General features: G+C 40.0%; 4 protein-coding genes, 1 long non-coding RNA gene and 2 other non-coding genes across 13 annotated transcripts; 3 read left to right on the forward strand and 4 right to left on the reverse strand.

The window, feature by feature from the left end:
* Window positions 1-4,357: 4,357 nt before the first annotated feature.
* Window positions 4,358-24,571, reverse strand: Cgrrf1 (cell growth regulator with ring finger domain 1). Its single transcript, XM_090345012.1, has 6 exons — window positions 24,325-24,571; window positions 15,876-16,015; window positions 10,090-10,267; window positions 9,796-9,943; window positions 6,595-6,702; window positions 4,358-5,752 (listed from the first exon to the last, which is right to left on the reverse strand). Exons 1-6 carry the CDS (start codon window positions 24,426-24,428, stop codon window positions 5,450-5,452), a joined length of 981 nt encoding a protein of 326 aa, XP_090201138.1. The 5' UTR covers window positions 24,429-24,571; the 3' UTR covers window positions 4,358-5,449.
* A 4,097-nt stretch (window positions 24,572-28,668) lies between these two features.
* On the forward strand, window positions 28,669-37,406 carry Pnn (pinin, desmosome associated protein). Its single transcript, XM_090345013.1, has 9 exons — window positions 28,669-28,821; window positions 29,258-29,329; window positions 30,003-30,071; window positions 31,229-31,301; window positions 31,384-31,478; window positions 31,650-31,725; window positions 33,834-33,989; window positions 34,066-34,204; window positions 35,007-37,406. Exons 1-9 carry the CDS (start codon window positions 28,709-28,711, stop codon window positions 36,359-36,361), a joined length of 2,148 nt encoding a protein of 715 aa, XP_090201139.1. The 5' UTR covers window positions 28,669-28,708; the 3' UTR covers window positions 36,362-37,406.
* A 14,025-nt stretch (window positions 37,407-51,431) lies between these two features.
* Window positions 51,432-136,149, forward strand: Mia2 (MIA SH3 domain ER export factor 2). Of its 5 annotated transcripts, XM_090345017.1 has the most exons (29): window positions 51,432-51,546; window positions 53,486-53,619; window positions 56,138-56,224; window positions 61,934-63,188; window positions 68,723-68,926; window positions 69,037-69,137; window positions 78,542-78,673; window positions 80,195-80,216; window positions 80,315-80,403; window positions 84,680-84,751; window positions 87,389-87,499; window positions 89,450-89,521; window positions 90,545-90,649; window positions 95,173-95,295; window positions 98,592-98,712; window positions 100,865-100,911; window positions 103,713-103,803; window positions 106,141-106,279; window positions 108,798-108,899; window positions 110,778-110,838; window positions 111,809-111,844; window positions 115,359-115,426; window positions 117,185-117,267; window positions 118,826-118,954; window positions 123,355-123,513; window positions 126,795-126,917; window positions 132,326-132,384; window positions 133,303-133,537; window positions 135,608-136,149. In XM_090345017.1, the coding sequence occupies exons 1-29, from the start codon at window positions 51,432-51,434 to the stop codon at window positions 135,769-135,771; spliced, it is 4,239 nt and encodes a 1,412-aa protein (XP_090201143.1). In that variant the 3' UTR covers window positions 135,772-136,149. The 5 variants fall into 5 exon arrangements, with proteins under 5 accessions (XP_090201143.1, XP_090201146.1, XP_090201145.1 ...); XM_090345018.1 differs by lacking the exons at window positions 51,432-51,546; window positions 53,486-53,619; window positions 56,138-56,224; ... (1 more) ...; window positions 68,723-68,926; window positions 69,037-69,137 and adding an exon at window positions 74,410-74,520; XM_090345020.1 differs by lacking the exons at window positions 51,432-51,546; window positions 53,486-53,619; window positions 56,138-56,224; ... (2 more) ...; window positions 69,037-69,137; window positions 118,826-118,954 and adding an exon at window positions 74,409-74,520.
* On the reverse strand, window positions 94,030-94,133 carry LOC150055058 (U6 spliceosomal RNA). Its single transcript, XR_016537745.1, has one exon. It is a non-coding gene; the product is annotated as a U6 spliceosomal RNA (small nuclear RNA).
* A 3,720-nt stretch (window positions 136,150-139,869) lies between the features above and the next one.
* Window positions 139,870-162,952, reverse strand: Fbxo33 (F-box protein 33). Of its 2 annotated transcripts, XM_090345015.1 has the most exons (5): window positions 162,160-162,622; window positions 145,461-145,571; window positions 143,019-143,704; window positions 141,747-141,898; window positions 139,870-140,120 (listed from the first exon to the last, which is right to left on the reverse strand). In XM_090345015.1, exons 1-5 carry the CDS (start codon window positions 162,585-162,587, stop codon window positions 139,995-139,997), a joined length of 1,503 nt encoding a protein of 500 aa, XP_090201141.1. In that variant the 5' UTR covers window positions 162,588-162,622; the 3' UTR covers window positions 139,870-139,994. The 2 variants fall into 2 exon arrangements, with proteins under 2 accessions (XP_090201141.1, XP_090201140.1); XM_090345014.1 differs by having other exon boundaries at window positions 140,027-141,898; window positions 162,160-162,952.
* Window positions 162,146-174,010, forward strand: LOC150055060 (uncharacterized). 2 transcript variants are annotated; one of them, XR_016537618.1, is made up of 4 exons: window positions 162,146-162,203; window positions 173,073-173,184; window positions 173,637-173,703; window positions 173,908-174,010. It is a non-coding gene; the product is annotated as an uncharacterized LOC150055060 (long non-coding RNA). The 2 variants fall into 2 exon arrangements; XR_016537617.1 differs by lacking the exon at window positions 162,146-162,203 and adding an exon at window positions 167,712-167,820.
* An 85,492-nt stretch (window positions 174,011-259,502) lies between these two features.
* LOC150055061 (U6 spliceosomal RNA) lies at window positions 259,503-259,609 on the reverse strand. The gene has a single exon (XR_016537765.1). It is a non-coding gene; the product is annotated as a U6 spliceosomal RNA (small nuclear RNA).
* Window positions 259,610-288,358: the final 28,749 nt, after the last annotated feature.

Here is a 288,358-nt window from a genome sequence, read left to right on the forward strand (position 1 = left end):
GTGTCTCAAGTGACAGAGTGCTAGCCTTGAGCAAAAATTGTCCAAGGACAGTGCCCTGGCCCTGAGTTCAAGCCCCAGGACTGGCAAGAGAGAGAGAGAGAGAGAGAGAGAGAGAGAGAGAGAGAGAGAGAGAGAGAGAGAGAGAGAGAGAGAGAGAGAGAGAGAACACAATGTTTCTCAGAGCTTAACTATGCTATTGTTTGTTGCAGCTCCTATAAATGTGTGGCTATTCTTAACTTAGGTGAATACTGGTTTCACTGGAGATGCCTGGGAAATATTTTGGAAACTGATGAGTATGACAGTTCTCATACAAAGCAACAAAACTGATGAAAGACTTTGGAAAGTATACTTAGAGTCCCATACTATAAAACCATGCGTTTTTATTTATTTGCCAGTCCTGGGGCTTGAACTCAGGGCCTGAGCACTGTCCTTGGGCTTTCTCAAGGCTAGAACTCTACCACTTGAGCCAAAGCACCATTTTCTGATTTTTTTCTATGTATGTGGTACCAAGGAATTGAATCCTGGTCTGCATGCATGCTAAACACTCTACCTCTAGGCCAAACTCCCAGTTTTTTAAACAAGGTGGCTAGTGATTAGAGCACAAGCTTCAGACAAAAAAAAAGCCAGGTGCTAGAGGCTCACATCTGGACTCCTACCTTCTTATGAGACTGAGATTTGAGGATTGATGTTTAAAGCCAGCTCTCAGGAAAGCCCAATTAATCACTAAATTATTAGTTAACCACCAATTGATCACCCAAAAAGCTGGAAGTAGAGCTGTGGCCCAAGTGGCAGAAAAAATGTTCAGAGACAGTGCCTAGGTCCTCAGTTTGAGTCCCCACCCTGGCACAAAAACTAGGTTGACACCCCAATTCTTACCACCAGTAGCTATGTATTATAGGCTAATTATTTACCCCCTCTTATTATTCTCCATTTTTTATTTGCCTTAATAAATTGTGTCAAGATTATATATGATAATATCTAATTGTATTGACTAAAATGCAGCTAGGAGATAGAAAACACATTGATAATTTTATCAAATTATTAATATAAAGAGTTTGCAACTGAAAAGTCAGAAGGTATACCAGAGGCAAAACAGGTAGCAACACAGAAAGCAGCCACCATCCTTAGGGCAAAGAAACAAAGTAATATTCACCTTATAAACATTTAGATGTTTGGAGGCTGGGCCTTCCCAGAGCCAAACCACTCAGACCTCAGGCTGGGAGCAGGGAAGGTTGCTGGGCTGGAACTGGTGTGGGTAGGGGCTGAGGAAGCGGGTTTGTCAAATGTTAGAAGAATGGCAATCTGGATCACCTACTGGTTCTGGAAACAACCATGACTGCCACAATAAGCAGAGAAGCTGAGAGGATATTCACAGGAACAGGAAGTGACAAATGCACACCGAAAGCACACAGGAAACAAGCAGAAAGGGGAAATACCTTCTTCCTGTCTTCCTATCTCATTCCATTGCTCTGAATTCCAGTGCGTCAAAGGGAGGCAGCTGGCAACACATAAATGTGGATTTTGCAGAATCCTAGTGCTAGCAGCACAAAGCAGAGGATTGAACGGAGGATTTGGAGCTGAGAGACAAAAGGCTCCATTGCTGGCATAAACAACGCATTTAGAGCCAAGAAAGCATATAGAAGAGCTATTCCTCCTCCCTACTAACTGACTCAGTCTTGAGCTTCATACATATTTGCAAAATTTCTAGGATCTAGCAATGACAAAGATTTTAAGTGTCTGGAGATTCAATAAATTAAACAAGTTAGACCCAACATGTCATCTTAGAATGTCTTAAGACTGCTCTCTTTTGTTGTTGTGGGGCTTGAACTTGGGGCCTGAGTGCTGTCCCTGAGCTCTTTTTTTCTCAAGGCCAGCACTCTACCATTTTGATCCACAGCTACACTTTTGGTGTATGAGACTAAGGGAAATAGGTTGAAGATGCAAGAGAAAGTTTGTGCACAAGTATTGTTTGGCTATCTCAAAGACATCATTCCAGCAATTGTCTTATTACCACTAGCAACATCAACATTTTTCTCTTTACTGGATCATTCTTTAGAACTCATTTTTTTGGGGGAGGGGGGTGTCATGGGGCTTGAACTTGGCCTGGGTTCTGTCCCTGAACTCAAGGCTACTACCCTACCCCTGGGCCTGAGCATTGTCCCTGAGCCCTTCAGCTCAAGGCTACCACCCTACCTTTGAGCCAAGCCCCACTTCTTGTTTTCTAGAGATTAATTGGAGATAAGAGTCTCAGGTCCTTTTGTGCCCAGGCTGGCTTTGAACCTTGATCCTCAGATCTCAGCCTTCTGAGTAGCTAGGATGATAGGCGTGAGCCACCACCCAGCTCTTATGAGCTCATTCTTATGAGCTGCTAGCTCTTGTCTTAAACTGGTAAACCCATAACCCTACAAATTATTACACCATCTTCTTACTTCCCTTTACAAGTAAATCCTCAAAGGATGATTTCTATTTGCTGCCTCCAAGTCTCTTCCTCCCAAACTCACTTGCTTCATTCCAGACAGATTTTTACCACACATGTATCTGCTACCCAAAATTGTGACTAATCCGATCATACATGATCTCTGCATTATTAAACACAATGATTAGGTCTCAGATCTTGGCATAGGTCACTTTCTCCACCCCCAAATGAATGTTTCACTTGATGTCTTGGAACGTAGGTGATGGGGACTTGACAAGAAAACCAAAAGTTCATTAATATTCCTTCCCTCAAGAGATAGACACTATGTCTGCTTCCCTTGAACCTGGATAGGCTTGTGACCACTTTGACAGACAGGGTGCAATGAAAAGGCTATGTAAAATCTAAAGGAGCTTCACAATATGGAAACCAGAGGTTTTTCGTATGGTGCACGGTGGTGTGGCTCACAGCTGAGCAGAGCTGCATCTTTTGCAAACTGACATTGGGACAGAGAATCACTAGCACAAGAAAACGCAAAAATCTCCAATTCGAAGTAGGGCTTGTACTGAGTGCGTGTAATTTTCCCAACACTGTGAATTTGAAAATTCTTTTAAATAGAGCTATTGTAAGCAGGGGCCATCTATACTTGTATTTATTTGGCTGCCTAATGAAATTCTTCATATATAATACCATAAGGCCAACTCGTTTAGATGCAGCAAAAGGAACAGAAGGCACATCATCCAATGAATAAATGGATGTCAAACGTGGAATATTAAGTAGCTTTCTGAGGAATAAAATTCTGACGTAGGCTAACAACATGGACAAACCATGAAAAGGCATGCTGTATAAATGTCATTTATGAGTCATCTATAAAAGAAATGTCATATATGATTCTACTTACATGATAAACCTATAATAAATTCATAGGAAGTAGAAAGAGGTGGTTGGCAGATATTAAGGCTAAGGGCGCTGGTGTTTAGTGGGTACAGTTTCAGTTTAGCCTGGTAACGTTCTGGAAATGAACACTGGTAGTGATCGCCCAATACTGTGAATGTCCTTAATACACCTGAATTTTACCCTGACAAACTGTTCAAATGGAGCGGGGAGCTGCGGCTCAGCTACTCAGGAGGCTGAGATCTGAGGATCGAGGTTCAAGGCCAGCCTAGGCATGAAAGTCCAAGAGACTCTTTATCTCCAATTAAAGAAGTGGCCATGTCGCTCAAGTGGTAGAGCACTAGCATTGAGCTAAAGAGCTCAGGGACAATGCCAGGCCCAGAGTTCAAACCCCATGACAGACATTAACGAAAAAAAGGGATTGGTAAAACAAAAAAAAGGACCTTCCAAGTGAAAGCCACTGCACATCCTAGAGGTTTAGGTACAGGCAGTTCTGGAAGGGAGGAGGAATGGCCAAAAGGAGAGCAATGATCTGAATAGTCCAGCAATGCACAGGACAAAGGAGTTCTCAAGCTCCAGTGATACACTTCAGAGACTGAAGCTCTGATTACACTACTACTCTGCTTCCAACCGCAGGCCTTGAGAGAGCCTAGGAACTCCCAGGTGGGGATGTGGGGGTTTTTGTTGTTTTTTGTCAGGGGCTTGAATGTGGCCTACGCACTGTCCCTGAACTTTTCAGCTCAAGGCTTGCACCTGTATTCGTAGCTACTCAGGAGACTGAGATCTGAGGTTCATGGTTTGAAGCCAGCTGGGACAGAAAAGTCTTAGAAGACTCTTATCTCCAATTAGCCACTCAAAACCCAGAAATGGCACTGGGTTCAAGTGGTAGAGTGCTAGCCTTGAACACAAAGAGGTTCAGGGACAGCACCCAGGCCCTGAGTTCATGCCCCACAACGAACAACAAAGAACAGATGTGTTCTTGAAAGTGCACTGACTGGAATGAAATATTTAAAAACACAGATACCGAAGTAACATAATAATATACACAAGACATAAAAGGACTGAAAGTCTCCCTGAATGTCACCGTTTATTTGCCATGATCTACTTTCTTGGAGTGTTTCCAGTAATTTTCACTGAACACATGGTAAGCCCTGGTTTCCCTTTTTATTCTTAGTAACCTTGGGAAGCATAGGGAATGAGTTTTTTTGCCCTACTGAATTTAACTCTTACAAAGTTAACAAGGGGAACAAGAAAAGCAATTTTCTACCCAGTATACTGGGTTTATAGTAAAAATTCATGAGAAAAAAGTTACTTCTTTCTGCTAGTCATTCTTCTAGCTTCCAAACTTCTCTAGCGTGGGACAGATTTCCTGTGCAAGAGGAAATGTAAAGTAAGGCAGTAAGAGTCTCAGATTTTCCCTGGTAGAACAGTGCAGTCTGCTGATCTAATCACATTGGACAATCAAGTTATAAATGTAATTATCCACAAAATTTTATTATTCAGTTTCATATAGCTGCTTCTATAAATGAATATCATTGTAATGTAAGATACCGTGAGAACAGTCAAGAATTTTACCTTGCATTTATGATTTAAGAACCCAAATTTAAAAATTAAGACTTGTGCTTAGGTAACAATGATGATAAGGAAATTAGAAATTAAGCAGAGGAATATTAATAAAAACATGTTTCAGGAAAGGATTTAGGGTAAGAAACTTTTTCCACTTTTTTGTAAACTGGAAAACATACTTTTAAGAAGAATTCAAATTTTTCCTAATTTCACTCCAGTTTATGTAAAAGGGAAAAGAGCCATTTTGAGATTCAGACCTCCTCAGATTTCTGATGAGTTGCTTTTCAGAATGAATTTTCTCACTAATAGTGGGTGAACTCTTCAAGTTGATAAAAAAAAAAAAACCAATGAATGTTTCTGTATGAACAAAGATGGGACTCCAATGTTCATTATACTAAGCCGGAAGAACTAATGTCCATCACCCATGTACAGTAGGAAGTGAAAGGAGAAAGTTCTTTGATGGTCAATACTGTGGATTCCATGTTATGATCAATCTGAGGATGTACAATTCTGCATATTAGGTAGCAAGTGTTTGTAGTTGCAAGCCACACGTCCTCAATGGGTTTTCAGCTCTCTTTATCTTGCTCCTTCCTTCTGACTGCAGAGAGCAAAGGATTCCTGCACAAACTGCCTGCACATCGGGCACTGCTGGAAGTATCTGATGCAGCCGTCACACAGGCATGTGTGCCGGCAGGGCAGGAGCACCCAGTTCACGCTCCCGTTCTGACAAACCACGCAGTCCTTGCTGTTCTCTTCCGATGGCTCCACATCACCCTCACATAGTCCAGCCTTTTCCAAGAGAGTTCGATCTGTGTTTTTTCCTTCTGGAGAGGGACTGCCAGAGGGAGTAGAATTATTGTTTGCAGACATGAAAAGTTGCTGAAAATCAGAGAAACAAATACAAAAGCAATTATATATATGGCAATTACTCTTCACATCTAAGCGGTTCTCAAAATTCATGAGCTCACCAGGTGCTGGTGGCTCAACCTATAATCCTAGCTACTTAGGAAGCCGAGATCTGAGAATCAGTTTGAAGCTAGTCCCAGCAGGAAAGTCTGTGAGACTCTTATCTCCAATTAACCAGCAAAAAGCCCCGTGGAGAGTGTGGCTCCCATGGTAGAACACTAGCTTTGAGTGAAAAAGCTAAAGGACAACACCTAGAACGCCTGGAGTTCAAAGTACAGGTACTAAACACGCATAAGCATGTACACACACATGTACACACACAACCATTATGAGCTAATAAATCCAACAGCAAAAAATAATTAACTTCTATAATAATTAACTAAAAATACAGCTATAAATAGTCATTCTTAGAAACATGGAAACTAATCCCAGCTATGCTTAGGTGTGAGGCTGCCCAGGCAAAAAGCCAGACCTTATCTGAAAAATGAAGCCAAAAGGGGACAGAAGAGCCTAGCTGTACAGGGCTAGTATAGGGCTCTAAGTTTCTACCTCATTTTCATAGACACAAAGCTCCAGCTATAAGGGTAAAACTTACCTTTTGGATGGGAATGTGGCTTAGCAGAAAAGTGCCTGCCTAGCATGCATGAAGCCCTGGGTTTGATTTCCTAATACCACATAAACCGAAAAGACTGGAAGTGGTACTGTGGCTTAAGTGGTAGAGTGCCAGCCTTGAGCAAAAGAAGTGCAGGGACAGTGCCCAGGCCCTGAGTTCAAGCCCCAGGACTGGTAAAAAACAAAAAAAACCAAAAACTTACCTTAAGATCATGAAATTGACCTTGAGCCAGCAGTAAATATTGACACAATATTCTGCAGGATAGTTTATATGTCCTATCTGGAATATGAATTACTGACACCATGGAAATCTAAAATAAAAATTGAACATTAGCAGTGCTTAGCCTTACTTATTTATACCTATGTACAAAATGCTTCTCAAATGAGACTGGTACACTAGAAAATTTACATTCTTTGTATTGATTAGTCACAAAGAAGAATGCTACTGACATTTTTTGACAGATATTTAAATTATAGTCATCCCTTGCTATATCGAGGCTCACTTATTATGGCTTCACGGCTTTGTTTTTGGGTTTTTGCAGTTGTTTTTTAGTGTGTAACTAGTGACCCCAGTTAACTACCCATCACAGGAGTTACATCCCAGGAAACCCAAGATAGGGAAAATCCACAAAGTAATAGTAAGTGAACTACAACCTATGGAGGGATGACTATGTAATGCTGCTATTTTGCGACTGAGTTATAAATATACGTTACTCCTATGAAGTACTAACAAGCGTTTTCACAGAGCTTTACACACTGAACCTAAAATACTCACATGGATAAATAAACACATAGAATAGCTAGGAATCCAGGTGCAGTATCTCAGACTTAGAATCCCAGCTCTTCTAGAGTTGGAGACTCGGAAGATCACAGTTCCAGGCCAGCCTAAGAAAAAAGTTAGCAAGACCCTCCATCCTAACCTTAACCAAAAAAAGCTTGAGGCCAAGCCCCAGGGCACAAAAGAGCAAAATATGTAGAGAGGCAAGAAGACACTGTGAAGCCAGCCCTAAGCAAAAGTTTAAGACTCAAGTGGAAAAAAAACTAATGCAAACAGGGCTGAGCCTGTGGCTCAAGCTGTAAAGTAAGCAAGAGGCTCTGAATTCAAATGCTAACACTGACCAAAAGGAAAAAAAAAAGATACTTTATCAATGAGCAGACCTACATTGGGAGCACTTCAGAAAAGCGTTGTGTATTATTCCCATGTTTATTTCATTACTGCTAAAAGTTTATTTCATACATAGGTTTGGCATTCTTTGGCTGAAATGTTTAAGTGCTTCTAATTTTAAATTTCATATTTGTGCATGTTTGCATCATCTACATAATGAGATATTCAAGAGATCGAGTCCAGGTATAATGATGAAACTCATTTATGGGTATGGGTGTGCGTGTGTGCGTGTGTGTACATGTATATATATACACAGATGTTGTCCCCGGGCTTTGATTGTTCAGAGCTTACACACTGCTTCTTGAGCCCCTGCTCCACTTCTGTTTGTTTTGGTGAACTGAACTTTCCTGCCTGGGCTGGCTTCAAACTTTGAACTTTGATCACAAGATCTCAACCTTGCAAGTAGCTAGGATTATGAGTAGGAACCACTAGTGCCTAGTTTTATCTACGTTTCAATTACACCTCATACACATAGCCTGAAGATAATTTTCCACCAAGTTTTATATATGTCACATCTGACTATCACTGGCCAATGAGGTTCAGGTTGGAATTTTTTTTTTTTTTTTGTGGGTCATGGGGCTTAACTCTGGGCCTGGGCACTGTTCCTGAGCAATTCAGCTCAAAGCTACTGCCCTACCCCTAGGCCTGGGCATTGTCCCTGAGCTCTTCAGCTCAAGGCTACTGCCCTACCCTGGAGCCAAGCCCCACTTCCTTTTCTAGTTTACTTGGAGATAAGAGTCTCAGGTCCTTTTGTACCTGGGCTGGCTTTGAACCTTGATGCTCAGATTTCAACCTCCTGAGTAGCTAGGATTATAGGCTTGAGCCACCAGGCCCAGCAGAAGTTTTTACTCATGGAGACAAATCAGGGCTTAAAACATTTCAGACTTTCAGACTAGAAAGACTTAACCTGTACAACCTCTTTCTACTAAGCTCAGAGTACTATCAAGGTTCAAGTCCTCTAAAATCTCTAAAATGCTTTTATAAACTACTGGACTAAAAAAAGTACTTAACACATATGAAGAAACCTAAGTTGATGTCATTACTTAAGACATACTTAAAGGTGTGCATATAAAATACAGATAAAAGCAAGGAATGGCAACTACACAAACGAAAAAAGGGCATCCATAGTCTGCAACTGAACACTCCAGCTTGTAGTGACACCAGCTTATTCAGAACTAAAGTTAAGAATAAGAATAAGAACAATGTTTTCTTGGACTCTCCTAGCAGAGGATTACAACAGCTCAAAACCTAGATACAAAAGGCTACATAGGATAAGGCTAAATGAGCTCTTGTTTCCAGGACATGGAAACAAGAGCTTTATAATGTGTGACTGATGGTTGTTCTTAATGTACTATTTTTCATCCCTTTTGTTGTCCCTTGGTTATCTCATATTGTTACAGTATCTTTCCTTGTTATCTGGTATATTGTATATATGTTTATTTGTTTATTTGAAATAGGAAAGGGAAGGGGGGAAAACAATGAGGGGCAGTGGTGGGGGGAGGGAAATGGGGACAAAAACGTGAGAAGGGGTATCAATGTATGTGAAGTAATGCACCTTCTATCTGGCGAATATAACTGTAACCCTTCTATTAATTACAATAAAAAAGAAAAAGAAAAAAAAAAAGAATAAGCATATTTTGGGCCAGGAGCATAGCCTAGTGGTAGAGTTCTTGCCTAGCATGCACAAAACCCTGGGTTTGAGTCGTCGGTGCCACATACACAGAAGTGTATGCTGTTGCTCAAATGGTAGAGTGCTAGACTTGAGCAAAAGCTCAGAGACAGTGCCCAGACCCTGAGTTCAAGCCCCAGGCCCATAAAAAAAAAGTCATGTTTCCTAATCAACTTTTGCTAACTTTAGCAAACATTAAAGAATAGAGTGATAAAATTAACTCAACAATATCTTTTTTCCTAAATAAAGTCAAATTTTGTGACTCCTAAAAAGGAATCACAGTCTAAGCTCTATCACATATACAATTGCACACTCTGTTTTTAAGTAGTTTTCAAGGCATATGTGCCAGCCCAAATGCACATCCTAAGAAATTAAAGTATTTCTTATTTTGCCAAATAATTAAGAACTATCACCTAACTCATTTAAAATTATGATTTTAGGAGTTTCAGATTACTTAACACTATAATACTGTATGTTTATAAATTATTAATTATAATAAATTATCTATTTATAAATTATTATAGATCATCTCTTAAAGGTTGTGATTTCAGAATTTTAAAAATTACTTACAATATCATAAATTTCTCTGTCCTCCTCATCAGCCAAGGTTAAAAGTGCTACCAGTGGATAGCGAGATCTGGGCACTGGACCGAAGTCTTCAATTTTAGTATCTCTTGGTAACTGGCAATATATTTCTTCTTTGCTGTCCTTTTTAATACTTTTTGAAAATGTAAAGGCAAATTGTCACTATTGCTCAAAGACCAACAATATATCTAAAAAAAATTAGTAACTTAGCCAGATTTTGCTGTAGCCATAGAAGGTCTAATTGTCTGATGTCATTGGTTATAGCAGATAAAAGGATACAAATACTGCTCTTGGTAGAGATATTCGCTGTACAAGGCATCGTCTAGTGCATGGGGAGTGCTTATTCTGAAGTAGTGAACATGCTTCTGCAGAGCTTCATATAATTTTTGGGCACTGCACCCCCAGTAGCATGTAAGGTGGCTATCTTCAAGGCAATCTGTTGTCAGGGTTATGCCAGCTGCAGAAAATAAACCAGAGAGAGAATGGAAAACAATTACCTGATGTCCCTTCTGATACAGTTATACAGATGAGAAACGCAAGCTTCCTCTGGCTGCTGACCAGGCTCACGGCAGTTAAAGGAACTTGTCAGGGGTATGTAACTACAACTAACGGTCAAGCTTCAAACAAGAGGTAAAGGAATCTCAGTAGCTGTACAGTGCTTAAGCATTACTGGCAAATTCCTTTTTTTGTTTTTGGGTTATGGGGCTTGAACTTGGCCTGGGTGCAGTCCTGAGCTCTTCAGCTCAAGTCTACCACCCTACCCTTGAGCCAAACCCCACTTCCCATTTTTTAGAAGTTAACTGGAGACCTGGAGTCTCAGGTCCTTTTGTGCCCAGGCTGGCTTTGAACCTTGATCCTCAGATCTCAGCCTCCTGAGCAGCTAGGATCACAGGTGTGAGCCACCGCACCTGGCATGTTGGTAGCTCTAAGACTCCTCCCTGTCTATTAATGTATGTAATCCCAATGACAATAAACAGTACAGCAGAGCAGAGTGGTCTTCAAAAGTGGACAAAAATAATCCATGGAGCCCAGAACATGATCACTGGAGTAAGATAAATATTATAAAAGGAAATGGAGCTTTACTAATACTAACACACATATTGACCACATTACTAGTCTTCACATAGATAATGTCCCATGTAATACACAGAATTTTCTGCAGAGAGAGTACTTTCCAAGGCATGGAAAGTACATTACCAATATCCTTGCTCTTTTGTTTGCATTTGATGGAAGAAAAGACACTACAGTTTATAAGTCGATATATATCAACATACAAATTAGTTTGGCTTATTCCTTTTATTACATGGCACCAATGTAATTTCTCTGCACCAGCCGCAGTTAAAGCATTATCAAGCTCAAGGATGGAGATACTCAGCATCTCTGGTAATTGGCAGTGCAGCTTACCACATGCTGTACTGACAGGACCAAAGGGCACTTTTGGTCATTTCCTGGCCTAGCAATTTTGTTTCTGATTCTGTGCCACTAAACCTAGTCAAATTCTGCAGGCTACTCAACTTTTTGTTTGTTTGTCTTGATCCTGGGGCTTGAACTCAAGACTTGGGCGCTATCTCTAAGCCTCTTTGTGCACAAAGACAGCACTCTATGATTTGAGCCACAGTGCCACTTCCAGCTTTTTCTGAGTAATTGGAGATCTCATGGGCTTTTCTGCCCAGGCTGGCTTCACACTGCAATCCTCATATCTTAGCCTCCAGAAAAGGTAGGATTATAGGCATGAGCCACTAGTGTCTGGCCAAATGTTGCCTATTTTTAAAAGTACAATCAATGGGGGCCGGGAGTTTAGCCTAGTGGTAGAGTGCTTGCCTAGCATGCACAGAGACCCAGGTTTGATTCCTCAGTACCACATACCTAGAAAAAAGCCGGACGTGGTACTGAGGAAGTGGTAGAGCTCTAGCCTTGAGAAAGTCCAAGGACAGTGCTCAGGCCCTGAGCCCAAGCCCAGGACTGGCAAAAAAAAAAAAAAAAAAAAAGTATAATCAATGATATTGGGAGAAAGTTCACAAATACGAGCAACATAGCAAAAACTGATTGCATTTTTCACTTATTAGTAGTAGTACATATAAAATCTAGATTGATAATGTATTTAAACACTGCCATTTCTAATCAGGAACTTTGCACAGGTAATCAGAGCAGAATTTGATTCTTTTTTTATTCTTTTTTTTATTTTTTTTATTTTTTTGATTCTTTTTTTATTATTCCAATTATCAGATATCAATTCAACAACAAAAACCCATTAGCTATTAAATAGCTTAAGAAAAATTTTCCAGGTATATAATTTTATACACACACAGAAAAAAATGCATACTTTCTCTGTCACTTTAGAGCCATACAACACAGAAGAAAAAATGGTGCCTGAAAATAGAAAAATAAAACAATAGAAAAAGTATATTTTAAAGTGTGATTAGAGCTGGCTACTGGCAGCTCAAGCCTATAATCCTTGCTACTCAAGAGGCTGAGATCTCAGGATTCCAGTCTGGGCAGGAAAGTATATAAGAGTCTCATCTCCGATTATTCACCAAAAAGCCAGACGTAGAGATGTGACTCAGTTGGTAGAGTATTACTACCCTAAACGCAAAATGCTCAGAGACAGGCCGGAAGTTTGGCCTAGTGGTAGAGTGCTTGCCTAACATACATGTAGACTTGGATTCAATTCCTCAGTACCACATTTCATAGAAAAAAGCCAGAAGTGGTGCTGTGGCTTAAGTGTTAGAACTCTAGCCTTGAGAAAACCCAAGGACAGTGCCCAGACCCTGAGCCCAAACCCAGGGCTGGCAAAAAAAAAAAAAAAAAAAAAAAAACATACTCAGGGACAACCTCCTGGCCCTGAGTTCAAGACCCAGTACCACCAGCACAAAAAAAAAAAAAAAGAAAAAGAACTGAAGGTGAATGTAGTGGCTCATATCTCTATTGCTAGCTATTCAGGAGGCTGGGATCAAGAGGGTTATGGCTTAAAGACAGCCTGGGCAAACATTTCAAAAGACCTCCTCCTCCTCAATCAATAGCTGCACAGTAGCATATGCTGTCATCAGGGACTGATATTTCAGTTCAGCCTGAGCAAAAGAGTTTGCAAGATTCCATCTTAACGGAAGAAACTGAATGTGGTGGTAGATATTTATCAGACCAGCTATGACAGAAAGTATAATATAGTATTGTGGTTCAATTGTCCAGGCAAAATGTGAGACCTTATATCAAAACAACCGGCTCCAAAAAAAAAAAAAAAAAAAAGGGGCTACAAATGTGGGTAGTAAGTGTTAAGACCCCTTGTTAAAAAAAAAAAAAGTGTGGGGGGGGAGAAGAAAGGGGGAAGGGTAGATAAGAGTTCAAAGAAGAGGGCCGGGAGTTTGGCCTAGTGGTTAAAGTGCTTGCCTAGCATGCATGAAGACCCGGGTTTGATTCCTCGGTACCACATACATAGAAAAAAGCCGGAAGTGGTGCTGAGGCTCAACTGGTAGAGCTCTAGCCTTGAGAAAGTCCAAGGACAGTGCTCAGACCCTGAGCTCAAGCCCAGGACTGGCAAAAAAAAAAAAAAAAAGAAAAAAAAAGAGTTCAAAGAAGAATGCTTGCCAAACAGCCAAACATACATTTAATCCTCACCACTAAAAAAGTAAATAAATCAAAAAGGAATTGAGGTATATTAAAATGCCCATATGTGTTATTGGACATGATCTTCAGAATACACTGGTAAATGAAGAGAGCAAGGCAGAGAAAAGTATATCTCGCTGGCTAGCTCATAAGAGAGGTTGTATATGTATGTTTATACTAAAAAAGAACAAGAGAAGTAAACATTCAGCTTACATAATAAAGAGCCTTCCAGCAAGGAAAAGTCTAAGTCCTAAAGGATTCACAACTACATTCTACAAGACCTTTTTTTTTTTTTGCTAGTTGTGGGGCTTGAACTCAGAGCTTGGGTGCTTTCCTTAAGCTTTTTTGCTCAAAGTTAGTGCTCTACCACTTTAAGTCACAACACCACTTCCAGTTTTCCGGTGGTTAATTGGAGATAAGAGTCTTAAAGATTTTTCTGCCTGGGCAGGCTTCAAACCACATTCCTCAGAACTCAGCCTCCTGAGTAGCTACAATTTCAGGTGTGAGCCACCGGCACCTGGCTTTCCAAGACCTTTAAATCCAAATTAATACCAGTAGGCCTCATGAAATAGAAGGATCACTGCCAAACAAATTTTAGGAAGCCAGAATTACACTCATCCAAAACCAGGTAAGGACCCAACGAACAAAGGAACCATAGACCAATATTTCTAAAGAACACAGGCACAAAACTCCTTAATAAAATACTCATCAACAGACTTCAACATCTAATCAAAAAAGTTATACACAAGGGGGGCCGGGAGTTTGGCCTAGTGGTAGAGTGCTTGCCTAGCATGCACGAAGACCCGGGTTCAATTCCTTGGTACCACATACGTAGCAAAAGTGGGAGAGTGCTAGCCTTGAGAAAATCCAGGGACAGTGCTCAAGCCCTGAGTCCAAGCCCAGGTCTGGAAAACAACAACAACAACAAAAAAAAAAGTTATACACTATGATCAAGTGGATTCTAGCCCAGAGATGAAAGCCTGGTTTAATATACATTAATCAATAAATGTAGGGCCGGGAGTTTGGCCTAGTGGTTAAAGTGCTTGCCTAGCATGCATGAAGAGCCGGGTTCGATTCCTCAGTACCACATATAGAAAAAAAAAAAAAAAGCTGGAAGTAGTGCTGAGGCTCAAGTGGTAGAGCTCTAGCCTTGAGAAAAGTTCAAGGACAGTGCTCAGGCCCTGAGCTCAAGCCCAGGACTGGCAAAAAAAATAAAATAAATAAATAAATGTAATATGCCACATCAACAGAGCCAAAGACAAGAATTACATGATTATCTCAATAGATCCAGAAAAGACTTTTAACAAAATCCAGTATGTGTTCATGTTAAAGGCTCTGGAGAAACTAAGAATAGAAGGAATATACTTCAACATAATCAGGCTATATATAACAGACCAACAGCCAACATTATGCTAAATGGTGCAAAAGTGAAACCCTTTCCTCTAAAATCATAAACAAGATAAAGATATCTATTTTCTTCACTCCTAATCAATATAAGTCTAGAACTCCTAGCCAGTGAAATAAAGCAAGAGAAAGATATAAAAGGGACATAGGGAAAGAAGTCAAACTCCCTATTTGTAGATGACATGATCATATAGCCAAAGGCCTTGAAGGATTCAACTCCACACCCAAGCTCCTAGAGCTGATCAATAACTTTGGCAAAGTATCATGATACAAAATCAATCTGTAAGAATCAGTAGCCTTCCTATTTACCAACAATGTGTAAGCAGAGAGGGAAATCAGTAAAACAATTCAATCTGTAATAGCCTAAAAGAAAAAATTTAGGAATAAACCTAACCAAGAAAAGGTCTGGGAGTTTGTCCTAGTGGTAGAGTGCCTGCCTAGCATGCATAAAGACCCAGGTTCAATTCCTTGGTACCATATATATAGAAAAGCCAGAGTGGTGCTGTGGCTCAAGTGGCAGAGCACTAGCCTTGAGGCAAAAAGCCCAAGGACAGTGTTCAGGCCCTGAGTTCAAGCCCCAGGACTTGACAAAAAACAAACCTAACCAAGAAAATAAAAGACTTCAATAGTGAAAACTGTAAGAATCTGAAGAAAGAAAACTAAGACAACATCAAGAAATGAAAAAACTGGCTGGGAGTTTGGCCTAGTGGTTAAAGTGCTTGCCTAGCATGCATGAAGACCCGGGTTCGATTCCTTGGTACCACATACATAGAAAAAAGCCAGAAATGGTGCTGAGGCTCAAGGGCTAGAGCTCTAGCCTTGAGAAAGTCCAAGGACAGTGCTCAGGCCCTGAGCTCAAGCCCACGACTGGCAAAAAAAAAAAAAAAAAGAAATGAAAAAAACCTCATGTTCATGGAATAAGTAGAATATTGCGAAAAATGGCCATACTGCCAAATGTGATCTACAAATTTAACACATGTTTGGTTAAAAACTGAATTAAGAGAAAGCAAGTCAAAAAGACAAGAGAAGGGCTAAGATGCCGTTGTGCAATGGTCACCAACTTGTAATGGAAGCTGTGGGTGGATTAGTGATCTCTAAGCCAAAAGGGTTCTTCACTTGTCTCATTTGCTTTCTGAAAACTCTTGTGCTGAACTGGGTCTCTTCTGAATTCCTCAGAATTACTGGAACATCCCAACCAAACCTGAAGGGAAAAAAAAAAAGAGAGAAAGAATAACAGATAAAATAGAATTTCAACCAATTTTGAAATTTTGTTATATAAAAGTATGTTACACTTCATTAGCTATTTCTTTAAATGTCAGGGCAGAAAAACAGACTAAGGAACTCACATCAGTTTTTCAAATTAATGTAGAATTAAGGGAGTGTTCCCAGAAAACGGCAGTATGTTGTTCAATTGGTGACTCAACTTACTCTTGAAAATTCAAAGTTGAGTTGGGCGCAGAGGCTCATGCTTGTAATCCTAGCTACTCAGGAGGCTGAGATCTGAGGATCAAGGTTCAAAGCCAGTCTGGGCACAAAAGGACCTGAGACTCTTTTTTTTTTTTTTTTTTTTTTGCCAGTCCTGGGCTTGAGGTCAGGGCCTGACCACTGTCCTTGGACTTTCTCAAGGCTAGACCTCTACCACTTGAGCTTCAGCACCACTTCCGGCTTTTTTCTATATATGTGGTACCGAGGAATCGAACCCGGGTCTTCATGCATGCTAGGCAAGCACTTTAACCACTAGGCCAAACTCCCAGCCCGGGGACCTGAGACTCTTATCTCCAGTTAGCCTCTAGAAAGTAGAAATGAAGCTTGGCTCAAAGGTAGGGTGGTAACCTTGAGCTGAAGAGCTTAGGGACAGTGCCCAGACCGAGTTCAAGCCCCATGACCTCCCCCCCACACACACACAAAAAAAATTCACAAAGTTTTATTCTTAATGTTTTAACAACAATAAAGGAGCACAATGATAAATATAAAAGCAGAAACATCATACAATTACTAACATATTAAAAAAGATGCAAGCATACATATGTATATGTATGTATGTGCAATATTCAAACCATTTGGCACAATTTATGAGACGGAATTTTTTTTCTAATATTATGGAGGGTTTTGGGGGGTTTTTTGTTTTTTGGGGTTTTTTTTTTGCCAGTCCTGGGCTTGGGCTCAGGGCTTGAGCACTGTCCTTGGACTTTCTCAAGGCTAGCACTGTATCACTTGAGCCTCAGCACCACTTCCGGCTTTTTGCTATGTATGTGGTACCGAGGAATTGAACCCGGGTTTTCATGCATGTTAGGCAAACACCCTACCACTAGGCCAAACTCCCGGCCCCAAATATTATGTTTTTTATGTACTAGTACTGGGGTTTGAACCGGTCCTGGGTGCTGTCTGAGCTATATTTTATTTATTTTTTTAAAAAATTTTTCATATATTTTTTATTGTAATTTAATAGAAGAGTTACATTATATTCACCAGATAGAATGTGCATTGTTCCTACTCTCGAGCAACGAGTATGGGGAGGGACACCCATGGCCAGCCTGAAGTCCCCCGGAGCTGAGCGAGATGGCAAATATCGATGAGCCAGCCCTCACCCAATTGCCAGAGAAGAAACCACACTGAGCACATACATAGAAAAAAGCCAGAAGTCATGCTGAGGCTCAAGTGGTAGAGCTCTAACCTTGAGAAAGTTTAAGGACAGTGCTCAGGCCTGGAGCTTAAAGCCCAGGATTGGCCAATAAACAAACAAACAAACAAACAAACAAATAAATAGACTCAGAGAAGAAAATATATAAATTTTAAAAAGAAAAACAACCTAAAAAGAATCCACATCAGTAATAGATAAAAGTCAAAGAAAGAACCTGTAGATATGAGTAAACAATCCAGTGTACTTAAAGGAATTAGTACTCAGAACTGATAAGAAATAACTCATAGCTATAACATGAATACATTTCAAATATATCATGCTGTGCCAAAGAATCCCTAGAGAAGAGTCCACAGTGCATGGTTCCCTCACATGAAATTCTAAAGGAGGCACACTGGTCTATGGTGGAAACGCCAGAGAACAGTGGAGCTCGGGAGTCGGGGACGACTGGGAAGAGAGCAAGGCAACCTCTTATGTGTGATGATAGATGGACAGGGAGTGCTTCCGGTCTAGAAATTTTATTTCCAAATAACTTCAGGTGCTGATACCAATACACTGGAACTTTTAGGTAGAGTACAACTTCTTTTTATTGTTGGTGGTGGTCCTGGGGCTTGAGCTCTGGGCCTGGGCGCTGCCCCTTGGCTCTTCAGCTTAAGGCTAGCACTCTACCACTTGAGACACAGTGCCACTTCTAGTTTTCTGGCAGTTAGCTGGATAAGTCTAATGGACTTTTGTGACCGGGACTGGCTTTGAACCTAGGCCTTCAGATCTCAACGTCCTGAGTGGTGAGGATGACAGGCGCGAGTGTAACTTCTTTTGAAAATTAGACTGACGTTGAACAGAAGCTGGGTAAACAAGCAGGTAAGTATGTAATATGGAAACCACAGGAAAACACTGATGGTGGAATCTACGCATCTGCAAATGTGTGTTCCCTGCTCCATCCTTTCTAGTGTTCTGAATGTTGAAAAATGTTATAATAAATGCTAGGAAAAAATGACATCTGTCTACTCAGGAGGCTGAGATCTGAGGATCAAGGTTCAAAGCCAGCCCAGGCACGAAAGGACCTGAGACTCATCTCCAATTAACCTCTAGAAAACAGGAAGTGGGGCTTGGCTCACGGGTAGGGCAGCAACCTTGACCTGAAGAGCTCAGGGACAACGCCCAGGCCCAGGGGTAGGGTGGTAGCCGTGAGCTGAAGAGCTCAGGGACAGCGCCCAGGCTGAGTTCAAGCCCCATGACCCACAAAGGGAGAGGGAAAGGGAGAGGGAGAAAGGGGGAGAGGGAGAGAGGGAGGGAGGGAGGAAGGGAGGGAGAGAGGGAGGGAGGGAGAAAGGGAGGGAGAGAGGGAGGGAGGGAGGGAGGGAGGGAGAGAGGGAGGGAGGGAGGGAGAGAGAGAGAGAGAGAGAGAGAGAGAGAGAGAGAGAGAGAGAGCGCGCGCGAGCGCACTCAGTTTAAAGACAAGTATCTTTATGGATCTGAACGTGGAATTATCATGATAAGGAAGGTTTGTCCCCACAGGTTGGTGGGTTTTAAGTCTAGCAGGCAGTGGTAGCTAGGCATTCACACCCTAAGGAGGCCATTAGAAACTGACCTCTCAAGATAACCATCATAGCCACCACACCTGAAACTGAGTTAACCTAATACCAATCTGGGACAAAACTATCATAACACTTGGTCCTGAAACTGGAAATTCTAAGCATCTGGGCTTTGATAATTATAGATGGCTAAACAATGAGGGTAAGAATAAAGACAGAAAAAGAACAAAACAAAAATACTTTCCACTAAAATAAAGGTTGTAAATCAAAATTTCAAATACATCAATAAATCTAATGCTGACAAACATACAGTAATATTAACAAATGGGATAGAAATTCATTCAAGATAATCAACTTGATTTTACTGCAGTTAGATATGACTGTTCCAGTTCTGCTAACAAAGCTGAAATCAAGCCTCTAAGTCAAGAGATCAAACTGTTTCCAGGTAACTGTGACCCAAAACAAAGCTCAAGAATATTTATAGAAGACAAAAATATCCAAGACCCTTTAGGGTAAAATCCACAGTGTTTTGCAATGTTTACAATGTTTCTGTAAAAAATTAACTGGCGGGCTGGGAGTTTGGCCTAGTGGTAAAAGTGCTTGCCTAGCATGCACAAAGACCCTGGCTTGATTCCTCGGTACCACATACATAGAAAAAAAGCCAGAAGTGGTGAAGCTCAAGTAGTGAAGCTCTAGCCTTAGAAAGTCCAAGGACAGGGCTCAGGCCCTGAGCTCAAGCCAGGACTGGCAAAAAAGAAAAAAAAAATTAACGGGCATGTAAAGATGCAGAAAAGTATTACAAAGGAGAAATAGAAAATGTATATAGAAATGTATAGGAAATACATATGCGTATTTCTTTTCTCTTTTTTCCCCTATGGCTTATCTCATGTTGTTATTGAATCTGACTTTGGTACCTGGAATATTGTATATATGTTTATTTGTTTATTTGAAATAAGGGAAGGGGAAAAAAAGCTGATTGGGAGGGAGTTGAGGAGAAGGATAGTGAGAGAAAAACATAGAAAGGGGTATCAATGTTTAAGAAGCAATGTACACACTACCTGACAAATATAACTGTAACCCCTCTAAAAAAGAAAAGTAAAAAAGACAATGACAGAAAAAGAAATAGGAATGTCTATCAGAAATGACAAAGACAGTAGAATTGGTAGACAAAGATATCTAAATAGTTATTAAAAACTCTATATGTTCAAGAGATAAAGATTAGCAATATGGAAGATATTTTAAAGGCCCAAATCAATTGCTAGAGACAAAAAATAAAATGTCTGAGATGAAAAATACACTGGATGGGACTAACAGCAGAGTGGACATTGCAGATTCCCCTCCTCTTCTCCCCCCCACACCCCAGTCCTGGGGCTTTTCTCTCAGGGCCTGAGCACTGTTCTTGCGTTTTCTCAAGGCTAGAGCTCTACCACTTGAGCCACAGAATCAGTTTTGGCTTTTTCTGTGTAAGTGGTACTGAGGAATCGAACCTGAGTCTTCATGCATGCTAGGCAAGCACTCTACCTCTAGGCTAAGCTCCCAGCCCATATTTCTAAAAATTTTTGGCAGTACTTCTAAGAATTGGTTTTGGTAGTACTGGTGTTTGAACTCGGGTACATTTGTTAGTTATAAGGCAAATTTCAAGCCCTGACACACACCTACAGAAAATAAGAATAAATCAGGTACCTGATGGCTCATGCCTATAATCCTAGCTAATTAGAAAGCTGGGCAGGAAAGTCTGTGAGAATCTTCTCCAGCTAAAAGCAGGAAGTAGAGAAGCAGCGCTTGTAGCTCAAGTGTTTTAAAACACTAGCCTTGAGCACAAAGAGGCTCAGAGACAGTGGCCAGGCCCTGAGTTCAAGCCCCACAACTGACAAAAAAATAATTAAACATTTGGCCGGGAGTTTGGCCTAGTGGTTAAAGTGCTTGTCTAGCATGCATGAAGACCTGGGTTCAATCCCTCGGTACCACATACATAGAAAAAAGCCGGAAGTGGTGCTGAGGCTCAAGTGGTAGAGCTCTAGCCTTGAGAAAGTCCAAGGACAGTGCTCAGGCCCTGAGCTCAAGCCCAGACTGACAAAAAAAAAAAAAAAAAAAAAAGCAGGAAGTAGAGCTGTGGTAAGAGCCTTTAGCAAAAATAGCTCAGTGACAGCACTCAGACCCTGAGTTCAAACCCAGGATATTCTCTCTCTCCTCTTTCTCTCCTTCTCTCCTTCTCTCTCTCTCCCCCTCTCTCTCTCTCTCTCTCTCTCTCTCTCTCTCTCTCTCTCTCTCTCTCTCTCTCTCCCTCCCTCCCTCCCTCTCTTTCTCTCTCTCCCCTCCCTCCCTCCCTCCCTCTCCTCTCTCCCTATCACACACACAGCAGAAGCAAAGCATTTCTTTACAATCCATGTCCTGCCATGCTGGAAATTCTATTTCCAGTACAATTACCACTGAGTTCTGTTTTTAGCAAGACTGACTCTGTGATTACACAAAATAAAGTGCTTTACAACTACAGAAACTGCCAGGCACTAGTGGCTTATGTCTATAATCCTAGCTACTTGGCGGGTCACAATTCTAAACCAGACCAGACAGGAAAGCCCTTGAGACTCATATCTTCAACTAATCACTGAAAGCCAAAAGTGAAGCTATAACTTAATCGGTAGAGTACAATCCCTTGAGCAAAAAAGCTCAGAGACAGTGTCCAGGCTCTGAGTTCAAGCTCCATCAGCACTAATAATAATAATGATAACTACAGAAAATTGATCCCATGACATCTGATTGGAGAGTTTAGAGTTGCATTCATTGTTTTATTGTCTTCTTTCTCTGAATGCTCTAGTGAACTTAAAAGTGTCCTTCTTGCCTCTCCCTTGGTATCTGTAATCACCATTATTGCCTAACAGTCAAGTGCTTTAACTACTTGGTCCCCTATGGGAACTGTATCAGCAATCATTATATCAAAGTCAACCAAATACAATAATTTAACTAATTATAATGCGCTAAATGACATAAATCACTAGCATCTTATTCTTCGTTAGCAAGGAGTTGAAAAAATAACCAATCCAACCCCCAAGACCTTTTTTTTTTTTTGGCGGGGGGCAGTCCTGGGGCTTGAACTCAGGGCCTGGGCACTGTCCTTGGGCATTCTCATGGATAGTGCTCTACCACTTGAGCCACAGCACCACTTCCAGCTTTTTCTGTGTACATGATACTAAGGAATTGAACCTGGGTCTTCGTGCATGCTAGGCAAGCACTCCACCACTAGGCCAAACTCCTGGCCCCTAAATTTCTTCATTCTGTGTTTTTTTTGTAACAAGGTACTGGCTGGAGTCCTCACCTTCATTTGTACTCCAGAGTTTATATTCTAATAACATAGAACCACAACAGAGAAAACTGAAAGAGGAATAATACTGGTAAAAGATGAAAAAATGACAACAGCAAAAAGTATAGTAGGTTAACTAGTTTAAACTCTTGGCTTGGAGGTTATAAAGATGTTAGATTATTAGAATGATTTTTTGTAGAATCCCAATAATGTCGTTGTGTCATTATGGTCAATAAATGTGACCTCAGTTAAGTGCTGGTGCTTCATACCAGCATTCTGAGATCTAAGGATCATTCAGAACCAGACAGATAAAATCAAAAGACTCTTATCTCCAATTAATCAGTAAAAATTTAGAAAGGGCTCCAGTGGTAGGGTGCCAGCCATCAGTGCAAGGCCAAGCAAGAGCTCAAGACCTTGAGCTGAAGTGCTGCTACAGTCACACATATATAAATCTGAGGCCCTAGATTTGCAAATAACATAGTTTATCTACATGGGCAAAGCTAACCTGGGTGAAAGAATGCTTGGGTTGGGCTCACAATGACTGGCTGTATCCAAACCAAGAGGGAAATGACTGACATTTCACTGTAGCCTCAGTGGTGCTTAGCCCAGACTTCCAGAAGTTGTACAATTTCCTGGACCTCCACCTCTGCAAGTTACACTCACAGGAGGTGATTTAAGCATGTGATGTATTTCTCATGCAGGTATTTATTTTCCTTATGGAAGAAAATTACATTTAAGAGAATGATATCAGCATTATAAGGCTGATTTGTCACTTGGCCAACACCTTCCTAATTCCACTTACAACTGTTGTTGAACTGAATAATAATAATTAAAATGTGACAGGTCAAGAAGAATAAATTATGAGCATAATACTGAACAAGTATAATCTCAGCACTGAGGGTGCTGACACAGGAGGATCACGGATCCAAGGCCAGACTGGGCTGCAAGCCAAAACCTCATCTCCAAAAAAAGGGGGGAGGAGGGGGGGGAGGAGGAGGGGGGGAGGAGGAGGAGGAGGAGGAAGAGGAGGAGGAGGAGGAGGAGGACGAGGTGGAGGAGGAGGAGGTGGAGGTGGAGGAGGAGGAGGTGGAAGAGAAGGAGGAGGTGATGGAGGAGGTGGAGGAGGAAGAGGAGGAGGTGGTGGAGGAGGAGGAGGAGGTGGTGAAGGAGGTGGTGGAGGAGGTGGAGGAGGAGGAGGTGGTGGAGGAGAAGGAGGAGGAGGAGCAGCAGCAGCAGCAGCAGCAGCAGCAGCAGCAGCGCCTGGGCTTCCTCCTTGCCCATCCACAGAATGTATGTTTGCCACTGGTGGGGTGAGAACCAGTGTTGAAACGTGAACATCCGGTAGTGCCTAGAGGTGACCCTGCCGCCTGGGTCAAGGGCTCCGCGCCCGTGATCGCGGGACGCGGGTGGCTTCCTGCAGGCGGCTCAGGCCCCACACGTCCTTCCCGGTGCTCCCCGTCTCGCGGCGGGCTCGGGACGCCTCTCTTCCCACACAGCAGGTGAACACTGAACGCCCGTCGTCAAAGCTCGGCTCCGGTGTCCTCCGGCGGCGTCTCCTCGCGCTCCTCCAGCGACTCCACCCCGCCGCGCCCGCGAGGCTCCCGGACGGCCCGGGAGAGGCGGAGGAGCGCGGCTGGAAGGACTGCGCGGAGCCGCGGGCCCCGGCGGTGTCCGTCCCGGCGCCGCGCCGGCGCTGCCTGCCCGGGAGCCCTCGGCGCTGGACTCCCGCGGGGCGCCCCGACCGCGGCCCGGCCCACCGCGCTCCGGCCCCGGGACCCCGGCCCCGGGAACCCCGGCCCACCGCGCTCCGGCCCCGGGACCCCGGCCCCGGGACCCCCGACCCCGGGACCCCCGACCCCGGGACCCCGCCCCCGGGCCCCCCGCCCCCGGGACCCCGGCCCCGGGACCCCCGCCCCGGGCCCCCCGCCTCCGGGACCCCCGCCCCGGGACCCCGGCCCCGGGAACCCCGGCCCACCGCGCTCCGGCCCCGGGACCCCCGCCCCGGGCCCCCCGCCCCCGGCGGCCTCCGCGACACTTACCATCCTAGCACCAGGCCGGTGGTCACGACGAAGCAGGTGAACACCACCGCGATATAGAAAAGCGGCGAGTACTCATACAGCGTGACCAGAAACACCGCAGCCATCAATCAGACTCCCCCGGGCCGAGCCCCGGCGTCCAGCCCGCTCCGCCCAGCCCAGTCCAACCGCGCCCGGGCGGCCCGGCCCGCCCGGCCCCGGTAAAACCCGCTACGGCGCCCGGGAGCAGACAAACTTCACAGGTCTTCCCTGGCCGAGGCCAGGGCGCACTGGAAAGCCGGGACAGGCTCACGGGCTGTGGGAGCGGGCGAGCCAATCACGACGTCGCCGGCAGGGCTGGCCACGCCCCGGACCCGAGCCATTGGCTGCCTCAGGGGGGCGGGCCAATCCTCGAACCACCCCCGGGCATTCCGGATTGGTGGTTGACTAGACTCCCCTCCGCCAGCCTGGTCCAAAGGTCACGGATGCTCGGCAGGCAAATGCTTAAATAGAAATTGGGGAGTTACTCCTGATCGTTTAGGCAAATGGCTCCCCAGAGATCCACGCGCAGCAGTTCAAATTCCTGCAACCTAGTATTATTGCACCCCACGCAAATTTTGGAAAGGGAAGGAGAACGGGCGTCCAGGGCTCTAACGGAGAATTCCACACATGAGAACCAGCTAAAAGATTTGGGTTTAAATTAATAATGTCTTTAAAAATGAGCCATAGAGGAGCTGGGGGAGTGGCTCAAGTGGTGGAGCACCAGTTACGCGCAAGCAAGCCAAGCACCAGCGGAGGGGAAAAATTAAAACAGGAGCAGAGGCTTTTAAGGACAGGAAGTTATGGCGTCTGTGACACAAAGCAGCCTCCCAGAAGCGTCACATACGTCTTTTCCTTGGTCCTAAACCCTGGCCTTCTTACCGAGTAACGGAGTCTGACTCGATCAGGAACAAGCCCCATGACAAACCAGAATTTTCTTCCTGAGGGAGAAGGCAGAACTGACATGAAGTTGGATGACACGGCTCCATATTCCACACTCTCAAGTCCCACAATAAAATTTATGCTTAGGAAAATAAGTTTTTCCTATGGTCTCTTGTATTTTCTGACAATCACATATTCTCTGGAGGAGTGTTGAGGAACTTGCTTCTATTGTAATTGTTATATCTCTGATTTGTGAAACGGTTTATTCAGCCAGCTCTCAATTGTTGGGAACTTTTTTTTTTTTTGATTATGGACTTCAGCCCTGGGCCTGGGCCCTCTGTCCCTGAGCTCTTCAGCTCAAGGCTATTGCCCTACCTCTTGAGCCAGTGCCACTTCTGGTTTTCTGATGGTTAATTGAAGAGCCTCACTGACTTTAGTGCCCAGGCTGGCTTTGAACCATGATCCTCTGATCTCAGCCTCTTACGTAGGTAAGACTACTGGCATGAGCCACTGCACCCAGCTCCAGGGAATTTTTATTTTTATTTTATTTTATTTTTGCTATAAAGAACATTGCAATGAATACCCTTAAAGCTAAATTATTTAGGATAAATCACTCAAAGGGAGACTTGGGCTTTTGTTAGTTTATTTGGTATAGCTATGGGGGCTTAAAGTCAAGACCAGGACGTTGTCCCTTAGCTTTTCCTGCTCAAGGCTACTCCATTTCTGATTTTTCTGCTGGTTCATAGGAGATAAGAGTCCCATGGACTTTCTTGCCTGGGCTGGCTAGAATCTCAGTCCATATGATCCAGACAGGGTACTGGGCGTTGGTAGAGTTTTCTTAGGATCATAACATACCAAATTGGGCTTCCTCAGTTGCTCAATGCCAGCTCATGACCCAGGTAGTAGGGGGTCAAATTCAGGGACTGTCTTTCATTTTCACTATTACCAATGTCTAGATTTTGAAATATTAACAGAACTTCAAAATGATGTGTTTGTTAGAATTCAAAATCTTATTTTAGAAACCAAAGCACTATGCCCCATTGTTCTTTTAATTAATTAATTTAGCTTTTTTTGTTTCCTCTGAAGCTGACAGAGTGTCTGCCTGAGCAAGGCCAGGGTTTCACAAGAGAAATACAAAAATATCAACTTTTTTTCTTTTTTTTGTGGGTCATGGGGCTTGAACTCTGGGCCTGGACACTATCCCCAAGCTCTTCAGCTCAAGGTTACAGCCCTACCTTTCAGCCATAAGAGTCTCAGGTTCTTTTGTGCCCCATCTGGCATTGAATCTTGATCCTCAGATCTCAGCCTCCTAAGTAGCTAGGGTAACAGGTATGAGTCACTGCACTCAGCTTCAACATGATTTTTAAAAGTTAGGTTTTCATTATTTATTTCTTCTTAACGCTGCTAACTCTTTCTTCACATGACCTTTCTATAGCCCACATTATTTCTGAGCAGAGGAAGATGGATCTCAAGTTTGGAAATAGTAATTCGTATGAATTTAGTAAGTGTTAAAACTTTGAATTCCAAACTTTGAGGCAATCAATGCACAGTATCACTGAATACAATGTGGATATGGTGCTGTAGAGGAGAAAAATTGTGAAAAAAAATCTTGCTTTGACAGACCCTAGCAGTTTGACCAACTGAATTCCCAAGTGTCTGGAGTAAAAGTCTCTCATGGTTTTAGATATTAGGTTTCTGTTGTCTATAAATAGGAAACAGAATAACACTGACCATTAATTAGTGTGGCATTTTGTGGTACAAAGCCTAAAACATTCATCTAGAACAGTACTACAAGTGACTTCACTTTCACCATGTAACTATGTCTGGAGACACTTTTTCCTTATTGAAACTGGAGAAGTACTCCTGGCTTCCTGTGGGTAGAGACTGTCAATGCTGTTAAATAATGCACTGTATACCTACCCACCACAAAGAATTACCCCACCACAGATGTCAATAATTGTTGTAGTTGAGAAACAGGTCAAATAAAATTCTATTAGCCCTGGGCACTTCTCACCAAAACCGTTTCCACCTTGATCCAAGACTTAAGATACTGTTTATTTATTTGCATCTGTCCCTGACTTCCACAGTCCTTTCTTTTTTTTTTTTTTGCCAGTCCTGGGCATGAGCTCAGGGCCTGAGCACTGTCCTTGGACTTTCTCAAGGCCAGAGCTCTACCACTTGAGCCTCAGCATCACTTCTGGCTTCTATCTATGTATGTGGTACCGAGGAATTAAACCTGGGTCTTCGTGCATGCTAGGCAAGCACTTTAAAACTCCCGGCCCCAGTCCTTTTTTTTGCTTTGTTTTGCGCCTTTTCAAACTTTTGTTTTTAATTCACAGAGAACAGGGTCCATCATGTTGGGTGAGGTGTTCTGTGAGTTCTAACAGTTGGACTGAAGTCATCTTGTCATGTGGAATAATGTATCGTTGCTGTGACGTGAAAAGTACATTGTTGTGATGGGGTTGTGGAAATCGAGGGATTCCGGCTCAGCGCCTTCCCTCCTCCGGGCTGCCCTGCCCCCTCGTCCAGACTGGCACCCCTAGTGCACCCTGACAAAGGCTGTATCTAGACACCCTGGCGCCCACAGCCGCACGCATCCGGATCACCGGGGACGAGGTGGAGACCGCCGGCACGCGTGCGGCCTTCCGATTTTACAGGCCCGGGCTGCTCTCGGAGGTCCCGACCTTGGCGCCGTCCTGGCCCGTGCGCTCCTTCTCCGCTCGGTGACCGGCGCGGCGCGGCGGGGTCGGGGCTTGGGCCGGGCCTCTGAGCTCCTCGGCTCGAGGGGGCCACCCTGCCCCAAGGCCTGGGCGTGGTCCCGAGCTCCTAAGCTGCGGGCCACCACCCTACCCTGGAGCTAAGCTCCGCTGCCCGGTTAACGGGAAACCAGAGTGCCCGGGCTGGCTGCGAACCCGGGTCCTCGGAGCCCAGCCTCCCGAGCAGCCAGGCTCGCAGGGTGAGTCGCCTGAGCCCGCCGCTCGTCCCCTCCCCGCTGCGTCCTTAGAGTCCGCGGGCTCCTTTTAATCCGGGGAGGCGCGCACCCGCCCTCTTCCTGAGCATGCGCAGCACCGTAAGAGCCGCACCCTCCCTCCTCATTCAATCACCCACAGAGAAGGCAACAGTTCCGCCCTTGTCCTGATTCGTGCCATCCGACCCACCAAACAGCACGAGGGTCACACATAAAAGAGCCGGCCTCGAAAAGCCAGACCGCCGGCTGCCGCACGGGAAGCGGCGGCGCCTCCCCGCCGCCGCCCGCGCCCTGCGCCCGCCGCGGAGCCCGGCCCCCGGCGCTGCTTCGAGGCGGGAGCTACCCCGCCTCTTCGACTTCTCATTGGCGCAGAATCCCGAAGGCTGGCGCTATCTCCGGCTTCCGCTCGTTGAGCGGCGGAGTCACTGGTCCAGCCGGCTGTCAGTCTCTCTGCGTCTTGCGTCGCGGCGCCGGCGGCGCGGCCTGTGGAACGGCGTCGGAGGCTGCTGCAGGGAGAAGATGGCGGTCGCCGTGAGAACTTTGCAGGAGCAGCTGGAAAAGGCCAAAGAGAGCCTAAAGAACGTGGACGAAAACATCCGCAAGCTCACGGGGCGAGATCCGAACGACGTGAGGTAGGGTAGGCCGGGACTGCGAGCCGGGAGAGGGAGCCCCGGGCAGGCGGGAGCGGGGAGGACGGGGACGGTAGGCCAGAGCCCCGGCGAGGGCGCCTCGGGCCTGGCGGGCTGGGCGGCCACGGAGGCCCGCCGCCGGCCTTGCTGGGCTTCGCGGGAGGCCGACCCAGCTTCCGGGCCCCGGCCGGGGCCGAGGCTGCTGCGTGGCCCGCGGGGAAGCGGAGCGGGCTCCTCGGCCCCGCCCCGGCGGCAGGCCGGGCCCCGCGCGGACCCGGGAGCGCTCCGGGCAGTGGCGCCGTCGTGGTAAACGGTGGCTTTCCCGGCGCCGTCGGTCAAACCGCCGTGTAGGAGGCCGCTCCGGGTAACACCGCCCCGCTCCGAGCGCGTAGACCCCGAAGGGGCCCACGGGTGTCGACACGATGTGACTCTCTTCTAGACCCATCCAAGCCCGGTTGCTGGCCCTTTCTGGTCCTGGAGGAGGCAGAGGACGTGGCAGTGTGTTGCTGAGGTGAGAGCCCCTACCTACCTGATGGGTACTAAATCCGTGCTCCTGTTAGAGTAGCACGGGGTCTGCTAATTTCAGAAATAAAGTGGAGAGCTAGAGGAAGAATATTGACTGCACCACTGTGTAGCAACCTTGGTTGTCTTTTTTTAAATGCTGCACATTGGGATGTCCAAACAGAAGCGTGATCTTTACCAGACTTGTATAACTGTAACCCCTCTGTACATCACCTTTCTTTTATTGTTTTGTTGCCAGTCCAGGGCCTGAGCACTGTCCTTGGGCTCTCTCGAGGCTAGAGCTCTACCACTTGAGCCACAGCACCATTTCTGGCTTTTTTCTGTGTATATGGTACCAAGGAATTGAACCCAGGGGCTTTATGCATGCTAGGCAAGCACTCCACCGTTAGGCCACCCTCTCAGCCCATTATAACACTTTAAAAAATACTACACATGCTTTCTGGGGGATGAGGATATAATTCAGCAGTAGTACTTGCCTAGCATGCACAAGGCCTGGGATTGAATCTTTAAGCACCAGACAAAAGCTCCCCCCCCCCCAAAAAAAAAATCTCCAATTGTCCATTTAAGGTTACTCCAGTTGTAAGATATTTTTAAGCAATTTATTACAAAATGGAAATGTTATTGTAGCTTATATTTACAGTGTATTATCTTTTTAATTGCAGGCGTGGATTCTCAGATAGTGGAGGAGGACCCCCAGCCAAACAGAGAGACCTTGAAGGGGCAGTCAGTAGGTATGTTTAAAGAAGAATACTAAGTCAAGGCCCAGTGGCTCATGTTTGCAATCCTGGCTACATAGGAGACTGAGAGCTGGGCATTATGGTTCATATCCATCTCAGGCAAGAAAGTCCATGAAATTCTTACCTCTAAGTAACCACCAAAAAGTGGAACTTTGGCTCATGGTATCCTTGAATGAAAAAAAAAAACTGCATGACAGCACTGGAGTTCAAGCCCAAGTACCAACACACATATAAGGAAAGTCATCTTGCTGGATATGGGTGGCTTGTGCCTATAATCCTAGCTACTCAGGAGACTGAGATCTGGGGATCAGAGTTCAAAGCCAGCTGGGGCGGTAGTCCTTGAGACTCTTATTTGCAACTAACCACCAGTAAACTGGAAGTGGTGCTGTGGCTCAAAGTGGTAGAGCTCTTATTACAATAGCTGAGAAATAGTGCCCAGGCCCTGCCAAAAAGAAAAATAAGGAGAGAGACTAGTACAAAAATAAAACGTTTAACACATTTTGTTGAATTGGGGTCTAATGAAATTTAGTAGTATGCGATTAATCCTGACGTCTCTTGACGTAAGGTTAAGACAGCCATATCCCGCAAAACATAGTGCTTTAGTCTAGGCAGGCATGGTGGTTCACACTTCTAATCCTAGCTGAGGAGGCTGAGATCTGAGGTACAAGGTTCAAAGCCAGCCCAGGCACAAAAGGACCCGAGACTCTTGCCTCCAGTTAACCTCTAGAAAAACAGGAAGTTGGGCTTAGCTCAAGGCTAGGGCAGGAGCCTTGAGCTGAAGAGCTCAGGGACAGTGCCCAGGCCCAGAGTGTAAGCCCCATGACCCACAAAAACAATAAAACCAACTTAGTGCTTTATTCATTGAAAGTAAAGGTCACAAAAAGATTAAGATGGGAAAAAATAACATTTTTTTGGAACCATTTACCCTATTTTGTACTTAGAAAACAAATATTTAGATGCTCAGAAGAACCAAATTTGTGTTGAGCATTTGTTGCTGTATTTTATCCTTTCATTGCCAGTGAAAAAGAAAAATGGGGAGGAGGTTAAAAAAATGAGGCTTCTGGAGATGAGTACAGGGGTACATTGGCCTTTGCCCTTGATGTGCACTTAGCTCACATTTTCTGTGGTATAAATTATTTTTCTTTTGACAGGCTGGGCGGGGAGCGTCGGACAAGAAGGGAATCACGCCAAGAGAGTGACCCAGAGGATGATGATGTCAAGAAGGTAAGAATGAGGTACCTACTACATTTCAAGCATGCTATCCATAAGCTGCTTCCGTTGTTGAGATTCACTTTTTGTCTTGTAGCCGGCACTGCAGTCTTCAGTTGTGGCTACCTCCAAAGAACGCACGCGCAGAGACCTCATCCAGGATCAAAACATGGACGAAAAGGGAAAGCAGAGGTATATGAGGAACCCATCCAACGGGAGAACAAAACGAAAATTACCCAGTAATACAGTGTCTAAACAGTTTCAGGATTGCTCAGATACCTGAAGTATATCTTAGGAAATGGCAGTTTTAGTTAAGTGGATCCTATTGAAACTAATTTTTCTTTTGTTGTGTCTTTTTTTTAGGAATCGACGAATATTTGGCTTGTTGATGGGTACTCTTCAGAAATTTAAACAAGAATCTACTGTTGCTACTGAAAGGGTACTAAGGCATTTTTTTGTTTTGTTTGCTTTAAATTATCAAGAGTAGGGTCTCACTATGTAGTCCAGCTTGGCCTTGAACTCTGACCCTTTTCTCCATGACATTTGATTATAAGTAGGCAGCACCATACCATGTTATTAAAAGATAGTGAGACCCCATCTCAAAAACCAAAAGGTAGTTTTGTTTTGGCCTGAGCACTGTTCTTGGGCTTTTCTCAAGGCTAGCATTCTACCACTTGAGCTACAGCACCAGGTTTTTCTGTGTATGTGGTACCAAGAAAGGAACCCAGGTCTTTGTGCATGCTAGGCAAGCACTCTACCACTACGCCAAACTCCCAGCTCCAAGATAATTCTTTATTTGGGGGGGCAGGGTTCATGGGACTTGAACTCGGCCTGGTCCCTATCCCTGAGCTCTTCGGCTCAAGGCCACTGCCCCACACTTGAGCCAAGCCCCAGTTTCTAGAGGTTAATTGGAAATAAGAGTCTCAGGTCCTTTTGTGCCTGATCTGGCTTTGAACCTTGATCCTCAGATCTTAGTCTCCTAAGTAGCTAGGATTACAGGCATGAGCCATCAAAAGGTAGAAATTGTTATTTTTCCGGCTGGCCCTTTTTATGCATGTGGTTTTGTGTGTGGGGGGGGGGGGGTTGTTGTTGTTGTTTTGGTCTTTTTTTTTTTTTTTTTTTTTTTGGCCAGTACTAAGTCTTAAACTCAGGGCCTGAGGACTGTCCTTTGGCTTTCTCAAGGCTAGAGCTCTATCACTTAAGCCACAACACCACTTCCAGCTTTTTCTGTGTATGTGGTACCAAGGAATCCAATTTGGGTCTTAGTGCATGCTTGGCTAGCACTTTATCACTAGGCCAAACCTGGTCCCTGGGCCCTTTTGTTTTTTAATTCAGTGATCTCTGTCTGTAGAATGTAGATTCTGGTGTAAGGTCTTTAACATCATTATCTGGCCTTAGACAAATCCAATTTTTAGGTCTTATGTCTGCAGAGTTAAACTCCTAATATTTCTGGAGAACTAGGAAAAAGGGAAAGAACAGCTCAGTAATGGAAAAGTAACTGCTTATTTCAGCTTAAAATTTTTTTTTAGGGCCACGAGTTTGTCCTAGTGGTAGAGTTGCTTGCCTTTTAGGGCCAGAAGCATGCACAGGACTGCCAAAAAAACTTTTTTTTATATTGTTATTACAAAAGTGATCTGCAGAGGCTTATAATTCTGTAAGTTGGGTTAAGAGTACATTCCTTGGGACAGGAGTTTCGCCTAGTGGTAGAATGTTTGCCTAGCATGCACAATGACCTGTGTTCCATTTCTTGGTACCACATACATAGAAAAGCCAGAAGTGGTGCTATGGCTCAAGTGGTGGAGCCCTAGCCTTGAGAAAGCCCCAGGACTGGCAAAGGAAAAGAAAAAAAGTACATTTCTTGCAATAATGTCACCTCTTCCCTCCCTCCTGTCCCCACACACGAGTTACATAGTTCATTTTCAACATTATCCAGTGAGTTCTACTGCACTTGTTCACCCTTATTTCACCTTTTATATGTTAACTTTGAGACTAAATAATATCCTAAAACCAGTCAGGAGGGTACATGTCTGTAATCTCATCACTCAGGGAAATTGAGGCTACCGGATTGGGAGTTGAGTGCTATAGTGAGAGATCCTGCCTCAAATAACTATAAACAAAAAGCTTAAAAGCCTCGTGCTTGTAATCCTATCTGTTCCGATGCTGAGACCTAAGGATTTCTGGTTTGAAGCTAGTTCCGGTAGAAGAGACCATCTCATCTCTAGTTAACTACCCAAAAAAGCTGGAAAGTGGGGCTGTGGTAAAACACTGGTCTTGAGCAGAATTCACAGACAGTGCCAAGGCCCTGGGTTCAAGCCCCCAGCACTGGTGCCCCAACAACCCAAACAGTGTTTCTTTTTTTTTTGAGGGGGGGGAATATAGTAAAATCAACTAGTAACCAATCTCAAATGCTAAGTTGAAATTGTTAGATATTCTGAGTTGAAAATATTAAACATAGTAAAATTATGTTTTCATTTAATCTGGATATGTTTCAAATTATAACTGAAACTAGATATAGTACAGACATTGAAGCTGATCATTTATTTTTAGCAAAAGAGACGTCAGGAAATTGAACAAAAACTTGAAGTTCAGGCAGAAGAAGAGAGAAAGCAAGTTGAAAATGAGAGGAGAGAACTATTTGAAGAGAGACGTGCAAAACAGACAGAACTGCGGCTTTTGGAACAGAAGGTTGAGCTTGCGCAGCTGGTAGGTATTGTTTAGTAATGCTAAGATCGGTAATTGGTGGTGTTATAAAAGCACTGAGCTTTTACCTTTTTTTTAGCAAGAAGAATGGAATGAACATAATGCCAAGATAATTAAGTATATAAGAACTAAGACAAAGCCCCATTTGTTCTATATTCCTGGAAGAATGTGTCCAGCTACCCAAAAACTAATAGAAGAATCACAGAGAAAAATGAATGGTAAGTACATGGAGTCCATTGAAATTTTCTTAATGGGTAAGATAATACATTTACAGGTACTTTTTTTTTTCTTTTTTAAGATATTTTTGAGGTAGCAGGTTGAGGTATAGAAATGGTTTCATGATGCAGTAAATTGAATCTCACTTTGTTGGTGATTTTTATGCATATGTATTTATGTAAAGTACTTAATTCTAGTAGGCACATGAACTATTCTCAATGAAGCAAGATCACATTGGTATAGGTCACATGGGGTAAGCATTTGGAAGGATATGCTCTGCTAAGATGTTGGCTAGACGATGTGTACTTAGAATGCTGTAAAATTGGTCTGGTTTTAAAAACTTGTTTCTTGTTATAAGGCTTGGACTCGGCCTGGGCACTTTCTCTGTGATCTTTTGCACAAGACTAGTGCTCTACCACATTAAGCCATAGCACTGCTTCAAGTTTTCTGATGATTAATTGGGATAAAGTCTCAGATTTCCTGCCTGGGATGGCTTTGAGCAGTGTTCTTCAGTTCTCAGCCTCCTAAGTAGCTAGGTCTACAGGTATTATGAGCCATCAATGCCCAGCCTAGAGGTTTTTAAGAAGCAAAGTTTGGTTCTAGTTGTATGTGGTCTGGGTTCATTGCCTGCTTCTTTCCCATGGATTTTTGCTGTCTTTCAGTTTGTAATTATTTATTTGCTATATCATTATTTTAGTTCCTGAAAAAGATACTTAATATGAAGCTTAATGGCCATTTGTGACTGGTATAAAACTGATTTTGAATGTTCTTAACTGAGTTTTACACATAATTTCTATTGTTTAGCTTTATTTGAAGGTAGACGCCTCGAATTTGCAGAACAAATAAATAAGATGGAGGCTAGGCCTAGAAGACAGACAATGAAGGAAAAAGAGCATCAGGTGGTGCGTAATGAAGAACAGAAGGCGGAACAAGAAGAGGGTAAGGTGGCTCAGCGAGAGGAAGAGTTGGAGGAGACAGGTAATCAGCACAATGATGTAGAAATAGAGGAGGCAGGAGAAGAAGAGGAAAAGGAAGTAGGTATAGTGCATAGCGATGCGGAGAAAGAACAGGAGGAGGAGGAGCAAAAGCAGGAAATGGAGGTTAAGATGGAGGAGGAAACAGAGGCAAGGGAAAGTGAGAAACAACAGGATAGTCAGCCTGAAGAAGTTATGGATGTGCTAGAGATGGTTGAGAATGTCCAGAATGCAATTGCTGAGCAGGAAGTGATGGAAAGTAATCAAGTTGAAAGCATAGAGCCTTCAGAAAATGAAACTAGCAAAGAACTGGAGCCAGAGATGGAATTTGAAGTTGAGCCAGATAAAGAATGTAAGTCTCTTTCTCCTGCAAAAGAGCATGTTAGTGTTATAGAAGTGGAGAAGGAACCTGAGGAAAAAGAAGAAAAAGAATCTGAACCCCAGCCTGAGCCTGTGGCTCAGCCTCAGGCCCTCCCTCCACCCCAGCCCCAGTCTCAGCCCCAGCAAGTTCAACCCCAGCCTCTCTCTCAGCCTGAAACTTTGCCATTAGCAGTTTCACAGGTACCACCTCAGGTTATTCAGGAACAAGAGAATCAACTACCTGAGAGGAAGGAGTTTGCTGTTGAGCCTGTAAAGCTCACTGAAGTGCCAGTAGTGGAACCAGTTTTAACAGTGCACTCAGAAAGCAAAAGTAAAACCAAAACCAGGAGCAGAAGTAGAGGTCGAGTTAGAAATAAAACAAGCAAGAGTAGAAGTCGAAGCAGCAGCAGTAGTAGTTCTAGTAGCAGTTCAACCAGTAGCAGCAGTGGAAGCAGTTCTAGCAGTGGCAGCAGCAGTAGTCGAAGCAGTTCTAGTAGTAGCTCCAGTACAAGTGGTAGTAGTAGCCGAGATAGTAGCAGCAGCACTACTAGTAGTAGTGAGAGTAGAAGTCGAAGTAGGGGCCGGGGACACAATAGAGACAGAAAGCACAGAAGGAGCATGGATCGGAAGCGAAGGGATACGTCAGGATTAGAGAGAAGTCACAAATCTTCAAAAGGTGGTAGTAGTAGAGATACAAAAGGATCGAAGGATAAGAATTCCCGGTCTGACAGAAAGAGATCTATATCAGAGAGTAGTCGATCGGGCAAAAGATCTTCAAGAAGTGAGAGAGACCGGAAATCAGACAGGAAAGACAAAAGGCGTTAACGGAAGAAGCCAGGCTTTCTTAGCCTATTCTTTGCAGCAGAAGATTTCTTGAGTTAAAGGATTACCTTTCCTTGTAAGGAGGATGCTGCCTTAAGAATTGCATGTTGTAAAAAATCTTTTTGGAAAATACAGACTGTTTGTTTACCAGACATTCTTGTACTTTTTGCATAATTTTGTAAGAGTTATTTATCAAAATTATGTGAGGTTCCGGAATATGTAAAAATAATAATAATAAAAAGATTAACATCCCTTGTCATCTTTTTTAAATATCCTATATGCTTCAGTAAGAATCTGTATATTTTAATAGGTAAATCTTTTCCCTTCTAATTCTGTATCACACATTGCTTTTGTAGAAATAAATGTTCATTTCATTATTTTTGAGATGTCCTTGTTGACGCTTGTATAATAAATAACTTCTTGATATCATTTTCAGTTTTTACCACTAGATATTGAATAGGCTTAGGATGTTTCTGGAGATTTCCTCACTTACTTGGCTTTAGCTGTCAGGTCTTTGCAGCTTTGAAGGGGGAATAGTTCTCTTTATAATCATTTACTATTTTCTGATCTCCCTTGTTAATCTAAGCATTTTCCTATTTTTCATTTAAACCGATAGTTAGTAGATAACGTAAACTAGTACATTTTGGTTGTCATTTTCCTGATTATGGGAGCATCGTTCTTCTGTCTTTGTGGTTACCTCTGTGCTAACAGTATATGGGATCTGTTAAACTAATGGTCACTTCTTTCTAAGGGAGGGAGGTAAAAGAATCTTCTAAACTTGGATTTTGAATTTGTGGTCTTGTCTTAACATTTGTGTTGGCTCTAACTGAAACATGCCAATATGTGTTTTAGAGAAGTTTTGTTCAAGGAACCATTGTATGGAAGTTTACAAAATGAAGTAAGTTCATCTAGGCTTGACTATGTAAGCAAAAAACACGCAAGTGTACCAAGTGATAACTTTGTTGATTTATAAATTTGTATGGAGTATTTGTTGCCCATTACTATACATGTGCAAATAAATGTGGCTTAGACTTGTGTGACTGCTTAAGATTAGTACTTGTATTTTGATATGTGAGAGTGCATACATTGCAAAATGGCCTGTTTTTAGTTCATAATAACACTATAGTTTTCAATATTCAAGTAAATGGTTTCAGACTTAGTTTTTTGTTCTCTGTACAACTCGTGAGTGTAAGTATGCTAAAACAACTCTTAAAACAACATACTTTCATGGAGTAATAAAACAGTGACCAAATCAAACTGCTGACCATGAAATCCCTGAGCCACATGTTTCCATCAAGAGTTAACTTCATCTGCACCTTGTAGTATTCAGCAAGATATACAACAATTTGTATGCATTAAGAGTCTCTGCATAGGAGTGAGGGATGGATGAGGCTTGCTGATAACACATGTGAGGCCCTGGGTTCAGTCCCTAGCACTGTACACACCTCTATAAGTGAAAGTTTCTTACATTTCTCCTTGATGGTGTTGAATTAAAACTTCAAGCTCATGCTTAGTACAATCTGCCACTGACTGAGCTGTGCTGCTTGACCTGCGAAAAAGTATAAATATTTTTTGTTTTGCTAATTGAAAAGATTATTAGTTTTTATAAAGCTTAATTGTAGGTAGTACTGAGAGTATGTTAGAGGGAAAGGAATTCTTTCAAATTTCGGATAAGTCCATTTTTTAGCTTTCATTTTACTGATATTTAAGTACTAGTCATTTAAAGCTTTCAGATATTTTGATGTTCCCAATTAAAGCCTTACTTTTTTTCCTTTGCCAGTCCTTACGCTTGGACTCATGATTAAGCATGTCCTTGGGCTTTTCCTCAAAGCTAGCACTCTACCATTTGAGCCACAGCACCACTTCCGGCTTTTTCTGTATATATGGTACCAAGGAATCAAACCCAAGGCTTCATGCATGCAAGGCAAGCACTCTACCACCAGGCCACACTCTAGGCCAAAGCGTTATATTTAGAAATGAGAACCTTGAAGCCTTTTCACTTAAAAGAACAAGTTAGAAGAGTGGCAGTTTCCCAGGAGCAAAAGATAAGCCAGGCTTAGACATTGCATGTCAATATGCAAGCCCTAGAAGCCATTGCAGGGATGAGACCAGGAACTGAAGTTTAGAGCTCCCGTCACAGACATGCATACTCTGAGTAGACCCCAGGGTTTGGAGAGCCACTGAAATGAGTATGCTTCAGTGGACTTGCCACCCATTCTTACATGTGGAACTCCAGTAATTATTGATGTCATTGTTTGGATAATTGGGGCCAAGTCAACTGAAGCAGTGTCTTAATATAACTTTAAATTTTATCTGGGCCAGTTCTGTTAGAACATATTAAGACATTTGAGGGTAAATTACTTAAATTTGAGTGCTTTATAGAAATTTTCTTTTGAGAACTCCATTAAACTTTTTCCAGCCTGGCATGGTGGTTCATACCTGCAACCCTAGCTACTCAGGATGCTGAGATCAGAGTATTGTGCTTCAGAGCCAGCCCAGGCACAAGGTCTGAGACTCATCGCCAGCTAACCACTAGAAAATGGGAAGTGGCTCTGTGGCTCAAGGGCAGGGTGGTAACCTTGAGCTGAAGAGCTCCGAGACAATGCCCAGGCCGAGTAGTTCAAGTCCCACAACCGACAAAAGAAAAACCTTTCCCAGGAAATGATAGCAATTGACACAGTTGGACATTCCACTAACCACAATAGTACCCTGTGCACGTCTCACAGTTTCATGTGCATATGTGGGTTTTCTAGCTTGGTGGCCTATCTTTTGCGCTGTGCCTCCAGCCTGCCTGCATTCTAGGATGTCTTGACAGTTTTCTAGAAGGAAATGTGACAGGAGATATAATTGATACTGAATTACAGCCACATTAGTAACAGTTGCCACTCTGCTTTCACTTCTGTTTTCCTGTTCAGTTTTTTTGGCATACAGTCTTTCTGTATAGCCTAAGCTGACCCTGAACTCATGGTCATTATGCATCATCTACTGATGGCTGAAATTACAGGCTTGTACCAACACTTGTAGCTACTTATTTATAATGTCATACTTCTTGTTTATTGCTTGCTTCCCAGTACATGGCAAGCCCCACCACAGATTCTTCTCCCCCGTTGAGATCCTTCAATATACCTAGACTAGAACTCTGATTTAACAAATGCTCAGTATTAACATTAGGTATTAAAGGGTCATGCTTGTGATTTGCTTCTATTTACTAGATTTTTTTTTTTTTGGTCTTTTGCTTTTTGTCAGTTGTGGGGGCTTGACCTTGGGGCCTAGGCACTGTCTCTGAGCTCTTTTGCTCAAGACTACCACTTTGAGTACTTTCTGGTTTTCTGGTGGTTAATTGAGATAAGATTCTCATGGATTTTTCCTGTCCAGGTGGGCTTCAAACGGAGATCCTCAGATCTCAGCCTCTTGTGTAGCTAGAATTATAGGTGTGAGCCACCAGTGCCTGGCTAGATTTTTATCAGAAAGGTGATGTGCAGATCACTTACAGTTAAATAAGTTGGTTGGTGAATACATTCCTTTTTGGACAATGCCAACCCATCCCTTCCAGTTTTTCCTCCCATCCCTATCCATATTTGAATACATTCAAATGAGTTTGAAACAACCAAGAGCTCTTTTTGTCGTTTTGTTCTATATCATGGAAACAGTCTGACTTGCTTATTGTGAAGAAGGGAAGTACTGTCTTAGGCACATGGAAAAAATATCTAAAGCCTGTGCTGGTAGCTTATGCCTGTAATCCTAGCCGCTGAGATCTTCTGAGGACCAAAGTTTGAAGTAGATCCAGCAGGAAGGTCTGAGAATTTTATCTCCAGTTAACCACAGAAAATCCAGAAGTGGAGCTCTGGCTCAAGTAATAGAGTGCTAGTCTGTAATAAAAAAGCTAAGGGACAGACAGTGCCTAGACCCTGAGTTCAGGCCCCAGTACTAGCACACACTTCTAAAAAGTAATGAAGAAAATCCAGTTTCTGAAATTGTTAGGCCTTTTTGGAGATCCAGAACCTACCTCTAGATATGCCACAAACTGCTACTGTGATGGGTGTGAAGAAAACTAATAGACAAGATTATAATTGCAAGATAAAAAAAGAACTTACGTGTCTCTAATGACTGCATGAATTGATTTTTTTTGTGTGATACCAGCAGACCTCCTTTTTATCCTGATACTCTTCACCTTTAATTTTGTATCTGCCAGTTGCAGCTAGCCATTTCTAGCCTAGAAGCATGGTTCAAACGGCAGAGTACTGCTGAGTACTGATGGCTCACATAATCCTAGCTACTCAGATCTGAGATCTGAGCATCGCAGTTCAAAGCCAGCTTGGGCAGGAAAGTTCATGAGACTCTTAATCTCCAGTTAAGCACCAGAAAACCAGAAGTGGCACTGTGGCTCAAGGTGGTAGAGTGCTAACCTTGAACAAAATTGCTCAGGAACAGTGCCCCGGACCAGAGGCCAAACCCTCCACACACCATGGTAGGATACCCGCAGAGCAAGCAAAGGCCTTGAGTTTAAGCCCTGGGAAGGTTTGCAGTTTTAAATAGATTGCTCTAGAAGAGCCTGACTGAGGTGAGGGAGATCAGAGGTAGGAAGAGAAGTATGGTCATTAGTGTTTCTAGTAGGAGAATCCCAAGACATGGGATAAGGGCAATGGTCCTGAGGCTGGACTAATCAAGAACCAGCAAAGAACCTTTGTGGCTGGAGTAAAAGAGAAGTAGAAGAGCAACTGAGAGAATTTAGAGACTAACAGCCATGGCTAAGGATTTTCCACAACTGAAAAAACATACATAGCAAGCCTATAGGTAATAGGAAAAACATTAGGATACAACAATCTTTGGCTTCTAGTACAGTAAAACTTGGAAAGCAAAGGCATCTCTTAAATGAACTTTTTTTCTTTTGTGTGTATATGTTCTAGGTTTTTTGTTATTGTTAGTTTTTGTGCCAGTTCTGGGTCTTGCACTCAGGTCCCAGGTGCTGTTCTTGGCCATTTTTTGCTCAAGACCATTTTTTGCTCTACCATTTGAGCCACAGCTCTACTTCTGGCTTTTCTGGTAGCTTATTGGAGATGTGTCTTATGGGGAAGTGGCATTGTGGCTCAAGGGATGAAACAGTAGCCTTAAGCTGAAGAGCTCAGGAACCAGGCCCATAGTTCAAGTCCCATGACTGACCAAAAAAAACCCAAAAGAGTCTCATGGACTTTTCTGCTCAGGCGGGCTTCTAACCTCAGTCCTCAGATCTCAGTCTCCTGAGTAACTAGCTAAGATTACAGGCATGAACTCCTAGTCCCTGGCTTGGTGCTAGGCCTTGTGCATTTAAGCACACAGTGTAATACTGAGAGATGCCCCCATCCCAGAAAATGTATTTTGTCTTTGACTTTGGAAACTTTGTGGTATTTTTCATAAAAATTCTTTATTCTAGAAATCTAGGAAACGGGGATATGGCTCAAGTGGTAGAGAGTCAGCTAACCTTGAACAAAAAAGTAACAGTGCAGGCTCCAAGACAATGAAGGAGGGGTGTCATTATTCAAAAGGAAATGTACTCATTTCCTGACTTCTGTAACTGTAACCGCTCTCTCTGTAGATAGATCACTTTTACTTTGTGTGTGTGTGTGTGTGTGTGTATTGCCAGTCCTGGGACTTGAACTCAAGGCCTGAGCTTTTCCTTAAGCCTTCTCAAGGCTATCACTCTACCACTTGAGCTTTCTCTGTGTATATGGTACCAAGGAATCCAGGGGCTTTGTATATGCCAGGCAAGTACTCCTGGCCCCTACCATAAAATTTTAAAAGTAAAACATGTTCATTTAAGGAGTTCTAAGCTGGGCATTGTGTCTCACGCCTGTAATCCTAGCCACGCAGGAGGCTGAGATCTGAAGATCGAGATTCATAGCCAGCTTAGACACTAAAGCCCATGAGATTCTTATCTCAATTAACTATCTGAAAACCGGAAGTGGCTATGGCTCAAGGGGCAGGGCAGTAGCCTTGAGCTGAAGAGCTCAGGGATAGCCCCCAGAGTTCAAGTTCTACAACCAACCAGGAAAATAAAGTTCTGGTTATTGCTGAAATACAGAGGCAAACAAACCCTCCCTATCTTTCAGTAAAGCTAGCTTAGAACTGGTGATTACTATTTGCACAAACGCGTACTACAGGGTCTGTGGTAGAAGCCAGCTGGATCAACACGAAGCTTTTCTTCCTGGGCATACATTGCGAGCAGTTAAGGTGAGCAGTTAAGGTGTGGCATACATTGCGAGCAGTTAAGGTGTAGCTCTGTGATTGGCTGCAGTCACTCCACTGTGAGTGGGCAGAACAGATATGCTTATAGGCTGATAATGGAGGTTTTGCATGACTGCACATTCTCCTTCACTTTCCTGGTGACCTCTGGGGCCAGATGTTCAAGATGGTGAAGTGACAAAATGGAAGGATCCTGGATCTCTGAGAGACGCAGAATATTCCAGTTCCTGGAAGAAAAACAGCCAAGAAAATTTTACAATAAATTGTGAGTGTGAAATAAACCAATGTTGTTTAAGGTTGCAAAGTCTTTGGTTTATTTATTACCATATCATAATTTAACTCTACTTGCTAATAATATTTAGGAGTTATTCAACAAGGCACATTTTAGTAAGTTTATCTCCAATCCCATATAATTGTTATGACTTGAAAAGTACAAATCATCCAACAAATAAGCTTTGTTTTTTCCAGTCCTGGGACTTGAACTCAGGGACTGGGCTCTCTGTCCCTAAACTCTCTGTGCTCAAGATTATAGTACTCTACCAACTGTGCTATATTCACTATTTCCAACTTTTTCTGTGGTACTGAGGAATTGAACCCAGGGTTTCATGCGTTCTAGCCAAGCATTCTACCACTTAGCCACATTCTCAGACCCATCAGATACATTAAAAAAAATAATTCCCAGTGCAACAATATGAAACAATCCATATGTTGTTGAGGGCTGATAGGATAACCCATAGAGTATATAGTTTTACTACTGCTCTGTGAAGTTGTAGTTTAGTGATTCACCATAACTAGATGTTTACATGTAAGTGGGCCCTTTTCTTGTGTCCAAATGCCCTTCACACTGGAGCTTGGACCCAAGGCTTCCCAGCTGCAGGACAGTCGCTATACTACTTGTGTCATGCCTCCAGCCCCTTTCTAGGCTGGCTATTTTCAAGATAGGATCTCACTTTATTCCCAGGTTAGCCTAGGCATTGATCCTTCTAATTGTCTTTCTAATTATTTCTCCCCACTTTTCTGGAATAACAAATATCCTACCCTCCCCCCCCCCAGCTCAGATGACCGGCTTGTGCCACTGTGCCAAAACATAGGTCAACATGGTTTTATGGACTTCTTCCCTCCCTCCCTTCTTTCCTTGTCTTTCCTTTCCTGTGTCCAGGCTGTCCTCTAAACACAATTATCCTGATCTTCACCTCCCAAATAACTAGGACTACAGGCTTAAGCAACTGTTCTTGGCACACCATTTCTGCATTTTTTTTTTTTTTTTGCCAGTCCTGGACTTGAGCTCAGGGCCTGAGCACTGTCCTTGGACTTTCCCAAGGCTAGAGCTCTACCACTTGAGCCTCAGCACCACTTCTAGCTGTTTTCTATGTTTGTGGTACCGAGGAATCGAACCCGGGTCTTCATGCATGCTAGGCAAGCTCTTTAACCACTAGGCCAAACTCCTGGCCCCTTCCTTCCTTCCTTCCTTCCTTCCTTCCTTCCTTCCTTCCTTCCTTCCTTCCTTCCTTCCTTCCTTCCTTCCTTCCTTTCCTTCTTTCGTTTCTTTATACTGGTCCTTAGGCTTGAACTCAGGGCATGGGTTCTGTCCCTGAGTCTTTTGGCTCCAGGCTAGTAATCTATCACTTGAGCCACGTCTCCGCTTTTTATGTGTTTGTGTTTTGGATCTAACTTCTGCATGAGAAAAAAAAAACAAGACGAAAAAACATGTGCCATTTGTCTCTTCGAGCCTGAATTACTTCACTTACATAATGTTTTCTAACTCCATGTATTTTTCTGCAAATGACATACATTTCATTTCTGGTAGATGAGTAATATTCCGCTGTACCATTTTCTCGATCTACACATCCACTATAGGGAATCTGGGCTGTTTTCATATTTTGGCTATTGTGAATAGTGTGGGAAACAATATGGATGTACAAGATTCTATACCATAGCCTAACTAGTAATATTCTGAGTAGATGCCCAAGAGTGGTATGTCTAGTTTTTTCTTTTTTTGAGCGATCTCCAAAGTGCTTTTCAGAGTGATTTCCCTGTGCACTATGAATTTTGATGTCTGCTTTTATATATAGAAAAATAAAGATTTTCCCTACCTTCAAAAATACATTCAAACTAGATTTTGTTTTTCAGTACTAGAGTTTCAACTCCAGGCTTTGCTCTTGGCTAGACAAATACTCTACCACTTGAACCACTCCTCTTTGCTTTATTTATTATTCAGAGTCTTTCTTTTCTTTCCTCCCTCTCTCCTCCCTTCCTTCCTTTCTTCCTTTCTTCCTCCCTCTGTCCTTCCTTCCTTTAATTTTATGAGTGTGCTGGTATCAGAGGTTGAACTCAGGGCCTTGAACTTGCTTGGCTTTCATGCTCATTTGGAACTTTACCACCAAAGCCACATCTCCAGTTTTGCTTTTTGATGGTTATTTAAGACATGGAATATTCTGGCCTTGAACCATGATTCTTGAGGTCTTAGCCTATTGAATAGCTAAAATTACAGCCTTGAACCACTGTGCCTAGTCTTTTTTTTTTCCAGTCCTGGGGCTTGAACTCATGGCTTGGGCACTGTCCTTGGTCTTGCTCAAAGATAGCGCTCTACCACTTGAGCCACAGCACCACTTCTGGCTTTTTCTGTGTATGTGGTACTGAGGTATCGGACCTAGGGCTTCATGCATGCTAGGCAAGCATTGTACCTCTAGGCCGAACTCCACATGTCTATTCAATATTAATCATATTCACCTTCTTTCACCATCTTTAGGCTTATGTAATAGGTGTGATTTCCTTCTGTTTGGTGTGTATAAAACCATAAGCTATATTCTGAGCTCCTAGAATGAGTTATTTAAGATATTTTTGTGAGAAATAACATCTCATTTGTAAGCAATAATATTTTAAAAGCAGCTATTATGATTCCAAATGTCTTTTAATGAAATACTATGAGGGTGATCAGTGATTTTAATTTTGAATTTTTTTTTGGATGCTCTCCACTTTGAACTGCTGATGCTAAGGTTTAAAGGTAAACTTTACTGGAGTTTTATCTTGTGATGATTAAGAAATAAGGATAGGTTCATTTTGTTTTCAATGATGTTCAGTATGTTTTTGTTCTAATGAGCCTCATGGAAAGAATTAGCAAGGTTAAGGATTCTTTTCATAATTAGGGTAAAATACAATTTCAACTTAACAGTTATTTTTTAGATGGTTTGAAGTCTGCTTCCAGTGGCTCACACCCATAATTCTAGCTACTCAGAAGATTTGAGAATTGTGGTTTGAAGTCAGCTCAGGGAGAAAAGTCTGTGGACTCTTATTTCCCATTAGTCAGCAAAAAGCCAGAAGTGGAGGTATGGCTCAAGTGGTAGCACTAGGCATGAGTGGAAAAATGAAAGAAAAAACAAGCAAGAAGGAACACACAGCTCTGAGTTCTAGCACCAGAAGAAAAGAGAGAAAAAGAAAGAAGAAATGGAAGGAAGGAAAGAAGGAAGGAATGGAGGGAAGGAGGAAGAGAGACAGGGAGAGATTTGGAACTGTATGGTACAGTGGCTGTGGATCTATAATTGTGCTGCTTTAAAATCATAGAACTGCCTATAGTCAATTTACTATAGCTACATAATAAAACAACTAGGATAGGACAGCAGACTATAAACTGTGACAAGAAAATGCAAATGTCGGGCCGGGAGTTTGGCCTAGTGGTTAAAGTGCTTTCCTAGCATGCATGAAGACCCGGGTTCAATTCCTCCGTACCACATACATAGAAAAAAAGCCGGAAGTGGTGCTGAGGCTCAAGTGGTAGAGCTCTAGCCTTGAGAAAGTCCAAGGACAGTGCTCAGGCCCTGAGCTCAAGCCCAGGACTGGCAAAAAAAAAAAAAAAAGAAAATGCAAATGTATTACACATCAGTGACTAACTGGGCAGAAAGGACAGAGAGAGGACTGACCTCAGTAACCGTATAAATGTTTCAATTAAACTCTGCAAGGCTGGAGACAAAAAGAACTGCACACACACCTAACCCTGTGAAAGTCCCTTCACAGTGGTGTGGTTTATCAATTCTGAAACTATACTGTATTCATAATTGTGGGGAACAAATAATGTAACTCAGGAGCTATGTTTCTATCAGAATTCTTTGGATAAGTTCTTTGGTATTGTTCTAGGAGCTAGAGCTCAATTCCCCCCTTGAAAAGAGACCAGACTTAATAACTCTAAATAATAGTATAGGATTTTTTTTTTAAAAGATACTTTACTTTGGAAATACCTGGATGTTAAGGACCTTCTGACAAGTAAGTACGTAGTCAAGGTTACTACCACGAGTGGTTTGACACATTAACATATTTATATCATTTATATCATGTGTAGCCATTGCGGCACTCCGGTGAGAAAGACATACTCCTCTATGACTTTTTCAACCCAAACTCTACAAAATCAATCGATTCATAAAGTGTCAAGCAAACCCATGCAAGGGACATTCAAAAGCATCAAGGTCAGAAAATAAACTATTACAGACTATAGAAAACTGAAGAGACAATAGATGGGTGCCAGTTGGCATATGCCTGAATTCTAGCTACTCAAGAGGCTAAACTGGATCAAAAAAAAAAATATATATATATATATATATTTTTTTTGGATCATGGGGCTTGAACTCTGGGCCTGGGCGTTGTTCCTGAGTTCTTTATCTCAAGGTAACCACCCTACCCTTGAGCCACAGCCTTGCTTCCCATTTTCTAGAGGTTAATTGGAGATAAGAGTCTCTCTGCTTTGTAGTGCCAGGGCTGGCTTTGAACCTTGATCCTCAGATCTCAGCCTTCTGAGTAGCTGGGATTACAGGCTTGAGCCACTGTGCCCGGCTTTCGATCAAAACAAGTTTTGTGTGTGTGTGTGTGTGTGTGTGTGTGTGTGTGTGTGTGTGTGTGTGTGTGTGCCTATCTTGGAGCTTGAATGCTGGTCCTGGATGCTGTCTTTGATTTTTTTCTTTTTTGAAGTCCTGGGGCTTGAACTCAGGGCACCATCCCTGAGTTTCTTTTTCTTAAGACTAGTGCTCTACCACTTTCAGCCTTTTCTATTTCTGTGGTACTGACAAGTTGAACCCAGGGCTTCGTGTGTGCTAGGCAGTCACTATCACTAAGCCACATTCCCAACTCTCTTTGAGCTTTTTTGTTCAAGGCTTGAACTATACCACTCTCCTGGGTCATGGGGCTTGAACTCTGGGCCTGGGTATTGTCTCAGCTCTTCAGCTCACGTCTACCACCTGGGCTTAAAACCGAGGACCTTGTATGCTCAGTAGGCCTTTTTGCTCATGTTGGTGCTCTACTCTACTACTGGAGCCACCCTTCCGCCCTGCTTTTTGCTGATGATTGTGGAAATGTAATCTCCAGGACTTTCCTGCCCAGCTGCCTGGGATTCATGATCCCTTGGATGTCAGCCTACTGACTGGATAGGACTGCAGAAGTGAGTCACTGGCACCCTCTTTACTGAATAGTTTCCATTCAGAGAAGGAAGACCAACTATCTATGCAGACTTAGCTTTTACCTTAAGGAATGTTTATGATCTTCGGGATTGCATTTGTGTGTTTTATTTTTTTCTATAAATCTGTAGTAATGAAAAGCTTCAGGCAATGACAAGCGACACTTCATATTAATTCTTCTCTGCACGGAATATTCTGTTGTGTGTGTGTGGTGGGGTCATGTGGCTTGAACTCTGGGCCTGGGCACTGTCCCTGAGCTTTTCAGCTCAAGACTACTGCACTACCCGTGAGCCACAGCCTCACTTCCCATTTTCTAGTGATTAATTGGAGATGATTCTCGTTGACTTTAGTGCCTGGGCTGGCTTTGAACCGAGATCCTCAGATCTCAGTCTCCTCAGTAGCTAGGATTACAGATATGAGCCACCGCGCCTGTCGAATGCACGGAATATTCTCTCTCCCCACTTCCCATCTTAAGTCAAATGTCTCTATCCAGAGATGTCTTCCTTGTCAGCCTTATCGCCATAATAACAAATTACCAGGAGAACTTACTTTGCTCAGTTGTTTCCCCATTCTTGCCTGTCTACCTTCATTAGCACATGCAAGGTCCAGGAGAAGAGCTGTGTGCTGTTCTCTGCTGTATCTCCAGTTACTGGAGGAGTGCCTGACACAGCTCAGGCACTCAGCGTGCCCCGTCCTCTTTCAGGGAGAGAGTGAACTTACGGGTTCAAAGCTGGTGCTCAGCAAACATTCCTTTCTTTTCTTACCTTTTGAGGAAAGTAATCAATTCAGTTCCCTGCTCAGTAAATATCATACACATACTACTTTGTTGCATACTATTATTCTAAAACAAATAATAAAAGAATAATGCCCAGGAGAGAGCTATTTTTTTGGGGGGGGCTCAGGACCTGAGCACTGTCCCTGGATTTTCTCAAGGCTAGGGCTATACCACTTGAGCCACAGCACCACTTCCGGCTTTTTTCTATGTATGTGGTACCGAGGAATCGAACCCTGGTCTTCCTGCATGCTAGGCAAGCACTCTACCACTAGGCCAAACTCCTGGCCAGCATGTGGTACTCTTGACTAATGTCCCTACTGAAGACTTCAAGTTCCTGTTCTGCAGCCTGTCTGTAGTTGATGCCAAGCAGAAGTCCCCCTGCCTTAACCCTGGTGAATTTGGTCAGTTTGGCTATTCTAAAGTATACTGTAATAAAATTTCTCCAGCTTATAAATCACTAGAATAATAGGCAGAGGACTGAGGAAAGTATGTTTTGGGCTGGGAGTGTGGCCTAGCATACATAAAGCCCTGGGTTTGATTCCTTGGCATCAAATACATAGAAAAAGCCAGAAATTAGTGCTGTAGCTTAAGTGGTAGAGCGCTAGCTTTGAGAAAGCTCAAGGACAGTGCCCAGGCCCTGAGTTCAAACTCTAGGACTATCAAAAAGGAAAAAAGAAAGAAGAAAAAAGTTCTCTTTTTAGGACATTGAGCTACTAAGAAAAAGGATAGTAATGTGTCTTTCTTGTTTATTTATTCATTCATTTATTTTTGCCAGTCCTGGGGTTGAACTCAGGGTCTGAGCACTTCCTTGGGCTTTCTCAAGGCTAGAATTCTACCACTTGAGCCACAGCACCACTTCTGGCTTTTTCTGTGTGTGTGGTTCCGAGGAATCAAACCTGGGTCTTCGTGCATGCTAGGAAAGCACTCTACCCCAAACTCCAGGTCTATTTATTTATTTATAGTGACATTAGCCTTCAAACCCAGGGGTTTGGCCCTGTTCAGAAAAGTGAGCTACATCATAAGCTGCTCAGAAGAGCACATACTCTTTCAGAGGATGCAAAATATTTTATATTGGTCAATGTCTTTAAAAAATAAATCAATGGGGGGCCAGGAGTTTGGCCTAGTGGTAGAGTGCTTGCCTAGCATGCACGAAGACCCAGGTTCAATTCCTCGGTACCACATATATAGAAAAAAGCCAGGAATGGTGCTGAGGCTCAAGTGGTAGAGCTCTAGCCTTGAGAAAGTCCAAGGACAGTGCTTAGGCCCTGAGCTCAAGCCCAGGACTGGCAAAAAAAAACCCTCAGGGGCAGTATCTAGTCTGTCAGTTCAAGTCCCATGAGAGCACAATATAATAAAATAAACATTTTCTTTATGACTTCAAAAGCAAAGGTCCTTCCTTCCCTTCCGTGTGTTCAGGCTCTAGTATTTGTCACTTTGCCACTAGAGGGAGCATGGTGCTCATGTCTACAGATGCAGCGTTCTCAGGAGAACCTGAAGAACTGGTATCTTCTACAAAAACTCCCATTAAACTGAGCGCTCATGGTTCACGCCTGTAATCACAGCCATCTAGGGGCTGAGATCTGAGGATCATGGTCCACCCCTAGCCTGGGCAGGAAAGTCCATGAGCCTCTTATCTCCAATTAGCCAGTAGAAAGCCAGAGGTGAAGCTGTGGCTCAAGTGGTAAGGCGCTAGCCTGGAGCTGAAGAGCTTAGGGACAGTGCCCAGGCACTAAGTTAAAGTCCCAGGGCACCCCTTTTCCATCCCCCCTCCAAATTCCCATTGGATTATAAGCATTCCTATTGGGCTTAGATCCTTTTAAAGTGACAGCAAAAACCAAATGATTTGATTTTCATAGTCATATTATTTTAATACCATACATGCTCTGGTTTTTATAAAAAGAAAGGCATGCAACACAGAAACTATCAAGAATGCCATGAGAAATCACACGCATGCACCCTCATCATGTGAGAACGGATTTTTTTCCACCTCTCCTTAGAATCTCAGCTTCCCTAGGTGCTGGAGCCATCAGAGCCTGGTGTGGTGTGGTAGAGGCTAGGCCAGGACCTGGCATGAGGGACAGTAAGCAATTTACCTCTGAGCTACACCCTCAGCTAAGAGTTTTTTAAAACATGAAAGGGGATTAGTTTTCTCAGATTATTTGAATCCTAATTTAGAGCCATCCTTTTGACATGAATTCTTATTGTTTCCATGTACACCCACATGTCTTCTCTGTTGAAGCTGGCATCTGCATGTAGCAAATATGTAGTTTGTACTTGTCCAGAAGAGATGAACTGTTTTTTTTTTCAGGGAGGCTTGTCCGGTGCCTTTAAATGAGTCAGTTTCACAGGGCCACCTTTATATAAGACTTTAGACCAACTAAAATTCCCTGTTAATTATTAACCCTTAGTGAATTACCTGGATCCTTGACACAGCAGCTTGAGATCAGAGTGTTTTCTTCCTCACACTAAGCCTACTCACGAATAGGGAAATGAGCTATAAAGGGAATTGGAGGAAAAGAAAAAACCGACAGACCTTTTTCTCTGGTGTTTGATGAAGAGCATCTGGTGTTTTGACTGGCATGTTCACAATTTAAACCACGGTGTAAACGTCATTGGGGATTCCTGGTTTCTTACATTTAGCATGGCGGAGCTCACTGTGCACAGAATCCTTCTTCTGGTTATTTCCCTGGCAAAATGTCTGGAAGGCACAAAACTTCTGTCACACTTTAAAAAATGTGGTGACCTGGAATGTGAAAGTAAGTCCATTTTTCTTCTTCTTCTTCTTTTAAATTAAGGCTCTCAAATCTCTTAAAAATGATATTTGCAGATAGGTGTGTTAAAAACAATGCTAAGAAATATTTGAATCCTAAAGTAGAGCTTGATACAAAAATAAAATCTTAGAGGCAAAGTATTTTGAGATAGTGTTTGATATAAATATAAAAGAAACAAAGATAAGGTTGATATAGAAATATATCAGGGGTTATGTTATTAGTTTATAACTCTAAACCACAAGAATCAATCTTCTCTCACCAGCTTTTAAAGAGAAATTGAGTTGAGTTGTTTAAAACGATGTGTCAAAAATTCATCAAAATAAGGAGTTTAAAAACAAAAAAATTATCAAAATAGAAATTTTAAAATGACAACAAAAAAGTTTCTTTTCCCCTAGATCTTTCTGAGTCTTCTGAGTTTAAAAAAAGTCTTTATTTCAAAATATCAGCCATTTCTGTGTTTTTAATTATGTAAAAATTCTAAAATAAGTGTAGGATATAATTTTGTGCCATGAAATACTAAATTTGATTTACCATGAAGAAAATGAAGTTTGAGAATTTTGCCCTTTGGCATTAGAATTATTATCTAAAATAGTCGCATCTCAATATATTAAAGTTATCGTAAACATGCTACATTCTAGTATGTAAATTATTTCTAATTTTGCAAAATTCAAATAAGAAGGCAAAATATGCTTGATATATAAGTTATGAATAACATGCTTATGAGTAAATAGTTTTCTTAATTTTTTGTGTACATATTTTAATATGTAGAGATGGTACTTTATAGTAGTAAGTCCTTTATGTCATATTTTCAGTAATCTTAGTGCCTGACAGAATAGGAAAAGAGAACATTCAAATGTCTAGTAATTTCATAATGCTGTTTTATTGTGGAACAATGGAAGTGCTTTACTTTTATACAGGTAGTGTCGTTTGAAAAGCTATAGTATTAGTATGTGACTGTGAGTTGGAGGGTCGGCTGGATCATTTGGCACATGATTCATCCATAGTTACAGAAGACCTACGAGGTGCTTGATCTGGGGGAACGGGTAGATTCTGTGCATCTTAAAGATCTGAGGGCAAGGAGTATAAAGAATTAAGTGAAAGGTAAGGTAAAACGTAAGCTAAGGCTCTCCAGGAATATCCAATCTGCATAGCAGTTGTAACCCAGATCATAATGAAGCAGAAAAGAGTAGTGCACAGTACATTAAGAACAGCAGGTCACGTGGACATCGGAGAAAGCTGGGATGACAAAAGCCTAAGGAAGAAGCAGGATATGAGGTTAGCATGAAGAGAGACAGAGGTCTATGCAGGCTGAGGAAAGCAGGGTAGAGTTTAGAAGAAGGGACTTTGCCCAGAAAATCATTAGTACAAATCAGGCTTCGGCTGCTAACCTAAGCTAAAAGGCTCATTGGTCGCTGGAGATGGAGTCTTTTCCACTGATTTAATCAAATGAATGTGTAACAGTACCAGAAAGTAATGTTTTCCCTTAGCTAGAGATTGAAAACTGAGAGTGACATATTCTGGGGACTAGAGATTCACAAGTTCAACAGGAATAGGAGAAGGTCCTTTTAAATAGTTTTTGAATGTCCTTCAGTATGTGTCGCTGGGCTTAATTCTGTGCCCAGTGTGAAGCTTATGTAGCTTTTTGAGAATGTAAAGAATTTCAAGAAACTGGCATTTCAAAATATGTAGGATGCTTTAGAGGAAGGAAAATGGGAGAAGAATCAGGGAGGATAATACATGCTTCCCATTCCAGAATTTAGGAGCCAGAGGCAGGAAAATCTCTAGCTTGGGGCCAGCCTGGGCTACTTTCTTCAAATAAAATAGAGACCCTGTCTCTTAAAGAAAATTAAATAAAGCAAAGTACAGGAGGAGCAATAAAATTTTAATTTGAAATATGTATGTTTTTCTTTACATATTTACCTAGCTTTAATCAGCCGAGTCTTAGCCATAAAAGATTATACAGGACCTGACTGCCGATACCTGAACTTCACTGAAGGAGAAGAAGTATCCGTTTATATTAAACTTTCAGGAGAGAGAGAAGATTTGTGGGCAGGAAGTGTAAGTATCTAGTCATAGGAATTGGAGTAAGAGAAAACTAACCACTTGCCCAAGGATATCTGCTTCTCGTCTGTAAGAGAACTCTGAGAGCTTCCATGCATTATACAAGAATGAAGGGCTCTTCATTCACACAGTCAAATGGTGATTGGTAATTTCCTGTGAAAAAAAGCTTTGAGAAAACAATCAGATTGAGACACAGGAATAAAGGAAATAGCTTAAACTTATTTTTTTTTTACATATCATGCATTGTGTGTGCGTGTGTGTGTGTGTGTGTGTGTGTGTGTGTGTGTGTGTGTTTGCACGCGGGCTCCAGTCCTGGGACTTGGGTTAAAGGCATGAGCCACCAGCATCCAGGGCATCTATGTTTGTTTGGGTTTTTTTTCTGATCCTGAAATTTGAATTCTGGGCCTGGGTGCTGTCCTTGAGCTTCTTTTGCTTGAAGCACAGTGCCACTTCCAGCTTTTTTGAGTAGTTTAGTGGAGATAAGAGCCTCATGGAATTCTCTGCCCAGGGTGGTTTCCAACTTTGATCCTCAGACCTCAGCCTCCCGAGTAGCTGGGATTCCAGGTATGAGCCACCAGTATTCAGCATATTTATGATTTTTTGAACTTAAGTTTCTGATTGATTTGGAGAGACTTTAGGGGTACTTAGGTAGATTATGGGATGGGAGCCAACTACATCTTGGGAAGTTTTAACTAATCAGATTTAAAAGCATTTTTTTTTTAAACTAAGAAAGGGCTGAGGTGATTTTGAAGAGATTATCAGAAAAGTTGTAGCCGAGGGAAGTGAAGTATGTAAATTGTGTATAGAAAACAAAGTAACAACTGGGAGACTTTTATTTGAGCCAGATTCCAAGTCTACTAAGATACCTGAAAGAGAGAATTCTCTCTTGTGATTGATGTTTTCTGTTGAAAAGGGCTTCTATCATGACTTGTGTCATTATGCTTCTTAATAATAATCTACACGAAGTGATTTACTCTCACACTGAACAGGCAGGACCAACAGCATCTCCACATTACAAACACACCAAAGCTTCTCCCTTCTGGGATTTTTGATTATTGTTTAGAGAAGCAAATTCTACCTGAAACTGGAAGGCTGACTTTTGCTGGGCCAGGACTGCCTTGCTTTGTAGCATCCAATAATCCTTACTCCTATGGGGACTCAAAAATACCTACATGTGGAATGCATTGGAGGAATCTAATGCATGAGAAATGACATAGTTGCAGTCATAAGAGGCAAAGAAAGCGCTCTTCCTTGTTTATTGAGTGTGAAACGAGTAGCATGGCTGAGCACTTGCAGCTCATGGCTGTAACCCTAGCTGCTTACGAGGACCAGATCTGAGGGCTGAAGGTCCAAGTCAGCCTGGGCTGTGAGACTCCATTCTCCTAATTGGACTTAACTATGACTAAAAAGCCAGAAGCGGAGCTATGTCTTAAGTGGTAGATTGCTAGCTTAAGGAACAGCATCTAGACCCTGAGTTCAAGCCCTAGGAGTGGTGCATTCTTTTATTTATTTTTATTTTTTGCCAGTCCTGGGGCTTGAACTCAGGGCCTGGACACTGTCCTTGAACTTTCTCAAGGCTAGGGCTCTACCTCTTGAGCCACAGCACCATTTCCAGATTTTCCCGTGTATGTGGTATCAAGGAATTGAACTCAAGGCTTCATGCGTGCTACCAACTAGACCACGCTCCTGGCCCGATTAGCACATTCTTGAACTGGGTTAATAGAATCTCAGTTACCAACTTAACTCAGGGAAGCGGAATAGAACTAAACCTTACCTTGAGGATGTGTGGACCTTTACCATCTTGATGAATTGATCTGTGAGTCTTTGGTGTTGAAAGCTCTTATCTGAGTGTGCCATGTTGAAAATGTCAAATAGATTACAGCTTTATCTAGGCTATTATTCCAGTTCTTAGTTTTGATATCTCAGGTCTAGTAGTATAAATTTTTAGAACACCTGGGGAAAGAATGTCATTAAGGAAGAGGGGTGTGTGTGTGTGAGTGTGTGTGTGTGTGTGTGTGTGTGTGTGTGTGACATTTTACATTCTGAAGTTCAAGTTTAAAATAATGTCATTTTGTAGTTTAGCTCATTGTGCCCTTACATTAATATTGTATCTTCAATAATAAAAAGAGGTGTTTCTGCTTTCTTTTTCTTTTTTGATCTAGAACTCAAGGCCTGGGCACTGTCCCTGAGTCTCTTTGTGCTCAGGGCTCTACCACTTGAACTACGGTGCCACTTCTGGCCTTTTCTGAGTAGTTTCATTGGAGATAAGAGTCTTAGGGATTTTTCTGCCCAGTCTGGCTTCAAACCAGGATCCTCAGAGCTCAGCCTCCTAAGTAGCTAGGATTACAGGCGTGAGCCGTAATTACAGGCACAGGCCTCACTTTCTTCTGGATGGCAGTTGATGGATGTTTTGTGACTTGATGTAGGTGGAAGTTATTATCATGGGGCTAAACGGAGCTAAGTAGTCACGGTTTCAGCACTCTTCTTTGATAATCTTATTTCTTTGTTTTGATAGAAAGGAAAAGACTTTGGATTTTTCCCCAAAGACGCAGTCCAGGTGGAAGAGGTGTTCATACCTGAAGAAGTTGAAGTGTCAGCTAAAGTGAGTCGTCTTTCTCAGCTGTGCCTTAACTTGAACGTTCTTGACTAAATGTCCACTGATTTTTGTGTCATGTGTACCAATGTATAAAATAGCTGGCTTGAGGACTTTCTTTTCTTTCTTTCTCTTTTTATTTTTTAATTTTATTTTTGGTGGGTCATGGGGCTTGAACTTGGCCTAGGCGCTGTCCCTGAGCTCCTCAGCTGGAGGCTACCACTCTACCCTTGAGCCAAGCCCCATTTCCTGTTTTTTAGGGGTTAACTGGAGCTCAGAGTCTTAGATCCTTTTGTGTCCAGGCAGGCTTTGAACTTTGATCCTCAGATCTCAGCTTCCTGAGCAGCTAGGATTACAGGTGTGAGCCACTGTGCCCGGGTCTTTTTTTATTTTTGCCAGTCTGGGGCTTGAACTCAGGGCCTAGGCACTTGGACACGTTTTGCTCAAGGCTTGTGCTCTGTCACATGAGCCACAGTGCAACTTTTGGCTTTTTCTGTGTATGTGGTACTGAGGAATCAAACTCAGGGCTTCATGCATGCTAGGTGAGCACTCTACCACGAGGCTAAGCTCCCAGCCCTCATTTTTTCTTTTAATTTTTTGCCAGTCCTGGGCTTGGGCTCAGGGCCTGAGCACTGTCCTTAGACTTTCTCAAGGCTTAGCACTCTACCACTTGAGCCTCAGCACCACTTCCAGCTTTTTTCTATGTATGTGGTACCGAGGAATCGAACCTGGGTCTTCGTGCATGCTAGGCAAGCACTCTACCACTAGGCCAAACTCCCGGCCCCATTTTTAAAAATGGAACTTAAAACATTTAAGTGTTATGAAATTTAAATACAAAGGGGTTACAGTTATATAAGTCAGGTGAATATCCTCTTTTTTGGATAATGGAGGACTAACCCTTGGAATAATCTATGTGATTAAAATTAGGTAAAATGGGATTGATTACAATGAAAGATTTTACTTTTGAACAATTAACAGATACACAATTGCATGTACACTAGGATCGACTGAGTTCCAAGTCTGACTCAGCCATCTAACTATACAAGTGGCACTATGAGCCTTACTTTTGTCATCTGTAAAATGGAAATGATGACTGTAGTATAGTGTCACTTCAAATTTATTGAGGAAAAAATGAGTGCATGCAAAGTACATGGAGTTCTATTTAATAAGCACTAGGTGAATGTCAGATATAATTACTAACATTATTTTCCTACTAGGATTGAAGTTTATTCTATCATATTCCCTGGATCTCAAGTATATAACTTGAGATCTTTATGGGCTTGAATTCAGGGCATTGTTCTTTTACTTGGCTCTTACTGCTCAAGGTTGGTGCTCTACCACTTGAGCCATACCTCCATTTCTGGCTTTTTTTCTGTCTAATTGAAAATAAAAGTCTCATAGATTAGTCTGCCTCAATTGACTTTGAACTATGGTTCTCAGATCTCAGCATCCTGAGAAACTAGGACCAGTGTCTGTCTGATGTATCTATCTATCTATCTATCTATCTATCTATCTATCTATCTATCTATCTATCTATCTATCTATCTGTCCAGGAGAACTCAGGGCCTGGGCACTGTGAGCTTTCTCAAGGCTACTGAACCACTACTTGCGCAACAATGCCACTTCTAGCTTTACCTGTGTATGTGGTATCGAGGAATTGAATCCCCGGCTTTGTGCTTGCTAGGCAAGCACTCTATCACTAGACCATGCTCCCGGCCCCTTACCTGGAGTGTTTATAATCTAAATAATGTTAAACTTGATAAAAAGCAAAGGAATGTTTTCAAAAAGTGACTTTTAGACTAGGAGACTCATCTCCAATTGACCATTAAGAAGGGGGAAGTGCCACTGTGGCTCAAGAGGTGGGGTGGTCGCCTTGAGCTGAAGAGCTCAGGGATGGCCTCCAGGTTCAGAGTTCAAGCCTCATGGTTTTTTTTTTTTTTTTTTTTTTTTTTTTTGTGGTCATTCCTGTGGTTGAACTCAGGGCCTGAGCACTGTTCTTGGGCTTTCTCAAGGCTAGAACCCTACCACCTGAACCACAGCATCACTTCTGGCTTTTTCTTTGTATGTGATACTGAGGAATCGAACCTGGGTTTTTGTGCATGCTAGGCATGCACTCTACCACTGGGCCAAACTCCTGGCCCTGAAAAGTGACTTTTTTATGAGCTGGAGGAATAGCTCTCCTAGAAAGTCCCGAGTTAAACCTCTAGTCCCATAAAAAAAAAGGTAACTTTTTTTATGAAAGAATTTATTAACATTGATTTTTACATCATATTTCAAATAAAAAGGTAACTTTTTGATATATAAACTTGATTAGAGCCAAACTCATAAATACAAATAGATGTTTTCTCTCATATGCAGAAGCTAGATTTAAAATGCCCGGGGATCTGATATTGTTTACCGGACTGTCGGCACTCACACACAGTGAGACCGAAGCAGGACTCGTGGGAGAGGAGCACAAAAGCATAACACTTATGTGCATGCGGTCATACAAATAATTTATCAAAGTCAACTGCAGGAAAGGGAAACAGGAGTTTACTTTTCTTTGTTTATGTTTTCTTTTTGTCTTGTTCATTTATCTGTCTTTGGAAGCATAAGGGAGGGGGCACAGAAAGGGAGGGACAAAGGCTGAACAAGGCAACTGTGGTACTCACTAGACCCTATGTTGAAAATGAACTATAGAACTTTTGGGTGGGATGGGAGAAAAAAATTGTGAGCGAGCAAGTGAAGGAGTGACATTGTCCAGAAAAGAAATGTCCTTGTTGCCTGACTTAGCTAACTCTAACCCATCTGTACATCAATTATGTAACAATAAAAATGTATTGCCGGGAGTTTGGCCTAGTGGTAGAGTGCTTGCCTCGCATGCGTGAAGACCTAGGTTCGATTCCTCAGTACCACATATATAGAAAAAAGCCGGAAGTGGTGCTGAGGCTCAAGTGGTAGAGCAATAAGGTTAGAGTCAAGGTTTCTAACCTTGAGAAATCCCAAGGACAGTGCTCAGGCCCTGAGTTCAAACCTAGGACTGGCAAAAAAAAGTACTAAAAAACCTTGATTAGCCTATTAAATTCCAAATCCATGTTAAGCCAGTTGACCACAAATAAGGTCAGCATGAAGTGAGCTTATTTATTGGAAGTCAATTATCTATTGCCTAGCTCTTTCCAACATAAACTTTGGGATTAACTGTCAGCTGTGTCTTTCTGTATAATAACGAGTCCTCTCAGTTCTGTCTCTATAATGTACCTGTAATACACTGTCTTGTTTCAAGGTAGCCTGAGTCCCATTGATTAGAATACTACATTATCTCTTTAACTGTTCTTCTTGTCTAAAATATGCCATGTTTCAAGCCATCCTCTGAATAGCAATGGATCTTGGAAAAACCAAAACCAAAAAAAATCAGGCCATTAAATCCCTTCTTGGCTTTCCCCTGGACCTGGTGCAATGCCAAGCATCCTTCTCCTGACCTCACAGGTCTCTATTATTGTCCCTTACTCATGCTTCTCCTTTGGCTCCCTGCCCCTGCCTCAGACCAATCTCCTCTTTCTTGTCATGTCACCAGACAAACTGGCATTTGCACTCACTTTTTCTTCTGATTAGAATGCTTTCTCTGCATTCTGCACTTGACTAGGTTTTATTCCCACCTATCCTGATCCCGGTTGTGGGACTTGAACTCAGGGCCTGGGTGCTGTCCCTGAGCATTTTTGCACAGGGCTAGTGCTTTACCGCTTTGAGCCACAGCACCACTTATGGTTTTTGAGTGGTTAATTGGAGATAAGAATCTCATGGGGACTATTCTGTCTAGGCTGGCTTTCAGATATCAGCCTCGTTTTCCCCCCTCACTTTTCTTCTTTTCTTTTGTTTGGGGACACTTTGTGTAGGCTACACTGACCCCTAAGTCATTGGTCTCCATCTCCTAAATGCTGGAATTATAGGTGTACACTACTACTCTTGGCTTAACTAGTTTTTTTCTTATGCTTTAGGCCACAGCATCAACATTATTCTTTCCCAGGAAACTTTAGGTATTACAGATATATTTATTCGCTTTGATTGTAATGATGCTTCATATCAGTATTAAGATGCACTAAATTTGTCCCAAACTCACTAAATAAGATACAATAAATACATGCAGCTTTTACTATGCTAATTATTCCTTTACAGAGCAGAGAAAAAAGTATGCTGAGTTTGCAAGCTAAATATAAAGACATTAGGATGGATTATCTCTATCTCTGTCTCTGTATCCTCTATATCTATATATGACTCAAATTCTCAGATGGTGGAACAGTTGAGTTGCCTAGTAAGCATGAAGACCCATGTTCAAGACTCCATACTGCTAAAAAAAAAAAGTTAAAAACTAGTCATAGTAGGGTGCTAAGCCTTGAGCTGAAGAGCTCAGGGACAGCGCCCAGGCCGAGTTCAAGCCCCATCACACACACGCCATTGAAGCCAGGCACAGTGGCTCACAGCTGTGATCCTAGCTACTCGGGAGGCTGAGATCTGATGATTGAAGTTCAAAGCTAGCCCGGGCACAAAAGAACCTGAGACTCTTATCTCCAATTAACCTCTAGAAAACTGGAAATGGGGCTTGGCTCAAGGGTTGGATGGTAGACTTGAGCTGAAGAGCTCAGGGACAACACCCAGGCCGAGTTCAAGCCCCATGACTCACAAAAACAAAAAAGAAGAAGAAGAAAGTCTTTCTATGATGATTCCAAAGGAATTACTGATGATTATGAGCCAGCTCACAGAACAACAGTGTATCCGTTCTCTCTGCCCTGAGGCCTGGTTATTTCTTCTTCAGTCCCACTTCTTAACATGGTTACATGGGAGGGTGAACTCCCAATTCAGCCTTTGGAGGACCACATTCAGATCATAACCCCTCCCCCAAATCACTACAGAGAGGCATGTGTCCACTCCACTCAGAATACCTGCAGGAGGAGCAGGTTACATAAGCACGTACGCTTTGCCATCAGAGTTTATGGACAAGATCAAAACATTGAGACTTTCTGATTCTGAACCATTTAATCATAAACAAGTCATATGCAAACAGGATGGTTAGCATTGCATTCCTACATTGACTCCTACCAGTCAGTGCGAATACATGTATTTACGTTGAGAAGATCAGGTTTTAGATTTTGTTCTGTGGCTGAGTTGGTTGTGTCATCTTAGGAAAATCACTATCATGGGATGGAGTGGGGGGAGGAAAAGTGGAAGAAAAACATGGGAAGGGGGGCCGGGAGTTTGGCCTAGTGGTTAAAGTGCTTGCCTAGCATGCACGAAGACCCGGGTTCAATTCCTCGGTACCACATATATAGAAAAAAGCCAGAAGTGGTGCTGAGGCTCAAGTGGTAGAGCTCTAGTCTTGAGAAAGCCCAAGGACAGTGCTCAGGCCCTGAGCTCAAGCCCAGAACTGGAAAAAAAAAAAAAAAGAAAAACATGGGAAGGAGTATCAGTGTTCAAGAAGTAATGTACCCACTACCTGACGAATGTAACTGTAACCCCTCTATACATCACCCTGATAATAAAATACAATTAAACAAAGAGGAAGTGGCACTGTGACTCGAGTGGTAGAGCAATAGCCTTGAGCTGAAGAGCTCAGGGACAGTGTCCAGGACCAAAGTTCAAGCCCGACAACTGACTAAAAAAAAAATCGTTGTAATCTTCTTTGGGTGGTTTGGGGAGCAACTGTGGTTGAGTAAATTTATGTCAATTACATTTTAAAAATTTTAGGAATCTGACTTCCTTTGTCTTCATGGAGAGAGCTATATATTTGGAAGTGAAGATAGTGAGTTCAGTAGAGGCAGTGGTGAGAATATGTACTCATATGAAGACGATGAAGACCAAAAATATAGTAGATTCGCAAATGACTTCCTGACACAATCTGGATTTTATGAAGCTTCTGAAAATACTGTACTTCCAGACCAGTTATTAACATCAGAGGCTCCTGAAATCATCACAAGTACCAATGAGCCAAAAGACTGGGAAGATGTAGAAGCCGAAAGTGTGGGACAGGACCAGATTCTGGAAGTGGATGGTGTCTTGCCATCCTTGACCAGGCCCAGAGGACAAGGATGGTTTGGGCTGGGAGAAGAGCAAACTGAAGATGAGACCTTCAAGTCGGTTATTGAATCTGTACAAGAATACTCATTTCAAAGTAGAAAAGTAACAGTGGAAGATGAACAAGACCTGGAGGAATTACACATGGATGAGTCCCAAGTGGAGCATAAGTCAGAACCTGCATCAGAAGTTGATCTAGAGCCACTGAAACCTGTTTCAATGATGGAGGAAGATTCTGAGCAAGCTTCAGAGGTAGAGCACACACTCAGATCTACAGCTACTAGCTGGTTTGGTGGTGGATTTACAAGTTATTTAGGTTTTGGAGAGGAGAATACAGATCTTGAGTTATTGTCCAAAGAAAGCCATTCACCATTACAAGATATTTCTGATGCCAAATCATCGGACGAAGGTGCCACAGTTGCAGGTACAGAAATAACAACAGGAAAAGAGGACTCAGTCATTAACGATAGCTCCATTCTCAAGCCAAGTTGGTTTGATTTTGGTTTTGGCATGCTAGACTTTGCTTATGCTGATGAAAAGAAAATGATAACAGAGGAGGAAAAAAACAGTGATAGTGAACTAGATAAACACAAACATCTTCCAGCCAGTGAATCTGAGCCTGAGAAGGAACAGGAAACAAACATAATAAAAATGATGAAAGCAGAAGATCAAGTCGACGAGGAAAGAGTCTTAGGGGAAACAGATGATTCTGATACCACACTATCTCTGAAAAACATCTTCTACACTTTTGATAACCCATGGAGCTTTCAGAACAAACCAGAGGAAACAGAATTGCCATTTTCTAATGAGCCACTGGACCAGAATAATATAGGTGGAAATGATGGGCTGGAAGACTCTTCCATTGAAAGTCATCCCACCGATAACACGGAAGATCTTTTGATGCTGAGCAGCAGTCACAGTCAGTCAGGTAGGTATGAAAAGATTCAGAATCTCTCCTCCCCTCCCCGCCCCTTTCCTTTTCTCCCCTCTCTTCTCCTCTCCCCTTGCCTCCTCGACTCTTCTCCCCTCCCCTCTCCCCTCCCCTCCCCTCCCCTCTACTTTCTTCCCTTCCCCTCCTTCCCCCACTCCCCTCCACTTTCTCTTTCTTTGCCAGTCCTGGGACTTGAGCTCAGGATCTAGGCACTGTCCTTGGGTTTTCTCAAGGCTAACACGCTACCACTTCAGCCACAGCACTGCTTCTGGCTTTTTCTGTGTATAGGTACTAAGGAATCAAACCCAGTGCTTGTACATGCTAGACAAGCACTCTTCCACTAGGCCATACTCCTGGCCCTTAGAATTTATTTCTTGACATAATTAAAATTTTTTAATTATAAAAGTTATATACAGAGGAGTTATAGTTATATGCCAGGTAAAGAGTACATTTCCTTTTGGACCAGGTCATCCCTTCCTTCGTTCTCTCCCAGTTTTTCCTTCCCATCTCATCCACACATTGTATAGTTCATTTTCAACAGAATTAAATGTTAACATTTAAATTAAATTAATTTCTGTGTGTGTGTGTGTGTGTGAACTTGTTTTGTTGTGTATGTGTGTGATTATGTGACAGTCTTGCCAAGTAGTCCAAGCTGGCCTCAAACTTGAGATAGGATTCTTGTTTCATTATTCCAGTGCTGGATTGTAGGTATGCGTTGCCATACCTGGCCTCTCTAATTTTTAATTTTAGGTCTGCATTTATGTTTTGCATGGAATACTATAATAACAAGGTTTTCAAGTATACATGGTAATAAGGGATTGCAAGATTAAGGTAGAAAATTTTTGGCTTTCTTTAAGTCTCTTAATTCTGAGATTTCACCAGAGGGCAGTGGAAGAAAGTGAGCATCAAAGGACATTTCTACTTCTAAATGTCCAGGAAATTTGGCAACTTTTGATTCAAAACACGTGGATCAGCCATGCACAGGGGTGCACACCTGGGAAGCTAAGGTAGGAGGATCCATGAGTTCTAGAATAGTTTGGATTAGAAAGCAAGACTCTTAACTAAAATCCAAACAATTGGGCATTTGGAGGCTCCCCCCCAAATCCTAGCTAGCCACTCGGGAGGCTGAGCAGGGCTAGCCCAAGCAGGAAAGTCAGGGAGACAGACTCTTATCTCCAATTAGCCATCACAAAGTCACAAGTGGAGCTGTGGCTCAAGTAGTAGAGGGTCAAGCAAACAAGCTTAGGATAGTGCTCATGTCCTGAGTTGAAGCCCCAGGACCAGAACCAAAAATAAATAAGTAGAAACAAAAACAAAACAAAAGCAGCAACTACCACTCCTACTCCCACCCAAACAAAAAGAGAACACCACGAGGATTGTAAATTGTGAAGAACTTTTACTTGGTTTCTGCACACTCCATATTGATATGTCTATGATGGATAGATGAGAAACAGCAAATATTGACCAGTAACGCAGGAACAATTGAGCCTTAGAGTGACAGCAAATATTTCAGAAGGAGAGCATTGCAAGCCAAGAACATTGCACACAGACGGAAACTCCTTTCAATTGGAATTGGTTGTCAGAACTGCATGTCACACCTTACCATTCCCCCAAATGTGAACGTGAACACTGCCCTTGGCCAACATTCCCTCCCCAAGCATGTGGACATTTAAGATTCCAACCTGTCTGCAAAGGAGAAAAGTGGATGACTATAAACAATAGAGACCTAGTTATTAAAGGCTACTGGAAAAGGAAATCCTCATGTTCTAAAGTTATGACATTCTAGGGAATGTTTGGTTTTTAGAATCAGTTGTTTGAAAAACATATCCCGTTTGATTACTCAATTCAGTCACGTAGTCTATTCAAAGCCAAGGTGACTCTAGGATCTGAAGATGGCAATTGGAAGCCTGTCAAGTCAGCCCTCGCAAACAAACCTGAGGGACTCTTATCTCCAGATAACCAGTGAAAAGCTGGAAGTAGAGTGCCAGGTGTAAGTAACATATTTCAGACTTACTTTCTGTCTTTATTTTATACAACTCAATCTAATTAATTAGTATCTAACATGATATACTCTAAAATGTATGACATCTGTAAATGGTAACTAATCAGAATTCTTTCAAATCAGCTCTTTCTCCATTTTTGGGGGGTGGGTTTGGTCATGGTATATGAGTTCAGGGCCTGGACACTGTCCCTGAGCTTTTTCACTCAAGCTAGCACTTTCAGCCACAGCTCCATTTTTGGCTTTTTGGTAAGTTAATTGGAGATAAAAGTCTCGAGGACTTTCCTGTCTGCATTGGCTTTTTTTTTTTTTGGCCAGTCCTGGGCTTGAGCTCAGGGCATGAGTACTGTCCTTGGGCTTTCTCAAAGCTGGAGCTCTATTCCTTGAGCCTCAGCACCACTTCCGGCTTTTTTCTGTGTATGTGGTACTGAGGACTTGAACCCGGGTCTTCGGGCATACTAGGCAAGCACTTTAACCACTAGGCCAAACTCCCGGCCCCTGCATTGGCCTTTTGAACCCTAATTCTCAGATCTCAGTTTCCTGAGTATCTAGAGTTATAGGCATAAACTACTGGTGCCTGGTGGGTTCTTTCTCTCTTCTTCCCTTTCCTCCTTCTCTCCCTCCCTCCCTCCCTTTCTTCCTTCTCTCTTTCCTTCTCTCCTTCCTTCCTTTCTTCCTTCTTTCCTTCCTTCCTTCCTTCCTTTCTCTCTTTCTTCCTTCCTTCCCTCCCTCCCTCTCTTCCTCCCTTCCTTCTCCCCCCTCCTTCTTCCCTCCTTTTGCCCCTTCCTTCCTCTCTTTCTTTCTTCCTTCCTTCCTTCCTTCCTTCCTTCCTTCCTTCCTTCCTTCCTTCCTTCCTTCCTTCCTTTCTTTCTTCTGATAATGGATCTCAAAATGGGTATTTGATACTTGCTTCCACTAATTGGCTGGCCATTATGACATGAAGCATGCCCCCTAGCCCCATTGTCTCTTTTCATATACTCTTTCAATGGTGTGGTTTGATATAGTAGAAAAGGATATAATAAATAGACATGGGATGCATGAGGAATCCAAGGCTAGAATGTGAAATTAAGGAATCTCTAAGAGACTAGAAAAAGTGAAATGCATGACATTTGATTGGCACCTTTTCTTTCTTTCTTTCTTTCTTTTGATTGGCACCTTTTCATTGCCAAAGTTGTTTCAAACATCCTAAGGAGATGGGTGGTACCTTCCTGTATAAATGGCATTTCATAGTGACTCTTCTTTAGGAGTGATTTTTCTATCCTTGGAGCAATTCCATTAGATTTTTTAAAAATTGTTGGGGTAATGTATGGAGGGGTTACATTTACATTCGTCAGGTAGTGGGTGCATTACTTTTCTAACACTGATACCCTAGATCTTTTGGGGGGCTGGTCATGGAGCTTGAACTCAAAGCCTGTGTACTGTCCCTGAGCTTCTTTTGCTCAAAGCTAGCACTCTAGCCCTTGTACCACAGTACCAATTGCAGCTTTTTCTGTTTATGTGGTACTGAGGAGTCAAACCCAGGGCTTCATGAATGCTGGGCAAGCACTCTACCACTAAGTCACATTCCCAAGCCTCCATTAGATTTTGGAGTGATAATTTTAAAAAATATTTTATAGTGTAATAGGCAGATATGCATGATCCAGAGGATTAATTTTTGAAACTTGGAAATTAATTGCTATAAGTTCTGAAATTGTTTTTCTTTGTGAAGTTCAAACTTCCTTGCCTGAGCTGTCTAGGAATGGTAATCCTCAGACTTTAGCCTCCTATGTAGGATTACAGGCATGAACCACTGGCACCTAGTTTTTGTTTGTTTGTTTTTTTGCCAGTCCTGGGCTTGAGCTCAGGCCTGAGCACTGTCCTTGGACTTTCTCAAGGCTAGAGCTCTACCACTTGAGCCTCAGCACCACTTCCAGTTTTTTCTGTGTATGTGGTACTGAGGAATCGAACCTGGGTCTTTGCCCATGCTAGGCAAGCACTCTACCACTAGGCCAAACTCCTGACCCCAAGGCACCTAGTTTTTGAGACAGGGTAGTGTAGGCTGTTTTTTTTTTTTTGTTGTTGTTGTTTTGTTTTTTTTTTTTGTATGTGTGTGTGGGACATGAGCTTGAACTCAGCTTGGGTTGGGTTTTGTCCCTGGGCTCTTCAGCTCAAGGCTATGACCCTACCTTTTGAGCCATAGCACCCCTTCCTGCTTTCTAGTAGTTAATTGGAGATAAAGAGTCTCAGGTACTTTTGTGCCTGGGCTGGCTTTGAACCTTGATCCTCAGATCTCAGCCTCCTGAGTAGCTAAGATTACAGGCATGAGCCACCAGCCTGGCTATTAGGCTAGTTTTGAACACACAACCTCCTTGCCTTATCCTCAGGATTACAGGTGTGCATCACCATCCCTAGCTTAATATTTTTTTTTCTTTTGCCAGTCCTAGGGCTTAAACTCAGGACCTGAGGACTGTCCTTGGGCTTTCTCAAGGCTAGAGCTCTACTACTTGAGCTACAGCACCACTTCCAGCTTTTTCTATGTATGTGGTACCAAGGAATCAAACCCGGGTCTTCGTGCATGCTAAGCAAATACTGTTATCAATAGGCCAAACTCCTAGTCCTCAGCTTACTATTTTTTTTTAATTGTCGGAATTTTATTTCTGTAATTGCCAGTTGGAGCAGAGGGAATCTCCCCTCTTACTTTCAAACGTGGTGTCAGATTTTTTTTTTAATTAAAAGATTTTTTTTATTAACAATGACTTTTTTACATCATATTTCAAATGTCATGTTTAACAAACAAGTATTCAAGAAGGGAATTTCTATATGTAATCACTGGCACATAGATTTTAGAACCTAACCAGTTTCCTATTTTTAAAGCATGATTTTTAAGATTTAAAAAATGAAAAACTGAGTAGAATACTCTATGGTTTTTGTTAATGTTTCTTGGCCAAGGATTAAAGGATTCTTGGCTAAGTTGTAGGTTGAATAAAGGTCCCCCAAAGGTGGCAGGGAACATGTTCTTTTACATGGTAAAAAGGACTTTGCATCATGCACTGTGTGCACTATGTGGAAAATGACCTTTGTAACTAGTGGGCGTAAACAGGAGGGGTGACTGGGGGAAAGCACAGGAAGGATCGATATTGTCCAAAGTAAGTCAATAAAATGGTATATGTTAGACAAAGGACTGTACATGTATGCTTAAGGGTCCTGAGATGGGGAGATAGAGGCTACAAATGCAGAAGGCTTCTAGAAGGTAGAAAAGGCAAGGATAGATGAGAATTCTCTCTTAGGGCTCCAGTAGGAATATGGTCCTACAGATATCTTGGTGCATTTAGGAATTTTTTACCTCCACACTTGTAAATAAAAAGAAAATACATTTCTACATAGCATGGCAGCAACCTTGTGGTAATTATTGCACCACAACCGAACTAATGCCGTTGTGCATTCTTCCCTACCGGGGAAGACAAAGGTTCAAGAACGACCTCCTAGAAAACCAAAGGGATACCTGCATAAGGCAAGTTATTTGAAAATGACACTTCTCTTTATGTATTTGCAGATATGATCTCTGAAGTAGACTTACCTGTGAGAATACATGACCAAACCTCATCTTCTCAGAACACCGCACAAGCAACATTATTGGTAGACCCTGAAGAGCCTGAGCATGGGGATACAGACACATCTGTGGGAAATAGTCTCCAAAGCAGTCAGGTGGCTTCCCTTGAGAACGCATTGTCTTTGCAAAACCACGTTCTCCAGAAAGGTAAGTAATGGAGTATGCCTTCTCCCATTCACAGTGAAGGAAGAAATGCACCCAAAAGTTACTATATAGCGAACTTTAATCTGTTTTTTTTTTTATTTGTAAATCAACAGATGATGCTACAGGCATTTGGATTGTGAAATATTTATTTCAAGTTGACATTTACAATTTCATAAATTCTGCATTTTCACCAATTATCTTGCTGATAGAAAGGGTAAGCTGGCTTTACAATTTGGGGGGCAGTGTAATAATTTTACCTATTTTATTAAATGGAAGAGTGACTTCAAAGTATGCTTCAAGATATCCCAAGAAACTTCCTAGAATGTTTGTTTTCTCTTTTTTTTTTTTGCCAGTCCTGGGCTTAAGCTCAGGGCCTGAGCACTGTCCTTGGATTTTCTCAAGGCTAGAGCTCTACCACTTGAGCCTCAGCACCACTTCTGGCGTTTTTCTATGTATGTGGTACCGAGGAATCGAACGCTGGTCTTCGTGTATGCTAGGCAAGCACTCTACCACTAGGCCAAACTCCTGGCCCCTGTTTGTTTTCTCTTATGAAATCTTATGGGCTTTCTCAAGGCTCGTGCTCTACCACGTATACATACCACAGCACATCTGGCCTTTTCTGTGTGATACCAAGGAATCAAACCTAGGCTTCGTGTGTGCTAGGCAAGCACTCGACAAGTAGGCCACTCTCTTGGCCAACATTTTAATTAATTAATTTATTTATTTTGCCAGTCCTGGGGCTTTTTCAAGGCCATTAGTCTGCCATTTGAGCCACAGCACCACTTCCAGCTTTTTTTTTCTATGTATGTGGTACTGAGGAATTGAACCCAGGTCTTTGTGCATGCTTGGCAAGCACTCTACCACTAGGCCAAACTCCTAGCCCTTGGCTGACATTTTTATATTTTAATTAAATGGCTAATCAATGTGACATGTTAGCCACATTTTAAAATGTCCTACTTAAAATCTGATAGGAAGGAACATCTAAATGGACTTGTGTGTGTGTGTGTGTGTGTGTGTGTGTGTGTGTGTGTGACAGTACTAGGGTTCTTTTTGCTTTATTTTTCAAATAGGGGCCATTCTCAGAATATATTCCTTCTAACTGAGATTACAAATGTTGGCTGCTGTCCCAGCTTGTTCATTGAGTCGGAGGTCTCATTTCTTTCTCAGGCTGGTTTCAATCAACAATCTTCCTCATTTCTGTCTCTGGAGTAGTTGGGATTACAATACATCCATTTATGATGGCTGGAGATCATTTGATTTAATGACTGATTGAAGGTCAAAAGACCTGAAGAAGAAAGTGACAATAATCATCACAGGTTTCTAGCAAGGGTGGCTGTAATGAGTCTCTGTGGAAACTGGACTCAATAACACAAATCGCTTTGCGTTCAGAGGTCTCGGTTTTTTCGGCTACGTTCTAGAGAGAGGGTATAATATGAAATATGAGTCCAGAGAAATCATTTTTTTCTTTAGGATTTGGTCTTGAAGATGGTTTAAGATGCTAATTAGAAATTTGCTCCAGGTTAGAAGAAAAGAAAAACCAGCAATAATAATAATTGTGAAAATAACTACAATAGAATTCCATTTCATTAGAATTAATTGTAATTAATTGTACTTACTGGTGTGTACTGTTGATATAGTCCTGTCTCTTTAACCCCTCCACCACAAATTATCCAGTGAAGTTAAACGACTTAAAAAAAAATTTCACTAATTGTTGTATGTCATTTGAGTCTAAATTAAGTGCTTGTCTAAGTCTAAAATAATATGCTTATTTGTGTTACACAGTAAATATTGCCAGATAGCATTTTACATGAAGCACTTTGAAACGATTGAATTTAAGCTTAATTATTTTGACCTTGAAAAATCACTTGCTCTCTTGGAAAAGGGGTCTCAATATTAAGTATAAAATCAGAAAGAGAAACTAGATCACAAGATGCTATAAAATTGGGCCTATACATTAAATTATGGATCAGTTGTCAATATGTAAAAGTGCATTTATTTAAAAATCTAGATTCTTAGATTCGTTTGAAAACTAAAATATTGCAATAGAAAGTCTCTTCTTTATTATTATTTTTTGTCTGGTCCTGGAGCTTGAACTCAGGGCCTGGGTGCTGTCTGAGCCTCTTTGTGCTCAAGGCTAGTGAGCACAAAGTGCTCACTTGAGCCAAAGTGTCACATGTGGCTTTTTCTGAGTAGTTTATTGCAGATAAGAGTCTCACATACTTTTTTTTTTTTGCTCTAGCTGGCTTCAAATGGCAATCCTTAGATCTCAGCCTCCTGAATAGTTGGGATTACAAGTGTGAGCCCCAAAGCCTGACTTAAGTCTTTCCTGTTTTTACTTTTTTTTGTTGTTGGTTGTGGGGGCTTGAACTTTGGACCTAGATGCCTGAGATCTTCAGCTCAAGGGTACCACCCTACCCCTTGAGCCACAGTGCCATTTCTGGTTTTCTAGTGATTCATTGGAAATAAGAATCTCAGGGCATTGAAACTTGATCCTCAGATCTCAGCCTCCTGAGTAGCTAGGATTACAGGCCTGAGCAAAGTCCCTCATTCTTACCTGGCAATAAGACGTTCAGATGGAATTGTATATATTTATGTAGACACAAACTCTACAATTACCCACACTCATGGCCACTGCTTGGCCCTTATGGAGTTAGCTTTAAGTCCTTAGACTCATTGTTCCAAATTGCTCCCAACAGATCTACAATTCTGATAATCCAGTACATCTATTAAGTGCATCTAGTGGTGCCTGTCAATAGTACTTTAAGAAAACAACCTGGTTTCTAAGTGAGGAATGTCTTTGAGTTGTAACATATATACTCCCAACTTGAATGACTCATTTTTTTTTTTTCTCGCCAGTCTTGGGCTTGGGCTCAGGGCCTGAGCACTGTCCTTGGACTTTCTCAAGGCTAGAGCTCTACCACTTGAGCCTCAGCACCACTTCCGGCTTTTTTCTATATATGTGGTGCCGAGGAATCCAACCCGGTTTTCATGCATGCTAGGCAAGCACTCTACCACTAGGCCAAACTCCTGGCCCCTGAATGACTCATTTTTAAGGGGAATAATCAATGAAATGCTAACCACTCTTGCTCAATAGGTAGCTTTAGATGCAATGTATTCTGAGATGATTCAATATATTCTAAGGACTCTCATATCAGTAATACAAAAGATGACAATGTAGTTCAGTAATTTTGATTTTCTTCCAAAGGACCAGACCTCTGTAACACTGTCTGTTTAATTAGCTGGGAGTAACTAGTCCTTCCAGCTTGGCCATAGGGCCCTTCCCAAGGGAACTCGGTTTTCAGGTTGTGAATGCAGTTTACTGGTTAGCACTTTTCAAGAGTCTTGCAAGTTTTCTAGTAGCTGTTATACTAATGGTATTTATTCTCCACTTCCTTTAGAGCAGATCCTATTAAAAAAACAGTAAAACCTAATGTCTACTTATAAAAACAATCTTTGAGTATCTTTTTAAGTGGCAAAAAGCTCATTTATACACTACATAAATTGACTATAGGATAAAACATTCAATTTAGTGGTTAATTTGTCTTTCCAACTGTAGATTTTAAGAGGGTAGTGATATGTAGGACAGTTAAAATATATGTACAGGCACAAGTGGTTTGTATGTGTGTATTTGTATATGTATTTAAAGAGGTTGTAGGTCCATGAAACTGGATCATGGGTTGGTAGTCACGGCTCCACCTGTGGCACCCCTTCACCGCCCAAGTGTCAAAACAGGATCACAGACAGAGTGGAAAGAACTGTGCAGGAGGCATTAGAATCTGGAATCGAAGGCTCTGAGGTACTTAGAACTTTACATGGAATTGGAAGACATGGAGCTGAAAGGTCTTGAAGAGGTCATTCGTGTGTGACTGTGAAGTACATAAAGAAGTTAGGTTTGGGATTTTTGGGTGGTGTTTGCTAAGCTTTGGGGCCTTTCGCATTTTGTTTGGTCCAGGGTTTGCTTTCTGTGTCTTCTTTCCTTCCTTTCCTTCTCCTCCTCCTCCTCCTTCTCTTTTAAACGACAAGTTGTAACGGCTGAACATGATTCTGGAGTGGCCTGGCGCTGTGAGGACACTGGATTCTGTTGCTTTAATGGAGGTGTCCATGGCTTTAAGGGCCTTGGGCGTCGTGAAGGGGAGCTTTGGACTTTCGCCTTCTGGTAATCACAGCGCACTCAGGAGTGTTGTGCAGGGTCCTTAAAATGGCGAATTGTGGAGCAATGTTTGCCACGCTCGGCACTGGCAGTTCCCCCGTCTTGTTAGGTCTGAAGTCACCTGCGGGTCACCCGGCACTCTTGACCTGCTGTTCTCGGCCTGGGGGCTTGAACTCGGGGCCCGGGCCCCGTCCCTGCGGCCTCCGTGCTCGGGAGCCGCCGCCCCACTCCAGGCCGGGGTCTCGGGGGACGCGATGGCTGGGTAAGGCGAGGGCTTCTCGCCCTGCGGCTGCGGCTGCTTCCGTTCGTGCGGCGTCCCCGCGTCTCCGGAGCGGCTCCCGGGGAGGGAGGTTCCGCCGGCGCCTCGGTGCGGCTCGCCCGGGACCCGGTGCGCCGTCCAGTGAAGGCCGACCAGGAAGGAGAACCTGGTGACAGGGCTTTGGCTGCGGAGCGGGGGCGTCCGAGGGGCGGGCCGGGCCCACGCCCGCGCCATCTGCCGCCCATCCCGGGCCGGAGCCCTGAACACGCGGTCCTTCATGCAGAGGGGGCCCTGGGGCCGCCGGGGCTCGGTGGAGCTCGGGGCAGCCCCGCCCCGGCCGGTGCCCGGGCGAGTCGGGAGCCGCCCCGACCCCTCCCCCGGCTCGGCGGCCGCCCCGACCCCTCCCCCGGCTCGGACCCCAGCGCAGACCCCGTCCGGGCGCGGCCGGGAGGGCGCGCGGGCGCGCAGGCCGTTTGCAGGCCGGCGGCGTGTGCGGCGGGGTCCCCTCCCCACGGGGTACGGGCCGGGCCGGGCGCGCGCTGGGCGGGGGTCGTCGGTGGGCAGGGCGGGGGTCGCCGCCACCCGAGGCTGGGGCCCTGAGCCACGACCGTGGCTTGCGAGACCGTGCGGGTGGCGGGGGCCGAGGCCGGAACCCGCGTCCCCCAGCCGGCCCCGGCGCCGAGCTCCGCGGCTGGCGCTCGGGCGGAGCGGCGGCTCCTTTAAGGAGACCGCGCGGGACACGTCGGCCGACCCGGCACGAGGCCGGTGGGGGGCGCCGCGGTGCGCGCCCGCCTCCCTCGCAGCGGCCCGGACCGAACCAACCCGGGGGGGGCGCGGGGGGCGTGGAGCCCGGGGTGGGCGCCGGGGCGCGCGGGGAGCTCGCTCGCGTCGGCGCGGCCGCAGCGGGGAACGCAGGGCCCGGGCGGCCGGGGCCCCGCGGGCGGGCGGGCGGGCGGGCGTCGGGCGCGGGCTGGGCCGCGGTGCCCGCGCCGCCTCGCTGCACCCCCACCCCCGGCTCCGCGGTGGTTTGTCCCGCGAGCGCTCGGGTTCCGGGCGGCCGGCTGGAGGTTCCGCGTCGCCGGCGGTGGCCGGGCCGTGGCTGCCGTGGCGACCGCGGGGGGCGCCATGGAGGGGCTGAAGGCCGCCCCTCAGCCGTACCTGGGGCTGGTGGTGGAGGAACTCCGCCGGGTGAGTCCGGCTGTGGTCGGGGCTGCGGGAGCCGCGGGGGCTCGGGGGGTTCAGTGGGCGGCGCCCCGACCTCCACAGGCACCCAGCCCGGCCCCGCGCACCGCCGGGGCGCCCGGGCCCTGGAGGCCGGGGCGGGGAGCCGAAGGAAGCGTTGGGCCCGGTGGACACGGCCAGACTGCGCGACCCCCGCCGGCTGGCCCCGGGTCTGGAGCCAGGCCCGGCGCACGCGTGGCTCCCCGGTCGGCGGGAGCTCGGGGACCCCCCAGGTGCCTGGACGCGTGGCTCCCCGGTCGGTGGGAGCTCGGGGACCCCCCAGGTGCCTGGACGCGTGGCTCCCCGGTCGGCGGGAGCTCGGGGACCCCCCAGGTGCCTGGACGCGTGGCTCCCCGGTCGGTGGGAACTCGGGGACCCCCCAGGTGACTGGACGCGTGGCTCCCCGGTCGGCGGGAGCTCGGGGACCCCCCAGGTGACTGGACGCGTGGCTCTCCGGTCGGTGGGAGCTCGGGGACCCCCCCAGGTGACTGGACGCGTGGCTCCCCGGTCGGTGGGAACTCGGGGACCCCCCCAGGTGACTGGACGCGTGGCTCTCCGGTCGGTGGGAGCTCGGGGACCCCCCAGGTGCCTGGACGCGTGGCTGCCCGGTCGGTGGGAACTCGGGGACCCCCCCCCAGGTGCCTGCCACGCGTCCGGAGCCCGGGGGGAGCCGGGTTTTAATTCTGAGTGTTCTTCCCGTGGGCCCCCCCCCTGCTGCTTTTCCTCCCTTGCTCCGGCTTGTGCCTTCTTAAAGTGCCAGCCTGGGGAGTCCCGGCGTGCGGCAGTTGATGGATGGCCGGGTTGACTTGGTGCATTTATAACGAGGTCGCAGGTGTTTGCAGGTGTGTGTGTTGACATGCTGAGGGGACAGATGACACCACACGAAAGGGCATGTCCTTACTATCCGAGGCTTGTAGATCACCTCTAGAATAACCAAGTAACATTTAAAACGCTGCATTACAGTTTTTCAGAAGGCTGGAGACCCCCACCCCAGCCCACCCCAGTCCTGGACTTGAACTCAGGGCCTGGGCGCTGTCATTTGAGCTTGTTCTGCTCAAGGCTAGCATGCTACCACTTGAGCCACAGAGCCCCTCTGGCTTTCTTTGTGCATGCGACTCTGAGGAATCAAACCCAGGGCTTCATGCATGCTAAGCAAGCACTCCACCACTAAGCCACATTCCCAGCCCCATGGGTGTATTTAACTTACCTCCCCCCGCCCCCCTTGCTTGTGGGGCCTGAACCCTAAGCCTGGGCACTGTGCCTGAGCTCTTCAGCTCAAGGCTAGTGCTCTACCTCTTTGAGCCACAGCACTGATTACCTTCTCCTAACGACTTAAAAGGTGCTGTTTTGTTCACCTTTGTGCGTGTTCGTATATGTATGAATACGTACAATGAATGGGGGATTTTAAATGACTAAGATAGTGTCTTGTTCGTTAGCCTCACCTTGTTGAGAGACAAGAAAGTTGTCTCTACTGAAGCATACATATTAAAGGGAGAGGAGGGAGATACTTCTTGAGCGGTAGGAAAGCCTTTCCAGGCTGAGCAAATAGCCTGAGTGGAAGAGGCTGGTAAACGCATGGTGTCTGCAGTGGTTGTGCTACTTTTGAGGGTAAGATGGTGCTCACTGGAGACAAGTGCTTCTGCAGGGCGCTGGAGAACTGTTAAATTAGGCTTTCCATGGGTAGATGTGTGGTTTAGATAGAGCTTCTTGAAGATCCAGTGTGAGGAAACAAAACTCCTCCCAGGGGAAGGAGAAATGAGTGGTAGGACTAGAGAATGGTGACTTGGATTGATCCATCGATCAATCTATCCATCCATCCATCCATCCATCCATCCATCCATCAAGAGAGAGACAGACAGACACAGAGAGACAGAGACACACACAGAGAGAAAATGAGTGAGGGAGAAGGAGGGGAAAGGAAGGAGGGAGAGAGAGGGAAGGCTTGGTAATTCTTTCACTTATGGAGTTTTTAGAAAGAGAAGCATATTGTGGCTCAGAGATAATTTCAGATTGTATATATTTCCCTTTGTTAAAAACAATAATCTGTAATTTTTTAAAAAAAGTTTTAGGAAGTACAGTGGAATATTTGTTTTATTTATTTTTTGTTTATGTGGTACCAAGGAATGGAACTTAGAACCCCACATACGCAAGGCAAGGACTCTACCACTAAGTCAGATTCCTAGCTGCTGTATTTGGTTTTTATAAAGACTGGAGAGAGTTGTAGAGAGGGAAGTCAAATTTTGCAGAATTTTGTCTTGTCTAATAATGTTTTACCTAAATGATTTTTCCTCTTTAAATGCCACTGCCCTTCCCACTTTGGCCTGGGTACTACAAGGATGGCATAACATTGCTCTGATGTTAATTTTAAAACGTTTTATTTTTGAGACAGTCATGTAACTTTTTTTTTTTTTGGTCATGGGGTTTGAACTGGCCAGGGTGCTGTACATGAGCTCTTTAGCTCAAGGCTGCCACCCTACCCTTGAGCTAAGCCCCACTTCCCATTTTCTAGAGGTTAATTGGAGATGAGTCTCAGGTCCTTTTGTGCCTGGTCTGGCTTTGAACCTTGATCCTCAGATCTCAGCCTCCTGAGTAGCTGGGATTACAGGCGTGAGCCATGGCACCCAGCCTTGTAACATAAATTTTACCCTGTGATGTAATATTCAATTCAGCGGAATTCACTATGTTGTGCCACATTTTCGTCACCCGACAGAGAAACTTAGTACTTATTTAGTAGCTCTACTTCTCCCCTCCTCCCATCTCTGCATTACCACTTGACCTTCTGTTTCTATGATAGTTTATCCTGGACATTTCATTGTGAATCAGTTCTAGCTTTTTTTTTTTTTAGGGTCCATTGTAACTGTTTCATTGCTTTTATGATAAAACAATATTCTGTAGTGGTAATATGCTACTTTCATGTCATAGCTGATGGTCATTTGTTAGTGCTATATACTACTTTATTTCACCTGATATGATTGCTAGTTCCATGGGTTTCTCTGTAGATGACACATTTCTTTCTCCTTTATTCTGAATAATACCCTATTATGTATATGCATCGCACTTAATTTATTCATTGTTTAGTGGGCATCTTGGCTTATTCTGTAGCTTGGCTATTATGAATAGTACTGCTATAAAGATGTATGGGCAGGGCCAGGAGTTTGGCCTAGTGGTTAAAGTGCTTGCCTAGCATGCATGAAGACCTGGGTTCGATTCCTCGGTACCACATACATAGAAAAAAGCCGGAAGTGGTGCTGAAGCTCAAGTGGTAGAGCTCTAACCTTGAGAAAGTCCAAGGACAGTGCTCAGGCCCTGAGCTCAAGCCCAGGACTGGCAAAAAAAAAAAAAAAAAATTAGAGATGAGAAGGGAGGCATCACAATAAACAACAGTGGTACCCAGAAGACCATCAGGGAACATGTCAAACACTTATACTTTAGGCCAGGTGCCCCGGAGCTCACACCTGTAATTCTAGCTACTCAGGAAGCTGAGATAGGAAAGTTGGTATTCAAAGCCAACCTGTCCTGGAAAAATCTGTGAGATTCTTATTTCCAGTTAACTACCAGAAAGCCAGATGTAGTGCTGTGGCTTAAAGTGGTAGAGGGCTAGCCTTGAGGGGACAGGGGTGGGTATGGTGTAAGGATGGGGCTCAAAAAAATCCCTTTACCTCCCCAAACCCCAAACAAAAACATATTCTAATAAAGTACGCTTCAAGGCTTCATTGTTCTTCAAGGCTTTACAGTTTTCATTGTAGAGGCCTTTCACCTCATTAGTTACATTTATTGCTAAGTATTTAATTTTCTTGAGAGTAATGTTTTCCTGATTTTTTTTTAAACCTATTTGTTATTTGAGATTCATCTGCTTTGTCATATGAGTATGGCTATTCCTGCTTGTTTTCAGGCTCCATCTTCTTGGAAAATCTTTCTTGTTCTTTGACTGTAAATCTGTCTCAGTGAGATACATTTCTTGTAGTTAACAAGTGTCTTTGTCTCTTAGGTTGTGGCAGCATTGCCTGAAGATATGAGACCAGGCCCAAACCCCTATGGCTTCCCATGGGAGTTGGTCATCTGTGTGGCTTTCGGTGGACTTTTTGCTGTTGCCTTGTTTTTATGGCAAAGTTTTCGATCGGTAAGTTACCAGTATATACTGAGATAGTGTTCTTTCAATCTTTGGATTACCAGTAATATGAGAGACATACTTATTATTTTTAGGAAAGAAGTTCACAGTTAAATATGGAGTCAGAGGAATTTTTCTGGGCAAAAATGAAGAGAATTTCTCTTATAGAACTGTCATACACTAATACTAAAATTCTCCATTTATTTCTTGTTTTCATATCTATATATAGTTGCACAAGAGAGTAGACATTTGACTCTTATTTTTCTTTCTTTCTTTTTTTTTTTTGTCAGTCCTGGGCTTGAGCTCAGGGCCTGAGCACTGTCCTTGGACTTTCTCAAGGCTAGAGCTCTACCACTTGAGCCTCAGCACCACTTCCGGCTTTTTTCTATATATGTGGTACCGAGGAATCGAGCCCGGGTCTTCGTGCATGCTAGGCAAGCACTTTAACCACTAGGCCAAACTCCCAGCCCCTTATTTTTCTTTCTTGAGTTTATTTTTCCTTTTTTGGTTCATGTTTGCTTTCAACAGTATATCAGATAGCTGTAAATGTTACACCCAACTTGAAATTGACAAAAAAAGGACTGTCATTACATATAATTAGTCTTCCCTCCAATTCATCCCTGCCTGTCTGTGTCAGAGGTCATCCTCTTCTGCACCCTCTACTCTTTTCCCATGCCTTTAAAGATTTGGGGGAGGGGGAGTCATATCCTTTCAAAGTATATTATATAACTGTATTTGGTATGCTTTTAAAGATGCCAGTCCTGGGGCTTGAAATCAGGGCCTGGGCACTGTCCTTGGACACTTTGTGCTCAAGGACAGCACTGTGCCACAGCACCACTTCAACTTTATCTGTGTATGTAGTACTGAGGAATCAAGCCCAGGGCTTCCTGCATACTAGACGAGTACTTTACCAAAAGGCTACACTCTCAGCCCTAATTTGTGTAATTTTTTTTGGCCTTTGACATGTGTGTTGTTTCCAGGCCTTTTCTGTGATACGCTGTGTTGCTGTGTCCATTCTTGCATACATCTCTTGTGTATTTATGACAATTTATCTTAGACATCTAGCTATGGTATATTCTGTATGAGATTTAAATTTGTTGTTGTTGTCTTTTCCATTTGATTTGTTACCTCATCCTAATCTCTTACAAGTGAATTTGCCACCTTGCCCCCTTCATTATTTGAAAGTTTAAAGAACAAACAGGTTTAGTTTGTGGTTTTGTAAGAGTTCTTTTAGAGTTCATGGTGATATGATTAAAAAGACTTTTTAAAATACTTTTGCTTAAATATATTTAGGTAAACATGGATTAAATGAAACTCAACAGGAATCTTTTCAGTGAAGTTCTATCAGTGCCTTGAATATGATAATATTAATAGAAATCTTCAAGAGGTGTTTTTCTCATTGGCTGACTTATTCACAATAAGATAATCAATCAGAAACCTATTTTAAAGTTGGGAGTAAAAATTTAATAAATTAGATTTACTTGAATATCTGTTCTAATGTAGTTTTTTTGTTAAATTTTGAATTTCTTTTAGGTTAGAAGCCGGCTTTATATAGGTAAGCTGATGTTTTCCTACTTTAGACTTCATGTCCATGATGTATAATTTGAATGTGTAGTATTTTATTCATGATAATATTGACTTTTCTTTTTTAAGGAAGAGAAAAAAAGCTTGCCCTAGAGCTTTCTGGATTAATTGAAGAAAAGTGTAAACTCCTAGAAAAATTTAGGATTGTTCAGAAAGAGGTAAGAGATTTTTGAAAATACTCTTATTTGAGACAGGGAACTTTAGACTTCTTAATACACCTACTCCTGGGTAAGCCTGCAGATGCTAATGCTTCCTTTTCAGGGTATGGGAGATTGCTTGCTTGTCAAATTCTCTGCCTGAACTATAATCTCAGAATCAGCTCTTGTGGTAGGGTGTGCTCTTGGTTTACTCACTGTTGTTTCAATTTTGTTTCCCTGGCTATAATGCTGAACACTTTCAAATATGTTTATTGGCTGCTTTGACACTTTCTTTGTAAAGCTACCTTTTCTAATCTTTTTCATAATTTTTAAAGGGATGGGTACCCCTTTTCTTCTTTTTAAAAAAAATTATATAGGAGTTTTCCTAATTATTTTTTTATTTTTGTCGGTCATGGGACTTGAACTCTGGGCCTGGGCATTGTATCTGAGCTCTTCAGCTCAAGGCTAATGCCCTACCACTTGAGTCACAACACCACTTCCGGTTTTCTGGTCATTAATTGGACATGAGAGTCTCATGGACTTTTTAGTGCCTAGGCTGGCTTTGAACTGCAATCCTCAGATCTTAGCCTCCCAAGTAGCTAGGATTATAGGCGTGAGCCACCACGTCCGGCCTCCCTTTTATTTTTGAGTCAGAGTCTTACTGTCTAGTCAAGCTGGTCTTGAAGCTGAGGTCCTCTTTCCTCGACCCCCTCAGTGCTGGGATTATAGACATATTACACTATGCCTAGATTCACTAGTAAAATGAATGCTTTCTGTTTCTTTCTTTTTTTTTTTTTTTTTGCCTATCCAAGGATTTAAAGACACTTGTCTGTTACCTTTCAAACACTGTATTGTTACCTTTTAGAAATGTAATTTTGCATTAGTTTGCTAAGCCTTCCAGGACACAATGCTACCAACTGGGTGGCTTCAGCAGTAGTATTAATTTTCTCAGTAGGGAAGAAAGGTAGCCCAGTTCAAGGTATCTGAGGATTTGACTTCTTTGGGGGCCTCTTTGGCTGTGCATGGTGGCCTTCTTGCTGTGACTTTCATGGTTCTCCTCTGTGTAAGTACATTTCTGGTGTCTCTGTGTCCAAATTTTCTCTTTTTAAGAAGACACTGGACATAAAGTTAGAGCTACCTTACCAGCCTCATTTCAACTTTCTCATCTTTTAAAATGCTATCTCTAAATGCAGTCACTTTCTGAGGTGCTGGAGGTTAACCCTTCAGCCCAGATCTTTGTGAGGGCTGTGATTAATCTACAGCGGTCTCTAGTCCACCTGGAATCAAATCTATGTTGGCAAAATTATATCAGATACCACATTTTTTCCCATATGGCTATAAAGTTGACTGATGTTGCTTATTGAAAAGACTTGTCCACTGCTTACAGTTCTGTCCTATCATCATTAAATGATGTGACTGGATATATGTGAGTTTGTTTCTCTAATATCTTTGTATCTAGTTGTCTTCTTTTGTTTTCTTTCTTTTGAGACAGGCTCAGAATGGGCTCAAACTCTATTCTGCCTCTGCCTCTAAAATGCTTGGATTATAAGTATTCAACATCACGTTCAATTTTATTCTTTATTTTTCCTTCTTTGTTTCCTGAACTCAGGGCCTGGGCATTGTCCTTGGTCTTTCTCAAGGCTAGCATTCTACCACTTGAGCCACAGCACACTTAGGGATTTTTCTGTGTATGTGGTATCAAGGAATCAAACCTGGATCTTTGTGCATGTTTGCATGCTAGACAAGTACTTTACCAAACTCGTGCCTCCCAGTTTTGTTTTTTTTTCCCCTTAAGACTATTGCTCTACCACTTGAGCTAACAGAGTTCCACTTTTGGCTTTTTGATGGTTATTTGCAGATAAGAGTCTCCTCAACTTTCCTATGTAGGCTGGCTTTAAACCTCGATCTTTAGATCTTAGCCTGCTGAGTAGCTAAGATTATAGGTATGGGCCACCAGTGGCCAACCCACGCCTGATTTTTTCTGTTGGTCTTTGAGAAAAGCTTTTGTACTAGTACTGGGTGATTTTGTGTGTGTGTGTGTGTGGGGTGGGGTTGGTTGTGAACCCAGGGCCTGGGCACTGTCCCTGAGCCTTTTTGCTCAAGGCTAATAGTATTATACCACTTGGAACCACAGCACCACTTTTGGTTTTTGAGATAAGAATCTCTTAGGGACTTTTCTGCCTGCCTGGGCTGGCTTTGAACCTCAGTCCTCAGATCTCAGCCTGTTAAGTAGGTAGGATTGCAGGTGTGAGTCACCCTGGCCTGGCTAAGTGTTTTTATTTATTGTTTTGGTATCCAATAGTATCAGTGTCCAGGTTGTTCTTTGTCATTGTTTTGAGTATCATCTTTGTTTTGCTTTGTTTATTTTTGCTTTATTATGTAGTTTAGATATGACAGGTTCCAAACCAACGTTTGGTTTTTCTCTTGTGACTCTTTTATTCCTTCAGGCGCGCGCGCGCTCTCTCTCTCTCTCTCTCTCTCTCTCTCTCTCTCTCTCTCTCTCTCTCTCTCTCTCTCTCTTTCTTTTTTTTCTTGCTAGTCCTGGGGCTTGAACTCAGGGCCTGGCTATTGTCCTTGGGCTTTCTCAAGGCTTTTTCTGTGTATGTGATACCAAGGAATTGAACCCAGGGCTTCATGCAAGCACTCTACCACTAGGCTATGCTCCTGGCCCCTCTATGAGATTTTTTTCTTCTTCTATGTATATGGTACTGAAGAATTGAACCCAAATCTTTGTGCATGCTAGGCAAGGACTCTACCACTAGGCCAAACTCCTGGCCTCCCCCCATGAGATTTTTACTTAGAAAAAGCCAGAAGTGGCATTGTGGCTCAAGTGGTAGAGCACTGGCCTTTAGCAAAAAGCTTAGGACAGTGCCCAGGCCAAGTTCAAGTCCTGGACCAGCAAAAAATAAAATAAAAAAATATTTTAAAGAATTAGAGCTGAGCCCTGGATACTATATTGAAAATGAACTGTATAACTTGTGGGTGGGGAAGGGAGGAAAAAAGAGCAGGGGAAGGGGTGACATTGTCTAGAATGAAAGGTAGTCTTCATCTCACTTATGTAACTGTAACCCCTCTGGTATATCATGTTTATAATAACAACAACAACAACAACAACATTGGAGCTGAGGATTGAACCCATGTGTTTGTATGCGCCAAACATAAGTTCTGCCATTGAGCTTTGTGCATACACCTCTGGTCTTACTGCCTCTTTTTGTAAGGGTTCTGCATTTCTCTTTGGTCCCTCATGGTAATTCTGGATGCTTTCTCATTTCAAGATCCCTACTTTAGCTGTGTCTGGGATAATTAGGAGTAAGATATAGACATCACGTAGGAGGGTGTTGTTCTTTTATTTTTTTTGTTGGTTGTGGGACTTGAACTCAGGGACTGGATGTTGTGCCTGAGCCCTTTTGCTCAAGGCTGGTGCTCTACCACTTGAACTACAGCGCCACTGCCAGTTTTCTAGTGGCTAATTGAGTGCCATGAATATTTGTGCTTGGGCTGGTTTCAAACAGATCCTCAGATCTCAGTCTTCTGAGTAGTTAAGGTTATGGGCATGAGCCAGCAGGCACCTGGTGTTGGGGTGTGGTTCTTAAAGACTGAACTTGATGGCTCATCCCACCTAGCAGATCCTTAGTTTCTGAGCATCTGAAATCTTTGCTTTGTTTTCTGAAGCCCAGATCAGCTTCTGATATGGGAAAAGTAAGTAATGCCAAATGCTTGACTTATTTTCCTGGGTATTACTTCTTTTCCAAATTTTCTTCTAATAATAAATGTATCTTTCCAAATTTTATATCTGCATATTTTGTCATCTTGTCATTTGTGGATGCGTCTTCTCTGCCTTTTAAACATTTTGTATTTCTTGCTTGCTTTATTTGTCATATGGTACAAATTAAAAGGGAAGAATTTTTGATGGCTATTTACTATAAAATTCTTATCGAATAGGATCACAGAAGAATCTTGTTAATAGCCAGCTTCACAAAGATATACTTTGTGAGGAAGTCTTTGGATAACTTCTAGTAGGACTTCCACATGATCCAGGCTTGCATTCTGTGCGAGGCAGGCGGCAGGCGTTAGAAGTTCCTGTTGTCATAGAGCAAAGTTCTCTCTGTTGCTCAGGCTTGTGGCTTGTGACCTGTTGGCAGCTCTGGCTTTGCTTGGTAGATTGGTTAGATTAGGAACTTGAAGCTAAGTAGCTCCAAGTAAACTTAATACTTGTGGAGATGACTTCTTAGGCACCTATTTGTATAAAATTGGGGATGAAATTTGTAGTTTTTACTTATGTGTTGCCTTGTTTCAGTATGAAGGCTTAGAGTCATCTTTAAAGGATCCCAGCTTTGAGAAGGAGTCAACAGAAGCACAAAGTTTGGAGGTAAAAAATAATAGTATAATGTAAACAGCTAGGGAAAAGATTCTTACTAAGTAAACATAAACTTTGAAAGTAATCTATCTTCTCAAAAGTAATCATGTCAAAGTGATGTGAAAGAACCTCTCTGGATATTCAAACTGAAGCAAGTTAGAGGGAACAGGACATTAACTAGCATGAGAACGTCAAAACCTGGTGAGCTTGGAACTGGAGGTGGAGCTCAAGTGATAACAGCGTGGGCCTTGAACCGAAAAAGCCAGGCAAGAGCTGGAGCCCCGAGAGCAAGCTCCAGTACTGGCACAAACAAAACAAAAACCAACAACAGCCAAAAAAATTCCCTTGAGTTCTTGTTGCTAATGTGTTCTGAAAGAGGCATCTTTAGCTTATTGGGCTCCAGAGATATGTAGAAAGAAGTTTTTCATTCTTTAATCCTGATTAATGCATTAATGTGACCATTCCTTTTTTTGACATAATTTGTTCCAGAAAAGAAAGAGGATTCATTTTTCAGAAACTTAGTAATAATTAAATAAAAATGGCCAAGTGGTAGAGTGTTTTTGCCTAGCATGCTCGAAGACCAGAATTTGATTCCTTGGTCACTACATACATAAAAGTAGTGCTGTGGCTCAAGTAGTAGACCTCTAGCCATGAGAGAGCCCAAGGACTGTGCTCAGGCCCTGAGTTCAAGCCAGGATTACTAGGAAATTTTGGAATTTTAGAAATGAGTTATGTAAGTTGTAATAACATTTCATTTCCTCCTATAGTAAGATCTAATTAATATTAGACTGTTAATTTACATTGTATGTGGTAGAGTGCTGATCAGTGTTTGACTGCTCTCTAAAAAGCACTTGTTGAGTTTTGTGGTGTAAATACTCCCACCATGGCCAGTTAAGTACTGAATGAAAAGTTTAAAACAGACGTAGTTAACTTTCCTGAGCTGAGACTTATTCAACTAGTGGAAAGGAAAGCATGGTACATTGTAGTTTAGCTAGACTAAGGTAGAGGGGAGTGTCTCAGGACTATTGCAGATGGAGGTGATGAGTAGTCTGCTTCTGCTCATGGTAAGTAGAAAATAGACCTTGTACCTTTGTTGTACGTGTTTGGTCTACCTTGACTGATCACAACTGCCAATTGACCAATTGGGTAATCATCAGAATATCTCAGTCATGATTCAGAATGCCCTTGGAGAGTCCAAAGAAAGTAAGAAATTGATTGGACTCCACATAAAACATAAAAATGTATAAAATGGGGGATGAAATTTGTAGTTTTCTATGTTCATTTGCTACCTGTTAATATATTCAAGCACTTGTTGGAATTATTACATTTTATTTGTTGAACTAGTAGAAATTATGACTAGATTGGTAAATAAAACAAGCTTGAATTTTGATTCAAGTTAAGAATTCCTATAATGAAGTAGTCAAAGTTGGGGGACTATATATAAACAAGTTTTAAAATTATTGTATTATCTTTTGGTTATTTTTTTAAAATAAGTTTGACCAATGATCACAATGATCAGAGGTATGTTTAATATACTATTTAAAATCCAGTGGGAATAATCCTATAACAAATCACTTTAAATTTAAAAAGTAATAGAGAATGTTATCATTCAATGAGGACTCTTACTGGAACCAGTCTTGCTTATCTTTTGATTATATTTTTATGTGATTAATTATGTTTTTATGTTAAGTTGGATTTAGTTTTCTTTCTTTCTTTCTTTTTTTTTTTTTTTGCCAGTTTGGGGCTTGAACTTAGGGCCCGAGCCCTGTCCCTTAGGCTTTCTCAAGGCTAGTGCTCTACCACTTGAGCCACAGCACCATTTCTGGCTTTTTCTGTGTATATGGTACTGAGGAATTGAAGCTGGGTCTTCATGTTAGGCAAGCACACTACCACTAGGCCAAACTCCCCACCGCTTTTTTTTTTTTTTTTTTTTTTACCAGTCCTGGGCTTGAGCTCAGGGCCTGAGCACTGTCCTTGGACTTTCTCAAGGCTAGAGCTCTACCACTTGAGCCTCAGCACCACTTCCGGCTTTTTTCTATGTATGTGGTACCGAGGAATGGAACCCGGGTCTTCATGCATGCTAGGCAAGCACTTTAACCACTAGGCCAAACTCCCGGCCCCCCCCTTTTTTTTTTTTTGCCAGTCCTTGGGCTTGAACTCAGGGTCTGGGCACTGTCCTTAGGCTTTGTCAAGGCTAACACTCTACCACTTGAGCCACAGCACCACTTCTGGCATTTTCTGTGTATGTGGTAATGAGGATTCGAACCCAGGGCTTGGTTCATGCTAGGTAAGCATTCTACCACCATGCTCTTACTTTTTTAAAAAACATGCTTCAGAACACCATTTCGTGAAATTACTACTTTTTTTTTTGTAAATAAAATTTTATTGGGATTCAAACATACTACCTCACTTAGGTATTGTTTCTGTTTCTCAGTGACTTACTTTCACGATAGAGACTTCATGGCCTGACTACTACTATTTCTCTCTTTAGAAGTTTTCTGACCACTACTTGAATTGTTGTTTTAATGCTATGAAAAAGAATAATATCTTCTGTCTTCTATACTATGTATTTGATATATAATGTTGTTTATAATCAGTTTAATCAGAACATTCTATGTCTGTCTTGTTAAAGCTGACTTTCTATTTTAGGAAACCTATGAAAAATTGGATAGTTTCAAATCTAAACTTGAAGATGAAATACTATTCCTTGAAAAAGAGCTAGAAGAAGAGAAATCTAAGCATTCTGAACAAGAGCAATTAGTAAGTACTTTGAGAATATACAAAAAGAAAGTTCTTAGTTTATAACATTAGTACAGTATCAGTTAAAATGTAAGCCCAGTTAAAATACTGGGCCCTGGTGGCTTACGTCTCTAATCCTAGCTACTCAGGAGACTGAGGATTGCAGTTCAAAACCAGCCCAGACAGGTAAGGCCATGGAACTCCTCAATTAACTACATCAAAACCAGAAGTGTAGCTTATGGTTTCATGTTGTGTTTCTAAGTGGTAGAGCACTAGCCTTGAGCAAAAAGCTCAGGGACTGTATCTAGGTCCTCAGTTCACCCCATGACTGAAAACAAAGACAAAGACTTGCATTGCAGGTATGTCCTTTAATTGCAGCACTTTAGAGATAGATGCAGTAAGGTGTCATGCTCCAGGTTATAATGGCTACCTCTGTCCCCCCATCCCCCACCCCCCCATCAGGAGTCTGTCTCAGAAAATAAAACAAGATTAAATTTACCTGCAAAGAATGCATAAGGCTGTAAGACAGAGAATAAAATTTTCAGATCCACTTTTCACTTCCTAAATACTACCATGAGTATCTTGCACATTCTTTTGTTTTGCTCGAGGCTTGCACTCTACCACTTTTAGCCACACTACCACTTCTGGTTCTCTGTTGGTTCATTGGGGATAAGAGTCTTAGGATTTTCCTGTCTTGTCTAGCTTTGAACTGATATCCTCAGATCCTCCTGAGTAGCTAGGATTTCAGGTGTGAGCCACCAGGGCCTGCTGTCTTTACATTTTTTTTTTTTTTTTTGGTAGGTCATGGGGCTTGAACTCTCTGGGCCTGGGCGCTGTCCCTGAGCTCTTCAGCTCAAGGTTACCACCCTAACCCTGGAGCCACAGCCCCACTTCCCATTTTCTAGTGATTAATTGGAGATAAGAGTCTCTTAGTCTTTTGTGCCTGGGCTTGCTTTGAACCTCAATCCTCAGATCTCAGCTTCCTGAGTAGCTAGGATTACAGGCATGAGCCACTACACTCGGCTTGTCTTACACATTCTTTTCTTTTCTTTTCTTTTTTTTTTTTTTTTTTTTTTTTTTGCCAGTTGTGGCCCTTGAACTCAGGGCCTGGGCACCGTCCTTGGGCTTTCTCACTCGAACATAGCACCATTTCTTGCTTTTTGGTGTGTATTTGGTACTGAGGAATTGAACCCAGGTCTTCGTGCATGCTAGGCAAGCGCTCTACCACTAGGCTACTACCTGGCTTATCTTACACATTTTTTTTTAAAACGCATCACTCTTATTATATGAACAAGCTCATACTCATGATCAATGCTGTCTTACATATTCTTTTTTTTTTTTTGCCAGTCCTGTGCTTGAGCTCAGGGCCTGAGCACTGTCCTTGGACTTTCTCAAGGCTAGAGCTCTACCACTTGAGCCTCAGTACCACTTCCGGCTTTTTTCTATGTATGTGGTACCGAGGAATCGAACGCTGGTCTTCGTGTATGCTAGGCAAGCACTTTAACCACTAGGCCAAACTCCCGTCCCTGTCTTACATATTCTTATAGAAATTTTCTACATGTGCTATGAAAGTAATCCATATAAAGAATTAAGTTTCAGGCTGGTGGCTCAAGTGGCATCTGCCTAGCAAACATAAGTCTCTGAGTTCTTCAGCACTTATAAAGGATGACCATTCTAATTTTCCATTGTAAAATATGGTATAAGGAGAATTTTGATGTCTTTGAAATTGTTCCATGAGATGTGGTGCTGGTCTGTATGTGTGCAATTGTACAGGTTGAGAGGAGATACTCCTGTTGAGTAGCTTCATATAAAATTCTAGCAGTGTAATGGTGAGTCAACTGAGAAGGTGTGTTCATTGAGTCCTGCACTTGCTTGTGGACCACACGTGTCAGGTTAATAGTATACCTACTGTATATGACATCTTGTAGGGTGAGGCATTTAAATACTTTTTGACTGACACTGTCTTTCCAGACGGCGGATATTTCAAAAAGGATACAGTCCCTAGAAGATGAATCAAATTCTCTCAAATCACAAGTAGCTGAAGTAAGTTGAATTAATCTAATAGGGCTATTGCTTTTGAAAATCATTTCCATTTTATTGTTAATAGTTGAAGAAATAACATTATATAGGGATTTGAGAAATAGTAGTTCTTGGATTTATTATTTTTTTCTTGAGTTACTTCAGGAAGGTTCCATTTTTCACTGGGCATGTGAATATTAAGCTATTGCTATATACTGCAGATGTGTGGTATTTAACACTAATGCACTAAAAAACTTATGGAGTTAAAGTTTTAGGAGAGGAGATACAGAATAATTAGTTAACAAAAATATGCTACCTAGGATATAACAGGTTCCAAGAAGTTAAATCATATTAGTGAGCAGTGGCTCATATCTGTATTCTTAGCTTTTCAGGAGGCTGAGATCATGAAGGTTACTGTTTTGAGTCAGCCCAGATGAAATGTTTCTGAGAAGTACTTACCATGCCAGCTATGTTGGAAGCACAAACAGGACCAGGGACCTGCCAGGGTAGAAAGGGAGATTGAAAAGCAATGAATGCATGAAGGGCTGAGGGCACAGTTCAAGTAGTAGAGCATATGCCTGATAGATTCAAGGCCCTGAGTTCAAACCATAGTACCACCACCAAAACAAAAAAGGTTAAAACATGTGCTTACGTTTATACAGCAAATCAGTGCAGAACCAAGACAATAGACTGGTGTTCTCTCTCTCTCTCTCTCTCTCTCTCTCTCTCTCTCTCTCTCTCTCTCTCTCTCTCTCTCTCTCTCTCTCTCTCTCTCTCTCTCTCGTCGGTTGTGGGGCTTGAATTCTAGGTCTGGGCACTGTCCCTAAGCTCTTCAGCTCAAGGCCTCTGCTCTACTCCTTGAGCCCACCGTACTACTTCCAATAGACTATGATTCTTGGTCACCCTTCTTACTGCTATACCATGCTGCCTGTACTAATACTGGCATGTTTTTTGTTATTTGCTTAAATTTCATGTTGTAGGGGAGAGTTTATAGAGATGGGCACTTATCTTAATTGCTTTAAACTCATTATATTTTATTTCACTTAGGCCAAAACAACCTTCAGAGTATTTCAGATCAATGAAGAACGACTTAAAGGAACAATAAAAGATGCTCTGAGTGAGAATTCCCAACTTCAGCAAAGCCAGGAACAGGTTTGTACTCCAGAGACTGTTCAGCATGTGAATATATAAATTATAAATGTTTTAGTAAAACTCATGACTGACATAGGTAAGTTTCCTCTGAAAGTGAAAGAGCAGGATAATCTTGTACACATAACCTCGTGTTTCTGTTGTACAGATATGAAGCTTCTGGTACCCTCTTCTTCCAGAACTGAAGTGAGTCAGGGCATTCATCATAGTAGGTCGATGTTAGCACCAACTTCTCAAAACCAGACTGAAGAAGGTGTTCAGTAAATACCTTTGGGGATAATGGAAGTTATCCAAGTTGTGGTACTGGACATGTTAACTTGTAATCCTCTTGTATAATTATTTTGTTTTGTTCCCCCCCCATTACTTATCTGTAGACACTTCCGTATAAATTCTTTCTCCTGTTTTCCTAGTGAAGTTACAGGTTTTCACTTTGGAAGATTTCTTCTGATTACAGTATCATGGTTGCCTAAATGATTTTCAGAGTAAACCCTTGAGCTCATAAGCCTGGGACTGGCAAAGAAAAAATGTAATAAATTGGGTCTTGAACTGTGGGCCTGGGCTCTGTCCCTGAGCTCTGAAGCTCAAGGCTACTGCCCTACCCCTGGGCCTAGGCATTGTCCCTGAGCTCTTCAGAAAAATTACTGTTATTATAAAGGCTGTATAGAGGGCTTATACTTACATAAGTCAGGGAAAGAGTACATTGCTTTTGGAACCAGTATCACCCTTCCCTCCTGTCTCCCACTCTTCCCTCCCATCCCCACCCATGGTTACATTTGTTCACCCTTTGTCCTTATTTCATTTATTTATTTTTTTAGGAAAGCTTATTCAGAAGGAAATGTGGTGAAGAAAGATGATGATGATTACTATTATTATTATTTGCCAGTCATGGGGCTTGAAATCAGGGTCTGAGCACTGTCCTTGGGCTTTCTCCTTGGTAGAGGCAAGCACTCTGTCTCCAGGCCAAATTCCAGGCCCTGTCCTTACATTTCTGAGTCCCCAACTCTTTAATCATCAAAGTTCTTGAAGCAAAATTGTGTATTTTCTATTTTCTGATTTATTTTAAGACTTCATGCTCAGTTACTCAACTTTTTCTTTTTTTTTTTTTTGCCAGTCCTGGGCCTTGAACTCAGGGCCTGAACACTGTCTTTGGGCTTTCTCAGGACTAGAGCTCTACCACTTGAGCCACAGCACCATTTCCGGCTTATTTTTTTCTGTGTATATGGTACTGAGGAATTGAACCTGGGTCTTTGTGCATGCTAGGCAAGCACTCTACCACTAGGCCAAACTCCTGGCCCATCAACTTCTTTAGTAACTCATTAGACCACTGGATCAGTCAATCCAGTTTTTTTTTTTTTTTTGCCAGTCCTGGGCTTGAGCTCAGGGCCTGAGCACTGTCCTTGGACTTTCTCAAGGCTAGAGCTCTACCACTTGAGCCTCAGCACCACTTCTGGCTTTTTTCTATGTATGTGGTACCAAGGAATCGAACCCGGGTCTTCGTGCATGCTAGGCAAGCACTCTACCACTAGGCCAAACTCCCGGCCCGTCAATCCAGTTTTTATCTTTAGTCTTCATTTGGTTTTATGTGTCAGTGACATCTGATTCTTTTACATATGCATAAAAAAGTTTTCACTGGGCGCAGTGGCTCATGCCTGTAATCCTAGCTGCTCAGGAGGCTGAGATCTGAGGATCAAGGTTCAAAGCCAGCCCAGGCACAAAAGGAGCTGAGACTCTTATCTCCAGTTAACCTCTAGAAAATGGTAAGTAGGTCTTGGCTCAAGGGTAGAGTGGTAGCCTTGAGCTGAAGAGCTCAGGGGCAATGCCCAGGTCCAGGGGTAGGATGGTAGCCTTGAGATGAAGAACTCAGGGACAGCGCCCAGGCCGAGTACAAGCCCCACGTCCCACAAAAAAACCAAAACCAACAAAACAACAAAAAAACCCAACAGTTTTCTCATAACAAGGGGTATCAATGTGTGAAAAGTAATGCACTTACTATCTGGTGAATGTAACTGTAACCCCTCTATACATTACCTTGATAATAAAAATAAAATGGAAAAAAAAAGCAAAGAAAGTTTTCTATGTAGTTGTATATGCTAATTAAGCTATGGTTCTGTGAATAATTACTATTTGATAGACTAGAGTTTTACTGACAATAAATACATTTTAATTTACTTTTCATGCCTATGAACCATTTCTTTTGTGAACTTTCTGTTAAATCCTCCCCTTAATATTTTTTTTACATGCTAAGGTGTTGTTACGAGGCTTTATTTTTAGTTGTTTTAAATTTCCGTTTGTAAACTTTTAGATAAAAATTAAATGTATACCCATATATATATGTATATTCATGTAAATACATACGTACGTATACATGTGTATATACATACATACACATATAGTGTGCGTGTGTGTGTGAGAGAGTGTGTGTTCATGCACGTGCCAGTTCCGGGACTTGAACTAACTCAGGGTCTGGACACTGTCATTGAGCTTGTGCTCAAGGCTTGCATTCTACCTCATGAGCCATAGCTCCACTTTTGGCTTTTTGGTGTTTGATTGGAAGTAGAAGTCTCATAGACTCTCCTATCTAGGCTGGTTTCAAACTATGATCCTCAGATTACAGTGTCCTGAGTAACTAGGATTACAGGCATGAGCCAATGGTACCTGGAAAGTCTGTTCCCCCCACCCCCAAATTATTATCAGTTTATATTATTTACTTTATTTTTATTTTTCTTTGAGTTTTGCAGTTTATTTATTGAAACTTTATACATACATTGTTTGGCTGTAGAATTCTAAATTCATATAGTCCAAAATTTATCCCAAAGCACAGAATAATGATTATGGTAAAGGAATACACAAGTCATTTAGTTTGCTTCTGAATGTTTTATACAGAGAATTCTTTGCTCATTTGGTAAACATTACCTCATCTGCTTCTTTACCTCCTTCCTCCTCCTCCTCCTCATCATCATCTTCAGTGGTTTCACCAGTATAACAGGGATCTTGAGGGTACGAGCTCATGTAAAAAGTGACCAATTTCAAAGTCAGCAGCAAGAGTAGCTTCAGCGTCATCATCCAAATCTCCACTCTCAGGAACTTCAGGAGGGACAAAAAAATTACAGAAGAATCATTGGAAACTGATTTAGTCACAGTTCGAACTGTCCCATGTCCCTTGTGTTTCTGCTTCTTCTGAATGGTTTTCAAAATGACCTTCTTTCCTTTTTTCCAATCTATCTGACACCCTGTACAACCCATAATTTCTGGTCCATCAAAAGAAAAGGGATCAGAATCATCTAGTTCTGATCTCATCTATAGGTCTTTGTCAACACTTCATTTGTGAAATATTCATTGGGTTCGAAGTGAAATTCTAACATAAAACTCATAGGCTGGCCAGAAAAAATACGAAATGCTTCACAATTTTGCGTGTCATCCTTGCACAGGGGCCATGCTAATCTCTGAATTGTTCCAATTTTAGTATATGTGCTGCTGAAGTGAGCACTATTTTTATTTTTTTGTGGGTCGTGGGGCTTGAACTCCGTCTGGATGATGTTCCTGAGCTCTTCAGCTCAAGGCTATGGCCCTACCCTTGAGCCCCCCACTTCCTGTTTTCTAGAGGTTAATTGGAGATAAAAGGCTTAGCCCCTTTTGTGCCGGGGCTGGCTTTGAACCTGGATCCTCAGATCTCAGCCTTCTGAGTAGCTAGGATTAGAAGTGTGAGCTACTGTGCCCGGCCTTCATTTTCATTTTTTTTGTCTATTGAACTCTGGGCCTGGGTACTGTCCCTGAGTTCTTCAGCTCAAGGCTACAGTCTATCACTTAAGCCACATTGCCATTTCTAGTTTTCTAGTGGTTAATTAGAGATAAGAATCTTATGGACTTTTGTGCCTGGGCTGACTTTGAATTGAGGTCATGAGACCTCAGCCTTCTGAGTAGCTTTATAGGCTTACAGTAGGATTATAGGCATGGGCCACTGGCACCTGGCTCTATATTATTTATTTTTTTAAGAAATTATATAGAGAGGTTACAGTTCCATTTATCAGGTTATTAGTACAATGCGCCTTGATCAATGCCACCCTTTTTATTATTTTCCAAGTCTTTTTAGTGAAAAATTTCATTCTATGTTAATAGATTCGATTCTTTTTCTTTTATAACATGTATAATAATTTATATAAACTCTGATTTTTCCTAGATTGATGGGATTTCTAAGGATCAGTTATTTTCAGTACAAAACAGCATGATAATTAAAATTCATTTTAATACAAATAAGATATGTACATTATATTGGATATAAGAGTAATAGAAATTAGCATATCTAATAGATAAGCATGTTCATTTGATATAAACTTATTGTGTAAATCAGTTGAAGAATATTTTAAGTGTGTATTACTTTATAGAACTATCTTGAAAGTTCTCTGCAAATGAGCCATTTTTGTGTAAGTGATAGCACTGTGTCTTGTTTCTCAGACACATAAATACATACAAGAGTGGTCTGGGCGTATCACAGGAGTTGAATGTCTTTGCTATTGTTTCCATTTCAGCTTTTACAGGAAATTGAAGTATGGAAAGAACAAGTGAGTGAACTTAATAAACACAAGGTAACATTTGAGGACTCCACACTGCAGGCAGAACAAGTTCTGAGTGATAAAGAAAATCATATCCAGGTAAATGGCCCTCCTGGCTTTATGTCTGAGTTCACAGGAATCTCATAGTAGCTTAAACATTTGAAATTTTACTTTCAACAGCTTTTATTTCATTTATTTTTGTCCAGATTGTCAAATGCTTCTTGAAGATGTGTAGTTTTGTAGCATACATATATTAACATATCAAGATGGGCATGGTGGCACACACCTGTATTCCTAGCTACTCAGGATGCTGAGATCCGAAGGATCAAGGTTTAAAGCCAGCCCGGGCACAAAAGACCTGAGACTCTTATCTCCAGTTAACCTCTAGAAAATGGGAAGTGGGGCTTGGCTCAAGGGTAGGGCAGTAGCCTTGAGCTGAAGATCTCAGGGACAGTGCCCAGGCCAAGTTCAAGCCTCAGGACCCACAAAAAACAACAACAACAAAAACATATCATATGTCCTTTTCTATTTCTTCAGTATTTTAGCCTGGGTATTTAGTAAAAAGAAGAAAAAGAATGATTTTTATCTTTCTCATTACTCTGTAGTCTACTTCTGTTAATAAGAGGAAGTTGGAAAGAATTTGTGAAACCAGGTGAACAGTTAAGGTCACACACACGCACACACATACACACAGACATATGTGTATATATATACACATGTACATATGAATATAAATACTTCTGCATGTATATGTGTATATATATATACAAATATGTATTCATAAATATCGTACAAGAAAGACAAAAATGACTTATTTTCAGAGAACTTTCAAGATAGTACTATAAAGTATTATATAGAGAGACATATATATGTGTATACATACACCCACATAGACACATAATACCTGTACACACTAGCTTTAATAATCTAGATTTAGGGATGTTATGTGCTTTAATAGCGATGAAGAAATTTCTTTTTTGTTTTGGTAGTTGAACTCAGGGCACTCTGCCACTTTGATCTTCAGCTCTTCTTCCATTTTTCTGGTGGTTAATTGGAGATAAGAGTCTTATGGACTTTTCTGCCCAGGCTGGCTTTGAACTGTAATACTCAGATCTCAAATTCCTGAGTAGCTAGAATTATTGGCATGAGTCACCAGTACCTAGCCAAATGATGTAGACTTTTTGCAAAATAAATTGAATTGAAACTTGACTCTAATCACAGGAATAAAACTCCCGGCCCCTCCCCCATTATTTATATATAGTTGGCTTTCTGTATCCATAGGCTCCTCTTCTATGGATTTAACAACCACAGAGTGTCAATATTAAAAACAATATACCTGGGGCCAGGAGTTTGGCCTGATGGTAGAGTGCTTGCCTAGCATGCATGAAGACCCAGGTTTGATTCCTTGGTACCACATACATAGAAAAAAGCTAGAAGTGGTGCTGAGGCTCAAGTGGTAGAGTTCTAGCCTTGAGAAACTCCCAAGGACAGTGCTCAGGCCCTGACTGAGTACCCAGTACCCAGGACTGGCAAAAAAAAAATACACTTGTACTGAACATGTGAGGACTTCTTTCCTTATTGTCCTTCTCTAAATAATACAGTGTAACACTTTTCTTGTCTATCGTATATGTATTACAGTAGGTGTTATAAATAATCAGTTGGTTTAAAGGATACAGGAGAATGTGCATAGGTTATGTGTTTTAAATAAGGGATTTTGGTGATGGTATTGTGGCCGGGGTGGGTCATGTCCTGGAGCCAATCTCCTGTGGATACTGAGGGGTGATGGTGCCTGTCTTTTCCATGCTTAATCTAAAAAGCTTAAGACTTTTTCCTAATCAGAAGACATAGGCCCTGTTAATTGTGCCTGGAAGCCTGAAGGCAGGGGGGACTGCATAGTGAAAATTTTAGAGCAGAGTGATCTTCCCAGAGAAATTTGTGACATAGTCATTTTATTATCTATAGTGCCAGAAAAGCTTTAACTCTAGAAAACGAAAAAACAAAAAACAAAAACGGTCGGAAAACTTTTAACATTCCCAGTTTGATATGTTCTCTCTTTGTCTCTCTGTTTCTGTTTCTGTCTCTGTCTCTCTTTTGTGGATCATGGGCTTGAACTCTAGGCCTGGGCACTGCCCCTCAGCTCTTCAGCTCAAGACTACCGTCCTATCCCTTGAGCCACAGTGCTACTTCTGGCATTCTGGTGGTTAATTGGAGATAGCGTCTCATGGACTTTAGTGGCTGAGCTGGCTTTAAACCATGATCCTCAGATCTCAGCCTCCTGAGTAGCTGGGATTATAGGTATAAGCCACTGCTGTCTTTCCTTTTTTTTTTTTTTTTTCTTTTTGCTAATCCTGGGGCTTGAGTTCAGGGCCTGTGCACTGTCCCTGAGCTTCTTTTGCTCAAGGCTAGCACTTTACCACTTGAGCCACAGTGCCACTTCCAGCTTTTTCTATTTATGTGGTTCTGAGGAATGGAACCCAGGCCTTCATATGTGCTAAGCTACTTCTTACCCTTGATTCTCTTTTATAATGTTTCTTTTTTCTTCTGTATCTCAGTTGAGTCCTCAACCTCTTATTCACTTGAATAAGTACAAACAAAACCTGATTTTTTTGTTTAGATGCCTCACTTGCAGATTTGGTTGCACACAGAATGTAATGGCACTCCTATTTGGATAATGTGAACAATGTCATAGGAGTCAACATTTTTTCTACTGTATAGTCATCTGTTAGTAAGAATGAGCCCATATCAGATTTTGTACTTTATATAGAAATAACTGGAGTGCTTTTTAAAATTTAATTATTGTAAAGGTGATATACTCAGGAGTTAGGGTTACATGAGTTAAAGAGTACATTTATTTATTTTTATTTTTTGCTAGTCCTGGGATTTGAACTCAGAGCCTGGACACTGTTCTTAGACATTTTTTGTTCAAGGCCAGTGCTCTGCCACTTGAGCCACGGTGCCAGTTCTGGCTTTTTCTTTGTATGTGGCACCAAAGAAATCAGACTCAGGGCTTTGTGCATGCTAGGTGAGCACTTTACCACTAGGCCACACTCATGTCCTAAGAGGACATTTATTTTTGAGCAATGTCATCCCTGTCATCCCTTCCCTTGCTTTCTCCCAGTTCTTCCTTCCCACAAATTGTGTAGTTCATGTTTTTTTGTGGGTCATAGGCTTGAACTCTGGGCCCGGGCGCTGTCCCTGAGCTCTTCAGCTCAAGGCTACCACTCTACCCCTTGAGCCGCAGTCCCACTTCCTGCTTTCTAGTGATTAATTGGAGATGAGAGTCTTTAGTGCCCAGGCTGATTATTTGGGAACTTGTGTTGTATATTTCTGAATTGTTAAGCTGTTGGTATAAATCATTATCCTTTTGTTTTTGTTTTCCTCTTCTCAATGTCAAGTCTTTGACCGAGCGCTTGCTAAAGATGAAAGATTGGGCTGCTGTGCTTGGAGAAGACATAATCGATGATGGTAACTGGGATTTGGAACTGAAGAGTGAATCGGAAAGTGTTGCTCACTTAGGTATTAAGTCATGACTCATCCTCTTTTGATAAATGGTGACTAGCTCTTCTGTTTCCTTTGTGTCTCCAAGTGTACTACATATTTTGTTCACATCTCTTTTAAACACTCTGTCCTCTCACCATCCCATAGTTTAGCTTTGGCTGGAATCAGGTCTGTTCAATAGACCTTTCTGGGCAGATTCACTGCCTCTTCCTCCTCTGTTCTCTTCATGTTTAACATATCTTTGTGGTAATACTTGAAAAAGTTACATTGTAATCATTTTAGTAGTTGTTTTCCCTTGTACTGTAAGTTAATACTGTGAATGGGTGAATAGTTTAGAAATGTGTCAAGGAAGTCAGTAATTCATGTCATAATGCAGCTTTTGCTGTAGTAAGATAGTACTTTATCATAATCTTTTTTTTTTTTTTTTTTTTTTTTTTGTGGGTCATGGGGCTTGAAGTCTGTCTGAGCTTGGTCCCTGAGCTCTTCAGCCCAAGGCTATCACCCTACCCTTGAGCCAAGTCCTACTTCCCCATTTTCTAGAGGTTAATTGGAGATAGGAGTCTCAGGTCCTTTGTGCCCGGGCTGGCTTTGAACCTTGATTCTCAGATCTCAGCCTCCTGAGTAGCTAGGATTACAGGTGTGAGCCTGTAATCCTACGGCCAGGCTTAGCATAATTATTATTACTATTTCTGGTTACATTCTGGACTCAGCAGAATTTATCTACACTGTAGCAACTTCCTGTATCCCAAACTACTTCCTCTGGCTTATTAACCAGCCAGCCAACCAACCAACCAACCAAACAACCAATTAACCAACTTAGTTTGGAAAGAAATATTGAAAGAAATTTAACAGTAGTGTAGAGAAGGCCCTTATACTCTTCACCTAATTTTCTCTTTGATGTTGTATCCTGTTTCCCCAGACCCATTAAGAATGAAATGATTTGAATTAATTCTTTCATGTTATTAACATAAGAAAGTTACATTCACAATCGATTCCTTTCACTTTTGATGGTACTGTAGTTTGAACTTAGGATGTTGAACTTGCTAGGTAAGTATTCTACCAGTTGAACTATGCCTCCAGCCCAGAAAATCACATTCCCAAAGTAAACATATACAGAACTCTCTTCCCTTATCCACAGAGGGTGCTTTCCAAGCTCTGTAGTAGATAGCAGAAGCTGCACTTAGTACTAAATGACCTCTCTAGATACTGTGTGTTCTCCTGTGCCTACATACCTGTGATAAAAGTGGTAAATTAGGCACAGTAAGAGACTCATGACAGTAATAAAACAGCATACATATTGCCATCCAAGTTATGTGAATGTGTTATCTTTCAGTTGTGGTCATGGGATAACAGCAGTGGCTGCTAGTGATATGCCGTGCGGCTCCCTTGACACAGGGATCTTGTATGTTTAGGTAGGAGGAGTCATCAAGCTGTTCAGATTAGGAATCCTTTATAGAATTTTCCACCTAATTTTTTCTGACCCCTTGTGTAACTGCAGAACTCACAGATAGATGAGGGGGCTACTGTAAAGTTGAATATGTGGGAATGTGGCTTAGTGGTAGAGTGCTTGTTTTGCATGCGTAAAGCCCTGGGTTTAATTCCTCAGTACCACATAAAAAAGAAATAAAATAAATTTTGAAAAGTACCATATTATAAAATAAAAAGAAAGTCAAATATATACTTGTTTTTACTTGTATTTCTTGTAAGAAATCATCCCTTTTTAAAAATGAGTTTATGCTTTCTTAAGTTATTTGAGTCTGGCTTATAATCCACTCACATTTGGGCAGAACTAGGGTTTGAACTGGGAGTCTTACACTTGCTAGGCAGGCGTCCCCACCATTGAACCACTATGCCAGTCCCTAATTCTGCTGTATTTTGAATGTTGTAGGACTGTTAAGATTATTTAAGACTGGTTTGTAGTTAGGTGAATGCTCAATTCTCGTTATACTCTATTCTTTAAGTCATTGTTGAAGAATGCTTTAAAATACAATGTTACTTCCTGTACTTTTACTGTTGAGCTTCCTGGGAGTAGATCCAAGGCCATTCTGCTTTCTACCTAATTCCTTCCTGTTGTAATAAGAAGAGGGATCATAAGGCTGTAATCACTTGGATGTCTGTTTAGTATTGTACTGTCTTCTCAAATAATGACTTGTTTGTTTTTTTACTACAGATAATCCACCAAAAGGAGCCTTGAAGAACCTGATTTATGCTGCTAAGGTTTGCATTAAGTCTATTTTATTGTTCCTATATAAGTATATTTAAAAATAATCAAAATTTTTATCAATTGCTTTTCATATTTATTTATTTTTAGGTGGTATTTGATTTTGAACTCAGGGTCTCATGCTTGCTAGGCAGATGTCCTACCATTTGAGTCACACCTCCAGCCGCCTTTGCTTTTGTTCTTTTTTTGAGTTGGATCTTGCTTTTTGCCTTGATATCACTCTCCTTAGTTAGACTTTCTACGTAACTGGGTGGAGAAAGCTCAAACCATGTTCTTTACCTCCAGAGTAGCTAGGATTATAGAAGTGAGCTACTGCGCTTGGCTGCTTAGTATTTTTTACTTTGTGTGTGTGTGTGTGTGTGTGTGTGTGTGTGTGTGTGTGTGTGTGTGTGTGTGTGTGTGTTCTGGAGCTTGAACTTTCTCAAGGTTAGCGTTCTACCACTTGAACCACAGATCTACTTAGGCTTTTAGTAGCTTATTAGAGATAAGATCTCGTGAACTGTCTGGGCTGGCTTTGAACCTTGATCCTCAAACAGATACAAAGTGCTGGCACCTGGCTACTTGTTCCTCCTTCCCTCTCTCTTTCTTTCCCCTCCCCTCCCTCTCTCCTTCTTTCCCCTTCCCTCCCTCCCTTCCTTCTTTCCTTCCTGGGTTTGAACTCAGGACCTCATGCTTCCTAAGCAGGTGCTCTCCTCCTGAATCATAACTCCAGCTTCTCCATGTACTACTTATTTTAATTATTTGAGATAGGGGTTCTTGCTTCATATATATATATATATAGTGTACTTTTTGTATCCATTCATCTGTAGTAGGGCATCTGGGTTGTTTCCATCTCTTAGCTATTGTGAATAGTGCAGAGATGAACATGGCTGAGCAAGTGTGCTTATCATATCCTGGGTTATGATGCTCAGGGTAGATGTCTAGGAGTGACATGGCTGGATTGTAGGGAAAAGATCTATTTTTAGTTTTTTGAGAAACCTCCAAACTGCCTTCCAGAGTGGCTGTACTAGTTTACATTCCCACCAAGCAGTGCAGTAGTAGGGTTCTTCTTTCTCCACAACCCTGCCAGCATCTGTCATTGTCTGAGTTCAGAATAATTGGGTAAGGTGGTATCTTAGGGTTGTTTTTATTTGCATTTCCTTTATGACCATGGATGATGAGCATTTTCTCTGTTTCTTTTTTTGCCATTTAAGCTCTTCTTTTGATAAGTCTCTCTTAATTCCCTTGCCCATTTAATGATTGGTTTGTTGGGTTTGGGGGGGGGGGATTAGTTTCTTGAGTTCCCTGTGGATACTGGATATTAAGCATTTGTCTGATGTATTATTGGTAAATATCTTTTCCCAGTTGCTTGGCTGTCTTTCTACTTTAATAGCTATGCTTTTATCTGTGCAGAAACTTTATTTTTAGGTAGTCCCATTTATCAAGTCTCTCTCCAATCCGTTGTGACCCTGGGATTCTGTTCAGGAAGTTTTTGCCTGTGCCTATGAGTTCCAGTGTCTCTCCTACTCTGTTGTGTAACAGTTTCAAGGTTTCAGGTCTGATATTGAGGTCTTTGATCCATTTTGAGTTAATGCTTGTTCATGGCGAAAGGCTAGGGTCAATTTTTAGTTTTCTGCATGTGACTGCCCCATTTTCCCAGCACCAATAATTCAATAGGCTGTGTTTGTTCCACTGTATATATCTGACTCCTTTGTTGAATATAAGTTGATTATAGGTATGTGGTTTTATTTCTCGTTCTTTTGTTCTGTTCCATTGATCTTCTGGTCTATTTTTTTTTTTTTTTTTTTTTTTTTTTGGCCAGTCCCGGGTTTCAGCTCAGGGTCTGAGCACTGTCCTTGGACTTTCTCAAAGTCAGAGCTCTACCACTTGAGCCACAGCACCACTTCTGGCTTTTTTTCTATGTATGTGAGACTGAGAAATCGAACCTGGGTCTTTGTGCATGCTAGGCAAGCACTCTACGGCTAGGCCAAACTCCCAGCCCCCTTCTGGTCTATTTTTGTGCCAATATCATGCTGTTTTTGTTATTATGGCTCTATAGTAGAGTTTGAAGTCTGGTATGGTAATACCACCTGCATTGTTCTTTTTGCCTAGAATTGTTTTTACAATTTTTTAATATTAACTTTAGTAATTCACATACTTAAAAATTCATTAAAATAAAATAATTCAAATTTTGGGTGGATATGACTCAACTGGTAGAGTGTCAGCCAAGGAGGAAAAGTATCAGATACCAAATTCAAGTCCCAGTCGTGGGCCCCCAAAAAGAAAATTTTCAAGTTTTATTTACATTCATTTCTTCAGATAAGGACTATATTTAAGATGTTTACTATTTTTTATCATATACTTCCTGTAGCACATTTTTTTTTCTGTTAGTTCCATATCCTATTTGAGAAATGAATACTAGTTTTATTTTCTTTTGCACTGTAGAGGTGTTATGATCTTTACTATAATCTAATTGAAGTCTTGGTAATGTTTCAAGGCTGCTTCAAGCAAAACTTTTGTTGAAAGTAGAAAACAGCCTGCAGTACAAAGTGTTCACTGCCTTTCTCGCTCCCTGCACTAAAACTTAATGATTGTTAAGATAGCGATTCTAAGTTGATAGATGCATTTTTGGGTTTCCACACATTTGATGAAAATTTCACTGAAGTGATAAATAGCTTCAGAATTGGGACTAACATGTTGAGTGTGTGTTTGCGCGTGTGTGTGCGTGTGCGCGCGCGTGTGTGTGTATGTGTGTGTGCCTGCACATGTGTTTTACTTTTGTGTAACTGATAATTGTTTCTTTTTTCATTCTTTAAAGTTAAATGCCTCTTTAAAAACCTTAGAAGGAGAAAGAAATCAAATTTACATTCAGTTATCTGAAGCAGATAAAACAAAGGAAGATCTTACAGGTAATGTTTTTCCAAATAAATACATCTTCTATATTATAGAGAACGAATTTATTGAATCAGTCATGGAAAATACAATTTCAGTTTTCTTTTTTTCACTCTTGCTTTTGTTGACTATTTGTAAAAATAAAAAATAGTCCTAAGTTTGGTTGTTCTTGTAGGTAAAGCCATCTCCCTTGATCCTATTTCATATAAAGTTAATGAAATAATTAAAAAATATAAGAAATTGTGAGTTACAATGTTACTGTTTAACATTTTGCTAATTGCAAAATTGATCCTTATTAGTAGCATTAATTTCAGTATGGTTTGCTTGTTTCATTACTATAAATACATATAGTTCATGATCACATTTAAGAATGATATTTGGCCTGTAGAAAAAAGGATTTCTTACTTTGATTGGAAGCATTTCCATTGTTTTACTGATTGTGTTTGTATTTTTTTTAAAAATAAATAAGGCAAGGTCCGGTGACTCACATATGTAACTCCAGGTACTCAAAAGGTAGAGATTAGGAAAACCATGTTTTAAGGCCAACTGTGGCAAAAAGTTAGTGATAAAGTAACTTTTAAACTTAATAAACTCTTCATAGTGGTGTAATCCCTTGATCCTACCTGCATTGGAGGCGTAGGTCATAAGTGGGGTTGTAGTCTAGCTTAGCCCGTAGGTCGTAAGTGGGGTTGTAGTCTAGCTTAGCCCGTAAGTCATAAGTGGGGTTGTAGTCTAGCTTAGCCCGTAGGTCATAAGTGGGGTTGTAGTCTAGCTTAGCCCGTAGGTCATAAGTGGGGTTGTAGTCTAGCTTAGCCTGTAGGTCATAAGTGGGGTTGTAGTCTAGCTTAGCCCGTAGATCATAAGTGGGGTTGTAGTCTAGCTTAGCCCGTAGGTCATAAGTGGGGTTGTAGTCTAGCTTAGCCCGTAGGTCATAAGTGGGGTTGTAGTCTAGCTTAGCCCGTAGGTCATAAGTGGGGTTGTAGTCTAGCTTAGCCCTGGGCAGGAACCCCTTCCTGAAAACCAGCGAGCGCTGAAAAGGGCTGGGCACATGGCTCATGTGGCAGAGTTCCATGTGAAACCAAGTTCAAGTGCGAGTAACATGACCACCACTACCAAAAGAGTAAGTCTTTTAGTTTTGTTTGGATTTTTAAAAGTTGGTAGACATTTCATTTGCAACGATTAAAAAAAAATTCTCATATGTTTATGGCAAAAATGCTGAAGGACATAACTGAGCTGTCGGGAATGGTTAGACTTGAATATGGGATTTGGGGCAGATTTTTTTTTTTGCCAGTCCTGGTGCTTGAGCTCAGGCCTGAGCACTGTCCTTGGACTTTCTCAAGGCTAGGGCTCTACTACTTGAGCCACAGCACCATTTCTGGCTTTTTGCTATGTTTGTGGTACCTGAGGAATCAAACCCGGGTCTTCATGCATGCGAGGCAAGCACTCTACCACTAGGCCAAACTCCCGGCCTTGGGGCAGATTTTTAAAAAACCTAACAATATTTAAAAATAATCAAACTTCCATAATAGATGAACTATGTATTTCAAAAGTGTTTGAAGCTGGATACTAGTGGCTGATGCCTGTATCCTAGCTACTGCGATCCAGAATCTCAGGAGGCTAAGATCTGAGGATCACAGTTTAAAGCCATTCCAGGCCTGAAAGTTCGTGAGACTCTTATCTCCAGTGAACCACCAGAAAACTGGAAGCGGCCTGTGGCTGAGGTGGTAGAGTGCTAGCCTTGAGCGAAAAAGCTTAGGGACAGCACCCGGGCCCTGAGTTCATGCCTCAAGACCTACTTTCCCCCAAAATCTTTATTTTCTTAGCCAAACTGAAAACTTTTGTTCTTTTTAACTCCTCAGGTGGTAATTAGATGCCAAATAGAAAATACTCATACTAAATATTTCGGGACGTTTGTAACTGATAATATTATCTAATGATATTAGTATTTTACTCTTAAAGATTTTATTTATTTTGGGGGGATGGGGGGGGAGGGAAATGAGTACCAAGACATGTGAAAGGGTATCAATGTATGTGAATTAATGCACCTTCTATCTGGCAAATATCATGTAACCCTTTTACTAATTACAATAAAAAATGCTTAATAAAAAAAAAGATTTTATTTATTTTTTAATATTTTTTATTGTAATTATCTTAAAGATTTCATTAAACAAAACAGTATGTATCAAGTTCCTCAGGTAAAATATTGAAAAACAGCAGAGTAGGAAAAATACATTTTGATTTTCCCTTGATGTTTGAGAAAATCAATTATTTTGAGTAATTTTTATTTTTCTGAAATGATCAGATATGGCTCAAAATATTCACTCAATTAAGTGGCTTTTCAAAAATTTCTTTAGGGCATATTAAAAGTCTTCAGGATGAACAAGTTTCTTTGCAATCAGAAAATACAGAATTTGAAAGTGAAAACCAGAAGCTTCAGCAGAAACTTAAAGTTATGACTGAACTGTATCAAGAAAATGAAATGAAACTTCACAGGTAATAAAAAGTATTGATAGCCCATTGAATGGCGAGGATGGGAACTATAAAAAAATGTATGTTATGGAAGCTGTTGCTAGTTGCTTATGCCTATTTCCTACCTACTCAGGCAGTACATCAAGATCTGAGGATTAAAGTTTGAAGTCAGCTTGGGCAGGAAAGTCTGTGAGACGCTTTAACCACAATAAATAAATAAAAAATAAATTAAAAAAAAGTGGAAATAGAGCTGTGGCTCAAGTGAAAGAGCACTAGTTTTGAATACAAAAGCTTAGGAACAGCACCCAGGCCCTGAGTTCAAACCCCAGGACCAGTACAGACACATATACACACACAAAGCAGTTATGTACTAAGCAACTATGATTATTAGATATCCTCCGTTTACAGGTAGATTATATTTTGTCAGTTCATTTTTAAGAAACTTACTTGATCTTGAAATGCTTTCTTCCAGGAAGTAAATGTGAAAGATGTTAGAAGATAATTCACAAAATGTTTTACTTCAAGTAAATAGTAACATTATTGCCTTAAATTTACTATTATCAGCTAGGTCAAGAATTCCAAGCGATGACTTGTGGATGGATCCTTCTCTTATTAATTCCTTCTCCATGCTTCCCCTGTGCAAATGCTCCTGCCTCAGTGTTCCTTGTCTCAGTAAATGGCAGTTTCATTTGCCTAGTTGCTCAGAGAATCTGCTCATACCATTCCATGCCTCACTCAGAGGTTGTGTACTTATTTGCTGATGCTTTGCCATTTGGGCCACACCTCCAGGCCTACTTTTTGCTGGTTATTTTGGAGATGGAGTCTCACAACCCTTTTGCAGAGCTGACTTCAAACTTCAGTTCCCTGGATCGTAGCTTTCTGAGTAGCTAAGATTACAAATGTGAGTCACTGCTGCCAGTGGCATTCTCACAGTGATACTAAAATGTTTTCTACTTATATCCAGTGAAAATTATGTCCATAATTGTCCTTCAGAGTAGAATACAGAGAAGTTGGTAGTAAAAGGATTAGATATAAATTCTTTCCTACACGTGAGGGTGCATTCATTTTTTTTCCCCCTAGATGTTGGCAGATGTTTTTCTTTTGTTTTTGTTCTGTCATGGGGCTTGAACTCTGGGCCTTGGCGTTGTCCTTGACCTCTTCAGCTCAAGGCCTACCCCTTGAATCACAGCGCCACTTCTGGTTTTCTGGCAGTTAATTGGAGATAAGATTCTCACAAACCTTTTTAGTGCCGGGCTGGCTTTGAGGATCTCAGTCTCCTGAGTAGCTAGGATTACAGCCATGAGCCACCATGCCTGGCTTAGCAGATGTTTTTCTGTGACTGATACATTGCTTCTAGGTTCAGTCCTTGTACCTCAGTCCAGTTGCAGTTATGTCACATTATGAAAATGTGTCAATGGTGGACCATATACATGGTGATAGTCTCATTAGATCATGTCATATTACTGTCATGTGTTATAACATTACATGTCAAAGGTGGTCCATATACACAGTGGTAGTCTCATCAGATTATGTGACTTTACAGTCATGTGCCACATGGTGATATGTCAACTGTACGTCACATGAAAAATGAGAGTCTCATCAGATTGTGCCATCTAGAGATGTCATAGGCATCTGAGGTAAAGTGCAGTGTGATGTTCACATGATGATGGAATTGCCTGTTTCATTTCTCAGAACATCTCCGTAATTAAGCACTGTATTTGTTTTCTCTATGCTTTCTTTTCATTTTTGTAAAATAGGAATAATAGCATAACACATGTAAAAGCCTAAGAATATTTTCTGGCACACAGTGATGGCTCAGTAAGTTATATGTTGTTATTACTAAGAGCACTAAAATAAGTGGAGTAGTGCTACTATTAAGATTATATGCTTTGTGATTATTCTATTATAATTATAAGGCTCAAAAGCCTAATCCCTTTTTTTAACTACCAATTAAAAAATTATCCAAATACAATTTGCTAGTTGGTAGCTTCTTGGCTAACAGATGTAATGCTTCTTTTTTTTTGTTAGTCATGGGACTTTGTCGGTCATGTCCCTGAGCTCTTCAGCTCAAGGTTGCTGCTCTATCCTTTGAGCCACAGCGCCACTTCCAGTTTTCTGGTGGTTAATTGGAGATAAGAGTCTCACAGGCTTTCGTGCCCGGGCTGGTTTTGAGCCATGATCTCAGCCTCCTGAGTAGCTGGGATTACAGGGGTGAGCCACTACGCCTGGTTTATAATGCTTTTTTATACAGGAAGGCTTGATAAAATGATGTAGTTTTTATTTATACTTAGTAGTTTTTATTTATACTTACCTTGGATAATCTTATTTTATGATAAGTTGGTATCAGAAACTCTTAATACTGTTATACTATTAAATTTGAATATTAAATTACACTAAGAATATTAATACAGGTACTTTTATCTTTCTTACATGTGATTTTTTTATGATATTATGGAAACATTTATAGGAAGAGTCAATTTTGGTAGAACTTAAAAATTGATTATAAATACTATATATATTAAAAAATACTTTCTGTTTTAAGGAAACTAACAGTAGAGGAAAATTCTCGGCTAGAGAAAGAGGAGAAACTTTCCAAAGTAGATGAAAAAATCAGCTATGCAGCCGAAGAGCTGGAGAACTACAGGTATTAAGTCCTGTTGCTTTTGGGGGATGTAGAGAGTTCAAAATATTATTATTTCTTTTTCTGGTTGAAGGGCTTGAGCTTAGAGCTAAAACACTGTCACTGAGCCTCTTTGTTTTCAAGGTTAGGACTCTGCCTCTTGAACCACAGTACCACTTCTCAAAAATAACCTTTTTTTTTGGCCCATCATGGGGCTTGAACGCTGGGCCTGGGTGCTGTCCCTGCTCAAGGCGGCTGCCTTCCCCTTGAGCCACAGTACCACTTCCTGGTTTTCTTGTGATTAACTGGCGATAAGAGTCTCACAGTCTTTTGGTCATTTGTGCTAGGCTGGCTTTGAGTCACCGTCCTCAGATCTCAGCCTCTAGTGATGAACGGAGATAAGAGTCTCACGTTCTTTAATGCTCGTTACTTAGTGCCCGAGCTGGCTTTGAACCTTGATCCTCAGACCTCAGCTTCCTGAGTAGCTAGGATTACAGGTGTGAGCCACTGCGCTCGGCAGTAACATTGTTTTTTGTTTTTTTTTGACAGTTTTAGTAAAGATTTATTTTAGCATTAACAGGGATAAAGTAGGAAGGAAAAAAAGGACGTTTTCTGTTCTCCATGCAGGAAATGAGAGTTAAGACTGATAAGTAACATTTTATCTAAGAGTTTGTTACATTTTTCATAACTTTACCAATGTTATAGACATTTGAATTAATTTTCCAGGGTCGTGTTTCTTGAAAATAAAAACCCAGTAATGCTATATAAATCTTTGCATGTCTTCTGTTTTAGATAAACCCAAATATTAATACTTTTTTTTTCTCAGTCATGCGGCTTGAACTCTGGGCCTGGGTGCTTTCCCTGAGCTTTTCAGCTCAAGGCTAGTGCTCTACCACTTTGAGCCACAGTGCTACTTCTGCTTTTCTGGTGGTTAATTGAAGATAAGAGTCTTACAGACTTTTGTGCCAGGGATGGCTTTGAACTGCAATACTTAGATCTCAGCCTCCTGAGTAGCTAGGATTACAGATGTGAGCCAATGGTGAAGGGCGAGGACTAGTACTTTTAAGAATTAATTCAGGTTAAAAGTAGGTCAGGAAAAAATGCACAGTACTTTAGAATCTCCCAGGGGTGATTATTTCTTAATTAGAGTGGCTTTTTTTTCCCCATAAAATAGAACTTCTTGCATAGTCTGAAGTTTAAAAAGAACTCTGGACTGGGCATGGTGGCTACTCAGGAGGCTGAGATCTGAGGATCGAGGTTCAAAGCCAGCCCGGGCACTGAACTGTTTGAGAGAGATTCTTATCTCCAATTAATCACCAGAAAACCGGAAGTGCTGCTGTGGCTTTAGGGGTTAGAGCAGTAGCCTTGAGCTGAGGAGCACAGGGACACCACCTAGTCCTAGAGTTCAAATCCCATAACGGCAAAGAAGAGAAAAGAAAAAGAACTTTGGGTATTTTTTTGTTTTTTTGTTTGTTTTAGTAGAGAATGTATACTATTTCTTTTCTTTTTTTTTATTTAAATTTTTTTTAATTGTAATTAGTAAAAGGGTTACATGATATTTGCCAGATAGAAGGTGCATTAATTCACATACATTGATACCCTTTCACATGTCTTGGTACCCATTTCCCTCCCCCCTTCTTTTCTTTCTTTTTTGCCAGTCCTGGGCTTGAGCTCAGGGCCTGAGCACTGTCCTTGGATTTTTCTCAAGGCTAGAGCTCTACCACTTGAGCCTTAGCACCACTTCCGGCATTTTCTAAGTATGTGGTACCAAGGAATCGAACCTGGGTCTTCGTGCATGCTAGGCAAGCACTGTACCACTAGGCCCAACTCCCGGCCCCATAATGTATACTATTTCTTATTATATATTAATACCATAGTAGAATAATTTTTTGTTCCTTATAGAAAGCGAGCCAAAGACCTTGAAGAAGAATTGGAGAGAACCATTCATTCTTATCAAGGACAGGTATGAGTCTGTGCATGTATAGATGTATAGGACTGTGTGTGTGTATGTGTGTATGTGTATGATTTAAAACAATTCTGATTTTCTGAATTCATGCAGAGGTATCATTGTTTGACCAGTGAAACAACTGTGGCACCTTTTCATGGTGCTTCTGTTACCATGGAACATTTCTAGGCACTAAAGATTCTGAGATGGCGAAATCTTATTTAGCTAGGCATGAGTGACTTATATCTGTAATTCTAGCTACTCAGGAAGCTGAGACCAGGAGGGTGTGGCTCAAGGCCAGCCTTGGCAGAAAAGTCTTAAGTGATTCCATTTCTAATTAACCAGCAAAGTTAAGAGTGCCAGCTATTACCAAGAAAGTCAAATGAAAGCTCAAATTCATGGGCCGGGAGTTTGGCTTAGTGGTAGGGTGCTTGCCTAGCATGCACGAAGACCCGAGTTCAATTCCTTGGTACCACATACATAGAAAAAAGCCAGAAGTGGTGCTGAGGCTCAAGTGGTAGAGTTCTAGCCTTGAGAAAGTCCAAGGACAGTACTCAAGCCCTGAGCTCAAGCCCAGAACTGGCCAAAAAAAAAGCTCAAATTCAAGTTCCAGTAACTGGCATAAGCAAACAAAACATTTATTTCAAAGGTTCCTGTTTCTTTGGGAATGGTTTATATCACAGAAATCAACAGATATCAGCATTGGGAGCTCAAAATTAGCCTGTTTATCTGTTCACTGAAAACTTTTGTTCTAGTTAATTATTGCATAATGTAGAAGTTTTCTAGCAGAATTGTATTTTGTTATTTTTGTTTAAGAATTATGGAATGGGTCATAGCTACATGAAAATTTAAATTTGTGGCTTGCTGATTATTCACAGTTGGTTGGATATTGTTAGCTTATGAGTTTTGCTCTAAATTTTAGTGGGGCAACAAATGATTTTTATTTAGGAAAACAATTGTCAATATTTTAATGACTTTTCTTTTTCAGATTATTTCCCATGAGAAAAAAGCACATGACAATTGGGTAAGTTTAAAATTCTTTAAGGCTCTTTTATAAGAACTATTCATTTAAATTAGGTAAAAATTGTCAGATGTCATGCCTGTAATCCTAGCTACTGAGGAGTTTGAGATCTGGACAATTATGATTTAAAGCCAGCCTGGGCAAAAAAATCAGAGACTCCATCTTCAGTTAAGTAGCAAAAGCCGGGGCATAGTTCAAAAGCTTAAGTATGGAGCTCCTGCCTTGCAAACTCATGGCCCCTAACTTCAAAGCCAATACTAACAAAAAATAAATATTAAATAAGACAGAATTGTGTTAAAAATTCAGATCTTGGGGAGGCACTAAAAAGTATGCATCAACATGTAGATTTAAAATCATATATGTATATTAGAAGGAATCCTATTGTATCTTACTTTTTTTTTTTTTTTTTTTTTTTGCTAGTCCTGGGGCTTGATTGAACTCAGGGCCTGAGCACTGTCCTTGGGCTTTTTCCTTAAAGCTAGCACTCTGCCACTTGAGCCACAGCACCATTTCTAGCTTTTTCTATGTATGTGGTACTGAGGAATCGAACCTGGGTCTTCGTGCATGCTAGGCAAGCACTTTACCACTAGGCTAAACTCCCAGCCCCTATTGTATCTTACTTTTTAATTTGCTTTTTAACTTAATCTATGCGATTTTTTTTTTTTTGGTGAATATTAGGTAATGTAAAACCCTTTTTCAGATGATGGACATTTATTTTGTTTATAATTTTAGATACTATTTTCTACATTTAGTATTTCTTTGCTTCATCCTGTTTTATTTAATCTTTTATTTCCATGAAACTAATATAGTACTTTGTTTCTTTGTTTTCATGTGTCCTGTGGCAAGTATCCTGTTCTTTTTTATTCTTTTCTCTTTTTTTTTTTTTTGCAGCAAGTGCTTGCTATGGAGCTTAGTGTGGCCTCAAGTTCTCTGTTCTCCTGACTCAGTCTCCTGAGTGCTGGATTACAGACAGGCGGCACCTTGAGTATCCTGGCTCAAGTGTCCTATTCTTTAGTGTTGCTGTTCATATTTGTTCTAACCACAGTAGTTTTTTTCTTTAGTAATTACATCTAGTAATTTTTTTTTTTTTTTTTTTTTTGCCAGTCCTGGGCTTGAGCTCAGGGCCTGAGCACTGTCCTTGGGCTTTCCTCAAGGCTAGTGTTCTACCCTGAGCCACTGCACCATTTCTGGCTTTTTCTACGTATGTGGTACTGAGGAATCGAACCCGGGTCTTTGTGCATGCTAGGCAGGCACTCTACCACTAGGCCAAACTCCCAGCCCCTCTAGTAATGTTTTGTATATTAGGATATATAATGTTTGAGCATAGTGTTTTAGAATGAAGTGTGGCATTCATTGAAATTGCACTCTACTCTTTGGCAGTAAGTTTTTCAAAAGTCTATAATCATTTATTATCAACTCATTTTATACTATATTGCTTGTATTATGTCTTTAATATTGATAGCTTCTTAACTGAGCTTTTATATCTTACACTTAAGTATGTTGTGTAGAAAAGATTTAGAAGTAATTTTGGCTTTGCATGTTAACAGTGAAACAAATTGTTATTGTTAACTAAAATTGGTATTTATGGTAACATTCATTTGTTAGTTCAGAATTACATGATTTTGTGCTAGAAAAGATTTATTTTCTTTGATAGTGCTATATAGTACATTTAAACTGCTTTCTGTAAATGTTTATATGTTTTATACATCAACCAGTTAAAGTCAGTTGTAATGCATAGATTACAATTTTAAGTAAAGCAGATTTGATAATGGAGCTCTTTTTCTTTGGGAAGAGATGTGATTATAGACTGTGTTAAACTTTGTCTATATTCTTCTGATATGACTAGCAGGTTACATTATTGAGTGTAATGTTTCACACACTACTGCATCCAATCTGACGTGCCCCCAGAACAACTGGGAAATGTGCTGTGCACTCGGTACTTTTATCCCTTGTTAACAACTACTCCACAATATTGTATGCTCTTGGAATTTATTATAAATGTAAGCCAGGCATAATGGTACACATTTGTCATCTCAGCTTTCTAGTGACTAAGGCAAGAGGATTATGAGTTCAAGGCCAGCCTGGGCTACATGACAAGATTTTCTCAAAAACTCCAACCAATAAATAACGTAGAATTAAAAATAAAACTAGCAAAATTAAAAAGAAGCATAAGCTTTTGCTCCTTGATCTTTTTAATCTTTAAAAAAAATCAAATGGAATTATTAAAAAAAATCATAAAACAAACCAGTGTATGTGCATGTACGTGACAAAGACCACATTTTTTTTTTTTTTGGCCAGTTGTGGGCCTTGAACTCAGGGCCTGAGCACTGTCCTTGGACTTTTCTCAAGGCTAGAGCTCTATGCTTGAGCCACAGCACCACTTCCTGCTTTTTTCTATGTAGGTGGTGCCGAGGAATCGAACCCAGGTCTTTGTGCATGCTAGGCAAGCACTCTACCATTAGGCCAAACTCCCAGCCCCGAGACCACTATTTTGAGGCTAATCTACTATATATATATATAGTGAGATTCTGTCTCAAAAACAAAACAAACCAGAACGCAAAAAGAAGGAAAATAAACATTTTTAGGAAGATTGTGGTTGAGGAGAGCTTGAAGAAAAAATCAGACTACATCTGAGCAAATTTGATGGGTAGAATGATATGTTCATATAATCCCAGCTATATGCAGGAAACATAGATAGGAGGATTGCAGTCCAACATTGGCCCTGTTCATAAATGCAAGCTCCTACCTGAAAAATAAAGTAAAAAAGATAAAGGTCCGGGGGTGTGACTTTAGTGGTAGAGCACCAGCCTTACGTGTGTGAGGCCCTGAGGTCAAACCCCAGTACCAGTACCCCAAAATTGGTTGAACAAATATAAATGACTTAGAGACCTGCCATCTGTGCACTAATAGTGAGCAGATGTGTAGTGATCCAGGGGCCAGGCGTTTGGCCTAGTGGTAGAATGCTTGCCCATTATGCATGGAGACCCGGATTCGATTCCTCAGCACCACATATAATAGAAAAAGCTGGAAGTGGCACTGTGGCTCAAGTGGTACAGCTCTAACCACGAGAAAGCCCAAGGACAATGCTCAGGCCCTGAGTTCAAGTCCCAGTCAACTGGCCAAAAAAAAAAGATAATCCATATTAGTGTCCTCTTATTCTCTTATTTTAGAGGTTATAGTTTTATAACCTATAGTTATTTTTTCTCTGAGATGATTATATTGTTTCATAACTAATGTAGCTGCACATACTGACCTGGGGCTTGTTACCATGGCTTGTATTACTCAAGTGTGTACACCACTGCAGAATGCTAGTCTGTGAGTTTATACCCATAAGATGAATTGTCATTGAAAGTACTCAAAGCCCAGCCCTTGGTGAGTATCTTCTTATATAAAAAACTGAAGTTGATACTGATTTAAATGGCTGTGATTTATTTATATGCCACCTCTGTGATATTTATGAAAACTGTCAAGTTATATGAATTTTTTTAAGTGCCTTTTCTTTTTTTTTTTTTTTAAGTTGGCAGCTCGGACTGCTGAACGAAATCTCAATGACTTAAGAAAAGAAAATGCTTACAACAGACAAAAGTAAGTATCTTAGTAGGAACTTAAAATTTTATTGTTATTTTATTAATTAGGCATACTTTTGTTTTTGCCAGTTCTGGGCTTGAGCTCAAGGCCTGAGCACTGTGCTTGGACTTCCTCAAGGCTAGAGCTCTACCACTGGAGCTTCAGCACCACTTCTGGCTTTGTTTTCTATGTACGTGGTACCTAGGAATGGAAACTGGGTCTTTGTGCATGCTAGGCAAGCAAGCACTCTACCACTATGCCAAACTCCTGGCCCAAAAGGGTAAATAAAAACAAACAAATAAACAAACAAAAAAAAAACCCAAAACCTTTTAGTGAATCCAACATACCTGTTGCACAGTATCTGTTAGCTTTCTGATTTGAAAGTCAAGTTTCCTTGAAGTGACACTTTAAGGAAACAGGTTATAGATTATTCCTTTTTCTTTTTTTTCAGGTTGTAGATTATTCTGTGAAACATGTAATTTGTAATTTCTTGAGGTTAAAGCAGTGAGGTGGGGGGAAGGGAGGAAAGAGAAAGGATGAATGTCTGAGTCACTTACTCCCTGTGGCTGATAGATGAGTGCGCATGCACTTTACTGCCTCATCTTGTGTTCCTGTTACACCCTGTGGTTTTATGCCATGGTAAGATAAAAAAGAACATAAAGGTTACAATAGCAAAGAAGAGTTAATGGTTGTTACAGACTCCTGAGAGTATTCTAGTCTCTTGGTAGATTATACTGTTAATGTATTTGGGTCCTAGTTTTAGGCCTCTTGCTTTTCTTTTCTGCTCTCAGAAGCTAAGTCAAATGATTGTTTCATTTCAATTCTGGTGACCAAAAACCGGAAATAAGATTCCTTTATCCTGTCACATTTTAAAGACAAAAAGTTGAAGAATGAAACAAAAAGACACGTTAGTGGGATTTTCAATATGACATTAAATTTGGAATCAGATGGATCACATTATAGTGGAGAGTGCTGGGTGTTACTCTTGACATTTTCCAAGTCTCAGCCTCATGTTCCTTTGTTGTAAAATAATAGACTTACATTAGTTGGCCTTGGAGGGTTCCTACACGTCTGGATTATAAAAGTACTCTTTGTAGTAAAATGCCTGGACTTTTTTTTTTTTTTTTTTTGCCAGTCCTGGGGTTTGAACTCAGGGCCTGGGCACTGTCCTTGGGCACTTTTTGTTCAAGGATAGCGCCCTGTCACTTGAGCCACAGCACTACTTCCGGCTTTATCTGTGTATGTGGTACAAGGAATGGAACGCAGGGCTTTGTGCATGCTAGGCTAGCACTCTACCACTAGGCCAAACCCCTGGCCTAATTCCTGGGTTATTATTATTTTTTTTGCCAGTCCTGGGCTTGAGCTCAGGGCCTGAGCACTGTCCTTAGACTTTCTCAAGGCTAGAGCTCTACCACTTGAGCCTCAGCACCACTTCCAGCTTTTTTTCTATGTATGTGGTACCGAGGAATCGAATCCAGGTCTTTGTTCATGCTAGGCAAACACTCCATCACTAGGCCAAACTCCCAGCTCCCCAATACCTGGATTTTTTTGATAAAGATTCGACGAAGGAACAAAACAAAACAGTTTGACCTATCTAGATGAAACTGCTCACCTCCAAATAAGTAGTAGGAAACATGGGAAAGTGTTTTCAGCGTAAAAGTGTGGAGGATCAACTTGTCTTTGGTAGATCTTGAGGGTAAAAGGGTAGTGACATTTTTCTCAAAATGTGGATACTTCTGGATGAATAACTTAGAGATGTTTGTTTTTTATTTGCAGATTAACTGAAACAGAGTTCAAATTTGAACTTTTAGAGAAAGATCCTTATGCACTTGATGTTCCAAATACAGCATTTGGCAGAGGTAGTCTTTTTTTTTTTTAAACCTCATATTACATGTGTATGTATATATTTTACATATAGTTTAATCCTCATTAACATTATTATTTATAAACTTTTAATTAGAGTTTAGAGCCAGGATTCTATTCTGAACTGTCTCATAAACTATACATTTCCCTAGCAATAATGAAAATTGCTGGTATTTCTTTCTTCGTGGGATTTTGTAAGATAATATTTATGCAGTACTGTAAGTTCTTCGAAAAGCCAAGTGCTTACCACTCAGAATGGCACTATTCTTTTTGGAAGAATGAACATGGAGCACTTCCATGGAATAACACTGTGACTTTTTACAGAATGTAGAGAAAATGTAGTCTGAATTTTGGTTGCTTTAATTGCCCCCATGGGAGCATTAATTTGGTGACATGTCCATTCCTTATTGAGAATATCTTTCAAACTATTCCAAGTAGTTCAAAGTTCTCAAAACTTTAGTTGAATTGAAATTAAGCTCCTATGGTGGTGCAAATAAATCTATGTAGATTGAATTTAATTTTAATAACCTCTGGAAAACTATAAAAAATCATGTGTGAGGGGCAGCTTTCATTAAAATTGAAGTTATTCTACAATGAAAAAAGACAATAATGAATTTCAAGTAGTGACACAGCCTGGGTGGAGACCTATACCAGAGTAATTGTCTAATACCAGTACAAAAGTCCCAAGAAGAGCAAATAATGCTTTATTTTTTTGGTAACTGCACTGAGTATTATAACAACTACATTTCATGAGGCTTCTCCTGTTTAGGAAATTATTATTTTTTATCATTTATTCAGTTTGTAAAATTCTAAGTCTCTGGATTATGGAGTACAGAGCAAGTGATTTATTGGATGAAACATAATGCATAAATTGATTTGTGTCCTGTAAAAATTTGGAAAGTAGGGGCCGGGAGTTTGGCCTAGTGGTAGAGTGCTTGCCTAGCATGCACGAATACCTGGGTTCGATTCCTCAGTACCACATACATAGAAAAAAGCTGGAAGTGGTGCTGAGGCTCAAGTGGTAGAACTCTAACCTTGAGAAAGTCCAAGGACAGTGCTCAGGCCCTGAGCTCAAGCCCAGAACTGGCAAAAATAAAATAAAATAAAATTTGGAAAGTAATTTGTATTGCTTCAGAGTGTTTTCATTTTTCTGCTTATAAAGGAGTTTCACCTGCACATTCCATGTCCAAATGGCCTATCTGACATGATTTAAGCTGAGTACTTACAGCCCTGACAGCTAAAATGTCTGGAAGCATATTGTTTCCAAGAAATCTAATGTATTCACGTCCCCTAATTCTAAAACATCTCCAGTGTTCTTTGTTTAACTTGTAGGGCTATTTAAGGATATTATTTACCAAGAAATGATTTTATGGACTAAAATTGGGTACACAAAATTAAAACCAGAGTTAATCCTGTATTAGCAAACCCAAAGGAAGTTAGTAATTTTAACTTAAGTCGGCAACAGGATAACCTGAAATGGTTTAAGTGTCATTCTTATTTTATAGTAGAGCTGATGGAAACTATGAATTTAAATATGCTGTTTTGATATTCCAGAGCATTCCCCATATGGTCCCTCACCATTGGGCCGACCTTCATCTGAAACGAGAGCTTTTCTCTCTCCTCCAACTCTGTTGGAGGGTCCACTCAGACTCTCACCTTTGCTTCCAGGGGGAGGAGGAAGAGGTATATTGTTTAAATATTTTTATTACTCTACATTTCTTCCTTCTTTTATATTCATTTCAATCCATCTTTTATATTCATCACCTATCTTTAAAATGATCTGTAAAAAATAATCATTTGGAAAATACAGGCATTCCTTGCACTTATCTTGCCTTACTTCACCTTCCCCTCCAACCCCCGTCACCCCAGGAGCTCTACAGCATATAATTTGAATATAGTATTTCTTAGAAACAGTATACTATGGGGTTGAGTATTCCAACTTTGACAGTCTGAAATGCAGAAGTTTTGTGGTATAGTGCCCAAATGCTTTTGGATTTTAGAGCATTTCAGATTTCACATTTTTGGATTTGTGATTCTGACTCATCAGACCTCTGCATATGTTCCAAATCCAAAGGAGAAAAGAATGAGACAATTGCCCCAAACTTCGAAATCTGAACTACTTCTGCTCCCAAGTATTTCTAATAAGGAATATTTGATTTGTACTACATTATGTTTTATTTATTTATTAGCATATATAATCCATGCAAGGAGGGATTTCACTGTGACATGTGTGAAATATATTCCAGTCTCTCACCCTCTTTTCTCTTACCTCTTCCTTCCTAATTTCAACAAGTTTCATTGTTCTGTTTTCATACTTGCTGACAATCTATTTTACCCATATACATCCTCTTCCACCCTTGTTAGCCGAACCCTTCTTGTTATACCATCTGTGGGTGTCACTTTCCCTCCCTCCCTCCCTCCCTCCCCTGCCTTTCTCTTTCCTCCCCTCCACCTCTTACCCTCCGCGTCTCCTCCTTCACCCTCTCTTTATTTTTGTTACCTGTTTATTGGAAAAGAAGGAAGTGAATCCCATCCCTGTGTGTCTTTTAGGGTGAAGGCATTCAGAAGGGATGGGGTTGTTTGGATGGGAACTTCCAGGGAGTCTTCCATTATTTGTTGAGTCTTTGAGAAGCAGCTCAGTTGGTCCACTCTGTCCCCTTACCTGTTACTGTCATTTCCACAGCTGACTCAACCCAAGCATAAGGTTGGCGTGTCCATGTTGACCTCCTTAGTCACATTCCTATCTTTCTCATTCTCTCTCTTCCTCCTTCCCAGCCCAGTCTCAGCTTCCCAGATCCAACTTCATGCATATAAAGTGGCCATATCCATCCTCCTTTAAAAAATTATTTTTAGTGATAATGGAATTCAAACTCAGGGCTTCACACTTGGTAGGAAGGTATTTGAATAACACCTCCAACTCTGTTAGTTTTGATGATTTCTGATGTTATCCAGGTTTATACCATTTCACTTAAAAAAGAATGCTTATTAAGATTAAACTAATTCACATGCCATAGCAGTCTAAAAATAATGCCCTTAAGTATATAATTGGTTAAACTGTATACATGAATTGCTGGAATTTTTATTACATAAGTCAAGGATCGCTTGTAGTCAAATGAATATTTGAACTAAGAGTAAAATGTACCTTTTATTTCTCCTCTCCTTAATTTCCTTTCTTTTCCTATTTAATTGCTTTCAAAATGTAATGCAAAACCATTTTACTATTTGTTTCAAATGCTACAGAAACTTGGTAAATTATTAGTGGGGTTTAGAAGTTGTTTTGGACCGAAAGTTTCTCTGGTATACTAAAGAAAAATGAAGCATTGCCTTTTTTTTATTATGTTTTAATACCTAGGCTAGAATGGGCTATATGTTTGAATAAGGTTAAGTGTGGGTAACTTTGGTCTCTATGAAAATAACTTGATCGGTTACTATTTTCAAGTTTGTAGTTTTTATTTATTTATTTTTTTGTGGGTCATGGGACTTGAACTTGGCTTGGGCGCTGTCCCTGAGCTCTTCAGCTTAAGGCTACCACCCTACTCTTGAGCCAAGCCTCACTTCTCGTTTTCTAGAGTTTATTTGGAGATAAGTCTCAGGTCCTTTTGTACCGGGACTGGCTTTGAACCTTGATCCTCAGATCTCAGCCTCCTGAGTAGACTTGTAGGCGTGAGCCACCGTACCATGCTAGCTTATAATTTTCACTTGGTCATTTGATGTGGAGCTTTGGATTTTTGGTAGTTAGCACTGAGGAAGAAGTTTTTGAAAGTATCCTTCCTGCTTCCCTCCAGGTGAACTTTGCATAATGGACGTTTGAGTGGTCTCTTCTCAACTTTTTAATGAACTAAATAGAACAAACTAGAAGGAAAGGTCTGGAGAACTTGATAAAATATACAGCCATAGGAAAAAATATTTCATCTTTTGACATAAGTCAGTTTCTGCCGGGAGTGGTGATACACACCTATAATCCCAGCAGTTGGGAGGCTGAGGTAGAATGCCCATGAGCTCCAAGACAGCCTGGGCTACATAGTCCCCTTCCCCACAAAAACCAGTTCCATTCATCTAACCCTGCAAAAGCAAGTGGATGGGAAAAATGAAAAGATCTCTATATGCTATAAAACAATGTCTGTACTAATTTTTACAAGTTACTAAGAGAAGTTGAAACTGGAGGAATGTCTCTTTGTGGTAGAGTGCTTGCCTAGCATGTATGATGCCTTGGGTTCAATTCTTTGGTACCACATAAAACACACACAAAATAAAATAAACTAGCTCAGTCCAGGAGGCAGAAAAGCCCAGTGGGTGTTTGAAAAAAAAAAAAAAAAGTCGAAACTAATTTTATTCTCTCTTCTTGAAGGCACTAAAATAGAAGAAGCATTTTAGATTTATCTTCCCCAAATTTTGGAGCTATTCTTCAAACAAAAAGATTTTCTTTTCTGAAAATATAATTTTATGTCATATAAATACATTTAGATAATATGGTATCTGTATTATCTAAATATAATTGTATATTATGTTTTGTAGAATTAGCAAATTAACATAATTTGTAATTGCATATTGTTGTGGTATAATAAGTATATATAAGTGACCATTTGATTTTATGATATAATTTGTGTTATGTTAATGTAAATTATTTTTTTTGTAGAATATACATGTTATGTCATATGACTACAAACTCTATACATATAATATGTATAAAACAACATATATTAAATATATGTGACAATATATTTTCTACATAAAATATAATTTAAATGTTTCTTTTCTTTTTTCTTTCTTTCCTTCTTTTTTTTTGGTGGGTAATGGGGCTTGACCTCAGCCTGGGTGCCGTCCCTGTCCCTGAGCTCTTCATCTCAAGGCTAGCACTCTACCACTTGAGCTGCAGTACCACTTTCAGTTTTCTGGCAGTTAATGGGAGATAAGAGTCTCATGGACTTTCCTGCCCAGGCTGGCTTCTCACCCAGTACTTAGATTTCAGCCTCCTGAGTAGCTAGGATTACAGGTGTTTGCCATGACACCCTACTGAGTATAAAGCTTTTAATCAAGTTGTTTAAAATAAGTTTTGGATAGAAGTAATGAGTCATATTTCAACACTGAGTGCAACTTTTGGTGTTAATCCAAGTATAGCACATTTCCAAAAGAGTTGTCTTAAAAACTGCTTGTTGTAGGGTTGGGAGTGTGGCCGGGTGGTAGCAAAAGTATTCAAATATGTCTTTATTCCCTAAGATAACTGAGGAGTCATACTTTAGCAATAAAAAAAAACCATTTTGTAATCATCTTATTACTAACTCTTATATGAAAGCTTTAATTCACTTTTTTGTTGTTGTTGTTGTTGCCAGTCCTGGCTTGAACTCAGGGTCTGAGCCCTGTTCTTGGGCTTTCTTGAGGCTAGCACCACTTCTAGCCTTTTCTTTAGATGTGGCACCTCGGGTCTGTGCATGCTAGAAAAGCACTCTACCACTAGGCGAAACTCCCAGGCCCTTCGCAATTTATTTTTCAGACAGTGTTTGTAATTTTTAAGTGATGAAGATAGTGACATCATTTTTATATTTTAAAATGAATCTTGTAGGCAAGTATTCATCTACATGATAAAATGATTCTATCCTGTCCCTAGGGTTGACTTTTGATAGGATAAAACAGAAACTTGAGGAAGTGGCACTGTGGCTCAAGGAATAGGGTGATAGCCTTGAGCTGAAGAGCTCAGGGACAGCACCTAGGCCAAGAGTTCAAGTCCCACGACCGACAAAAAGACCCCTCCCCAAAACTGGGAAACTTGGTTAGAATGTATATTTACTCTTCAAAGAATATCTTAATTGTCTTTGATAGTAGGTCATTTGTAGCATTTTTTTTTGTGAGTCATGGGGCTTGAACTCTGGGCCTGGGCATTGTCCTTGAGCTCTTCATCTCAAGGTTATTACCCTACCCCTGGAGCCACAGAGCACCACTTTGTTTTCTTTAGGGCCTGGGCTGGCTTTGAACTGCAATTCCCAGAACTCAGCCTCCTGAATAACTAGGATTACAGGTGTGAGCCACTGTACCCAGCAATCACTTTTTAAAATAAATAGATTTATATGGCTTTTTTCTTTCATTAGGCTCAAGAGGCCCAGAGAATCCTCTGGACCATCCGATTAGCAATGAAAGGGGAGAATCAGGCTATGACAGGTTGATGGATCCTCATAGAGCACCTTCTGACACGGGGTCCTTGTCACCTCCCTGGGAACAAGACCGAAGGATGATGTTCCCGCCATCAGGTATGTAAAAGCCATCGTTGTTACTGATAATTTGGAAGGCAGCTAGGATGTGGTACATACACTAAAAAAGAAAATACATGTTTTCCCTTTCAAGAAAGTGGAGGTGTTCAAGGGCTTCCATTTTCTTGACAGGCCTAACTCATTAGCTGAGAACAATGAGGAAGGATTGTGAGGAGATTTGGAGAGAGAAAATGTAGACAGTAGCCACTTGGGAAAAGAGAAGTTACCAGTATAGTGCTATGTGATTACATAGTATATCAGAAGCAAATATCAGTGCAGTGCCATATATAATTGCATCTAGTGCATTAGTTAGAACAGTAAACTTAATTTATCATTAGTTACTTTTGGGTACTTATTTTGCGCCAGACACAATGGCAGGTGCTTTTAGATTAGTCATTCTGACATTCTTTGTAAGTATTATTCTGTTTCTCTCAATTTACAGATGAGTAAACAATGGCACATAGAGGTTGGGTAGCTACCTGAAGGCTGCAAGTAAGATTAGTTAGCACAGTCCTCTATATGATTTTTGAGCACATCAGTATGTGCTTCAGATATGTATAAGTCAAAACATAAAAAGAAACACACCATGAATTGCAATAGCAGAAGAAGTATACATGTATAAGTTGTAAAAAGAAGTGAAGTTTCATTTTTCTTCTTGGGCACATTGCCTTTCTTTCCTAAAGATAGCTGCTTATGAATTTAATATATATGAACTTTCGGTCCATGTATTTTTTTTTTTTGCCAGTCCTGAGGCTTGAACTCAGGGCCTGAGCATTGTCCTTGGGCTTTCCTCAAGGCTAGTGCTCTACCACTTGAGCCACAGTAGCACTTCTGGCTTTTTTCTGTGTATGTGGTACCGAGGAATTGAACCCAGGTCTTTGTGTATGCTAGGCAAGCACTCTACCACTAGGTCAAACTCCCCACTTGTATATGGTTTTTTAAAAACTTGATATTAATCAGCTCTACTCATCAGCAGTATATTCTCAAATTCTTTCTATATTAGTGTAAATTTTATTTCAATATATAAATGAGCCTCACAATATTCATACAAATACTTTATATATCTGAATTTCAAATGGTTATATAACAGGGTTAAATATAACATGTCCATATATGTAGTTTCTGTCAAGGAAAATTTAGTGTTTCTAGTGTTTTGGTGATAAAACTTCACTTAATACTTTGTATGTTTATTCTGTACATTTGTCTTTTCATTTTTAATAGATCTGTCCCTTTGTCCTCAGGGGAACAAAGCGGTGAGGAAGCATAGATGTTTCTCCAGGATAATTCTTAATTTGGGAAGCTGCAGAAAGCCCTGCATATTTATTCCCACACCTCATTCTTTGATTTCCCTGATTGTTTTCTTCTGTTATCTTTCTAATCATCTCTTATTAAAGTCTTAGAAAACAAGGCTGTGAAAGCATGGGAAAAAAAGTTTATTTTTCTCTCACTATGTGCCTTCTTTGGGGTTTTATCTTAAATGTGTATATGTATCCACATTGTGTGTATGTGCATGTATTTGAGGTTGACCAGTATGTCATTGTTTTTGTCTTTTCTTTTAGGGCAAGGTTTACTGTCTTCTTTAAACATTTCTGGTTCTTCCGATCAGAATTAAATAGGCCACCTCTTACATTTTCATATTCTTTTATGGAAATGCCAAGCATGTTACATTTTATTCATTTTGATTACCATTAGACCAAAAGGGCAGATTATATTGGTTCCAGCATTATATTGCAAGTCCTGGATTTAAGGAATGGATCATATTGTCTGATAGGGCAGCATGGGCATATGATTTATAAAATAGTAAATTTGTGTAAATTTCTGTTTTAAATGTATGAGGTTGCTGATGCTGTAGAGAAGTGTTTTCAAAGCAAAAAAAAGTGATTTGAGGTTTAACTAAGAAAGAATTAGAAGTTCTCAGGTTTCCCATTTCACATCTTTTTAAGCTCTGCTGTTTAATGAATCCCATGTTTGAGAACAGGAGAGAACTTTTTTTTTTTTGCCAGTCCTAAGCTTGAACTCAGTGTTTCTCAAGCTAGCACTCTAGCACTTGAGCCACAGCACCACTTCTGGATTTTTCTATGTATATGGTACCGAGGACTCAAACTCCGGTCTGAGTACATGCTTGGCAAGCATTCTTAGTGCTAGGCACCTGGCCCAAGAACTTGTTTTTAATCTCAGTGATTAGTGCTGGCTTTTGCTTTTACCCCATGAATTCTTTTACCTATTAAGACAACTCTTTGCTAAGATTCTGAGTGGTGCTGCATCTTACTTTCCTCAGTTACATCTTCTCGTTCTTGGGAACTCACTAAGTATAATTGTCTCCATTGACCCTGATTAATGCTAGAAGGTTTATTTGGCTTTGTCGAGGAGAGGTGTCTTCATAGAGTTCAGTGTTGTTGTGTCAGATGAGAATTGATCTATATGACATTATGAACCACGGCCTATGAGAGTCATGGAAAGCAAGGATAGGAGAGAGCCACACAATTTATCTTTTTTGACTCTCCCTGATTTTAGCATTGGACATAGGTATACCTAGCCTAGTAAAGTCTGCCATTGCTTCTGAAGAATGAAATCAACTGTAAATTTTTCAAAAGAATAATGAGTTTTTTATGGATTCAGGAATCACTTTTTGGTCATTGTAAGTGACTCCTGGAGCCTAGCAGTGTATCTGTAGATGCTCTGAGGCAGTGTCTGTAACTCAGCAGTGAGAACCTTGTGTTAATCTACTCAGTCAGACCTTTCTGTTTAGCTTAGATGGGTTCAAAGTATTGAGTAAGAGAGAACCATGGAAGGTGTGACATTGGTCAAGATGCAGTGTGCTCATAAATCGTTACATGGAATCAAAACCCATTTGTACAAGTACTGAAAGATAATTAAAAAAATAAAACCAACCTTCTCCCCTAAATTTAAACTTGATGCAAATTTGACCATTGAAGACTTGTGATACTCTTTGTGCTTTGATGACAAATGTTTCTTGTTCTGTTAAAGTTCTTGCTATGTTTACATTTTCAGTTTTTTCCCTCTTAGTAGCTATCTTCTTAGTCTTTATAGATATAGCTAGATAAATAGATAATTAGATATAGATATATCTGATTTGAACGCCTATTAATTAAAAGCTAAATGAATTTAAGTGTATTCTTGTTATTTCACAGTATTGGGGATTAAACTCCAGGTCTTGCACCTGCTTCAAAGTTATTCTACTGCTGACAATGATTCCTGTCCTGCTTTTTTCTCAATTTATGTTCATATTAATGAAGACAATTTTAAAACTTGTTTTCTAGGCCAACCATATCCTGATACAACTCTTCCTCTACAAAGGCCAGACAGATTTTATGCTAGTTCTGGTAGATTATCTGGACCAGCAGAATTTAGAAGTTTTAATATGCCTTCTTTGGATAAAGTGGGTAAGAAAAATCGTGTGTTTAAATAATGTGATATTTGAAAGCACTAGAAGCTAAACACAAGACAAACCCAATACTATATCTGCTAGCTCCTCAGGTCAAAGTCTCTTCCCTGAAGTCTTCTGGTTTCATGTTTCTTGCTATCTTGTCTGCAGTCGTGGCATCTAATAGCTGTTGGTAGAGGATTGAACACTGCGGTAATAGGTTTGCTATGATTGCATACTTTGCTCAATTCCATGGACTAACTTCTAATTTTTTTTTCAGTTCACTTACATATATCTTGTGTAGCAGCAAGGATTAGGACATGTGCAAATCTACCAGACAAATAATTTGGGTTCATGTTCTGTTGATGGCTTAATCATTTACCTTGTTTAAAAATTTCCCACTTAACATTTACTGAGCAATGCACTGTTTGTCCTTTTACTTAAATTACCTCATGGCCACACACTGACATTGGGAAATATACCTGTTTGTTCTCATTGTGATCACTGCTTTGGAGCAGCACTTGTGTACTAGCAGGAAGGGGTCGGGCTAATGAGGAGGATGAATTTACATTGTTTGCAGCCATGAAATTGAACAGTGAAACCCATTGAAATTGTTTTGAGAAGGGAAAAAGAGGGCGGGAGGTGTAATAGAGGGAAAGAAATTGATTAGAACATATTGTAAATAGCTATAGAAAGATAACAGTTAAAACCCCCTTCCATATAACTAGTATAAATTATATATATATATATATATATATAATTATGTCTTAAAAAGTAGAAAATAAATTTATTTCTAAGAGATTTCTTCAGGAAAGGATTGAAATACACACACACACACACACACACACTACAAGGTGGGCATTATCCAGTAAAAGTATTTATTATTTAGAAGATTAGTAGTTTATGAATAAGCAGAGAATAACTTACAAATGAGATTTTATTAGTTAACTTAGGATCTTGAAGTCCCCCCAATAGAGTACAATAGAATGATTAAACATATATGATCAAACATTTATTTAGAAGCTAATGACATTAACTTTTTTTATGTATTTCCAATTCCCCTGTAATTGAATACTAGCTAATTTAGGAAATAAATTTCGTCTCTTTGCAAGCTAACTTAAAGTAGACATTGTTAGCGAGGCACTCTTGTATACCTAGCCGTTCAGGAGGCTGAAGTCCAGAGAGGAAGCCGGAGCAGAACAGTCCACCAAAGTCCATCTCAAGTAAAGCAGCACGATGTGGACTCTAGTCCGAGTGGTAGAGTCCTAGCCAGGAACAAGTGAGCTGAGGTAAAGGAAGTCTTGGCACAGGCAAAGCCAAAGCAAGAAAAGACACTGTTAGTCCTTAGTCTACATGAAAGTTGTTCCTCCTTTATCTATGGTTTCTACTTTCCCTGAGTTTCAACAGCCTGCCCTCAACTATGGTCTGAAAATGTTAAATGGAAAATTCCAGAAACAATATCATAGTTTTCAGTTGTGTCCTCTTTGAATAGTGTGATGAGATCTCACCTGGCTCTCCTCTGCCTGGAATATGAATCTTGCCTTTGTCCAGTGTGTCCATTCAGTGTCACAGTGCCAGCCAGTGTTCATCAGTTAGTTTTATTTCACTTAATGCCAAGAGGAGTGATGCAGAAGGGCCATTAGGATGTAAGACATGTGAGGACAGATTGCTTTGGCGCTGTAGGGAAAAAACATTTGGGCGGGGAGGTCTTCAGTGCCATCTTGAACGCATTTTGATGGATAAGGAGCTACTGTTCTACCCACAGTTGCTGCCAGTTCCTCAGCCTTTGGTTTTCCTCCTGTCTAGGGACTACGTCTCACCCTGTGCTGCAGTTCACTCCCCTGACAAGCCTCAATGGTGGATCTTCAGCTGGCTGCTGCTGGCTCACATTTGTAATTCTGGTTACTCAGGAGGCTGAGATCTGAGGATCCTGGTTTGAAGCCAACCCAGGCAGGAAATTTTGTGAGACTCTTATTTCCAAATAACCACAAGAAACCAGAAGTAGAGCTGTGGCTCAAGTGGTAGAGTATATCCTGGAGCACAAACACTCAGGGACTGCATCTAGGCCCAGAGTCTCCAGGACTGGCGGGGAGGGGGGCAGGGGAGGGGGATAGTAGATCTGCAGAGTGTTACCCTTCTCATTCTCTCTTTGGGGAAACCCATCCTCTCCTATAGCTTTAATTACATATATGCTACTAGTGACTTCCATATCTGTAATTCAAATCCACCTCTTTTTCTCAGAATGTCACAATGCCCTGCCCTCTTGGATATTCATAAAGTTGCCTTTTTTTTGGCCAGTCCTGGGGCTTGAACTCAGGGCCTAGGCACTGTCCTTGAGGTTTTTCACTCAAAGGTAGCATTCTACCACTTTGAGCCACAGCTCCACTTTTCTGGTGATTAATTGGAGAGTCTCACGAACTTTCCTGCTCAGGCTGGCTTTGAACCATGGTCCTCAGATCTCAGCCTCCTGAGTAGCTAGGATTACAGGTGTGAGCCCAGGGCCCATCAGAGTCTTTTAATTATGTGATTTTTACACTAAACATTGACTTATTAATGGCTGGTGAGAAGTTGTTCATGTTTATTAGTTTTTTCACTGGAACAAATGGTTATTACTTAGGACGAGAGAAAACTTTTATGTTATTTATTTATGCCTGGGGTTTGAACTCAGGGTCTGGGCACTGCCCTGAGCTTTTTTTTTTTGCTCAAGGCTAGCACTTTACCACTTGAGCCACAGCATCACTTCTGGCTTTTTCTGTTCATGTGGCACTGAGGAATTGAAACCAGGGCTTCGTGCATGCTAGGTGAGCACTCTACCACTAAGCCACACTCCCAGCCCAAAGAGATACCTTCTGGATATAACTGTAGTAAGATGCCAATAATAAAATAGGATACAAATGTCTGTGCTAAGTTAATCCTGATCAGAATAGTAAGTTCCATAGGAGCTTATAGAAAGGTCCATGAATATGATGGAGTTTGAGCTGCTTTTGAGGGACCCTGCAGACTTCACTGAGCATGAGTACAACTGAGAGCACAAGTTACTGAGGGGTGATGGCTGGGTTGTTAATTTGCAAGGCTGTTATGGGGGTCCCCTGAGTTCATGGCTGTGGAAGGGTATTATAAATAGCAAAATTGACATCGATATTATAGGTGGTTCTTAGTCTGTTAGTATACGTGCATATATTCTTTCTCTCTCTATATATATGTCAGGTGTTGTGTGTTTGTATTTTTCTGTCAGTATGTGAGAGAGGTTAAAACATTGACTAGCATTAGTGCCTAGGAAACATTTATTGAAAGGAAATGGGTGGTCTCATTCCATCTGTGCAGCAACCCAAAGAAGGAGATACTTTTATGGTCCTCATCTTATGGAGGCTCAAACAGTTCTCAAGGCCTCAGGTAGAAAGTGTTAGAGGCATGTATCCTCTGACTCCAGGACTGTGGCCTTGCTCTCTGTAGTTCACTGAAATGAGAGGACAGTGGAACCGGCCGTCCATGCCCTCAGTCATGTGCTGCTTAATGGTGCTGTGTAACGTGTTCTCAGAAGCGAAGTGGTGCCCTGGTGGTGCAAACATCATAGTAAGCATAGGCCAACTGAAATGGTTAAAACAGCTCTGAACAATGCTGTCTTATGGGACCGCTATTATTTATGCAGCCCACCATTGGTCCAAACCTTGTTGTGTGGCACATGCCTGTCTACTGAACACTTACCAACATGTCTGTGGCTGAGGTACTTGCAGTAGGCCAGTTAAACAGGACAGGACACAGCCTTCCTTGCCTGAGGTCTCATAGAGGTATGCAGGTGTATGCACAACGGCAGAATTTAGGAGTAGAGCATGTTAATAGACCACGCAGACTAACCCCAATGAGGCGTTGGTGTCTCAAGTGTGAGACATACAAAAACTTGACTTGGTATATATCAGCTGAAACTTGAAGGACAAGAATGATGATAGCAATGTTTTAGGATCAGAGCAGAACGTACTTAAAAGGTTAGAGTAAATTATGGCCGCTGTATGGGTGGTATTTGGGGCATCTTTAACTGTAGGTAAGCAATTACAAGGATTTAATTCTAATGAAAATGGCAGTCTATTCAAGGGTCTTAAGCAGAGCAGTAATATAATAGTACTTGCATTGCGGAGAGATTTCTGTAGTTGTGTGTTAGAGATTAGAGAGAGAGCAGTGAAGCCTGGAGACTGACGGATGATGGTGATTCAGCGAAGGGCAGGTCTAATGCGAACTGAGTAGACATGGAGGAGGACGGAGGAGTGAAGGTGCAAGAGGCAGGGGAGAAGGAGCACCAGCAGATGCCGCAGGCTCCTGACTGTGGCCAATGGACGCAGGAAGGGTCACAAGGAATCCAGCTGCAGTATGTGTGTTTGCGTGGCCATAAAAAGCTAAGGGAGTGTGTAAGTGACCGATGATGTGATTCCTGGAGACACACGGAAGGGAGGGAGGGAGGGAGGGAGGGGGGAGCACGCAGGCTGAGGTGTGGTGGAGGGTCCAGGCTGCCAGTCTCCACGACATGGGGTTTTCTTTCCAGTAAGGCTTATAGAGAGCGGGGGTGTAGAGTGGAAGTGGAGATCTCTGTGAGTGCGAGACGGAAATGCTGCCAGGCACAAGGGACGAATCCAGTAGGGAAGAAAGGCTGTGGCTGGCCAGCTGAAGAGAGGGATTTTGAGAGCTGATTAGATGGGGAAAGAGGACATGGAGTGTTAGGTTAGAGACAGGAAATCTAAGTACAAGGACATGTGGCTAAAGGAGAAACCTAGGAGAGAATAGATAGGCATGGTCAGAGAACTTGAATTAGTATTTTTTGCTGGTCCTGGGGCTTGAACTCAGGGCCTGGTGCTATCCATGTGCTTCTTTTGCTCCAGATTAGCGCTCTACGGCTTGCACTACAGGTCTATATCAAGCTTTTTTGGTACTTTAGTAGAAATAAAGAATCTCAGGGAACTTTCCTGCCTGGCCTGGCTTCAAACTGTGGTACTCAGATCTCAGCCTCCTGAGATGCTTACGATTACAGGGGTGAAGCACTGAGCTGAGGGAACTTGAATTTACGTGCAGAGAAACTGAGCCTTTCTTGCTGGTGCAGGCTGGGAACATTTCGCTAGATGCCTGGGTTCAATTCAAGAGTCTAGTTTTAGTTACTTGACTTAGGAATATAGGACAGAGGAGAAAAAAAAAAAAGGAAGGAAGGGCAGGTACCTCCCAGATGTGTTTTATCATGCTGCAGCAAGATTTCCTAGCAAGCAGCTGGATCAGTCACTGCCCACACTTACAGAGTGCTGTGTCTGCCAGAATTTCCACGAGCGCCAGCTGCTCTTGCAACTCTAATTCAGAGGACAGATGGCAGGCTGGCCCCCATGCCAGTATGGGGAGTGGGAAAGAGCAGTGTGAGATGAAGAGTCGCCAGTCACGTACCTTTCTCTCTAGATGGGCCACTGTCTTCAGAAATGGAATCCAGAGGCAGTGACACCAAAGAGGATGCTGGTGTAAGTATCAAAAGTGGAGTAGCGCTCTCGTAATCTCCGGGCTTCCTGGGACAGAAGTACAGCAAATAGTCCACTTCGTGACACAGCACTGCTTGCCTTCTGACAGACTGCCTACTTCACGTCACACGTGTCTTTTCTGGATTGTAATCTGGGTGATAAAGTGCTCATTTCAAGCCAGGTGTGGTGGTTGGCATACACCTGTAATCCTTAGGAGGCTGAGGCAAGTGGATAGTGAGTTTGAGGCAGTCTGGGCTCCATAGGGAGACTCTGTGTCACACATGCAAAGAGACAGCAACATCAACAAAAGAAACTTGGTAGCTTTCTTCTTTAAAAAAAAAAAAAGCACAAGTTGTAGACAGTGCGTTAAAGGTTAAAGTTAACTTAGTTGGACAAGATGTTAGATTTCCTTTTGTATTTTTTTTCCCCTGCTATTGAGATTTGGCCTTGGGCTTGTTTGGCTGACCCTCTACCATTTGAGCCTTGCCCCCAGCCCTACTTTTTGCTAGTTCTTTTGGAGCTGGACTCCTGTGGGCTTTCCTGCCTAGGCCAGTTTCAAACAGCAGCCCTCCTTATCCCCCTACCCTTGAGCCAAGCCCCACTTCCCATTTTCTAGTGGTTAATTGGAGATAGGAGTCTCAAGCTCTTTAATGTCTGGGCTGGCTTTGAACCTCAATCCTCAGATCTCAGCCTCCTGAGTGGCTAGGATTTCAGGTGCGAGCCACTGCGTCCTGCAGATTTTTTTAAAATATGTTTTTGTTGACCATCTTGGCTGTCTTTGAGGGTCTTTGTAGCTTTCTGTGACCCTCGTGGACACTTTTCTTCATGGTTGCCTATTTGTTTTCTTCCAAGCCTGGGATTTGGGTAAAAGGAATTGTAAATCTTGTTGTTTTGTGACTGTTTTATGTGACTCTGTTACAGAATTCAGATGTGATCCACTCATCTCTTGCTGCTGAGAGTGAAGCCCCAGGCTTGGGCTTTGGGCCTCCCCCGCACCCTCCCGTTCGAGCTCCCTTGTTTCCAGTGGATCCCAGGAGCCAGTTCTTGAGAAGGGTGCCTCCGTTTCCTCCGCCTCCTCCTGGCGCCCTGTATGGAGTTCCCCAGGACTATTTTCCACCCAGGGGCTTCCCTGGCCCGCCACCTCCTCTGTTCCCAAGTAGGCTTCTTTAAAATTCATGTGTGCTTGTGTAGCAAGTCAGATACGGTTGTCTTGCATTACACAGGTCTCTGGAGTATCGCTTCTGTAGGTGGGAGGGTGGGAGGGGACCGGTGCTTTCTGGGTGATGAAGGGCCTCTGTCATCCCATCACGGGGCGAGTTGTGTTTCATGTCTAGAAGGCATTAGCTTTTTGCACCAGTCTTCATGCAGTCTTCATTACAAAAACTCTTTGTAATCACTTTTGTGGCAGTTAAATGAATTGTAATTTATATTTTAGTAATAACATTGCTGGTTAGAGAAGTTTTTTGTTTTGTTTTTGCGGGGGGGGGGGGGGCGGGTAGGGAGCAGTACCTGTTCCGGGGTTTGATCTCAGGGCCTGGCTTACTTAGCTTGTTTGCTCAAGCTAGTGCTCTACTACATAGGGCACAGCCTCACGTCCTGCTTTTAGTGGTTAATTGGAGATAGGAATCTCATAAACTTCCCTACCCAGGTTGGTTTTGAACTGAAGTCCTCAGACTCAGCCTCCAAAGTAGTTAGGATTATCGGTGTGAGCCATGATGTATGTAGCATTTTATTTATTTATTTATTGCCAGTCCTGGCTTGAACTCAGGGCCTGAGCATGGTCCTTGGGCTTTCTCAAGGCTAGAGTTCTACTACTTAAGCCTCAGTACCACTTCCAGCTTTTTTCTATGTATGTGGTACCAAGGAATTGAACTTGGGTCTTCATGCATTCTAAGCAAGCAGTCTTACCACTAGGCCAGACTCCTGGCCCTTTTTAAAAATTTATGTAGTTGTACAAAGGAGTTGTCATCTAACAAGGCAGTTCAGGTTACAGTATACCTTAATCAACATTACCATCCAAGTATTTTTAATATTCTTTTTCATGATTTCTATGTGATTCTATATTACTTAAAATGTATATATCGTATTTGCTGTAGTTGTTGGATTTACTGAAATTCTTCCATGGCTTTATTGAAGAAAAGAGGATAATGTGCTATTTTATAGCCATATTTTACCACTTAGAATTTCAACGGTTTGCCTACAGATTTATAAAAGTATAAAGCCTGTTGGATTTTTGTTTTTGGTGGGTCATGGGGCTTGAACTTGTCCTGGGCACTGCTCCTGAGCTCTTCAGCTCAAGGCTACCACCCTACCCTTGAGTCAAGCCCCATTTCCCATTTTCTAGAAGTTAACTGGAGATTAAGAATCTTAGGTCCTTTTGTGCCTGGGCTGGCTTTGAACCTTGATCCTCAGATCTCAGCCTCCTGAATAGCTAGGATTACAGGCATGAGCTGCTGTACCCAGCTTGTTGTCTTACATAGTCATTCTCTCCTTCTTCCTCTAATTTTGAAGTTTAAGGTGGATTAAAATGAATTTTGGCAGCTAGGGATATAGATCAAGAGGTACAGTAAGTGCCTAGCAAGCATAAAGCTTTAGGTTCAAATTCATGTGTTGTCAAAATTTAAAAAAAAAAGCCATGTGTGGGTATGTCTGCAGTGTCAGCTTCTCAGGAAGCTGAGGTCTGATGATTTGGGGTTTGAATCCAGCTTAGGCAAGAAAGTCCCTAGGACTTTTATCTTCAATTAAATAAGCTGGAAGTGGAGCTATGGCTCAAGAGGTGGAGCATTAGCCTTGAGGGAAAAGATGAGGAACAGGACCCAGGTCCCAAGTTGAAGTCCTAGGACTGTCACACACACACACAAAGACAAAGCTGGAATATTAGGACAGTTTTCTTCTACTAAGACAGTCTGATCTGAAGCCTAGTAAAAATTATATTGCATTGAAAAGTTTTGAATATTATGAAAGAATTCCTTTTTTTCAAGTGTTAGCCAAAATGTCTAATGTAATGTGTTTTCCCATTAGTCATGCGTAGTTGAAGCATACCACTTTCTTTTCCCCCTCAAGGTAAAATTAAAAAAAAAAAAAACACTTAGATGAGGAAGTTATTCTGGCGTCAGTTTTTGACGTAAGAGTTAACTATTGGAAGTTCTAAGTGAATGACGTCATAGGTCTGCAGTATAGGTTTGTGATGTTAAAGCAAATCTCTCTTGTCTGTCTCTTTCAACAGTGAGAAATGTCTACCCACCGAGGGGCTTTCCTCAGTACCTTCCCCCCCGAGCTGGGTTGTTTCCCCCAGCCCCACATTCTGAAAGCAGCAGCCAGTTCCCTTCAGGGCAGAATCCAGCCAGTGAACCTGCTGCACAATCTCCCAAGACCCAGCAAGAAACCTGACAGCGTTCGATGGCTCGCTCCTCCAGTCATCTCCACCCAGCTTGTCTTCAGTTTAAGTAACTGCTGTTACTTAAGTGATTATATTTCTGCTCAAATTGAAGCTCAATGGAAAAGAATTCTCAGGATAGTACTTTGTAAATAAAGATGATTTAACTATGAGTCTTATGAGTAAATTATTTGCTTTTGATTTTATTTTAGATGATATAATTAATTTTTATTATCCACTAATCCACTCTTACATACACAGCAATGGGAATTTTATATGCATAATCTTTCAGTAATGGGGTGGGGAGTGTATTTTAAACTAAAAAGCCGTCATTTTGCCAGATAATGTATCCCTGTAGTTATAGACAAATGTGGAAGGAATTTTGTGCTTAAATAAATTTTAATTGATTTTAAGACTTGTTTGTTGTTGATAGTATTAAAAACTAGATAATTTTACATAAATGGAGCTTCAGTTAAATTCATTCTTTTCCCTGTACCAAAAAAAAAGAAGGTTGAAAACTAAAACTTTCTAATTTTTTTTTTTTTTTGCCAGTCCTGGGGCTTGAACTCAGGGCCTGAGCACTGTCCTTGGGCTTTCTCAAGGCTAGAGCTCTACCACTTGAGCCTCAGCACCACTTTCAGCTTTTTCTATGTATGTGGTACCAAGGAATTGAACCCGGGTCATGCTAGGCAAGCACTCTACCACCAGGCTAAACTCCTGGCCTGATTGTATTATTTTTTTTAAGTGCCTTGCTTTCAGATAGATATGCCTGGCCCTAAGTAACTGATTTATTATAGTTAAAAAGTCAAAATTCAGGACTGGGAGCGTGACCTAGTAGTAGAGTGTTCACCTAGCATGCATGAAGCTCTGGGTTCTATAAACAGAAAAAAAAAAAAAATGCTGGAAGTGGTGCTGTGGCTCAAAGGGGTAGAACGCTAGCCTTGAGAAATCCCAAGGAGAGTGCCCAGGCCTTGAGTGCAAGCCCCAGGACTAGCCAAAAAAAGTCAAAATTGGTATTTCAAAGAAATCCGGGCTTGCCTACCATGCACGAAGACCTGGGTTCAATTACTCAGTACCACATACATAGAAAAAGCCTGAAATGGTGCTGTATCTCAGTGATAGAGCTCTAGCCTTGAGAAAGCCTAAGGAAAGTGCTCAGGCCCTGAGTTCAAGCCCTGACACTGGCCAAAAATAAAAAAGGAGCGTATAGTCTTCTGATGAAATTTGGAATACTAATCTGGTGCATTTTTACTTCTATTTCTCTTGAAAGGGAATTAGCACTTCCTATGAGGACAAAATGAGATTTGCTTCATTGTTTAGTGAGGCAGTGTTCTTTTTTTTTTTTTTTTTTTGCCAGTCCTGGGCTTGGGCTCAGGGCCTGAGCACTGTCCTTGGACTTTCTCAAGGCTAGAGCTCTACCACTTGAGCCTCAGCACCACTTCCGGCTTTTTTCTATGTATGTGGTACCGAGGAATTGAACCCGGGTCTTCATGCATGCTAGGCAAGCACTTTAACCACTAGGCCAAACTCCCGGCCCGAGGCAGTGTTCTTATCTTGCACTTTGGACTCAGTGTTTTCCAAATGTTTTGGGTTGTGTTTATCTTCTGGCACCTTTTCGTCATTATAAGGGAATCTCAATGATGAGTAACTTGTATTTCACACTTGTGTTAACCATTTAGTTGTGTAGTTGTTCACTTGGATTTTTTTTTTTTTTTTCAGTACCAAAAGACAGAAGATGACCTATTTTTGGAAGTGGAGCTGTGAATCAAATGGTAGAGTTGCAGCCTTCAGCAAAAAAGGTAAGGGAGAATGTCCTGGCCCTGAGTTCAATCCCTAGCTTCAGCGTGTGTACACAAACACATGTGTGCAAGCACAAACATATTCTTGAGCAGAGCAGAGATGCATTTGTAAATGTGACACTGTTCTACCAGCATGTTTGCTGTGAGGTGTTGCCACTCTTTTCTCCCTACCATCACCACCTTGGGAAAAAGCCTGAAAAGAAGGCTTCACATGAAAGGCTTAGATGAAATATTAAGTGAAGATATTATACTGCTTTTTGCTATTGTCTTACCTTCCCTCCTCCCCCCACTCCCAGTTGTGGGGCTTGAACTCTGGTGCTGTGCCTGAGCTCTTTTTGCTCAAGGCTAGTGAGATGGTCTCACTTTTCTGCCCAAGCTTGGCTTTGAACTGTGATCCTCAGATCTAAGCTTCCTGAGTAGCTAGGAGGGGAGACCTTTTATGGCTTGAGATAGAAGGGAGGCGGGGAGAAGGCAAGTTAGATGCTAGGAAAAAAACCAGAAGGCCTTAATGGAGGTTGAGTGGCTTACTTTGGGCCTTTAGAATAAGTGAACATATTTAGCTGTGAAATATATAACCAAATGGAAACAAATTTTCACCATTTACACATGTCCAGCTCTATTTCTTAAAAACTGTTCTTAATGTACACTTTTCCTGTTTTGCTGATTTTGGATTCTTTAAAAGACAGGCTGCTTCCTCAAAGTCCTGTTTTGTCAGCTGTATTTATTAAGATTTACCCATTTGTAGTTTTATTCTCTGAAATAAAAAATGGGATCTTGGGCTAGGAGTTTGGCCTAGTGAGAGTGCTTGCCTAGCATTCACCAAGACCCGGATTCAATTCCTAGGTACCATGTATATAGAAAAAGCCAGAAGTGGTGCTGTGGCTCAAGTGGTAGGTCTCTAGCCTTGAGAAAGCCCAAGGACAGTGCTCAGGCCCTGAGTTCAGTCCCCAGGACTGGCAAAAAAAAGGGGGGTGTGTGGAATTTTGCTAGGTACTGGTGGCTCATGCCAGTAATCCTTAATCCTAGCTATTCAGGAGGACTGCAGTTCAGAGCCAGCCCAGGCAAAAAGAAGTGAAGCTGTGACTCAAGTGGTAGAGTGCTATCTGTGAGCAAAAGAGCTCAGAGACAGGTCCCAAGCCCTGAGTTCAAGCCCCAGAATCAGCATACACATAGGTTCAAAAATGACTTTAAACAAGTTGATTTTGTGTTAGAGGCTATGGAAATGCATTGTGAAAATGACCGGTAATTTTCCTATGTATCTGTAGTGTGGTTCAAGGTTCACTGTAAGTCTACAGCCCTATAATCTGTATAAACTACTAACCTATTTTGCCATAGTTGGAGTTATTTTCGCAGAATTTGATAGGATTGGGCTGGGAGTTTGGACTAGTGGTAGAGTGCTTGCCTAGCATACACAAAGACCCGGCCAGGTTCCATTCCTCAGTACCACATACATAGAAAAGGCTCAAGTGGAAGAGCTCTAGCCTTGAGAAAGTCCAGACAGTGCTCAGGCTCTGAGTTCAAGCCCCAGGACTGGCAAAACAAACAAAAAAAAAACTTGACAGGATTGTTATTAAAATAGACGTAGGGTGGAATGTGAGTGTTTCACAAGTCACTATGGAATAGTTAGCTTTCTATCTACATGGAAGACAGAAATTCAGCTCAGCTCAGTTGGAAAGTACACTGAAGGAACCTGCTTTCTCAGAACGGGCATGCCCAAGTTGTGTGATGCCCCAAGTATTCACCGTCTTCGTGTGTCACCTTTACCTGAGCTGTTTTCTTTGCTATCAATGAAAGTGGCTCATTTCAAGAACCAAGAATGGTGATCACATCAACTAGGGCAATAAAGGGCTTTGTGAAGTTACCTACTACTGACATATCTATTATACAAAATAAAAACTTTTGTTAATGTGTTGTTCTAGTACACTGCGATTTTGTGCTAATAAAGATTTTATCATTACTTTTGAAAAACTAGGAGCCGAGTGTGGCCTGATGGTAGAGTGCAGCATGCACAAAACCCTGGGTTCAATCCCTCAGTGCCACATACACAGAAAAAAGCCAGAAGTGGAACTGTGACTCCAATAGTAGAGTGCTAGCCTTGAGAAAGCTAAAGGACAGTGCCCAGGTACTGAGTTCTAGCTCCAGGACTGGCAAGAAAAAACCTCCCTCCCCCCCCAAAAAAATCTCAACTCTTTGAGCTTTGCTGCACCAGAATGCAGTGTCTGACATGATCATACAGAATGCAAAGATTATCACTGTTTATTTAGGACTCACGGTTTTCATGCTTCATATACAATGAAATAGATTTCAGTGGTCACTTTTTAATGCTTTATTCATTGATTAAAAGAATATACATTTAACATAAACCACACAACATCAGTCATCAAGTCAAACATTCAGCTGATTTCCTTACAGTTTCTGTCAGGAGTTATTTTATCTGATCACATGTACAAGATAAAATCTCCCCACAGCTGGCATCTGCACACACTGTGCCAGTGGATCCACACTACTGATGTACATATAAAACCCGCATGGTATGTGCTCACTGGAGACAAAACAGTGCACACCTGTCAAAAGGTCATTTAATAGAAGATGGTAAAACCATTTGTAAAACATAGAAACTTTTTCCATAAATAGAATCATATCTGGACATCTGTTGCATAAATTGTGTTTCCAAAGCTTACAATAGAGCAGCCAGGTCTCAGCACTGCTGGGCACCTGTGTTGGCTACTTACTTTATTATTGCAGACTGTCCTTTAACATTAAATGCACAACATTCGTACCACTTAAAACTGGGGTCAGGTGGAAGTCTCACAGAGACCACGTCTGTACCGCGGTTGCCCTGAACAGTTAAATTGGCTTTTAAAGCCTCTCAGATATAACAAGGTTTTAAAACATACTTCATGGAATGTTCTTCATGTATCATAGCAGCTCATACCTGTGATAGAACAAGCTTTCAGTTTTTCCTTCCTTTCCTTTACATTCACTATTCACAGTGAAACAGGTGCATGTTTTTTTTTCTTTTTTCTTGTTTTTAAATTTTTTTTCAGAGTTCTGAGGTTGCTGACTGAGCCACAGCACAGCTGTGTACCACAGGTCGAAATTCGACCTTAAATATTACAATCTAGCAGTATCTGGCTGGCCAGAGTGGGCCGGCCCCTGCCAGCATGTGGGCACTTCTTCATTTAAAGTCTATTCTTTGGCAGCTGACATGCGTGCTGACAGAGAAAAATCCAGTGACTTGTTGCTAGGGATTTCACGACTAATGTTTGTTTGCAAGCATGTATGTTTACAACTCCGTACTGTGATTTTTGTTGATGAGGTTTTATCTTGGAATATAGTTACGTCTTCCTCTACTATGTGAAATCTGGGTTAAAAAGCTAACTCGAATGTTTAATGTAATTGATAAAATAATGTCAGATAAGTTAAAAAAAAAAATCTAACAATTTGAATATTCATGTTTATGTAAATGCATTAAAAAGATTAAGCAATATTCTAACCTAGTACTATATGAAATTCAGAATGGTAATTGGTGATATCAGTTATTGTATGGATATTATATAGATCTTGGCTTTCTGTGAAAACAATTCATTTGGGACCATTATCTCCCTGTCTATTCCAAATTAAAATTAATGAAATGCTATTGGAATACATAGATATAGTGCATTGCATACAAATCCACCAGGCTATGGATATATAGATATATATACGTATAAAAATATTTTGGCTCCTGAGCTCTGAATTCTGACACATAAAGAATAAAAACATCCAAAAGGCAGAGTAACTCAGTGAAAAACAAAGTTAGCCAGCAACCTCAGACAATCTTCGGTTGTATCCTTAAGGGGGGTGGTAACAATTCCATTAACCGTGAAAGCCCTATACAGTGTCACTTTGAACTTCTTAACCAATACCCGACTATGTTCTTTGATCAAGAAATAGAATATATATAATTCTATAAAGCTAATACTGATTAAACACAGCACAAAGGGATTAAGTCACACTACTGAAAAAAAAAACATAATAGGACCCTACTTGCATATGTAACCACAGGAATTGTACATTAAAAAAAAAAGTTAAATGTCTTCGCTGAAGCTTTGCATCTCTCTGTAAAAATGACGGTTTGGTTCAGTGAAGACACTGAGTGATTCGATGTCCATGACAGCATGCCAAGGGTGACCGAGGCCCAAGGATACCTGCTCGATGAGGTTGTGCACTGGGTCTACATCCTGGTCAGCCAGTTCACCTTGGTCAAAATCAATACTTTCTTCAGTGACTTCAAGCACTCGGAGGTCAGAGCCACGAAGACGAGCGATGGCAATGAGGTTGTGTGCCCACACGGTGTAACCTGAAAACATAAGCCAAGACAACACCGTCATTTCCTTGCAGTGCCATTCTAGTTGGTCTCCTGGATAAGTTAGTCTTTTCCTCACTCCAAACTCAACTAATTTCAACTTTCTATCTCCCTGTTTTGGTCCTCTTACTTTTAAAAGTGCTGAAATTGGCAAAAGAGGCACCAGTGTGTAGCCTGGGGCGGGGAAGGGCTACAAGCTTGACACTGTCTTGAAGACAATGATGGTAGGCAGGGAACTACAAACCTATTCTGATAGTTCATTCATTTAAAATTTCATAGCTTTGGATGGTGATGTATTAATGGGACCACATTTTTATTTCACATGAATGTATTTATCAACAACATGTTGACATTTTTTCACTTGGGAAAAAAAGATGGTGTTTTACACCCCAAAGTTATGAGGTGATAGTCTAAGCTTTGAAGATAATGGTGAACTGCCCATAGTAAAGAGTCATGGGGAACATTCGACACCAACTCCAGAGTAATGAAGTTAGCGGGGAAGGAATAAAGTGGAATGGATACTTGGGGAGCTGTACCTGTACCTCATATCATAAGAGAGAAAAGCTTTAGAAAGGCTTGTTTTACATTAACTTACATAATTTGACATTTTCATTCTCCTTTACTTACTACTTTCAATACTGATCTATTCTTGCCGATACTTGGCCAAAGATAAGGGAATATATGAAAGGACACCCCCATTCCCACCCCCTACAAGTACAGGCTAAAAATGCCAAAACTAATATAAGAATTGTGGTTTAGAGCCAGCTGAGCAAAGAAATTCAAGGTATCCTTCTTTTCAAATATCCAGCAAAAAATTGGAAATGGACATATGGCTCGTGTGTAGGGTGGCAGCTGTGAGCAAAAAAGCCAAATGAGAGGGTGAGCCCCTGAATTCAAATCTCAATGCCAGTTCAAAATAAAAAGAAAACAAATGTTTTCTTTATTTCAAATGTCATTTTTGTTAAACATAACAAGTACAGGGAAAAAGTTACTGTGGAACCTGGAACAGGAGACTCAGAGTGGAGGATGACTTGGCTTTTGTAAGTGATGTAGTGACTAGCATAAAATATTTTAGGTGTAATGCCAATATTAAATAGTAAACAAAATCGCATACCATGAATTGCCAAAAGAGAGAGCTTTGTGCATTTCCATGCTAATAAAACCAAAGGATCTTCATTTCGGTTTTCACTAAGATCTGGAAAGCCAGATGTGTCAATCACATCATTCATTAGTATAAAATGAGTAAGGAATTTATCATATTGCCTGGATATAAGATCAACAATAGCCCCTGACACACAAGTGATGTAGCTGTCAAAATGAATCCTCTCTAGTGGTATACTGGGTTTCAGAATCTTCAACATATCATCACTCTTGATATCAAATGCCATCATATAGACCCGAAGGCTGGGGCTCTTCCGTGACAGGGCTTTCCAATGCTCATCGTTTGGCATGTTGTCCAGAGACTTGTTCACCACAGAAGCATTGTGGATCAGGAGAGACAGTCGCTGCAAAGGCACGTGATTGCTATTGGATAAGACTCTTGCCATCTCAGCTGTAAAATCACAGAAATCCAGGGCGAGTGAGCGCAGACTCACGAATCGCTCTAGTTCCACTGCAGTGATCAGAGTGCTGCTATCAGGAATGTTGTTGTCCAGTAGACTCAGGTGCTCCATGGTGTGGGCCACAGAGTTAGAGAGAGACGACAGGGATGTCGCTGTTACTATTTCCAGCATAAACCCACAGGACAGCCATTTCAGTTGCCTACTATTACTCAGTATTTCTTCAAATAGCTGCTGAATTCTACAAGGAAAACATGCCATAATGATTGCACGAAAAATATAGCTCAAATGTTTTTACATTGACTTTACAAACTGACAGTAAATGGCATTTCGTTCAACAAATTCTCTCATTTCTATTAAGCCCACAATAAATACCCTTAAATTCACATTAAAATATAATGAACAAGACAGATACAGCACATACTAAATATATAGAAGTGTTTCTTAACCAAAGAAGGAACTGTTACAGTAAACTGAGCTACAACTTGTTATTCCAAAGGCAGGTACAAAAAAATACATTTGGGGCTAGGAATGTGGGTTAGTGGTAGAGTGTTTGTGTAGCACACATGAAACCCTGGGTTTGATTCCTTACTCACACATAATAAACAGAAAAGGTCAGAAGTAGACTGTGGCTTAAGTGGTGGAGTGCTAGCCTTGAGCAAAAGAAGCTCAGGACAGTGTCCGAGGCCTGAGTTCAAGCAAGTTTTAAATAGCAGTAATCTATCAAGTCACTTGATTTGTCTTAAAAGATTTATCATGTGGGGCTGGGAGTTTGGCCTAGTGGTTAAAGTGCTTGCCTAGCATGCATGAAGACCCGGGTTCGATTCCTCGGTACCACATACATAGAAAAAAGCCAGAAGTGGTGCTGAGGCTCAAGTGGTAGAGCTCTAGCCTTGAGAAAGTCCAAGGACAGTGCTCAGGCCCTGAGCTCAAGCCCAGGACTGGCAAAAAAAAAAAAAAAAAAAATGATTTATCATGTGAAATGGTACATATAGAAAGGCCATTTTGTAAGTACTACATATTTTTAACCATGTGGTAAAAATAAGTTAAAAAATCAATGTATTTCAGAAATTAAAAAAAAATTATATTCTTGTGTACACATCTGCTGAGTGTTTCCCTTTGCTTAGTTCTGTGAAAATACGACTCTTTTGAAAAACAAATGGTGTATCTGGGATTGTAGCTTAGTGGTAGAGTGCTTGCCTAGCATATATAAAACCCTGGGTTCAATTCCTCAGTACCACATACATAGAAAAGGCTGTAAGTGGTACTGTGGCTCAAATGGTAGAGTGCTAGCCTCCGGAATAGAGCCCAGGCTTTGAGTTCAAACCCCAAGACTGGCAAAAACAAAAACTAAACAAAATAAAACCCAAAACCAAATGGTGGTCCAAAGGCCAGGTAAAAGTGGTGATAATCCTGAACCAAAAAGGAAACATAATATGCTTAAGTTTATAAAGTTTTAAAATTGAGATTTTTTTAAAAGGTCATGTCTTTAGGTCAAGTTGTTTGGCAGGGAACAAATGGATCAAGCATGTGTAGAGTAACACTAAATTCTCTGCATCCTGAGCATTGAACATTTATGATTTTCCTCAGAGATGGTCTTCTTGGAACCTAATACCAATAATCTACTGACTGATCATAGCATTGCATTGTAAAGACTTTTCCAGGATTTGGCTGGCCACTGGTGGCTTCTGCCTGTAATACTAGCTATCAAGAGGTGGAGACTTGGAAGGATGAGGTTTAAAGCCAGTCTACCCAGAAAAGTTGACAAAAAGCCAACTTGGGAGCATGGCTGAAGTGTCACTGGTGGGCAAGAAAGCAAGAATTTGATGCTCTGAGTTCAAATTCAAAATAGGGGGGAACAATTAAAAAGTAATTTTTTGGGACATACACATACTCTTTTTAGAAAACAAAGATTACCGCTCTTGATTGTATTATTTTTAAAAGAAAAAACAAGAATGATTATTAATATAATCCAGTTTTCACTAACTGTATCTTACTGTTTAATTTTTTTTCCATCGGGGTCCACCTTGCTGAGGTATGCATTTGACAAATTTCCTTGCTGTTGCAGTACGCTTATGTCTCCAAAAAGACTAAACTTCTGGAGGTTCCTAAAAACAAAAAAACAACAAAAAACAACAAAAAAACAACATTTAAAATGGCTTTTTAAATGATTAATACATAAAACACAAATATTGGCACAGTAAAAATATACAAAAGGGATATTCTAGAAAAGTTCCCACCTTATAACTCACTTAGAATTTAGGTAGGAATGTCCAGAGAGCTGCATACAACAAAGTCATATGAATAGAAGAGGTGTAAGCATTAAAGAAAGATGACTTTGCTGAAATGACTGGTTCAGAAATTACTGATTATATGGCAATGAAAAAAACCCTACTAATGTTAAGACTCAATTTTTCACCAGTAATAAGTATAACTTTCTTGTATAGCTTAGGGATTAGTAATAGACGAGATATAAGGAACTGTATCAGCTCTAAGTTCCACACAGATATTAAGTATGATATACAAGTTTCTCTAACATTTAACCAAGAGTGAGGCACAGGTTTGGAATTATCTTTTTTTTTTCCCCCTAGTCCTGGGGCTTGAACTCAGGGCTTGGGCACTGTTCTTGGGGGCATTTTCATAGCTAGTGCTCTACCACTTGAGTCACAGCACCACTTCTAGCTTTTTCTGTGTATGTGGTACCAAGGGCTTTGCATGCTAGGCCATACTCCCAGCTCTGGAGCTATCTTTTAAGTAATAAATTTTGACTAAAATCTAAAGAGAACCTCTTCCAATTTTATGATCCAATGTAAGCTAATAGTCAATAAGGGCAAAAATTTATGTAAAAAATCAGTTTTACATCATTTTAGGTATAAAACATGCTTTACAATACCAAAATATTGAGTAAAGTAGAAAAAACAAAGATAGTAACTACTGGATAGAAATAAAGTTCAGAGTCCATTTGTAATACAAAAATTATGGATAACTTAAATAGATGTTTAATCCACAAAAGTGATGAGAAATTTGAATAAATGAAAAATAGAACCCAGCTGGCCACAGAGACAACTGGCGAAAAAAAAAAAAGAAAAGAAATGGTATGTCAAAGGATGAACCAATGCAACTGTGATATTCACTAGACACTAAATTGAAAAGGAACTTTACAATTTGGGGGAGAGTACAGGGGACAGTGGGAGATTTGGAAGGGATAACACTGTTCAAAAAGAAATTAGTATCTTATATAACACTCCTCTGTACATCACCTTTTCAACAGAATTAAAAATAAATTATCAATTTGAAAGAGAAATACCATTTTTGATAATCCATGACAATAACCGTAATTTTACCGAAAAGTCTGGTAATTATTAAAAGTTAAGTCGAGTAATAATCAGTAGCACACATGATTATTTCAACCAAATATTCCCAGGGAATACTCCTACACATATGAAAATGTATCTTACGGGCAAGTCGGACTTAAACAGGACAAACAGCACATGGCAGGGAAACGAAGAGCACCTAAATGAGAAGGGCACTGAGTAATCTGAAAGGAATTCAGAGCTCAGAGAGAGAGAGAGAAAAAAAAAATAAAATGAAACAAGGATATAGATATAGCATTCCGTGTCAAAGAAAATACGTTGTTTTTTTGCCTCTGCATCAATGACATGCTCCAAAACAGTTTCAAGCAAAGTAAAACATTAAATTTATATCTGAAAGATATTGTAGCAGTAGAGCAGCCTGTAATGAGAACTGAATCAAAATGAAGAGAAAGTGTAGCCTACACTGAGTTGTTAGTGGTAGAGATGGAGAGAAATTTTAGCAACCTCCATGCATGAATATTTCATACACACATATATCCATATACTCACATTGTTTTATTTGGGGAGGGTGAGTATTGGAGCTTGAACTTATGACCACTTATCCTTTGCTCAGGATGGAAGCTCTACCACTTGCACTACATCTCTACTTCCAGTTTTTTGCTAATTGTAATAAGGCTCTTAGTTGAGCAAGGCAAGGAGTGACATTGTAAGAAAAAGATTCTCTCAGATTTGTCTGCCCCTGGCTAGAACGGATCTGCTGATCTTCAGGTCTGAGCCCTCCAAGTAGCTACAATAACAGGCATGAGACACCAGCACTTGTATCCCCCAATTAAGAAAATAAAATGGCCAGGAATGTACATTAGATTCTCTATCTAAGGTAAGAATGAGAGTAGCAAGAATAACTCTAGATGGTGAGATTGTGTATATGGTTGAGCTATTTAAGGGAACAGAGATTATTAGAAATAAGCAACTAGAGGGTTTCTGGAAGTGAGTATGTAGAAATGAAGTAAGGAGGTAGATTATGAGGTAGATTATGAACTCTGTTTTTAAATATGTGGAGCTTGAGGTACCCTGATCAAGTGTGCTACGTGATGAAGATTATACTTAAACCTGAGACCAAAACTCAAGCATGGTACCTAATGTTTTGCTCACTGTCTAACACTCTTCCAAAAGAGCCATGCCCCAAACTCCATATACTTCACTTCTACTCCTCTTTGCAGTGGTGAGGATCCAGCTCGGGACCTGCACAATAGTTACATGCTCACCTCTGAGCTGCATCTGCTGATCTTTACCTACTATTTTTCAATGCCAGTGTTATTAAAAGAATGCAACATAAGGTTATATATATATATGTATATATATATGGCAAAATGAGAACAGAATCAAAACCAGTGTATAGTTAAAAAATTAAAAAGAACATAGGGCTGGAAATGTGGTTTGGTGGTAGAGTGCTTACCTAGCATGCATGAAGCCCCCCCAGGTTTCTCAGTACCACATTAACAGTAAAAGCCAAAAGTGGTGGTATGGCTCAAGTGGAAGGGCTAGCCTGAGCAAAAAGAAGCTCAGGGGCAGTGCCCCGCCCTTCAGTTCAAGCTGGGACTGGCAAAAAGTAAAAAATAAATAAAAAAAAAGCTGATGTAAAACATATAAAGGATACAAATACAGGGATTTATGGGTTGTTAATCTGGAGCCTAACTTAGAAATGGTACATATGTACTTTCTGGGAGAAGAAGCACTAGTTTCACTGGCTTTTCAAAGATTAAACACAAGCTATCAGCAATACTGACACAGGCTTGCTGTCCTGCAGGAATATTAAAAAAAATGTAAGAACAATAAAACAAACCAATGGGAAAAGGATGAAGCTTAGTATAGTGTTGAGTACAAGTGACAAAGTGTTGATTTGTTCAGCATGCAGGAGGCCCAGCAGCTGATCCTCAGAAACACAAAAAATAAAAGCAATACAAAAGCAAAGCAAAAGTCTTCAACTCTATAGATCTATACATACGTCCTGGCTGCAGGACTACATTATAATATTTATTACAATTTCTAATATATACCCTTATCCACAGAACTGTTCTATTTTGGTTTCATCTTGCTGCTTACTGGGCACCTTTCCTTCTCGTTTGGCAATATTTTCTTCGTGTTTGGTAAGAAGCAGCTGACTTCCCCTCAGCTGCCATTATGTGACCCAAGACAATGTGGAGCCTGTGGTTAACATTAACCCTAAGATTTCTCTGAACTATTCCAGAGCTTGGGGCCTCTGCTACCCATTTTGAAGCCCAGGGCTACATTCCTGTTTCTTATGTAGCTTTGTTATGAAACAGTACTTGACAACTCCTCAAACATATTTTTTCCCACAAGATGACTGCTTTCTTAGATAGTTCAGTGCTTACAATGGTAATTGGGCATGTAAATAACATTAATAATACTAGTTTTATGTGTTTCCTATTTTTGAACAGCTTGAGTTAAGCAACTTTTGGATAGGAATGTATTTGTCAATGTAAATAAGTACAATTAAAGTTGAAGGTTAAGTTGGGAAATGAATGGAAAGTTTACAGAATTAATACACTTTATTAAGGCGGTAATATTTTAAGCAAATGTAAAAAGGGTCAAAAAATTAAAACTGGAAAATAAATAGCATCTGAGTTCCTGCCCAACATATCTCCTTCTAGACTCTAAGTTACTAAAAAAAACCCCACAAACTTTTTCTAGAGATTTTTAAAATATGAAAAAGTCTAAAATTTACATACTATAGGTCCAAACACATCTCCATGTTTTCATCCAGTAAAGAGTATACATCTTATCTATTCCTAATCATTGTCTAAGGGTTGGGGTTGCTAACAGACAAGACCAACATATATTCTCCTAGTTCCAAAAAGTTTATGAAGGTTATTGATAAAAACTAGCACTTTCGGGCTGGGAGTTTGGCCTAGTGGTTAAAGTGCTTGCCTAGCATGCATGAAGACCTGGGTTCGATTCCTCGGTACCACATACATAGCAAAAAGCTGGAAGTGGTGCTGAGGCTCAAGTGGTAGAGCTCTAGCCTTGAGAAAACCCAAGGACAGTGCTCAGGCCCTGAGCTCAAGCCCAGGACTGGCAAAAAAAAAAAAAAAAAAAAAAAGAAAAAAAACAAAAAACCTAGCACTTTAAGGAAGTGGCACTGTGGCTCAAGTGGTAGAGTGCTTTCCGTGAAGAGCTCAGGGACAGCACCCAAGCCCAAAGTTCAAGCCCCACGACTGACAAAACAAACAAACAAACAAAAACAAAAGCAACAACAAAATACTACCACTTGGAGTCTTTAACTCCCATGTCCTGCATGAGGAGCAGGACTTTTATTTCTTCTCGATTTCTACTTTAATTTGTTATACTAAAATAAATCTTTACTAAGATGTTCTTATGAGGGTTCTTATAAGATCCTCCTTTTTATTGAGAGTGAGACACCCTGAATTTGTTTTCAAGTGTGGATCTCAAGGAACTATGACTTTTGTAAGGACACATGTCAGGGAATCATTTCAAGACAAGTCCTGCGTTCAAACATTTCACTTGTGGAGAGCAGAAGTGCCTGCATTTTTAGATCTCCAAGTTCTCAAGTCCATTTCTCCTGCTGGGTAAATGCAGGGTACCCTAAGAATCAGTGTGAGGACAGGATATTGGTTGTGACTTGGATGTAGAATCATGGACAGAAGTCTACCTGATGGGAAGTGTGGGGTGTGTTGTAGAAGAAAGTGGAGGAACACGTATTGCTGGGAACTGCGGCTCCACCCTTCTGAAGAGGTGGGATATCACAGCAGCGCAATGCTAGAGAAAGGCTGAAACACTCAGAGCCTAGGCTTTGTCCCACTAGAAGAAATCATTTTGGCTTGACTGATTTTTGTACTTTCAGAGTTCCTAGAGACACTTGTCCATGTCCAGGCCTGCACTAGTAGTGTACCTCTGGTGTAAGAAGGCATTCAACCAGACTTGCCCTCAGGCTTGGTGGGAGACAGTTGGAGACAGCAGCTTGAGGATGTTCCTGATCCTGATGCATCACTGCTCATAGAGAACAGTCATAGGAGTGAAGCCTGGCAATGGTCACAGTACTGGGAGAAACCTTGGCAGAAAATGCAGGGCAGGGCTCAGCCCGCAAGCAGTTCTTGCTTGTCTAACCTGTTTGGTCTTTTGAGAGAAAATCACTCAAGTCACCCCTGCCCTACACACCAGGAAGACTCAAAACGGAAAAGCCTAGAAAAATCTCCATCCTTTATCTCTTCAGTCGGGTTTTATTTTTAAATTCTTGCTCTGGAGATTTTATTGTATTTTCCCTCACTGTTCCTGTGTGTGTGTGTGTGTGTGTGTGTGTGTGTGTGTGTGTGAAAGAAAGATAGAGATTATTAGTTATTACTTTTTTGTGGGGGTCATGGGTCTTTAACTCTGGGCCTAGGCATTGTCCCTGAACTCTTCGGCTCAAGGTTACTGCCCTACCTCTGAACCTGGACGTTGTCTCTGAGTTCTTCAGTTCAAAGCTATCACCCTACACCTTGAGCCACAGCTCCACTTCCTGTTTTCTAGTGATTAATTGGGACAAGAATCTCATGGTTCTTTGGTTCTTTAGTACCAGGCTGGCTTTGAACCATGATCTTCAGATCTCAGCCTTCTGAGTAGCTAGGATTACAGATATGAGCCACTATACCCGACTTATCATGTTTATTTTCTTTTTTTATTTTTGCCAGTCCTGGGCTTGAGCTCAGGGCCTGAGCACTGTCCTTGGACTTTCTCAAAGCTAGAGCTCTACCACTAGAGCCTCAGCACCACTTCCAACTTTTTTTTATGTAAGTGGTACCAAGGAGTTAAACCCAGGTCTTCGCGCATGCTAGGCAAGCACTCTACCACTAGGCCAAACTCCCAGCCCCAAATCATGTTTCTTAATCTTACTAAGGGTATAGGCGATTTTTTTTTTTTTTAACTGAGGGTCTCATGCTTGCTAGGAAGGCATTCTAAGCCACACCTCCACCTTTTTGTGCTGCTTAGTTTTGAGATGGGCTTCCTACCTGGGCATATACATCTGGACTGCAACCCTTCTGTTACAGACTTCCTGTGGCAGTGGGAAATAACAGGAGAACACCACCATGTCTAATTTCTTTCCACTGAGATGGAGTCTCCCATTGACTTCTGGTACCCAGATTCTTCCAACATCAATCTTCCATGCACTCTGGGAAGACAAGTACGTGCTAATGTGCCCAGGTGTGAGTTGAGAAGGGGGCCTCTAAAGCTTTCCTGCTCAAGCTGGCTTTATACCATAATCCTCCCAATTTCAACTTTCCAATAGTTAAGATTACAGGCGTCAGTCATTGGCGCCTGTGTTAACTATTACTTCTTATACTACCGTACCATATACTTTTCCTTTTTTATATCTTGTTTTTTTTTTGTCCTATCCCTTGTTTCAATATGTACTTGTATCTTTCCAAATTTTTAAAGACCTAAAGATATGCTATCATGCTTCTTTCTTTCTTTTTTTTTTTCTTTCTTTCTTTTCTTCCTTCCTTCCTTCTTTTTTTCTTTCGTCAATTGTGTGGCTTGAACTCTACGCCTGGGCACTGTCCTTGAGCTCTTCAGCTCCAGGCTACCACCCTACCTCGTGAGCCTCAGCGCCACTCCTGGTTTTCTAGTGGTTAATTGGAGATAAAGAGTCTCACAGCCTTTAGTGCTCAGGCTGGTTTTGAACTCAAATTCTCAGCCTCCTGAGTAGCTAGGATTATAGTGGTGAGCCACCAAACCCGGCTTATATGTTTCTTAATCTTACTAAGGGTATAGGTGATGTTTCTAATTGCTTTTAGCTACATTTAAATATCTGGTTTTATTTCTGAATTGTTAATATGTAGGTCTTCTCTCTCTCCTCTGTGTAGCAGAGAACGAGGATTCACAGAAAGCTGTAAACTAATATGTCCCCACACAAAAGATACCCATTCCAACTGATGCACAATCATTAAAAATAACAAAAATGGAAATCTTTAAAGTGAAAAGATAAATCACATAAAAAGTTTAGAGGAAAGCATCATCAATAAATAGCTCCAACAAAAGAAAGGATACCAAGGAACAAAGACAAGGTTATTAGCTTTATTAGGACCCATTAATTAAAGTTATTTCTCAGAATATACAAATTTCATCTATAAATTACATCACTTCCAAGTCTCAAAGTTACCTATGAAAGGCCTATTTAAATCTGCATTTAAAATTGCTATTTACTATGTTACTGAAATAAGTTTAAAAATAATACGTCAAGAAAACTGAGTCTTACAGAGAAAGGATAAGAAGCATCTGCCTTTTCCCTTTCTTCTACTAGTCAAATCCAAGCAAAGTAGTCTTGGCTCTACTATTCCAAACTTGCCACTTCTTTCCATCTCTACTGTCTCCACCCAGGCCAAGCTACTAACATCTCTAGCCTTGATGACTGCAAAGGCGACCCAAATCATTCTCACTTCCTCCCTGTAGCTTGCATTCATTATACAGCTATCAGACAGATTATTTTAAAATGGAATTTTGTTCACATTACTGATTTTTTTTTTTTTTTTTTTGCCAGTCCTGGGCTTGAGCTCAGGGTCTGAGCACTGTCCTTGGACTTTCTCAAGGCTAGAGCTCTACCACTTGAGCCTCAACACCACTTCCGGCTTTTTTCTATGTATGTGGTGCCGAGGAATCGAACCTTGGTCTTCATGCATGCTAGGCAAGCACTTTAGCCACTAGGCCAAACTCCCGGCCCCAACACATTACTGATTCTTTTGTTAGTCATGGGGCTTGAGCTCTAGCCCCCTCTACCACTTTGTGCCACACATTACTTCTGGTTTCCTGCTGTGACTGGAGATAAAAGTCTCATGAACTTTCCTTCCTAAAGTGGCTTTGAACCTCGCTCTCAGATCTTAGACTCCTGAGTAGACAGAATTACAGGTGTAAGTCACTAGTGGCTGGCTCACATTACTCTTGTCTTTACCAAATTTATGCTTAGGATATTATCCAAACCTCAGTCCATAAGCTTACACAGCTATTCCTTTTTCTCTCTATACCTCAGGGCTCATTATGACACATTCACTCATTTGCCATAGTCCTATCATTCTTTTCTACCATTACTATAGTTCGAACACTTGTCTGGCTTAAGCCTTTGGGAAGTACAGACTATGTTTGGAAGATTATTTAGATTTTTAAATGGGCAACTCTTGTCATTCCTACTATAGTTCAAATGTCTTTCTCAAAAGTTTTCATGGACCACACTATTATATAGCCCTCGCTAGCACTCTATTACCGGAGCCACAGTGCCACATCCATACTCACCTTTTTCTAATCTGTTTGTTCCTCCCCTAAAGAATGTAGACTCCATGGCAAGGAGTTTGGCCTAGTAATAGAGTGCTTCCCTAGCATGCACGAGTGCCAGGTTTGATTCCTTGGTTAAGACATACATAGAAAAGCCAGAAGTGGTGCTGTACCTCAAGTGCTAGAGCGCTAGCCTTGAGGAAAAAAGCCCAAGGACAGTGCTCAGGCCCTGAGTTCAAGCCCCAGGACTAGCAAAAAACAAACAAAACCAAAACTACCATGTAGACTCCATGAAAATGGAAGGATCTCTCTCTTTACTGTTTTACATATATACTAAACTCTCAGTATTTGGAGGGCTCCCTCTACTGATTTTCTGTAATTTTCATCTTAGGTCTTATATAAATTGACCACATTGGGTTAGGAATCAGGTTGGGTTAGTTGCCTTAGGAATAATACTACACTGAAATGGAAAAAAATAGGATAACTTATTACTTCATTCAAAAGCTGCTCATGGGGGCCGGGAGTTTGGCCTAGTGGTAGAGTGCTTGCCTAGCATGCACGAAGACCTGGGTTCGATTTCTCGGTACCACATACATAGCAAAAAGCCAGAAGTGGTGCTGTGGCTCAAGTGGTAGAGCACTAGCCTTGAGAAACTCCAGGGACAGTGCTCAGGCCCTGAGCCCAGGCCCAGGACTAACAAAAAAAAAAAAAAAGCTGCTCATGGCTTATATTTGAAAAATGAAGTATTTTACTTGTACTTTTACCTTCTTTTTGTATCCTATCCTCCATCCTTCAGCTTGTCAATAATCCTAAGGAAAAGCTGGGTACTAGTGGCTCACGTCTATAATCCTAGCTAGTAAGGAGGTTCATATCTGTGGACTGTGGTTTAAAGCTAGCCCAGATAGAAAAGTCCACAGGACTCTTATTTCCAATGAACTATCAAAAAAGCAGGAAGCAGAGCTGTGGTTCAGGTGATAGAGCACTAGCTTGAGCATAAAAGCACAGGGACAATGCCCAGGCCCTAGTTCAAGCCCCAGGACAAACACTACTTGCATGGATGCACGCACATGTATGTACATGTGTACACACACACACACACACACACACACACACACACACACACACACACACAATGCTTATTCAGACTAGAGAAAACCCTAATCTCTCTCATAGCAGCCCTCCCAGAAATGACCTTCTCTTTTAGCTTCTCTTCTCAGTGACTCTGAGGCTATCCCTAGTGTGAAGGTTATAGAAAGGAATTAGTCTGTTGGAATTCAGTCTCACCTGTCTTCTCTATAAAGCAACTGCTACTTGGGAAACAGGCTGGTTAAGTCCCAAAAAACTTTATATTGTAAATGGCTTTTTAAAAACCAAATATTAACAATGAACTAAGATTCCAGAATGGAAATGCTGTTCCATGTAGTATTTATTAGCTTTGATGGGAAAAGATATTTTGAGAAAAATAAAGAAGGCTGACAACACATCTTCAAAGCATTTGCTACCATCTCTGATAGTAATCTGATGTGCCTGAAGAACTATTATTATTGCCTTAGAAGCACTGTTACCTTTAAACTAAGAGAAAAATATTCTCATGCAATAGATACTTGATTCTTTAAATACTAATTTAACAGTAGAAAGAAATAAAGAGCTCTTAGCTGGGTGCTGGCGGCTAACACTTGTATCTTAGCTACCTAGGAGCCTGAAATATGGAAAATAGTGTTTTTTGCTGGCCACTAGGTAGAAAAGTATATGAGACTCCATCTCTGAAATGATCAGCAAAATGCCAGACTGGAGTTGTGACTCAAGTGGTAGATCATCAACTGTGAGCAAACAAGCTGTGAGTACAAGGTTTTGAGATCAAGCAAGAAACAACAACAACAAAAGGAATGTTGCCCTTGTGAGCCACACAAAATACCAACATTTTGGGTTGCACATAACTAAAGAAATGTGTATTTTTTTATTTTTATTTTATTTTTTTTACTTTTTGAAATACTATAGTAACCATACATGTAATAGCCAATGCCTTATGTGGGCACAGAGGCAAAAAAAAAAAAAGGAAAAATACTACACTGGAACTACTCAATTAAAAAAAAAAATCACTGAGAAAGTAACTCTGAGGCTGGGTTCCAGCTGTTTATGCCTATATTTCTGGCTACTTAGGAGGTCGAGAATAGGAGGATCATGGTTTGAGGCCAGGCTTGATAGAACAGTTTCGAAATCCTCTTCTCATTACAGAGCTGGATGTACCTGTGAGTGCCTATTACCTTAACTATACCAGAAACCTAATAGGTAGATGGCACCCAGATGTATGCCTGGGCAGGGATTGACCTTACTTAAGAAATAATCAGCAAAAATCAGAGCTGAAGGCATGGCTCAGTGCCAAAGGTGTCTGTGTGAGGATCTATGATCAAACCCAAGCACCACTGGGGGGAAAAAAAAACAAATGAAAAGCAATATTGAGCTTTCATATTTATTGTATACAAGTTTTACAGTACTTTGTGACTTACATCCTACAGCAAAATTTTAGACTTTCCTCTTCTATTTTTGGTAAACAGCTGTATGGTAAAGTAAAGATAGCATTTTCCTCTGGATTTTACCTTGAAGTGGGGTTCTTAATACTTATTTAAAAAATATCAAGTTTGGCACTACTTTTAGCTCATTATACGATGTATTTTGGGGGCTGGGAATGTAGTATAGTGGTAGAGTGCTTGCCTATCATGCAGAAAGCCCTGATTTCTTAGACCACATATACAGGAAAAGCTAGAAGTGGCACTAAGTGGTAGAGTGCTAGCCTTGAGCAAAATAAGCTCAAGGGCAGTGCCCAGGCCCTGAGTTCAAGCCCTAGGACTGGCAAAAAAGAGAAAAAAGCAGAAAGGTGTAATTTTGAAAAGGTCTTACTAGTTGTGTCTTGGTGAAGCGATATTGAAGAAACAATGCAAAGGCAAATCTTAACTGTGAATGCAAATTCACAAGACCAGTCTAAGAATCATGACTAAACCCTCTAATATAATTTGGATCTACTGTATGCTTCAACAGCAAATGTGTTGAGGGTTTGGTCTCAGTCTGAGCACTACTGGAAGGTGGTAAAAAAGAGGTGTAGCCTAGGGGGAAACAAGGTCATTGGGAGATTGTAGGTTTCTGCTTTCATCTTCTTTATCTTTCTGGGTATGAAGTGAGCAGTTTTTTGTTCCAGCATAGGCTCCCTGCAAAGGCCCACAAGCATGGACTAAAACCTCAGAAATTGTGGGCCAAAACAAACGTTTTTCTATGTTGATTTATCTCACAGATTTGTTATAGCAAAATATGCTCTCTACTATAGGGGGCACAAAAGTAGAAACAATTACAAAATGATTAATCTATATACTTACAAGGTCATCTATAATCCAGAATTTAAAAAAGGAAAATCAATCTGATCTAAAATTTCTCTGTCCTGGTATAAAGTGAATACTTTTTAAAAAGTACTATTCCACTTTAGTATTTCATTCAAGAAAAGCTTATGAAAGATATATATGCAGTCCAGAAAAACTGTCCACAATTAGACAACAGTGCATCTATGGCTACTGTTAAACTGTTAAGTAACGTATTTGCCTCGCATATGTGAGACACATGGTTCAATCAGTGGGTGTGAGTGCACACACATGTATGCACACTGGTACATATACACACAAATTGAGTATTTTTACTGACTCCATTATATATCACTGTAAATCTTATGGGCCACAAGCTCCTTAACTTTTCACTAGTCAACATTCAACTTGACAGATTAAAATCCATACATTTCATGCATAAATTTGTTTTTTTTTATTTTTTTTCATAAATTTGTTTTGAATATAGATTTCTTTCATTCTTCCCAAAGCCTCATGCATGCTAAGCTATCACTGAGCTAAACCCCCAGTGATCCATCTCTTATAGAAAAAAATGCAAAAGAAATATAACCTACTTAACACATTAATATACTTTTTTTTTTTTTTTTTTGCCAGTCCTGGGGCCTGGACTTTCTCAAGGCTAGCACTCTACCACTTGAACCACAGCATCACTTCTGGCTTTTTCTATGTATGTGGTACCAAGGAATCGAACCTGGGTCTTTGTGCATTCTATGCAAGCACTCTACCACTAGGAGAAACTCCCAGCGCCAAATAATACCCTTTTTGTGTACTTACTGTATTTCTGTTCTACTTATCAAGATAGGTATTGTAGCCTCCTGCAGAAATAATTTTATTCAACTCTGTTCTAATGCATAATTGGTATGGTAGCCATCATTACTGTGACAGTATATGCCCCTGAATCAAACCAACAAAATGTCAGTTATTCCCTCAGAAGATCAATATCCTTGAAAATCAACACAATTCATGGTTATGGTTTTGGGTAATTTCCTGAGAGATATCAAAATAAATGGAATAAAATAACAGCCTAGACTTTATGACTTATATTCAGCACAAACTCTAGAAGCAGAATGTTTATGATCTTATATGATTCATACTCCCCTTTCCTATTTATAAAATGGAAGAAATTGCTTGGCATTGATGGTTCATGCCTATAATCCTAGCTATTCAGGAGGCTGAGATCTGTGGATCACAGTTCAAAGCCAGCCTGTGTATGAAAGTCTGTGAGACTCTTATGTCCAATTAATGACCAGAAAACCAGAAGTGGCGCCATGACTCAAGTGGTAGAGGGATAGCCTTGAGATGAAAGCTCAGGGACAGCACCCCAGGCCCAGAGTTCAAGCCCCATGACCCACAACAAAACAAAACAAAACATCCCTGCCCTCAGAAACCACAAAGCAAAACCATTAACACTTGACAGAACAATGCCAAATGCTTCTTCTCCTTAGCTATTAAATTTTATGGTTTGAATAACAATAACAACAACAACAACAACAAAACCACTAAATGAAGTGATACTCCTTTGGGTTCTCAAATGAATCTGAAGCCTATTATTTGTGATTCAAGAAGCTGAACTATTAAAAGAAATTATAGGTTTTACCAGGATGCCTAAACAACTTGGTTTAAAACTTAAAAACTAGTCTCATTTGTATTTCTAACATCTGAATTAATAAACCAATACGTACAATATTGCCCGAGTGTCAAAACACATTTTTTTTGCCAGTCCTAGGCTTGGGTTCAGGGCCTGAGCACTGTCCTTGGGTTTTCTCAAGGCTCTAGTACTTGAGCCACAGCACCACTTCTGACTTTTTCCTATTTATATAGTACTGAGGAATCAAACCCAGATCTTTGTGCATGCTAGGCAAGCACTCTACCAGTAGGCCAAACTCCTGGCCCGAAACACACTTTCAAAAGTAAGGATAGAGGGGCCAGGAGTTTGGCCTAGTGGTAGAGTGCTTGCCTAGCATGCACGAAGACCCGGGTTCAATTCCTCGGTACCACATACATAGAAAAAAGCTGGAAGTGGTGCTGAGGCTCAAGTGGTAGAGCTCTAGCCTTGAGAAAGTCCAAGGACAGTGCTCAGGCCCTGAGCCCAAGCCCAAGACTGGCAAAAAAAAAAAAAAAGTAAGGATAGAACTAGAAATATGGCTTAGTGGTAGAGTGCATATATGAAGTCCTCGGTTTAATTCCTCAGCACCACATAACAGAAAAATCCAGAAGTTGTGCTGGGGCTCAAGTGGTAGGATGCTAGCCTTAAGCACAGAGAATCTCATGGACAAGTTCAAAAGAAAAAAAAAAAAAGAAAAGAAAGAAAAGAATATTAACTTTTTTTTTTTTTTTTTTGGCCAGTCCTGGGGCTTGTACTCAGGGCCTGAACACTGTCCTTGGCTACCACTTGAGCCACTGGATCACTTCCGGCTTTTTCTGTGTAGTTGATATGGAAGAATCAAATCTGGGTCTTTGAGCATGCTAGGCAAGCACTCTAACACTTCTACTAGGCCAAACTTCTTTACAAATAAATCCACATAATTTATACTTTAAAATACCTTAAAGTATTATCGGTAGTACATATAATCCATTCAATTACTCTACACTTGAATTCCACATGTGTATAATGAATATGTTACCAAAGCATTGCGCGTTGTTCCATAACAACACATAACAAGATAACTTAAAATTAGAGATGACAGACTGCAGTGTGTATAGAACTGATGGCAAACCAGAAGGACAGCACGGGTGGACCTTATAGATGAATGGATTAAAATACTAATTAAAATGGTAGGGGTGAAGAAGACAAGAAGAAACAAAGGCAAGATGGACTATATCAATATTTTGCCTGTTATTTACAGAAATTAAACATCCAAACAATTAAAATATCTTAGATAAACCAGGCACTCTGAAGTTTGTTCTTACTAAAGCAGACATTTTTTTGTGATGATTGCACAGAAGCTGATTTCAGGAAAGAAAAATGTAATTGGTGCTCACTGACGTCACCCCCAATTTGGGCCTCATCAGTAAGTTGCTTCTGGGTCAGCTGGTGCTCTAGCCACATGTTTAACTCTGAGAAATGGTCTCCAACCTGATTAAGATCAATTTTCAGCCTTAACAGTATCTTTTGACAAAATCAAAAGGAAGGAATGCAATGACTTGGTGTAAAAGCTGGGAAAATACATGGCCCTCTGGAATACTGGAGCCATGCTCCAGATACAATCTAAAATTGTAATGCTAAGTTTTTAGCATCTTGATTCACACAAGATTATGAAAAACACATACACAGGCATGCAGGCACATCCTAGCATTAACCAGGCTTGCTTGCAGTCTTATTTGCCATAATGATACTGTTGTGTGTATTGCAAAAGGAAAGACACTGCTCCTGTAGGAAACAATGTTGTGTGACCATATGCACATTGACCCTATATAAGTTTTAGTTTCCTTTTTATAAAATGGGATAATAATCACTCCTTGATTGACTCACAGGGTTACTGAGAGGCTCAAATAAGGAAAAAAATCTGAAGCCAGGCACTGGTGGATCGCTACTCAGGAGTCTGAAATCTAAGAATCACCATTTGAATACAGCCAGGGCAGGAAAAGGCAAGACTCTTATCTCCAATTAAGCAGCAAAATTAAGTAGAGGTGAAGCTGAATCTCAAGTAGTAGAGTGCTAGTCTTGACAAAAAAAAAAGGTCAAGAATAGCACCGAGGCCCTGAGTTCAAGACGCCCGACACATACACATACATACACATACATACATAAACACACACACACACAGACACACACACACACACTCTCTCTCTCTCTCTTTCTCTCTCAAAATCAACAGACATTATTAATATGTCAAGACGTCCTCTTTTGAACTTTCTTCCAATTTTAGAGTTTCATTGTAAGGTTACAATATCCAGTCATAGAAAAATGAGTTTCTCTATCTATATATGGTGGAGGATCGGATAGGAAAGTTAAAAAATGACTCTGAGCCTGGGGAATTAGTTCTGGAATTACGTAAAAGGAGGGCAGTTTTCCTCGAGCCCTTGTCGATGCTGGCAGGTTTCCTCACCCACACCTCTTGCTGTGCTGTGTCGCTTTTAAGCGAGTCACGGGGGATAAATTCAATCCGGTGCTCTGGGAGGGACCTCCACTTCTGACCATGCACCTCTTTCGAATCAACACCCTTAACAAACGCCCCTCTTCTCTGTGACCTGGCCCCATCCCAGTGAAAACTAGTTCAGGCAAGACGACGACAGCTCGGGGTTTCTTTGAAGGACTCTTCTAACAATGGGGCATCGGCGCGCTCCCTTCCCCCCATCTCGAAAGACCTATTTCTAGGAGGTCCGGGATCGCAGTCAGAATACCAGGGTATGGTTTTTGTTGTTGTTTTTTCTTCTGGCAAAGGCCTCCCCCTCCCCGCGTCTAAGACGGAGCATGACAGCGCCACGACAGCGCTCGTCGTCATCTCCATCCCCCGGTCACGGAGAGGATGGATGACCCCAGGACCCGGAAGGTGCCAGGAGATGCTGACCGCTCATCGTCGCTGTTCCAGTATGGTGACAAGGTCCCATTGTGCCCTTCTTGTCTCAAGGAAGGAGCCAGATGGACACCGACGCCGCCCCCCCCCCCCAGTCATGAAGCAGCCACGCAGACGCTGGGGGTGGGCGTCTGTGGATCTATTTAGGGGGGACACGGGGGGCGAAGGGGGTGAGGCCGGGGACCCCGACCGGCCTACCTGTTGTTCCGGATGCTGAGGAGCACGCAGAGGACCAGCTCCAGGTAGGTGCGCAGCAATTCCAGCCACGGGGAGGAGAGCTGCAGGGCCTCGACCTCCTCCCCTCCGGCCCCGGTCTCGGCGCCGCCCCCGTCTCCCGGGCCGCCGCCGCCGCTCAGGTAATTCTCGGCGGCGAACTCAACCCGCAGCTCCCGGACGAACCAGCCGCACTTGCGCATGAGGAACTCGAGCCGGGGCTGCTCGGCGGGCGAGACGCGGAGGCAGACGCGGAGCTGGGGCCACAGGGCCGGGTAGAAGAGGCACTCGCGCCAGTGCGAGCAGGAGGCCGAGGCCCGCAGCCGGTCGGGCGCCGGCAGGAAGGAGAAGATGTGCACGATCAGCTCGCTGGGGAGCGACGCGGCGCCCGCCGCCGGCCCGCACAGAGCCATCCGGTCCCGCCGCGGGCTGCCGGCGGAGGGCCGCCTTCGCCGCCGCCGCCGCCGCCGCAGACCCCGCAGCAGGCCCCGCAGCCGTCGCAGCTGCTGCCGCCGCCGCCGCCGCCACCGCGCCACCCGGGCGGCCCCGGCTCGGCTTCGAGCTCCCGGAGGTCGGGGATGCGGCGCTGACAAGAACAACAACATCAATGACAAGGAAGCGGGGGGCGGAACCGTCGCGGGTCTCGGCGGAACCAAGTGGGGCGCGAGCGGTGGAGACGGGGGGAGCGAAGAAGCTTTTCGGCGGGCGTGGCTTGAGGAGAGCCGGCCGCTGGCCTTGCCGGCTCTGCTCTCGCCAGTTTCGGACCTGCCCCCCGCTCAGTCACCTCAGACTTGGTCTCCGGTACGGCTCGGAGCCCGGAAGCGGCCGGGCTTCTCGACCGCAAACGGCGACTCTCCCCGCGCCGGGAGGCGGAGGCGCGGCAGTGGTAGGGACGGGGTGTGACGTCACCGGCGTTGGGCGGAGCTTGGCGCGGACGCGCTCGACTTCCGGAACTGGGGAGAGCCGGGTTGCCGGTGGGGACACGTGACCTCTGACGCACACTGGGCGGGGCGTCTCGGGGGGCGGGGCCTGGCTAGGTCGCCCCGGGAGCCCCTGGGGCAGCGGTTGGGCCTCGGTCCTGTGGCGTTGGCGGCCTCTGGGCGTGGATACAGAGTTCTAGGTGCTTCTCTCAAGGTGTCTCCAGTCCCTGAGCGGGGGATTCCAAGCTGCGGCCCGCGGGTCGATGGAGAAGTTTTGAGTGTGCACCTCTGAGGAGGAGGAGGAGCAGGCCCGACCTGGGCCGGATGTGCGCTGAGGACCGGGGTGGGGGTGGGGGTCCCGGGGGGCGTGGCCGGGTCCCGATTCCAGGCACTGAAAAGCCTTCCAGAGACTTCCGGAGACGTCCAGGGCCTTCACGGCCAAGTAGTGATGGCGACGCGGGGCCCCTGTAACCAGAGAGGCGCCGTGGAATCCGGGTCGGCGTCCCGCCCGCGTGGCAGGCAGGGGCAGTGAGGCCCCCTCGGGGCGTCCGTCTGAGCTCGTGATGGGCGCAGAGCGCCGTGGTTTCACAGCCGTCTTCAGGTGCCCGAGCCGGAGGAGCCCCGTGCGCAGAGCAGCTCGAGCATGCGAGGTCTGGAGGAGCGGCGTCCGTCCGCGTCCGTCGGCGTCCGCCAGCCCGTCCGCACCTGAGCGTTGGGTTGGTAACCGCACTCTCCGTCCCCTCCACGCCCTTCGGAGCAGCCTCGCTCTCCTCGTGTGAACAACGCCCTCCCTCGTTGATCCTTTGGTGCAGACTTGGCATTTTGCCCTCACCAGGGAGCCCAAAACTCGTGGTTTAAAAGCATCGTTCTCGTGAGGTCTGCCACGGTTCTGTGTAATTACTACAGCCTAGTTATAGTTAGTGGTGACAGCAGTCAGTTGGGAAGACCTGAATTCTAAACGTAAACTTCTTAATTCATACAAGTGTTTTGAAATGAACCATAGACATCTCGGTTGTTCTAATAAGTATACATCTTTATAAAGCTCTTGTATTCCAAAAAAAAGTCATCTAACAATTTGAGTGTTGTTGAATATTCTGTATTTAAAGTTATCTCCCAAGTTTTTTTTTTTTTTTAATAGTAATTTGTCCGAATTAGGGTCCAACTAAATGCTGAAAGACAATCTTTGTATTAGTATACCTCGAGTCTCTTCGACTCTAAAAATTAAAAGATCAGTGTTGGTGTAACTGCTCTTTGTTTAAAAATTCTGATTTTCCAAAGAAACTAGCTTTCTGTCTGATTTGCATTAGTGCTTACTTTACACCTTTAGTCTCTGTGTTTCTAATAAACGTGACAATTAATGCTAAGGGGTTAAGGATTTCACTGTCTTTTTGAACTATGAATAGGTTTTTATTGCCCAGAGCACCAAGAGCTTCACTTCCTTCCATGTGAGTCCAGTGTTTTACTTTCTTTTTCTTAATCTATCAATTATTTTTGTTTCCTGCAAATATACCATTCACCGAATGGAGCAAATTATAATTCTTGCCTGAATCACAGTTTTACTAGGAATTGCAAAATGAGAATTTCTTACTCTTCCATCTATGTTTATTAGTTTACATGCCTCTTTCAGTAACATCCATTTATAAACTTCCATTTATTAACTCACATGTTGTAACCTTGAAATATATTCCCATTGGTTCTCTTTTGTTACTCACTTTGGCCTTAGAGGGTGACAAAATGATATTACTAGCTTTTCCTTTTTTTTTTTTCTAGTATTAGTATTCATGTTTTGAGTGCTGTATGGGTTTTAACCAGTCATCGTTGCTTCTCAAATTTGGATGCTTCTAGAGCATTTTTGAAAGAATTCTTTCTATGTAATTATTACAGTTTCTAAAATTTCCATGTGCAGTTTCAGTAGAAAGAGTACTGGACCAGATAAGAAAGTTAACCTGATTTTGACTTTTTTTTTCTTCCTTTTCTGAATTAGCAATGATCTCTCTGAGTGATCTTTAAACAAGTTGCTTAACCGTCGTGGTCTTTACTCGCTTTATCTATACAAGCATAGTTTTGGAATCAATTTCTATAGTGTTTTTCTTTGACTTTTAAAAATACGGCAGTATTTTATTGAGATATATTTTATTTTATTATTTTTTCAATTATATTTTATTGTTGGGGTGATGTATTAGAGGGGTTACAGTTACATTCATCAGGTAGTGGATACATTACTTTTTGAAAATTGAAAGCCCTTCTCACGTTTTTCTTCCAGTTTTCCTTCCCCTACCCACTCCCTTGAGATATATTTTAAATGTCATAAAATGCACCTTTTTTTTTTTTTTGCCAGTCCAGGGGCTTGAACTCAGGGCCTGAGCACTGTCCTTGGGCTTTTTTTTTCTTCCCAAGGCTAGTGGTCTGCCACTTGAGCCACAGCACCACGGAATCGAACCCGGGTCTTCGTGCGAGCTAGGCAAGCACTCTACCACTAGGCCAAACTCCCGGCCAAATTCACCTATTTCATGTATACAATTGAATGATTTTTAGTAATTGTGCAACCACCAACATAAATCAGGGTTTTGGTTTTTTTTTTTTTTTTGCTATTGTTCTACCAATTCACCAGTTGATAGACAGATGGTTTCAGTTTGGGATTGTTATTAACGAATGCAAATATTTTTAGCTTTGAATTGCCTGGGAATAGAACTGAGGATACTGTGCTTTCAGGGTAATCACTCAGCCACCTGAGTCAAGCCTCTAGCCCTTTTTGTTATTACTCGTTTGGGGGATAGTCTTAGGTTTTTGCCTGGAATATGATTCTATTTATGTTTCCTTTATGTGTGGGATGAGTCATGAGTCACCATGCCCAGCAATGCACATGTCTTTATATGGACTTTAACATTTTTCTTAGTTCTGAGGATTAAATCCAGTGTATCAGAAACGCTGGGCAAATGCTCTACAACTGAGCTACATCCCCAGTGCCTTGACATATTTTAATTTTGGGGAGGGGGGAGATGCCTAGGAGTGACAGTCATGGGTCACATGGTTCTAATTGTGGGGGTGAGTGTAGTTCAGGGGTTTGCACTCAAGCCCTTATTATACTCACTAGGCAGATGTGCCTCTGGTCCTTTTGCTTTTTCAGTTTATTTTGCAGATAGGTATTGTCCTTTTCCTTGGCTCTCTGGGGACTGTGATACTCCTACTTCCACCTTTGGAGTGGCTGGGATTACAGACACATACTACCATGCCGGGCCTGTGTATAACTTGTTAATATACTGGCAAGCAGTTTTCCAAAGGGACTTGTGCCAACCATATATGAGTTCCTAGAGATTGCTCTTTTTACCTTAGCATTTTATTAGCAATATGCTGCCTTCTTGTGCACCATTAATAATTAATCTTTAATTATTAGGAATGTTTTCTAGAGAGAACAAAAATAACTCAAACTTTCTTAAAATAGAATTCCTCTTAATGTTATGTTTTAATTTTCTTATGAAATGAAGGATGATAGGAATACTGTTATTGTTAACTTAACCATGAGCCAAGACATGAATTAATAAGACACAATCTTGCCCAATTACAACAGTAAAACAGTAAATTCCAAGTAACGCAAAATTTGTCTATTTATCAACCTCACATCTTTAATATTAATTAAATGTTTATGGAGTATATATATGTATATATCTAGCATGTTAAGTGAGATTCTTTTGACATTTATATGTATATGTGTGTGTGCAATATACTGCTAAAGTAACAAAATTGACTTACAGAGGACAGAATGAAGTCACATTTTAGGAAGTTATAAAGTCTGAGCTATGAGTTAGAGTGTAGGAGGAAATACTGGCATTATAAGTTCCTAAGTACCTAGTACTACTAAGCACCAGGTTCCAAAAGTGACATTTTGTTACTAAGGCAACCAGCATGCTTATTTGGATTTGAAACCCAGGCAACAGATAGGACTGTAACATCCGCATAGTTCTCATGGGTTGATAATCTTTCCTGTTGATAGCCAATGCTTTCTTTTGTTTTTGTTCCTTATTATTTTATAGACATATAGTCATTATTAATGTAATCTCTCTGCAAGAGAAATGAAGAATTCAGTATTCTCATAATCCTCCATTTACAGCATGCCAAACAGTGCTTTTCCAAATTAGGAATTAGGATATTGAATATATAGATATAGATATAGATATAGATATATATTTCTCATAGCTTTCTTCTCATTATTGTTTTGCAACTTGTTTTGGACTAAATATAAATTTTATTATGCCAAATCACTTGCATTTTTATAACCAAAAAGCATTTTAACTAGGTCATAAAATGATGCTTAGGCTACCAATTAAAATTGCCTGAATTTAAATATTTCTTGAAAAAAATTTCCTCCCTGAGCAAATCCTAGTTTTCAGAGAGTGTTGGCAGGTGGAGATGACATGACTCTCATGTAATTATCTCTTTGCATGAATTCATAAATTTATGTAGAGGCACAGAAGCCTCCTGGGAAAATAGATCTAGAAACTTTATTTCTTTTTCTCTAATTGATCTGTAGGATTGCAGTGTGATAATGTGTGTATGTATAATGTGTGTATATATATATATGTATACATATGTATATATTTTCTCTTTTTGCCAGTCATGGGACTTGAACTCTGGGCCTGGGTGTTATCCCTGAGCTCTTCAGCTCAAGGCCACCACCCTACCCCTTGAGCCACAGCGTCACTTCTGGTTTTCTGGTGGTTTATTGAAGGTAAGAGTCACAGACTTTAGTGCCTGGGCTGGCTTTGAACCAAGATCCTCAGATCTCAGCTTACTGAGTAGCTAGGATTACAGGATTGAGCCACTATGCCCGGCTTGATTGCAGTGGAATAATATTGTAGGAAAAAGAAATAAGGACTAAAAGGAACTTGTCTTTAGGGAAGGGTCAGTTTGCAGTGGTGAGTTGTATGCAGAATAAAGTGTTTTGGTTAGGTGTAGCAAGTGGCTGTTATATATCAGATTTACTCTAACCAAACTACCAATCTGATTGTGCAGATTTGGAACTTAGAACAGTTATATTAATGAAGCTAGAATTAATATCTCATATCTCACAAAAATCAGAGGTAATGCAAAAAGAACTGGTGCTATGTGATATGGCAGGAGGAAAGAAGCCTGTAGCTCACCAGAGGAGGCTTCTTTCAAGCAGGAAGGTGAGCTCTGCATTCTTACATTTAGTTTCAAGAGAAACTAAAACTACAACTTTTTGCACCTGGATTTAGACTTGGCTTTGTGCTTCCTTGCCCATCAGGTGCTTTACCATGTGAACCACATCTCCAGCTCTTAAAATGCTCAGTTTTCAAAAAGGTGACATCTCTTGCTTGCCAATTTATCACATTAAAATATTCTGTAAATGGCTGGAGCATGGCCTGTTGGTAGAGTGAGTGCCTAGCATGCATGAAGCCCTGGTTTTGATTCCTGGGTACCACAGAAAAACCTGGAAGTGGTGTTAAAACTCACACAGTAGAATGCTGGCCTTGAGAAAGCTCAAGGACAGTGTCCAGGTCCTGAGTTCAATCTCCAAGACTAGCAAAAAAATTCTGTGAGAATACCAAAGTAGAGCTAGTGTTCAGAATATTGGCTACTAGAGCTATCAAAATTGTGGGAGGAGGCCATTTTTTTTCTTCTATCTAGGCCTACTAGCTTATTCCTACAATTTAAAAGTCCTCTTTCAAAGTTATTTTTCATTCTTCCTTTTCTGAGCTTATAGAAGAAGATGCAGAAAAGAAAAAAAAAAGATTTAACATGTTTGCCTGTGTTAAAGAATTTCTAAATATTTTGATTTTTATTCAAGAGGATAAAAGATATTGAAAACAAAATATTGCTATCTTTAATGTAGTTGATTCAACTAAGTATTCTTTGACTTCTAGTTAAAAATCAGTAGTTGTGGGCCGGGAGTTTGGCCTAGTGGTAAAGTGCTTGCCTAGCATGCGCAAAGACCTGGGTTTGGTTCCTGGGTACCACATACATACAAAACAGCCAGAAGTGGTGCTGAGGCTCAAGTGGTAGAGCTCTAGCCTTGATACAGTCCAAGGACAGTGCTCAGGCCCTGAGCTCAAGCCCAGGACTGGCCAAAAAAGAAAAAAAAAATCAGTACTTGCCTATTTTGAAGTATTTTTTGTAGTACAGGGATTTGATCTCAGGGTCTTGCTTTCCAGGCGGCCTGCCAAGGGTGACTCCAGGTCTCATTTCAGTGGGTTGGCTCAAGTTATGTACATTTTAGATATTATCCCACAATGGGGCTTATGGAACTATTACTCAAGGGGACTTTTCTCCAAATAATCCTTATTTCTGGATTCATTTGGCTGCATTAGTACCTTATACAAGAAAGGGATTCTTTCCTGTCTTTTTCTCTTTCTTCACACTCATGCATCAAAGTGTAAATGAACTTTACAGAGAGCAGAAGGGGAAACCAAAAACCGAGCTAGGACTACTCTTTTCATCTCTCAGGGTTCTACGTTTTCTTTCCTCTTCTCAATGGACTTCTTACTCATCTTGAATAGGGCCCCAAAATGTTGGTCTTAACTCATAGTCTAAACGACCTTGTAGCTCTAGTTTCCACTTTCATTTGCAAATTTATTTCTGTTTTCAGTTGAGTTTCCTGAGGGAATCCAATTGGATTATTTTTGGAAAGTAGGTCATAAATCATTGGTTGATGATATTCCTATTGATTGGTTGCTTCAAGGCCAAATTTCCTGTCCTAATTCAAATTAGTTGGATATACAACAATTTGGTACTATGGTTAATGGAGGATTATGGGGGCAATAGATGGTATGGGTTTGGTTGGAGTGTATTACATGCATATATGGAAATGTGAAAATGAAATGCCTTCATAAACCTACTATATGCCAATAAAAATGAAAAATACTTTGAACAGTTGGATATGGGAGTTGGAATTAACAGAGGAACTATCTTGAAATAAAATGTAGACATGCATAATTCTGAAATCAATAGAGGTTATAGCTTAGTGACTTTTTGTCCAAAGATGCCTAGTATTTTTTTTAACTTTTAAATTATTCTCTTGTTCTTTTTTGTTGGGTGTTTTGTTTGTTCATTCAAGTGTAAGATTTGGAAATGCTGACCCTTTGTTCACAAAAGCCAACAAGAAATGTAGGATCCCTTCCCTCCCCTGGCATGCCTCCTTTGAAGCCACCACCACCGCCTTCTTGGCTGGGTGCTGGAAGAGGGCCAAAGACTTAAAGAGAGTCTTCTCTGAAGAAGAAACAAAAATGGCCTATAGACACATGAAGAAATGCTCAACATCTTTGGTCATAAAAGAAATGCAAATCAAAACAACTCTAAGATTCCACCTCACTCCAGTTAGAATGGCCAGGATCAAGAAAACGAATGACAACAGATGCTGGAGGGGTTGTGGCCAGGAGGGATCACTACTACACTGTTGGTGGGAGTGCAAACTCATTCAACCACTATGGAAAGCAGTGTGGCAGTGCCTCAAAAGGCTAAACATAGAGCTCCCCTATGACCCAGCAATTTCACTCCTAGGCATTTACCCAATCATCCAGAAACAAGGACATACTAAATCCACTAGCACAACAATGTTCATTGCAGCATTATTCACCATAGCAAAGATATGGAACCAACCTAAATGTCCCTCAGTTGATGAGTGGATCAACAAGTTGTGGTATTTGTACACAATGGAATTCTATGCTGCTGTCAGAAAGAATGACATCGCCCCATTTGTTAGGAAATGGAAAGACTTAGAAAAAGTCATATTAAGTGAAGTAAGCCAGACTCAAAGGAACTTAGGCTCAATGGTTTCCCTCATTCGTCATAATCAGTAGAAACCTTGGGCTCTACTAGCAGAGATTTGCAATAGAGCAAAATCTTGATACATAAGGCCATATAATGTGAAGCTAATTGAAAGGACCTCCAGGATATTGAAACAAAAGCCATATAATGAATGATGGTTGTCCTTAATGTACTATGTTATCTCTCATCTCCTTTGCTGTCCCTTGGTTATCTCATATTGGTATAGTATCTCACTTTGTTATCTGATATATTGAATTTATTTGTATTTGGATATTTGAAATTTGATAGGGAAGGGGGGAAAACCAAGACGGGTGGGGGGTGTGGGGGGGGGGAGGGAAATGGGTACCAAGACATGTGAAAGGGTAACAATGTATGTGAATTAATGCACCTTCTATCTGGCAAATATCATGTAACCCTTTTACTAATTACAATAAAAAAAATTAAAAAAAAAAAAAAGTCCTCCATGTGTGTGGACTCAGGATGACAGAGCAGCCTCCTTCGAGTCCTCCATGTGTGTGGACTCAGGATGACAGAGCAGCCTCCTTCTGTGGTTGTTGGGCTTGTGAACACTGCAGTATCTTTTGAGGCCTAGTATTTTATATTGAGCTAATATGGCCCAAACTGACAAGTGACCTACCTCTTCAGGTAGTTATTGAGCAGTCTTAGAAAATTATTTGGAGGGGTCAGGAGCCCCTAGTGACCTACTGGTAGAATGCTTACCTAACATGCACAAAGCCCTGGCCAGAAGTGGTGCTGTGGCTCAAATGGTAGAGCGCTAGCATGAAAAGCTCAAGGACAGTGCCCAGGCCCTGTGTTCAAGCCCCAAGACTGGTTAGAAAAAAAAAGTCTTTGAATTCCTTTACTTAGATCCATCAAATGTTTTCCAAGTCATATGGACTTGGAAACTATAGACTTGGTCATAAAGAGACATTCTCATGGTCAATTACTACAATGTTCCCATTGCAGAATTTAATGTCTAATCCTTTGAAAGAAACTTATTTAGTCCATAGGGGATGAAAAGGAGAAATGAAATGAATGTTTTCATATAATGAATGATTGACTATTATTTTGCCCTAGAACAACCAACTTTATCCCTTCTAGAGACCAGAGAGTATCATACTGTGAAAGATTAAATGAGAATTTGCCCTTGTTCTACTAAAATGTTTGATTTGTGAGGTCTGCCATGGTTGGAAAGAATTCATGATATAAATGAGCTCTTTCTTTCTTTCTTTCTTTCGTGATATAAATGAGCTCTCTCGCTCTTTCTTTTTTCTTTCTTTCTTTTTTCTTTCTTTCTTTCTCTCTCTTTCCCTCTTTCTTTCTTTCCCTCTTTCTTTCTTTCTTTTTTTCTTTTCCCCTTCCTTCCTTCCTTCCTTCCTTCCTTCCTTCCTTCCTTCCTTCCTTTCTTTCTTTCTTTATTTCTTTCTTTCTTTCTTTCTTCTTTCTTTCCCAGTCTTGAGGTTTGAACTCAGGGCCTGGGCACTGTCCTTGGGATTCCTCAAGGCTAGAGCTCTACCACTTGAGCCACAGCACCACTCCCAGCTTTTTCTATGTATGTGGTACTGAGGAGTCAAACCCAGGTCTTAGTGCATGCTAGGCAAACACTCTATCACTAGGCTACACTCCCTGCCCATGAGCTGTATTTTCTATCACTGGTCAGGAATAACAGTTTATGTGATGGTCTAGCTGTATGTTTTTAACTTTTTTTTTCTCTTCTTTGAGTAGATACTTTAGAGGGTTAAAATCATATGTTTTATGTATTTTAAACAGGAATATGTTGCTTAATTATTAAATCTTTGAAATAAAGTGTATTAAGTTAGGATTAAAAAATAAGCTACAATGATAATTTCTAGCACTCTATACTGCTTGAGCCACAGTGCCATTTCTGCTTTTTCTGTTTATGTGACACTGAGGATTGAACCCAGGGCTTCAAGCATGGTAGGCTAGTAATCCACATTCTTGCTACAATCTCCATTCCCAGCACCCAACCTTTTCTTAAATAAAATGTCCCAGGCCTTTGTAGCATACCACCGGAGCGCTAGAAGATTAAAGAAAACAAAACAAAACATGGGGTAAATTTCAGTTCTATGTGGTCTGCAGTAGGGCTGCCAGAGTTCATCTATTAATTCCTAAATGAGAAACAGATGTTTATTTTTTGTGTGTAACTGAGATTTTTTGTGGCTGTTTTCTGTGCAGATAAAGTTGACAAATATGACAAGGGATACTTAGAAGCAGAGTTTAACGAAGACTCAGACACATGATGTTGGCTATAATAGCGGAAGATGATTGGCAAGAAATCGTTCTGGAGGTTGGAAAAATTGGAGAACAATTCTATGTAAAACTATTGTTTGTGGTAATATTTAAGACAGAAAATGTATCTAATATTTGTAGTACTGGGCAAAAATGTCTGAAGGCAGAAGGTTGAAAGTATAAGCTGGTACTCCACTATTTGTGCATGATGCAGTATTATTTATAAGAATAGTTCAATATAGCGCATCTGACCTTTGGTCTCCCCTATTCTAGCTACTTAGTTCATCTTAATATATGTATGTAATGGAATATGCCAGATGTCCTGTTTTCCATTAGTGTGGATGAACTATCAGATTGCACCAAGGGTGGGTTATTAAAACAATCATATAAAGTTAGCTTTTCTGGTAGTATTTTACCTGTTTCCTCCCTCCCTTACATTTTAGAGGAGGTCTGTGTTCAGTATGGAGGCCAGATGTTTCTTATGGTTTGCATATGATATATCTTTCATAGGATCATGTATTAAAGGGTTGGACCCTAGCTGCTGACATTACTTTGGGCAGTTTGAAAACTTAAGGAGGTAAGGCCATGCTGGGGGGGAAATATGTCATTTTGTGTGTGTGTGTGTGTGTGTGTGTGTGTGTGTGTGTGTATGAAATAGGTTATTTTGTGTGTGTGTGTGTGTGTGTGTGTGTGTGTGTGTGTGTATTTGCATGCACATATAACCTGGATGCTATCCCTGAGTTTTTTCACTCATGTCTAATGCTCTACCACTTGAACACAGCTCTACGTCCAGCTGTTTTGCTGGTTAATTGGAGATATGAGTCTTATAATCTTCCCTGCCTGGGCTGGCTTCACCTCAAATCTCATCCTCTGAGTAGCTAAGATCACAGGTGAGACCCACTGTCTACTAGATTTGGGAGTATATGTATGGAGTATATGTCTTGATCTTGGAACCTCTCTGTTCATCTCTTTTTGCTTCTGTTTATCATGAAGTGAACATGGTGCCCTTGCCACTGTAATACTCTGCTGCTCCCTGAGCCAGAAACAAAAGAGATATCTAGGGACCAAAATATCTAAAACCATACCAAAGTAAATCTCTCCTCTCCTTAAGTTGTTTATGTCAGATGTTTCATCACAGTGATGCATTGCCTGACTGAATCTTGCTATAACAAATAAACCTGAAAATTTCAGTGACTTAACAAGATAGCAATTTATGTTTTTACTCTTGTAATAGTCCAATTCTTTTCAGCAGGCAGTTTTCTTCCATGGGATGATTTAGTGAGCCCAGATTGAATTATTTTTGTCAAGGATTCTGTCACCCATAAAATGCCTTGTGGTTCTTTTTCTCCTGCTTATAGAAGATGGGTGGGGAGAATGGACAGAAGAGTAAATTGTCTTGGCAAGGAAGTGACACACTGCTTTTACTTACATAGTAGTGGCTAAAAACTAGACACATTATTTTGCTTAGAAGCAAGAGAATATAAGAAGTAAAGTTTTGGCTAAGCAGTAACTTTATTTATATTTTGATGCCAGTCTGGTGCTTGAATGCAAGACTTGAGCGCTGTTTCTGAGCTTCTTTTGCTTAAAGCCAGCACTCTGCCACTTGTGCAACAACTCCCCTTCCATTTTTGGGGGGAGTTAATTGGAGATAAGAGTCTCATGGAGTTTCTGATGGGTCTGGCTCTCAGACTAGGATTGATTGTACATTCTGGTATCCAGAAAGGCTACTGATTTTTGTGGCTTGATTTTACATTTTGCTACTCTGCCAAAATTATTATTTTTATTTTTATTTTTTTATTGTAATTTAAAAAAGGGTTACATGATATTTGCCAGATAGAAGGTGCATTAATTCACATACATTGATACCCTTTCACATGTCTTGGTAACCATTACCCTCCCCCCCACCGCACCCCACCCCCATCTTGGTTTTCCCCCCTTTCCTATTGAATTTCAAATAACCAAATACAAATAAATTCAATATATCCGATAACAAAGTGAGATACTGTAACAATATGAGATACCCACGGGACAGCAAAGGAGATGAGAGGTAACATAGTACATTAAGGACAACAATCATTCGTTATATGGCTTTTGTTTCAATATCCTGGAGGTTCTTTCAATTAGCTTCATACTATATGGCCTTATGTATCAAGATTTTGCTGTATTGCAGATCTCTGCTAGTAGAGCCCAAGGTTTCTACTGATTATGACAAATGAGGGAAACCATTGAGCCTAAGTTCCTTTGAGTCTGGCTTACTTCACTTAATATGATTTTTTCTAAGTCTTTCCATTTCCTAACAAATGGGGTGAAGTGGTTTTTTCTGACAGCAGCGTAGAATTCCATTGTGTACAAATACCACAACTTGTTGATCCACTCATCAACTGAGGGACATCTGGGTTGGTTCCATATCTTTGCTATGGTGAATAGTGCTGCAATGAACATTGTTGTGCTAGTGGATTTAGTATGCCCTAGTTTCTGGATGGTTGGGTAAATGCCAAGTAGTGGAATTGCTGGGTCATAGGGGAGTTCTATGTTTAGCCTTTTGAGGCACTGCCACACTGCTTTCCATAGTGGTTGAATGAGTTTGCACTCCCATCAACAGTGTAGTAGTGATCCCTCCTGTCTGCCAAAATTATTGATCAGCTCTAGGAGGTTGGGATGGAATCTCTTAGGTCCTCTAGATATAAGATCATGTGATCTTAAAGGGCAAATCTATCCTGTGGAAGAGGGTGGTTGAATTTTGGTTGGCAGCTGGACATCTTTGCCACATCTCTGTCGTATTATTTCTGGTGGATGGTCACTATTACACTCAGTTTATTTTTGAGAATGGAGAAGGAAAAAGAAGGTAGAATATATGATCGATATTCAGATCTTAATTATTCTCTGCTTTTGGCCTTTCTTGTTCCTATTTTCCTAATGACTCTTAGAGACAGTTTTTTTCTTCCCAAGTGTTTTTGAGCTAGTATCTCTCTAGGAGTCCAGTAGGCAGCTCAGCTTTCATTTTAATAGTAGCTTCCTCCTTCTATGTTCTTGTTTCCTCACATTTTCAGAATATTTCCTATTTAGTTTTTGTTAGAATTTTTTCTCTGATTAGCAACAATTTCTTTTCCCACATTATCTACTTCTGTTTCATACTTGTTAGCGTCTTTCCTTCCCTAAAAGAAAAACATGTACTATTAACTTGTAAAAATTCCCTTTAGAGTCTAGCATAGGGAACAGCTCACATTGAGTACATAATTTCTTAATTGAAGCTTTGAATTGTTCAGGGTCTCTCAAAGTATGATTTGCGAACTGATGAAGTCCAATAACTGTTTTTTTGCCCCTTTGCTGGGATATAAAAACAGAAACTAAGAATAAGTTTTAAAACTCTTACATCAGCTCAGCAGAATAATTTTACATCTGTTGAGATATTTTATTAAAAACTATGTTCCCAAGGCTAGGTTTGGTGGCTCATGCCTGTATCTACTGCTAGTAGGAAAGCAGAGAGAGGCTAGACAGGGCAGAAGTTAGCATGACCTTCTCTAAGAATTGAGGAACCATTTTCCTAACAAGAGCTATTTGGATATTTACAGCATCATTTGTGGGCCGTATGAAATTATGGATATAGGCAGATAGATTGAGGGCAACTGATGGCAGTCATATGTGTGTAGCCCATCATGTGCCAAATTATTATTTTTTTAATAATTTTTTGTTGGGATTAATAGAAGGGATACCTTATATTCACCAGATAGAAGGTGCATAACTTCACAAACATTGATGCCCTTTCTCATAACATTGTGCCAATTATTTTTTTATTGTAATTAGTAAAAGGGTTACATGATATTTGCCAGATAGAAGGTGCATTAATTCACATACATTGATACCCTTTCACATGTCTTGGTACCCATTACCCTCCCCCTGTGTCAAATTATTTTATGGGCATTATTCAACATGACAGTGGTAGGAAATGAGATGGTTTCCCCATTCCTACTCCTGTCTTGAAGAACAGACTAGATGTGGTGGCCAAAACCTGTATTTCTAACTGCATGATAGAAAGGTCAAAGTTGAAGCTTGTCCTGAGCAAAAGTATACCATATCTGAAAGATAGTTAAAGCTCAAAGGGCGGCCTGATAGTTCAAGAAGTAGAGTGCTTGCATGACAGGACCTGGCAACCAATAAAATAAATAACAAAACAATTGTATCTCCTATTTTGCCTATTTTTTTTAAAGCTAGTGAGATCTATCTTAATTAGTACCTAGGCATGGTTGTGGTTATCTCAGCTATGTAGGAAGAGTAACTGGTAAGTTTGCAATGAAAGCCAGCCAGGGCAAAAAAAAAAAAAAAAAAAAAAAAAAGGCCCTATTTAAAAAATAACTAAAACAGGGGCCGGGAGTTTGGCCTAGTGGTAGAATGCTTGCCTCGCATGCGCAAAGACCTGGGTTCGATTCCTCGGTACCACATACATTGAAAAAAAGCTGGAAGTGGTGCTGAGGCTCAAGTGATAGACTGCTAAGCCTTGAGAAAGTCCAAGGACAGTGCTCAGGCCCTGAGCCCAAGCCTAGGACTGGCAAAAACAAACAAACAAAAAAATAACTAAAACACAGAAAAGCATATGAGAAAATGTTCATCATCTATGGTCATAAAGGAAATGCAAATAAAAACAACCCTAAGATACCACCTTACCCCAACAAGAATGGCCAAGATTTTGAACTCAGACAATGACAGTTGCTGGCGGGGTTGTGGAGAAAAAAGAACCCTACTATGCTGCTGGTGGGAATGTAAACTAGTTCAGCCACTCTAGAAAGCAGTGTGGAGGTTTCTTAAAGAACTGAAAATTGACCTTCCCTACAATCCTGCCATACCACTTCTGGGCATCTACCCTGAACATCATAACCCGAGATATGATAAGGACACCTGCTCAGCTATGTTCATCTCGGCACTATTCACAATGGCCAGGAGATGGAAACAAGCCAGATGCCCTACTGCAGATGAATGGATACAGAAAAGTGGTAAATATACACAATGGAATTCTACATAGCCAACAGACAAGATAAAATAATGGCATTCGCAGGGAAGTGGATGAATCTAGAGCGAATCATGTTGAGTGAGACAAGTCAAGACCTAAGGAGCAAAAGGCGCATGGTATCCTTAATATGTGGCTATTAAATTCAAAGAGTACAAGAGCGAGGACTCAATATTTGCATACCCCAATGCTATGGACATGGTAATGGAAATATAAACATGACTATATAGACATAAAAACCTATGAGTCTATAGATATAATGTTTTATTTCATAAATTAATGTTTCTATGACATACAAACCCTTAGCCTAATTTTGATTAAATTCTAAAAACTAAGTCCCAGTGATTGTATATAGAGATTCCCTCCTTGAACACTTGTTTGTTAAATTGTCATTTGAAATATGATTTAAAAATCAATGTTAATAAATTCTTTAAAATATCATGTAACCCTTTTACTAATTACAATAAAAAAAAGGAAGAAAAAAATAAATTCTTTAATAAAAAAGTAAAACAAAAAGGACTGAGAAATGGCTGAAAGGGTAGAACCACCTGTCTAACAAGTTCAAGGCCTAAATTCAACTCTCTAGTACCACAAAATAAGTAAATAATTGATAGAAATAATTTTAAAATAAAAACTTGTTTTTATCTTGCTCTTTTACTTTTGTTGATTAAGATTCCCTCCTACTCACTACTGAATTTCAGAGACCTGGCATAAAAGTATTCATATAACCACTGCTTCTGGAGAATTAGCACTTTTTTGCTTGGAGCATAAAATACGAATTTGGCAAGGTGCTGGTAGCTCTCACTGTAATCATAGCTACTCATAGGATCCGAGTTTGAAATCAGCTAGGGCAGGAATTTTATCTCCAATAAACTACTCAGAAAAAGCTGAAAGTAGTGTTGTAGTTGTGCTTTCTAGTCTTGAGCAAAAAAGAAAAAAAAGGAGCCCCCAGGACCCGAGTTTAAGCACCAGGACTGACCAAAAAAAAAAAAAAAAAAGAACAAGTTAATATATATAATACACATATGTTAGTATAGTGTAAAAGTTACTGTTGTAGCCATTTTAAATGTAGTTCAGTAATAGGAAGTATGTCCACATTTGATCAGGATGCATTGTACTCACAGACATGTTGAATTGAAATCACTTACAGAAAATAAGAAATTAAAATTATATTCACAGTGTTGTACAAGAATCACCACCATCCAACTACTGAATATTTCATATTCCCAAACTAAAACTCAGTGCCAAACAATAACTATTCCTTCTCCTTCCTTCCAAAGTAATTATCTAAACTTACTTCTGCATTTTCTAACTCACCTGGTTTGCTACCAGTGTAAGTGAATATTTATTGAATTCTCCTTCTATATATGAAACTTGCCCAGATACTGCCTAGGATTGAATTATTTTTATTAAGACTGCACAATTTTCCATAATATTAGCTAGTTTCCTGGGTGACAGATTCTTGTTGCATCATATTTTTTATCTTTCATCCAAATTCTAATTAAATGTGCAAAAGTACACAAGCTGTATTTTTGTTTCAGAGGTTATCAGGAAAATATGCAAGTCCAACATCTAAAACAGAGATTGAACTGAAATATTGCTTTAATTGCATGTGAAATTTTGAGTATTTAATTACACATATTAAGTTATATATGATTAAACATAAAAGAAGATGATAGCTTGATTATTTTTTAAAAGCCTGTATACATTTTTTGTAGCTATATATACATTTTTTGAGTTATCCTAATTTTATTTCTTTCTACCTAACATCCTTTGCTTCTTTCTGTCACATTCATTTGCGCCTCTTTTTTCCTCTGACCTGTAGGTCCATCTATTTCCTATGGTTTTCTTGTTAGGCTTTTGCTTAGAAATCTCACCTTTTTCAGTTTCAATTACCTCTCTGTAGGTTATCAACTTCCTAAGTCTATGTTTCTTAACTCTGAGTCATAGTTCTGAAGTTAAAACTGTGACCTGAAGTTTTTTTTTTAATTTGGTCTGCTAAAAAATAACAAATGTGTTGTTATGGAGTTCTTTTTTCCTTCTACTTTTAAATCATATGTGTGTGTGTGTGTGTGTGTGTGTGTGTGTGTGTGTGTGTTTCCTCTGTCAGTGCTGGGGACTGAAAGGAGAACCTGTCTTGGGGAAAAAAAGTGAAAAGGAAACAAAGCAAAATGGAATACTTACATTGTCTATTTTCTCTTTTTGTATTTCTCCTTTCCTATGGTCAATTCTAGACATTTTACTCAGAATGTTTTCTCCAGGGAGCTTTATCTTATTACCACAAAGTGATATATTTCTTTTTTAAGCACCAATTGCTTTACTTAATTTTGTAAAATCCTGGATGTTTATTCTACTCCTAATCTTGTCTACATTGTAAAGTTCTTTATATGTTTTATTCTTGATATCTTCTCCCCATGAGCAGTGAGAATTATGGTAGAGACTATGGTTTAAAGTACTTTTTCTTCTACAGAGATCAGGACCCAAGTTCTACTTCTGAGAGGCAAAGTACAGGCAAATAGTCTTTCTAAACACTAGAAAATTAGAGAAAGTTGGGCTGGTCAGGAGCATTTTGACACTGATTCTGCTTTTTCATTTTAGTTATAACTATTGATAAAATTGGCAATTTGCTTCTACTGGAAGCATAGCTTCTTAATGTTTGTTCTTTCTAAAATGGTGGTGTAAGCCTTTAGTATAAAGTGGCTCTATAAAAACAGAGCTTGTCAAATACAGCAAAACTCTGCCTTGACCTCTCCCGTGGTACTGCATGACTTTGAAGGTCAACTGGAAAAGTGTCAAGACATACCACATCTGTTCTCCATGCTGTATCTCCTGCTCTGAGGGCCACTATGCTGCTAGTAGGATGTTGAATCCTTGGCTAAGTCAGGAGCTAAATGTGAAGTATGTGTGTGTATATCTGTGTGTTAGATAATATTTAAGGCTAACTATGGGCCAGTGTATTAAAATTTTGAACCCAAATACTGTCTTTATGGATTAGCCATATTCATGAAAGAAAATTGAAGAGAAGCCAAATAGCTTTCTTTGATAGAAATACTAATATGAATGAAGTGAAATCCTAGGAGTTTTTTAATCTAGAGTTTATATTTTTAAATGCTGTATTGTAATAGTGTACCTGAAACACTGCAACCCATTTAAAATTTTTCTCTTTATTTTTTACTTTTTTGTGGTACAGGGGATGGAAGTTGGGGCCTTGAAATTGCTAACAAGTGTTCCATCACTTGAGCTATGCCTTAGCATTCCTCTCCCTTCTTCTTTTTTTGTTGGTCATGGGGCTTGAACTTTGGGCCTGGGTGCTGTCTCTGAGCTCTCCAGCCAAGGCTATTGCCCTACCCCTGGAGCCACATCCCCATTTCTGGTTTTCTAGTGATTATTTGGAGATAAGAGTCTCTCATTTATTCTTTAATGCCTTGGCTGGCTTTGAATCATGATCCTCAGATTTCAGCCTCCTGAGTAGCTAGGATTCCACCATGCCCAGATTCCTCCTATTTTCTTTCTTTCTTTCTTTCTTTCTTTCTTTTTTTTGAAATAACTTCTCACTACGATTATTTGGGCTCATCTTAAACTCCCAATCCTCCTGGCCTCTGCCTCCTGAATACTTGGGATTACAGGTATGAACCACTTATAGTGACCCATTTTTTAAATTGACATTAATTAATTGTATGAGAGGATTTCATTTATACAAATGAAGCAAGTATATTAATGAATACAGCGCTTCTTGATTATAATCGCTCCTCTTCTATTGTTATTTCTCCCATCTCTTCTTTTCCAAGGTAGTCTCATCAAGTTGCCTTGTTCCATTTTCACACAAGTATATAAAGTGTTCTGTCCACTTGCTTTAGTTTCTTTTTGTCTTCTTGGGAATGTTTCTATAACTAAAATGATATATTTACACCAGATTTCTGGATTTTTCAGTGACCCCAATAACTTTTGATGACTTGCCATTTGAAAGACTTTACTCTTGTGCCTTTCTTTTCATTATTTTCTCTATTAATTCTTTTTCAAGTCCAATAGACCTCTATTTCATTTTCTACTTTTAGTAGTATTTCTTTTTTTCTTTTATAATGTGAGAACATTATTATTTCAGATCCTTCACTGCTTCCTTTTCTTCTGACTTTTTATTATTTTTATTTTTTTTGCCAGTCCCGGGCTTGAGCTCAGGGCCTGAGCAGTGTCCTTGGACTTTCTCAAGGCTAGAGTGTCATCTCTTGAGCCACAGCACCATTTCCGGAATTTTTCTATGTATGTAGTACCCAGGAATTGAACTCCGGTCTTTGTGCATGTTAGACAAGCACGCTACCACTAGGCAAAACTCCTGGCCCTCTTCTGCCTTTTTATTTTTGTCTAATATCCATTTATTTAAATAACTAATGTTTATGATATCTATATGATATATATAAGGCAATGTAATTAAGAATAAAGACAGTAGTATTGTGACTAAAAGGGGTAATTTGCTAAGCCTTGAGCAAAAAGAGCTCAGGGGTGGTATCCTGAGTTCAAGACCTATGAGCAAAATACATATATAGACATTGGTGGGTGCTGGTGGCTCACACCTCTAATCCCAGGTACTCAGGAAGCTAAGATCTGATGTTCATGGTTGAATGCCAGTCTGGACAGGAAAGTTGGTAAGACTCTGGTATCAAATTAGTCCTGTATCAAATAAGTCACTAAAAATAGCCATAAATAGAGCTATGGCTCAAATGGGTAGATGACTAAAGGGGTAGTAGTAGGGAGAAGAAGGCAGTCATAAAATTCAATGCATATCTTGAAAAATTAACAAAATTGAGAGTAGGGGTAAGGGTGGGAGAGATGGAGAATGATGAAAGAGATGACCTTGATCAAGATGTACTGAATTCATAAACTGCTTTGATACATGACAGGTCCTCTGCATAACTACTTAAAAACCACAGAAATACAATTTGTTTTGCCAGTCCTGGCACTTGAACTCAGGGCCTGAGCACTGTCTTTAAGTTTTTTCAAGGCTAGAGCTCTACCACTTGAGCCAAAGGTCCACTTCTGGCTTTTTCTATGTATGTGGTACCAGGGAATTGTACCCAGGGCTTTGTGCATGCTAGGCAAGCACTCTACCACTAGGCTATGCTCCCAGTCCCACAGAAATATAATTTAAAAAAAAAGATAAAAAGGGCTGTTAGTGTGGCCTAGTAGAGTGCTAACCAAACATGAAGCCCTGGGTTTGATTCCTCAGCACTACATACACAGAAAAAGCCAGAAGGTGCACTGTGGCTCAAGTGGTAGAGTGCTAGCCTTGAGAATCAACCCCCAGGACTGATATACACACCACACACACACACACACACACACACACACACACACACACAAAATGTAAATGTAGATGTTAGAGCCTGGCTGCCTACCAGGGTTCAAAGTCAAATTGCCACCTCCTAGCTGTGTGACACAGGCAATTTCCTTAACTACTCTGTGCCTCACTTTCAGTTACAAAATGATCATTATGAAGATTACATGATTTAACTTATAAAAAACACTTTAGATGATTTAAAATAAATGCTATACAAGTGACTGCAAGTAGTGTTCTTGTCATTATTCTATAATCATTGATTCACTATTCCATGCTGTCAATTAATTCTAAAAGTTAAAAGCCAATACATACCATTTACCTACTAACTTTATTATAATTATACAATGTTGAATCAGCTAGAATACATTAATTACATTTTTTGTCTGTGATCTAAAGCAATAACCTTAACATGAAGTTTCTAGGATTATATAGGTTCATTATTTTGTTTTCTACTCCATATTTTTCAAAATTATATAAAATTATAATTTGATTATAATTGAATGGTGTTAGCCACTCCCGTGAGTATTGAAGTTACTATGTTTCTTTTTACAAAATAGTAAGATACTTGCATCATATTTTATCAGTCACCTTCTCTGTAATACTTGGTTATAAAGAACCCACTTAATTTTAAAGACAGTCTTTTCACAATCTATAAAAGAAATAATTGGATTCTTCAACATTATTTTTTTTGCTCTATGAAAGATATTGCTAAGATAATGAAAAAAAACTGTGGCTGATTTAATAAAACATTTGTAGATCAAATATCTGAAATGGTTTCATTATCCAAAATATATAAGAAATTTTAAAACCCACTAGAAATGGACAAAAGATAGGAAGAAGGACAAAAGTCAAAGATCTACAGATAACAACCATATAAAATATAGTCAACACATCATTAAGGTAGTGAAAGCTAGTACAAGGAGATGGTGCTGCATGCCTATTGTAGTGGTTACATGGCAGACCCAAGAATTCCAGGAGCTGAAGTTCATATTTGTAGGTGAAAGTGCTCAATGGTAGAGCCATTTTGGAAGACAGTTTAACAGATTGTTGTGAAACTAACCGCAGACTTAACATAGGACCCAGAAATTGTAGTCTTACATATTTACCAACATGATGTGAAGATAGACACCTATGTGTGTGTTTTATTTGACAACTGCCAGCTTACTTATCATCACCAAAAGCTAGAAACAATCAAGAAATCCTTCAGTGAGTACATGCATTAATTATGGTATATCTGTACAATGGATTATTTATTATTTTGTGATAGAAACAACCATCAATTAGCGCTACAACATGGCTGTATCTTGTGTATTTTGTTCAATTAAAGAAGTCAAATTGAGACAGCTAGAAACTTAATGATTTCATTAAATGACATTCTAGAAAGGGCAAAACTTTAGGAACAGAAAGCTTGTCAATGGTTGCCGTGAGTTTTAGGAAAGGGAAGCTTTATTGTTCATTTGTCATGGGGCTTGAACTCAGGGTCTGGGCATCATCCCTTATCTCTTTTTGCTCAAGGCTAGTGCTCTATCACTTTGAGCCACAGTGCTACTCCTGGCAGTTAATTGGAAATAAGATTCTCATAAACTTTCCTGCCAAGGCTAGTTTTGAACCATCATCCTCACTGAGTAGCTAGGATTGCAGACATGAGGTACCAGAGCCCTGCAAGGGGAAACATTTAAATGGAGAACCATAAAACAAATTTTAAGAGTGGAGGAACTAAATTGTAGCAGTAGATTTTGACTGTTTATTATTTATGCATTGCAATTGTCTGGTTTTCTTGTTTCCCTATTAGGTCACATGCCTTTAAAATGAGTGTGGAGATTCTGTGAGGGTGTCCTCAGGAAATTTTGCAGAATGTAGATTTATTTCTGATTAACTTTTAGCTGTGTAATGGAAAATTGGCTTTGTAGCTGGTGGCCAATGTCATAGTTTAACAGTATTTTCATCTTCACCTTCGAGCTCATATTACTACCTAAGCACAATAGTTTTTATTTTTCTGCCTGTCTACTCTTTTATTAACGTCCCAAATATTTATTCATACTTGGGAACAGATTACACAAGATACTGCTAAAATAATCCAAATTCTGACTCTTGTACCTAGTAGACCTTCAAACATATTAAGCTAAACAAAGGAAATTTCTTAGTTTGTTCTTTTTGGATAGTGTAGGGGAATTTTTTGTTTATTTTTTTTGTGTAGTGGAATGTGAGTCTCTATTTGGATTTCTCTGAGAACAACTGGAATAAAGAAACTATTGCATATGTCAAAAGAACATGAAAGATTTCTATTTCCTCCCCAAGATTTTACAAGAGAATTTCCACTTTACAAAAGAGTCTATTATGCTAAAATAAAATAACAAAAATATAATATAAATTTTAAAGTAAGCTATTATAGCAAATTGAGAAGTAGAGCTTTTCCTGTTCCCTCTGACTCTGGGATGCTGTCCCAGAGCTGAGAACAGCAGAGTAAGGTCTAGAGATTCTAAAGAGAGATGCTACTGTGTCTGTGTACAACCTGCTATGGCCTCAGTTCTTGCAAGGGAAGCAGTTCTAGGAAGTTCTTGCATATGTTGGCTCTGCACATTGTGATATGTGCCAGCTCTTTTGTAGGTAGTTTGGATGCTGCTCCTATAATTCAGCTGCACTCAGGCCATGTACCTAGAAGAAAGGTGCTGTCCACTTAGAGGAAACAACCATTTTAAAATTGGCTTCTCTGAAGAGGAAATAAGAATGGCCTATAGGCTCATGAAGAAATGCTCAACATCTCTGGCCATAAAAGAAATGCGAATCATTTAGGGCGAGGAGTTTAGCCTAGTGGTAGAGCGCTTGCCTAGCATGCACAAAGACCCAGGTTCAATTCCTCAGTACCGCATACACAGAAAAAACCAGAAATGGTGCTGTGGCTCAACTGGTAGAGCTCTAGCCTTGAGAAAGCCCAAGGACAGTGCCCAGGCCCCGAATTCAAGGTCCAGGACAGGCAAAAAAAAAAAAACCCAGAAATGCAAATCAAAACAACTTTGAGATTCTACCTCACTCCAGTTAGAATGGCCATGTTCAAGAAATCTAGTAACCACAGATGCTGGCAGGATGTGGCCAGGAGGGATCACTACTACACTGTTGCTGGGAGTGCAAACTTGTTCAACCACTCCGGAAAGCATTATGGTGATTTCTTTTGAATATTTTTTATTATCTTTAAGTAGTTGTACAAAGAAGTCGCTAGCAAAGCAATTTATGAATACAGTACATCTTGATCATTGCCAATTCTTTCAACATTGATTCTTCTCTTAAGGGTGTTTCCTAGCAATTACAACCCTTGCATAAAAGATCTTGCTTAGCTTTTATCTCCAGTGCTGAGCACAGGCATAGCAGATAAAAGTTAATTCAAACATGAGAAGGGGTATCAAGGTTTGAGAAGTAATGTACCCATTACCTGATGAAAGTAACTGGAACCCCCTCTGTACATTATCCCTACAATTAAAAAAAGAATTTAATGAATGAATGAGCTGGGAAGCTGGACAGCTGAGAGCAATAGCTGTCCTCCTAATCCTTGCATCTTCCAACCCTCCTTCCCTTCTTTCTTTCCTATTCCTCCTTCTTATTCTGCTCCTTTCCTTCTCTCTCCTTCTGGTCTTCTTTCCCTTCTTCCCTCCTTTCCTTTCTTCTCCTCTCTCTCCCTCTCTCCCTCTCTCTCTCTCTCTCTCTCTCTCTCTCTCTCTCTCTCTCTCTCTCTCTCTGTCTCTCTCTCTGTCTCTGTCTGTCTGTCTGTCTGTCTGTCTGTCTGTCTGTCTGTCTGTGTCTCTCTCTCTCTCTCAACATTTTTTGTTGGTTGCGGGGCTTGAACTCTGGGCCTGGACACTGCTCCTGAGCTCTTCAGCTCGAGGCTATTGTCCTACCTCTTGAGTCACAGCAACACTAACGGTTTTCTAGTGGTTAACTGGAGGTAAGAGTCTCACGGTCTTTAGTGCCCAGGCTGACTTTGAAGTTAGATCCTCAGATTTCAGCCTCCTGAGTAGGTAGGATTACAAGTGTAAGACACCAAAGTCCAGTTTTCTGTCCTTTCTTTCTCTCTCTTTTTGCTAGCACTGGAGTTTCTTAACACAGGGCCCTTGTTCTTGTTTGGCTGTTTTGCTTGGCTAACACTCTACCACTTCCAATCATGCTTCCAGCTCTGCTTTTTTCTGGTTATCTTGAAGATGGAGTCCCATAGACTTTTCTGTCTAGACTGGCCATAAGCCAGAATCTTCTGAGTAGCAGGGATTATAGGTGTGAACCACTGGCTCCCAGCTATAGTTTTCTTATGCAGAGTCTATATGTTCATGTACAAGTTTATTATGATGCATATTTATACTTCTGGTCAGAAGTATAAAGAAACCTCTTGATTTTTCTAAATTTAACAGCAGTGTAGTTACCTTATTATATTCTCTTATTATATCAGGATGTTTTTATGGGCACTTTTTTTTTTTTGCTAGTCTTGGGCCTTAAGCTCAGGGCCTGAGCACTGTCCTTGGGCTTTCTCAAGCTAGAACTCTACCACTTGAGCCACAGCACCATTTCCAGCTTTTTTCTATGTATGTGGTACTGAGAAATCAAACCTGGATGGGGACCATGACAGAGAAAGGGTATCAATTGTAAAGTAATGTACCTTCTATCTGGTGAATATAATGTAACCCTTTTATTAATTACAATAAAAAAATATATGAGAAAAAGAAAGAAATCAAACCTGGGTCTTTGTGCATGCTAGGCAAGCACTCTTACCACTAGGCCAAACTCCCGGCCCCTTTATGGGTACTTTTACCAAATATATAATCATATTTTCAGAAATTTGTTTTGATATATTTGTATATATAATTGTTATTTTTATAAGTTATTTTCTTTTTCTGAATTTTATTACATTCACAAAAATTTATTATTAAACATGCTCTGTGTATCTACATCTTATTTGGTTCAAGGGATTCAACAAAGAGTGGAAAGACATGCTCTGCCCTGTGGAGCTTACATCAGTCAATAGTGCCAGTGGCAGTCTCTTGATTCCTGACTTGATCTGTAATGGTTTAGTGTTTCATTCTTCAGCAAGGTATATGCTGTAGGCTTTGGTAAACAGTTAACCAAATTTCTGGTATCCTTGTATGCTATATTCCTGAAAGATTTTTTTTTATTAGGAATTGCTGAATTTTGTTTATAAGGTTTTTAGCAGCTAATGTTATGATTATTTAGACTTTCTCTTTTCCTACTTTTTAATAGATTACTAATACTAATTTTTCTCTAATCAAGTATGATCAATTTAATATGAATTTAAGATGTCTTATGTGATACATTACTCATTTAGTACTAACTCAGGATGTCATATTATAGACTGGACATCTGTAATATGCTAAGTAGGTGGTATCATATAAGTTAAATCCTAAACACAAAATGTTCCAACCAAAGTCTCAGATTTTAGTATTTCACATTAGGGTTGCTGGTGTAAAATTTATATGGACTTCATGAAGTGTATATATGTATATAAATCTAAGAAATCTACAATACTTCTGTTTTCAAAAAGTTTAGCTGTGAGCAGGTGGCTCATGCCTGTAATCCTAGCTACTTAGGAGGCTGAAATTTGAGGATTGCAGTTCAAAGCCATCCCAGTTACGAAAGTCTGTGAGACTTTTATCTCCAATTAAACTGCCAGAAAACCATTAGGGCTGCTGTGGCTCAAGAGGTAGAGCGGGACAGGGACAGTGCTCAGGCTCAGAGTTCAGGCCCCACCACCCACCAAAAAAAAAAAGTTTAGATCAGAAATGTTCAACTGCTAGTTACTATTATTAAATACCAAGCATTGAAGACTGTGTTTCCCAAAAGTGAACAAAGTAGCTAAATCGCATCCCACTTTGTTTCCTTATTACATGTCTTTGAATGCTTTGTTGAATGATGGGTCTATTTTCCTTTGAATCTGGTACAAGTATGACTCTACAGAATAGCACTGCAGAAATAGCTTCTGCCCTGGGATCCTTTGCGGATTGAATCGAGTCCAAGAAGCTATCACATGGAGAGGCCTTTTGTAGCTTTCTGTGCTGACAGTCTAATTTGAATGCCCTTGGACAGCCAATATCAACCACTAGATATGTGCGTGAGTGGAACTTCTTGTGGGTTGTAGCTCCCAGTTCTGAGTCATTGGTGTCTATTTGGGCATCTGAGACATTGTGAGGCAACGATAAACCACCCCTTCCATGTCCTTTCTGAATTCTTGATTCACAGAATCTGTCAGCATAGTGAAATAAATGGTAGTTGCTTTATGACACTAAATTTGGGGTGATTTTCAAATGGAAATTAGAAATGGCAGCAAGAAGAAAAGGCCAATTTATATGCAAATTACTAAATTTCTCCTTGCTTTAAATTCAGTACACATTAATTGTTATTATTCTAGCAACTACAACAATTCCCCCAGCTTCATATGTCCAAGAATATCTGGTGTCAGATGAGCAACCACAAAATAGGTGTTATATTTTGAAAATTTAAACAATCCCTCCAAACAAGAAACAAAATTTTGAGCCCAGAGTATGGCCTAGTGGTAGAGTGCCTGCCTACCATGCACAAAACTCCAGATTCGATTCCTTGGTGCCACATATACATTAAAAACCAGAAGTGGGAGAGAACTAGCCTTGAGAAAGCCCAAGGAAAAGTGACCATGCCCTGAGTTCAAGCTCTAGGACTGGCAAAAAACAAAAAAAAAAACAAAAAAAAAAAAAAGAAAGAAAAAAAAAGAAAATTTCTTTAAAAAAGCCAGGTATGTTACTGACAGTACTTGCTTATTCTATGGATAAAATAAAAGGTGGTTATAAAATGTTATACTGTATAAATTGTAAGCTGAGCAGTAATTTATAAATAACTTCAAGAATAATTTGCTATTTTTAGTGCCCAAACTAAGTTTTTTTCATTTTATTTTTTATTATCAAGGTATGTATAGAGGGTTGCAGTTATATTCACCAGATAGTAGGTGCATTACTTCTCACACATTGATACCCCTTCTCATGTTCTTGTCCCTATTTCTCTCCCCCTTCCCCTCCCCATCATCTTGTTTACCCCCTTCCCTTTCCTATTTCTTTTATTAAAGTTAGGACCACTATTTTTTTTATTGTAATGTATATAAGGGTCACAGTTACATTTGCCGGGCAGAGGGTACATCACTTCTCACATATTGATACCCCTTCTCATGTTTTTGTCCCTATTCCCCCCCCACCTCCCAATCATCTTGTTTTCCCACATTCTCTTTCCTATTTCAAATAAACAAATGAATGTATATACAAAGTATCAGGTAACAAAGTCAGAAAAAGTGTTCCTATTAAGAGTGTGTTAACAAACATGACACATAGAATTGTTCTCTTTTCCTTGGCCTATATCTGATGCACTGGAAATTGGTCACTACTTTAATAAGGGACAGATTGTGTGCTTCTTTATCTACATAAGTGCTTTTCCTATCTCTTTTTAAGACTTCCATGTGCCATATTCATATTTTGTCTAGTTTATAGAGATGCAGTAACTTAGCTATTTATTTGATCTGTGAAGGTTAGGTAGATTGGTCATGGGGCTTGGACTCTGGGCCTGGGTGTTATCTTTGAAAGTTCCTGAAAGTGAGGTGTTGTGTAACCGAAACATTAAACTATGTCAGTGGCTAACACTAATTGGATAGGACTGGAGAGTGGGCAAGAGGTGAGAGGATCATGGGTGAGAAACCATGAGTACCTGCAGGTCCTTAAGTAGGCATTAATAAGGGTATACAGCAAAGTGAAAAAAAAAGTCTTTGTGAGCTTGGGAAAAGCAGATACTAATTACATAAGGGCAGAGGTTTCCAACTATTTCTACCTATGGTAATGTGGCAAGTAGAAAATGGTTAGAGTGGATTGCATGATAAAAATATTGCCAGGACACAAGAACAGGCCTGAAGACCAATGAAATAGAACTGAGGACCCAGATATTAAACCACAGACCTATGGCCACCTAATCTTTGATAAGGGAGCCAAAAAAATAGAATGGAAGAAAGACAGCCTCTTCAACAAGTGGTGCTGGCAGAACTGGTTAAGCACCTGCAGAAAACTAAAGTTGGATCCTTCTTTGTCACCCTGCACTAGAATTAACTCCAAAGGGATCAAAGACCTCGAGGTAAAAGCTGACACACTGAAAACTTTACAAGAAGGAATAGGAGATACACTAGGCCTCCTTGGCACAGGTCAAAACTTCCTTAATAAGGACCAAGAAACACAACAAATCAGAGAAAGGCTGGATAAGTGGGACTGCATTAAACTGCAGAGCTTCTGTATGGCAAAGGACATAGCTAGTAAATTAATTAAGAAGCCTACAGAATGGGAGAAGATCTTCACTAACTATACAACGGACAAAGGCCTCATATCTAAAATATATAAACAGCTCAAAAAATTGAGTCCCTCCAAAACTAATCTCCAAAGAAACAACCATCTCATTAAAAATGGGCCAAAGACTTAAAGAGAGTCTTCTCTGAAGAAGAAATAAAAATGGCTTATAGACACATGAAGAAATGTTCGACATCTCTGAACATAAAAGAAATGCAAATCAAAACAACTCTAAGATTCCACCTCACTCCAGTTAGAATGGCCAGGATCAAGAAATCTAATAACAGGGGCCGGGAGTTTGGCCCAGTGGTAGAGTGCTTGCCTAGCATGCACAAAGACCTGGGTTCCATTCTTCGGTACCACATACATAAAAAAAAGCCAGAAATGGTGCTGAGGCTCAAGTGGTAGAGCTGTAGCCTTGAGAAAGCCCCAGGACAGTGCTCAGGCCCTGAGCCCAAGCCCAGGACTGGCAAAAAAAAAAAAAAAAAAAGAAAAAAAAGAAATCTAATAACAACAGATGCTGGAGGGGATGTGGCCACGAGGGATCACTACTACACTGTTGGTGGGAGTGCAAACTCATTCAACCACTATGGAAAGCAGGATGGCAGTGCCTCAAAAGGCTAAACATAGAGCTTCCCTATGACCTAGCAATTCCACTACTTGGCATTTACCCAATCATCCAGAAACAAGGACATACTAAATCCACTAGCACAGCTATGTTCATTGCAGCACTATTCACCATAGCAAAGATATGGAACCAACTCAGATGTCCCTCAGTTGATGAGTGGATCAACAAGATGTGGTATTTATACACAATGGAATGCTATGCTGCTGTCAGAAAGAATGACATTGCCCCATTTATAAGGAAATGGAAAGACTTAGAAAAAATCATATTAAGTGAGGTAAACCAGACTCAAAGGAACATTAGGCCCAATAGTCTCCCTCTTTGTCATAATCAGTAGAAACCTTGGGCTCTCCTAGCAGAGATTTAAAATAGAACAAAATCTAGATACATAAGGCCAAATAGTATGACACTAAATGTAAGGACCTCCAGGAAAAGGAAACAAAAGCCATATAATGAGTGATTATTGTCCTAAATGTACTGTGTTATCTCTCATCTCTTTTGCTTCCCTTGGTTATCTCATATTGTTACAATATTTCACCTTGTTATCTGATATATTTTATATGTGCTTAATTGGTTATTTGAAATTGGATAGGGAAGGGGGAAATCAAGATGAGCGGGGGAGGGAAATGGGGTCTATGTCATGAGAAAGGGTATCAGTGTTTGTGAAGCAATGCACCTTCTATCTGGTGAATATAATATAACCCTTCTATTAATTACAATAAAAAAAAGAAAAAATATTGCCAGGAAGAAAAGTTGATGGTGGCTACTTTTTACTGCTTACAGTTGAATTTGATAGGAGAGAAATAAGCTTTTAAAAAAGGAGTTTTGAAAATGTAAGGAACCAGAATGTGTTAAGTTTGAAAAGTAAAACTATCTTTTTCCCATTTCTCCAGATGGCAGACAATCTAAAATTAAGGAAAGGCTTATGGAAGGAGATCAAATCTAGGATCTTGTCAGGAAATCATGGCTTACTGGGAAGCCAAGAGAGTGATAGCAAATCTCTGTTAAGATCTCAGGAAATTTAATAGTGTACTGTATTCTGACAATATTCTCTCCAAGTATCTTAAGGGAAAGCTATGTTTCAGTTATTCACTAAACAAAAGAATTTTTAAAAATATTAACCTTTGAGCCGAGTGTGGTGGCTCACGCCTATAATCCTAGCTACTCAGGAGGCTGAGATCTGAGGATCGTGATTCAAAGCCAGCCTGGGCATCAAAGTCAGTGAGACTCTTATTTCCAGTTAACCCCCAGAAAACTGGAAATGGTGCTGTAGCTCAAGGGGTAGGGTGAACCCTTGACCTGAAGAGCTCAGAGACAATGCCCATTATTTTGAGATTTCTTAGGTTGGCCTGTGTCTAATAGAGTGGATGATAATTTGATTCCCAAAAAATCTAGTGTTCTGTTTTATATATAAATACATATATAACATATGTACATATACGCATACATATGTATACAAACATCTATGTAGATTAGTTTCACAAAATTGAGTTCAGAGACTTCCCAAACTCTCTCTACGCTCCCACATCATCAACATTCCAGTAAGGTATGTTTTTCTTTTTAAGCAATGAACAAATTGACACCTCATTATCACTTATGTCCATAGTTTAAATTTTTTGTTTTGGTCCATCCTGGGGCTCGAGCACTGGGCCTACGTATTGTCCCTGAACTCTTCAGCTCAAGATTACTTCCCTACCCCTTGAGCCCCAGCCCCACTTCCCATTTTCTAGTGGTTAATTGGAGATGAGAGTGTCACGGTCTTTAGTGCCTGGGCTGGGTTTGAACCTTTATCCCCAGATCTCAGCCTCCTGAGTAGCTAGGATTACAGGAGTGAGCCCCCGCACCCAACAAGTCCATAGTTTACATTTGAGTTCACCTTGGGTTTTGACAAAAGTTAAATAACAAAGTATAATGCAGAGTAGGTTCACAGCCTTAGAAATCTTCTGTGCCCTGTTCATTCTTCTCTTCTCCCCAGTCTTCAGGAACCAAAAATCTTTTCACTGTCTCCATAGTTTTGTATTTTCCCCCAATAGCTGGAATCATACAGTAAGTAATCCTTCCTTCCTTTCTTCCTTCTTCCCTTCCTCCCTCCCCTGCCCTCCTTTGTGTATGTGTGTGCTGATATTTTTTGCTCTACTACTTGAGCCAGAGCTTCACTGGTGCTTAATTGGAGATAAGAATCTCATGGCCTTTCCTGTCAGGGCTGGGTTTGAAGTATAATCTTCAGATCTTAGCCTCCTGAATAGCTGGGTTTACAGGTGTGAATCATTGGTGCCTGGCCAGTGTATAGTTCCTCTCCCCCCAGATTGGCTTAGTAAAATACATTTAACTATCTTCTATGTCTTTTCATTACTTGGTAGCTTTTTTTCCCCCTCCCTTTTTTTTTTTTTTGCAGTGAATACTCATCTATTGTCTGAACATCATTTCTCCCTCCAAATTAGTCAATAGTGAATAAAATTGCTGGAAGTTTCTGAAAGTTTTTGTGTAAATTTTCAAATCATTTGGGTAAACATCAAGGAGTGAAATTGTTGGATGTGTTGTAAATTGCTTTGTTTTGTAAGAAACTGCCAGACTGCCTTCCAAAGTGACTATCCTATTTTTCATTCCCACAGTATTGACTGAAAGTTCCTGTTCTACCCTTCCCAGTGTGGAAGAGTTAGTGTTTTGGATTTTAACTGTTCTAATTAGGTGTGTAGAGGTAATTCATTGCTGTTTTGATTTGCAGTTCCCCAATGACATGTGATGTGAAAACAGCTTTTCATATGCTTATTTGCCATCTGTGTTTTTCCTTTAGTAAAGTGTTCTTGCCTACTTTTTAATAGGGTATGTGTTAATTTTCTTATTGTTTAATTTTAAAAATGTGTTGTATATTTTAGCAGATGTGTCTTCTGCCTGTATTTTCTTTTCAGTCTAAGGTTTTTTTTTTTTTTTTTCTATACTCCTCAACCAGTCAGTTAAAAACAAATAATTACTTCATTTTGAATGGAGAGAAACAGATAGTACCAAAGGATGAAGCCTTTGAAACCCTTAAACTCTACAGAGAGTAAGCATGCTAAGAACATGGGGATTATTATTATTTTTTGTGGGTCATGAGGCTTGAACTTCCCCCTGGGTGCTGTCCCTGAGCTCTTCAGCTCAATGCTACCACCTTGAGCTAAGCTCTACTTCCTGTTTTCTAGAGGTTTATTGGAGATAAGAGTCTTAGGTTCTTTTGTTCCAGGGCTGTCTTTAACCCTTGATCCTCAGATCTCAGCCCCCTGAGTAGCTAGGATTACAGGTGTGAGTCACTGTGGTTGGCTCAGAACATGGGTACTTATTTTTTATATGAAAAAAGGATAATTCAAAGGATCCAATCAACAATACAGAGTGGGGAACTCATGAGTCACAGTGAATTATTCCCCAGCAGTATAATCAAGCCTTAAATTAGGAACTAGCACCATGCACCCATGTCTTTTCAGTGGACTAATGACTTCTGTGTTTATCTTTTTAAACAGTAATGTTTGTAACAATTATCCCCAAATGGTGAAACAAAGAGCAAAGGGTGAACCAATAGAACAGTGATACTCACAAGACAATAAGTTAGCCGGGAGTTTGGCCTAGTAGTAGAGTGCTTGCCTAGCATGCATGAAGACCCGGGTTCGATTCGGTTCCACATACATGGAAAAAAAGCCGGAAGTGGTGCTGAGGCTCAAGTGGTAGAGTTGTAGCCTTGAGAAAACCCAAGGACAGTGCTCAGGCCATGAGCTTAAGCCCAGGACTGGCAAAAAAAAAAAAGTTGGAAATGAACTTTACAACTTGGTGGGGGTTGTTGAGGGGAGGTAAATTGGGAGAAAAACATGGGTGGGGTTAACAATGTTCCACAAAAAATGTACTGAAACCCCTTTTTACATTACCTGAGATTAGGATTAAATTAAAAAATGGATATTGATTTAAATAATGTATATTGATTTACTATAACTTTAGAAAATGAGGGGATAAGGTAACCTATCTGTGTATGTGTTTTTCTGTATGTGTACGCATATATGTGTTTGTGTTAGTGTGATAAGATATGAATAAAAGCTAAAGTCTCATTTTCTGTAATATTAATACATAAAAATGCCCAAACTGAAAGTTAGTAAAAATGTAAAATGTCATTTAAAGATTTAGGCAAGTATCAATAACCTCTAAAAAGATGTTGAAAGTAATTCATGAAGTAAGAATTAGAAATGTGTGGGAGATGTTTTTCAAAATAAGCTCTGTGACAGTTTTGAATGAGGCACATGTATAATTTAGCTTAAAAAGCAGCAAAACTTAAGTTAAAAATAAAAGCAAATCATAAGAGAGGACCAGGGATTGACAGATCTACGAGATACAGTGTTAGAAGTGTTAGATTAAAAAAAGATAGAAAAATAATACAAAAAATAAAAATCTGTAGCTTTGAGGGTTGTTCCACTTTATTGCAATTCAGATTTCAGGTAGGACTGATGTGAAAAAAAGAATAGTCGGCCTGTTTTTTTTTTTTTCTCCCCAATACCATGCTGTTTTCATTACTGTAACTCCATAGTAAAGTTTGAAGTCTGGAATTGTTATGCCTCCAGCACTGCTTTTTCTGCCTAGGATTACTTTTGTAATTTGGGTCTTTTGTGGTTCCATATGAATTTTTGGATTGTTTTCTCAGTCTCAGTGAAGAATGACATTGGGATTTTGATGACTATCACATTGAATTTGTAGATTGCTTTGAGCAGCGTTGTCATTTCTGCAGTAATAGCTCTACCAATTGAGGTGCATGGAAGGTCTGTCTGCTCCCTAATATCCTCTTTGATTTCCTTCTTCAAGATTTTATTGTTTTTCTTGTAAAGGTCCTTCATTCATTTCTTTGGTTCAGTTGATACCTAGGTTTTCTTTCTTTCTTTTCTTTTCTTTCTGAGATTATTACAAATGGAGTTACTTTCCTGATTTCAGTTTTGATCTTTTCATTGTTGGCATACAGGGAGGCTACTTATTTTTGTGGATTGATTTCATTTTGTTATTTATTCTTTTTTGCTGTTTATAGGACTTGGACTCAGGGCCTGGATAATGTCCCTGAGCTCTCTTGCTCAAGGCTAGTGCTCTACCACTTTTAGCCACAATGCCATTTCTGGTTTTTGAGTGGTTAATTGGAGAGTCTTTAAGGGACTTTTCTGCCCAGACTTGCTTCAAACTGTGATCCTCAGATCTCAGCCAGGATTACAGGTGTGAGCCACCAGCTCTTGGCTGAGTTGCCTTTTAACAAAGCAGTTTATGAATACATCTTGATCAGTGTCACCTCTTTTAGAATGTGACTTTTTTTTTTTTTTTTTTTTTGCCAGTCCTGGGCTTGAGCTCAGGGCCTGAGTTCTTGGACTTTCTCAAGGCTAGAGCTCTACCACTTGAGTCTCAGCACCATTTTCAGCTTTTTTTCTAATTATGTGGAACTAAGGAATTGAACCTGGGTCTTCATGCATGCTAGGCAAGCACTACCACTAGGCCAAACTCCCGCCAGAATGTGCCATTCTTTTTATTTATTTATTTATTTTTATTTTTGCCAGTCTTGGGCTTGGGCTCAGGGGCTGAGCACTGTTCTTGGATTTTCCCAAGTCTAGAGCTCTACTACTTGAGCCACAGCACCACTTCTGTTTTTTTTTTTTTTTCTATGTATGTGGTACCGAGGAATTGAACCTGGGTCTTTGTGCATAATAGGCAAGCACTCTACCACTAGGCCAAACTCCCAGCCCCAGAATGTGCCATTCTTATACCTCAACATCTGCAGTACTGAGATTACAGGCAGGTACTACCACACTAGCTAGAGATTCACTTTAATTGAGACAGAGAATTGAGGAGAAAGGTTTTCTATAAATTAGAGAAATAAATTTTATGTTAAACTATCAAACTATTAGAAATGTTGTGATGAAACTCAAGAAAGGGATCAGACTTAGAGACAAACACATAGGTGGGTCTTAAAGCTTACCCATTTTGTAACTCAGAAGTATAGGGAAAGTTTATTATTGCTGCTCTAACACACCCATTACAATCTGTAGCCTGCTGGTTGTTGGAGGATTGAGAGAATAGAAATAAGGAGGAATAAACAAACAGTGACTGAAAGCATATTAGAAAATTTCATGAAAATTTGGCTTTAGAAAATTTCATGAAAATTTGGCTTCGTGCAAGATTTAAAGATTTCAATAACTCTCTTAGAGTGAGTCTTCGGTGTCTCAGATAGCTTCTCTCACTATGATGGTATCAGGGATTGTGTGTAAGGCACAAAAACGATTTTATGGCTTGAGAAAGGCTGGAGTCTCAGATTTGCATATTGTCCCAAGACTCCTCTGGTTGCCATAGTGATGTCTTTTGTGGATTGCTGCTTTCCCTGCCAGTATTTAGATTGATAGGCTTTCTCCTGCAGTTTGGTCAGAGCTTTGAGATGATTCCTGGCTTACAACACTGGTGTTAGGGACCCCTCTGCAACCTGGTTATGAGTGGAATCACCTCAGGCTGGTGGCTGACTTTGAGCCTTGTTGCTCACCTTAAAATAGAAGCCTCAGTTGGCAAGCTCCCTACGCTAGGTATTTTAGGACTGACATATGCCAGCCTTGGGAAAGCTAAATTGTTAGAACTGTCTAATGACAAGGACCAATTAGCTGTTTTCTCTCTTTTCTTTTGATTTCTTTAGGTCTGTAATGGTCCACCTATTCATTGTTCACATCACACTAGAATATTAGCTTACTTGTCAGTCCTCTTTGCTCCTGAATCACGCACTTAGAGTGCCTGTCTCATGGTTGACCATGAATAGATATTGGTTAAATCAGTGAAGGCAGAAGGATAAAAATAATAGACAAACTCCTAATGGAAGAGCATGTCAAGTGAGAACAAGACGAGGACTAAACTTCGATATAGCTACCTTCTATTTCAGAAGTGCTAGTGGTTTCCAGGAAGGAAACTGAAAGTAGTTTAGTGGAGGGTTGGGGACGTAGAAGGGGAAACTGTGTGATGGGTACTGTTGCCCAAAGCTCCAGAAACTGGCTTTGGCAACATGGAGGTTATTCATGTTTGGAGAAAAGCACTACCAAGATATAGACTTGGGCACGTTTAGATTTCAAGAAATGTGTAAGATTTCAAATAGATTCCAAGTGCTGTGAAAGAGAAAAGCATTGTGGCAGCCGTTAAAATCATTTATGAAGGTTGGCAGTGAAGTGAGGAAGTGAGGATGTTACTGGATAATCAGAAATGACTCAGGGAGCTGATTTTTTTTCTCTCAGGAAAGAAGAGAGTTAGGGTGAGCTCCACATGGAGGGAAATGGCAAGGATTGAATGATATGGTTTACTAACTCAGGTCTCAGAACTTAAGTGGAAAGAGATTAGATCAACTTTAGGAAGGAAAGTAGATGGAAGAACAGAGTCTGAGACAAATGGCAAGAGTGTGGAGGGTTTCACACCCTACTTTGCTCAGTGAAAGATGGTGTGGATCCAGAGACCCGGAACAACTACATTGTCAAGCAAGGCCGCATTACAAGGTTTGGCTTCCTACCACCTATATATTTTCTTGACTCAAGGTGATTTGCTAGGCTCTCTAAAAGTGCCTTCCTTCCCAGAGCAGTGTGATGGGGAGCGAACACTCCAGTCCTTGTTTCAATTCAGATAGGAGACTATGTTGAGGGGTAAGCATCTTCTCCCGTGGGAAAATCAGGTTCCAGGTCTTAGTGCTGTGTGTCTCTCAGAATGGACATGGGGATTTCAATAGCGCACAAAGGCAATTCTGTGATGCTAGGAAATGTAAATGAGATAGTTAATTGAAACAATAAATGTTTCAGGTTCCTTTCTACCTATGTGATATTGATTCATTGTTAAATAAATATAATTTACTTATACTAAGTGTTTTGTCTGAAAAGTTGGTTTGTTTAAGGGCTGATGACAGAGTGTCTCAATATCTTTTGATTATTGATAATTAATGAATTATATACTTTCTGGGAAAGTCATTTTTGTTTTTTTAAAAATTCTGATTTCGGGCTGGGAGTTTGGCCTAGTGGTTTAACTGCTTGCCTAGCATGCACAAAGACCCAGGTTCGATTCCTTGGTACCATATACATAGAAAAAAGCCGGAAGTGGTGCTGAGGCTCAAGTGGTAGAGCTCTAGCCTTGAGACTCAAGTCCAAGGACAGTGCTCAGGCCCTGAGCCAAAGCCCAGGACTGGCAAAAAATAAATAAATAAATAAATAAAAATTCTGATTTCATGAATGTGAATTTTAAGAGATGTAGTGCTTTGGGAAAAAGTTATATATCCAGGGAAAGCTGAAATGTTTATTTTGAAATGTTATTTTATTTTAGTGCTAGAGTTTGAACTTAAGAGTCTTATGCTTGTTAGGCAGGCATAAGCTTTTATTAATAAAGTTTGTATGAACTTTTGTATGAGTCATTGTTATTATTTTGCCATTTATTATATGCTTTCTGGTGTGCTGTAATATGAAGGCTGTGTTCTAGGGACTGGGAATATTTGTATGTCTGTCTATCTATCTATCTATGAAAAAAGATACAGCTCCTGAATTTTAAGGAGCTTACAGTCTAGTTGTAGGAGGCAGGCATTGTAATAAAGTAAGTACAATAGCACATTCCATGTGCTAAAGAAGAATTACATTACAGGATGGAGCAGGGCCCCAAGGGGCCTAAAGATTAGCTCTGCCCAAGAAGTTTGGAAGCCTGCAGTGGGAAAGGTCTTACTGTGGAGATGGTACGTGAGTCCTGACTGGCAAGACGATGCTGTCATTAAGGTTGCTGTTAGGTGATAAAGTGGGCAAAGGCCTTCATCTTGTGCAAATTAACGTTCCTACAAAAAGGAAGAAAGTATTGGTAATTGAACTGTAGCTCAAAATGATCGTATTTTTTTTCCTTTTTTTCCAAATACCAGTAGGTGGCAATGTTACCTCATTTTTTTCTTTTTTTAAAAAAAAGCTGTTACAGGCTTTTGCAGAATTTCCAAACCTGGTAATGAAGGTCGTCTGGGTTAAAAATGGATGAGAAAAAGTGGTTTTGAAATTCTTTTCTCTGCAAGCCAGGCTTTCCTTGAATAAGCTGATGTCTGATCCCTTCCTCCACTCCTCATTCATCCCAGGCCCCAAGAGATCTACATAAAACTGACTTGGATACCTCCCCATCCAAGTTCTATGGGGAGTCTGAAGCTCTGCTTGAGATTTCTGCACTACACTGACCCAGAAACAAAACCAAGCTCCTTGCTTGATGTCCACTAAAAACCCATTCACATAAAACATTCATGATCTGAAATGCATTTAGTGAAGAGCAGGAAGAAGGATAGCAGCAGAGTCTGCACACCAGCAATGAAACAACCTCTAATGGCCCATGTAGCCTCTCCACTCTCCAAATGTCCCCGGCTGTCACCACGTGGTTTTCTTCTCTGTTCCAGTCTTTCTTCATCTGCTTGTCTTTCTCTCCTACTTGACTCTATAACTTCAAATTCCTCTCCCTATTTCTTCTATCCCTTCTTCAGTCTTCCATTTCCTTCTTTACCATACTTTCATCCCCTCCTCGTCTTTCTCCACCTGGTTCTCTACCTCCTAAACCATCAAATTGCCTGGTGGGTCCTTCATAGAAATAGTATAAATCTTCTTTCCTGAATGCCAACAGTGCCAGTTTATTACCCTGAAGCACAAAGCAAATCCAATGCTTTCCATGTAATTAAAACATTTAGAAATATTTTGTTATTATCGTTAAGTAGTTGTACAGGGAGTTTCAATTCAGTGTGTCAGTTTATGAGTACAATGCATTTTGATCGATGTGTACTCCTTCCATAATTCTTCCCATCCTTTCCAATTCCACTCACCCCTCAACTTTCCCATTCCCATTTATATTTTTTAAAAAAATCAAGAATCCCAAATAATGGTTTTCAACTGTTGAGTGTAGGTGTTTGCTGACTTGATGGTTGTAATGTTTGCTAATATTCTTTTTGTTATTTAATTTTTTATTGTAATGTATAGAGGGGTTATAGTTATATTTGCAAGATAGAAGGTACATTTCTTAACAATCATTGCTACCCCTTCTCATATTTTTGTTCCCATTTCTCTCCCCTCACCCTTCCTATTTCCTCCTTCCCTTTCCTATTTCAAATAAACGAATAAATATATATACAATATACTAGGTAACAAAGTCAGATACTGTAACAATATGAGATTACCAAAGGGCAACAAATGAGAAGAGAAATAACATAGTACATTAAGAACAACAACCACACAAGATAAAGCTCTTGTTTCCATATCCTGGAGATCCTTTCACTTAGCTTCATTCTACATGGTCTTATGTATCTAGGTTTTAAGCTATTGTAATCCTCTGCTAGGAGACTCCTAGGTTTGTGCTAATTATTACAAATGAGGGAAACTATTGAGCCTATGTTCCTTTGGGTCTGGCTTACTTCACTTAATATGATTGTTTTTCAAGTTTTTCCATTTTACAAATGGGGCGATGTCATTCTTTCTGATGGCAGCATAGAATTACATTGTGTATAAATACCACATCTTGGTAAATGCCAAGTAGTGGAATTGCTGGGTCATAGGGGAGCTCTGTTTAGCCTTTTGAGGAACTGCCATACTGCTTTCCATAGTGGTTGAAAGAGTTTACACTCCCACCAGCAGTGCAGTAGTGATCCCTCCTGGCCACATCCCCCCCAGCATCTGTTGCTATTAGATTTCTGGATCATGACCACTCTAATTGGAGTGAGGTGGAATCTCAGAGTTGTTTTGATTTGCATTTCTTCATGTGTCTATAGGCCATTCTTATTTCTTCTTCAGAGAAGACTCCCTTTAAGTCTTTAGCCCATCTTTTGATGGTATGGTTGTTTCTTTGAAGATTTGTTTTGGAGAGACTCAATTTTTTTTTAGATGTAGATATATGTTAAACATGAGGTCTTTGTCTGTTGTGTGGTTAGTGAAGATTTTCTCCCACTCTGTGGGCTTTCTATTTACCTTGCTACTTAAGTCCTTTGCCATACAGAAGCACTGCAGTTTAATGCAGACCCATTTGTCCAAACCTTTTTTTTTAATTTGTTGTGTTTCTGGGTCTTTATTAAGAAAGTTTTGACTTGTGCTGAGGAGACCTAGTGCATCTCCTATTTCTTCTCTACTGGTGTTCCATGCATACAATCTTAGTCTCATTTTCCCATGTTCTATTACTTTTGCTTTATTTGCTCTTGATATTAGTTTGCATTTTATATCAGGGTTCCTTCTGTGAATACATGTAGTCCCAAGGATGAGTAATTGCAAATCATAATTGGTTTGATATAGGGGATTTTCCTGTCAAATGTTATTACCTTTTTTTTTAAAGAATAGAAGTTATCATCTAGATTTTATTAACATTGTACTATTTTTGCTCCACCCATCTATCCGTCCATCCGTCCATCCATCCAGCCAGCCATCCATCTATCCAGCCATCTGTCTTATTTCTTGAAGCATTTGAAGAGAAGTTGCAGGCCTCGAACACTTGATTCCTAGATGTTTTAGTATGTATTTAATTAGCTGAACATTTAAGGTTTCTTTTCAGTTTTGTTTGGAATAAAATTTATATACAGTGAAATCCAAATTATAAGTATACCTTTTAGATAATTTTTATTTTGTTTTATTTTATTGTCAGGGTAATGTATAGAGAAGTTACAGTTACATTTGTCAGGTAGTGGATACATTAGTTATTGCACATTGATACCCCCTTTCATGTTTTATCCCCAATTCCCTCCCTCCACCCCCTCCCAATCATTTTGTTTTCCCCCTTCCCTTCCCTATTTCAAATAAACAAATACAACATATATACAATATACGAGGTAACAAAGTGAGATACAGAGACAACATGAGATTAACCATAAGGGGGAAAAAAAAAGAAAAGAAATCACGTAGTATGTTAAGAACAACAATCACAAAGATAAACCTCTTGTTTCCATATCCTAGAGTTCATTTCATTTAGTCTCATCCTAAATGACCTTATGTGCATAGCTTTTGAGCTATTGTGATCCTCTGCTATCATAGGTGTGTACTACTTAGTACAAGTGAGGGAAACCATTGAGCCAGGTAATTTTTTTGAGTCATCCATATCTTTAGTAAGTCTTAGAAAAAAATTTCTATTGGGGATTTATTTTGTTCATAATTTTTTTGTATATTAGATTCTAGAATTGTTTTAGGTCGAGGTAAACTATAGGATGGCAGGGTAAGAGATTAGTTATGGGAGAGAAGAGACTTTAGATGGTATTTGTTTTATGAGTACAGAAACACACCTCAGATTGTGGCCTGTATCTGTGTTTTGTGATTGTTCAGTTTGATCTCAGCAGCATTGTAAGCAAGAAGAAACACTCAGCAGTAAAATAGCCAGTGCTTGGGAGTTAAGAGCAGGAACTAGACTTTTCTTTTTTCTTTTTTTTTTTTTTGATGTCTATCTATGCTACCTGGAATGCTTTATACTTTTGTCACTCAATAAATATTTGTTGCCGCCAGACAATCTGCCACAAAAAATTTATTGGGTCTATTTTATAGCTGTTGTTTGTTCACATAGAAAATAATCATGAGATCACAGAGGTCAAAGCCATGGGGAACAGCACACAGGATTCTAAGCTGTTCATCATCTACTGTTTGAAACAGGGTTAAAGGTAGAGGACATGATACAGAGAACTTCTCCAAGGGCATAGAGGTGAAGAGAGGAAAAAGAACAGCAAATTCAGATCAAAGAGCATCAAGATCTCAGCTGCAAAACATCCCTGAATTCTGAGTTCTCTCATGCTTCCTCCTGCGGTTCACGCCCAGCGCTTGACCTGCAGAGGGCCTACAATTGATGCCACTGGGCAGTTACTACTTTTTGAGAATGTTTCCACAAGAAGATCCTGATAAATGTTTACAGGAAGGATCATTATGGAAGGAAGTGGAGTGAAGTGATATTTTCCTACACTATTCATTTTAAGGAATTTGGATACATATTTCAACACTTGAATGCGAATTGCAGCCCATATAAACTGTTGCTTGTCAGTCTTTTTTATGACTTACTTATTTTTAATTAGCATATATTAATTTTTTTAAAAAGTGTTTCATTGTTACAATTTATACATGGGTTAATTCACTTTGGTCATGTTTATGTCTCATTCTTTTTTCTTATAGCCAATCCTACTGGTCCTTGTCCTCTTCCTAGTTAATCCTTCTTCTATTGTTATTTATTTATTTATTTATTTAAATGTATAGAGGGGTTACAGTTACATTTGCCAGATAGTAGGTGCATTACTTCTCACACATTGTTACCCCTTCTCATGTTTTTGTCCCCATTTCCTGCCCCCCGCCCCCTCCCAATCATCTTGTTTTCCCCCTTCCCTTTCCTATTTCAAATAAACAAATAAATGTATGTGCAATATACCTGGCAACAAAGTCAGTTACAGTAACAATATGAGATTAACCGAAGGGCAACAAATGAGAAGAGAAATAACATAGTACATTAAGAACAGCAACCACATAAGATAAAGCTCTTGTTTCCATATCCTGGAGATCCTTTCACTTAGCTTCATTCTACATGGCCTTATGTATCTAGGTTTTAAGCTATTGTAATCCTCTGCTAGAGACTCCTAGGTTTGTGCTAATTATTACAAATGAGGGAAACTATTGAGCCTATGTTCCTTTGGGTCTGGCTTACTTCACTTAATATGATTTTTTTTCAAGTCTTTCCATTTTCTTACAAATGGGGCGATGTCATTCTTTCTGATGGCAGCATAGAATTCCATTGTGTATAAATACCACATCTTCTTGATCCAATCATCTACTGAGGGACATCTGGGTTGGTCCCATATCTTTGCTATGGTAAATAGTGTTGCGATGAACATTGTTGCCCTCTTTTATTTTTATGTCCTTTATTTGAAAAAAATCTAGATTCTTCATACAAAAGAATGTGATGTTTGTTCTTCTAACTTTGGTTTATTTTGCTTAATAATCTCCAGTTCCATACATTTTCCTGTAAATTACATAATTTAGTTCTTCTATATGTCTGAATAAAGCTCCACAATGTGTACATACATATATATACACATATAAAATACAAAGATGTGGAATGCATATGTAGTACATATATACACACATACATAGAATATATAGAGATATATAGAAACACACATATATATAACTAACATTTTTCTTATCCATTTATTAGTTAACAGGCACTTAAGTTGGTTCTATAACTTGGTTATTATAAACAAACATGGCTGCAATAAACATGGCTGTGAAGGTATCTTTATGGGGCAATAGCATGTGTTTATGTATATGTATATGTCCAGGAGTGATATGGCAGGATCATATGGTAGTTATGGTTTTAGTTTTTTTTAGCTTTCCATTCTTATTTCCATAGACACTAGGCTAATTGACACTCTTATCAATAATGTAGGGTGTGTGTGTGTGTGTGTGTGTGTGTGTGTGCATTTTTCAGGGTCGCTTCAGATAATCCAGGCAGGACTTAAATTCTTAATCTTCCTGCCTAAACTTCCTGAGTGTTTGGGTTATATATGTTCTCGACTATGCCTGGCTTCTGTTCTTTGTTGATGAGTGCAACTACTATCTACAGTTACTTCCAGGCAAATGTGCAGAGTGAAATGTACCTCTAAATTGCCATTCAAGTCACAAATCCTTTTCTTTTCAGGTGGAAAATATCTGTAGAAGAAATAATAACAGTGCTAGTTTGGTCACTGTTTAGTTGTGAGAGTAAAATTCACTCAAGTTTATGAAGAGATTCATCACAGAGTCTTAAGTGGCTTTCAGAATCCAGCTTGGGCTTCTGGGAATGATTCCTGAAGCCACACTGCTGTCAAACAATTATGCCTTTGCCACAATCAGAAAGCTGTGGATCAGAAAGATACCACCACAGCTGTCAGCTCAAGGACCTCTGTGTTGAGCAGAAAATAGCTTACCAAGTTCGCAAGTCTCAGCTACAGCTGCTGTCCCTTGGGTGCAGTTTTTAGCTTTTTACCCTGAGCATATTAGGAGGACTTAAAATGCATGTGGAGTCACTTGTCATTACACAAAAGATTTAACATTTGTTGGGCAGCGTGACTCACATTTGTAATTCTAAGTATTCAGGTGGCTAAAATCTGTGCATTATGGCTTGAGGCCAAAAGGTTAGCTGGAATTTAGCTGGACACTTGACTGGACTCTACATGGACACTTGGCTGGACTCCAGCTCTAAAAATAACCAGCAAAAAGCATAGATGGAGGCATGGCATAAGCAGTAGAGTGCAAGCTGAGCAAGCAACCTGAATGTGCATGAGGTTCTGAGTTAAAAAATTTAGAGCTGCAGAGGAAAAAACACAAAGTGTTAACATTTGTTAAGAACTTCTATGTGAATCCTGGCGATTACATCGTAGTTGAACCATCTCACTGAAGTCTTGTAGATAGTTAGGCCTTATTAAATACTCACATTGGGCTCTCCTAGCAGAGATTTACAATAGAGCAAAATCTAGAGACATTAGGCCAAATAGTATGACATTAAATGTAAGGACCAATTGGAGCTTTAAAAGAAAATAAAAACTCAATGACACTTATTCAAAACTATACTGAACTGTATAAACAGCAATAAATTGTGATGAAGCAATCAATTCTTTTAGGGAGGCTAGAAGATTAAAAAAGAGTTTCACCATGTCTGAATACCACTCTCTGTTTCAACTTCTTGTCTTTGATGCTTTCAACTTCTTTTTTTTGTGTGGGAGGGTTGCTTCTTTCACATGGGAATTTCATCTTCTGCTTGTAAGAAACAGAAAGCTATTTAGAGTAATTTTGTACCTGCTGTTTTTGAATTGCCTTTAACTCAAATAATTCATATCCCCAAGTGACATAGTTTGGGATGGTGTAGTCTTAGCAGCATGTTTTGAGAGCATATATTTTGAATTCCAAGGTCAACACTTTGTGAGCATGAACTAATAAGTAGTAGTAGCTTTTTTCTCTTGAAGGCTTTGCTTTCTAATCAAGAAGATACTGAAGAAGCATATTTACAAAACTCAAGGAAGAAACTTTACAGAATAGCTTTGTAGAAAAAGATGCATGACCTAAGAAAAGATATGTGTTTTCTTTACAAAAAAAAATGTAAGGACCTCCAGGAGAAGGAAACAAAAGCCATATAATGAGTGACTGTTGTCCTTAATGCACTATGTTATCGCTCATCTCTTTTGCCATCCCTTGGTTATCTCATATTGTTACAATATTTCACCTTGTTATCTGATATATTTTATATGTGCTTAGTTGATTATTTGAAATTAGATAGGGAAGGGGGAAATCAAGATAAGCAGGGGGAGGTGGGAAGGAAATTGGGATCATGTCATAAGAAAGGGTATCAATGTTTGTGAAGTAATGCACCTTCTATCTGGTGAATATAATGCAACCCTTCTATTAATCACAATAAAAACCAAATAAACAAAAAAATACTCACATCATAGCCAGTGTTATAAGTGGTAAATGTTATTAGTTACTTGTGCAGGGTCAGATAGTACAACAGGAACATGATGTTACTGGGGTTTGTATCTAAGCATCTTTGACTCTGAAGTCCAATGTCTTAATAATTATTTTGCTTTAAAGTCTTCTAATTTCTTTACTCATAATAATAATGTCACTAGACATTATTAGGCTTATTTAGAAATCTTTTTTTTTGTCAGTCCTGGGCTTGAGCTCAGGGCCTGAGCACTGTCCTTGGACTTTCTCAAGGCTAGAGCTCTACCACTTGACCTCAGCACCATTTCTGGCTTTTTTCTATCCATGTGGTACCGAGTAATTGAACCCGGGTCTTCATGCATGCTAGACAAGCACTCTACCACGAGGCCAAACTCCCAGCCCTCACCTAACCTATTATAGAAGAAGCATAATATATAAAAAATACTTTATGTGTAATATAAATTCAGTATATATTTATATCACATAGTATGTAATATGTAAAGATAATGTATAAAGTATAATATATAATATACCATATATACTTATGTAATATAATGTTATATGTATATATACTTATGTGATATAATGTTATATGTAATATAATATATTTCTGTATGTAACATATACTTACATGTATTTTTATAAAGTATGAAATAGACATATAAAACATATAGATGTAAAGGTTTTGAAATTAGTTGGGAGATTTATTCTGAGCTATTCAGGAAAAGGTGTAAGTGTACTTGGAAGAGTTCATTTTTGTGAACTTTCAGAAAAGATGGCGTTCTATAGAGAAATAGGTATTTGATTAGAATGAACAGCAAATCAAATGAAGCAGAGGAAAATATGGCTAGGAAAGCCTTGAATGCCTTTGTAGACAGCAGAGAACCCTGGCGGTCCTTTAGCAAAGGGCTCCCATGAGGGATCTTGTATGAAGATGACACTGGCATCTTTTGGATGAACTAGAGTCTGGAAGGAAGATTAGAGATCCAATCAGATTGGAGGCGAATGCAAAAGAACTGATGAAAATTGGCAGTGAAAGCTTGGTGACAGTGGGAGAGAGAGGAACTGGGTAGAGGTCTGTAAGAAGGAAAATTAGTTTCAGTAGTTCTTAGCAAGTAGCATGTTGATAGCAACAGGGAGAGAGGTGAATCATCTTATTTGGTGGTTTCTATCTGGGCCCCGCAAGAGATTTCCATTAATAAAAAGGTAAAAGGAAAAGAGATGTGTTTGTGGACTAGGGACCTTGAATCTACTAGATAGTGGCTCTAACATATTTGAGTCATGCCTCTTGCCCTTTTTACTTTCATTATATTCTCAACAAGTAGTTTCTTTTTTGTCTGAGTTGTTCTGGACCAAGATCTTCCTATTTATGTTTCCCACATAGCTTGGATGACAGGTACCTGTCACCTTGCCCAGCTTTCTATTGGTTAGAAGGGATCTTGTTGAGTTTTGCCCAGCCTGGCCTTGAACCACAATCGTTTCTCTTGACCTCAATCTCCCAAGAAATTAGTATAACAGTCATGAGATACTGCAATTGGCACATGCCCAAAGTTTGACTAACTACATGGGGAGTGGTTTGGGGGTTGGCAAACACCATGATGAAGATGGAAAGAGGGTAGTGGTTTTATGTACACTGGGTGTGTGGGAAGGTGGGGAGGGAGCTTCAAAGGTGAGAAAAGTGTTTTTTTCTTTTTTTAAAAGATTTTAAAAATAGTATGAAAAAGAAAAAAAACACTACGTGGAACATGGAAAGCAATCTGGCATGCTCCTGTATACATAATTGTGGAATTTTCCAAGAATTGGGATGATATTTCCAAGAACCAGAAAATGGGGAGTGGCTTACTTAATATGGTGTCCTCCATGCTCTGTGCTCCTTTGTGGTATTATTTTTCCTTTTCTTCCTGCCTACTTCATATCACTTCCTACAGTGCTGCCTCTAATGTGTTTTACTCTTTATCCTTCAAGTTACCTGTTCTTTGTATTAAGTTCCAAAACTTCCAATGCCTGGTGTAACCAGCCTCTGACTCCTTCTGAACCCAGACTGACATAATTTTAATCCTGATTCGTATGAGTGTGTGTGTGTGTGTGTGTGTGTGTGTGTGTGTGTGTGTGTGTGTATTGGGGCCTAAACTCAGTGCCTGGGGGATGTTCTGTAGCTATTATGTTCAGTGCTGTCATTCTACTACTTGAGACACAGCTCTATTTCTTGCTTTTTTGGTGGCTAACTGGAGATAAGAGTTTCATGGATTTTTCTGCTTGGGCTGGTCTTGAGCCATGATCTTTATAGCCAAACCTCTTGAGTAGCTATAGGGTTACAGGCCTGAGCCATCAGTACCCAGTTAATTTTTTTTTTTTAGGTCAGTGGAAAATTTAAGGTCATATCTTAATTTTGTATGTTATTTGCTATATTCCATCATTATTTAGTAGATAAGGACATGTCCCTTACAGAAAATGTAATAAAAATATTACCTGTAGCAATATTAATTAACAATATCTAACCTTATGAAAAACTTCCTATGTGGCCTGTTCTTCATTCTGCTGCTGACAGGCACAAATTTCATCAGAGATTCACTGGCCTGTGTCTTTTGGGAACTACCTACTTAGCAAAATGGATTAGGTTTTAAATTAAAATGTTTCACTTCAGCCAGATTCACAAGTTTAGGAAATATAATTGACATTTCTGAGCTTTACATCAAACAAGATTAAGTTTTTGAATTTACTAAATGTCAATCATCAAAATTCAGTTGAGGTGGTTAATTTGAAAATCTCAGAGATGAGTATTATTCCTTTGTGATCTCTCTTTTCAACTGAACTCTTAAATTTAAGACAAATCTTCAGTTTGGTCTCAAAAATTAACTTTCATCTTTATCATTTATAAAACTCTAAAGGTAAAGAAGGTTAATTACACATTAAGGAAAGATTGCTGAGGAAATCTGGTCATCCATGAAATCTATAAGTCAACCAATTTTGTATAGCAAAGGAAGTCAGATGTTAGTCTGTTGATCTGTATGTACCTATCTACCTTATGAGAGAATGAAGGAAAGACTACATGTGATGCATAACAGTGATCCCAGCACTTGGAAAGGAGAGGGAAGTTTGAGAGTTCAGGGCCAGGGAGATCCTGATTGGAAATCCAACCCAAAACCAAAACCAGGACAACAACAATCCCTCCCCCCAAACAACAACAACAAAAAACAAAGAAACGCCAAGTACTCCAAATCCAACTTTTCCATTCTGTTTTTGAGTCATTTCAGAGTACAGTACAGGTTATGTCCCCCTTCCCATTACATGCTTATTCTTTCTTTCTATTTTTCTTGCCACACATCCTGATGATCCAGAGTTTCTTTCTGTAGCCTATGTCTACAAATTGCTCTGTCTTTGAACTAACAAAATAACAATGCTTAATTTTTTGTCTTTTTGCCAGTCCCAAGGCTTGAACTCAGGGACTTGGCACTGTCCCTGAGCTTCTTTTACTTGAGGCTAGTGCTCTACTTACTGCATGAACCATAGTGCCACTTCCAGCTTTTTCTGTTTATGTGGTGCAGAGGAACTGAACCCAGGGATTCATGCAGACTAGGCAAGCACTCCACCACGAAGCCACATTTCTAGCCCCAATGCTTAATTCTTGGAGTCGAAATTATGTGGTCTCTGGAATCCAAGGTATATTCCTGTGCAGCTTTTTCACTCAAGGATGACACTACCATTAAGCCATATCTCCTCTTTTGGCTTGTTGCTGCTTATTTGGAGAGAAGAGTTTCTTGGATCTGTCTGCTTGAGCTGTCATTAGACTATGTTCCTCAGATCTCAGTTTTCCGAGTAAATAAGATTTCGGGTTTGAGCCATCAATGTTCAGCTGTATACGATTGGTTTTTGCTAGTTAACATTAGATCTTTCATTTTGCTCATTCAGAAAATGTTTTGAATACTTGCAACTTTTTGAGTACTCAATGATTAAAAACTCATAAAAAGTTTCATGAATTTGAAATAAATGAGGAAAGATAGTTAAGATTATGATGTAGTAGATGTCTTGAAAGGACACAGTTGCACATTATTTGGAATAATTCTATACATGCAGTAGGCCTCCAGCGATTGCATCTACACAGTGACCTTGACTTTTTACCTGCAATGGATATTTCTAGAAAAATATAGCTGATGTAATGTTGGTCAATTAGATTTTTTTCTTAGATCACTAGAACAGATTACAAAACCCAGAAATGGACCCATATACCTACAGTCACCTGATTATTTGAGAGAAATGACCCTCCCAAAATAATCTAACAAATGGTTTTGGGAAAACTGGGTACCTACATGCAGTAAATTAAAATGACTGCTGTCTCACATTGTACTAATGTCAATGAAAAGTAGATCAACAACCTCAATGTAAGACCTGAAATCTTGAAACTATTACAAGAATGAATAAGGAAACAGAACTTGTTGGCATAGGTAGTAAATTCCTTAATAAAATCCCAAGAACTTAACAAATGGAAGAAAATGTACAAAAGTGATTCCATCAAGTTAAAAGGCTTCTGCACAATGAAGGACGTTGTTACTAAACTGAAAAGACAGCCTAAAGAATGGGAGAAAACTCTTTGTGAGCTACATGTCTGACATGGGTCTAAAAATTGGAATATACAAGCAACTTAAAAATAAACCCCCAAAAGAATTAATAGCCAAATTAATGAATTAGGCAAAGGAGCCTAATTCACGCCCCCAAGACTGGAAAAAATAATTAATTAAAAGATTTAGATTAGAGATATACAGAGATCAGAAGTTGGGGGAAAATTGGCATTGATCTCAAACTCATAACGTTCTGTAGAATGTTATATGTAATCTCCAGAGTTGTCCTTAGTTTTGCCCTTCTTGGTACTCTGTTTTCAAAATTTTCTTGAATTTTGTTCGTAATTCTAATATTTTATTAGTTAGCTTATGTTTTGGTTTATACTAATCATTTCCTGTAACAAAAATACCCCAGTGGAAGATAACAAAAGATGGTAAAAATAGAGAAGAAAACATTGAATTAAGAAAGACTGATTTGTAATTATCAGAAACTGGAAAATGGACATAAACATTGCAACTAGGATAAGAAAATTATCTTGGATCAAGACTTCAAGGAATTTATTCATTAAGTAGTTCTTTTAATAAGCTCTTTTGCATTAAATAGTAAATGTTCTTTTGCTTTAATTTAAACAGATCATCCTTATAATGACATTATATAATTAACCAAAAACAAATGTCATTTTGGTAAATTTGTGATTATTACCACTGTTGGAAAATGGGAGAAACATTCTGTGAATCAGTCACGCAGAAAAACAGAACCAATGGATATGTATGTATATATGCATGCATACATGTAGTCATAGACTGTATAATAATGTTTGAGTCAGTGACAGACTGAAAATGTAAACATGGTTCATAAGATTCTATCACCTAGAGATAGCACTTTATGTATGGAAATACACTATGTGATGTTCACACAATGACAAAAACCATCTAATGACCCATTTTGAGAATGTATTTTGAGCACTAAACAATGAATGAGATAGATGTAGATAGATTTATTAGAGGAATTTTCTCCTGATTATGGAGGCCTACAAGTCTCATGAACCACATTGTAAGCTGGACTACTAGGGAAGTGGATAGTGAATTCAGTCTGAATCCAAAGAATCAGACGGGGAAGGGATAATATAAGACTTTATCTGAATTCAAGAGATTGAGTGCCAGTAATGTCATGTCCCCAAAGCAGGAGGAGAAAGATGTCTGTTTCAGCTCAAGCAGAGAAAGTGAATTTACCCTTTCTCCCTGTTCTAGACAGGGCCTCAATATTTGGTGAGAAAAGATTTCCATTACTAAATTTACTGATTTTATGCTCTTTTATAAGAAACACACCCAGAAATAATGTTTTAGTAAGTATGCGTTAGCACTATGAGGTTGACACATAAAATGAATCTTGATATGTATTTTTGTAAGTGTACATATATCTTACAACTGTGTTATAAACAATTTTATACTTTCCCAAAGGAGAGAAGCATAAGTGTCAGGACTTTCTGTGTTTTGGAGTATTTGCAATTTAAATTTAGGGAAATAGCTTTTATATATAAGAAGTCATATATCATGTTTGACTTACATAACACCTACCTGTTCCAAAATGTTAAAAGCAGATGCTAATGGTTTCAATCAGAAAATGGGGAACAATAATTCACATTGGTAAATTTTGTTTCCAGTTGTCGCTAACATAGATCCTTAGTTTACTTATCTTTGCATTTACTTCATAGTTTCTGCATATAATTATATTTAGGTTCTATACTAGAAGCTAGGATTCATAAATTAAGAAAACAAAGAACTCTGATCTCGAAATGCTTTCATCCTTATTTAGAATGAGTGCTTGCTTCTTGTGATTATTAAGTCAGTTATCTTTCTGTTGGGTTTTAACCAATTTAAAGTCCATTCAGATTGTATCAGAATTCTTTAGATTACTACTAAAATATGGGATTTGTTTATTCACTGTTGGTGAATAAACAAAATATTTATTACGTGGGCATCCAAACATTATGTAAAATATTTGTAATTGTGTGTCAGATTTTATTAAGCTTGAACAGTATTCATATTTTGATTTTGATTAGAAAAAGGGAAAGTAATACAGCAAGTTGAGGAGGAATATAAAATTTGTGAAAATATATGCATATTTATATATGCCAAATAAATATATATTGGTCACATACATATTCACACACTAATATAAATATTATGCAACTATTCTTAATTATTTTCCAGAACCAGCTCAAAGTCTTACTTACTTGTTTTAGTTTTTCTTTCCTTCTTTCGTTTTTCTCTTCCTTCCTTCCTTCCTTCCTTCCTTCCTTCCTTCCTTCCTTCCTTCCTTCCTTCCTTCCTTCCTTCCTTCCTTCCTTCTTGCCTGCCTGCCTGCCTGCCTGCCTGCCTGCTTGCCTGCCTTCTTTCTTCCTTCCCTTCCCCCCTTCTTCCCTTCCTCCCTCTCCCCTACTCCTCTCTTTTCTTTTTCTTTTTTTGCCAGTCCTGGGGCTTGAACTCAGGGCCTTGGCACTGTCCTTGGGTTTTTTGGTGGGGGGTGGGGAGGAGGCTTTTTCTTCAAGGCTAGAGCTCTACTACTTGAGCTACTGCACCATTTCCAGCCTTTTCTGTGTATGTGGTACTGAGGAATCAAACCCAGGGCTTCATGCATGCTAGGTAAGCACTCTACCCCTATGCCATGCTCCCAGCCTTCGAAGTCTTATTTTCTGAACCTTAGGAATTTTAGCATATAGAGTATATTTAAACTATACAAAATGAATAGAAGCATAATTTATCATTTTAAGAATTAATTGCAATATTGACTCTAATGGATCCAACAGTCATGAAAAAGATCATTAAGCTGAATTTTAAAATTAAGCTTTGTCAGAGTTAAAAAATTTCCAGTGACAATAGGCATTTCATACACACTAGTCCTATCTGTAAATGCAGCCATGTGTTCTGCCGCTAGCTCAGCCTGAGAAGCTCAGGGTGGAAGTTACAGTTCTGTTTTGGTCTTTGGTCTAGGCTGTTTATGCAAACCTTAAGAATGGCTCAGAGAGCTGGGAATGTGGCTTAAGTGGTAGGATGCCTGTCTAGCAAGCTCAAACACCTCTGATCAAATTCTATTACCATCACCACCACCACTACCATCACTATCACACAAACACACAAGAAGCATTTTGTGTGAAGAATGGCTTGGTAACCTAACAGTCAGAAAACCAAGATTTTTTTTTTCATCTGAAGACTGCATTTCATTTCTAATATGGTAATAATCAATTGAGAGATCCCACATAAGCAAAAGTTCTTTAAGGCCCTCCCTAATTTTGAAGAGGGTAAAAGAATCTGAGGTTAAGGAATTTCACTGTTGCTTGTTTAGAATAATGCAGGTGTGTTTAAGTAGTTAGAGTTCACTGAAAACTTTCTTAATTCATTGATTTGACTGAGTATTTGACATTATTTTCTGGGTCTTACATTATGTCATGAATTTAGAACCCATTATGTGTGTAATTAAAGAAAATATGGGCTGGGATGTAGCTCAGTGGCAAAGTGCTTGCCTAGCAAGTCCCAAGTCCTGAGTTCCATCCCCAGTACCAAAAAAGAATATGAAAAAAGCTACACAATCTTTGTGATGTACAGTTGATATCACTTACCATGCAGTATGGTTAACTGATTTGACAATTAAGGCTTTAAATAATTGTGGCATTCTTCATTGTAGATTTAAGTATACATTATAACAAGTAGCTAGTATTAAAACTATTGCATTATCTTGAACTTTGCACATATAACTTGGTCTATTTGAATTATAATATATTGATTATTCTGTATATAGTCTATTTTTCAAATTAATTATTAATGTTCATCTTATTTATAGAATCTTTGTGAATATGAACTAGATTCTCTTAAACTTGCTGGGAAAATTTTTTGATTATGTTTAAATACTGAGGACAGCAAAGTGTTAACTTTTTAAATGCATGTAATTGGAAGGTTTGAATTTTTGTTTGTTTCTAGTACTTGCGATATTTATGCCACCTAAGCATTTTGAATAATGATAGTATTTATATCAAGTGGCATTCTGCAATAGTTCTCCAAATGTAAAACTTCATATGTAGGTTTAGTTTGATTATAAAGTATTAATAGTATCTTAGTAGTCATTGGAAATGATTGTGTGTCTTAGAATGTGTGAGTTTTAAGCTTATAGAGAAGGTCCAGCCTTCTTAGCTTGGCATTTAAGGCCTTTGCTACTTGTTTCCAACTTATCTCTTACCTTTTTGTTGCTTTCAAAATTATGTCCCATATCGCATTCTCCAGCCAAGAAGACCTTACTGCACAGTAACTCAGTCATATGACACTTTGTCACCTTTGTGCTTCTTTCCATACTATCTTTCCACTGCCCTGGGCATGTTGACAGCTCAGGTCATTAAAGGCTTACCTCCTCTGGGAGACTCTTTCATCTTTATCTCCCTCTTCTACCCTAGCTGTACAGAAATGTCTTTTATTTTCAATCTCACATTTTACCTGTTTCTTATGGTACTACAGAAACAATTTTGTAACATTGCTATCTGTATTTTCTGTAGTTTCTATCCCACTGCCCTGTAGGGTCTATAGAACAGCAATCATTAATGAAAAACTTCAATCATTATTGAAAAACTTCTTAAAAATTATATCATCTTGCATATATAAATATTTGAGTGTGTGTTGAAGTAGGGTAAATTGAGATAAATCATTTAACTTTCTGTACTCCACTGAGAATATATGTTACAATTAGCTTAAACCTAGATACAGAGGCCATATATCTCTTGCTGTTCCTTGGTTATCTCATAGTTTTACAGTATTTCACCTTGTTAGCTGATATATTGTGTTTATGCTTATTTGGTTATTTGAAATAGGATAGGGAAGGGGGGAAAACAACATGAGGGGCGGGGTCGGGGGGAAGGAAATGGGGACCAAGACATTTGAAAGGGTATCAATGTTTGTGAAGTAATGCACCTTCTATCTGGTGAATATAATATAACCCTTCTATTAATTACAATAAAAATATATAGAAAAAACATTCAAATTATAGTAGACTAATGAATTATTATAATCAATTTATTTCCTTTTGAAAATACCCAGAAATTTCAGCACATTTCTTTCATTTTGCTTTTAAAAAGAATCCTCAATTATTAATGAATTGTTAGGGAGTTTGAACTCAGGACCTGGGTGCTGTCTCTTAGCTTTTTCACTAAAGGCTGGTGCTCTACCAATTGAGCCATAGCTCAATTTTCAGCTGTTTGGTGGTTAATTGGAGGTAAATGGACATTCCTGCTAGTGTTAGCTTATTATAATCCTCAGCTCAGCCTTCCAAGTAATTAGGGTTACAGGTGTGAGCTCCCACATTGGACTCCTTATACTTAGACATCCTATTATTGTATTTTCTATGCATTTGTTCATGATTTTTGTTGCATGCATGAGTATCTGGGGGACCAGACCTAGAAGTGACAGTGCAGTTACAGGTATGAATGTGTCGAGTTTTAATAGGTACTGCCACAGGGTTTGCCACTTTTCAACTGTTACCAATAATGCATGTTTCTATTTTTCTGTGACCTCACCAATTTTTTTTTGCCAGTCATGGAACTTGAAGTCAGGGCCTGAGCACTGTCCTTGGACACGTTTTGCTCAATGCTAGCACTATGCTACTTGAGCCATAGCTCCACTTCTGGCTTTTTCTGAGTATGTGGTATTGATGAATCAAACCCAGGGCTTTGTGCCTGCTAGGCAAGCACTTTATCATTAGGCTATGTTCTTGGCTCCTCTCACCAACTTTTGACGTTCTTAATCTTTTATTTTGGCTCATCGAGCCATATTGATCTTTCTTTCTCTTTCTTTCTTTCTTTCTTTCTTTCTTTCTTTCTTTCTTTCTCTCTTCTCTCTCTCTCTCTCTCTCTCTCTCTCTCTCTCTCTTTCTTTCTTTCTTTCTTTCTTTCTCTCTCTCTTTCTAGTTTTTCTTTTCTTTCTCTCTTTCTTTTTTTGTTGGTCATGGGGTTTAAACTCTGGGCCTGGGTGCTGTTCCTGAGTTCTTCAGCTCTAGGCTACCACCCTACCCCTGAGCCACAGCGCCACTTCTAGTTTTCTAGTGGTTAATTGGAGGTAAGAGTCTGTCTTTAGTGTCTGGGTTGGCTTTGAACTGTGATCTTCAGATCGCAGCCTCCTGAGTATCTAGGATTACAGGCATGAGCCACAACTCTTGGCTTGATATTTCTTTTTAATTGTAATTTTTTTAATCTACAGAAGATTGTAAAAATAGGTTACAATTTAACATCTCCATTTATATAGGTATGTGGTAATATTTCATTTATGAATTTGATTTACATTTCTCTCATGACCAAGATTATATATATATTTATATATATATATTTCTTTACTTTCTGTGAAGCACCTATTGAATCATTTGTTCATTTTTTTTCTGTTGTGATAGTCTCTTTTCTTCATTTAAAAATTGATTTGTAGTTGATACAAGTTATTTGTTGGATATGTGTATATAATACTCAATAACTTGCATTTTTATTTTCTTAGTAAGGTATTTTGAAAAGAAAATTTAAATTTTACTGTGGTTTAACTTGTTAATGTGTTCTTTTGTGTCTAGTACATTTTATAACATCTTTAAGAAGGCTTTTACACCTTATTAACTACTTAAAGGTAATTTAAAAATTCCTTAAAGATAGCTTAAAATGTTTTAAAAAAAGTTATGATATAAGATGAATTAAAAAAAAGTCTTTTCTTGCAGGTGCTGGTGGTTCATGTTTGTAAATCCTAGTTATTCAGTAAGCTGAAATCTGAGGATCATGATTCAAAGCCAGCCTGAGCAGGAAAGTTCATGATAATCTTATATCCAATTAAACTCCCCCCTTTCTTCTCCCCCCCCCCTCTCCCTCCCTCCCTCCCTCTCTCCCTCTCACATCAGAAGTAATACAGTGGTTCAAGTGGTACAGTGCCAGCCTTGAGTGCCTAGGTCCTAGGCAAGTCCCAGTATTGCACTTAAAATTTTTTTTCCTATTCCAATATCATGAAAGTATGCACACTAATCTCCTAGAAGTGCTTTTTAAAAAAATAATTGTTGAGGTGATGTACTAAGGAATTGCAGTTACATTGGACAGGTACATTACTTCTGGAACACTGAGAACCCCTCCCATGTTTTTGTCCTACTTTCCCTTTCCCACCCCTCCCAGTCATCTTGATTTTTCCATTTCTCTTTCCTCACTGTATCTTGTCAATTCTTGCTGTAATTACCTGGTATTCTGGCTGAGTGCCATTTCTCTATCAATATGTTGGTTTTCAATGTGCGGAACATCTTTAAGAGTTTTCTGTAATGCTGCTTTGGTGGATATATACTGTTTCAATTTTTCCTTGCTATGGAAGGTTTTTATTTTTCCCTCAGCTATGAGTGAGAGCTTAGCTGGGTACAGTATTCTTGGTTGGTAGTTATTTGTCTTTAGGGCATGGCATAAATCATTCCAAGCTCTTCTTGCTTGCATGGTCTCTGCTGAGAAATCTGTGATTATTCTGATTGGTTTTCCTTTGTAGATGATTGTTCTCTTCTCCCTGGCAGCTTTAAGGATTTTTTGGTCTCTATTGATCCTGTATGGATTATTATGTGGCGATGGGATGTCCTTTTCTCATCTGGTCTGTGCGGGGTTTTTAAAAGCTTCTTATATCTTGATGGGCTTTTCCTTCTGGCTATTTGGGAAGTTCTCTGCAATGATTCTCTTAAATAGATTTCCAATTCTATTACCCTCCTTCTTCAGACCCTCCTGAATAAGATTCTTAGAGTTAGGTTTTTTAGTGTTGTTAGGCTTGCTAGCTCTGTTAGGGTTTTTAAGGTTAGGGTTCGGTTTTCTAGGGGTGATAGGGTTGTTTGGATGAGGGTTAGGGCTATTAGGGTATTAGGCTTGTTAGGCGTTGAGTTTTGGTTATTACATCGGGTGTTATTGGGTTTAGGGCTTGGAGGCTGTGAGGGCTGTAGTGAGGGTTGTTAGGGCTGTAGAGGGTGTTAGGTTAGGGTTAGACTTGTTACGGTTGTTAGGATGGTTAGGGTTAGAGTTTGGGTAGTTAGTGTCAGGTGTTATGTTAGGGCAGTTAGGATTGAGCGTGGGTGGAGTTGTATTCTATCTGGAATCCATGGTGAGCTTCAGACTCTCCCTGACCCAGCCTGAAGCCACTGCCATCCGTGCAGGCTCAGCTGACAGTGCTCAGGGGTTGGGCTGCCTCTGATGTCTTCAGCTGGAGAGGAAAGCTGTCCAGCCCTGTGAGGGACCCCTTCCTCGAGGGCGGGGAACCCATCCCCGGGCTGAGGGACACTGGTCGGACTCCTCCCTGCTTCTCCCAGGCTTCCTCCAGGTGGTCTGGCAGGCTCTTTGCCCGCAGCCTAGATGGCGCTGCTCTGGGTTGGAGGGGAGGGGCTGCCTTCTCAGCACTGTTCTGTGAGGAGGAGTGAGACCGTCTTTGGTGTGGTGCTCACACTTCCCCTCAGTTTTTGGAACCGTCTGCATCCATCTGTAGCAGCAGGATGAAGACTCCTACTTGTAGTCACCCGGTGTGCACTGCAGAAAGGGAAGAGCTCAGTGCGCGACTCTGGGGCCTCTGTCTTGGTGCAGCTACCGCGGCTGGGGTGGGCTCAAAACCGTCTTCTGAAGTAGCTGACTGTGTTTTGTCTGTTCCGCAGAGTTCTCTGTGCTATTATGGCTTATTTGGTGTGACTTTTTAGCTGCAAAGTTTTCACTAGAATGCTAAAACTGGTGTCCTGGCGAGAGCTCAGACTCAATCTGAACCTCCGCCATCTTCCCAGAAGCTTTATTTTAATATTTCATAATCAGTTTGGCTTATTTGTCAAATGGTAAGAAATTATAAGTGAAGGGAAAGTTGTGGGCTGGAAATGTGGCTTAGGGGTAGAATGCTTGCTTAACGTACACAAAGCCTTGGGCTCAATTCCTTAGTATCATATAAACAGAAAATACTAGCAGTGGGGCTAAGTGGCTCAAGTGGTAGAGTGCTCAGTCCCTGAGTTCAAGCCCCAGTAACGGCAAAAAAAAAAAATAAGGAAAATTGTATCAGAGGTGAGTGGAGGGACCAGTAGTGGGATGAGAGGTGAATGGAGAGAGGATGGGAGTTTGGTTAGGCATGATGCTGGGAAACATAGAAAGAGACATAATCAGATTTGGTGCATAGGAAAATGAGCCTGTAGTAGTTAGAGGATGGCTTATCTGGGGAAAACTGAAAGATGGAAAATATGAAAAGAATCCGCAGGGAAGAGGAGAACAGGAAATTGAACCAGAAAGGTAGGATTCTCATTACTCTGTCAATGGTTGCTAACTTTTCTACAATAGCTCTATTTCTTGTGCAATATAAAAGCAGAAAAGAAAGCTGGGCACTGTGTCTCATGCCTGCAATCCTAGCTACTCAGGAGGCTGAGATTTGAGGATCTCAGTTCAAAGCCAGCCCAGCCATTAAAGTCCATGACACTCATCTCTAATTAACCACCAGAAAACCACTGGAAGTGGTGCTGTGGCTCAAGGAGTAGGGCAGTAGCCTTGAGCTGAAGAGCTCAGAGACAGTGCCCAGGCCCAGAGTGAGAGCCTAATGACCTACAAAAAAATTGAAGATAAACAATTTGTTGAAACTTAGAGGTTGAAATCAAGGAGAAGGTTATGTCAGGAAGTTAGGGGAAGAAAAGGCTTCAAGAAATTCACAGCAATATATTATGCAAGAAAGAGAATAAATTACAAGATTTGTTAATTCCTGTGGAGGCTGTCAGTATAATGGTTTTTCATTTGTTCTTTAATTTGATCAGAATACTATAAACTATGGATGCTGCTTGTGACTTAATATCTGCAATCTTAACTGTTCAGGAGGCTAAGAACAGAAGGACTGTGGTTGGAAGTCAGCCTGAGCAGAAAAGTCCTCATGACTCTATCTCCAAAACAACTAGTGACTTCGTTTCCAAAACAACTAATCAATAGCCAGGCTGGAGGTATGGTTTTATTGGTAGAATGTCAGCTGAACAAGTAAGCTGAGCAAATGTGAAGTCTTGAGTTCAAAACTCCAGTAAAGGCAATCAGCAAACAAACAAACAAATGAACATCCCAGTTTATGACAGAAAGCCTCCATCTTTCTCCTGCCTACGTACATTCCTCAAGCAATGTTATGTTTAACTGGGTCAGTTTTGTTTTAAAAGAAATTCTAAACATAAATTTGAATAATATGTGTGCTTCTGTTTAAATGAGGGAGTGCCGGGGCCAACCGGCAGCAAACCAAGGTTCGCAGATTGGGATTCCTGAAATAGGGGGCAAGGACTAGGAAAAAATAGAAGAGAGACAAACAGATGGGGTTCAGGAGGGCTACAGCCCAAATCAGGAGCCACAGCTTAAGAAGCCTGTAGCCCAAGACCGTAGCCCAGTTTATTTCCAGTTCTCAATCTTAAATACACTTCTTTAAACTAGGGAACTGCCAGGGGCTACATTCGTACAAACAGTATCAAGTCTGAAATAGGTTGAATGAGAAGCTATCAAGTCCCAAACAGGTTAAATGAGAAGCTATTGACACAGCCCAAAATCATGATAAGAGCTTACTTCCTTGTGTACTCAATTGTGTGGGTCCAAGGTCACTGACCCCACAGTCACGGTCACTGACCCCACAGTCACGGTCACTGACCCCACAGTCAGTCCCCAACAAGGGAGGGGGTGACAGTGTTTAAAAAGAAATGCACTCATTACTTATGTAACTGTAAGCCCCCTGTTCATCACATTTACATATGTATGTAGATATGTATGTATGTATATAGGTATGTATATATGTACATTATGTGTGTGTGTATATATGTGTTTAAGTTTAGAAATGAAGGGTGACTTTAAAAGTAGAAAGTAATTTCTAGCTGACAGCAAGAGAGCAGTACTTAATCTTGCTATTGCAAGGTAATGAATTCCTCCTCCTCCTCCTCCCTCCTCCTCCTCCCTCTTCCTCCTCCTCTTCCTCCTCTTCCTCCTCCTCTTCTCCTCCTTCTCCTCTTCTTCCTCTTCCTCTTCTTTTTCTGTCGGAAGCATGGCCTAGTGGTAGAGTGCATGCATGAAACCCTAGGTTTGATTCCTCGCTATCACATACATAGAAAGAGCTGGAAGTGGTGCTGTGGCTCAAGTGGTAGAGCTCTAGCTCTTTTTACTTTTTTATTTTTTTGCCCGTCCTGGGCTTGAGCTCAGGGCCTGAGCACTGTCTTTGGACTTTCTCAAGGCTAGAGCCTTGAGAACAATAGAAATGTTGAGAACTTAGCTCAGAAGTAAGGTGTTAAAGTAAAATATAAGGTAGACTTTAGCCATAGGGAGGGGAGGTGGGATTTTACTCCAGGCAAAGGAAGGCAGGCAGTGAACCAAAATCCTGAGGATCACATGATATCTTAAACTCTGTGGAGAATCTGGATCTTTCCAGACCCATATAAAAAGGATATGGAGATGTGTATGCATGACTTCTGAGCAGAGTAGACGTGATGATTAAATGCTATGTCCTTCACATATCCCACATCTCCTCAGGACCATGCCAAGTAAGAAACCAAGATGGATGTTCAGTAGGGATGTTTCCAAGTGCATATATGCTGTTGGCTATTCTAGGACAATAGGTTGTACCAGGACCAAGATAGCTAGCAAGCTAATGATGTCACTGTCTGTGGAGTCCCAGCAGTTCACAAAGCACTGTGGGAAAGGCAAATGCTATCAGTTTGACACATCATCACCAGACCCTCTCTGTTAGTAAGTTATCTTTCCTATTAGCTTCCCTGTTAAGTCTGAATGAACTTCAAGCATGGCATGCCATCACCAGGTATTTTCTTTTGTTTCTTGATCATCCAACCCATGATCCTAGTGTGACCGGGCCATGGGTCCTGGAGGAGAAGGTACACTGTAAGTCTGCCTTAGGTACCCTAAATGCTTCTACCCCAAATAGTGAGGGAGGTGGGAAAGATTCCAAAGCATTTCTACATGTCTACAAAGTGTTTTCCATTTTATTTGATGAATTCCAGTTGCAGTGTGTTAAAATATCATTTATCTTAGCCAGTGCCTATCCAATCAAACTTTTCTATCCCTGATTACATAAAACACAGAGAGTGTTATATTTCATTTTCAGTTGCTCCCTGGCCAGAAAACTATACGGAAGATAGAATGTCCTCATTATTTGAAAACATCTTATTCCTCTTAACTTGGTTTTCATGCTGTTACATTGTCGCCGAAAGAGCTATTTGGATTCTGAAATCTTTTCCATGTTATGAAAATATTCAGGATACTAGTTTCTGAATTTCTGAGAGCTTGTTTTTCTGAGTAGATCTTTGCTGAGAAAACTGAAGCTGAGAATTGGTAATTGCCTCCATACTTGAATAGGAAAAATCCTTTTGTTTTAATTATGTGGATTTCTTGGTTGTGATTTGGGAGCTGTATTTGTTTTTTATTTCATGTATCTAGTCAGGGCATTGGCTTGAGGTCTTTTAGAAGAGAGTAGCTAATGAGGACAGAAAGCATCCTTTGAGAATTTGTGAACAACATGTGGTTGTTTACTAAGCCCAGTAACTTTTTTTTTTACCATAGGATAATGTGATTAAATTTACATTATCAACATAGAAATATTTATGGACTCAATTGCTTTTTCATAAAAGAAAATATACTCAAATTAGACATTTCTTCCCATTTTCTAATGGAAGTGTTTTATAACTGCTTAGGAAAAATTAGGCCTGATCATTTCTTTTTTTTTTTTCTCTTTCCTCTCCTCTTTTCCCTCCCCCCCAGCACTGGGGATTGAACCCAGGGCCTACATACTTGGAAGGCAGGCACTCTACCACTTGAACCCTGACTCCAGCTCCATTTTTGCCTTGGTTATTTTCAATGCATACTCTTACTTTATGGCCAGGCCAGAGTGGGCTGCAACAGGTGTGTGTTATTCTGTCCATTCATTTATTAAGATGGAGTCTCAGATGTTGGCCTCAGCTCTGAGGTTGAACCCATCAGCTTGGCCTGAGAAAACTTCTGCACTGAGACAAAGGAAATAGAATCTGTCAGGAAAAGGCTGGGAGTTTGGCCGGGTGGTAGAATGCTTCCCTAGCATGCACAAAGACCCTGGTTTGATTCCTCAGTACCACATTCATAGAAAAAGCCAGAAGTGGTGTTGCTGTGGCTCAAGTGATAAAGCTCTAGCTTTGAGAAAACCCAAGGACAGTGCTCAGGCCCTGAGTTCAAGCTCTAGGACTGGCCAAAAAAATAAATAAAAAGAATCTGTCAGGAAAAAAAAAATTGTCAGAAACATTGATTATCCTGGACTTGGCAGTAAAGAAGAGAAAAGTTAGAAGTTTGCAGTCCAGATTAGACTGGATGGTGACACAGAAGCTGAAGATGGGAATGGAGAGAGGTCTAGCATTCCAGCCCTTTCAATATGGAAGTGTTGTATGAACCAACAGCTTAATAGACAGAAGACCAAGGATCTGAAATCCCAGATGAAGATCTTGATGAGAAAGGGAGCACGCACATGGTTAGAACTCAACTGTAGCTGCACAGCAGGACATGTAAAATGGGGTGATGAGCAAACATTTTATGAGTAATCCAAACTGGAATTCACCAAGTCCCAGATTCTTTCTTTTCCTTTTGTTGGTACTAGGGTTTGAACTCAGGCCTCATTTTTGCCAGGCAAGTACTCTGTCACTTGAGCCATGCCATCTACTCTTTTTATTTTTAGATTGTGTTCAGATAGAGTCAAGATTTTGCAAAGACCTACTTGAGACTTGATTTTTCTTTTCTATTTCTGCTGCCACCTGGGGTAGCTTGGCTTATAGGCATGACCCACCATGTACACAGCTCTCCTGTGAATTTTGTTTTTGGTGCTGGAATTGGGACTTGAACTCAGGGCCTTTTTTGTTCACAGCTGGTGTTGTACTACTTGAGTATTACTTTTTTCCAGTTCCAGCTTTTTACCAGTTGGTTGGAGGTAAACATTTCAGGAGTTAGTCTGCCCAGAAAAGTGTTCACTGTGATTCTCACTTCTCAGCCTCCTGAGTAGTTAAGTTTATAGGCATGAGCCACCAGTTCCCAGCTCTTATGGTTTTATTATTTCATTTTTCAAAATTTTCATGTGTCTGATATTAAATCTCTATGCTTATCCTAATTGAAATTTGTTGACCTTGTTGGTTGTGTGGATTAGCATTTTTCATTAAATTCTGGAAGGTTTTAGTCATTACATTTTTGAATGTTTTTGTCTGTTTTCCCTTTCCTACTCTTCCCGTTATGTATTTGTTGGTGGGTTTCATGATGTTCCACATTTTCTGAGGTTCTTTTTTTTCCAATCATTCTTTTCTTCTTTTTGCACAAAGCCTCTATTCCTCTGTATTTAAATTTGCAGTTTATTTTATCTCTTAACACTGAGTACTTTTATCTTCTTCACTGAGTTTCTCATTTAAGTTTTGTACTTTAAATTTCTTTTTGAGCCAGGGTTTTGCTGTGTAGCTTTGGCTGACTTTGAACTCACAATGTTCCTGTCTCAGCCTTTTGAGGGCTGAAATTACAGATGTCTACCATCACAGCTGGATGTTTTTATGCTTTTCATCTACAAATTTGTCTTTCTTCTTGGCTGGGATTTCTTTCTGTAGCTCTAAATTGAAGCTGGAAGTAGGGGCAGTGACCTGTTGGTCCCCAGTGACTCTCTGCTGAATGAGTGAGCACTTGTGGTAGCCCCTGGCTCGTCCTTGTGAGTGAAGAAGAGGGGAAGAAGGTACCAGCATTCTCTTTGTGTCATGCCTTGGGCAAATTCCATGTTGTAAGACCAGTAGATGAACAGGGAAAGGGCATTTCCAACTTGTTAGCTGTACCTGCCCAGAATATTACTTCTGTACACAGGATAAAGAGAGGGATTAGAGGAGTCTTAAAGCTTGGAGGAACCCTAATAGCTGAAAGGAGAGAGTACTCCCTCTTATGGAGATATGGTCCCAGATCAGAGCCCCAAAAGTAGATTCTTGGATCACTAAGAGCTGGGAGTGGTAGGAACAAGGTGGGATTTAAATGCCTCCGATTTTCCTTGTTCTTATTAAGCAATAGTAGAATCTTTTAAGAGTTTCACTCTATATGCCTTTACATATATTGCCAGAAGGTTTACATATGTGTATATCTATTTTTAAATGATTTTTAGCCAGTTTTTGGTTACTTTTTTGAGAAGAGGATATATCGAAGTCTTCCCAATACCCTTCTGGAAGTTTCTATAATTAATAATATGTCATATATTTTTAATTTTCAACATCTTAAGCATTGGGTTAGTTATAGGAGAAAAATTACTATGCTCCAAATTTTGGAAGACAAATTATTGTGGCCAAACAAAAAGAATAGCATTTTCAGCCTGTTGAGTTCTCGTTTTAATTTGTGTGTATCGGGAGTGGGGGGCGGGGAGGTGTTTGCTCTCTTAAAAGTATTTTATGGGTTCAAGCCAGACTATTTCCTTCAGACAGTTTTTTGCAACTTGAATCACTATCCCTTTAACCATTCAGCTTTGAGTTCAATCAGATTTGTTGAGGAAGATAATATAGTTATTTGTGCAGAAAATAGTAACAGAAAAAAGAATGAATGGCTTGTAGCAGATGCTGTGCTTACAAATGTCAGAGTTTTCAATGAGCCAATGACTTTAAAAGGTCATACAATTTTACACTTCTACCTCTTAAACTCAGTAATAAAGACAGGATATGTGTTGTGCTTCCTAGTCTAAATGCATTTGTTTCCCAATTTTCCACGTCAAAGAATGGCTTTGCCATCTGCCACTGTTTTATGTCACTCTTCAAACTCGTCTGTCCTCTCTCCCACTGTGCTTATCAATCTTCAAGAGGTGCCATTATCAAGACTTAAAAGTGGAGTTGCTTTTATAATATTTGGCAAATTGTGACATGAATGACTGATTTGGAACAGCTCCTCAATGTCAGAAATAAATTTGGATAAGAATTAAATAAACCTCAGGATCATTGTTAAAAATTCTGGTCAGCTTGACTTGGTGAGCAGATTAGGCTATAATCCTTTTTGCATGTCGATTAAGTCAAGCTTGAATTGTTTTAATCAGAACCTCTACAGTCCTACTCACGCCGTCTGCTTGATTTTTCCTGAAGTGATGGAAGAGTGTTACAGACGCCTACTGTGACTGAGTTTGATTATTTTTGCTTCTCTCCCCAGATTTTTAAAATTTTAACTCTGCTTAGAATCCAAGATGTATCTTAACTGTTTGCTTCCTTATATAAAACATCCAAATTATATAAACAGAGCCACTTTAAAATACATTTTGTTTTGATGTATTGCACTTAATTTACTTTCAAAAATTCACTTATTTATTTATATTTTTTGTTGGCCATGGGGGTTGAACACTGGGCCTACTTGCTGTCCCTGAGCTCTTCAGCTCAAGGCTACCATCCTCCACCTGAGCCAGAGCTCCACTTCTGGTTTTCTTGTGGTTAACTGGAGATAAGAGTCTTAGGTCCTATTGTGGCGGGGCTGGCTTTGAACCTTGATCCTCAGATCTCAACCTCCTGAGTAGCTAGAATTACAGGCGTGAACCACCACGCCTAGCCTCTCTTTTCTTTTTTTATCATTAAAAAATTGTTTATCCCTTTCTTCTGTAATCTACAGATTAGCCTTTATTTTAATTATTCACCCTCCTCTTCCTCTTCCTCCTTCTCTTCCTCCTTGTCTTCTCCTCCTCCTCCTCCTCCTCCTCCTCCTTCTCCTTCTTCTTTCTTCTTCTTCTGTGATTTGGGATTTGAACTCAGGGGCTTGTGTTTGCCAGGCAGGTACTGTGTGGCTGAGCCTGATTAATTTTGAAATAGGGTCCTGTGTTCTGTCTAGGGATGTGCTTGGATAAAGAACTGCCTATTTTAGGCTTTCTGTCATTGCAGGGAAAACAAGTTACACACCACCATCCTCAGCCACTTCCCATTGGTGTGGAGTTCCAAAAACTTTTCTGTCCCAGGTGGTCTGGAGCCAGGATCCTCCCCCTCTCAGCCTTCCACCCAGCTAGAATGCTAGGTGTGACGGATAGAAAAGGCACCTTGTAGACACACCCAGGCTGGTCTAGAGCTGCCATCCTTCTGGTATCAGTAGCTAGGATTACAGTTGGGAGTTACAGGTACCCAACTTTACTTTTACTTTAAAAGAACACATTTAATGATTTTTCTATTAGAATCTAAAGTAAATTTACAAATATATCCTCACTGTATAAGGCAGGAACATCAAGACTCAAGACTCATCCATTACTATTAGCTGTGTTTTATTCCTTTTTATATCCTACCTATAGAAGTGGTTTTTTTTTTTTTTTGGTTGGCCATGGGGCTTGAACTCTGGGCGTGGGCACTGTACCTGAGTTCTTCAGCTCAAGGCTACTGCTCTACTCCTGGAGCCACAGCACCACTTCTGGCTTTCTAGTGGCCAGAGATAAGTGTTTCATAGACTTTAGTGCTCGAGCTGGCTTTGAACTGCCATCCTTAGATTTCAGCCTCCGGAGTAGTTAGAATTATAGGCGTGAGAGACGGTGCCCAGTACATTATTTCTAATGTACTGATTACACTTAGTCTTTTTATTTTCTTCTTGTTTTTTTTAAACAAGGTTTTGCTATGCATTCTAGACTAGTTTTGAACTCACTCTGAATCTCATGATGTCCTCTAAATATTGATCTTCCTGTCTTAGCCTCCCACATGCAAGGATGACAGGTATGTACTGCCATACCTGGCTGCATTTGTTCTTGTTTTTTTTTTTTTTTTTGCCAGTCCTGGGCTTGAGCTCAGGGCCTGAGCACTGTCCTTGGACTTTCTCAAGGCTAGCACTCTACCACTTGAGCCTCAGCACTATTTCCGGCTTTTGTCTATGTATGTAGTACCAAGGAATCGAACTCGGGTCTTTGTGCATGCTAGGCAAGCACTTTAACCACTAGGCCAAACTCCTGGCCCCTGTTCTTATTTTCTATATAACATGATTTTAAAAAAATTTTATAAATGTAACGTTAATGTCTGGGTACTCTTATTTGGGAATAAGAATCCGGGGTATATTTATGTCCCTTATTACTTGTGTTATTTTACCAATACAATCATACCTTTAAAATATGGGGAAAAATAAAATATGGGAAAAGACCTTACACTTATAACTGTAACTCCTCTACACATCACTCTGACAATAAAATTAAATTAGAAAAATAAAATATGAGAAAAAGTTCTTTGTTGTTATATCATCCATTTTTCCTATCCTCCTGTGGGAAGAGCAGTTACAGAGATTGCCTTAGATGGCTGGACTATACTTAAGACTTTCTATCTTGATTGGGAAACTTTTTTGATCAGTAGAGTTGCTTTGGAAGGATTAAAAAAACAAAGATGATCCACTGTGGAAATGAGTATTTTTAGTGTTGATGGAAGGCTTGAAAATAAGCACCATCAATGCAAGTATGGTAATGTGTGAGTATAACTCAGCAGGCACAGCTAGAGGACCAGGATCTGGGGCCAGCCCCAGACACAAGTATTAGACCATATCTGAAAAATAACTAAAAAATGCTGGAGATGGGGCTCATCAGTAAGAGTGCCTACCTTTCAAGTGTAAGGTTTTGAGTTCAAATCCCAGCACAACAAAAAAGAAAACAATCAATGTTCAAACTTTTCTTTTTTACACATTTTATATCAGGAAATGAATATTTCTGTTTTCTTCATCACAGCCACTGTAGTCTCTCCACGGTTGTAAGATTTAATATTAACAGAGTCTCCCTCAAACATAAAATTGTTCTTTGAGATGAAGAAAAGATTGAATTTATCTGGAAAACTGCTCTCCCATAGTGAGCTAACGAAAAAACGTTCAGCCTGTTTATTCACTTCACTGCATTCATAAATGCTGCTACCACACAAATCCGTTATTGAAACTGATTCCCACAGCCTGTGCTTTTCCCGAAGAACCTCTGCTGGGTATTTCATTAGATTCATTTCCTAAACCCAAGAGATTGAGTGAAGAACGAGGAAAGAATGAAGCAGGAAAGTCTCTGAACCTCAGTTCTTTGGTTTGCAAATCTTTTATACCTTAAAGAGTCCCCTCCCTCCTCTTATCACCTGCTGTCCTCTTCAGTTAGCTGCTGTTCAAATTGTTATGGCCACTCATTCCTCTTCCATAAAAATCAAAGTGGGAAAGTTCAGTCTTTATTCATGATTTGCACAGTGCTGCATGTGTTCTGTTATGGAGTTCTCGGCACCAGGGGCCAGTGTGGAACAGGACAGATGAAGGTCCTGGTGTCATGGAGGTCAAGTGGATACCAAAGGGATATGAAATGGATGATGAGAGTAATTGATGCCAGTAATGGAGATGGGGATGGGCAGGTGTGGAGAACTGGGAGAAAAGATAGAGGCTCTTTTAGATTGATGGGTCCTAAAGCTCCTTCCAGGGGGTATTGAGCTGGCTGAATGACAGGAAGCTTCCTTTTACACAGTAGCCTCACCCAGCTTGCCCAAATCCATCTCCTGAATCATTTCTTCCCTTGATTTTCACGACACTGCACATTTTAGTGTTTCCACTGTTTCCTGAATCCGCCCCCCCTTTTTTTTTGCCAGTCCTGGGGTGTGAACTGAGGGCCTAGGCACTGTCCTTGAGCTTTCTCAAGGCTAGCATTCTACCACTTGAGCCATAGTACATTTTAGTCCAAATGTTCTCACTGTGAGCTCTCTTTGAACTTGCTTTATTGTATGTATGTGGTATATGTAAGTATGCTTGCATGTTGTTCTCCTTAAAGGCATTTTGTTATCTGTATGCATTTTTGTATATATACAGGTGTATATATGTGTATATATGTGTATATGTATGCATGCCATCGTCTTTTTGTTCATAAGCTAACAAAAGCACAATTTAGATTTCCAATTTAGGCCTTGTTACAGAATTACAGACTAGGCGTCCTGTTATGTACAAGACTGTCCACTTGGATGTTTCAGAGGAATGGACACTAAATGTATTATCTCCAGGTCATTCACTACTGGCTGTTATAAGACAGGAACTAAGACTTACAAAGTTTTTCAAAATTTTATTTTACTGTCAGAGCGATAAATAGAATGGTTACAGTTGTGTTTGTAAGGTAGTGATTAATTCCTTCTAGAACATTGTAACCCCTTCCCATGTTTTTCTCCCACATTCTCTCCCCGTACCTTATCCCAAGTTGTAAAATTCATTTTCAACCTATTGTCTTGTGAATATCACTGGTTTATTCTTGGTCCTTTGTCTCATCATCTTTTTTATTCCCCTTCCCTTTCCTAATTTGAATAAACAAATAAATGTATTTACGATACACCTATTAACAAGCCAAATACAGTAACTACAGGGCATAAATTGTAAGAGGAAAAAAGACAAAAAAGAAATAACTTCACATAAGGACTTACATGTTTATTTACACAGTTATTAATTTCTTTCACTCACAAGCCTATAATCTCCATTTAGGCAAGTGCTAGATCTGCTATGTTTACTATTTTAAGTTTATGGCCTATGTAATAATAGTTGCTTACTATATGTCTATTGACATACATATGGATTGTATACTCATACACATCTATAAATATTATGCTCATATATTTTTCAATAACTATATGAATATTTGGATCTAACCATCATAATCATTCTCTTCTTCCTCCTCATTATTATTGTTTTTGCCAATACCAGGGCTTAAATTTAGGCCCTCATGCCCTCCCTGGGTTTTCTGTTCACAGTTCGTGGTCTCTCATTTGAGCAATGCTTCCAGTTTCAGAAGTCAATGGAGTTTCGTGGATTCTTCTGCTTGGGTTGACTTCAAACCTTCATCTTCCAGATCTCAGCCTCCCGAGTAACTAGTATTTATAGTAATGAGCCACTGACACTGAGCTTCTAATTCTTATCATTATTATTTTGTGCCAGTCCTGGTGCTTGAACTCAGAGCCTGGATGCTTCTCTGCGTTGTTATGCTCAAGGCTGGTGCTCTACCATGTGAGCCACTTCAGGCATTTTGCTGAGTAATTGGAGTCTTGGGGACTTTTCTTTCCCAGCTGACTTTGAATCTTGATCTTCAGATCTAAGCCTCCTGAGTAGTTAGAATTACAGGTGTGAGCCACCAGTCCTTGGCTTCTAATCCTTATTTTTTAAAAGTATTATTTACTGTGATTGGAAAAGTGATGTACAAAGGGGTTATGGTTACATAATAATCCTTATTTTTAAGATGACTGACATATATGTGACCACTTGTGTTTGAAGCAATTAATACTCTAACATATGGACCTTTTTGTAGAAAAAATTCATGTTAGCTTTTAGGTTAACTGGCATGACCTTTCAGCTGTGGACCCAAGAGTATCATTATACATTTCCACTGGCAAATGAGCTTGTCATTTTCCTGCTTGCTGTCAGTTGTTTTCTATGCTCTTTGCTCATTTCTGTCTGTCTTTCAGGGAACTAATTCTTGCAAACCGCATTTCCTAGACCCTTGCACTTCCTGGCCTCTGGTTACATTTGGCTAGAGCAAGTATATGCTCTCATTTTCACTTCAAGAGCTGTTCCCAGATGCACCTGCATTTTCTCTCTTATTCCATTTCTTACCAAACAGCTGTGGCCGTGGCCACACTTCTTGTCATTATTCAACTCTCTCTTGGGCTTTGTTAATAACACTTCCTTCCTGACGCTCTAGTGCAAGAAATTACTTCCTGCTCTTGCTAATCTTTGTATTTTCAGCAGGCTTGCGACTGATCCTTGTATCAAATTTTCTCTTTGAAACTACTTGGTTCAGGCTTTATTTTCTTGAGTGGATTTTGGTTGACACAGCAACAATTAAGAAACACAATATTTTGCTTTTACTGGTTTGTATCTGTATTTCTGTGTATCCATCCATCGAATCAACTTAAGCAACCTAGATTTGTCTGAATGTTTATGAGAATAGAAATATTATATTACAAAGATTTTCTATCCATATTTGACCCTATATTAAAAAACTGTAGTCAGAAAAATGGCATCAATATTAATAAATGTGTTTTAAAAATATTGAATGTCTTTTTAATTATATGTTAGTACTAAGGTATGAACTTGCAGCTTCATGTTTGCTAGCACTTTAGCCATGCCTTTATTCCTTTTTTGTTTTCATTATCTTTTATATAGAATTTTCACACTTTTTGCCCAGGGCAAGCAGAGTCTCATACTTTTGAACCACATTGTTCCTATCTTGGCCTCTTATGTAACTGACATTACATTATATGTACCACAATGCCTACCTCTAATCTTTTAATGAAAAATTTAAATGCACTAAGTAATATAAAAAGTAATTACTAATGTACCCGTCACCCAGATAAAGATGTGGCTGATAAACGTGTGGCTTCATCTTTCTGTTTCTTCTCTCTTTAGAGGTAATCCCTAAAAGTAGCTGTATATCATTTTCACATATGTTTAAATATATGCAGTATATCTGGGTAAATTGATTACCATTATTTAGAGACTTGACTAGTGTTTTAAAACCTGTAAAAAAGTATGATTTTCTGTTGCGATTATCTTTTTACATTTTGTTTTATTCATGCAACACCATGTTTTAGGGTTTATTTATTTTGTTATGGGTAGTTGTAAACCATTGTGTTTTTCTGTACTATAGAACACTTCATAGGATGCTATTGAATGACCTTATATTGTTCATTTATGCATTAATGACTGTGTGTGTGTGTGTGTGTGTGTGTGTGTGTGTGTGTGTGTGTCTGTGTCTGTGTGTGCCAGTTTTGGGCTTGAACTCAGGGCCTAGTTATTGTCCTTGAGCTTTTCTGCCCAAGGAAAGCATTCTACCATATGAGCAACAGCTCCACTTCCAGCCTTTTGGTAGTTAAGTGGAGATGAGAGTCTCAAGAACTTTCCTGCCCAGGCTGGCTATGAACCGCGATCCTCAGCTGTCAGCTAGGATTACTGGTGTTGAGCTCCTGGCACCAGGCTCTAGTGTACTTGCTCTTTCTACATTGACCATATGGCAATAATTTCTTTTTATCATTTCACTGACTTGATTATCTGATGATTAGTATGTCTTTCTAAATATACTATTTCTGTTTTAAAAATATTTTTCTTTGCTCTTGCTGTTCTGAGGCCTCACAATATTATATCAAGCAGTTAATATTTTCATCTTGGATGGTGCCTGAAAATGAGTTTTTAATCCTATTTCTACATTCTAGAACATTTCTAGACACTTTAATTTCACTTCAGATGTTTCATTGAGTACTCAATATTTTCTACAGGCTATGCCAGAGCAAGAGGAAATAACACTCTCCTCCTTCATGGATCTTCTTGTCTGGTGGGGAAAAATAACTTGAACCATGTGGAAGATGGCACAAAAATGTGTACAGAGCACAGAAGAGGGACTTTTGCCAAACCTGGGGGCAGGAGATACTTGCTGTAGCAGGTATAAGATGCTCAGCGTTAGACAACCAGGTGAAGAGGACATTAGACACAGGATGGGCTCAGGTGAGTGAGTGTGGGAGTTGTGAAGTTGCTCAAGATGCCCTTACATTAGTTTCAGTGGGAGTAGATGAACACTTGGACTAAAGCTGGATTAGTGATAGTGGAGATGTTTGAAAGGGAAAATCTGCAGGCCTGGATTACTTTCATCATTTAGATCCAGACTACTAGAATAGTATAATTTTTTTTTTGTTGTTGTTGTTCATGCAGCTTGAACTCTGGACCTGGGCACTGTCCCTGAACTCTTCAGCACAAGGCTACTGGCTACCCCTGGAGCCACAGCACTGCTTTCCATTTTCTAGTGGTTAATTAGAGATAAGAGTCTGACAGACTTTAGTGCCCAGGCTGGCTTGAACCCCAATCCTCAGATCTCAGCCTCCTGAGTAGCTAGCATTACAGACATGAGATACCAGGCCCGGCTGAAAACTATAAATTAGAGTGGGGTTAGCAAATAGATATGAAAACTATTTCTGTACTAAGTAAATATCTGACTTTGAAAGAAGACTTTATGAACCAGGAGGATTGCCTAGTGGTAGAGTGCTCACCTAGCATGCATGAAGCCCTGGGTTCGATTCCTTAGTACCACATACACAGAAAAGGCTGTGGCTCAAGTGGTAGAGATATGGCCTTGAGAAAGCCCAAGGACAGTGTTCAGGTCTGAGTTCAAGCCCCAGGACTGGCAAAAAAGAGAAGACTTTATAAGTAATAATAATTTATTGTCTTTTTTTTTTTGTAATACTGGAGACTGAACTTAGGGCCTTGCTAGGCAGTTTTTCTCTCCACTTGTGTCACACCCTAATCTGATAATAATAGTTTCTACAACCATATTGTGAGAAAAGGTAAATCACTTTTAGAAACAATATTCTCTTTATTCATGAACTATTGACTGTGCAATTCTACCTCATTCCCATTCTTTACCATTTCTAATTCTAAGTAGAGTTGTCTTAGTCTCGTTTCTCTATCAAAAACAACAACAGCTGAGCTTGTGATAAAGTTAACAAATACAATATAATAATATAATCCAAGGTGTCAACAACACAAGGAGTGGGAGACAAGAAGGAAGGAAGAATAAATAAGACATAGCATTATCAAGCCAGCCAGTGCATCATACGAATACACACAAGGGACGTCTTCATATGCCTATGTGGAATCAGAATCTTCACACATTTTCTTGTCATGTTCTTCTATGTTCTCTCCCATACTGATTTAAATGTGGTTCCACTAGGGGACCTTTGGGGTAATCAGATCCATGCTCTGTGTTATGAGCTTCATTGGAACCTGGCAGTGGTAGGCAGGGTTTCAATGCTCAGTGCCTGAAGAAGCTTGCCTTGGTGAGGCAGTAGTGTGTAAGGAGATTGGCTGCAGAGGTGGTTGGGCTCTCTGAATAAACACTCAAGGACCAGGATTTGCTATAGTTCATCATGTGTGGAAAGATGCACACACTGATGACAATAGAGTAACTGAGACAATAATACATACATAGTAGTGAACTCATATGTCTCTGCATAGCCTAAATCCTATATACATATGTGAGATACACACATATATTCAAGGACTTGAGTACCATTATCAACATGCACGAGCTGTGCTTGACCTATGTTTTTTATCATCATACCAATAATGCACTATGCTGGAAGTTTTGAAAGCCTTTGCCATCAGTTTTCTAAGAGATTATGACTGCTTATTGGGCATTTATTTTTTATCATGGTTTTAGACTGACCAGGCAATTACTCATGTTGGAATTTGTTTGCAGTGATTTAATACACTAGATGGTTGCTGCTACATGGGGAGCAGTTTGTGTTTGCCTTTTCTTTGATAATTTACTGGAAAATGGTGTGGATAATAATATTGCATGTAAAAAAGACAAGGATGGATAAAGGTAGAAAGGAATAAATTTTCATTGTAAGTAGCTAACAGCCATAAATCTCTTATTAAATTTTATGGGCAGGGAGCTTTCAACACTTATTGTAGGAAAATTTAGACAAGTTATGGAATTATTGTTCTAAAGCAACCAGATTTGAAATATTTTACACCTTGGGAGCAGGGTCAAAAGTAAAATACAAAGCCTTCCTTGACATTCCCAAGCATAGAAATTATAATTGCAAAGAACAGAAATCATATTGGGATAATCTGACAAGAAAATTATTATCCAAAGAACATTAGACAAGAGAGACAGTGGGAGGATTGTGAAGCTGGAAACAGCAGTCCATATCATGCTGCAGAACTATCTCAGTGGGGACACTGCTGTCACTGTTGCTAAGAACTACAGCTTGTACAGCTGACATCACTAGCATGGCCTCCAGAAGCTGCCATGACTTCTGCCATCCCTCTTACCTAAAAGCCTGATTTTTGTGACAGCCACCTCCATTACCATAGATAATTTATTCCCCTCCACCTCACCAGACAAGGGGAAATAGGTCTGCCTTGGCTAGCGAAGGACTTCATGGATTTGGTAGGTTTAGGGCATTATGACATTCAAATCCACCCATTGCTCCCCATCCTGTATTTCAGTTTTGTTCTACCCTGATCAATGCTTTTTCTTTCACATAAGTGATCTCACTGGGCCATGGATTCAACTGACATTATAATTTAGAAACCTGCAGGATCAAAGTTGGAGTTTGATTTTCAGTTATCTCAGCCCTGCGGCTGGAAGCGATAAGAGATTCTTTTAGCAGCCAGAGAAACCCGAGATTTCACTTCATGCCTCCAGCCAAGAATTTGTGATTTCAGCTTGTCATTCTTTCCTTTGAGCTGTGTAGCACTCTTAGAAACAACTTCCATGCCCCTCAGTTCTTGAATTCCTCACATCTTTCATACACATGCGCTTGTTAGCCTTGGACTTCTTTAAGATAATTCAGCAATAGAGTTCCAGATTCCCATTCTTGACACTTGTTTGATTTTTGTTGTCTTAAACTCTGATCGAATCTTCTTTTCTAAAGGATCACATTAGGTACCAGCTACTGCTGGTACCAATTTCTATATTATAGGACTCAAGGTTCTTAGAATAACTCTGTATGACGTAGTGAATTCATTTTGTTTTGCCACTCCTGGGGCTTGAACTCAGGGCCTGAGCACTGTCCTTGTGCTTTCTCAAGGCTAGAGCTCTACCACTTGAGCCACAGCACCAATTCTGGGTTTTTCTATGTATGTGGTACTGAGGAATTGAACCTGGGTCTTCGTGCATGCTAAGCAAGCACTCAACCACTAGGCCAAACTCCCGGGTCGTGAATTCCTTTTAAGGACATTTATCTGCACAGACTCTTCAGGGTTACAATGCCCCGAATCATGGCTTTATGACTCTGCTGCTGCTGAGCCTGGCACTCCATGTTTTGTCATTGACAGCTGAAGGAATGGATCCTGGAGAAGGGCTGCTAATACCACTGCCATTGCTAGCCTGGAAATATTATCATGCTTCAGCTTGTTATTGCTAGAGTACATTGTGAACATTCTCTTCTTTGCATCACTGGTCCACAACCAAACTCTAAAGTAGATGTACAGGGAACTGAGGTCAGAGACTCTTGCTCTAGTTGGAGCTAAAGGCAAATATCTGACATTTTCTCTTCTTTCTTTCCTTTTTTTTTAAAAAAAATATATGACAAGCTCTGTCACCTATCCAGTACTATGCCCTCTAAAGTGGAAGATTCCTAAAATATGGAAAGTAGGCTGTCAAAAGTAGTAGAGGTTTGCTCGTTCAACACCCATTTCAACCCTCTTCTAACTTAGTAATTCATCCAAGAGTGATGAATGAAGGCTTTTGTGAAGTGAGGCTGCATTCAGGGAGATGGGCTTTTCTGTAAGCATGATATTTTCTGGTAATTTGTTTGACAGGGATTCTGGGGGATCTGTAAGATCCACAATTGTTATGTGTCAAGCAAAATAAGGAAAACTGGGAGCAGCTGGTTGAAACGAGAATGGGGAGAACTTTTTATCTGTCCTCTTCCATTTCTATGTAAATATAAAGTTGGTCAACTGAAGATATGCTGAAGTAAAAGGGATTTGTATATCTCAAAAATTAAAAAAACAGCATAGTATTGAAGTTGATGACTGACATACCATTAGATTTACTAAACAATTTGAAAACAGAAACAAGTGGACTAGGTGGTGAGTAGAGCTGCCAATGGGATTTCTTAGACCAGACCCATGATATTCCATGCCTTTCCTCTCATTTCATTTCTTGCTTCACTGATCCTGTCAGTTCACCCTCAAGCTTGTTCTTTTGCTCTCTCAGGGATTCTGTGAGCTCGCTTCTATCCTTCTCTAAGTTTGTTTCCTCTAATACTAGCTCAGTTCTACTGCTTGCAAACAAAAGCCCTAAATAGTTTCAGGTGGTAAGTAGCTCAAAAATTGCCCTTCTGCTAACATATAGATTTAGAGATTGGAGGTGTTGATTTTCCGTATGTGTAAGCAAAACAATTTAATATACCTAGAAAATGTGGTAGTTGGCATAACACAATATTCTTTTTTTTTTTTTTGCCTGTCACGGGGCTTGAACTCATGGCTTGAGCACTGTTCTTGGGCTTTCTCAAGGCTAGAGCTCTGCCACTTGAGGCACAGCACCATTTCTGGTTTTTTCTATGTATGTGGTACTGCAGAATCAAACCTCGGTCTTTATGCATACTAGGCAAGCATTCTACCACTAGGCTAAACTCGTGGCCCTCTTTTTTTTTTAATTGTCAGGATAATGTGTAGAGGGGTTGCAGTTACATTCATTAGGTAGCAGGTGCATTATTTCTCACACATTGATAACCCTTCTCATGTTTTTGTCCCTGTTTCTCTCTCCTACCCCCTCCCAATCATCTTGGTTTCCCCCTTTCCTATTTCAAACATTATACATTATACCAGTTAACAAGGTCAGATACAATAACAATATGAGATTAACCATAGGGCAAAAAAAAGAGAAGAGAAAAAACATAATACATTTAAACAACAGTCATACAAGATAAAGCTCTTGTTCCTATATCCTAGAGTTCATTTCATTTAGTCTCATCCTATGTGACCTTATGTGCCTAGGTTTTGAGCTATTGCAATCCTCTGACAGCACAATATTCTATTAGATTAGCCAATGAAAAGTTTCAAGTTGCAAATGCTATACCAAATAGGTAGGGGTATGAATACATTCATTGGATGCACTGTTTTTGCTGTCAGATTACAATCATTTCAAGAGTTAGCATTTGTTGAGCCTCACCAGACAATGCTATTTTATGTCATCCTAAGAATGAATCTTTGAAATATTGAACATTGGCATCTTTATTTTATGAATGAGGAAATAAAGGTTTCGACTAGTTAAAATACTTTCCTGTGGTCACTCAGATGGGTGGGTCAGTAGGAGTGGTATTTGGAGTGAGGTCTGTCTGACTGTAGATTCTCGTTATACTATGGAGCAACACTGGCTCTTACCATTGAATTTGGATTTAACCACTCTCAAAAGTGCACAGAATTTGATAATGAAGCTAAGGTGGAGAGTGCCTATTTAACAAAGGAAACCAGAGGAAAAACATGAGTGTTCCATTGGGAAGCACAAGTGAATGTCTGTCCTGGATGGATCTTTCCTGTATAGGAGGGGTTAGAAAAATCCTCTGGGGACAGATGGATTGGGGTCCTTCTGTTTGAAAATCCTTCTCTTAGTGTGCTCCATGCATCAGCAGCGTGACATTACCCTTAAGCTTGTTATAAATGGCTTCATCTGGAAAACAATGAAATAAAAATAGCGTATAAATGTGTAAGACCGGATTCTAATAAAAATATCTGTAAATCTAAGTACAATGTTGACTAAATGTATAATTTTGGTATTTCAAGTTATGTGACACAGTCTACAAGACAAATAATACCTGAATGATATTTCACATCATAGCTAACATCGCCTTGGATCAATTTCTTCTTCCCTCCTTCTTTCTCTCCCTCCTCCCCTCCCTCCTCTCCTTCCTCCTTCCTCCCTTTTCTCTTTCTTTTGTCTCCCTTCTTTCTTTCTTTTTCTTTTTATAATATTTTTATTTTAATGTATAGAGGGGTTACAGTTATATTCGCCAGATAGAAGGTGCATTACTTTTTACACCTTGATATCCCTCCTTATGTTTTTGTCCCCATTTCCCCTCCCCCAATCCCCCCACTCATTTTTCTCCTCCTATTTCAAATAAACAGTAGACATCTATATAATATACCAGGTAACAAAGTGGGATACAGTAACTAAGATTAACCAAAGGGCAACACAAGAGAAGGGAGAAAAACATAATATATTAAGAATAACAATCACTCATAATTAAGTTCTTGTTTCCATGTCCTGGAGGTCCATTGATTTGGCATCATCCTATATGGCCTTATGTATCTAGAGTTTGAACTATTGTAATCCTCTGCTATGAGAGTTCTAGATGTGTACTAATTATTACAGATGAGGGAAACCATTGAGCCTATGTTCCTTTGGGTTTGGCTTACTTCACTTAATATGATTTTTTTTTCAGGTCTTTCCATTTCCTTACAAATGGTGCGATGTTGTTCTTTCTGATGGCAGCATAGAATTCCATTGTGTATAAATACCACATCTTCTTCATCCAATCATCTACTTTTTCTTTTTCTTTCTCTCCTTCCTTTCTTTCTTTTCCCTACCTTTCTTTCTTTCTTCCTCTTCTTTCTTTCTTTCTTTCTTTCTTTCTTTCTTTCTTTCTTTCTTTTTCTGTCTCTCCTTCCTTTCTTTTCCCTACCTTTCTTTTCTTCTTCCTCTTTCTCTCTGCCTTTCTGTCTTTGTTTCATATTGAACTCAGGGACTCATGTTTGCTAGGCAGGTGCTGCTACTGCTGAGCTATGATGTCGACTCTGATATGTCTGGTTATTTATTTATTTATTTTTAGGTAGGGCCTCCCTTTCTACTTGGGCACAATCTGCCTATCTACCTAGGATAACACATGCGTGCCACTGTCTGTGTCCAGCTTTCTGAGAAGGGGACTACCTGGATAACTTCATACCATAACCCTCCCACATAGTCCTGTAGCCTCCCAAGTAACTAGGATTATAAGCACAAGCCACTGGGACTCCGCTTTTCTTGTTTTCTTTGCATGTCATCTGTGTCAGGATGCTGGGTGTGGATTTGCCTTGCGCAGATCACTTACATTCTTATTTCATGAGCACCTGCCTGTCACAGAGGAAGTCAAGAGAAAAGAGCTCACAAGGTTTTCCTGAAGGAACTGAAAGCCTTCTTCTGAAGTCCAGGTGGCTCTCACAGGCCTTTTCCACATGTCTTTCCAGTCCCATTAAGTCCTGGCATGCATGCTCCTGGGGAGGTACTAAGCTGGTCTCACCCACGAGCAAGTGCTGAGTGAATGGAAAGTTTATAGCTGTGTGCTCAGAAAGAATGCTTAATGAAGACAACTGGTGCCTCTGAATGGCTTATTTTCCCGTTGTTCTTAAGGCTGCAATGTGTAGATGAATAGATCTGAGGTACTGGGTATACAATGAAAACATTTAAAATGATGCATGCTGATAATTTACTAGGATACTTGTCTTTATCTACTTTTATGTTCTGATTTGCTTTATTGCTAGATGTTTTGGAATGACTCGTAAACATTCATTAAAATGACTTTTAGGTTTCTCTTTCCCCAAATCTATAGGGAAAAAAGGAAAACTTTTTCCTTCTGAGTCAAGAGGATTGAGAAGGTTTCTACGTGTTCATGGTTTTTATATTTTTTATTGTATTTTTGCTGTCAGGATAATATATATAGAGGGGTTACAGTTACATTTGTCAGGTAGTGGATACGTTGCTTCTTAAACCTTGCTACCCCTTCTCATGTTTTTGTCCTCCTTTCCCACACTCCTCCCCCTCCCAGTCATCTTGTTTTCCCCTTCCCTATTTCAAATAAACAAATAAGTGTACATACAGTATACCTGTATACAAATTCAGACACAGTATTGTAACCTGATGAGATTAACCATTAATGGAAAAAAAGAGAAAAGAAAAGAAATAACATCACATAGTACACTGAGAACAGCAATCACAAAGGTAAACCTCTTATTTCATTAACCTAGAGATCATTTTGTTTAGATTCATCCTGTATGACCTTATGCACACAGCTTTTGAGCTATTGTGATCCTGTTATTTGTGTACTAATTATTACAAATGAGAGAAACCATGGAGCCTATGTTCCTTTGGGTCTGGCTTACTGCACTTAATATGATTTTTTCCAAGTCTTTCCATTTCCTTACGAATGGGGCAATGCCGTTCTTTCTGATGGCAGCATGGAATTCCATTGTGTGTGAGTACCACATCTTGTTGATCCAGTCATCTACTGAAGGGCATCTGGGTTGATTCCATACCTTTGCTATGGTGAATAATGTTTACATGCTCATATTTTTAAAAGCTATAAAGTAGATGTTGAATTTATTTGAATTATGTTACACTGACCCTTCTGGAATCTGGCTTCTTTCTCTCTCTCCGTCTTTTTCTCAAATCACATGCTTATTATGATGAGCTAAATTTTCCCAATATTTTTTTGGGGGGACTTGTAACCCCAAATCCCCATGATATAGTCTCTTCATGGACATTGGGTGAAGAATGACAGAATAAAACAATGAAAAGAACTCAGAAAAATCTTTAACTCTTCTTGGAGTGCTGGTACTGGGGCTTGAACTCTGAACTTAGGTACTGTCCCTTAGCTAGCACTTTATCCCTTGAACCAGAGCTTGACTTCTGGCTGTGTGTGTGTGTGTGTGTGTGTGTATGTGTGTGTGTGTGTGTGTTAAATTGGGGAATAGAGTCTCCTGGATGTTTCCTCCTGGGCTGGCTTTGTATTGTAGTGCTTAGATATCCTGCTGAGTAGCTGGGATTACAGGCATAAGCCACTGGCCCATGTGTCCTTAACTATTAAGCCAGTGTCAGAGGAGCATAAAAAAGACCATCACTGGGTATGTGGCTTAGTAGCAGAGTGATCGCCTAGCATGCATGAAGCCCTGGGTTTGATTCCTCAGTGCCACATAAATAGAAAAAGCTGAAAGTGGCTCTGTGGCTCAAGTGGTAGAGGGCTAGCCCTGAGCCAAAGACTCTCAGGGACAGTGCGCAGGCCCTGAGTTCAAGTCCCAGAACTGGCAAAATAAAGGAAGACCAAGACAAATAAGATGAATCGTAAGAATAATAAGATCAGTTTTCGTGTGTGTATGTTCATGTCTTATATGTATTCCAGTCTGAAAACCCAGTAGCTCAGGATCTATGGCTTACTCTTCTTTGCATATCCAATGCTCTCTCCATTGCCAGTTTTGGTCAGCTGTTCAGTGAAGCTGCTTTTACAGGTTAAATGATCAAATAAATGATTTCATTGAAAAACATAACTTCATTGGCTTGTTGATTTCATCATGACCTCAGCTTGCTGAACTGTAATGCCTTTTGCTGGAGAGCCGAGAAGATCTGTTTTTACATAAAATTCCCTTATACATTTTCTTCAAGTGTCAAGATCAAGAGCACAGGCACATTTGCTCCTGAATGTTTATCCTATTTTTCACCGATGATCAATTTAGAATGTGTCTGCTCAGCCAAGAATAAACAGAGCCCATGATCTCTTTCTCCCATATGAGCTCTTGAATTTCACTTTCCTCAGAATGAAAACTGCTGCTTGCCAATAGAGGATTTTTTATTCTGTCATTTAGAAAATGGATTTCCTTTTATCAAACCAATAACCTTTATATATACATTGTTTTCTTTTATGTGGAGCTTTGAGATCAGCTTTCACAGATTGTGTTTTGTGTTAGTGTGGGAAGGATGCCATTTGTCATGCCTTAGAGACTGAGTGACACTGCTTTCTTCTCATAACACAAGGAAAACAAGCTCCTGTGCCCCAAGAAGACAAATTATCCGTGGGACACTTACTTTTCCCTGCGATTTCCTGGACTTACACCACTGCTTTAAGGTGTAGGCATCTCCTTGGTTATTTGCTTTTAATTTTTTTATACCTCTCTGAAACAATTTATTCCATTTTTATGTAAAGATTATTTTTATGGCCCTTTGGAAACTGAACAAAATTGTAACATTTTTAAGGTTGTCTGTGGTGTTCTTTCTGTCTCTTTTTCTTTTCTGTTCAAGGCTGGTGCTCTTCCACTTGAGCCATGCCTCTATTTCTGGCTTTTTGCTGGGTAATCAGAGATAAGAGTCTCAGGAACTGTCCAAGCTGTCTTTGAGTCATGATCCTCAGGTCTCAGCCTTCTGAGTAGCTAGGCCCAAAGCCATCTGTGATCAACTCTATCTTTGGTGTTTTCTATCTGATTTTTAAGTATCTCATGTTTTTAGGGCACTCACACATACCTTGACTACTCAGGCCTTCCACAACTCTTCCTGTCCTCTTAGGACAAGTTCTCAATCAAAATTCATTCTCCTTTTATCCCCCAGCTAAAAAGCTTACCCATTGACCATCAAGCAGAAAATCTGATTAACCCTTTCAACTTAAGGAACTACTGACCTTTAATGGCCTGACATTTTATTTTTCTAGGATTAAAACCAGCACTGTGACACAGATAAGGGTGTTAAGTGACTCTCTGATGGTGGTATTTCAGCTATCTATTTTTTTCCTTTTTGCCAGTCCTAGGGCTTGAACTCAGGGCCTGAACACTATCCTTAGGCTTTCTCAAAGCTTAGTGCTCTACCACTTGAGCCACAGCATCACTTCTGGCCTTTTCTGTATATGTGGTACAGAGAAATGGAACCAGGGCTCAGTGCATGCTAGGCAAGCAATCTACCACTAGGCCACATTCCCGGCTCCTCAGCTATCTTAAAAAAATTGCTGTTTTTTAATACCTCTTCTGTGTTTCCCCTTCTCCCCAAATCAGATACATTACATATAAGACATAGACTACAAAAATAGCAACTAAAGGGGAAAAACAGAAGAAGAAAAGAACTGCAAACAGTACAAGAAAAAATAAAATATTTTATTATCATTTCTTGGAGTTAATTTTAATAAGCATCATTTTATATGATCATCTGTACATAGTGACCCTCTCCTAAGAATATTTGTTTCTCACTATGTGAAATCTGGAGTCCAGTATGGTTTATTGTATCCAGCTGCTGTACTTTAAAAAATCTTTTAACATCCAGTGTGCTTACTTGTAGATGCTTTGGGGAAGGTAAGGGGTAGTATGGAAGTGGTAGGAGAAAGGATGAACAAATGCAGCAGTGATGCTCACAAGACACTAAGTTGAAAATGAACCATACAACTTGTGTGGGTGTGGGGGGGCGGGGGGGGGTTGTAGATAGTAGGAAAAAACAGAGAGAAAGTGAAGGAAGGGGTAACTGTTAAAAAAAGGAATGTATTCTGTGCCTGATTTAGGGAACTGTCACCCCTTTGTACATCACTTTTACAATAACAATACATTTTAAAAGAAAAAAAAAATCATTTTAAGCAAACATAAGAATAGACAGCAGATGGCGATGTTGCCTTTTTATTGTCTTCAATGTTAGTTTGGTGTGAGGGTGGTTGTTCTTAGTGATATTTCTTTTCTTTCTTTCTTTCTTCCTTTTTTTTTTTTTTTTTTTTTTTTTTTTGCCATTCCTGGGCTTGGGCTGAGGGCCTGAGCACTGTGCTTGGGTTTTCTCAAGGCTGACACTTTACCACTTGAGCCATAGCACCACTTCTGGCTTTTTTCTATGTACGTGGTACTGAAGAATTGAACCTGGGTCTTTGCTCATGCTAGGCAAGCACTCTAAAGCACTCTACCACTAGGCCAAACTCCCAGTCCCCCCCCCCTTTTTTTTTTGTCAGTCCTGGGCTTGGGCTTAGGGCTTGAGCACTGTCCCTGGATTTTTTCTCAAGGCTAGGGCTCTACCACTTGAGCCACAGCACCACTTCTGGCTTTTTGCTACGTGTGTGGTACCGAGGAATCAAACCCGGGTCTTTGTACATGCTAGGCAAGCACTCTACCACTAGGCCAAACTCCTGGCCAGTGATTTTTTTTTTAATTTTATTTGAGACCTCTACTAGATTAATCAAGACCACATATGCTAAACTTCAGTCTTAAATTAGATATTTATTTTAAAGGTTGGATAGATAATTATAAAGAAGATGCCTTGAATGTTGTACATGACAAAGTCCATTGGTTTTTATAAGTTGATATAGTAATTTTGTAACAACTATCTTCTGATTTAGAATGGATCTGATTTAAATGAGGTGTTAATCACTGGTCTTTCAAAAAATGACCCTTAGTCCTCTGCATTGTAAATGCTAACCACTAAGTCTTGTCTTGATAGGTGATTCTGGAGAATGTTTACCATGTCAACACACAGCCAGTTTCATGGAGAAAATTTCAGTGAAATATGTTTAGCATACATTTTGAAATATTGTTTCTCCCATTCCATTTTCTCTATTCAAACAATACTAGTTTTCTATTAAAAGCATTTCTTAAGAACAACAATCACATAATATACAGCTCTTGTTTCCATATCCTGGAGATTCTCTCATTTAGCCTCATCCTATATGGCATTATGTATCTAGGTTTTGAGCTATTGTAATCCTCTGCTAGGAGAGTCCTAGGTTTTTATTAATTATTACAAATGATGGAAAAAATGTACGGTGTTATTTCTCTTCTCTTTTGTTGCCCTTTGGTTAATATCACATTGTTACAGTATCTGACTTTGTTACCTGGTATATTGTATATACGTTTATTTGCTTATTTGAAATAGGAAAGGGAAGGGGGGAAAACAAGATGATTGGAAGGGGGTGGAGGGAGGGAAATTGGGACAAAAACATGAGAAGGGATATCAATGTGTGAGAAGTAATATACACTCTATCTGGTGAATATAACTCTAACCCCTCTATACATTACAATAAAAAATTAAATAATAAAAAATAAATTCATACTACAAAAAAAGCATTTCTTCTTCAAGCTATGGTCTAGGATGCACAAACCTCTTATTGGTTATCTCCTCATTTTATCCCTTTCCAGATTGTATTGCTTTTACTTGTATATTTATAAGATTAACCTTCTCTTTGTTACCAATCGGAAAATTCTGTAGCACACAACTGAAGTTGCTGACAATATCTTTCTCTCTCCTTCCTTCCTTCCCTTCCTTCCTTCCTTCCTTCCTTCCTTCCTTCCTTCCTTCCTTCCTTCCTTCCTTCCTTCCTTTCCTTCTTCCTTTGCCAGTCCTGGGCTTGAGTTCAGGGCCTGAGCTCTGTCCTTGGACTTTCTCAAAGCTAAAGCTCTACCACTTGAGCCTCAGCACTATTTCCAGCTTTTTCTATGTATGTGGTACCAAGGAATCAAACCCAGGTCTTAATGCATGCTAGGCAAGCACTCTACCACTAGGCTAAACTCTTGGCCCCAATATATGCATTTCTATAAGAAGGACTTGGATACATTTTCAGTGTCAATGGACTTCTACTATTTCATGGGGAAAATAGTAGAATCCTGGTTTCTATATGAAAGAAATATGGTAAGAACTAGTTACTAGTACAATGATAGTGCATAAGGATTTCCTTTTAATTAAAGTTAATCAGTTGTCATCTTTATTCAGCAGACTACAGTTTTGCCATCATCTCTGTGAACATCTTGAGCCTTTTTTTCTTCATTATTTTTCTTTCAATCTGCGAAATAAGAATCTTGGGCTTTAAATTTTTTTTATTTTATTGTTAGAGTGGTGTATGGGGGGTTACAGTTACATTCGTAAGGTAGTGGGTACATTACTTCTTGAACGTTGTTTCCCCTTCCCATGTTTTTCTCCTACTTTCCCTCTACCACATGCTCCCAAGTTGTAGAATTCATTTCTAACATATTGTCCTGTGAACATTGCTGTTACACTGGTTCATCCTTTGTCCTTTGACTTACCATTGAGTTTTTTTCCTTCTCTTCCATGATTCAAATAAACAAATAAACGTATATACCATACAACAGGTACTAAAGTCAGATACTGTAACAACAGAGGTTAAACTATAAGGGAAAGAAAAGAGAAAAAGAGCCGGGTGTGGTGGCTCACGCCTGGAATCCTAGCTACTCAGGAGGCTGAGATCTGAGGATCAAGGTTCAAAGCCAAACCTGGGCACAAAAGAACCTGAGACTCTTATCTCTAATTAAACTCTAGAAAATGGGAAATGGGGCTTGGCTCAAGGGTAGGGTGGTAGCCTTGAAGAGCTCAGGAACAGCATCCAGGCTGAGTTCAAGCCCCATGACCCACAGAAAACAACAAAAACAACCCCCCCCCAAAAAAAAAACCAGAAAAAAAAGAAAAAGAGAAAAGAAAAAGAGTAAAGAAATATCTTCACATAGTACATTTTAAACAACAGCCACAAGGATTAATCTCTTGTTTCCCTATTGCTTCATGTTGCTTAGCCTCTTCCTATATGGCCACGTGCTCATAGCTTTCAAGCTATTGCACTCCTCTGCTAGGAGAATCCTAGACACTTCTAATTATTACAAATGAGGGAAACGCTGAAACCTATATATGTGTGTGTGTGTGTGTGTGTGTGTGTGTGTGTATGTATATGTTTATATATATATATATATATATATATATATATAGAGAGAGAGAGAGAGAGAGAGAGAGAGAGAGAGAGAGAGACATTGGTTTAAAATGTGACTTTATTACTTTCACCTTAGTATCTCACAAATATGTTCTTATAAAGACAGGAAAATGCCTTAGGATTGTTATAAAAAAATTAGGCATAGCCAGGCACGTTGGCACATGCCTGTAATACCAGCTACTTAGGAGGCTGTAGTTCAAAGCCAGCCTGGGCACTAAAACTGTGTGAGACTCATCTCCACTTAACCAACAAAAAACCGGAAGTGGCACTGTGGCTCAAGAATGCACGAAGACCCAGGTTTGATTCCTCAGTGGTACCATATACTTAGAAAAAGCTGGAAGTGATAGAGCTCTAACTTTGAGAAAGGACAGTGCTCAGGTCCTGAGTTCAAGCCAGAGGACTGGCAAAAAAAAAATGTACAAACTCAGAGTTGAAATCTCCAATTCTTCAGTTTTCTTTCACATAAAGTTTTAGAGTACTTCCCACACTACAATTTCTTTCTATATAGTCTGTGATTACTGCTTCTTTTTACCCTCAGACATAAGCTTTTATGGTTGGCCTTTTGTGGTCTTTTCTAGTATTGATAGCTTAGATTGAATTTTTGGCTTCTGGCATTTGGCTTACATCCTGATTTTTTTTTAAAAAAACTTGTGCCTCAAGAGAGCGTTCTTAAAATAAAATTAGTTTCCCTTTTGTTTTTGGCATGATTTCATCTTATGTAATTAGGATAAATACATACAGTCAGAACTAAGTAATAAATATTAGGTTTTAACTTGATGCTTTTTTGGGGGGATAGTAAATGCCTCAGTAGAACTTTTTCATTTATGTTTGCTGATACCTTTTACTATGTGCAGGAAATCTGTAATTATTTATTGAATTAATGAAATATTTTAAAAATGCTGTGCAAACCTCACCCAGAAATATGCAAATTCTTTCAGAGACTAGAAATATTGTTCAAAGTTACTTTAACACCAAATTATGTTTAGACCATGTTATCAGTTTAGGACAAACTGCCTGCTTGGCATAGTGGTAGAGATGAGAATATTACTGGCCTTTGGAAGAAAAATGATTTTTTATAGGTCTTAAGTTAGGTCATACAGTTATTACAAATTTACTGTGTTTCAGATGCCATTTCTTTAGATTTGATTTGGCTTCACTCTTGTACATCTGAAGCTTATTTAGGAGTGTGTGGGAGCAGGGCATCTTTCCAGTCTGCATTGTTAGCCTTCAGGTCAGGGACCATGCTGTTACGTTCTATTCAGCCCATGCTGTTATGGTATTTGTTGTTTGTTGTGTAGCAGAGAGCTGCCCAGGTAATAAAGGATGGCGATGAACCCAGGTGAGCATCCTGGCTTCTTCAACCATGCTGGATACCACTTGCTATCTTTATCTGTTTGTTTTTTTTTTAAATCACCTGGCTGATACTATTCTTCACCTTGTTACCAAATCTTTTCTTTTACTTATACTGTACTCTTTATCTTGTATATAAGTTTATCTGATGGGGGGAAGGGGAAACATAGAAACTGTGTGGTAAAGGAAGAACCAATTCAGCAGTGAAACCCAGTAGACTGTCAGCAGGAAATGAACTATACAACTGGATGAGGGAGGAGGGCAAGGAGGGAAAAGTGGGAGAGAATGAGGGAGGGGGTGACACTGCTCAAAAAGCAATGTACTCATTATCTGACTTGTGTAACTGTACTCCCTAGGTATATCACCTGTACAATAAAATTTTAGGAAATTAAAAAAAACCCACATGCCATATAACTTAACTTGCATAGTTTTATTTTCAAACATTCCAATATCAGCATTTAAAGTATACCCTGTTACCTGAGATTTTTATACTCAATATGCAGAAGAATCACTTGCTTACAAAAGAGTATGATTAAAAGACTTGTTAAATCCAATTGGCTTGCTCCTTTAGACAGAGGGTAATCAGGTAATTGAGAGCAGATGAACATCTTGAATCTCCACTTCTTTCTCTCTTCTTCTTAGAGGGAGAATGGATGCCAATGGCCTTTCATCTCCTAGAATCTAACATTGTTTGGAGCTGCCATGTACTTCAAAGCCATAACACTGATTAAAATGACAGTTAAATTTGTCATTCAGTTCGTTGTCACCTTGGGTTTGCAATGCTGCCCCTTGAGGAATGCTGAGTCCTCTTTTACTTGGAGAAGTCTGAGCCACAAAGGGCCAGCTAAGGTAAGACCCCGAGAGCAGGAACGCTCTTACTTCTTATTAAAAGTAGACTTTTCTGATGATGGTCTGTGGAAGGCCTATAAAACACCCATTTTAGTGCTTTTACTGGGTATTTTGCCCTTACTACTCAATGCCAACGTAACAGGAATAAGAAACTATGTTCTGACAGTAAAACATCCATTTGCGAGAGATGGTGAATTTATTGGGAACACTTCAGGGCTGAAGCATATTTGTAACTGTGAGATATGGCTTCAATTATTAATCATCATGATAAACTGAGGAGAAGTGACTCTGATGTGCTAGATTAATGGCTCTTGGTTTTACTACCCCAAACTGAAATCGTCTTCTACAGGAAGACATTTGCAAGATTTTCAGTGATTCATCCCTGGCTATTTTAAAGCCCCAGAACAGTGGCTTTTAATTACCCGTGATTTCATTTTACCTTCTTCTAGGGTTGTTACTTTTGAAATGTGGTGAGAGTTTTCAAATCACTACATTTTTGCACCTGGAACTAAGGTTAATCTCTAGGTATTAATCTCTTGGCCTCTCTGTAGACCAGTGGAAAATGAAGAAGGAAAGGCATTATTTTTTGAGTATGTAGAATGTTTTCGGAATGTTGGCCAAACAGGTTGATTCCCTTTTATGGATGAGAAACCTGAGACTTAGAGTAGTTAAATGTTTCCCCAGGGCTGCTACACTTGTAAGTCAGCCAGAACCCTAACCAGCCTGAATGACTTCAAGGTCCATGTGTTTCTGCCTCCTCCATAGAGATTTTCTCCTGTTTTTTTTCCACTTATTTAAATCTCTACAGCAGATTTCTTCTCTTATGCTATTTACATGGGTGTTACTGCTATATAAAATTTAGCTTCCTGCTGTGAGACCAAGTTCTTAATGAATAGAGTTGTGTCTTTATACTTCTAAAGCATTTGATCTAGTGTTTTTTGTGTATTTCTCTGTCTCTGTCTCTCTGTCTCTGTCTCTGTCTCTCTGTCTCTGTCTGTCTCTGTCTCTGTCTCTGTCTCTGTCTCTCTCTCTCTCTCTCTCTCTCTGTGTGTTTGTGCCAATAGTAGGGCTTGAACTTAGAACCTAGACACTGTCCCTTAGCTTTATCACTTACTGCTTGAGCCATGGCTCTATTTCTGGCTTGTTGGTGGTTAATTGGAGAATTGGAGACTCTCATAGATTTCCCTGCCTGGGTTGGCTTTGAACAGAGGTTCTCAGATCTCAGTCTTCTGAGTAGCTCTGATTATAAGCATGAGCTATAGGTATCTGGATATAGAATCTCCTTTGCAAAACCGAATCACTCCAAAACTAATCTCCAAAGAAACAACCATCCTAAAAAAAGATAGGCCAAAGATTTAGAGTCTTCACTGAAGAAGAAATAAGAATGGCCTATGGACACATGAAGAAATGCTTGACATCTCTGGCTATAAAAGAAATGCAAATCAAAACAACTCTGAGATTCCACCTCACTCCAGTTAGAATGGCCAGGATCAAGAAATCTAATAACAACATGCTGGCAGGGATGTGGCCAGGAGGGATCACTATTACACTGTTGGTGGGAGTGCAAAGTCGTTCAACCACTATGGAAAGCAGTATGGCAGTTCCTCAAAAGGCTAAACATAGAGCTCCCCTATGACCCAGCAATTCCACTACTTGGCATTTACCCAATCATCCAGAACCAAGGACATACTAAATCCAGTAGCACAATGAAGTTCACTGCAGCACTATTCACCATAGCAAAGATATGGAACCAACCCAGATGTCCCTCAGTTGATGAGTGGATCAACAAGATGTGGTATTTATACACAATGGAATTCTATGCTGCTGTCAGAAAGAATGACATCGCCCCATTTGTTAGGAAATGGAAAGACTTAGAAAAAATCATATTAAGTGAAGTAAGCCAGACTCAGAGGAACTTAGGCTCAATGGTTTCCCTCATTTGTCAAATTAGTATAAACCTTGGACTCTCCTAGCAGAGGTTTACAGTAGGGCAAAACCTAGATACATAAGGCAGTGTAGGATGAGGCTAAATGAAGGACCTCCAAGATATAGAAACAAAAGCCATATAATGAGTAATTGTTGTTCTTAATGTACTATGTTATTTCTCATCTTACCTTGTTATCTGATATATTGTATATATGTTTATTTATTTATTTGAAATAGGATACAGAAGGGGGGAAAAGAAGATGGGGGAGGGGTGGGGAAGGGAAATGGGGACAAAAACAGGAGAAGGGGTAGCAATGATTGTGAAGTAGTGCACCTTCTATCTGGTGAATATAATGTAACCCTTCTATTCATTACAATAAAAAATTTAAAAAATTACATAAAAATAAAAAAGATACCTTAAAAAGAGTTTCTTTTTACATGGTAGATGCTATATAAATATCTACTGAATAAAATTAGTAACCTCACATTCCTTCCTCCTCAATATAGATGCAGGGTCAGAACTATTTTTTCCCTGATCATGACTTTTGGTTAAGCTGCAATTTTGATGGATTTTTTTTATGGTTTTCATATCTATCAATGCTTTCATTAAAGCATGCCAAGAGTAACTGTAACCCCCTTATACATTATCCTGACAAAAATTTTTTAAAAACCAAGAAAACAATAGATTACAAGTATAATTTCTTAATGTATAAGACAAAATGTACAGCAGGAAAACAGATACAGTAAGGTGTCAGTAAGGAGAGGAAGGTGACACTGTGTTTGTAACGTGGGTTAGAATGTCGTAATGCCTTGAGAAAGGGTTAAAGCAGAACTGGAAACAAGATGATTTTGAACATGGAAGGATCAGGGAGGACATTTGACCTAGAACTTAGAAATATGAGTCTGTTTTGACAGATTTTAAGGGAAGGCACTCCAGGCACAGGAAAGAGTTTAGAATCATCACAGAGGCAGAAATGTCACAAATATGACTGGCTTAATCTAACTGAATGTAAGTCATGCTAAAGGTACTGAGGAAAACAATGCAGAAGAGGATGCTTTGGAATAAAGCTTGGTGGGATGTAGTAGAAGATGATATTTAAGTTCTTTTCCCAATAATTTTATGATCATGTAATTCTTTGAATGCCATGACACAGCGCTTGGGTTTTATTAAGTAAGCAATTGCGAGCTTCAAAAATATTTTCAGTTGTGACATTTTATCTTCATTTGATATTCTTATAAGTGCCAAAGAGTGACATAATCAGAACTGCATGTTATAAACACAGATTTCAGATTATTTTGACAGCATTATGTAGCACTGAAGTGGAAAGATACTGAAAGTTAGAAGGCTATTGCAATAATGTGGAGTAGAATAATCGTATAGATTATTCAGCTTAGGGAGCTGAGCACTGGTGGCTCACACCTATCATCCAATACGAAAGAGGATGAAAGAAGATGAAGATGGATGGCTGATCTAGGTTATGCATGAAAATAGAATAAGGACACCAGTTGAAATAGTTTTAAGATGTAGGGAGTAGGGTAAGAGAGCGTGATGGAGGAAATGAGTTTGATTGGGATGTGATGTATACACGCATGGAAATGACACAATGAACCCCTCCTTGCACAACTAGTTGATGCTAATAGATAGTAAACAAAAACAGTGCTGGTCACTCACATCTAAAAGCCTAGCTATTCAAGAGGCTAAGAACGAATGAGGAGCATGGTTCCAGACCAGCTTGACATAAAAGTTCCCAAGACCTCTTTTCATCACAAAGCTGAGTGCAATGGCTTGAATCTGTCATCCTAAACTATTTCAAAGACATGTTGTTTTTTTCTGATGGCAGTATAGAATTCCATTGTGTATAAATACCACATCTTGTTTATCCACTTATCAACTGAGGGGCATCTGCGCTGGTTCCATATCTTCACTATGGTAAATAGTGCTGCAATGAACATCGTTATGCTAGTGGGTTTAGTATGTCCTTGTTTCTGGACAATTAGGTAAATGCCAAGTAGTGGAATGACATTGCCCCATTTGAAAGGAAATGGAAAGATTTAGAAAAAATCATATTAACTGAGGTAAGCCAGACTCAAAGGAACATAGTCTCAATGGTTTCCCTCATTTGTCATAATCAGTAGAAACCTCGGGCTCTCCTAGCAGAGGTTTACAATAGAGCAAAACCTAGATACATAAGGTCATGTAGGATGAGGCTAAATGAAAGGACCTTCAGGATATACAAACAAAAGCCATATAATGAGTGATTGTTGTCCTTAATGTACTGTTATTTCTCATCTCTTTTGCTATCCCTTGGTTATCTCATACTGTTACAGTATTTTACCTTGTTATCTGACATATTGTATGTATGTTTATTTGGTTATTTGAAATAGGATAGGGAAAGGAGGAAAACAAGATGAGTGGTAGGGGTGAGGGGAGGGTAATGGGGACCAAAACATGAGAAAGAGTATCAATGTTTGTGAGGTAATGTACCTTCTATCTGGTGAATATAATGTAACCCTTCTATTAATTACAATAAACTATATGAAAATAAAACTATTTCAAAGACAGAGACTGGATGGATTGCAGTGCCATACCAGCCTAAGCAGAAGTCTCACAGAATGAGACTGTCTCCATGGAAGGGAAGCTGAATGCATGGTACATGCCTATGACCCAACAATGACAGGAGGCCTACAAGTAGGTGGACGGTGGCCAAGAATGTGTGTTGGTGGGAAGTAATGCCTTATCCTGAAAATAACTAGTAAGAAATAGGCCTAGTGGCATGGCTCAGGGGTAGAACTCTAACCTACCAAGCAAGAGGCCCTGAATTCAAACTTCAGTACTGCCAAAAAGAGAAGAAAGAGTCTAAATAATAAAAAAGATCAGAAAACGGCACGGTCTAGATTAGAAAAAAATATAGTTTTGTATCCAGGCTATAAACTATCAATGGGAATAAAGAATTAGAAATTACTTTAAGAAGAATTATAGATTCACATTCTATACTACAATTAATTGATTGTGTATATCCTGGGGGAGAGGTGGAGAGGAAGAGTTCTGAGTTCAAAGTTAATTTTAGAGTTTGGAGACGTGTGTGTGTGTGTGTGTGTGTGTGTGTGTGTGTGTGTGTGTGCGCGCACAGACATGTGCACATGTGCACACATTCCTAGTCCTGAGGCTTGAATTTCAGGCTGATTGCTATCCTTAAGCTTTCTTGCTCAAAGCTAACATTCTGCCACTTGTGCCACATCTCCACTCAAAACTTTTTGTAGTTACAGGTCAGAGTTTCATGGACTTTCCTATCCTGGATGGCATCAAACTGCTATCCTTAGATCTCATCCTGAGTATCTAGACCTGTTGATATGAGCCACCAGTGCCCAGGTTAAAACCTATGTGTGTGTGTTCATACTTTAAAAAATTATCTTTTTTTATTTTTTTAAATATTTTTTATTGTAATTAATAAAAAGGTTACATGATATTTGCCAGATAGAAGGTGCATTAATTCGCATATATTGATACCCTTTCACATGTCTTGGTCCCCATTACCCTCCCCCCCGTCTTGATTTCCCCCTTCCCTATCCAATTTCAAATTATAAGGGTGATGTCAGAAGGATAATAGTTACATAAGTAAGGTAATGAGTACCTTGTTGAACAGTGTTACCTGCTCCCTCATTTTCTCCCACTTTCCCTCTCCCTCCTCCCTTCCCAAGTTGTAAAGCTCATTCCAACATAGTGTCGTGAATATCGCTGTTGCATTGGTTCAGTCTTTGTCCTTTGCCTCACCATTTTGTGACTCCACTTCCATTTTTTGGATCATATAAACATATATTCAAGACACAGGGTACCAGAATAAAAACATGACAACCGGGGATAATCCCAAGGGGGAAAATGAAAGAAAAAAGAAATAACTTCACATAGTACATTAAAAACAAAACAAAACAAGACAACCCTCTTGTTTCTATATCTTGGAGTTCATTTCAATTAGCATCATTTTATATGGTCATGTGTACATAGCTATTGAGCCATTGTGATCTTCTGCTATGACTATCCTACATATATACTAAAAAACATGAAACGCATCACAAATTTGCAAGTCGCCCTTCTTCAGGAGCCATGCTGACTTTCTCTGAATGCTTCCAATTTTAATATACATGTTGCTGAAGAGAGCACTAAAATATACTTTTAATATAAGTTCTCCCCACCATATAGTATATCCAATGCTAAGAATGAATTGATGAATGAATAAGTTCGGATAGGGAAGGGGGAAAACAAGATGAGGGGCAGGGGTGGTGGGAGGGAAATGGGGACTAAAACATGAGAAAGGGTATCAATGTATGTGAAGTAATGCACCCTCTGTCTGGTGAATATAATGTAACCCTTCTATTAATTACAATAAAAATATATGAATAAAAAGAGTCTCACAGAGTTTAGTGCCCAGGCTGGCTTTGAACCATGATCCTCAGATCTTAGCCTCTTGAGTAGCTAGGATTACAGGCGTGAGCCACTGCCTGGCTGTCAGAAACATTTTTAAAACACTGGGTTTGGCATAAAGATATAATCACTAACCTTTGGCTTGAGCAGCTTCAGTAAAGCAAGGGAAGGGCTGAATTTCTGGTTGAATTGTGTCCAGCTGAGTTAGGAACTGATGATGAAACGGCAGGCTGAGGACAGATCAAAAGTCTTGAGATCAAAGCTCGTATGCTGGCCCAAATGAACAGCAGTGAGGGATCCCAGAGACAGGATGAACCACTTACAAACACGTGGCTCTGAAGATTCTTTTGACATATGGTCTGGTTTTTACCTTCCATGGCTCTTGTCAGGACAGTTTAAAGACATTTTGCAACTTCTGATACCTCATTTCTGAGACACATTTTCTATGAACCAATCATTTCATGTCCAGTGCATAAATCAGATATCCTGAGCAGTTACCCGAATCTGCCCATCTGGCATTAAGCAGGTGAGAACTCCCCAGCTCAGTAAGGTTAAGTGTCTGTGCGAACAAGAGTTCTTCATCATACTACACAGGCCAGGAATCAATAAGTGCTTGACAGCCTGGTAAGCATCCTTTTGATGATGGATCCAGTGCCACTGCAAGTACTTAAATGCCTTAGCAATATTTGTCTTTTGTGAAAGAAAAACATGGTTGTAAACTGGAGGTCCAGAGAAAGGCTTGATTTTTTTTTTTTAACTTTGCTTTCTGGCAGCACAGTAAGATGAATGCATCACAGGTGAAAGGATGCAAACTCAATAGTTTTGGTGAAGAAGATGTCCTTAGAAATTCTAATTTATTGAGAGGAGGGCAGGAGACTGTGTGGAAATGGTCTGGCTGACTACAGGCCGTGTGCTTTCTAACCTGGTAGAAAGTGGTCTGGGGTTACAGCCAGCAGTCCCGCTCAACTCTTTTTGCCTACATGTTCCCTTTAGCTCTCCTCTTTCTGTGATCACTAATCTTCACCCCAGCTCACAGCTATGTCCCTGGGTCCCTGCCAACCAGGGTCATTGGGTCTTCCAGTGAACCTATTGCTGATGACATCCTGTCTAGAGCAAAGTTTTTAGTCTACTTCTGTCACTGTACAAATACATGGGATGACTCAACTTTATAAAGGGGAAGGAGTTACCACTGTCACTTCAAGGTCATCATGCTAAACACTAGCAAAGACCACTCCTACCATTCGGCACTACATCTTAAGTTTCTACCAGTTCCTAAACTGGGAACAAAGCCTTCAACACATTGGCCTTTGGGACACAGGGATGAACTGTAGCATATAAAATATACTCACCTGCAGAAATGTACCCTGTTAAGACAGACTTAGGTAAAATGTTACTCGGGGCCTGAGCACTGTCCTTGGGCTTTCTCAAGGCTACAGGTTGACCTCTTGAGCACAACACCACTGGCTTTTTCTATGTATGTAGTACCGAGGAATTGAACCTGGGTCTTCCTGCATGCCAGGCAAGCACTCTATCACTAGGCTATGCTCCTGGCCAGTAAAAAGTTTTGGGCTTCTGTTAGCTAGGCTGGTGCACTACCACTGGAGCCATTAGGTAACAGGTTTTACTCACCCTAATCACCAGAATGTTTATGGGAAGAATCTTCAGATTCCATTCAATCCATTTGTTTATAATAATTTGGGAGTTTCCTAGCACATAGCTCTTTTCAAGTAATAGAAGAATTTATGTACACTATCTGAATCCCCAGTTTGGAAGGAGAATACTTTAGTTCATAGTATAATATAAAGTTTAAAGATGAACTGTAGATTTTATCCTTTTTATCCCTTTTTTTCTTTTATTTTGATGGGACTTGAACTCAGGGCCTTGGCACTGTCTCTAAAAGCCTCTTTGTGCTCAAGGCTAGTGCTCTACTACTCGAGCCACAGTGCCACTTCCAGCTTTTTCTGAGTTGTTTAATGGAAAGAAGAGTCTCACAGAGTTCTGTGAGCCTGGGCTGGCTTCAAACCAGAGTCCTCGGATCCCAGCTTCCTAAGTAGCTAGAATTATAGGTAAGCCACTGGATCCTGACAGAATTATGGATTTGTATATGGAATTGCAGTTACTTCATGAGAACTTTTAACCAGAAAAATATTTTTTTAGTTCTGCATTGATTTGTTTTACCTCTATTAGTCACATTGAGCTGTACATCTTTTATTGCCTTTCTGTATATCACATGCTATTTTTTTCCCCAAGTCTTCTGTTCAAGGATATAATTTTCTCACTTATATATCATTTTCTTCATTGATACCTGCAAAAAATCCAGTTTAATTAATTTTATTTGTTAAACCATTGATACATTCTTCTTGCTCCTGAAAAAGCCTAGTTGTTACCTTTCCGTTGTTCCATCAGTTTTAGCATCCACGGACCTTGTGCTCATTTCTCCCAGGCAGCTCTCTGTATCCTTATCTGCAATGCATTTTCCTCACCATGGTACTGGTCTGAGGCCTAAGACTGTGGAATGAGCAGGTGCAGTTATTTCTAATAATGTCACTTGCTGTGTTTTTAGCAAACCACTTTATAGTGATATGCTTCAATTTTCTTATCTCTGCAATGGGATTGTTTCCGTTATCATCTTGTGGTGAGAATTTAAAGAGTGGCCAATGCATACAAAGAGCTTAACACAGCATTGCCATGTAGTATGGGCTTGAGTGTGTTCACTGTGTCATGGACTGAATCTGTGTATACCTCTCCTGTCTATTTAGTGAACTTGAAAGTCTTTGATATTTCTGATGTCATATCATCAAATCTCTTTTCCTAGAGCACAGCCCAGATGGAATTCCTTTTTAAATGTTTCTATTCAATATCCGTGCCAGTTATTGTTTGTCTGGATAAAGATTCTACATTTCTTGGGGCCAGTCTCCTAAGTTGTGGCTTTACATGTTTAATCTACACATAGGAGTAGCATCCTAGCACGCTTGCTGTGTCCTGTTTGCTAGAAGCCAGTCATAAGAATCTTCTATACTTAAGTGTGAGCCCAAGGAAGTGGGAAATCTGTCAGATTAGGGGCCGTTCACCATGCCACAAGGCCAGATGCCACATCAAAAGCCACACTAAACGTGTGCACGACCATATTCACTAGTTCTGTGGAGAATCTACGAAAATATGGCACTCATATCTGGAATTCTTAGAAAAGTTTGACTATAATAAGACATGTGGTATGAAGGTGCTTTCCCTGAGAAAGCTCACCAGAAGCTTATAACGCTTAGGACAAGTCAACAAAAATTTCCAGAATCTTTCAGGAAAGGAGGGAGATCTGAGCGAAGTAGAAAGTGTTTGGGATAACTAAGGTAACATGATCATAAGTTGGTTAAAGTGGAGGAAAAAAAACCATTTTGCTTTTACTCAGCAATTTGTTAGATTGGTTGGGGTGATTTTGTTACGTTTCCAGTAAAGAGTATCACGGTTTTATGCAGCAGTGCTGGGTGGTGTTGAAGCATGGCAAGAAAAAAAATAAAATTTAACCAGGCATGGGTCTTGGCAGTACAAGAAATTTACAGGGTAGGAAATTATAAGATTTACTGCAGTTTGGTTTGTTTAGTTGAAATAGTTAATTTTTTCAATTTTAAATAATGAGTATTGTAAACATAAAAAATAATGTATTAAGAAACCACATATTCCCAATCATATTTAATAAATGTTAAAACTTCATCTTCTCTTTTTAAAAGTAGCTGAAACCACATATCCTATCTTTTTGTTCCCCTTTTCCTCCCCCACCCTCTCCCAATCATCTTGTTTTCCCCCTTCCCTTCCCTATTTCAAATAAACAAATAAACGTATATACAATATACTAGGTAACAAAGTCAAATACAGTAACCACATACTTAGATGCTTTGAAAGGAGAGAATTCTTTAGCACAGCTATTAGCAAGTAATAAATACAAAGAAAGGAGAGAATTGGAGCAACCTTTGAGGACAATGACAAATGCCCAGATGTTTTGTTGCAACACTCCTGTGCCTAATTTCAGGGCAAGCATTAGAATGCTTCAATATCTAGTTGTCTTAAAAGGTTCAGAGCAGAGGAACAAATGAACTCTTTTATGGAGAAGTTAAATTACCAGGCAATGGGGGCTCTTGTCTAGCGAGAGTTTCAGGGGATAATTATTCATTAAGGAGTGTGAACTCTGCTCTGACTAAGCCCAATCACATTCATTAGACCGTTTCCTGCTTTCTGTCTGTAATGGGCATTGAGTTTGTCTGTGTTTGATTAGAGTGAATTCTGTTTCTTGCACTAAGATTTCTGCTTTTACTCTATTCTGACCTTCCCTTCCCCCCTTGGATTTTTATGGGGTTCCCATAATTTTGTTGTGGACTGAAAGATGAGATCTCTTCTTTGCACTCATATGTTGAAATCCTAACTCCTTTTGAAGGAGGTGGGCCTTTGGAAAATAATAAATTATGGTGATGTATCTCTCATGGATGGAATCAGAGCCTGTATAAGAGGAGATGTGAGATACGTAAATTTTCATCTCTGCTGTATACCATGGCAGGGCACCCTTTTGGGGGCGTCTGTCTGCACATCTTGAAGAAGGATCTTACCCAACCTGACCTCAGATTCCCAGCCTCAAGCTGGAGAATAAATTTCTGCTGTTTAAGCCTTCTAGTTTATGGCAATTTGTTCTAGCAGCCCAAGCTGACTAGGGGAAATAAAACCTCAAAGTAGAGAATAAGTATTCCTTAAATAATATACTGTAGAAAATGTACTATAATAGAAATCAAGAAATCATCAACCAAATATAGAATATTTAAATAAAAGATACCTAAATATGTTTAGAAAATATGACAAATATATTTTGTTATAACCATTCCCAGACCTAGAAATTTAGGATGTCATACAATTCACTCAACGTTGTGTCTTGTGTGTACACACACACACACACACACACACACACACACACACAATGCTGGAAACGAACTTTACAACTTGGTAAGGTGAGCCAGGGGAGGAGGGGGGTAACACTGACAAGAAATGTACTTATTACTTATATAACTGTAACTCCTCTGTACATTACCTTTACAATAAAATTAAAAAGAAATTTACTCATTAAGAGGCTGAGATCTAAGGATTGTGCTTCGGAAATAGTCTAGGCAGGAAAGTTTGTCAGACTCTTATTTCTAATTAGCCAGCAAAAAACTGGACGTGGTAGAGAGTATTAGCCTTGAGAAAAAAAAAAGCTCAGATACTACCCAGACCCTGAATGGTAAAAACTAAATTGGTAACAGTTTGTTGAGGGAGGGACTGAATGAGAAGTAAAATGAAGTGATCAAATATTTCTTATGATTTCTAGAACTTTCCCTCTAAGGAAAACAAGGGAAAGAAAGGATTTGTTGAGATTGTGGATGTGGAAAAGTCTAGGAATAATACTTTTTTTTATTGTAATTAGTAAAAGAGTTACATGATATTTGCCAGATAGAAGGTGCATTAATTCACATACATTGATACCCTTTCACATGTCTTGGTACCCGTTTCCCTCCCCCCCCACACCTCCCACCCATCTTGGTTTTCCCCCCTTCCCTATCAAATTTCAAATATCCAAATACAAATAAATTCAATATATCAGATAACAAAGTGAGATACTATACCAATATGAGATAACCAAGGGACAGCAAAGGAGATGAGAGATAACATAGTACATTAAGGACAACCATCATTCATTATATGGCTTTTGTTTCATTATCCTGGAGGTCCTTTCAATTAGCTTCACATTATATGTCCTTATGTATCAAGATTTTGCTCTATTGCAAATCTCTGCTAGTAGAGCCCAAGGTTTCTACTGATTATGACGAATGAGGGAAACCATTGAGCCTAAGTTCCTTTGAGTCTGGCTTACTTCACTTAATATGATTTTTTCTAAGTCTTTCCATTTCCTAACAAATGGGGCGATGTCATTCTTTCTGACAGCAGCATAGAATTCCATTGTGTACAAATACCACAACTTGTTGATCCACTCATCAACTGAGGGACATCTAGGTTGGTTCCATATCTTTGCTATGGTGAATAGTGCTGCAATGAACATTGTTGTGCTAGTGGGTTTAGTATGTCCTTGTTTCTGGGTGGTTGGGTAAATGCCAAGTAGTGGAATTGCTGGGTCATAGGGGAGCTCTATGTTTAGCCTTTTGAGGCACTGCCACACTGCTTTCCATAGTGGTTGAACGAGTTTGCACTCCCACCAACAGTGTAGTAGTGATCCCTCCTGGCCGCATCCCCTCCAGCATCTGTTGTCATTCCTTTTCCTGATCCTGGCCGGAATAATACTTTTGAAAATAATGGTAGAGATCTGATATTTAGGAGAGTTTAAGGAGCTGGCCTAGTGATTTTTGAGCTCAGCTCTTTTTTATTTCTTTTTTAAAGTTTTCTTGGGCATTGCTACATGACTTTTGTTAAAATTATCTGTGATTTGACCTTTATAAGGAATCTGGGGGAAAAATCATAGAGTGATGTAAACCAGGCACTAAAGACAAAGGAGATATGTTTTCTCTCCTATGTGGATCACAGACCTAAACTGCGATCTCTCATGGAAACACGTGGAGGCACAGGCATGTAGACAGGTTCAAGTTGGCTAATGTATAGCAAGGGAATAGTGCCACTGCATGGAGTTTGAACCCTTTGAATCATCAACATACAGCTCCACAAAGGAAATGTCACTAAGCTGAAACACAGTTTGAATGAGGGAGAGCTAGCAAGAGTGGATTAAAAAGATAAACCAAAGAAGAAACTACCTGTGACTTTAAAAGGTCTACATGTGCCCAAATAGGGCCTTGAGAAACCCTTCAGATGAAGGAGAATTCAGGAAAGAATTGCCACTGCTGTGGCTGGCACACAGTGTGCCTTGGCATTGGAGATGGTGTTTGGATAATTGCACAGAAAGCCGAAAGGCTTTCGGCATCTTTGTGTCTCCTGGAAGCAAGAACAGCCTACCTTCCAGTAAACACATTTCCTTTCTGAAATTCGAATAAATTCAGAAGGACATGAGAAAAAAAAAGGAAATACAACTGGTAGCATGTGTTGATAGGGCAGCATAGGCTTTATTTCATCCATGGTGCTTGATGAATTTCAATGCTATCTTCTCTGCCGTGGGCATTGTGTCCAAGAGCTTGTAAAGATACAGGTTTATAATCATTCTAGAGAGGTTGAGAGGGCATCACACAAAAATGAGACTACAGATACTATATAAGCCCTAAGAAATCTTTCCTTCAAAAAAAAAGGCACTCCACAATAATGCTCAGGAAAAATTGTACACTTGATGATCTGCTCTCTCTCCTGCCTTACCCGTGACATAAAACGTAGCCTAGGTTTAGCATTTCATTTGGAGTATCACAGCCTTTGCTAGGTTTGAGTGGACTTATTTAAAAAAATAAACCCAAAACAACAGAAGGTTTTCAGCTTCTGAAATGATTGGTATTCCTCTCCTATCTAGCAGCTGTTGGAGGTTTTTTTTTTTTTTTTTTTTTTTTTTTTTTTTTTTTTTTTTTTTTTTTTATTTAACCAGTGAAGAGTTCCAAAATAGAAATGTTGTTCTGGATGTATTTTAAAAACATACATTTCAGGCCTTTCCTTCTTAACTTGAAGCAGCAGATAAAAAATCCTAAGTGACAACACTGCACTGTGACATTGACTCACAAGGCAAAGGAGTCTGTGGATCTGTCAGTAAGCAAGGCAGACACAGAAACTGTCACATTCAACACCCCAAACCTAAGTCGATTTAGTCCAAACTCTGAGTCGTGGCTATACTTATGGAATTGGGTGTTTTAGGCAACTACGTTTTCTATTTGATGACTACCTAGAATACTCTTTTTATTTGAATTTTTGAAGCTATGAAGTTTTAAACATATGTCACATCATTTCATTAATGATTTTTTTCTATTTGTGCAAAAATCAGATTCTTAATCATGAACTGTTCCCATTTAAGATGGGAAGCACATTGCAATTAACTAGGCTTTATACTCTTGCTCATGTCTGTGCAGAAAAGAGAATGTCTTTGATGTAGCTAGCTAATTCCAGTTCTTGATCTTGTGACAGATTCACTTAATCTGTTCTCAGGCATCTTTTTTCCATTGCCCTGCCAAGTTTAGTGATGTAATAGAGTATTATTGAGCAATAAAGAGAAGGAAACTGTAATTTTTAGGAAAATGCATGAAAGTAGAGCGCATTGTGTTGTGACGAGGCCACGTTAAGAAAGACAAATAGCATATGTTTCCACTCACATGCAGAATTTATAACTAAGATATTAATATGACTTTATTATAAAAGGACTATTGGGGAGTACTAGGAGGAGGCAGGGGAAGAGAGAATGATGGCACATAACTATAATCAATGTATGTTATGTATTCATGTGTGTGTGTGTGTGTGTGTGTGTGTGTGTGTGTGTGTGTGTGTGTATGTCCATGTATTGTATAAAATGGCATAATACAAGCCACTAAAAGTACTAAAAGGCGTAGGGGCCGGGTGCTGGTGGTTCATGACTTTAGTCATGGCTACTCAGGAGGCTGAGACCTAAGCATTGCAGTTCAAAGCAAGCCTGAGGAAAGTCTCTGAGACTCTTACCTGCAATTAACTACCAAAAACCTGGAAGTGGACTGTGGCTCAAAGTGGTACATTGCAAAAAGAGCTTAGACACAGTGCTCCACAACCAACCAGAAAAAAAAATTAAAAAGGTGCAGTGGGGAGGGAAGGGAGTTAAGAAAGAATAATAGAGATAGGATGAATTTAATAAAAATATATCATAAACAAATAGGGAAACAACATGCTCCTTTGTGCAATTAATTCCACTATGAAAACACCTAAAAAGTTTTTATATAGTGCTTTATTCTCAATCTATTATTTAATCTTCAAGTATTCGTATGGCTTGAGTGTTGTAACTGTTAATAACTTATAACCTAGTAGAGAAAGAGACATGTTCTGCTGAAAAATCTAAACTGCCTTCAACTGAATCCTGGCTCCATTACTTGCTAGTTGTATGAGCTCAGGTAAAAACTAAATGTATTTGTGTCTCAGTTTTCTCCTGGTAAAATGGAGATAATATTAATATCTGCTTTATAGGGTTGCTTTTAGTGTCCCCCAAAGTACTTGAAGAGCCATTATCCCTCAGTTTGGCACTGCCTGTCCTTTTATGTATGTTTATTCTTAGATTAGGCTTATATGTTTTATTATGGGAGACAAAATGCTCAGCCCCACCCATTGCCCCCGAAAAGGTTATGAAAAAGAAAAGCAAAACAAAAGGAAGCCTGTGATGCAGGCTGTGTTGTCTTTTGCCTTTCTGCAGACTTAACATTTAGAAAACAATTTCTGTGTTCTAAATTATGGTAAATTGAGGGTTTCAATAGATTGATCAAGGCTTTCTATAATATGCTTCTATAGAAGACAGTGAGTAATTACATGAATTACAAAACATAGATGTAAACCAAAAAGTAATGAGAAATGGCAATTTATTAGTACCTTCCCCATGTTTCTGTTATAGCTCGATGAATGCAAAGAATTACAATCAGGCCTGGCTTCTCTTCCTCCAGGGGGAGTCAGGAAGTAGAGGATTCTTTTGATCATTTTATTCATTTTGTGCTAAAACTATAGCACTTCTAATTTATAGACATATTGCGAATGTCAAGGAAATGTCACCCAAATCATTGAAATACAGGGAAATTCATCCATTATATTTAAGTAACAGGTTGCCCTGGGGAAGCAAGCTTAAATGGGACTTGGATTTGACTGTTCAATTTCACTACTTGAAAGACACAGAATAATCAAGGTGAATTTCTTAAAAGAAGAAGCTCTGAGGACAGAAGGAAATGGTGAAGTATTTTTGGATTAGCCATTAAATGGCAGATTGGCATATGGTTACATTTCAGACCATGATTTGTTTGTTTTAATGTGAATCACTTTTCCTCCCTTTAAAATGAAACCCAGATCCTATAATGGAGATACTTAAATGAATCCTCTGGGTCACTTAGGCATCTATTTCAGCATCCCTCAGAGAAATTGAATAGTCTGTTATAAAAATTGAGTTTTATGTATCTGTCAATGCCTATGGAAAAATTTGATTATCCTCCTGCTTTTTCTTGATGCTTTAACTAAATTGAATGATTTGCTGGTTTATCTTTAGTTTTTGTTACCATGATAGTGTTTTATTTGCAAACTTTACAGGATAAGCCAATGAAAAGTTATGTGTGTGTGTGTGTGTGTGTGTGTGTGTGTGTGTGTGTGTGTGTGAGTGTCTTCCCACAAAAACAACATGGTATCTCTGCCTTTGGATTTGTGCACATCCACATTCCAACACTGATGAGCTGTTTATTAGCTGCATGCTTTTGTAGCTTCGTGAGTGCATTGCAGATGCTAACGTGACTTCTATAGGCTCTGGTAAGGGAGAGGTGCAACAGTACTTGTGGGTGTGAGAAGCTTCCTAAGAATGCCTTCAACAAATGTACTTCACCTCAACTCCCAAGTCATGTTTCATCTCTTAAGGCAATATAGAACCAAAGAGGTGTCTAGACTGAGGATCTTTGGCGATGAGAATCCAGGATAATGACTCTTCCGTTCCACTGGATCATTAGCATTCAATCAGAGAAACAGAATCAGGAGTAGATCTATCCTGGGGAGTGTGTATTGGCTGGGCAAGTCTGAAATCCATAGAGTGGGCTGACAGGAAGGGAAGGGCCATGTGAAGAGCCATGAAAAAGGAGACAGATAGGTGAATAAATAAATAGATAAATAAATGTTCTATTTTCTCCTTCTATCAGAAACGATCATGTCTTTAATTTTTTTGTGGCCTGATGGAAAGTGTTTCCTACTGAAAGGTGAATCACCTCTATGAGACAATACCTTTGCGCTCAGTCTTGAATCCTCGATATTTTGAATGATACTTAGTGGAACACATGCTAGTAGGATGAGTCAATAATTTCTTAAAAAGAAGAGTGGATTTCTATTTCCTGCTCTGGATGAAGCATTTTTCTATTGTGTTTACTTGACTCAGTATTTGGCTTTAGTCGGGCACTGAAGCTGGCCTCAAGACTGAGGGTAGTGAATTACTCTAAAAACAGTAATACTCTAATCTTTTCTCCAATGATCAAAATCCTGTCACTGGTGAACCCAAAGGTCAGATTATGCTTTATTAGTGTCTTTAGGATCTTATAAGTGCCCCTTTTGTCCCTAGTATTTCCCTAGAAAAATGCACATATAATCTTAAAAAATAAATGATTTAATATAGAAAAGGTTCAGGCAGCAATATGTAGGCTAAGCGTTATAATAACAACATAAATACTTATAAACACTTTGATCACCATACTAAAAATGCTTTACTCATGTTCTCCCCCAATATACTGCCTCCACAGAAAGTACCATAGTCCTACATTTTGTACTTTTTTGTAATTTCCTTGGTAGTCTTCTATGAGCCATGCACATACCCTTATCCATGTATTTTATTTCATTTTGCTTCATTTTACTGCTATATAAGTGGTACCTGTCTGTACACTTGTTCACTGCTGTCATTCTCATTTAGTACTATACTTCTGGGATGCATTTAATTGGATATATATAACCATAAACCATAATACATTCTCTTCATTTGTGGAGAATATTTGATTGCATAAATCATATCACAATTTAATTTCCATTCTCCTCCCGCCAATGCCTAGCATCCTTTTTAACTATTGTAAACAATGCAGTGAATGCAGTTCATAATATAAACTGAATATTCTTGACAAGTATCCTAAAGAATTGTGCATGGAAAATAGACTTCAGAGGTTATGTAACAACCCTTTCATTTATGTATAAATAATTGAGGCAAAAAAGTAATTGGAGGCTTATAGCTTCCAGGCTAGAGATAGTAAGGCAAGAGATAAAGTCTTCTAATTCTCATCCACATGCTTTCTATCTATTTGTGTCATCTCTGTATTTGTGAACATGTTAGCTTCATTTTCAAAGAAAAAAGTTTAGTTTTATAATATTTGATAAGGCTTTGTCTAAATATAGACCCCACCCCCGGTCTTTGTCTTTGTCCTTAGTCTCTATTTATGTCTGTCTGTTTAACTTTGAAAGAAAAGTGAGCACATCTTTTGTTGGGAAAGAGGAAAGGAACCTCAGGAAACTAGCCTGGAATGAGGAACAAATTGTTTGCAAACACACTCCTCACCCCTTTTAAAAGAAGAAGAACATGCGCATAGAAAAGTGCTTAGCCTGTATAGTATACCATCCTACTAAAGTTTTTTTTTATGGGTCATGGGGCTTGAACTCTGGGCCTGGGTGCTCTCCTTGAGCACTTCAGCTCAAGGCTACCTCCTTCCTCCTGGAGCCACAGCCCCATTTCTCATTTTCTAGTGATTAATTAGAGATAAGAGTCACACGGTCTTTTGTGCCTGGGTTGGTGTTGAACCTTGATCCTCAGATTTCAGATCTCAGATCCTGAGTAGCTAGGATTCCAGGTGTGAGCCACCACGCCCTGCTATCTTACTGAATTTTTAACCAAGTGAGCACACCTATGTAACCGGAGACCAGAGCAGGCTAAAATGAGGACCAGCAGGAGGTGGATGATATAGTATTGGGGTTAACTGGCACCATCGCGGTGTCTTCATGGTAGAGGCAGGGAAGTGCTACCTCCCAGGTGATGGGTGTACCTTCATTCCTAGAGGCAGGGACTGGGGCTTGGGTAATACTGGACCTGCTAGTCTTAGGTCGGGAACTCTCAAGCTCCTTGTGACCTTGCCCCCTCACCTGACCCAGTTTAGGCCTGGACTAGCTCAGGTGCCACATGTCTCCATGTTTGTGTCCTGTCTCCTGGCTCTTTTCTGGTCACCACTCATGGCATCCCACTTCAGCTCTCCATTGGAACTGATCTGTTTTGTTGGTATTATGTCCCTGCTTTTTCTTTTCTCTCTGGCTCTCATGGCTGAGTTTTCTGACAGTGTTAAGTGTATTCTTGAGGTATTCAGGTCTTTGGGACAGGAGTCCATCTGCAGATGCCAACCTTTTAATAAAGACTCCCGATCTGACTGCTCAAAATGTGGCTTCTCTGTTTTCTCACCATATAACAAAACTATCAGGTAGCTATTAGCTCTACTGTTTCCCTACCACATGACATTGGGTTCCTGTAGCTCTCACCCTCAATTGTCCTTTCTATGACATGGAAAACAAGAAATTGTTGCTTTGACAGGAAGTTTAAATGAGTTAAGACAAATGAAATTTTAGAAGAAGATTCTGGTAGAGTAGGTACTCAGATGTCCCTTTATGAATGGTGGCTTATGGCTTATGAACTCTTGAGACATCTCTTGTATATCTTGTACATCTGTTGCCTTTGGCCTTTCCATGTGCTTTTCCTCTGCTTGTTTCTATTCCCTCTTTGCTCAGGCATTTATCTAGAGACATTTCTCAAGCCATTCTTTGTCCCAAATGAAGTAAAACAAAATTCCTATTGTAGTCAAGTCCTACACTTTGCTTGTTGTTAGTTGTGTATGAGCTTTGATAAGCTTCTTTTATGAGGTTGAAGAAAGCCATTAGTTATATGGATCAATGGCTTATCTCATTTTTATGCTCTAGACTTGAAGTTTGTTTTATGTTACACTTGACACCCTTGGAATATACCAATTCCAAATAACTCCTATTCTAGGCCTTGCTCATCAGTATCATGTGAAGGTCAGTATTTCTATCTTCATTAAGAACTAATGGTAGGTGCTCAGTGGGAAGTAAATATATTATCCTTGTCTTCTGCCACCCTCATGCTTTATGTACTTTATTTAGAACAACTCACCATCTATTTTGTATGTTTTCATCATAAATTTTTATCTTTTTCTTTACTTACTGAAAGTATTAGAGAGTGACTAGATGTGTAACAAATGTGTATTTTATGTTACTACTTTCCTGAGAAGAGGAAGGAACATTTTTCCCCGCTGTCATGGTTTTATTTTTCTATGCAGCATAAGCACATTTTTTAATTGTGTCATGAATTTCAGTGCCCATTAATTTGAGGAAATTGACCATGTTTGTGACTTTCAGGAGGCCGTGAAAATTTCATCAGTTTGCTTAGCTACACCTGTAAATAAAAATTAGTAGGAAATAATAAAGTATAGAAATGTAGAAGGAAAGGGGGGAAAACAAGATGAGTGGGGGGGTGGGAGGAGGGAAATGGGGACAAAAATGTGAGAAGGGGTATGAATATGTGAGAAGTAATGCACCTACTACCTGGTGAATGTAACTGTAACCCCTCTACACATTACCCCGACACTTAAAAAAACAAAGAAATGTAGATGGAGAGGAGAAAGGCAAATATCAATTCTCTGTGTGTCACTGTACTTTTCTCTCCATTACCTTATTTAATGTCATCATGCCAAAGGGAAGACACCATCGAAATCATGCATTTGGGTGAAGGTATCTCTTGGGTATCTTTAGAGTTTTCAGGGAACAAATGCAGGTCCCTCTAAGACAGAAACAGATTGACCAGTTACATGACTTAAGACCTCATATGCTTAAGGTTCATTCATAATTTCATTTTATTTTATTAAAGTCTTATAAGGCTTACACTTTATTACATTAAAATGAGAACTAAAGGAACAAGATTCAATGACTTGTTTGAATTTATTGAGGACAGAATGTTCTTGGAGTGTTGGGAAATATGGTAACAACATTCAATGTATTCTAGCTCTTGAACTTTTATAATGTAACCTAGAGAAACATTGATCAATTCAGTAACAACTATTTACTGAGTTCCTACTCTATAGTTGGGCCCCTGATCAGTGATCATGTGATTATAGCTTAATGTGGAAGTCAGGTATGAAAATACAGTCACAGGGTGGGGGGGCGGGCGGATGTAGCTGAGTGGTGAAGTACTTCAGTACCATAATGAGGCCTTAGGTTAGAACCCAGGATTCTCTCCCCTCTCTGTCTTTCTCTGTCTCCATACACATACACATCCTAAACAAACAAACAAAAACCATCATTACAACCCAAAGAGGGACACTGCTAGGTACTGTAATACATTAGCTGTGGGAGGAACCAGTGTAGGCCCTTACTTGTAGATCAAGACATATCTGTGTCTTCTCAGTGGAAGATAAATACATTTTCAGGTTAGACCAGTGGAAGGATACCATGAAGCAGTAATTACAGTTCAGGGAAACAGAGGCTGTCACTATGTCAGTTTTGTTTATACATTCAGCCAGACGCTGAGGATGTCATGATAATTTCTTCTGTTTTTTTATGTCTCATGAGAGTTTGAGTTTTTTATTCTATTTTTTTGTCGGGGTGATGTATAGAGGGGTTCGTCAGGTAGTGGGTACATTATTTCCTGAACATTGACACCCCTTCTCATGTTGTTGCCCCTTTCCCTCCCCCACACCTCCCAATCATCTTGTCTTGCCCCTTCCCTTCATTCTTACTTTGAGGACATTGCTGGTGTCTGTTCTCTGTGCTTTTTCTCCATTACAGATGCTTATTTCATCATCTCCTTCTTGGACTACTAAATCCTCTTCCTGTCTTGGATCCATTTTACATAGTGCTGCTAAAGTTATTCTGTGCTCAGAAACAGCCCTCTCTTTGCCTTTCCACCTTCAGAGCACTGCCTCTGTCAGTGGGATACGTGGAGACACAGGGCTCCTGAGATCTGGCTTCTGTTGCACAAATTTTATTTCCATATATTTTTTATTGTGATTAATAGAAGGGTTACATTATATTCACCAGATAGAAGGTGCATTACTTCACAAACATTGATGCCCTTTCGCATGACATGGTCCCCGTTTCCCTCCCCCTCCCATCCCCGCTTATCCTGATTCCCCCCTTCCCTATCCAATTTCAAATAACCAATTAAGCATATATGAAATATATCAGATAATAAGGTGAAATATTGTAACCATATGAGATAACCAAGGGACAGCAAAAGAAATGAGAGATAACATAGTACCTTAAGGACAACAGTCACTCATTATATGGCTTTTGTTTCCTTATCCTGGAGGTCCTTACATTTAGTGTCATACTATATGGCCTTATGTATCTAGATTTTGTTCTACTGTAAACCTCTGCTAGGAGAGCCCAAGGTTTCTACTGATTATGACAAATGAGGGAGACTATTGGGCCTATGTTCCTTTGAGTCTGGCTTACTTCACTTAATATGATTTCTTTTCTAAGTCTTTCCGTTTCCTTACAAATGGGGCAATGTCATTCTTTCTGACAGCAGCATAGAATTCCATTGTGTACAAATACCACAACTTGTTGATCCACTCATCAATTGAGGGACATCTAGGTTGGTTCCATATCTTTGCTATGGGAAATAGTGCTGCAATGAACTTCGTTGTGCTAGTGGATTTAGTATGCCCTTGTTTCTGGACAATTGGGTAAATGCCAAGTAGTGGAATTGCTGGGTCATAGGGGAGCTCTATGTTTAGTCTTTTGAGGAACTGCCATACTGCTTTCCACAGTGGTTGAACGACTGAATTCCCACCAACAGTGTAGTAGTGATCCCTCCTGGCCACATCCCCTCCAGCATCTGTTATTATTCGTTTTCCTGATCCTGGCCATTCTAACTGGAGTGAGGTGGAATCTTAGAGTTGTTTTGATTTGCATTTCTTTTATGACCAGAGATGTTGAGCATTTCTTCATGTGTCCATAGGCCATTTTTGTTTCTTCTTCGGAGAAGACTCTCTTTAAGCCCATCTTTTATTGGGATGGTTGTTACTTTGGAGATTAGTTTTAGAGTGATTCAAGTTTTTGAGCTGTTGATATATTTTAGATATGAGGCCTTTGTCTGTTGTATGGTTAGTGAAGATCTTCTCCCACTCTGTCGGCTTTCTAGTTAATTTGCTAGCTATGTCCTTTGCCATACAGAAGCTCTGCAGTTTAATGTAGTCCCACTTACCCAGCCTTTCTATGATTTGTTGTGTTTCTTTGTTTCGCACATTTTTAAGCAGAGATGCGGTTTGTGGGCAGAGATAAGAGTGTCATTCCCATTGATAGCTGCCCATTCCCAACAACTCCAGGATGATGCCATGAGGGCCAGACATGCACTCAAACCCTGCAGGAAGGGAAAAGGATCCTGAAATTATGGATTTGGGAGCCTTTATGGGCTATTCAGTGTCCCTCCACCTCTTTTGCAAAGGAGAAATTATATCTTTTCTGTCTATCCAACCTTAGGCTTTACTAGTTGGTGCTTGGCAATAAAAGACAGATTAGCAAGAGAAAACCAAGCCAAAGTTTATTAGCATGTAAACCTTAAGTGCACACGAGAGATACACATGTGTAGATGAGATGGTTTAGAATTCAGTAAGAAACACCATTTTCAGCTGGAACAATAGAGAAAAAGGTAGAGAGGACAGTTCTGGAGAGGTGAACAGGGAAAGTTCAAGAAACATTCATTAGGTTTTGTTATGCGGGTGTAGGGCTTTCTCCATTCTGAAGTGAGTCCCTAAGTATTTAGAGTCCTCTTTTTCTGCTTGGATCAAAGAGGGGGATAGCTTAACAAATGAGATTTCCTTTGTAGATGCAAATTTCCCCTACAGAAGAGTTCCTTGATTCTATTTTCAGAGGTCCTCCTTTGTTTACTATTTATCACCAAAATAATCAGCTCACATTAATCTTTACTCCAAAGAGGTATCCTATCCAGTCTCTTATACTGTTTCAACCCTTATGCTTTTGTTGTATATTGCAAAATTGCCTCATTAAGTTTTAGCTTCCTGTTTCTATTAAGGAAAATTTTATACACAGTGAAGTGCACTGATTTTGAGTTTGCCTTTTGGTGAATGCTGGTAAATGTATACAGCTCTGCAGTGTTGTGCAAATGGAGCTTTAGCACATTTCTGTCACACCGGCACATTCCTCCATGTTCTTTCCCTCAATTCTTCCCCACCTCACATAAAACTATTGTTCTGCTCGTGGTCAGCATCAAGTCGTTCAGACGTGGACTCATATGGTATGTATTATCTACATTTGGCTTCCTTAGCTCATCATGTTTTGTGAAATTTACCTATATTGTCAAGTAAATCAATATATTACTGTTGATAGTGAAGGATTAGCTCTCCTCTCCTCTGCCCTCTCCCCGCCCCCCCCATTTCCCAAGGTCAAGCAAAATACTAGGTGTGTGCTCACATGCTTGGTGGCAGGTGGGTCATTCTGACCTAGGCCTGGCCAGAGGTCCCCTCACCCCCAGGTGGAAAATTCCATTCTGGGCCTGGCAAAGGATGCCAGCCTTTGACTCCCAAGAGTCCACAGACTTTCTTTGTTTTTGTTTTTGTTTTCACTTTCTATTTCCTTGTTAAGACCAATACAAGCCTTACCCCAACTCCACCCCCTCGCACAACCTCCATTCCCACAGGACAACTGTTTGCACCTTGCTACTGTGTCTCAATAAACAGTCCTCACCTGTGGGGATCCAGTCTGGCCTTTCCTTTCTCCCTCATGTTCCTAACGGGCCACAGTTAGCAGTGGGGACATGAAGAGGAGACTTGAGATAGAGGATGAGCTCACAAGGTTGCTGAGAGAAACTCAACTCCCTGTAGCCAGGACCTAGGGACAAGAATTCCCTATGGGCAATCTCAATATGTACTCAAACCCAAATCTAATGGCATTGCTCCTACTCTTGAGTATCCTATTTTTTGTCTCTTAAAATTATGTTTATAACAGATAAACTGTTTTAGCGACCATGAGCTAACTAAAAGTAGGGGAAAAGCTCAGCATCTTTGCCTCCATTTTCTTTTTGTCTTCACTCCAAGCTCTTTTCTCCTTTGTCATTTTGTAATTGCTGAGGTCCTCCAGAATCCAAGGCTGATCAGTGATTTTTTTTCCAGCCCCAGGCTTGAGCTCAGGTGGCCTTCTCAAGGCTAGAGCTCTACCACTTGAGCCACAGCACCACTTCAGGCTTTTTCTGCATCTGTGGTATCAAAAACCAAGGAATCAAGCCTGAGTCTGTGCATGCTAGGCAAGCACTCTACCACCAGGCCAAACTCCTGGCCCGATCAATGGTATCTTTATGACAAGGGACTGAAACTATACTGAAGGATAGCAGATCCTTGTAGAACAGATCACTCCCAAGAGAGAACAGTGACCTACGTTGACCAGGCTATATCTTGTGGAAACCAGATTGTTCCCAGATAACCGAATCAAGATCCAGAACTGAGATAACTAACAGCTAGGTTCCAAGTACAATCAAGACTGTTTCAGTTCTGCACATCTTTGTTCCCTGCCCCTGATTCTTCCTCTGCTTAATCTAACGCTTCCATTTGTATCATGGAGATGGCTGAAGGTGAACTGAAGTGCCATCTTCCCGTGGCATCACGCTATATAATTATCTCCTTTCTCTGCTCCATTCCTTTCCTGTTAAAACTACTTATCACTTTCCCTATGTTTGGAGTCTGGCCTGGATTTTTTTATTGCCAGATGCGAAGACTTAGGTAACAGCTGTATTGACTTCACAGTCATGTTGCAGAGTAGTTTTTACTGTATGCGCTGCTTAATAATTTGTCTTATTTGTCTCAGTATTCTGAGACAAACAGGGATTCTTTCCAGGTTTTGTTTCTGAGCAAAGTAGGCATACACAATTCTTATTTAAATGATCTTTTTGTGGGCCTCAGTATTTTAGATGAGTATCTGCCGGTAGAAGTGTTATGTTATTGATGGAGTGGATAGTTAATTATATATGAAATAGCCACAATGTTTTTTTAATATATTTTTATTGTAATTAATAAAAGGGTTACATGATATTTGCCAGATAGAAGGTGCATTAATTCACATACATTGATACCCTTTCACATGTCTTGGTACCCATTACCCTCTCCCCACCCACCACCCACTCCCCGTATTGGTTTTCCTCCCTTCCCTATCAAGTTTCAGATAACCAAATACAAATAAATTCAATATATCAGATAACAAAGTGTGATACTATAACAATATGAGATACCCAAGGGACAGCAAAGGAGATGAGAGACAACATAGTACATTAAGGACAACAATCATTCATTATATGGCTTTTGTTTCAATATCCTGGAGGTCCTTTCAATTAGCTTCATACTATATGGCCTTATGTACCAAGGTTTTGCTCTATTGCAGATCTCTGCTAGGAGAGCCCAAGGTTTCTACTGATTATGACAAATGAGGGAAACCATTGAGCCTAAGTTCCTTTGAGTCTGGCTTACTTCACTTAATATGATTTTTTCTAAGTCTTTCCATTTCCTAACAAATGGGGCGAAGTGGTTTTTTCTGACAGCAGCGTAGAATTCCATTGTGTACAAATACCACAACTTGTTGATCCACTCATCAACTGAGGGACATCTAGGTTGGTTCCATATCTTTGCTATGGTGAATAGTGCTGCAATGAACATTGTTGTGCTAGTGGATTTAGTATGCCCTAGTTTCTGGATGGTTGGGTAAATGCCAAGTAGTTAGCCACAATGTTTTAAAAATATGTAATTTTACTGTTACTATCAGGATGTTGTACAGAATGGTTAGCATTTCATAAGTCAGATAATAAATACATTTCTGTGTTAGACAAGATCAGCCTTTCCTTTTCTTTCCCCCAGTTTCCCTCCTCCCATCTCTGTCCACAAAGTTCATTCTCCACATAGTGTATACAGAATAGCATGATGTCATTTGCACACCCTGCCAAATCATTTTCTGAAGTGGTGGCAATCTTGACTCCATCGATTTGCAGACACCTTTTTCTCTGACTGGTGAACTTTTGTCTACTTTATCTACTTTCTGAAAACTTGAGGAGAGTTGTTGATACCCACTACGCTATTTCTTTTCCTCATCTATTCGTTTCCCTTTCTATCACTTCCCTTGTTACTAGAATCTGAGGTCTGTACTGTTCACCACTCAGCCAAAAACCTGAGAGAGAAGTTGGTAGAAGGAAACAGACTTATTCAAAACTTGCCCTGAAAAAGACAGAGGAGAATCTCTATCTCAAATCTCTGTCTCACTGGTTTTAGGACACGAAGAGCTTTCCTAGGAGAAAAAAGGGAAGTATATGGACAACAGGCTGGAAGTCTACTCACTTTTTTCCTCTTCCTTGGTGAGAACCTGACAGAGGAGTCTGCTGCAGTTAGTTAACTAGAATGTGAGGAAGGGCTTCTCCTGAGCAAGAAAGGATCAGAGAGGGGAGAAATGCAATAGAAAAAGAATGGAAAGAAAGCAGTTTCTAATGAATTCTGGGCTACACCCTTGGTCTGTAGCAAGCAGAGCTTGTCTTATGTCCCTTCCACACTGGAGGGATGTTATCAATACTATGCATTAGATGCCATCCACACATCTAAGTTGAGATGTGTCCTGAGCAATCACTATCCCAGGCTTTGTGTGTGTAGGACAAGCTTATACAGAAGAAAAGTGTGATAGCAAGATCTCAATTAATTCTTTTCACAGATTAATAGGTAACTCTAATTGATGTAAGGTATTATCTTAGGGACCAGGAAGTTAGTGACTATCAAATAGGCTATGTATTCTTGTGCTTATTTGGTGAAAACACAATTGAAAGTCACTGTGGTTGAACAAAAGCTACTGTAGCCTCAAAAAGGAAAGAGAAAATAAATGAGGGATGTACATGGATTATTTAATAGTTAGAATTATAGCATTATTATCCCCTAATCCAACGGTAAGATAGTGTCACAGAAAGGGAAGGTATCTTGTTACTGCAATATTCCATTTCTTTTATTATCTATATCTGTATCTCTATATATGTTGTCATTTCTAATTCATCAAAGGATCCACTCTTTTCTGTGGAGTTGTCCTATTCATTGAGCTTCACAGATGTGACATTGGACCTTGTAGGTTATAGCATTCGATGAGCAGCAGCAGACAAATGATGTGTGCTAAGCAACAGAAAGCAGAACATTTATTTTATTCTAACCTCTCTATGTAACCTCTTCAAAACAAGTTTCAAATAAGAAAATATTTTAGTAGTTTGTTGTTTAGTTTCTTCCCTTCCTCCACAATTACCAGGTGGAGGAGAAGAATTAGTAGTAAATTAGTAAAGGCATTTAATGAGTGTATAGATTTTCAAAAAGTACAAATAGGAAAGTTAACAGCTGTTTATACATGATTGCTGTCAGCGGAAATTTACATATTAAAGAGCAGAAAACTTTGAAGAGTCCTTTCTTCTTAACATTTTAATGCTTACTTTATGAGACAAGGTAGCACTGCTTCAATGGCTTTTAAGTTATTATCCAGGAATGTGCTAAAGGCTGATGAGTAAGCTCACGTGCCTACCAAAACCACCTTAGGAATATCTTCATTCACAGCTAATGTGCAGTTTTTCCTCAACCACACTAAGAGGTAGTCTTCTGTGATTCCCTGTCTCTAACAGGGGGTGCTCAAAGGGCTCGTGAAGCAGAATGTGTGTGGAGGAGGGGCTGTTTCAAAGAACTAGAGACAAAGGATGACTTGGGGCTGAACTACCAATACAGTTTATATGTTCTGTGTTCTTTTGATGTTTGTGATGTTCAAAATGCATGGAGAAAGAACTGGAAGACATACAACCTTACTGGTTCTGAAAGCTGTTACATCTAGATTGTGCTTTGGAACACTGAGTAATGCATTTACGTATTAACATCAATAAATGCAAATTTAAAAATAGCAGAGAGGCTGGGAGTTTGGCCTAGTGGTAGAGTACTTGCCTAGCATGCACGAAGACCCGGGATCGATTCCTCGGAATCACATACACAGAAAAAAGCCAGAAGTGGTGCTGAGGCTCAAGTGATAGAGCTTTAGCTTTGAGAAAGTTCAAGGACAGTGCTCAGGCCCTGAGCTCAAGGCCAGGGCTGGCAAAAAATAAAATAGCAGAGAGAGTCCTTTCACTGTGTAAGAAATATTTCACTGTGGTTTTCAGTAAAAGCTTAACCTACTTTAAAAATGCATCTTGTTAAAAAACTGAAAATATTTCCCAGTGCTCAGGAATTATTTGTAGGTCACTGTCAAGGTATAGCTATATTGGTGTTAAATTTAAATAGTAGCTTTGTTTAGTGTGCATATTTTAGAAAAAAATTTCATGAAAGAATATACATAACAGTTTTCACAAAGAAAAATAACTGTGCATGTATTATTAACTACATCGTGTATACACACCATCATGTGTACACCTGTGAACCAACACATATATAAGTTATTTTATAAAATGGAATTATATTCTTTTTAACTTTATAAAAATCTTAGTAACACATTTTAATAAACATATTAGATAAAAAGTAACCCATAATTTCAGGTATCTAGATTGAAGCATATAGTTATTACAGTTATTCACATATATATGCATATATATCTGTATATAACCAATTATTGTCAGACTTTAAATTATTTCTAATGCTACCATGAAATACAGTTTCTGTTACATCCTCAGAGCATGCTCTACACACAAAGACTTCTTGTTTTAGAGAGTGTCCCCTTTAGGATATTTACTTACACGTTTTGTTAAAATTCCTTACCTAAAGTGCACTGTCTAGACCTTGATATTTCCTTTCTCACAAAATAAAGTCATATCCACTTCTATGAAATCTATACCTTCAAAAATAATTTCAAACATGAGTACTAACTAACATTGTCCCTCTTCCATGTTTATTCTTATCTTACAGATTTGCATGTAAGGATTAGTGCTTATGTTTCTGAAGCCTATTTTTAAAAAGTTCCTTCAAGTGAAGGTTTGGTAGTGGTAAATTGTGGCTTTAGTTGATCTGAAATACAGACTTTTGGTTTCTTATTCTTGGAAAATGTGTTCCTTGGGTTTTATATGAGTTTGAAGATTTTCTGGTGTTCACTATTGTCACTGGAGTCTGTTGCCATTCTATTTGTTGTGCCTTTGTGGCGCTCTGTCTTCTCTCTTCTGAGTTCTTCTCTTTGTGATTCCTATTATCCATGAATTTATCTCTTCTAATGAGCTTTTTGAAAATTCACAACCATTCAATCTTTGAATATTGGCTTTCCTTTGTCCTCCACTCCATTAACCCCCATGTTATTTTCTTATCTGTATTCCAGTTTACAAATGATTTCAATTGTTTCTAACCTGCCACTTGACCTGTCAGTTCAGACTTTGATTTAAGTAATTGTGTTTTTATTTTTAGATCTCAGTCTTGGATCTTTATTAAATCCACTTAATCTTTTCTGATAGTCCTTGATATATGCTCAATTTCAACTCATCCTTTCTTAGCATATTTGTGGTTTCTGTTAGCTTTCAATTATGATAGCTTATGTCCCTCTAAGTTTTGTAATAACATCAATTGTAAATATATCCTTTTCAAATATTGGTCATAGAGTGGATTCTGTTCTCCAGGGAGAATTTGTGCGTTTTTTTTCTTCAGAGGCTGGGGGCATTCCTGATCTGGAAGTGATAACACCTTCAGGTCCTTTCTTTTTTCTTTTTCGGTTTTGGTCAGTTGTAGCTTGAACTCTGGGCCTGGGCTTCATCCCTGCACTCTTCAGCTCAAGGCTACCTCCCTACCCCTTGAGCCACAGCACCATTTCTGGTTTTCTGGTGGTTAATTGGAGATAAGAGTCTCAAGGACTTTAGTGTCTGGGCTGGCTTTGAACTGCAATTCTCAGATCTCAGCCTCCTGAGTAGCTAGGGTTACAGGTGTGAGCCACCACACTAGGCTCAGGTCCTTTCTTTATGGAGAAACTTGCTTAGTTCTCCAGTGTTGGCAGTGTGCCAGCATACAGTCATGTGTTAACACTGTCATTTGGCCCCAGGTATTTGTTGCAGTTCTTGACTGCTTTAGTTTCTATTTGGAAATAATTTTCAATCAAATATAACATCAGTCAGAGAGGTTTGCTTGCTTGCTTGTTTGTTTTAGCTTAATTGGTCCCCCTAAATTCATAAGCTTTTATTAGTCTTCCACTTAGGTTTTTTTTTTTTTTCCAGTCCTGGGCTTGAACTCAGGGTCTGAGCACTTGGACTTTTCTCAAGGCTAGAGCTCTACCACTTGAGCCTCAGCACCACTTCTGGCTTTTTTCCTATGTATGTGGTATCGAGAAAAGGCAAGCACTCTACCACTTGGCTAAACTCCCAGCAGACTTAAAGTTTTTTTTTGAGCCATTCAAAGTACCTTGTCTACCCTGACATTAGAAGTACATGTATCGTTTCTATAGTCATTGAATTTTGAGAGGAGTTTGATGAGAAATTTGCTATTTTTTTGTTTTTTTGCCAGTCCTGGGCTTGGGCTCAGGGCTTGAGCACTGTCCTTGGACTTTCTCAAGGCTAGCACTTGAGCCTCAGCACTACTTCCAGCTTTTTGCTATGTATGTGGGGTACCAAGGAATCGAACCCGGGTCTTCGTGCATGCTAGGCAAGCACTCTACCACTAGGCCAAACTCCCGGCTCCTGCTATTCTTTTAAAGCTTTTAATATATTTTTCTTTACACTTGAGAAAATTATATTATAAATGTTTTCCAAATTTGCAAGTCTCATATAAGCTAGTGCATTTCATATTTATATAAGCATATTAACATTCTTTAGAATTTATTTAATGTTGCTACTTGTTTGACAGTGGCCATATGCTTCAGTTATGGTGGTTAGTTTTACAAAGTTTTGCCCCTAATTTCTGCATTCTTTTTAAACTCTGTTCGTGGGTTGAATGTATGGCCAAAGGTAGATATGTATTTATGTCTAGAGTATGTGAAATTTAAATTTGGAAAAAGGATGGGAATTGAGTGCATATCAGTTATTAAGATTCCAAACAAGAAATGAATAGCAGTTAATGTTCTTGAGTTAAGGAGAAATTGTGCAATGAATAATTACCATTTATTAAGCCTAAGGGTTGAAGGTGTGGCCAGTGGTAGACTGCTCGCCCAAGTTCAAACCTCAACACTGCCATTTATTTCACCTGTGTAAATGCATTGGTATTAGGTACTTTGCAAAGGGTTTCATGATTTCAAATACTCTAAATCAGAAATCTGTAAAGCTGAGAATAGTATTAGCTCATTGTAAAGATGGTGAGATAGAGGCATTCTCCTTGCTTAAATAACATGGTCACTAAGAAGCAGCCAAAAACTGAGCCCACACTTACTGACTCCAAAGGCCAGGCAGCCTCCTTTTATTATTCCAAACTGGGGAAGGAATGGATATTATTCAATGTGTAATCTTTGGCCCCATTCATTTGTAGGTTCCACATTCCTCCTCAAACTGACTCGTTAAAAAAATCACTAGTAGTTAAAAAATAATGATCTTAACTTCTATTTGAAAATAAGAACTTCCCCCTAAGAGGTTAGAGAATGCTTTGAACACTCATATTTATACTTTTATGTACAACACTAGATGGAAATAATGGCGTTGGTAGTCAACTAGCAAAATGAACAGACTATGTAGGTTGAATATGCACACAAGTTTGGTTTGTTCAAAATTTCTGGGGACAATTAAAAAAATTTCTGGGGAAAATATTTGAGTGTACTTGGCTGTTTTTCATTTAAATATGATAACATGTAGTTATCATATTTTACTTAGAAACACTCATTTACACAACGTTAAGTTAATTTTCTGGTAAGTGACATTGAAATATTTTATATCTTTTGAGGAGGCAAGCTATTCATAGCTAATTTACCAAATATTAATTGATATTATTTTTTTGATTATTGCTAAAGTGCTTGACAAATTCATTTAATTCAACATTGAAAAGATTGATCATTTTATATATTTCTGTCTTTTATATTAAACTCAAATTGTGTTTTTAATCTCATGTTACTAAGGCTGTTGAATAGACTGATATGCTACATCTTTTTTGGGAGGAGGACATGTTCTTTTCATTTGACTTAAAAAGAATTGCTACAAAAAAGATAATAAGTTGATATTGACTTAGCCAATCAGATTAAATGAGCCAACAATGTAATGATCCTTTGGTTATTTGGCACAGGAAATTAATAGTAAGTGCAACGCCAAGAAACCCTGTGTATACTCGCTGTCTTCTAAGTTGGTTTAAAGAATATGCTTGCTCTGTGTGCACATGAGCCTGTAGGATGATGCTAAGCAAAATGAACTCCAGGATATGAAAACAAGAGGCTTGTGGGTTTTTAAAAACAATTATTTTATTGTCTGGGTCATGTATAGAGGGGCTACAGTTACATTCGGAAGGTAATGAGTATATTTCTTACTGAACTTTAGTACCCTTTCCCATGTTTTTCTACCGCTCTCCCTCCCCCTCCCCATCCCAAGTTGTGAAGTTCATTTCCAACATAATGTCCTGTGAATATCACTGGTTCACCCTTTGTCCTTTGTCTCATCATCTTTTTTTTTTAAATTTTATTTTATTGTCAGGGTGATGTGTAGAGAGATTTCAGTTAGATTCATAAAGTTCAAATAAACAAATAAAAGTTTATGCAATATACTGGATACCAAAGTCAGATATAGTACCAATACAGTAGCAATGCTATATTAACAAAGTCAATACAGTAACAATAAACCATGGTGAGCGGGAGATACATTTATTTGTTTATTTGAATCAGGGACTGGCAGGGGAAAATTAAGATGATGAAACAAAGGACAAAGGCTGTCCCAATAAACAATGATATTCACAAGACAATGTATTGAAATGTGCTTTACAACTTGGGAAGGGATGAGAGAGGGAAAATGGGAGAAAAACATGGGAAGGGGTAACAAAGTTCAAGAAGAAATGTACTTACTACCTTCTGAATGTAACTGTATACATTACTCTAACAATTCAAAAAAATGAAAAGAAAAAAGAACGTGTTTGTTGTTTAGTTGATTTTTTGAAAATACAATTTGTGGAATGAGAATTCTTACGAGTTTTTTTTTTTTTTTTGCCTGTCCTGGGCTTGAGCTCAGGGCCTGAGCACTGTCCTTGGACTTTTTTCTCAAGGCTAGAGCTCTACCACTTGAGCCTCAGCACCATTTCTGGCTTTTTTCTATATATATGGTACTGAGGAATCGAACCCGGGTCTTCATGCATGCTAGGCAAGCACTCTACCACTAGGCCAAACTCCCAGCCCCCTTACGAGGTTTTATGTGAAGATATTCAGTGATAATTTGTAGAAAAATGGAAAGTTTGAGATTTGATTCTATTTCTTCTTACTCTTAGGGTTTGAAAGTAATTTAAGAACTAAATGGAGAGTCTCTACAGGGACCTTTCAGTTTGTTGGCTTACTAATAATGTTCTGAAAAGTCTTATTCTTATTGAGTGCTGTAGTTTTTCATTAGATTTCAATAACCCTTTCTCTCTTTCTGTCTGACACTTGGTATGTAACTGATCTGTTCTATTGGAACATAACACTTCACTGTGGCTTCATATTAATTGTCTTTCTTAGCACAAGAAAATAGCATTTAAGATAATGCTTTGAAGAATATTAACACGAAGAGCAGCCTTTTGAGTCATGCAGAGAAGTTGAATTTGCAGTGACATTTTAACTTTCAAATAAAATTCTGTTTGAAAGCCTTGTAATGATTTATTTCTTTTCTCTGGGGAGAGTAGGGAGGAAGACTTTCAAGCTATAGTTTTTGACATTCCTTTGGCACACTCACACTTTTAGATTGTTGCATACAAGTCAAAA

The sequence above is a fragment of the Megascapheus bottae genome, chromosome 14 (genome assembly GCF_031878675.1).
Source record: "Megascapheus bottae isolate mThoBot1 chromosome 14, mThoBot2.hap1, whole genome shotgun sequence".
NCBI classification, from domain to species: Eukaryota; Metazoa; Chordata; class Mammalia; order Rodentia; family Geomyidae; genus Megascapheus; species Megascapheus bottae.

Bases quoted from the DNA above. Each gene is read 5' to 3' on its own strand.
- Fbxo33 (XM_090345014.1), bottom strand. From the start codon at position 162,779: ATGTTGTTGTTCTTGTCAGCGCCGCATCCCCGACCTCCGGGAGCTCGA. The intron at 143,705-145,460 runs GTAAGATACAGT...TTTTCCTTGTAG, and splicing joins GATGGAAAAAAAATTAAACA to AATTCAGCAGCTATTTGAAG. The intron at 141,899-143,018 runs GTATGCGATTTT...TTATGTTTTCAG, and splicing joins CTCTCTTTTGGCAATTCATG to GTTACACCGTGTGGGCACAC.
- Pnn (XM_090345013.1), top strand. From the start codon at position 28,709: ATGGCGGTCGCCGTGAGAACTTTGCAGGAGCAGCTGGAAAAGGCCAAA. The intron at 33,990-34,065 runs GTAGGTATTGTT...CCTTTTTTTTAG, and splicing joins AGGTTGAGCTTGCGCAGCTG to CAAGAAGAATGGAATGAACA. The intron at 34,205-35,006 runs GTAAGTACATGG...TCTATTGTTTAG, and splicing joins ATCACAGAGAAAAATGAATG to CTTTATTTGAAGGTAGACGC.
- Cgrrf1 (XM_090345012.1), bottom strand. From the start codon at position 24,428: ATGGCTGCGGTGTTTCTGGTCACGCTGTATGAGTACTCGCCGCTTTTC. The intron at 16,016-24,324 runs GTAAGTGTCGCG...TTTTCCCTTCAG, and splicing joins ACCGGCCTGGTGCTAGGATG to GTTTGGTTGGGATGTTCCAG. The intron at 9,944-10,089 runs GTATCCTTTTAT...ATTTTCAAAAAG, and splicing joins CTCTACCAAGAGCAGTATTT to TATTAAAAAGGACAGCAAAG.
- Mia2 (XM_090345017.1), top strand. From the start codon at position 51,432: ATGGCGGAGCTCACTGTGCACAGAATCCTTCTTCTGGTTATTTCCCTG. The intron at 80,404-84,679 runs GTAAGAGATTTT...GCCTTGTTTCAG, and splicing joins TTAGGATTGTTCAGAAAGAG to TATGAAGGCTTAGAGTCATC. The intron at 132,385-133,302 runs GTAAGTATCAAA...ACTCTGTTACAG, and splicing joins ACACCAAAGAGGATGCTGGT to AATTCAGATGTGATCCACTC.